This window comes from Nipponia nippon, unplaced genomic scaffold (assembly GCF_047370975.1).
Source record: "Nipponia nippon isolate SJK-2023a ecotype South Korea unplaced genomic scaffold, ASM4737097v1 scaffold_1, whole genome shotgun sequence".
In the NCBI taxonomy this organism is placed as follows: Eukaryota; Metazoa; Chordata; class Aves; order Pelecaniformes; family Threskiornithidae; genus Nipponia; species Nipponia nippon.
Window position 1 is genome coordinate 8,094,320 of NW_028262290.1, and position 288,358 is coordinate 8,382,677.

Sequence of the window (288,358 nt, forward strand, 5' to 3'; positions counted from 1 at the left end):
CATGCAATATAGAGATGAACCTGGATGCTCACTGGTTGAGATCAATTGCAAGAGACAACACTGTAAAAAAATGGACAAAAATATGGAGTGAAGCTACGCCTTCCTTTTTTTTTTTAATTTGGATTAAATTTTCTATTTACCTATGGAGAACAGAGCATCTGGTTGCAAAGAAGCTGGTAGCTGGACTGCAGCATTCAACTACAAGTAATCTACATCACTAGAAACTTTTAATGTGCCTGAAAACTATTTTGATCCAACAGAAATTGGTTTACTCTATGCATTTACAGGTACACAAAGAAAACAAAAATCACGACTGAGCTAAAATTCATCTCATTATTTGCTATTGTAGCATTAATTACTGACCAGATTCTTATGATACTGTACAGTTTAGATCTGCCACTAGCAGTAGTCATTCTTCTGAACAGCATGTTGGAAGCTGGTATATGACGTGAAACCTTAAAATGTAGAGTAATAGCACAGCCCAGTGGCTTATCAAGGAATAAGCCACCACTTAGAGATCTAGTGATCTGGGCAATTTCATGTTCTATTTTATTGAAAAGTCTGGAAAATGTGAGGACGGGAAATTATTCTAGGGTCAGGTAGAAGTAAGAGATCTTTATTCAAACCCATTTTCTTTAGCCAAAATCACTCTGAAAAACTGCTTCCAGTTATGCCGGCTATAAAGCCCAGCTGTCACTCTCGTGCCATTTTATGTAGAATTATTTGGGATTATTATTCAAAACTATATTTAGAATAATACTTTTATTTAGAATAATTTATGCTCTAAATTATGTTATTATTATAATTCTATTATTATAAAGAATTATTCCATATCTCATTATTCCCTTACAGGCTTGCTTGGATCTGCTTTTATTCTGTTGTACAATTTGCATATATCCCAGCAATCATCTGAAATCTATCCACACTGGCTTACGTCCACCTATTTATTCCAGGAAATGGTGTCTGAGAAAAACATGCACCCCACACCCCCACCGCCCAGTTAATCCTGGGTGTCTTATACTGTGTTACAGCAACACGTCCGAGTAAAGGAGCGACTTGTTGTTGCCGCATGGGCACCAGCCTGTGTGCTGGGAGTTTGAAAAACATCCACAGATCAATGCAGGGTACGTGGTGGGGAGGCATCTTGTAGCACCAGTTGCAGCTCTGGTCCTCAGCTGTGCAACCTGAGGGTCTTCTTGACACCCTTCTGGCCCACACTTGCAGGTCTCCTCCTATGAGCAGGAGGGGTGGTGGGGTGGGAGGATGTTGCGTGTCCAAGTCTCATCCCATTAGGAAGATGGGATGCATTTGGGGGCTCCCTGGGACACAGGACAGGGAAGGGCTCTCCAGTTCCTCACAAACAGTGCCTGGCTGGGCCAGTCCACGGGAGATGGGTCCAAACAGGGCTACTGGACACCTGAAAATGAAGCCCGTGCATGTTAGCACATGGAGAAGGCAGATACCTGACCAAGTCACCAGGAAATACAGTGAAAAGTATCGTGCCTCAGGTCTGGCTCCCCAAAGCAAACAGAGTATCTTAATTCAGGAAGCACTGCCCTTTATCCTGGGATGAAATGCCGACACCATCCCTTCACAGGCGATACAGCTTGGGTGTTCAGATTGCAGAGTCCAGAGCTGGAGTATGGATACGCCACCAGGGAGGAAGGGGATGGGAACATCTGTTGTTACTGAAAACTTTTGAAAGGAAAAAAAAAAAGATCATGCAGTGATCAAATAAGATAAAAAGCCCTGCCAGAGCAGTGGCAAATGAAAAACAATGAATAAAAACATTTGAGGTATGCCACTTGAACTAGAAGTCAGGTCAAAGAGCCTGTGTTGATAGCATAGCAAACACAGGTCCCCAGAAGCTAGACAGGCATAGATTTCCCTCTATTGACTAGAGGAAGCAATGTACCTGTCCTAGATAATTCCCTAAAATCAGAAGATGCTACAGATAAGAGGTGACCTTGCACACCAAGTCAGTTTGTTAGACAGGGTATAGCTGACGTAGCTAAGTCCTGCACACCACAAGTCTCTGAATCTGAATTTTAGCATTGTGTGTGGTTTAGATACATCAGTTCAAGTTTCCATCATCGCTAGTCCCATGGGTAGCAAAGAATGGGATTAAAATAATAGTTAATAATAATGCTAAAAAAAAAAAAAAAGAGTCAGATGCTGAGCTGTATTCAGTGCTTTTAAATTTTGGTACAGCGCCAGAGAAAAATAAATGTAATCTGCTGGCATTTTGTCCAGAAAAAAAACAAAGGTGCACCTCACTAGTAACAAAGTCTCTGGGGATTTAAGGATGCATGAAGAGACAGATACAGTTAAAGGAAAAGCTCAGCGCCACTCTGTGCTCTAGGTGCTGACAGCTGCAAGCAGTGCTGGTTTCACAAGATGTGACCTAAAGGCCACATGGCACTGTAACTCTGGAAGAGTGATATCACCTCTAAGTTGTGGTATGGTGCTAGCAAAGAGAGTCTCAGCTGGCCATTATGCATGAGAAAGTCTCAGACAGTGACCCAGCAGCTGAAGAAATGAGTACATCAGAAATTATAACATCTCTGATGGTGGTGATGGTGACATGACTCAGAGAAAGCTTCAGAAGGAGGGAAATGTCAGAGATCAGCTGGACACGGAACCCTGGATGCTTTCCAGTTGGTAAGTTAGATGTGGTCCACTGTTTTGAATGTGCATGAGGATGTTTATCTGTATTAGTGTTGCCATGACACTTGCCTTCAGGACCAAAGTGTGGTCCCTGGATGGTTTTAGTTGTTAGGACAGAGGGAGCAGACAGCCATGAAGCAGTAACCTGGTGCACTGCCTCTGCATGGAGGTGAAGCAATGCAGAACCAGAGTCCTTGCAGTGAGTTGCTTAGAAACCCCTGAGGACTGGAAGGCAATCCAAGCTGAAAGTGCCTACTGTGGCACCTAAAATCAGGGGCAAAGATAAAGGGAAGGAGCTCTTATCACACACGTGTCCTTGGCAGCACCAGTTTCAGACAGTGTGAAGCAGCCATGCCGTGCACATCATGTCACTCCTCTAGAACCCAAATGTGGCCGTGCCCAAAATCTGAAGTGTGGTTCCCAGTAGTCCTGCTCAGTTACAACCAAACGTCAAAGATGTCTAAATTTGGTGGGCCTTGCTGCTTGAGTTTACAATCCTCCAGGAGGCTGCAGTGACACTTCTGTACCACCAAAAACTTCCCCAGGCCCAGCATGGCTTAGCAGAGCATCCTTCCAAAAGCAGGATCTCTTCCACCTATTTGCTCTCAGACCCAATCAAGTAAGTGCTGCCAGAGGATCTCTTGTATGCATATTCCCTGGTGATAGAGAAGGGACCTCAAAAACAGGAGAAAGTCCACAACTGTCCAACAAAAGTCCCAGCTACACCGAGATGCTTCCCAGCAAGCCTTCATGTGGCACTGTGCGCTGTGATGGAGGACTTGCCCTGTCCTAAGCATTCTCCTGTTGATCAGCTGTGGGCAAATGCATACTGAGTAGGATAATTCTTTGTGGCAACCTGTTCAGCAGCTCTCATTTTCTTCTGTATATAACATTCTTACTCTAGGTATTGGTGTCTGATTAGGGTTGATGTTGTCTCTCCTCCTTTTTTTGGCAGGGCACGGTGTGCTTCCTTGCTGTTCAGTTTTCCTTCTTCAACCTTTCAGGCACCAAATCTGTTTGTCTATCCATGTTTTCCTGCTTGGGTTTGTCTCTTTGACTGAATTTTATGCTTGTGTAGTTGGTGCTCCAGAGCAGTTCTGCCCTCCTGGCTCTCCTGCTTAGCAGGAGTCTGCAAGCTCTGAGTTGCCTGTACAGCCTTCCCTCATTCTTGAATCCATCTCTGGACTCTGTGTTTTCTCCACTTGCTTCCCTGTAATCTCTTCCATGAGCTCTCTCAATCATCCCTCTGGGCAAAGAAAACCTCCACCATGAACTCAAGAATCATGTCCACAATTTAAGCACCCAGACACAGATCACAGCCAAAGTGCAGAGCCTCCAGACCAGTCACCAAATGACAAGAAAACAAACATTTCACTTCCCTTTCAAGGAGTTATGGATCTCCTTTCATCAACACCGCAAACCACCCTGTATATTTTTTTCTGTTTAGTGGCTGTGGGATGTTGGCAGTGCATGCAGCTCTGCTATACTTGAACAATGCTTCTACTGATGTTACCTTCTTGATCCCAGTTGAATGTGGGATTTTTCAAAGGGTCCTGTACACTGGAACAAAGCGGTTGATCCTCTCCTAGAAAATTAAACATGTGAAGATCTTTTGATCCAAAATCCCAAGGGATTCACCTAAGCATTCACACTCCAGCTTATAAAATAATTGTTCTTGATGAAATATATGTTAAAATACCAATATTTTAATGTGTAAATTTGGATCTACTATGATACCTTCCCTACTCAGATACTTCATAGAGGAAATATGCAGAATATATTTGCTTATTCATGTGTTGTTCTGTTACTGTAGACTATTTCCATTCTCATATTTATTATAAACTCATTCACAGTTATCACTAAAGCATTGCCATATGTCATCCTTTGTCTTGGGAGGACTGTTACCTGAAGGTCTTATTGTACAAAGTAATATCATGATCTGTGGTTCTCCTGCCTAATTTTAGCATTTGCTATAGTTTCTTGAAGAATATTGTGCTTTCCCACGGCAAACGTGTAGTACTGAAAGTTGCAGATCCTAGAAGCCTTTTTTTCTACTTAGGAAAAACAGCAGGATGTCCTTCAAAATACAGCTCAGCTTCTCAGAGATCTAATCCCAATCCTTGGTTTTTGTTCCTTTTCCCTTTGTCCAATCACTTATCACAGGAAGGAAGATTATTTCATTCTATTCCTTGCCTCATCCCTCATGAAATTTGTCTTTTCTGTGTGTGTATATTATGTTCCATTTTTGCTTTCCTCTCTCAGCATCTGAATTTATACAATTTAGGGCCTGTAATGGTTTCAGACGGATAAAATGTGTCATTCATGAATGGCTTGGACTGTGCTTGATGTGTTTCCCTTCCTCACTCAGAAGGTGAAGAGTTTCAATAAAATTATGTCCTTTTTGTCTGATTTCCTGCTTTGACTTGATCTTTTCACTCTCCTTGAAAGCAGAGTGAGTAAGTACTAGGGGACTACGTAATTCACTTATAATTGAAACAATAGACCATAAAGGCTCCTTGAGAGCAATTACATCTATCGAGCCGACGAGTCAGTTGTGCATTTGCACCAAGTCCAAGTAGTAAAATATATTTATGATTTTTTTTTTAATGAAAGTTAATGCTCACTTAGTCTTTAGAGGCAGCACAATGCATCATGAGACAGGGAGGCTTAAATGTGAATCTACATGAGCAGTGTGCGTGACTCCTCATGAAAAAAGAGTGCAATATGCTTTGTCTGGGCATGCTGCATCCAACCAAAGAGTTAGCATGAGTGTGATTAGATCCAGTCTGAGACATAATGGTTAACCTAAGAAAACTAAAGTAAAAATTAAAGTAAATTTGAGAGCGTGGTGCTCAAGACTAGGTAGTGAGAAGGGGATAAACTATATGTTACTAAAATTAGAAGTGCCTCAATTCCTTTGTTTGCTTTTATCCTCAACTAAATCATAGGCTGACTCTTCTGACAAGGGCAGAAAAAAGCAATTAAACTGCATTAAGCCATCCATCCAAGAGGGATTCTGGACAAATCAAATCCTGTGCAAGGCACTGGACTACAAATGAAGGAGCCTGGGATCAGCTACTACCTGTGTCAGAAACATGCTTGTGTGTATGATCCTGGGATCCAGCTGTGTCTGTGCCCTGTAACCCTCTGTGATCCTGGGCAAGCCACTTAGTGGGGTACCAATACCCAAGTGATGGTCTCCATAAAATGGAAAGCAAAGTGTGTTTTTTTTTTTCCCCTTGCCTTTTTGGGGTCACCAGTAGCTCCTTCATTAGGCAGCACAGAGGCTGTAAACTCCATGGGGGCATTGCACAGGTGTAGCAGCCCAACCCAATATGTAGGAATTTAGCCTTAGGCTGAAAGAGTAGATCCTCCTTGTGCAAGACAGAGCCAAGGAAAAAACATATTCAGGACCTCACTGAGTTGGGGACTAGCACCTATATGGTCTCACTAGCTTGGAGGTCCACCCAAGCTAGGTGGCTCCGTGGAGTACCTGCACTGCTTCCAGCACCTGGACCAATAGCCCATGTCTTCAGCACCATGTAAACACAGGAGCACATTTGGAGCCTGCTCAGATATCTCTGCTGTACCTCTACAGTGTGGCTTTGCAAGAAATATGTGCTTTATATGCTTTATGTGATGAGGCTTGTTCTCTGCTCTGCAAAAATGCTCTTTTCCACAGCGAGTGTTTCAGGTCCCTTTTAAAAGTAAGCATGCGTTAAAGTGCTTTTTGCAACGGAGATAATTGAGTACATGTACAACATCTATCACAATAAAAACTACATCTCAGGCAGATACTAGGGCACTATCAAAGACAAAAAAAAAAATATCATACGGCTTTCAGTCGACCACTTTCTGCCAGCACTAAATCCCTTAAAAAAAATTCAAGTGTTCGTACAGCACCTAATTCTACAGAGTATATGGGCACTACTGCAATACAAATAAAACTTACAGCTATTACTACTAAAAATAATTAACAATACTGTCATTTGTAGATTCTTCTCTCTTTTTTAAACTGCCTTACTTTTTTGCTTTCTGAAACCTTTTATATTTTTCTACTTTAAAAATTATCAGGTCATTAAAAAGAAAATTGAATGTTTTTATAACAAATACCAAGTAACAGCAAACGTGCGCATCCAGGTTATAAAAATGAGGTTTATAATGGCAATGCTGATAGATCGTTCCTGTTACCACATCAGCAGGGCACCACCAGAACACAGTGCTCCACAAAAATGACATACCGAGCAGTACTGAAAATAACAAGAAATTTCTCGGTAGGCCTGATTTTTTTTTACTGTTACATCAATGAGCCAGCAACCCTGGTTTTCTTAGTTTCCTTGCGTGGTTTGGTTGGTTGGTTTGGGGATTTTTCTGAGATGGGGAGGAGGTTACTAGAAAATGTGGGTGCTTTTATCTGTGCCATTTTAATTTTTATATTTTCCCTGAATTTTCAGGGAGAAGATACTATTTAAATACCAGTTTTACAACACTGGTAACAAAGAGAAGAAAGACTATAAGTTTCCTTTCATGAAGTCAGATATTCTTTAGGAAAAACATAGGCTTTTTACAGCCTTTTACGGTTTCTTTCTGCTTCTTCACAGACTAGCAGCAAATTCTGGAAAGGACAGACCACCTGCAACTCCAGCTTCATTGAAAAAGATATGGAGGTACTTAGTACTCTGCCAGATTCTGTACTTACAGGGACATTTATTTAAAACTGATTAATGGGTTTGTGCTGACAGAGCTAATGCTCAGGAAGAAAACCACCTGTCACCAAGCTGGGCACCTCATTCAGGCTCGTGTGCCAGGTGGTCAACCTCATCAACCATCAGTTTCTGAATCCTCCAAGCCATTTCTTCTATGAGCATCCCTGGCATGAGCATCCTTGGCTCCTCCAAGCTTCAGTACCCCTTCCTGTAGTGGCTGCTCCTTTGCAGGCATTCCCAGAAAGTTTATGAACTTTTTGCTAAGGCACAGATCTGCTGAATTTTAAAAATAATAATAAAAATGCTTAGAAATCAGAATTTCCTAATTTGGAGTATGCATAAGGGCTCGCTCTTAGTTTCTGAATTACACAAAGCTTAAGAGATCTCATATAGGTTTGGATAATAGCCTCAAATACACGTAAATGCCTCCCCGTCTGCTCCTGGAGAGCTCCATTCGTTAATAAGCTGAAGTGTACAAAACAACCTGGCTGCAAAAAAAGAGCACAGTGCAATACAGTACAGCTATGCCACATCCAATATGCAGTAGGAAGGAAATCACAGGTAAAATAATTTTCATAAGCTTTTTAAATGAGACAAATCTGGGGTACTGCAACGAGCAAGAGTCTTGTATAGCTTGAGGTCATGTTGAGTGGTTTTTCTATCCGTGTCACAATGAAAATGTATCTGTAAAATCTGCAGGTGTGATGCATCTGTGTCTGCTTGTGTCTGTCTTGAGCACTCATGCAGCAGCACTAGTATGCACATCACTTACACACACACAGAGTGCATGACATGCTATGACCGAACAACAAGTTGGGATTAGGGCAACTGATGCAAGGCTTAAAGCCAACTGCAAGATGCCACAAATGACTCGCAAAGGTCACATTCCCTTCTCTTCAGGCTTAAACAAAACTCAGGTTGGGAAAGTCATGCGCCTGTTGACCACAGACCCACTTCTACTCTCCTGCAGGGCACAGAGGAAACAAACCTAAGAAGGTGCAGATTGAGGCAGTTCAGAAAATAGCAATGTTTGCTTTGACAACTCCTGACTTCTTGGGCATGAGTTGGTAGGATTTTCCTTGGCTTTAAAACTGTAGTTTCAAAACTCATCATGCCCAAAGTGCCAACAAATTAACATAATTTCAGATGTGGGGGAGAACAGCTTATCAGAGTAGGAGGGTGGAGGAACTAAGAGATTTTGAAGAAGAATATCCCGAAAGAAGAAATTGCTGCCCTTTCTTCTAGATACTGTTTTGATTGCTTTTTGGTTGTTGCTGTTATATGTTCTTTGCAGTCATTTCATGAAAGACAATAAAAAATCTAACAGTACGAATAGGCAAACCCTGAAAATATAATGTATCTGCCAGAGGGGGTCTAAAACTAGGGAGAGAGGCTGTGCATTCACTTCTTATTGCCTTTTATTTAGGCTGGAGAAATGGTGTGAGCTGCATCTGTCCTTCAGGCCCCCTCCTGCTTCTCCAGCCACCCATCTCTCCTCACCAAGCTGCTTTGTGTTTGTGAGCCCTCCTCAGAGAAACTGTTGCTGACCTGGCAGCTCCTACCTGAGAGTGGACTGCAGAGAAAACACTGTTTTTCTGTTCCTTCACCCTGTCTGATCCCCTTGGCCCACGGCCGTGGATCTGGCCAGCTTCCAGAGAGTGAACGTGGTGATAAGGGAACGCAGAAATAATTTGGAAGGCATAGATATAGAGTTACACTGGGCACCAGCAAGGAAGGTAATGTTATTACTGTGATGCTGGCATGCCATACTAAAGGGCAACATATAGTGCAAACTCAACCATGCAGTCACAATTCATCCCACCTCTTGGAAATGAATGAACTAAATATTCAGTCAAAAAAAAAAAAAAAGAAAAAAAATTGTCATTTGTAATAGTACTAAGTGAAAAAAAGTAGCAATTATGCTTTAAAAACATCATCAATGTGAATGCAATTAAAAGTTTAAGAATACCCTAAGGGATCAGAACAGAGAAGAGACATAAAAAAAAACCAAAACAAAACAAAGCCATCTCCTGTTTGTAGCCGCTGGAAATCATAGAATCGTTAAGGTTGGAAAAGACCCTTAAGATTGAGTCCAACCGTTAACCTATCACTGCCAAGTCCACCACTAAACCATGTCCTCGAGCACCACATCTACCCTTCTTTTAAATACCTCCAGGGATGGAGACTCAACCACTTCCCTGGGCAGCCTGTTCCAGTGCCTGACTACCCTTTCAGTGAAGAAGTTTTTCCTAATATCCAACCTAAACTTCCCCTCGCACAGCTTGAGGCCGTTTCCTCTCATCCTATCACTTGTTACTTGGGAGAAGAGACCGACTCCCACCTCGCTACAACCTCCTTTCAGGTAGTTGTAGAGAGCAATGAGGTCTCCCCTCAGCCTCCTCTTCTCCAGGCTGAACAACCCCAGCTCCCTCAGCCGCTCCTCATAAGACTTGTGCTCTAGACCCTTCACCAGCTTCGTTGCCCTTCTTTGGACACGCTCCAGCACCTTGATGTCCTTCTCGTAGTGAGGGGCCCAAAACTGAAAACAGTACTCGAGGTGCAGTCTCACCAGTGCTGAGTACAGGGGCACTATCACCTCCCTGGTCCTGCTGGCCACACCATTCCTGAATAGAAGCCAGGATGCCATTGGCCCTCTTGGCCACCTGAGCACACTGCTGGCTCATGTTCAGGCAGCTGTCAACCAACACCCCCAGGTCCTTTTCCACTGGGCAGCTCTCCAGCCACTCTTCCCCAAGCCTGTAGAGTTGCATGGGGTTGGTGTGACCCAAGTGCAGGACCCGGCACTGAGCCTTGTTGAACCTCATACAGTTGGCCCCGGCCCATCAGTCCAGCCTGTCCAGGTCCCTCTGTAGAGCCTTCCTACCCTCCAGCAGATCGACACTTCCACCCAGCTTGGTGTCATCTGCAAACCTAGTGAGGGTGCACTCAATCCCCTCATCCAGATCATCAATGAAGATGTTGAACAGGACCGGCCCCAGTACTGAGCCCTGGAGAACACCACTTGTGACCGGACGCCAACTGGATTTGACTCCATTCACCACCACTCTCTGGGCTCGGCCGTCCAGCCAGTTTTTAACCCAGCGTAGAGTGCACTTATCCAAGCCGTGAGCAGCAAGTTTCTCCAGGAGAATGCTGTGGGAGACACTGTCAAAGGCCTTACTAAAGTCCAAGTAGACAACATCCGCAGCCTTCCCCTCATCCACCAAGCGGGTCACCTTGTCATAGAAGGAGACCAGGTTAGTGAAGCAGGACCTCCCTTTCATAAACCCATGCTGGCTGAGCCTGATGCCCCGGTTTTCCCGCACGTGCCGCATAATGACACTCAAGATGATTTGTTCCATGACCTTCCCCGGCACCGAGGTCAGGCTGACAGGCCTGTAGTTCCCCGGATCCTCCTTCCAACCCTTCTGTCTCCTGCCCTGCTGTGGAGGCTGACAGAAAGCAGAGAAATGGGCAGGCTCCTTTCTTGGGACCCTTGGTGCCAAAGGGGAACTCAAACCACACCACTTTCCTCACTCCAAAGTGTGATGAAAGGTACCTACACCCTCCAAAGATGCCTGCCGCCCCATCCTGGGCTTTCATAGCCTTCCCAGTAACATGTCCCAGTATGTAATTATCTTCCTAATTGCTAAATGTTTCCTAATGTCTAAGCAAGGTTGCTCTTAGTGTATAACAAATGCCTCTTTAGTTCTGTCCTCAGCCTGGGGAACAAATGGTGAGTATCCCCTTTGTAGCACTGTTCTCTGTTTGAAGCCTGTTTCCACATCCACATTTGATGCTTTCTTTATTAAACTAAACAACCCCCCCTTTAGTCACCCTTTCTTGATAGGTCATGCTGTCTAAATCTTTTAGCACTCCTGTCGCTCTCGCTGAGCTCCCCCCTATATACAGAGATGTATGCGTGCACATATACACACTCTACTTCTTAAAGTATGCGTGCCCAAAACAGGACGCATACCCCAGGAAAGGTCTTGCCCCTGCTAAATAGAGTGGAATAATAGCCTTTCATCTCTTACATGTGACATACACGAGAATGGCTCAACAGCATCTTATCTGCTGGCTTATATTGAGCCTCTGGTCTAGTACAACCCTGTACTCTTTTTTTTACTATACTGGTGCATAGACCATTCAACATTTGGGGGTTCTTTTTTTGCATTTCATTTTTCTTTCAAAGATGAAACACTTTGCACTCGCTGTTACTGAATTTTACTTTATCAGTTATAGGCTATTTCTCAAAGTTATCTTGGCAACAAGAACATCCAACCACTCTGGAATTGGGGCAGACTTGTCAGCCCCAAATGACCTTGGTGGTGGAAAGTGAATAATTTTTAAGTTCTCTTAGAGCATGACTTTTTCAGGCGGTTGTGCTCTCCTCCTCATAGTAATTTCCTCTGAAGGAGGATGTTCCTCCTTCTCAGACATTTTAGCTCATGCCTTCTTCCAGGCGGTGGAGGCTTCCTCGTGCCTCATCACAGAAAGTGGCCTCAGGGACTTGATGTGCTGGACTTTGTCTGCTGATGTGGGGTATCATCTGGGTTAAGCAGTGCTCATCTAGACCAGTTTTCTTCATTTGTGAGTGAGGACATTTCACAGGGCTAAGCCAAGAGTTTTACTACAGCCAAGACAAAACTGTTTTGCCTTTATCCACTGGGTTAAAGAACTAAACTGAATTAATATGATATGCTTTATTCTTAACAAATCCATGTTGGCTGCTTCTCATAGGCTTATAATCCTCTAGGGATAAGCAAATAATTCATTTCAGTATCTTTCCAAGTATCAGAGCTGCAAAGTTTGATTTACAGTTGTGGGTCCTCCCTTCCTTGTTTTTTAAAGACACGATTTATTTTAACATAAATCAGCAGAGCTGCCATGCAGGTTACACCCATACAAATGGATGGAACAATGCAGGGAAAGTTCCTGGACACTGAGGCTGAATCCTCCCTATCTTACAATGTGAGAAGAGTGATGGTTTTATCTCAGCTAGCATTTTCCCAAACAATTCCTGCACACCATGCAAGAGCTGGTGCAGTCTGGATGAGGCCATCCTGTTTTGCATGGTAGAATTTTAAAAATATAACTGTAGCCAACCACACCAGTCCGCCCTGAGCAAGATAATGGCCCCAATGTTTCTTATTTTGTAGATTTTGCCTCACTGATCACTGTAGAAAAAAACAGCAGAATGCTTTCAGAAACCTGAAATAATTAAACCAAGTAGGTAAATGAATGAATATCATCCACTTTGTACAAAAGAAAGAGATGACGGGGAAATGGCTGACACCAAAAATTTTTGTATGTTTGATATATCCCCATCAGCAGGGGTCTGATACAGTAAAACAGCATCACACATGGCTCTTCAGGACCACAGCTCAGTTGCTGTGGCTGGATCACTCCCTCTGCTCTCCATCCAGTCTGTCCTCAGCACCTGAGGTTTTTCAGAAGAAATTTGGATGGGGTACAGTTAGCCATAGCAATTAATTCACAGCCAGTCTCTGGAGCTGCATTAAGCAACGTTTCCAATAATGTTTCCAATTAATTTTTAGGTAATAGTGGTGCATGGTGTTCTGTGAGGAACGCTGAAGGTTGGTAGAGGTCCATTCATCAAAAAATGATGGGAACCATGGCCTCTGTGGTGTACACAGATGTTGTTCTGATCTAGGGAAACATTAGAGAGAAAAGTTAACATAGCAAGACAAAAGATATATCACACTAAAAGATTTCTAGCCTTATAATTAAAAAGAGAAGAGGGTAAAAGCATACCTATTCAGTAGAGAGAGTAGAGTAATAACTAAAGATAATCTAATTATGGTCTAAAACCAGAGAGAACACTTTTTTTTCAGTTTTCAGTGAGACAGATGACTGTATTGTAGAGGGGACTCAGAAGTGAACAGAGACTATAATGATCTCCAGCAAAATCCTTCTGGCACATGTAGCAGGAGAGCAGAGGTGTGACAATGGCGAGATGTGACGGCAGGTTTGACGCTCTGTGATGGGACCAGAGCGGAGCCAAAGCCTTAGTGCAGATCCACTTGCAAATTGTCCTCAAAGTGAGCACACCAAACGACAAAAAGAGTTGACTATAAAGAGTTTGTTTTTATTAGAAGACAAATTAGAAAATCAATTTTTAAAATAGAGAAAATTGGATGTTCTGGGTGAGAGACTTCAGTGTTAAAGATTTTCTAAGTAAATTTTCCTCCGTATGTTCTCCACTCGTGAAATAGTCAATGAAAACTTCTCAAGGGCAGATCTTGCCTGACGAGCCTCATGTGATGAGCTGAGGGGCGGCTTTGGTGAAAGTCGAATGGCCCAGCATGTCGCTGTTGGCAGGGTTTGGCTACGTCCAGGTGTTGGTAGCAGGGGGGCCTCAGGGCAGCCTCTGTGAGGAGAGGCCGGGGCTGCCCCGTGCCGGACACAGCCGGTCCCAGCCGGTCCCAGCCGGCTCCAAGGGCCCCACCGCAGGACACAGCTGAGCCCCTCAGCCAAGCTGGGGGCGCCTCCGGGAAAACAGGTTGCCGAAAGGGCCAAAGGCGGCCCAGGCAGAGGAGGAGGAAGCCAAGGAGGGAGCAGCAGCAGAGGCAGCCCGAGGCCACAGGAGGAGGAGGAGGGCAGGAGGGGCTGCAGGCCTGCAGCAGGGATCCCCTGCAGCCCTGCAGAGCCCCCGCTGGAGCAGAGCCCCAGCCTGCAGCCCGGGGAGGGCCCCAGGCCGCAGCAGGGGGATCTTTCCTGCAGGAGCTGCGGCCGTGGAGAGCCCAGGCGGGAGCAGGTTGTCCCTGAAGGCCTGCAGCCTGGGGAAGGGCCTGCGCTGGAGCAGGGAGAGGTGTGAGGAGGGAGGAGCGGGTGAGAGGGGCTGGGATGGACTGACTTCACCGCAGTCTACAACTTCCTCATGGGAGGCAGAGGAGGGGGAGGTGCTGATCGCCTCTCTCTGGTGACCAGCGGATAGGACATGAGAAATGGAATGAAGCTGCATCAGGGGAAGTTCTGACTGGACATTAGGAAAAGGTTCTTCACTGATAGGGTGGTTGGACACTGGAAGAGGCTCCCCAGGGAAGTGGTCATGGCACCAAGCCTGTCAAAGGTCAAGGAGCATCTGGACAATGCTCTTAATCATATGGTTTAATTTTAGGTAGTCCTGCGAGGAGCAGGGAGTTGGACTCGATGATACTTACGGGTCCCTTCCAACTTGAGATATTCTGTGACAGACTGCAATCCCCATCCCCACCCTCTGCAACACTTGCAGGGAGAGGAGTCAGGATAAAAGGAGTGAAGCTAGGACTGGAAGAGGTTAGGGTGGGAAAGTGTCATTTTATTTTTTTCTCTTTGTTTCTCACTACCTAAATCTATTTTAATGGGCAACAAATGAAATTAATTTTCCCCAACTTGAGTCTGTTTTGCCTGTGACGGTACTTGGTAAATGATCGCCCTTTCTTTATCTCTCACTTTTTCATCCTCTTTTCTCCCCCTGTCCTGTTAAGGAGGGGAAGTGAGAGAGCAGCTGAAGGGGTGTTGGCTGCTGGCCAAGGTTATCCCACCGCACCCAAGTAAGACTGACTTCAGGACAGCTTTTGAGACAGTCTCTCACCACAGTCTCAGCTGGGAGCTGAAGAAGCCCAAGCTTCTCAAGGAGGGAAGCTGAGCTGGAAAACTGGCTGGATCTCTGGCTCACGTGGCTGCAACCAACGGCTGAACGTCCAGCTGCAAGCTGGCAAGGGAGGGCCCCGGGGGCCAACACAGGGCTCCAAACGCACTCATCAGCAGCCAGGAAGATGGCACAGACTGCACCCTCAGCAAACTGGCAGCTCACAGGAAGGTGGAGGCAGGCAGAGAAGAGGGGGCTGACACAGTGAATGGCAGCACTTCCACCAGAGACAGACCATGAGAAACCCGGGGACGGGACCAAAAGAAACCTCATTGGGTGCAAGGAGGAAAAGCGCAAAGCTCTGCACCCAGCGCAGAAGAACCCCATGCATCAGCACAGGCTGGGGAGAGCTGGCTGAGCAACAGCCCTGCTGGAAAGGGCCCAGGTGCTGGGGCAGAAGCCAGCTCAAACAGGAGCCAGCGTCTCACTGCGGACAAGGCAAAGCACAGAGAGGACTGCAGGTAAGGGATGCTGTCCCTCCTCTGCCTGCCACTGGCAAGGCCGCTCTGCAGACACCGGGTGCTCAGCTGGGGACCCCCACTTCAAGGAGGATGCTGAGGAACCACGGAGGGTCCAGCCCTGGGCTACCAAGGTGGTCAAAGGCCTCAAGGGCATCACGCACAGGGAGAGGTTGAGGGAGACGGGACTGTTTTCTCTGGAAAAGGCGGCTAGGGACCATCTAAGAGCTGTCTACAGCTACCAAGATGGGAACTACAAAGACAGTCAAGCCCAATGCTTTCTCAGCACTGGCAGACAGGATAAGGAAGAGCGATGGCCACAAAAGGCAGCGTGGAAAATTCAGGTTGGACACAATGACAAACTTTCACTAGCAGGATGGTGAAGCCCAGGAACAGGCTTCCCAGAGTGGCTGTGGATTCTCTGTCCTTGGGGTTTTCATGGCTTCGTAGGACAAAGCCACGGCTGACCCCACCAAGTGCTAGTTAGAGCCCTGCTTTGACCAAGTGGTTGGACCAGAGACCTCCAGAAGTCTCTTCTGACCAGCACTTCAACCACTCTGTGATTATAACCGCTGTAAAACAAAAATGTGGCTGACTAGTTTTGATAAGTAAGGAAAGTAATATAAGTCAGGAAGAATATTTGCAGGCACTGCAAAAGAGTTCCAATGTTTGGAATAAAGAGTTTGAAGGTTAAGTCCTCTTGAGGAAAAACTGCAATAACGACAAAGGTGGTATAAAGAAAGTTGGTAAGATCATAAAGATAGATGACCTGGGGGATCACACCTTCTTTATTTTGAACATTTATTTTATTTTGTTCTGCTTTTTGGAAAAAAAACCTGCTGCTGTCTTTTCAAGGGAAGCATAGTAGGGAATGCTCCTTGCAGCAAAGGTATAGCTGAGGAACTACTGCTGTGTTCCTACAATCGCTGGAGGGCTGGTGGGCCTGGGATCCTTCACAGAGCCCCAACAGTGCTGCTCAGCTGTGTGGCAGCATCTTTTCCCCATGCACTCCAAGCTTTTGGGGCTTGGACACAGGTGGTAGATCCAAACCTAAGCAGGAGCTGAGAGCTGCCATCTTAAATACAGATGTGAATCCAGCTCATCTTTGCAAAAGGTCTCTGCACTTCTAGAAGTGAGGAGGAGTGGGAATCACTGCCTCCCTGGAGGGGAGCTACCACCAGCGAGAGGATCTGCAGGGTCCTGCCTCTGTTGGGGGGAATGGCTGAGTCTGAAAACCCACGTCCCCTCAAGTACTCCATTGGGAAGAGCAGAAATGGGATGTAGGGACAATGACTGATAGCTGCTATGGATGCTGTAAGTGCATAATGACTGGAAAGGCTGAAAGCAGGTATTGGAGACCTGTGGTGTTCTCAAGAAAATGCTGTCGCCCATTCAGCCTCTCTGAAAAACTGTGACCACATCTGACTGTCTGAGTTCAGAACAAATTCAGTGTGGACTAGGTGAAAGGAAGGACTTTTTGAAGGACCATGGGAATGGAGACTCTATTTTATAATGTCCTGTTTCATAACGAATCTTGTTTAGTCTGGCATAAGAGTGGCTGCAAGGGAACATGACTGCTTTCTATAAATACAGCAGGGAGGGAAACACTGGGGAGAACTATTTAAGTGAAAAGCCAATTCTGGTTCAAAAACAAGTGGTATAAATTGGCTTAGAAAAAAATTAGTCCAGAAGATTTCTAACCAGCCGAATAGGGATGTCCTAAGGCTGACTAACAGCTGCAGTGTGTTGGGGGGGGGGGAGCATCCAAACTATTTTTCTGACAGAGTTTGACAGGTTTTGAACCAGATCATGTGTCTTTGTAATAGCAGACGATGGGACTCAGTCACCCAGGAGCTGCTCTGCCTCTGGCCTTGCAGGGCTGGTATGTCGGAGGGCAGAGATGCTGTACCCCCCACGCTGTTGTGCCATAAGGGCAAAATTACACTGCTCTTTAAATTGCTTTAGTAAACACAGCCTAACTGTTTTCTTTTGCTTTCACAAATTTGTTGTTAATCTCAACGCTGTTCTTCCTTCTTTGTTCCCCTGGTGTCCTGGGGAGACACTGTAGTCCAGCCAAAGGACCAATGCCTTTCTTCTGTGCTTTATCCTCTGCTTTTTCCAGCATCGTCTGACATTGCCTCTGAAGCAGCATACCTGTTATTCCCTCTTCTCCTTTATCTCCATGTTATCCCATCCATCTCACTCTTCCTCCTTATTTTTCCCCTGCCCTCTGCTACACCTGCTTGATCTTCCCTATCAACCCAGATCTCTGACTTCAACTCCCAGCTCTTCTTCCACCACCATTGACCGCTTGCCTCCCATGTCTTCCTGAAGAAGCGTTGATACTACTTACCTGCAAATTGATATTACATGGGAGCCTACACCTACCAGATTCTGTGTGGAGCATGTGCCCAACAAGAGTATCGAGACAACATAAATTAAACATGGAGAACATAAATTAAAGAAGAGCAGATAAACATTGATATAAAGTGTGGCTTGAGGGACTACAACTGCTCATTTCTATGAATGGACCATCAAAGACTCCAGGAGACTGCAAAGCATGTGCTAGGGGACAGAGAAGCAGCACAGCTGGGTTAAGGAGGACTTTTTGCTTGGGAATTTGCCTTCCTTTTTGAGGTGTCGGCCTTCTAGCTGGAAAGAAAGTCCCAGATCCCCAGTCCTTCTATGTGTGACTGTTGCCTGGTGTGCAAAGAGTGTTTAGATTAGTTGCCAGAGTGCTCACTAAAGAGCAAAACACATCCTGCTCCTAAAAGTGCATCAACTGAAAGTCAAGCAGAGTAGCACAATGATTATACACCCTAAAGTGGACACTTCAGGTCTGGTCAACTGGACGCTCTCTAGTCTCTGCTGACTGGATCTCCATTGACTCTAATGGGAATTTAGACACCCAGCTCAGAGGCAGATGCCCACACACAGACGCTGACATTTAAGCAATCGATACGCAAGCGTCAGGTGTCACTGGAGATGCCCCAGGGTATCTCGGATGTTTTTACAGGACTGGCAGAAATTACACAGGATCTACAATGGACTCGTGACCTTCTGAAGCAGGCGCTGGAGGTTAGGCAGTCCTCTAGGACATCTTAAATCGCACTGAAGTTCTATGTGTGGGCAACTGAATCAAGCTCTGTGTGTCTTAATCTGGCACTGGATCACCCCTGAGAAGGCTTACAGATAAAATAAAAATTTTCAAGTGCGGCTGAAGAAACCAAATAAACCGGTTTTGCAAGCTCCAGAGTTTCAGTGCAACACTTCCAACTCGATATTGATTATCCACTACGAACAATGCAGACCTAGAAAAAAAGAAAACACTCATGTCTCCAAAGAGGAGTAAAAGCAAAGTCTGAGTGAAAAATGATAAAGGCAGGTGATTGTTAATTTATTTATATCACAGGATACAGTGGCTGAAGGCTTTGATACTGTAAGAAAACAGTGTTAGAAATGGCCTAAACTGAAGTAAGACCAACTTTGAATGAAAACAAAGTGTTCACTGGCTCAGAGATGTGAGATTAACTTGGCTGCTGATTCAATGGATCAAAAATTGCATTGATCTAATGCCTCTGACTTTCCACATTATGTCCAGAAAATGTAACCTAAGTACAGCTAGACTGGAAGATTGCTGCCTGACAAATGCTTTTTTTTCTCCTAACGGAAAATGTCGGCTTCATTTTTCCAGTGGTCCAAAACATCCTCTGCTTCCCACATTGTGAGATGACAACAATGCTCGGCTGTCTTTGGCCTGAGTTATGGCACCGTGCCAGAAAATATCTCAAGTTGTGAAAAGTCTTAAATCAACACATTTTACCACTGAAGAGTGAGGCAAAACAGTTTCTAAACCGTATGAAATATTCATGTCTAGCATCTTGTGAGATACCATCTGGTTAGATCAAACCAAAGCAGAGCTGATAGTGATACAGAAACACATGGGATAGAAAGTAGGATGATGTGACTTGAAGACTTATTGTTTCACGACCTACAAAAAAGACCACTGCAAAACCAGCGAGCATTACTTCAGGAACAGTTAACTTTTCAAACAAAGAATAATCCGAAAGAGAAATGTTGATCCTTTGGGTCAGTTATAAGGAAAATCATAATGTGCTTCAGATAAAATCATGCCTCTCATGAAGGCATTGACAACTTAATTGCAATTTAATATTTGCCTAAAGTGTCTAAAAAAAAAAAAAAACAAACAAACCCCAAAACTACCAAACAAGCCCTTCTACAGCCAGAAGAAAAAACAAAGGGCAAATCCTGCTGCAGACATTGTGATCTCTCAGCATTTTATATTTATATTCCTAGAAGGAAATATGCCCTTTTTTCCCTAAAAGCCATTGTTCACAGGGCATAGTACTGGGACTTGGGAGGCCTGAGTTTTTCTCCTGCCAGAGCTACTTTTCTGATACGTGACCTTGAGACAAACATTTTGCTTCTGCTACTGCTTCCCCTCTCGCTTTCAGTCTCTTCCAGACAGAGAGAGTCTTACTGTGCCCTACACAACAGGGCCTCTAGGTGCTACTGCAATGTAAACTGGGGCAGCGCAGGTGCAATAGCCAGTGGAATATGGCTTTTATTATCCGGTTACAAGGTCACCGTTGGGTGAAAGGATTGCTGCATAAAACATTATTGAGCCGTCAGCCTATGGCTGCCTCACGGTTATATCGTAATGTTATTTCAAACGCCGGGAAAGTATTTGAGGCTCTCCCAAACTTGCCGAGTTCACGGCGGCACAGAGGATCAGGGGTAAAATGTCCCCACGCAGGTGAGTATGAACACAGAGATGCTTAAACTGCTGGGGTCTTCCCCCCTCTGTCCCTCCTGTTTGCAATTTACCCATTCCTTTTCTCAAGGTTAATTAAGCTTTGTGACACCTTGGAGGATAAGGAAATATTGTACCCAGCTCCACAGAGGGGAAAGATGAAGGAGGCAGACATGAAATGGCTGCCTTGGAGTGGCAGAGCCGGAATCAGGACGAGGGTAATCTCCATTCCCTCGCCACGCTGGGTACCTTGTGATAAAACTAAAACACTACCACTTTAACAGCAGTGTCAGTCACACAGTATGGGCTCTGCACAGGCTTTGAAAACCAGGGAAGAGAGCATCAAATGTTCCAGCCCACTTAATTTGAAAGCTGCCTATAATAAACCCTTGGGAACATGTAAAACAGACAGGTCAAATTACATAGTTACACAAATATCACTGGATTTCTGGCATTTAGGAATAAAAGGCTTTGATCTGTTCAATTTAAAAGTGCCTAAAACATGCATACACTATGTTAAAATCTAACATTAAATGCTTTTCTTTTTGTATTTTCCAAAAGCTTAGCTAGAGACAATTTATACGCAGCACGACAAAACTTTCCCTTAATAACATAAATATGTATGCACAAGTAATTTGGCACAGTGTGCCATTGCAAAATATTTTATATTCAGTAAGATGATGGTTCTTATCTAGTTCTTATACACAGAAACCCTTAAAGAAACAATCTATTGCCCTTTAAAAGCCCCTCTTTATTCCTCACTTTCCCATCTGTCTTATTTATAGCCCTCCTTTGTAAAGCCCTCCAAGATCTAAGAAGGAAAAGTACTCATAAAAACTCTGTGTGAGACGGTATTTGAAATCAGCAGCACTTATGGATGTTATGCACATGAAGGAAAGACTTCAGCGCAACGCTCCCGTACTCAAAATCAACCCTACATCAGTGTCCTTGTCAACGATTTCGCTTTCAACCAGCGCTCACTCGAAGTCTGTATAAATGCATCAAAATGCCTCTTAGCCCTCCTCCCACTTATTTTCAGCAGGCGTTTCACTGCAGCGACGAGCAAGGATCCTCTCTCCCTGTTTTCCCTCATTGCACAATTGGCTTTCCATGGGCCTCTTTGGCAGCTCCAGCCCTTTTGGAAAGCAGAGTTTATTCCTCCCCTCCTCTTTCAGCCTCACATTGAGGAGGAGGTCTGCGGCGGGGACACGATGCCTCAGAATGTCAATGCCAGAAGTGGCCTTTCTCATGGAAATCAGGCGCGGGAGTCTGGCATTGTCCGTGCAAGAAGGAGAGACGTTGTTTTTTTTTTTTTCCCCTCTCCTTTCTGGGAGATTATATTTTAACCGATGAGCTCTGGCTCTCTCATGCTTCGCGAGTGCCAGATCCTTCCTCAGGATTGATTTCTCCATCTCCTCCCTCACCTACATTGTTGCGCCATCTCCTCTCCGTCACGTCCAGTTAGTCATTACGGGCTTATCGTGGCATTTTTAAGATTTCATGGATAAAAATGCCAAATAAGTGGATTTTACAGGAATTTACTCAAGCCAAGGACTGTATCTACCTATGCCAATATACCACACGCAACCATTGCTGACACCGTTTGACCCCCTGGGAGAAAAGGAAGTACTGTCCTTGCCGAACGGGAGGGCAATAGGAGATGTGCAGGAATGAAACCATTTCCCCGGGCACACGCTGGTGTCATATCGACGTATCCCTGGTGGCATATTTATTTATGCCCTTCCCAAGAGTTTGCAGTTCAAAGTCTTCCTCCTGATTTGACTCAAGAGGGAGTTTGTGGGGGGATCAGTAACACTGACACTGCAGTTTTCCAGCGTCACAAATATGAAGGCCCAAGTCCTGGTGTCTTAATATGCAGCCCGTCGTGGCCGAGTCACATTGGCCCCAGGTGGTTGTCTGTTACCTTAGAATAAGGTTGCTCCTGGTTGCAGCTGACTGGCCAAACTTATCCCCTCTGTAGCCCTGCAAGCTGGCCACAGTCAGGCTCGTGGTTTGGAGACTGGAATTAAAAAGAGACCCATCAAAAAGCAAGCTCTGGCAGAGCTAGGACCTACCAGAACCGCTGTGCAAAGCCAGCAGATCCACGCATGGGCTCCCCGGGACAGGCTGGCATTACCCTCCCCGGGCAGGTCAGCACCTAACCCTGCACACACCACGCTGCGCCTCGGCAAGAGCTGCCTTCCACCCCAACACTCCTGCCCTGAATATCACCAAATTTGAGTGTTTTGCTGGCAGTCGGTAATACAACACTAAATCCAGTTAGGCTGATAAGAAATAAGCCATGTCACAAATTCAGTGACAGTTAAACAGCTTTCTTTAAAATAATTTCCTTATTAGATCTCTGCCTTCAAATGAGGAAGACCCAGACCACGTATGAATTCACCCTGCAGATCCTGGTCTTGCTGTGATAGGATTTAAACTGGTTTGTTAATACCCTGGGAGAAAGGCATCATGCATTTCAAAGGCAGGGAAACTGTACCTTTTATCCACCTTCAGGAAGGGTTTGGTGAATACATCTCAGTACGTATTTCTGATGAATATCGCACTGTATTTCTGAATGAATATTTCTGATGAAAAGTCGCTTGAAACTGTCATTTTGGAGCTCTGACAGATATGCGTGTGTTCTGCATGTAGGGTAGATGAAAGACGCAGTGTAATTTCTAATTGATAGTGTCTTTAAATATCATGCCTGCGTACTTATCTCAACTTAGAGCCTGCAATACATAATGTTTTGTTAATGCATACACCTTTCATGAAACAGGGTACAAACCCAGAGTCTCACACACCGACCTTGCACAGCTTGCACGCTGCGTGCGCGTAACCTTTTCACAGCTGAAAGTGTTCGAAGCAAAGTACTCGCACATAAAAAATTTACGCACACATTGTGCGCTGAGGCATTGAAATAAACAGCCCTCCATATGTTACACATATTACACGTATGGTATCTATGCCAAATATTTTGGAGAAAGTCAATGCAATTGCCCATATGGTCCCGAAACAATGGGAACGTGCTGTAAGTTGTGGGACTGGGGAAGCAGCTTGATCCTTGGGGAAGAGTGGAGCACTGTGGGATAAGGAAGAACACAAGAGATGGAAAGGAGCAGGCAAACTATGACAGCACTAGCTTGGCTTGTGTATGTGTGTGGAGAGAAAAGGCAGCGTTTGAATTCACGTGTGAAGATTTCCTTTCTCCCTCTGGAGAGGAGGGAAGGATTCATAGAATCATAGAATCCCAGATTGGAAGGGACCTCAAGGATCCTCTGGTCCAACATTTCTAGGCAAGAGCACAGTCTAAACGAGATGGCCCAGCACCATGTCCAGCTGAGTCTTAAACATGTTCAGCGTAGCAGAGTCAACCACTTCCCTGGGGAGATTATTCCAATGATCGACTGTTCTCATTGTGAAAAATTTTCCTCTCGTGTCCAATTGGAATCTCCCTGGGAGTAACTTGTACCCATTACCCCTTGTCCTCACCATGTGACTGCTTGTAAAAAGGGAGTCTCCATCTTCTTTGTAGCTCCCCTTTTAGTACTGGTACATGGTGATGAGATCACCTCTAAGCCTCTCCTTCTCAAGGCTGAACAAGCCCAGCTCTCTCAGCCTATCCTCACACGGCAGGCTTCCCAGACCCTTGATCATCTTGGTGGCCCTTCTCTGGACCACCTCCAGCCTGTCCACATCTTTCTTGTATGGCGGGGACCAGAACTGTACACAGTATTCCAGGTGTGGCCTGACAAGCGCTGAGTAGAGTGGGATAATGACTTCTTTATCTCTGCTGGTGATGCCCTTTTTGATGCAACCCAGCATCCTACTGGCCTTCTTGGCCGCAGCAGCACACTGTTCACTCATCTTGAGCTTCCTGTTCACCAGGATACCCAGGTCCCTCTCCACTGAGCTGCTCTCCAGCCAGGTGGATCCCAGTCTGAGCTGCACTCTTGGATTATGTTTTCCCAGGTGCAAGACCTTACTCTCGTCCTTGTTAAACTTCATAAGGTTCTTGTTAGCCCACTCTTCCAGCCTATCCAGATCTTCCCGCAGGGCGGCTCTCCCTTCCAGAGTGTCTACTTCCCCACTCAATATGGTGTCATCTGCAAGCTTCATCAGGCTACACTTGATCCTGTTATCCGGATCACTCATGAAGATATTTAATAGCGTTGGGCCCAATATTGATCCCTGGGGGACCCCACTTGTGACGGGACTCGCTCCACTGAGGAGTGTGGCAGAGCACGCCCTCCCTCTTTCGCCCTCACCTTTCCACTGAAGGACCAGAGGCCTCCAACACGCTGCTCTGCCCGTGGCTCCGCAGCGGCCGCTGCAGCGCTCCTGCCGCTCCTGCTCCGCGTCCCTCTACCTCCGCTCCCCCTGCAACGCCTCCCTCGCCAGAACTTTGCCTTCCCTCTGCCGTGCTCTCCCGCGTGCTCTGCCACCACCCCTCCCTCCCACATCCTCGACAAGTATTTCGAGGCCTCGCGGGGCAGCGAAGTGCGGGCTGGCGGTGGCCGTGACACAGTACGTGGTGTGATGTGACACGCGCAGCTCACCACGCGCACGTACAGTGCACAACGTGGACCATAAAGACCCCGCACTCCGTGCATCATGCGCCACATACACCATGCACGCCATGTATCCCGTGCACCCCGCGCACCGCTTACACGATGCACACCGTGCTCTCGGTGCACCCCGTGCACCACCTACATCACGCGCACGACACACGCCGCCCGCCCTGCGCACTGCAGACGACGCGCACGCCGCGCCCCCGGCACGCTCCGGGCGCGCGCGGCCAGCGGGCGGGGCGGAAGGGTCCCCGCGCCCGCTCATTGGCCACGAGGGAGGCGGCCGCGCCTCTGCCGGCGGCGCGCGCGCGCGAGCTTGGCTGCGTGCGTGCGTGCGTGCGTCCGGGCGGAAGGTGGAGGGGGGGGAAGGGGCAGCGCGCGCGCGAGGTGGGAGGGGGCGGGGATTGGTTGCCATGGGAGTGACGTCAAAGTGTGTCGGGGACAGGGAGCGGAGACACGGAAAAGGTCAAACTAAAGGCGAGGAGGAGACGCGGCCGCCGCCGCCGGGGCCGAGGCCGGGGCTGAGGCCGAGCCGGCCCCGAGGCCCAGCCGGCCCGGGCGGCTCCGCGGGACCCGTCGGCCCAGCGAGGGCGGTGGCCGCCAGCGGGGAGCCGCGGGGGGCCGGGCGAGGCATCCCCGGCGAGGCAGCCCCTCCGGTCCCCGCGGCGGAGCCGGCCGCCCCCCGCCGCCTCCCCTCACAGGTACGGGCGAGCGGCGCCCCGGCGGGGCCGCCCCGCTGTGGAGGCGGGCTGGGGCGGGGGGGGCGGGCAGGCCGCGGCCTCGGGCGGCGAGCGGGGCGCGGGGAGGGGGACGGGGGCGGCGGAGCGGCCTCACCGCGCCGGGGGGCGGAGGGGAGCCCTGGGCGGTGCGGGGGGCTGCGGCTCCCCGTCATTCGGCGGTGGGGGGGGGGAGCCTGTGAGCGGCCCCCGCCCCACTGCACTTTGCGGGGTGGGACGGGGCTCTTGCGGGGAGGGAGGGGAGCCCCGCACCCTCCACCGTGCCCCCCACCCGGGGCCGGGGGTCCCCTTCCCACCGCACAGCCCTTGGGGACCGTGCCCCCCCCCCCCCGCCGCGATTTGACCCCGTTGACCTGGGAACAGAAGTTGGCCTTTTTTTTTTTTTTTTTTTTTTTTGTGTGTGGGCTGCAGGGACTTCTGCCCCCCCTGCCCCGGCCCCCAGCTTTGCATAACTTGTCTCCCGAGTTGACTGTCCCTTCCTCCCTGCACTTTGCCCTTGCCTGGTGGTGTGTAGCATGAGGGAGTACAACTATTTAAGGACTGGGTTTTTGGGTTTGGGTTTTTTTATTTTTTTAGTGAGAGAGCTGGATCACAAATAACGCAGACTTCCTAATAACATATACATATGTACATCCCTTTTTTTCCCACAGCAGCCCAGTGCTGAAGTAGGATTATGTGATAGTGTAGAACAAGGCCCTCAGGCATGATTTTTTTTTTTTTTTTTTAGAAAACCCTGGAGTGAAGCTGCTATTAGCATGTAGAGTTTGAACGCCACAGGCAGTCTGTTGTTTCTTCGTGCTCAAAGAATAATTTAGAGGAGCAGCAGTGACTCACTAATAGAAAGAAACCAGGTGAAGTTTCTTACTTTACCAGAGACTTCCTCTGTGACCTTGGATCAGTCTTTTCTGCATCAGTCCGCTGCTTATGAATCAGGAATAGTGATGCTTTCCAAAAATGTCCTGCCAATAAATATACTAATGACCGTGAGATGCTTATCTGCTATAGTAATAACAGATACATAGCGATATTATTTCTACTGTAGTAGCATAGAGGCTGTAGCCAGGATGCGAGTGTTCTGCTTGCAGAATTTTCCTGTAGTAGCTACACTTTGATGGAAATGGGTGCTTGCCTAAAAAGACGTTCAATAACCTGTGATATTGCATGATCCGCACTGTGCGGTCATCTTTCACTTCATATTTTTATGAAGAGTGTGCTCTAATATGCTTTCAAAGAGCTGCCATTCTACCGTGCAAATAGTTTGTTGGTTTTTTTTCCTCCTGTTTGCCTAGAACAAAGCTGGTGTCCTCTTCCACTAAGGAAACCTTGGAATTTCTAATGTGGCTGGTTTTCTCTGATAGCTGGCATCTCTGAGCTGCATGGGGTTAGATTTGGTGTTTTAGTAGGGAACTGGAGGAGAGGTATTCTCATATACTTGATGTGATGAAGAAATTACTTCTGGCATTGATTTGTAACTTACTGTGATACTATTTAGTTGTACTTGCCAGGGCAGGGTAGTTGCATTAACTTGATGCCATCTCAGGGTGCCTCTGTGTTTATGAGAAAATACTAAAGGGAGTGACAATAAGTTCTTTACATGTGTAATGAAAGGGAAACTGAGTAGTTCAGTTTTAGGAACAGTATTTTCCCTCTCACCTTATATGATGCTCTCCATAGAAAATCAAATGCCTTAAGTATGCCATAGGCAAAAACTTCAATACAGGAATCCTAGAACTGTGAAGGAGTTACCTGTCGTGGTTTACACACTGCTCTGAAGTGGTGTGCAGCCGCTGCAATAACAGGTGAAAGCAGCCAAGCGTAGAGCTGGGAGTTGCTGCTGCTCTGTGAATACTGACCTGAGTGAGCTAAGTTTTCCCCCTTTACAGTTTTGCTTTATACTAATTTGTGCAGCTAGATTACTTTCTCTCTTATTTTTATTTTTTTAAAAATCTATTGTAGAAGGATACACCAGGAAGAAGCACTATTTGACTGGTATCTTGGGGGTTTTTTGGAAGTAATTTGATCTACCGTTGCGTACTCAAGTTAATATGAAACTTCCATAATCAGTTTTAATGTTAAATAGCAAAGCTTTTATGTGTTGAGGAGGAGGTAAGCACAACACAGTTGTTTCTTCCTCCCTTAACAAAACTGAAAGCTGCTCTGGTAAAATCGCAAGTCATTGTTAATTCATAATATGTAGGTGCCCTGGAAAAATCAAATACCCGGTTTCATAGCTACCCTTAGGCATCTTTAATTTATGCAAGCAGGGCTCACTGAGTAACTACTCTAAGTCTCATTGACCTTAGTAGGTTTGCAGAGGTCATACCTTAACACAGATAAGTTGTGCTTGAACTATTTTTTCAGTAAATATTAGGAGCAAGTATTTGTGTACATAATCACATGCTTTTTCCAGTTCTCCATTACATTTTCTGTTTTTCTTTAGATTCTTGCTTACAAGTGCTACAGTAAATCTAGAGTCGTCTTGGATTTTATTTTTTCTCTCTCATCATCATATTAGGAAGAAACACGGGTTTTTGAAAACAAGTTCTTTTTCAGGATCTTGGTAAAACAGAGCAAGCTGTGAGGTTTTACAGACAGCTAGAAAGGCCAGTTTTAGGATCAGAGAAACTTGGTGTGCAGAAAGCCGGTGCAACCCAAACATGTACGAGTGACATCAGCATTTTTCTGAGCCATTTATGCTGTTCGCTTGTGTCGGTTCCCAGCGGTGCCTTGTGTCTTATGTAAGCTTGCACTGTACATCCTGTCCTGCTGTTCTCATGCATGAAAATTCATTGGCGTTATCTTACTGTAGGTTTTGAGAGCTGAATAGTTACTGGCTGCTTGTTGTCTCAAATGTCTACATGCAAATTTCTTAGGAGCATGCCGAAGAGATCTGTGCCAGAAGCGTAATACTGTCCTCCTAGGAGACATCAGAGGAATAACTTGGAGTGAGACACAGCTCATCCCCCTGCTTCTTTTGGTAATGGGAACTGTAACCACTGTGAAGTAATGTGGCTATGGAGAGAACTGTGAGAGAGAGGTTTTACTGGGCAGAAGCCTTGATCTGTATCATACATAGATGGACCACTAATGCAATTTTGATGGCTGGTCGTAAAACAGCCATAAAAACCAAAGGACTAAAGTTTCAACAGAAGCTTCGATAGTATTAAGACTGGAAAATAGAGGCTTTTATATACTATTACTGTGCACTTCTTGTACAAAGTTTTGGGGAAGAATTGTGCCTTCAGATACTGATGCTTTAAACTTGTTCTTGTAGTTAGCATGTAGTCATGCGTAATGAAGATACTGTCACTTGATGGGTGAAATTGAAGCAAGCCCTCCATTATAAGCTTTCAAAACCAAACATTCCTTCTGTTTTTCATGCTCGGTAAATCTAGCTGAAACTTGCTGGCATAAAGTCCTGCAGTAATGCAATTTTTATAGTTTAATTGTAAGTATATCAGGCACCTTCTTTGAACGGTATGTAAGATTTTGGTTTAAAAAAAGTGTTTCTTAAATATACTCTAGCCTTTTTTGTTAGTGCTCTAGCAGTGTGAGGGAGCCAAATTCCTGCTTACCTGTCTTGGAGAATGTGGTTGTCCTTGTCTGGCCCCATGGCTTGTTTGGAACAGCTGGAAAGTTTCCTCACGAGCACTGATGTAGCACAGTCGTGTACGTGACTGTACAAGACCTATAGCTCTGCAGCGGGACCATATACAGAAGGGAAGAAGGGTTGACATGCAGGAGAAGCACACCTGAAGAGGAGTGCTGATGTGGAAGGCCCGTGGAAGTAACGAAGAAATCTTTCCACAAGTGATCTGTTCCATACTGCATGAAACAATCTCTTAGTGTAGTGGAGAAACAAGGAGAAAATAAAATTTGACAAAGAGACTGGTTATCTGAAAAGGAACAGGTGCAGTGCTTTGACACTTAAAAGCTAAACAAATTCCTGTAAGTGAGCCATTCTTGTGGAGTTTTAGGAAATTTATTGGCAGAACATCTAAAAGGGACTTGAATTTTCATTTTGAGTAGGGAATTGAATTATCACTATCGCTATTATCCCACAAATCTAGTAATGCATGGGCTTTTTCTAGTGCTTTTGTTATTTCTGGAGGATATGCAAATCTGTTTTAAAACCGTATGCAGGAAAATGGACAGCAATGCCGTAGTATGCATTTTAGAGACTTGTAGCAGCTACAAGAGTAAACCTCATTTAAAAAAAAAAAAATTACTGCAAAAGCACCTGCATGTAGCACATTTAAGATTCCATTACATTATATTTTATTGCTTTACAGATATTTATGTGAATATGAAGGTCCACATATATGTTGTCATTATTCAGTAGCTGTTTTCATTCTGTAGATGTAGGCAAATAAAATGTAGTCTGGATGCTTAAATCTGCTAAAATATTTATAAGAAAGTTGGCTCTTGGAAAAAGTTTCCCACAGGATGCAGTGGGTGTCAGGTCTAAAGGTCAGTGGTAGACAAAGTAAAGTGAAGGCTCTTTCACATTTATTTTTCTACATTTCTTTTAAACAAACCCTCCTTATGTAAAGAAGCATGGAATCTTTCTTTGTTTTTTCCTAAATTTCCAAATGCTAACAGGCATTTACAGGCTCATTTGTACTTAAGTGTTTTGTTGAAAACTTTATTTTTTTCTTTAGGAGAAGGGAGGAAAAAAATCAGTGCAGTTAATATATTCATGAACTCTTAGCACAGAAGTTCCTGGTGTAAATCAAAAAAGCCAGATGGAGTTTTAAGCAACTGTCATGTACAACTTAGGAAACGAACATTCTTAATACTAATAAAAGGGCCAGATTGGAACTACATAATTAATCCCAGTGTCCTTTTCAACACATGATAAGATTTGGCTATAACAGCCATAGAGTTAATGGAGACAACTGTCAAGTTCTATGAAGCAGTGGATTGTGTGCCTAAAATAAAAATACCTGCATGCTTACTGTTGTACATATCTACTGGTGATTAGTGCTCCTGCTGCAGTTTAAATGGGAAAATAAGCGTGAGTAGTGGCTGACTTGGTCTTGAATCTATTTCCTGTCTTAAATATGTATGTGAATAGATTTAGATACATATTCAATATGTATAATTTATCTGCATACATGTTTTATTTCCTGCCTTTAAATATATTTATATACATAAGTATATAGGGTTTTTTAAGTGTTACATGGCAGTACCTTTTCTCCATTGGAGTAGGTTTGAAATGTAATGACTGGGGAGCCCCAGGGAGCAATCTTGCAATGAAGTTTATTCACTGTATGTATCAGTGACCTGGAAGAAGTGTGCAGAAACGTGCTAAAAAGAAAAAAATAAAAGCTTATAAGATGGCACAAAGTCTGTGTCGGAGACGGAAAGGAGGAGGAGTGGGCAGATGGCAGTCAGTACAAAACAGGTGAATAATCAGATTGAGAACAAGCTGAATAGGCTGTGCAAGTGAATATGCTGTTTGCATGCTGCTTGCATTTTTGGTTTAGTTAATGTGAGAGGGATTTTTCATGTTCCGATCTATGGAACAGAGAGGTAAAAATATTGTAGCTGGAAGCATGTATAATGGTGAAAGCATGCCTGCTGTTGTCAGAGGGAACTTCTGGGATAAGTAGAAAGGTCAGTGCTTTCAGAACTATCTGGACTGGAAAATCTTAAAAAAAACTGTTCAGTTTTATAGACTTCACCTGCAGGTTTATTCAGATCTATCTTTGGCATGCATAACATGGAATAATATTAAAATGATCTAAAATCTTAATGCCTGCATAATATGGATGCGCTGCATGTCAACAGATTTTTTTTTTCCTCCTGAAATGGTCTAGAAGGTAGCAAGATGTATTTGTGATAATTTGCTTACATAATTTATTTTACCTAGTTTGTTTGAAAACTTTTTGGGTAGCTCTCTAGCCTAACTGTTCCTTGCCTGGCTCGGTGATCTTTTCCAGATTGTTGCTTGGAGGCATTATTGGAATGATGAAGGTAAAGAAGAACAAAGGGATGGTTGTACTGGTGAATGACTGATCCTGTAACACCTACCACAATGCTGAGGATTACACAAAAAAAAAAAAAATCCAGAAACGGAAAAACTCCTCCCCCGCTGATTCTTGCTTCAAAAAGGTCATAATATCAATTTATAATAAGGCATGCACATGGAAGAGAGTGTATTTAGATCCCGTTGATCAGTCTATCGGTAGCTTTGTCAATACAACAGCAATCTCAGTCTTCCCTGTTTATATTTGTTTCGAAATGTTCCTGCTTTTTTCTTCTGTAGGGAGTTCTTTAAGTTACAACAGCAGTGAACTGGTCTAACTGGAGAATGCCCTGCTGCCCAATAAAGAGGCATTGCTTTGTCTGAATTGGCACTTAATGAGAAGAAGCACAACCCACCTTGCAGTTTAAAATTTATCTAGTACCGATAAGTTTTCTATGCCTGAAGTTACCCTTTAGTAATATCAGTTTGCTCTTTGTATACTGTCCTCTTAGGATGCCTCTGTCTGAACGACACCAGTAAAGAGTTTTAACAGCACAAGAAGGTTGAGGGGAATTAGGTCTATATTTCTGCAGAAGTGGAGGTTAGAAAGATAAAAGAAAAAAGATTAAAATATTCACAAGAAGTGGCCTAGATAAGATTGTTTCCTGTCTGAGGGCATGTTGAATCCTGTGGGAATGAGGAAGCTAAGCTACTAAAAGGCTGTTTAATTCTTATGTTTCACACTGAATCAACACAGTGTTAGATATCAAAGTGGTATTAGTGGAATTGTAAGAATGTGAGCATTTAATATAGAGAATATAGAAATAAAATAAGTTAGTCCAAAACAAATCTTTTGCTGTGTCAGAGCTGTGTGGAGAATGAACGTTGGAGGCTTGACATGAGTATAATAAATCAAAATGCCAGATGAGCCTCAGAGGGCTTTCTCCATTCACTTCATTGTTTCTCTGCAGATACGGTATGGTTCAGCCAAATGCAAGGTTGTCATTCTTCTGACGTTCAAAGTGTTTCTAAGTGTTCCTGAAGATTGAGCTGCTTTCTATGTGTTATCTTAAACTGCTCAGTCCATCATTTGGAGTGTGCAATGCACTAACCGAGTACTTATATATGCAGAAATCACAGTGTGAGTTCGCAGTTTGGGGAGAGTGGTGAGGTATGTTGTGTGCTGTTGATAACCTACAGAAAAGGCTCAAGTTCGTACCTTCTGGAAACTACTATTTCCCAAAGCTGATGCTTGGCAACAGAAGATGCCCTGCTGACCCTCTGCAGTTTGGCAGAAAATGCTCCTTAGTGCGTGAGCTTCCTGAGCATATATCCCAGGGTACAGACTGCTCGTGGCTGCTGGCACTGAGTATTTTTTCTTTTTTTTAATCTTCACTAAACTGTCTCTTTTCCCATAGCCTCAGTACCAGGCAAACAGAATAGTAAAATAGAGGGCAGAGTTATTTAGTAAGGTAGAAAATGGGTAAAAGTAGAACAGACTGAAAACTTTATTCAGGTTTAAGCAAACGGTGACCTGTCTAGCTCTTTAGCTGCTGTTACCTAGAATTTCTAAGGCATGTCTCAGCTGTTGGACCTGGAGAGTCAGTACTCGTAGCAATAGTCTCGCATCAGTGTTAGCTTTGATTAAGTATTTAAAATTGAAATTGCTCCGAGTTTTCCATCACATCTTCCTTTCCTTTGCCTCATCCTTACTAGCGCTCTGGCTGGGCACGTGAAAGCTGCTCTTCCTGGAGATGGGCACTTTGTGCTTAAAGACTGTTGCTTTTTCTTTTTATCCCTATTCATTCTGCTGGCTGACTGGTCCATATTTGATACGCATCGTTATTTTATCATACATTCTTACAACATACTCATACACTTAGTGTAATGTGTATTGTTAACCTGATGTTTTCTGAGAGTATCTTTAGCTTTTTATAGAGACCACATGATATATAATTAGCACTGCTGATAAACTTTTAACTAAATAATCTGATTATAAATGGATCGTGCTTGTAAATAAATATTCTTTTTCATCATTGCCCCTCAATCTACTTCTTTTGGAGTTTTGCTTATCTTAAATTATTGTTCAGTGAACTTAATCAGTAAAACTTTAACTTAAGAGTAATCGATATTGCACTCGCTTCTAGAAGGATAAGTAAACAATTTTTTTTCCATCGAATTAGGTTAAGGCAAGGAATACTACAGCTAACTAATTTCTAATATTAGTTTGGCAGGTGTATACTTTTATCCCAGTAAGAGAAAGGTAGTGTTTTCAAGAATGTTTTTGTTGATGGTGGTTCTAAGAGCCTAACTCTCCGATCTCCCTGTAGGTCAAGGACATCCTCATTTTCACAGGGCCCTTTGCTGAGGGATAACTAAGCTGTCTGCTGACAGGATCAGGCACTTTCAGGTCACTGGAACATGGGGAATGTTCTGGTATCAGGGAAGCTAGTTCTTCTGCAACCTGGCCCTCATCTGTTCTGAATATATCAAGGGAGTATTTCAAGGAAATATCAAGGAAAGTTAAGGTGACTTCTAGAGCTTTATGAAGATTGGTGTGCTGTATCTCTAGCCCTTAAGCAGAAAAGAAAACTGTAACACGAAACAGAGCTTGCCATGTTCAAAACTTGAATCAGCTGTGATACAAGGCATTCTTTAACAAGGAAACTTGTGGTATTTTATTTGCTTAAAATACACATCTGTCTATTTTGACTCTTCCCTCTCCTCTGATTTTTTTTTTTCCAATTACTCTGTAACTGGAAAAATGAGTTGCTGCATCTGATCCAATGCTTTTAATATTATTAATTACTAAATAAAATGTAGTAGTTGATACCCTCAAATATTATGTGATAAGGCATGGTTGTCTGGTCTTGTATTTTTCATTTGATTTCAGCCTGTATGACTGCTTTGAGTTCAAAAGCCTAATCAAAATTTTACAATGAGTTTTTTCACTTCGAATATGGCGACTGAGTGACTTGTCTTGATAAACACACTAGATGGATCAGGAACTGCTAAGCTGGTGGTTCAGTTAAGTCAGGTTATGCCAAATATTAACTCGAAGCAGTAAAATCTCAGAAAAGTAAAAATAATCTACGTACTTAAACATTCCTTGGTTCTAACAAACTGGTTGAAGCTGTGATTCTGTATGTTAATGTGAAGTCGCATACTACAATATCAGGGAGAACTGGTTTATTTGTTGCTCTTTCTTACACAACACAAATTTGAGTGTGTAGTTTCTTATCGTTGTAGTGAATATCTGACTTCTTGCTTATATGTAAATTAAGAAACAAGATGTTTATCTACACAGCTTGAATTGCTGTTATATGTGGTAATACTTTTAAATTTCTCCTAAGAATACCAGGCATCCCAATAAAGCCAAACCTCTGCTGCAGTTCTCAAAGGCTGTTAATCATTAATTATTTTTCTTTTCGTGAAAAGGGGAATGTTCTCCTAAGTCACCTGCTTTAAATGAAAAGGTGAATACTGTGGTTTCCTGTCAATTTACTGGTACCCTACAAATCTACTATTGCAGAATTTTCCTTAATGGTTTAGGCAGTGTATAATATGCTGTTAATTTGAACTATGTGGCTGTCTGCTTTAGTAATTTCTTCATCCCCTGTAGAATCAAGAAGTTATTTTAGTGGTCTAGTTAATCTTTGCACAGATAGGACTTCCAGATCATTGGAGACTGAAGCACTGGGGTGCTTCAGGTTATTGATAACTCTGTGATGTTTCCAGTCTTCTAAGCTAATGCTTTAAGTTGGAGAATATAATTAATTTGAGGAGTTCTACTTTTAAATAGTATTGTAGTTAAGTTGGAATTTGAAATTTTAAGTGCGAGGTTTCATTTGCTTATGGAGCTTGACAAATATTGCCAGCTGTGATACTCTTTCTTGCATTTAAGTGGAGCCTAAGGCAGCTGACTTTTTGTGGCTTTGTGGAAGGACAGTGAGTTTTGGTCTGTTGTTGTTGCTTAAGTTTATTTTATACAATGACTGGAAGCCTGTATTTGCAGCAGTTCTTTAAGTGTACCTTCATTGGTGCCATCGTCCACGTTAACTTTTATTTAACTATTTTCACAGAACGTATTTGTCCTAGAAATCCTATGGCTGATGCTTATTACTCTAGTACCAGTTATGTATTAATTCTTCACGTTGAAAGAAGATTACAAAGCGCACATGAAATTGCTGATTTTTTTTTAATTAAATTGATTCCTTAAAGGAATTTCTTGATGTTTTTATAACATTTCTGTTGAGCGCTTATTGTCTCCACTGACCTCTGCTCGAGATACAACAGTTCTGCAAAACTGACTGAGAATTTGCAGTTGGTCACTCAAAGAATAGAAGTAGCAGGTGTCTGTAAAAAGTGCTTTCCATAACTTGGCCCGCTCTTGCAGGTAAACAACATAGAGGAGGTTGAGGAAAATAGCTGATTTACAAGCTGAGTCCATCTCCAAACACCCTGAGAGTTTTCTTCAGTTGCCTATCGTGGTTTCCTTGGCTTACAGAAAAGCAATTGAAAGAGTTGATAGCCCTTGTGGTAAGCTGAATGAAGATAGCTTTCAGCTTTTTCAACAGGTGAAATAAGTCTTAAGGACTGTAGCATCCTTGCTCTTCAAACCTCTTTCAGGGACCATCGTCTGGTTTATGAACTGAGTATAGCAGGATTCCTATGAAGACCCACACATCTGCTTATTTTTTATTTTTGTAAACACATTATTTTTCATATGTAAACGCGGTGAAATGAGGTGGGCAGCTTTAACTTTTTTTTGGCTTATTTGTTTTGGGGAGATGCCTGGCTTTAATGAGATTTTATTTTGGGCATTAGTAAAGTTCACTTTAAAATCCTGATAAAATCAAATTTATAATGTAGAAACTCCAGACTTAATGATGTTTTTATGTGGGAGCTCCACTTCTGGGCTTGGCTTGCATCTCTCATGCAAACTTTTCTGCAGAGCTGTACCCTTGACCTAATGAAGTAACTAATGTTAACGTGTTAGTAGCCAACCGGCCACCAAAGGAGGATTAAACCACATCCTTGGTTAGAGGTTTTCACAAATATTTTTCAGGAATATTAGTATTCAGAAATGTATTATACTGCCAAGTTCTTAGGGGAGGTTTTGCCTTAGGTGCTTTAGATGCTTCTGACTACTTGGAAACATTTGTGTTTATTTTTGCATTCTTTTGGTTTGTCTTTGCCTCTCCAAGGTCAGGATGCTTTCTGGACTAACCTGTACTGTCCGCTTACCAGCAGGTGGAGCATTGGTAACGTACGACAGACTTCAAACTCCCTCCAGCATTTAGGAAAAGTGATGGCCGTGCAAGTCCTGCTCGGCTGATTTCGGTGGAGGTGGAGTCCGCTGACTGTGTTTGGCACAGGCGTCTGTGGGAACAGCTCCATGTTAATATGCAGTGTTAAAAAAAACGCTGAAGGACAGTTTTCAGACTTGCAGTTGGGGTGAACTTTGATGCAGAGAGTGAAAGGCAACTTGGTGTTCCTCTGTTTTTTTGAAATGTCAGTCTCCTGTTGCAAGGCATGGAAGTATTGAAGCTACATTGTTATAAAGTCGATACTACCTTTACAGGAGCATGATTTTGCCAATTTCATTTTTTTGTTGTTTACTGTGTCTTTGAGAGATACGGCTTGTTCATGATACTGTTCCCCACTCAAAATGTTGATACCAGAGGTCTTATGTATTGCTATCTTTTTCTTTTTCTGGGGATGTGGTGGAGAAAGGTTCCTGCTGTGGTTAAACAATTCAGCTATACTGATTTAACACTGTATTGCCACCAAAACAGGCAGTCCTGCCCTATACAGTACCTTCTTCCTGTCGGTGCGAAGGATTGTACTGCCATCCAGTAACTGAGATCAGCTACCTGCTGTAGCAGAAAACTGATTTTTTTTTCTCTTTTTTTTTTTCTTTTTTCATTTCCAGGATTAGTTTGCAGCTAGTATAGTTGTTGTCCAAGTAACCTGCATCATGAAATTCTAAAATTCCTGCAACAGTGGAGGAAGCAGGAATCCTTCAGCTGGAAGACAGAGACAGCAGGACTACTCTTCTGCCACGGTGCTCTTACCATGTTCTATTGAAACCATCCTGAAAGTGCACCAGTAGTCAGGCTCTGTGGTGTGAGTATTCTCTTCATGTTTTTGGAATGGTCGTTGTGCAACAGCCTCCCTCATTAAGATAATTATAAAGCAATACTAAATTGCACTAAATGATGTTCCTGTTGCACCGTTGTTTGAGGTGTGACGAAGATCTCAGCTGCATGTAATTGTTGCATTCATGCATTACTGTATTTTGCAGGCATGCATAAAATTTAAGTGTTTAGGTTCTTAAAATGCAGCTAATAAAAATTGCTTCAGGATTAACTTTGGAATACCTGTGCGTTATTATCTCCAGAATGCCTATCACTGAAGGCTGGGTAATGGCATTCTTTGCTGCTCATCTTGTTTTTCCCCCTAAGAAATAGATGGGGGGGCTGGTTGGTTTCAGAGAGGAAGATGATGAATCCTAAATGATTTTCTTGGAGAGAGTACTTTGCCAAGACTGAACATAGGAATAATCTGTAGCAGATACTACAAAATTTTTTGAAATCCTGCTCAGAGCAGGGCTGTCCAAATAGTAGAAGTGTCTCTGACTGGATAGCGTTTGGCAATGCAGGTTTAGGATATTTCTTGACATTGTGAACATCGATGCGAATCCCAGAATGGACCTGTAAATTTCCAACTTTTTTTAGAAAATTTGCTGCCAAATGAAACTGCATTGGGATATTGTTCTAATTCGTATTGCTGGATTATCTAATGGCTTAAAGCTTCAGAGAGGCTTTCCTGCTGCATGTGCTTCTCCTGCCATTTACTTTACTTTGGCACTCAGTGGACATCTCACTAAACTGATTCAACTTGCACAACAGTCGAAAGGTCTTGTGGTGAACCACATTCACGTTTTAATTGGGATCAGGAATGCAATTTTGACATGGCTGATGGTCTCAAATTGCTGTTCTGCAGTTCTTGTGGAGCATGTAAATAGACTTCTTTTGGATGAAACAAATGGAAAGGTGTGCTTCTGGACTTGGCTAATGCATTTGGCTTAAGGCTGTTTAGACCACAGGTAGGACTAGACCTAATTCTGAAGTAAGATCCCCTGGAATATATGTAGTTTGAATATTGTCTTCAGTACGAACAGTTTTGTTTTGCAGATCTCCTTCTCTTGCAGTGTACTACCCACTACTGTGGGTGTAGTTTTGTTGTTTTTTTAGATTACTACATTGGTTAGTTCACCAAAAGGTGTGAAAAACACCAGTCAATGCAACAAGAGAGTCCACTGTAGCTACTAATCTTACTGATTAAATTGCATACCTTTCATTCTCATTTTGAAACTTGGTGACAGCATGAGATAATTCAAGGTTCTGGACCAAAAGTACCCAAAAAGCAGGATGATGTCAGGTGAATGACCTAGGTTTCCCCTTCACCAAGCTGTTTTATCTATTGGATGGAATTGTTGCTTAATCTGTGTGGTCCTAGGAGTGAGTTGTAGGAACCAGTCCTTCTACCTCGTAAGTTACTCCCAAACTGTTTACTGTAATTGATTTAATTCTGATTATCACTAAAGTGCTGCATTTGTGTGACAAAAGAACAGTTTGATGGGTCACACTGTCCATCTTCTGTATTTAGTTAATTATGATTTGAAAAGCTGTATTTAATACTGGAAGGAAACAAAATTGAGACTTGCTAGGGAAAAATAAAGACTTAAAATCTGTATCCTTAAATGTAAAGCATCCTTGTGTATTGCTGAAGAGTGACATTTTAAAAATTTCATGTTCAAAATTATGTCTTCTGGGAAACATTTTACTGCCTTTTTCAAATTTGAGGGAGCTTCTATAAGCAAGCTAAGTGAAAATAGCTTTCATGTTGCCTGTTCTTAAGGATACTGGCATAAAATTATAATATTGAAGTTTTTTTTTCTGGAAGAACTTTGAGTGATCTACAAAGGTGACCATGGGATAGAGTTTGGCAGCATATTTAAATTCAGTAGGCAATTTCTATTTTCTCTGCAGTTCATTTTTTAAAATATTTGGCACCAGCTGGTTAAAATAGTTTTAACATTAAATATTTGTGATTTCAGAACTGTTGGAGCTGCTACCACTGTAGTCTATTGATAACACCTGGCTATTTATAGGGAAGTCTGTACTGATGTCATCTATGGATAATTCTTTTTCCAAAGACTTACTGACTTCATCATGTCTGAGGATAATTATATAAACAAGGCTATAGTTGCTGGAAGCGAATCACAGGAATTAATGAGATCATGGAGTTGCAAGTATAATGGTCAGAAGAGACTTCTGGAGGTCTCTGGTCCAACCACTTGGTCAAAGCAGGGCTCTAACTAGCACTTGGTGGGGTCAGCTGTGGCTTTGTCCTACGAAGCCATGAAAACCCCAAGGACAAAGAATCCACAGCCACTCTGGGAAGTCTGTTCCTGGGCTTCACCATCCTGCTAGTGAAAGTTTGTCATTGTGTCCAACCTGAATTTTCCACGCTGCCTTTTGTGGCCATCGCTCTTCCTTATCCTGTCTGCCAGTGCTGAGAAAGCATTGGGCTTGACTGTCTTTGTAGTTCCCATCTTGGTAGCTGTAGACAGCTCTTAGATGGTCCCTAGCTGCCTTTTCCAGAGAAAACAGGCCCGTCTCCCTCAACCTCTCCCTGCGGGTGATGCCCTTGAGGCCTTTGACCACCTTGGTAGCCCAGGGCTGGACCCTCCGTGGTTCCTCAGCATCCTCCTTGAAGTGGGGGTCCCCAGCTGAGCACCCGGTGTCTGCAGAGCGGCCTTGCCAGTGGCAGGCAGAGGAGGGACAGCATCCCTTACCTGCAGTCCTCTCTGTGCTTTGCCTTGTCCGCAGTGAGACGCTGGCTCCTGTTTGAGCTGGCTTCTGCCCCAGCACCTGGGCCCTTTCCAGCAGGGCTGTTGCTCAGCCAGCTCTCCCCAGCCTGTGCTGATGCGTGGGGTTCTTCTGCGCTGGGTGCAGAGCTTTGCGCTTTTCCTCCTTGCACCCAATGAGGTTTCTTTTGGTCCCGTCCCCGGGTTTCTCATGGTCTGTCTCTGGTGGAAGTGCTGCCATTCACTGTGTCAGCCCCCTCTTCTCTGCCTGCCTCCACCTTCCTGTGAGCTGCCAGTTTGCTGAGGGTGCAGTCTGTGCCATCTTCCTGGCTGCTGATGAGTGCGTTTGGAGCCCTGTGTTGGCCCCCGGGGCCCTCCCTTGCCAGCTTGCAGCTGGACGTTCAGCCGTTGGTTGCAGCCACGTGAGCCAGAGATCCAGCCAGTTTTCCAGCTCAGCTTCCCTCCTTGGGAAGCTTGGGCTTCCTCAGCTCCCAGCTGAGACTGCGGTGGGAGCCTATGTTGAAAGCCACGCTACAGTCAAAGTATGTTGCATGTGCTGTTTGACTTTCATCAAAGTAGTCCCCCAGCGCTTCATGTGAGGTTGGTTGGCTCCATTCTGCCTTTGATAAATCTTTAACTGTTCATGATTATCGTTTTGTCTACATCTTTAAAAATTAATTCCAAAGGGATGTGTTCCATGTGCCTTCCAGAAGTTGGTGGTGCTGTGTACCTCCTCTTTTTTCTCAGACATGAGTATGGTGGTTTTTGTGCTTGTCAGGAACATTCTGTGAATGCCATGACAGTTTTTTCTAGATGATACTGGTGATTCTGTATAGAATACAGCAAGACTAATACATTTGGTAGTCGGTAAGCAAAATTTTTAACAGTCAGTATAAAAATCAAAGATGATTTTCATGATTTAGAAAAAATTCCTGCTAAAAGTCATTTCTGTTTTCTCCGAAAAAAATTGAGTGCCTCTTCGTATTGTAGTCTAATAACTAAATGTTAAATATTGCATTGCTTCAAGTAGGGAAACATGACTCAAATTTGTCAGATATACTCCTGGCATATTCACAGACTAGGAAAGTCTATTTTCATCCTTGTGTTATAAGTTGTTGAAGGAGGTGGCTTGATTCTAGAGGAAATGGTGCTTGAGAGAGAGGCTATGAAAGTAGTAATTTTCAGAGTGTATTTGTCAGACCCTATGTAAGATTGATTTGATAATAGAGAGTAATGTTTTCAAAATGAACTGTTTTGCCAGGGCATTATGGCTGTTTCCCATTACTGTCAGTAACTCCTGAAAATTATTTTCTGAAAAGAACTTGGTGAACTCTACATTTTAAATAGAGATAATAGTTCTGAGAGTAGCTGAAAGGTGTTTTCTATTATTTTTTTTATGTTGTATGGTTTTTGTTTTGGTTTTGAGATTGTTGATCCTGAAGTGGATGCCATGACTGCACGCTGTTCTTGTGTGGACTGTTTCCTTTGTGGAAGCAGGCTGTATATGTGTACTTAAAAGAATGGGTCTCTTGGGTATTATTGCAAAACAGACAATTAACTTTTTTTTTTAACTTGCGCATAAGGTCAAAGATACTTTGTAAAACCAAGTGCCATGCACTTATCTGATGTTCGTGACTTGCGTGCTTGCTGGGTTGAGCTTATTGTCTTTGAAGTAATTAAAAAAAACTGTATATGCTCTGGGAGCAAGGTTAGAATTGATAGTGCTGTTGAGATCACTTCAGTCTGATATCCTTCAGGATTTAATTGCCATGGAGGAGGTGAGCTCACTTTATACAGCAGGGGAAATAGATTGTTGCCACACTGTACTTTCACCAGCCTACAGGCTGCAGTAACAATCTCCAGACTCTGCTTACCAAAATTAAGTGTGAGAATGCCAGGATTTGTTGTGTTCGCAACTATACTCGTTGGCAAGGACTGGAATATGTTCATGCAGGATTACCCTTAAAATGGGAACATTTGTCTTGTATCGCATTTAGATCTCTTGGTGCCCTGGCCCTTACCAGCTTCTCCAGCAATCTAGTAATATGGTGTAGGCTTAATTGTTGGACTGCTGATGTTAGCAGACTATCCAAACGTGTCCTTATTCAGCGAGGGTAAGCAAAGAGACTTTGCAGTATGAATGTCTCCTTGCAGTTCTCAACTTGTTTCCATCACAGTGTTAGAGAACTATTGTTGGCAGCTGATATCACGAGAGCATTATAATTGCAAATGTGAGTGAAAAGTCATTAAGTGAAGAAGGAGTATGCTAAATGTGGCATTGATTCGAGTCTGCTACACCAGACTCAATTGATATCCATTCAACACAAAAACCAAACCCACAACCTGGCCTAACAAATGAGGTATTTATACAGCTTTTTTGATCTTGATCTTTTTAGGGAGGTTTTTCCATTCATGCTTGGCCATATTTGAGTTGGCAGGCATGGAGAGCTTCAACATTTTAGGCAACTTGCTACTGGAAATCATAGAAGACTGAATTATTTGTATTTAGGTTATTTTTTTATGGGTAGAGCTCTTCTGATACTACTGCAAAGAACATCTGTTAAATGTATTCTTTGTTTCTGTTTCTTGTCAAGTGTTAGGGTTGTTTTTTGCCCTCCTGTTTCTGTCTTCCACTGTCTTTAAAGAGAAAGCGATCGGATCACGTTTTGTATATTCAGTAGTGCGAACTTTCTTTGTATTTTTCAGATTGGAGGATCTTCTGAATCTTAAAGATGCCTTTAAAAAGAAAGATCTCATTTTCTACAGACAGCTTTGTCACCTTGGACCAGAGAGATCGGCTGTCTTGAAAGAAGAAAAGGCAGACTATGGGCCCAAATTAGGAATTGGAAGACTCTTCAGGATAACATGGAGACATGTCAGGTAGAGGTAGCTGTAAAATATTCAAAGTGATTTGTTTTAATAGTTTCTAATTAAGTATCTCCAAGAATCTACCCCAGATTAAACAATCCACTTTCAGTGTAGCTCTTTACCAGGAATGAGGCAAAAAAATTGTCTCCTGTAAGAGGGACCAAAACAGAAAGGTAAATAGCTGAAACTATGAAATTAGAACTGTACTGTGGACAGCAATATTGAGTTATATGTTAAACCCATTGAATTCCTATAATCAAAATTTCTTGATAAATCTGAAGAAGGAATACATTTATGGGAACATAATGAAAGGGATCAAATCTTTATGTGAAATCTGGCCTAATATGTTCAGAGTATTCCCGTTTCTCTTAAATTTGTAGTTCTAGTTCAGGTTTCTCTTACAGTCAATGCACTGTGGTGTAGCTATCCTGCTAGAAAAGTTTAAAATCTAAAAAAGCAAAAATAGCAGTGCATGTTGCTATGTATCATCTAGCAATATAAACTGCTGAGTGTCTCTGCTCTGAGGAAAAGAAGTACAAGTAAGGGTGCTGATATTCTTCCTTTTTCCGTTCTTGATTGCAGGTTAACCTCTTGGTTGGGATTTTTATGAGGGTAATTCATTAATGATAAGTTTAGTGTGGTAGATGGATTTTTGTTAGTTCATTTTTAAAGCTAAATGATCGTGGATTAGCCAGTTCCTGCCCTGTGGTGACTGTGGAGATGACCCATTCCTGCAGAACTTTCCAGGTTACCTGAAATAAGGACTTAATTTGGCTGAATAACTTCTTGGGTATGTTTCTCCACTTAATGGAGAGCCAAGATGGTATTCTGTAAATAAACGTGCAGTTTCTTCAGGCTGAGCTGTGTTGCTCAGCCTGAGGAATACAAGACCGTGGTGGTAGTTGTCTAATCGCTGCCATCATTCTAAGCCCTAGCAGACTGAATTCATTATTTCGTTCTAACTTTGTTCAGACCGAGATGTGGGGCAATTGGGCAGAGGCCCTTTTGAATCTGAACTTTATTTTGGCTTACACCATCATCCTTCTGTAGTGGTCCCCCTTAGATCTCCTTTTGTCAGATAAGAATATTATTTTCCAACACAGACTCCCAGGTTTTTGTTTTTCTGAAATTATTACATATGGCATATGCATCCAGCCCTCACTTAAATTCAGTTTCAGCTATGTTAGTAACATTCTACTTTCGTGCTTTCCCATACGTTTTTAAAATATCACAACACTTTTTTTTCCCCTCTTTCTTTACAATTGGTAATGTTAGATGCAATCTCTTTCATTGTTTTAGAATTCACGGCTCAATTTAAAAAATCATTCTACCTCTTGTACCAAAATTGTTATACTGTGTATGTATTAGTGATCAAAAGCAGCAGAGTCTCCGCTTTCCTGAAAATACACAGGAAATGCAGTGTTAAAACTACTTACGTATGCTTCCTACTTCATAATTCATCATGCATTAACAGCATCTAGCGCTGCAGTGAACTCTGTGGGTGTGAGAAGCTCACTACAACATACAATCAATATTCAAGGCAGTCACACACATCTGAATCACTGCGTGACATAAGTGCCATTGGAGATGATGTGAGTTGGATTACGTACGAGCTGCAAGCTAGGGTTCTTAAAATGGAATGCTGATTCAGACACCCTGTTTGACCCAGGGCAAATAGCTCAATTTATTCTGTGTGATCCCTTAAAAAGTGGAATAAAAATGCTTGTGAAATATAAGGCTAGTTAAAAGTGTATAAAAAATGGTGAGAATTTAATCACTTAATATTTCAGAGTTGGATAAATTTCTTTGAGTATTTAGTCTAGAAATAAACTGTCTAGTGAAAAGAAGTTGTTCTCCCTTCCCTGACTCCTCCCCTCCCCTCACCAAAGAAAGAGGAAAAAATGAAAATAGGGACTTCCAGTATAAAATCTGTTCTGGCTACTTAACTGTAGTATCAGAGGAATGGGTTTGCATTTAAATCATTTGGTATAATTACATTACTATAAGGTAAAAAGGGAGAGAATTTATTAAAAACAAATGTTTGGATTTATATTAACTTTTTTGCCTAGATTTATACTTTGGAGGAGTTTGTGGGGGAAGGAGAAAACAGCATATTGAGAGCATATCAATTCATGTGGCATTAGTCTTTAAACAGACTACACTATAGTGTACTATAGAATTTTAAAATCCAGATTTAGCTACCAGAAAATTGGTGAATGCTGGCTGTTGACTTGTATTGTGAAGCTCTTCCTACTCGTTTTAAATTTGTGTGCAGTTCAAGAATCCCTTTTGTATTTAGGTTTTAATAGTCAGTTCTCCATTCTGTTCTGGTCAATACGCACGACTTAAAAAAATCATAGTAAAAGTGAGCATCTCTCTCCCTCCGTCAGTTCTAGTCACTGTTTTGCTTGCATCAGGCATCTGTGGCTAAACTGCTTTGACTGATAGGTGGGCTGATGGACAGGACCTTGACTCCAGCACGCACACACGAGCATGCACGCACAGACCACAGACTCCTTTGCATTTAACTATTTCTGTGTGACAACTGAGGCTTCAAATTCAATGAATTATAGTGGTCATGCTGCTTGTAGGGGGAGGATGCCTTAAGATGGGGGGAGAAGAGAAGGACGAAACTCTCTTTTTGGCAGTTTGCCTCCACCCTCTTCCATTCTCCTTCCTCCCCTCTTTCCTCCTGTCTTGTTGAACTCTCTGCTCAAGATGCTCACGTAAGGTGCGGTAAAAGTTCAGCGTGACTGGCAAAATAACGCTGGAGGCGTGGGAAAATTGCAGTAAATCTCTGCGGCCTGCATGGCTTTGAGTTGGAACTTGTGAGTGACCACAAACTGTAGGTATCATAATGGTTTCCCTTTTTTCAGTATTAAACCCTTTTTGTTATTCCAGGGTACTGACAGCTTAAGAACAGTTCCTAGCCAGGTGATCACAAATTGCTGTTGGAAAATGATAAATAGGTAAATTTCCTGTGTCAAAAGGGCTTTCTGTCATCTTAAAGATTTGCATCGTTCTGTATGGTCTCTACATGTGGAGTTAGGAGGGGGTTTCACACATCAAGGAATGATATCTTTATTGCTGTCCTTTACAAAAACAGTTAAAGGCATTAACAGAAGCCAGCAGTCAATATTCATTGGTTTGTGATGACATTCGAATAAATCCTGTTTGTTTTCAGTGCTTTAAGCTTTACGAAAATGAGGGGGCAGTGCCTCTAATGAAAGCTGTCTACTTATGTTTGTTTAAAAAAAAAGAAAGTGTTTGGGAGAATAGCTGAAGATGCTTTGTAATAAATACACAGCTTCAGTTTTCATTGTACAGCTAAATGCTTGAAAAAAATACAACTTCTGTAAAAGTTCAAAGTGATCTGTAATACCTCGACCTTTTTATCACCACATTTGGAAATGAAAATTTCAACTCCTTTTATGCAAATGCGGTCACTTTGTAAGATGCTGTGTACGTATTTGTAGTTGCCAGTGAGTTTGATAAAGCAGCAAGAGACTTCATTGTCACGTATATTGGCTATTTTATGATGATTTACATGTTAAAACAAAAGGAGGTTGTGGGGAGTTTGTTCTCTTTGGGCAGGTGACATTGTAGTAACCTTCATTATTCCTTAAGAAGTAAGTGTTAAAGGAAAGCAGTATAAGAAATGGTTCATTGCAACCTAATGCTCAGCAGCCTAATTAGTCAAATACCATGTGCCTACCTCTGCATGAAATAGCCTATTTCTTTCCAATGTAAAACAGAATTTTTTAGTTTTGGAACAGCCTGAAGAGGCCTTTGTTGCAAATGACCGCTGGCTTTTTAACTATTTATTCTCAAAAATAATGAAGGTCAGCGTGGTATCCATAGTGACTGCATGCAGCTTCCTCGTTAATCTTGGCATACTGCTGCAATAACGAAATTCGCTTACTACTAACAAGTTTTCATGTCTCGGGAGGAAACCTTTATTTGAAAACGGGATGTGATTGGGTTTCTGTAACTGAGAAATCTGGAATATTGTACTTCTTCACTTTTAAACTCCTTGTCATAATTTTTTTAATGAGTTGCTGTGGAGGCCTAAACAGACCCCTCCCCCCCCCCAACAAACAACCTTAAATTGGTGAAGTCTGCATATAACCTGGCAGTAGAAACGTTTACTTGCAAAATACTTTTTTTTTCTGAAAGAATAAAGACTGCTAAATGGGAGTACATCAATCTGCTTTCAGCTCTGTTAGTAAAAGGAAGGTATTGCACTATAAACTACAAAATGAAGGCATACAAGTATTACGTGAATATGATCAAAATAGAATTATATGGTTAAAAAAAAAAATCTGCTGATAGCAGTTGCAGACCCTCCATATCAATCGCAAAGAAGGGGGAAACTTTAGCAACAGCAGGAGCCCCCCAGGAGTCCTTTGAATTTTGACTTTTGGATTATTTCTGTGCACAACAGTGTGGAATCGGAGCGTTGGGAAGATATGCAACAACTAACTCAGTGCAATGCACTTAGTAAATTACTTTGCTTTAAGTTATTTCTCTTTAAGTGTTATGCATTGTAAATATTAATTTAAAATATTATAAAGGATTTTTTTGACTTAAAGGAAATTGATTGTTGCAGAATAGAATGCAGTCTTGTGGGAGTTTTGATGGTAACTTGTTGAAGATGGGAAGTAAAATGGTTCCATCCTGAGGCTGTTACTGGTTTTGCTCCCCCTCTGTCCCTCTTCTTTAACGCTCACCCAGAGAGAAGTGGTTGGGGGGTTGGGTTTGGTTTTGGTTTTTTTAATTAGTTGGTTGTAATACAGCTTTAGACTGATCAGGTAGGATTCTGACACCGAAAGTAAATGTTTCCAGAACGCTCTGAAGTTTGTTTCCAGTATTTTTTTTTATTATGAACTTTGTTACGAAATTGTGTTGTGTGTCTAATTTTGCATATAGCTTTATTTAAAAATAGAAATAATTATGAAAGGATAGCTATCTGTAAAATTCATAGGACGTTGAAAGTAGAAGTAAAAGTAGAAGTCCATTTATTTTTGAGAGCTCCTGGAATGAGGGCATGGGGAAGTAAAGTCAAGGGATCTTTAAAAAAAAAAAAAATCTATTTTATTTTTATTTTTTACTTTAAATGTATAAATAAAATAGTTTTATAAATACATATTTATACTTTAAATGTATAAATAGATTTATAAATATATGTAAATAAAAATAAATACATTTGAACCTAAAGAGGTCTTAAAATGTACATTAAAAATTGAGAATTTGTTTTCTAATATGTTACATTTAGAAACTTTGTTAATTTAATGTAAGTTGAGAATCTAGAACTGTGTTTTTGTTACTGAATGTGACAGTAACATGTTTTGTTCCTGAAATAAGGTTTTCTTCAGAATGAGCTGAACAGTAGTTGGTTGGAATGTTAGCGAACCGTGTCTTAAATCTTTTCTTTTTATTTCCCCTCCTCTAAAGGTGGCCGGCTGCTTTGTGCCGTTAGACAGTGGCAGTGATGTATAGTAGTCTGTTGCTGTAAACATCCCCGACTGGAAGCTGTACCAGTTCTAGCTTTCAGTCAGATGTTTGCTGCACCTGGCTATTCTTGGACAACATGAAAGGAAAAGCTGTCAGAAATACATCCGCACATATGTATCTCTAACGCTCTTTCTGTAGACACAGTTGAATTGCCTTCAAGCGAGTTAACCTGATTGTTATTAATAGTGCAGGTACGATTTCTTGAAATCTCGTCTGAAATGGAGATGCAAAGCTGTCGCATGTGAATCAGTCAAAACAGAGTTCTTCGCTGCTTTGTGGTATGAGCTACGGAATTATGCTTCCCTGGAACATAACGGCAAGTGGTGGTTAATTTCTTGTACGATCACCCATAAACCAGACTTGCTTTTTGAATTGTCTGGTTTAGCAGCTTCTGTTACTTTTGACTCCTAGGAAAAATTATTATAAATCCTGTCCAATACTTAGCAGGCATTTTCTGCTGTGCCTTGCTTTTTGTTGTTGTTTCTGAAATGCCGTGTTCCGAGTCTCCTTACGAGTGGGTGGTGCTCTTATTGTTTGTAAGCTGGATATAACCCAAGGCCAAAATAAAGGTTAAAAAAATACGACACGGGATGTATTTTTGCGCTAACAATGCGTAGCGTATACGTAGCGTTTGTGGTGTTGTCATCTTGGTTTGTGCAGCTCCCCACCGTGGCACTACAAAGGTTTATTTTTTCATGTAAATAACAGCTTTTGAAAGTACTTCTTCAGAGTTAACTCTTCACTGATTGAGTTCCAAAATGACGTAAAGCAATCGTGTCAACAGGAGCAGCTATCTGCAAACAGCGCTTTCCACTTTTCTCAGAGTGGGATCTGCACGTGCTGTTTCCTGGATCGTGTCTGGGATTTGTTTTCTTCTTTGTTTCTCTCTAGTCTTTGATTATTTTTTTTTTTAAAGGAATGGCCTATGCAAGTAACTTCTGCTGCTGCTGAGACAAAATATTCTTGCGCTATTTCAGATCTTTGTTCTCCCCCTCCTAAAATGTTATCTTTTTATTCCCTAACGCTTAAAAGAAAAACTGTTTATTTGATAGTATAGTAAACCTAGGTGTTATTTGTTCAACTTTGCTATATTGATTCTATAAAAGATTATGTCCGAAGTTACAAATACTTAGAAAAGTGAAAGATTTTTCTCTTTAATTTATCAGAATTACAACTGTTCGTGACTTCTTAATCCTGGGAAAGCTAGACTAATAAGCATTAGAAAGGCAGTGATTTTCAAGCAGGCAGGGAATGACCAAACGTGAACTAAGGGCAGCCATTCTGCTTCTGGGCCGGTTCCGGGACTGTAGCTATGCTGTGTCTGTTCCCTGGGTGTCCTGTCTGGTGACACAGGGACACGTGCAGTGACAGAAGGTACTGGACTTATTTAGTGATCCAATTCATTGCTAGCTCCTCTGCGAAGCTTTGTTTTAGAGCAACTTGCACACTTAATACAATCTCAGTTAAAATCAGGTTGTTTTAAATGTTATGTTTGGCTTGATAATTCATATAGGCATATTTATAAAAAGGACTCTGAAGCAGAATCTACAGATCTTGATTTCTTAAAAAAAAAAAAAAAAATGCTGGTAGTTGTTTTCCAAGCTTTCTTTGCTGTCAATATTTAGTAATTCCTAGTTCTCTATCGCATTTGGACTTAGAAAGGCAGTGTTCTCTGTTAACAAACTTCTCTGAATGATCAAAGTAAACATCTTGTCTACTAGATTACTTATGAGATATTTTGGTTAGTGCTGTCTTAGCCTTTCCACGTGCCAGGCAACAGTAGTGCTTTTTTTTTTTTTTTTATAACCTTAGTTCACTTGCAGTTTGTCAGTCCAGTCTTGTGGAATTTTACTTGTGCGTACATTTGTATTCTACTAGTATCTAATACATGTACTCAAACACAGCTGTCATATGTCTTCATGTGAAAACGAATTGAAGTGGCTTGTAACTGCAGGAAATAAATTTAAAAAAACACACTGCATTTTTGTTCGAGGTTTTTTTGCCAAGTGTCTGAAATACAAGGATCTCCTTTTTCTCTACGTGAAATACAAAATACTGAACATCTTAATGTGTCTCAGACGTGGCAGCTGTTTGCAGCTGAAGAAGCTGGGGTCTCTTAAAGTGGTGTCCAAATGCGTATTTATGCTGTGATTCCAGGTGAGCTCGCGGGACTGGGATTGCTGGGAAGGGGTGCTGGGAATTTGGCATGCTAGCTCTGCAGTTCTGCTGGTGGGGAGGAGGAGCTGAAGCAACTGTTGCAGAATGAGGCAGCACAGGAACACTGAGTTTTGGGAATGACAGAGGCAGATTTGACACGTCAGCCTGGTGATCAGCAAGCAGGTTACCTCACCTCATTAACGTGAGGCCTGCGACTGTGGCTTATATCGCAAGGAGTCACGGAGCAGTTTCTGATGCTTTGCAGTGCATTTCGAACTGGAGGAAAATACCTGAATGAAAAGCAGGTTGGTGGCCCAGAGGCCAGCAGTGGAATTGTGGACAGGCAGCTGGCAATGTTGGGTGGCTGTCGCGCGCTGTACGTGCAGGTGCGATGCTCAGTTACCTGTGGAGGTGGAAGCTAGGGAGGAATATGAAGGTCCTCGCTTGCTGAGCAAGTGGAGTGCCTGTGAAAGACTGGTGTTCGGGCTCTGGATCAGTTGCCTGTGGTTTCTGTGACTGCTTGAAAGCAATACGTCAAAGCCCTCGGTGACTCTAGACCGGCCTCGGTGAAGCACTGTCTTCCCTTGCTGTGAACTCGCAGCTGCATTCAGCAGAAATGCTTGAGCTCATGTTTTTCTTCATACAAAGAACAACTGTTAAACACTTGGAGGGCTTCCCCCCCCCCTCCCCTATGCATGAAATAATCTGCATCTGTGGTTCCTTCCCCCAGTAAATCTGCAAAACACCGGTTCAGCCAAGAGCTGTGAGGAGGCGGGGGCTTGGCCTCTCGGCTGATGCGAGTTCATTGAAGTAGTCTTTTCCCGAACTGCTGAGATCTTGTTTGTTTGAGACTGTAGACGTTAAATGAAACATACCTGTAAAATCTAAGATAAGGTGTGGAAGGTAAAGTAACAGTGTTCTTGCTGTTACAGTAACTTGTATTTCTGAGTAGCTAAATCCATGTGGAAGAAAATAAGAACAAAAAAGATGGAAATAATAGGCATACCTTGAAAAAGTTCTGGAGGAGGAAGGGGAATTAGTTTAAGAAAATACAACACAAATAGGAAGTTGTACAAACGTAGCAAAAAAAAAAAAAAGCTGTAAAATTTAGCACGTTAAGGGAAACTGTTGAAATGTTCAACGCCACAGAGGTTTATTTTTGCATAAACAGTTTAAGATGGACATCTTTGGGGACTGTTACCAAGTTTGTACCACCCCCTTCATCTGCCATATATATTTTGGTGTTGAGTTTCAGTTTTGAAAACTATTTGAATTTGAGATTTCTAGGTGGTGCCTGCTCTGAGCATCTCAAGGGCCTTGGCAGGTAAGTGCGACAGAATGCTGGTCTGCATGGGCTGTGAGAAACTTCTCTCCTATTTTCCTTCTTGTTCCTCTACAGCATCAGGGACGGTACATGTGCATTACCGTGTTCTGATATTTAGAAGATGAAATATTAAAAATGTCTTCCAACTTCATAATGTTAGTAAGGCTTAGTAAGTGTTGCATGTGCCTTACAAGTTGCACACATTGTAGCTCACGCAATACATTGAAGTATGTCTGTGCAGATTCATTGTTGGATATCTTGAAAGCCAATGCTGTATTTGTATTGTTAAGCTAATTTTTAGTTCCTGTAAACATCCTACACTCAGCTATAACAAGTGGTAGGGCTGGGGGGTGGATGTTTACTTCAACTGACTTGGAAAGGCAGCTTTCCTCAATGATCGAGTGACATAGTGGCAAGAACGGAATACTATTTTTCAGTAGTATTCAAATCAGTTTATTGTATTGTAAGTACTCTAATTTCTGTGGTAGTAGTATGTATTTCTATAAATATCTTAATACTCAAATTATGATTTATATTGGCTGTATAAAGGCATACATGTTTATTGTGAAGCAGTCTGATGAAATCTGTATCTTTTTCTAATGGCAAATAAGTTGTGATAGTATATCTTTGCTTGAAAAGCAACTTCTGATCATCTGATGATAGAGAAATAATCTAAAATCTTATACTGAATGTTCAATTCTCAATTGCAGCAGTGATTTATTACTTGTTACCTGCTTGCTCATTGTCAAAGGAGGAACAGATTACTGGGTAATGCTAAAAAAATACCAAACCAAAACAAACAAAAAAACCAAAACCCAAACAAACAACCCAACAGATCATTAAAGTAAACCTACTAAGATTCAACCATTTCTGTTGCCCTTTATATCTAACAAAATGAGAAACATCTCATTTTGACAGGGAAAATCTAGATAGGAGAGGAAGGAAGGAGATGAGCATCTTTAGCTTCCCACGTAACTCTTCTTACATCATTTCTTATGTCCTGGGATCCCATTCCTGCTAGTGATGGATGCGTTGTTAAATGAAGTATGGCTCCAGCATTTGGAGAATATTAAGTACCAAATCTAACTGTTTTTAGTAAAAGAGGTCTTTTTAACTTGCAGAAATCCTTGTGGGCAGGGTATGTGCAATACATGGCCCTGCAAACAATTGCATGCAAAAAAATGCATCAAATTCTGTATTTGTGCAGAATTCGGGTGTGTGAACGCTGCAGTACAACCATGTATTTACTGTGTGTGCATGTCTATGTCTATAAAAAACTGGTGGATTTTGATTTAGTGCATCTGTTTAATGCATTGACCTTTCCAGTCGGGGTGAACTGAAGAAGTGTGAGGGATGCAAGTGTCCTCCTTAGGAGAGATCGTGCCGTTAGAAAAGCTTACCTCCAGAAAAGAACCTGCATGTGTGTCTGTCTGTTCTGTTCCCCAGAGTTAGATGCCTCGTGGCGTCCCGATGTCCGAGAGAACTTCCCTGGAGGTTGCTGGTGTGTCTCTTCTCTCCTTTCTGGAAAAGCTTCCTCCTGTGAGTTGCTGTGCTCCGGGAATGTCGGCTTGTGGCAGCAGGACAGCAGCACAGAGGCGGCGGTGAGAAGGACGTACCTGTGAGGCTGTGGCACGGTGCAGCTTTGCTGTTGTGTGTTCTGCAGTGATTAATGCTGACATGTGCTCTTGACCTGTTTCACTAATGATTTCTCCCCTTGCTGGTATAAAGGAATGTGCGGTGTGTGCACATCTCCTATCGCATCACCGAGGGTGCAGCGAAATGCTCTTGCTCTTCTTTCTCGAGCTGGATCAGTTCCCTCGCTTGGTGTATTCTGTGGCGCCGCGTGCTGATGCAGCCGTGGGACACTGCAGTGACAAATAAAAAAAAGGGTTTGATGGCAAGAAAGAATCCTCAAATCAAATTACTGTCAACCAAAAGCTGTAAAGATTCTTCTTTTCAGCAAGTGCCTCTATCTGGAACTAACCGGCCGCGGGTATAGCGAGTAAACAATCTGAGCAGGTGGGGGTGTGCATTTGCTGTTCCAGCAGGGTTGTTTTAAATGCATTTGAGATCTAGAATTCATATTGCAGAAATTATAAATATGACCAAAACTGAAGTCTCACTGTTTTTTCATTATAGAAAGAACAGTTGTGACTGCTTTTGATGGGATACTTAAAAAAATAAGTAGGAGTTTTTACTAAATTTACTAAAATTAGTAAAAACAAAGAGTCTATTGAAGCTTGAAATTTAATTAATGTATTTTGAATATTTGGGGTTTGTCGTAGTTTAAGTCCTATAGTGGTTTCAGGTTTGGGGGGGTTACATTTTGTTTAGCTACTCCTTGGATAAATGGGCAGTAGAGTAAGTTACAATGAGATTCTCGTCAAACAATTTCCAGTGGCTTGGCTCCTCCTAAGGGAGACAACACGCTCCCTGGACGGTGTCAGGACCAGTATCGCAAGGTGAAATTTCTAAAGGTAGGCCAAACTGTTGGGGTCTTTTGTTGGGTTTTTTTAGTGAGGATTTGATAGGAGAATGAGTACTGTGCCTGTGTGCATCCTTCCATGCGCTTGGCTGCACGTGTGGGTGTTGTAAAAGTGCAGGCTGCTAACTTGTTTTACGTTCTGTAAAAGTCTTAATTTGAGAATTAAATAGACAAATTCTCGTACTGATCCTCCTCATCCGCATTTATTGGGTGTTTATCGTTCTAGTTTGTACGAAAGTAAACCAAAAAGTTAAACTTCTGACGTAGAATGTGTGTTCGAAGATTCCAAGCATTAAATAACACTGCAGAATTTGAAGCTCTGTGTTAAATCACGCAGTTCACATTTTTCTTCCCTTGTGTTGGTGCTTTTTAAACAGGTAAGTCATCGTCCCATGGCACCAGTGATGGCATAAAACAAATTTGGATAAATAGCTGGGAAAAGGATACAATGTGCATGGTTTATAAGATTGTCTGGAAGTTTTACATAGATATTGCACCAATGGTAAGTCACTTAACATTAGTCAAAAATTAAATTTCTCTTGAGAAACACGTAGGCACAGTTAATTTTTTTTATGGCAATCTTGAAAATATGCATTTACTCTTCTGTTTAATTCTTCCTGTTTGTGTCTTACGCTAAAAATCCAAGTGCTTATTTAAATAAAAGTACATTGATACCCACCTTTCTTGTCTGTTGTGTTCACCAAGATTGTTCTTCCCGTAATTCAGTGCGCGCCCTCTCAACCAGCTACACCAGTTCTAACCAGCTTAGTTGACGTTTTATAGTGGTTCTGTGCGTGCAGTGAATAAGGGCACAGGTAAAACTACTGAAAACTTCCACATAATACTCTTGAATCACTATTGAATCCACGTGATTCTGTAGGAGTTGAATATAAGTAGTAAGAGTCTTAACTGTGATGCTGCAGTCTGTTCAGACAGTTCAGGAAAGCTCTAAGTTGTTTCACAGAATCATGGAATCGTTAAGGTTGGAAAAGACCTTCAAGATCTTCGAGCTCAACCGTTAACCCAGCACTGCCAAGGCCACCACTAAACCATGTCCCTAAGCCCCACATCTGCACGTCTTTTAAATACCTCCAGGGATGGTTGGTTTGTGGGTTTTTTCCTTCCCTTCTGCTAAGGAACAGCAGACCTCCAACGCGTGCATCTTTAAAAGAGAGGAAGGCCGAACCCACGAAACAATGCATGGGCCCTGTAAGCAGAGCGAAGGAAACGTAGCTCATGTCAGTCGGGATCATTTGTTGCCTGATAACATCGCTTTCTCGGCAGAGAAATAATTTCCTGTAAACAATATGCCTTTATCTGTCTAAAAAGTCTGCCATTTTAATAAAGCGGAAAATTATTTTTCCAAACTTTACACAAGCTTTATCTTTGACAGGAAAAGAGGGAGGTGGCAGGGATGAAAGCCGCTTTGTGAACTGAACTCTGGTTACTTAAGGTTATGGAAAACATGCTGAAAACATATACATTAAGTGCATAGCTTAGTGCATTTTTATAAACACATTTCTCCAAATATTAATAAAAGTTGAATTGACTATCTACTAACCAATAGAAAACGTGATATATTAATAATCTTTTTTGGAGATGTTTCACACTTGAAGTCTAAGGAATTTGTAAGCTAGCAAATCTCTCCTCAACCTGCATTCCAATTTAGTATTGGTAGTCAACAGAAAGGCTATAGCTGAGGGTGATCTCATGAAATATCATCTCTTGTGCCCGCTACACATGAAGGCTGGTCTGTCCTATTAAACTGTCTGCCGGAGCTATTGCAGGTTGCTTCCTTCCTCCTACCTGCAACGGAGGCACAACGTACGGCCGGTACCGCCACTGCTGCAGCTGCCCTGGTTCTCCTGGCGTAGCCATTCCTCGGTTGCGCCACACGCCAAGGGTTTTACTGGTCTGGCTCTGTCAGCTGGAGACACAAATTCCATACAGTCGCCCTCGGAGAAGCATTAATGAAACCCTCCTTCTGCTATTAAACAAACACCCCCTACCTCTTCCTGCAGCAATCTTCTAAAAAAGCTGGTGTTATCTTACCAGAAGGAGGAATCTTCATGAGGAGGGAGTTAAAAAAAAAAGGTATTTAATATAGAGTTTTCAGGTCAGAGGCACTGGTGTGGCTGTGTGGTGGTGCCAGAGGCCAAAGCCCGTAGAACAGCTGGTGGCTTCTGCTTCAAGGCTCCAAATTAAATGAAGTGAAAGCTGCAGGTATGGCTGAGATACAAATGCTGAAAAATTACTTCATAATTTTTCATTGAAAAGCTGAAAAAGGGGGAAAAAAAATCAAAAAATGGCTGAAGTAACCTGTTCTCTTTCAGAGAATTGAGGTATTCTCCTTTGTAGCTTAAATTTACTGCTGCTTCCCAGTTTTATTTGCTTAAAGCTGATTAAAAAGCAAAGAACGCCACAAAAAAGCCCCAACCAAACAAAACCCAACACCGCACCTGTCATTTTTAAATGTGAAAAGACTTGTTTTCTAGAAAAGTTAATTCCAAATAAGAAACCTGGGGAAGGGGAGGAGGGGTGCTAAAATTCAGAACGAAATTTTTTGAGACGATTGTATACACAAGACCAGTTTCAATTCAGAGGACGCTTGCACAGTTTGAGATTTTTCAGTCAACTGTTGAACTCTGTAAGTGGTTTCTAAATGACAGCCATATGCTAATAACAGAAGCCCTACTTTGCGTAGTTTCACATGGGACTGTTTGCTTCCGCCCCTGTGTAATTAGACCATATCCTTTAGTGATAAAGTGATATATCCTAGTGATAAATCCTTAAAATGCTCGATTTGCATTAGAGATGACAAAATTTTTATGCTTGTTTTGATGCATGTGAATGAACTTCAACTTTTTAAGAATAAAATAGGTTGTTTATAATTCCAATCAAGGAGCATTCAGAAGATGCTTAATTTTGGTTAATATACCTGCTCCGTATTTTCAATAACGTGAGAAATTCTTGTTTTCGACAAGGGAGTTACGCATATGTGTGATTTATACTTATTAGTATATTAGGTATGTAAACAAAGCTGCTGAAGCCAGTTTAAGCTCCAGGGAGAGCAGGATTAGACTTATGTTTTTGTCTTAACTTCTTCGGATGACATTAAAATGCAGAGACGTCTTTAGTTTTGCTGAATTTTGCCATATAAACTTTCTTTTCGCTTCTCAATGCCTAAATACCACGGTATGTGCAATGTGTGCTGCTAGAAACGAAGTGGGTGGCAGTATGATAAGAACATTTTCCATTATTTTTCTTGTACATCGTACTTTATATTGAACTTTGGGTCCAAAAACAGTTCCAGATTAATTTCATATGCATTTATGCCAGAACAAGTGAAAGGGTTTTAAGCTAAACGGAAACAAGATACTCGTTTTCTCATGTGGAGTTTCTCATCAGGAACAGCTAGGGTTTTTTAACTACTAGAATATATCCTTTCAAATGCTACTGGTGACGTGCATGTCCTTGCGTTATTTGTTCACTTGAAATTAGCTGAATTTTTCTGACTTTGCTTCACGTTCTGCTGCTCGGTGTTGAATTTCGGAAGCGTGGCCTGGTTAGTTTTTGAGTTGCAGGGGTGCGGTGGTGTCACCAGTGCATCGCATCTGTTGGACCTGGTCTGGGCACTGGTACCTCCGGCCTCCACAGCTCCCATAGGACGTGGGGGGAAAGCTTCTGCGCAGAACCAAGCCTGTCGCTACCTGGTACCTCTTCAGCAGGGGCGATAACGATTTCATTCAACTGCAGAATGCTTGCCTGTATTGTAAAATACCTTCTATTTTAAAGATGTGTTTTAATTCAGATTGCAGTGTTGAAGAGAAACTTCCACTTCCAAGGACCTGATTAAATTTACCGAAGGTCCTAATTGGACATTAGGAAGAGGTTCTTCACCCAGAGGGTGGTGGAGCACTGGAACAAGCTCCCCCAGGAGGTAGTCACGACACTAAGCCTGACAATATTTAAGTAGCATTTGGACAACACCCTCAGACATATGATATGATTTTGGGGGTTGTCCTATGCAGGGACAGGAGTTGGACTCGATGATCCTTGTGGGTCCCTTCCAACTCAGGTCATTCTATAATTCTATGAAGAAAGTAACCTTACTGAAGAATCCTGCATTTCAGTGAAGTGCTCTGTTGGAGTCTTCCTTTTTTCTGTCAAGTAGTTCAGGCTCCTACAGAGTTTTGGGTCCAAAATTTAAATTCTAGTGATGAGGCATATGTCCCCCTACCCCAAGCTATTTTGATACAATTAATAGAATCATGGAATCATTAAGGTTGGAAATGACCTCTGAGATCATCGAGTCCAACCGTTAACCTAACTGCCAGGTGCACCTCTAAACCACGTCCCTAAGCACCACATCCACATGATTTTTGAATACTTCCAGGGACTGTGATTGCACCACTTCCCTGGGCAGCCTGTTCCAATGCCTAACCACTCTCTCCATGAAGAAATTTTTCCTAATATCCAACCTAAACCTCCCCTGGCGCAGCCTGAGGCCATTTCCTCTCATCCTATCACTTGTTACCTGGGAGAAGAGGCCGACCCCCACCTCGCTACAGCCTCCTTTCAGGTAGCTGTAGAGAGCCATAAGGTCTCCCCTCAGCCTCCTCTTCTCCAGACTAAACAACCCCAGTTCCCTCAGCCGCTCCTCATAAGACTTGTGCTCCAGACCCTTCACCAGCTTCGTTGCCCTCCTCTGGACACGCTCCAGCACCTCAATGTCCTTCTTTCCTTCTTGTAGTGAGGGGCCCAAAACTGAACACAGTACTCAAGGTGCGGCCTAAATACAAGTGCTATTTAAGGCAAGGTTACTTAAATGAAGGAACTGATTATTGAAAGGTGTCTTCCTTCCTCCACTCTTGCGGCAGGATTTTTTCGCAGCGTTGTTGGGTCCTACCAGGCTTGTCTTGTGTTTATCTTGGTTCACGCAGAACAAAAAAGTCTGCCGCTTTGCCCACTTGTATTGAGACGTTCTGGCTTCCATGTGCCGTCCAGAGCATTGCTGGTGCTCAGCAATGTGCCACCTGGCTGCACGACTGGAACAAAGAACTGCTTTGACATAACCATCACTGATTTCCCTTCTTGAAGATTGCCTCTGTAGCCACAAGGGCTAGTTATTTTCTAATGAAAAATTAAAAAAAAAAAAAAAAAAAGGGAGTAAGCAGAACACATTTTGTGTGGTCCTAATCACAAAATGGTGTTCCTCACAGCTTGAGATTACTGTGCAGCGAATTTACGCGCAGGAATTTAGTGTTGCTGTTTCTGTAATAAAGTTTTATGTACTCCCATAAAGAGAGATTAATAAAGCCTGCAGTATCAAGTCACGTTATCAGACACACGTGCGCATACAGATCTGCCCGTCTATCTGTAGGGGAAACACTGGCACGGCACTGCCTCCCTTGTGTTCCTCCTTCCTCTGAAGCTTGTGGTCCCTACGGTGTATGCCTGAGTGTCGGCAAATGAGAATTACCAGGCTTATGAATTTTGCGGTGATGTTGTGATCATGTAGCTTTTTTTAACTGGACCCTGTCAATTTTTATTTTTTTTTCTAGGAATAAAAAAACTTTGGCGCTTACATTGTTAGGAACAAATGTTTTGGCAATTCCTAGATGGCAATGTTGAAAAGACACTTTTAAAGCAAATAGAAGAACATGTTTATGGCAAATTTATATTTATTTTGTGGGGTGTAGTGCTGGCCCTTCAGGTTTTATTTTTTTTAATCCACTCACATAATTAAGCTGAAGAGCTTTGTCCCACCTTAGAAATCGTAGGGCGTTCCAGTTGGTTCCTTTCGGACAAAAGGAAATGCAGAGTTCCTTTAACTGCAATAAAGGAGCTCCTTGTCTTTCACTCCTGCTCGTCTCCTGAGAAGTAAAGGAAGAGTTCTCCCTCCCCAGGAGAGAGAACAGGGAAGCAAGTTCCAGTACGGCAAAATGGGAGCTCGTGTGTTTGGTGGCCTTAGGCTGAGAATACAGGAAAAGGGGGAGCGAATCCTCCAAGTTTAACGAAGGCAGACGTATGAAGGAGCTTTTTTTTTTTGCCAGAGTACAAATTTTATTTGTAGACAATAAACAGAAGAAGGTGAACTGGGTAATGTTCACAAGGATCCAGAAATGTTCACGAAGATCTCTCTTCTTTTTTTGTTTCTTTTATAGGAGGTGGCTTTTTGCTTGGTAGTTAAATTTGTTAGACGCACCCGTCTGAATGCACTTTTGAAGAGTTGCCGTGGCCTAACAAGGGTTGTTGTACGACTGCCTCTATCTCTAAGGGCTGAGTAAGTTCAGGCTCCCTTTGCTTAGATCTAGTAGCAGGAGCAGGTACGTAATTTTTTACTGCTTTAAACAGAGCCTGTTCTTCGCTCTGAGCTGTAAACGCGTGGAGGAGGAATATCGTGCCGGTTTGCATTTTAAGGAATTTGCATCGTCAGGGTTGGTGGCAGCTAGGAATATTTCACAAAGGTATCTTCTAGGGGGCTCCGAAGATGGCTTTTCCTTAGGTGTGGAAAGATACCAGGCAAGTCTTATGGATGGTATTGTCCGAGGAAAGGATTCACCAAATCCTCTAATTCGGAGAACACTTCTGTGAGGGCCCAAAAGCTTGATTGATGTTATGAAGATAAACTGTCCATCGCTGACAAGTAAATTGTCATAGCAAACATTACATAGGAGCGAGCCCAGTCTCCGAGGTTTCTGGACACGTGGTGATCAGTCTTCATATTTTATGTAGAAAAGGAAAACTTCACCAAGCCTAAGAATCCAAACTTTTTGAGATCATGAGAAAAAAAAAAATGAAAGTGAATCAGGTGAGAATATCCCACTTACAAATGATTTTCTAATTCTCGAGGATTATAAAGTAATTAGATGCTTAAGTAGCCCTAAAAATAGTGTTTCCCAAAGTCAGCGTGCTGCCTGAAAATTTTATCTTCTGCTACTTGAAGGTTTGCCAATATGTGGTGTTCTTATCACTTCTGCCACAGAGATATAACAAAATGTTACGTAAAAGGAAGTATGCTGAATTTTGTTTTATCACTCTCGGTTTTAAGTACGTTAGACATACGCTATGACACGGACCTCCTCAGCTTAAGTATGGGAATGTGGGGAAACTTGCTCCTAATTTATTCTCAATATGTTACAAGAACACTTTAACATTTTGTAAGGATTTTAAGTACTTTGTAGGAGTAGTTTATATTGCACCCTTGGTAACTTTAATCCTGAGAAATTTTTTTTGCTAGTTAAACTTCCGTTGGCTAGCAATACTTAAACACAGAGTTGGCAGGGAGAGAACAAGTAATATGTCTCTTTACTGTAAAATGGAATAAAACTTCATTTCTTCAAGATACCGAAGAATCAATATTTAACCATACTATAAACTGATTTTTCTGAACCAAAAATGGGATGTAATTTCACTGAAATATATTGAATATAAGTAGACTAAGAAAAAGAAGTATCAGAGTGGTAGACTTTGCCCGTTTCTTTTAAACTAAGACACTAAAAAATGGCAAGAATGCCTCCCCCCAAAAAAAAAGCTTCATGCCCAAACTGAAACTCCCTATTTATTTTCTAGTAAATGATGATGTGACAGCATACACAGCAGCCCATCTGTATAATGTCACCTATTTACTGCCACTGTCCTGAGCACAGCTGCTGTTCGGCGTCGCTCCTTCTGCACATCTGTTACAGACGAACTCATTACCCTTGGAAACCTTCATTAAACCTCTCTCCGTGCCAGATCTGGTAAGGCTGGGGTTTTCAGCAGGGTTAGGTGCTGTGCCGAGGCAGCTGCCTGCCCGACTAAGCAGTATACCATCTGACCCTCCTATCTGTATGGATGCTGTCTCTTTAAGGCCTTATTGTAAACACGGTGGGCTAAGGACCCTTTTTAACTTGTTTAGTTATATTCTTGCTGTTCTGCAGGAATTCCAACAGCTACCTGACATCTCCCGCTACTAAATATACACCTATGTTTACCTCTGGCTTCCTCCCATTAGAAAAACTTAGTGAAAACTAAGCAAAGAAGTTGTGAGGAATATTTTCCATGTACGTTCTCTACGTTAGCGTGATATGCTTCTTGATCAACTGAATTGATTGGTCTTCTGGGGGCTTTCCGTGTAGCACAGATTTCTAAATTTTTTGCTCCTTTCTGAACCTTTTTGAGTTTTTGCTACTGGCACTCAAAAGTTCCTATTTTTAAGCAGTGAATTCAGGAAACAAACTTTGTTTGGCCAGTTCAAACATTTAGTAGCAGACAATTAATATTTAAATAATCCTGGATTGCGTTTCATGGCAAGAGTAAAGTGCTGGATGTATTTTTTCAGCTTTATTTTTTTAAGACTAGACCAATCTATTGCGTGTTGAACAGATCATAATTAATTTCCATATAGATCTTTTAAACTTTTTTTTTATTTATTTTGGCTGCTTAAAGTGTAAAGTTAAGGTACTGTACCATAAAGACTTCATACATAGTAGCGTTACGAAAAATCAAGATCTAGTGAAGGTAAGGTTCTTCTAGGGCTGTGCTGGTAAGAAGGTTAACTTAGTACTAACTACTTCAGGTGAAGAAGCAGTAGTTATTCTGGGATGCACAATGAAGTCTGCAATACCTTATTAAAATAGCTCCTTTTGACGTAGAAACATTTTAATTAAACCTCATACTTTTTTTTATAAATACCTTTTTTATTTTACAAGCAGGCAAATACATTCTGTGCATCTGTGGATTGTTGTATAAAGTTAGGAGTTTATGCTTTTTTGTTTAGGGAAAGAAAAGTTTCCTCCTGTAAATAAGATGTAGGCTAAGACTTGAATCTGTCCAACGTACAGATACTGTATACTGATAAACACACTTGCTCCGGGAAGTGATTCCTTCCCCCTGGCTCTTTTCCCACCGCCACCCAAGAGACTGCACCCGCAGTGCTCGGAGCCGTCCCCTCGCCACCGGCTGTGCCCGCACTACGCAGCGCCCGACTTCGGATCTCCTCCATCACCCGTGCAGTGCCCCCGTCGTAAGACAAGTACGTGGGTGTGCGTTCCCTCCTGTCCTTTTTGGAAGCGTCTGCTACCCGGGGGCTGTGCTGTAGCTCCCTGGAGTAGTGTTCTCGGGGCAGGAAACCGGTACGCGTTGCGTGGCTGGGGGTGACGCTGGGGTGTGTTCTGGTGGCCCAGGGTGCAATGGTACCATTGCTTGGGGGGGTGAGAGGACTCTAGGGCAGGAGGAGCCCACTTGGTGGGCTAGTAGAAGGTGTTCCTGTAGCAAAATGGTCTTAAAACTCAGGGATGACTGTTTTGGAAGGAGCCAGTTCTGCCCACTCCAAAAGAAAGCTTGGGGATGGATATAATCAATCTAAGAAGTTATTTAACGGCATGGACTTACTCATTCGATTCCTACTTTGTTCTAGTTTACTTCTTGCCCTCCTTCCACTAATTATGCCATTCAGCCCCCCGTCTTGCCAGTTAGGTATGTCCATGGTTGTAGTCATCATCATACCTTAATGTGGAGGGCTTGGGGAAGACACTCAGCTGCTCGCTGTTGCTCTGATACACCGCGGTGAACAAGGACAACACCTTCTGCAGACTCCACAGCCACGTTACGGCTCTTTCCTGGACGACTGTTGGTGCTGCTTCCCTCCAGGAGCAGAGGAACAGGAGAATCTCTAGGGTATTACGCGTATTTTGTGAGAGATGACTGAGAAAGGTTGTCCAGGGATCTGTATGGGCTTGTAGATGGCGGAAAGGAAAGTTGAGTTTCCACAGGTCCAAACTGATTGTTGGGGGAAGGAAGGAATTATGTGCCAGAAGGGCTAACAAGCGGGTGGGAAAGGCAGACAAGATAGGACGGGAAGGGCCACAGACCTTCACTGCCAGGCCGGTAGCTTTTAGGTAGGCATCAGCTCTTTTGGGGGGGAAGGGGAGAGAGAGATGCAGTGATATTTCAAGCCTTCCCCAAAGCCGTGGATGGCAGGCTGCGGTTTGCCCTTATGGACAAAAGATCACTATCTGGGCTTCCCCGGTGACAGGGATGAGAAGATTCCTTGCCTCTCAGGAGTCAGACCGCAATGCCTATTTCTGTGTGACAGTGGGCATGTGGAGGTTTGCGCTGTGCCAAGCTCTGACCTTTCACTGACAGCTTTGGTACTGAAGCCCTTGCAGACATGGCCTGCGTCCATGGGAACTGCAAGGGACGTGAAGATTTTGCTGGTCCTTGGACAGAATTCCTCCAGTGCATCCAGATGGGATATCGTCAAATCCTAGAGAACCAAACTTCCCTGAATTTTTGTTTGAGCTGCAGCATTTCTGCTAGAAAAATAAGCGAGGTCACACTAAACTAATGGCTTCCAATGCCTTGATCTCAGTGATAGCTCACATCTGTTAATTAGATCTGATGGCTGTTTTTACAGCAGAATAGTAGTGCTGACTTGTGAGCATTTCACCAATCTGTAGTTGTGACTGAAGGCCAGATTCTGACTCCATTAAATTCCATTACATCTGGGTGACTTCACTGATTTCTAAGGTATTTTCTTCTGGCCTTCATTAATATGAATGAGATTATAATCAGGCTTCAGTTACAGTTCAGAATATATCAGGAGATACTAAATATGAGCAAATGTAAACAGTCACGTAAAGCATGTGAAGTGTACACAATACATACGAGGGTTTAATCATAAACAAGTTTTGCAAAATTGACAGCTGAGATTTGACAGGGATGACTAATTTATTAGCATAGCTTCCCTGTACGATCATGAAAACTGAACTCCTGTATTTTTATTAGATGTTTAAGTAATGGTGTCTGTGTTACAAAAATAAAACACAAAAAAACCAAAACCTTTGACGTGCTGTACTAATGAAAGCAGACTGAGCAGATGGTTTTTAGGGACTGTGCTTCACATATTATGCAACTGTGCTGTTCTCTCAGAGAAAGAGAAGTGAGGCAGAAAGAAATATAGCCAAACCTTTAAAGCTTAATTTTTCACTCATTGTTAAAATACAACAGAAAATGACCTGAAGAAGACTCCAAAAATAGGGGAAATATTCAGGTGTGCAAGCTACAAAACTTATTTTCTTTTACCTTCCAATTTGAGCAATTATCTTATTAAAGCACAGGAGTTAAAAACTTGTTGAGTGTGTTTAGTTTGTATCAGGGAGGAAGGAAAAAATAAAATCATTCTTGGACCAGGAAAAACCCGGTAGCAAGGCCAAGAGAACAATCCCAGACAGAACATCCAGTTGCTTGGGTTTGAGTTATTACACAGTAGGACCTGAAGATACTGGCCTAAACTGAAGGAGTAATAAAAAAGGAAATTCAAGCAGCTTATACCAATTAAGGAGTTTAAGCGGAGCCTCTGTCAGCCCTAGTAGATGGAGTTCAGAGGAATGAAGTCGTCCTCTCTTACGTGGGCTTCCTGTAGGCAATCCAATTCAGCGTTGTTACCATTACATTTAGCAGTTGGAGCATTCAAAAGATGAACAACATTTGGGATTTTAGGAAAACCGTAAAACTAAACTTTCCTTAAAACTTTTTGTGCTGTAGTTTCTATACTACCTTCAAAATTCTTCTGTAAGAGAGGTGGAGGGTGTTTTAACCAAACACTGTGCAGGGCATGTGTTTTTCTCCTTGTACGGAGCAAAGAACAAATAGGTGGTGATAGGACTTTTTGCCAGTCAAGCAATATTACTCTGAAAAAGGATTTATTTACAGCTTTTTGCTTTTTAAGGATTTTTTTTCTGTCATCAATATTTACTGTGTCGAAGAGTGAATTATCCAGCTGTGGTAACTGTGGAAGTTGCAATGTATATGCAAAGACTAATGAGCACATCAATGATAGCAACGCTGCACAAGTTAGATACCTTAACTTTTCTTTACCTTGTTTCATAAGTAGGCATGTGCTCCTTTAGAGTGGTGTTCAGATGGTCACAGTAATCCCATCAGTCTCCTCCTGCAGTCAGTGGGAACGTCTGGATGCTTCTGAAGACCTCGAGAAGCTGTAGGCAGACAGGCTCTGACGAATTTAGCTGCAGGTTTTTTTCCATACATTAGCGTGCTTATCCATACGGAGCCAGGAGAGGAAAGAATGCCCGTGCCTCAGTCACTACGGCGCAAAGTCCAGCATCTTGACTTCAAACGCTCGTGAATGTGGGTTTGGAGCTGCCTGTGAGCTGAGGACACTGACAGGTGCCATCTCCAATCCCCAAGAATGGGAAATTCTTTACTTAATTACCACCTTTTCTAAAAAATATAGTTAAAAGAACAGGGATAGTGAATGTTATGCTTTCAGACTGCCTGAATTCTGTGGTGATTTTGTATGAGAAGGAGCAGTGGTCTTTGACTTTAAAAACATGCAGTTGCATGTATCTGATAGACAACTGCCAGAGTTTATAATTAACAGTGGTAATTTTTACCACATTTTTATAACTAATAAACAGTGGTATTTTTTACCAGAAAAGGAGATCTTTCAGTAAACAGAACAAACAAACCACCTTTTATTTGCTTATAAGGAAATCCCCATTACTTTTCTCCTTCTCTGGGTGAAAGTCCTAGGGATACAGTAACGCATGGGTGCCGTTTCTTGTCATTTTAAAACATTTTTAGCAATGAAGCAACGAGTACTGACAAACTTACAGTTGCCTTAACCATTGAGCTTGATGGATAGATGAAAGCATATCATGTTGTATTTAAGCTTATTGGGGAAAAAAAAAAAGCACCAGCGATAAAAAAAGTCTGAGACATGCATTTTAGTAGCACAAATAAAGTGTATGTGGAAAAGAGAACGTGGGTAATTGGGTGTGCATGTAAAAAATATATATATGTGTGTGTATTACTTAATTGGAGGAACTAAAATTATTTAGGTAGGTAGTGGTGGCGGTTCTTACTTTCCTAGGAGGGAACTTAAGGAATGAAGTATTTAATGCCATGCTAATCTTGCAGAAAACTGATGAAGATTAAGACTGGAACAGTACTCTGCTGGAGCCAAAGATATGATGCAACGTCTAATCAACTCAAAATCATACAAATCATGTAGGAACTGTCAGATTTGTGCAGTTTGCAGTTTGGGTATATCATGGTTGTCAAATTCCTACTGTAGAGTTAATAAATCAAAACCAGCGTGATTGGTGCTGTTTTTCCTCTCTGCTCTGCTATCCTATAAATAGCTGGCTGCTCAGGGACAGCTGTGGCAACCTTCCCGGCAGGAATACGATAACAAAGATGTCTGTCTTCTACACCTGTCTTTGTGCCTTTTTCAATACTCCTGGCTCTTAGTGGTATTGCGAATGTGCTAGTCGTACTATCAGTTTACTTCTTCTATTTGGTAGATATGTATTACCTTTTTCCCTGAATTACAGTAAAGGTGAAGAGAATGAAATCAGGGTGCTGTTTGGATGTTGCACTGAATTTTTTATACATCATCACAAATACAAATACTCTTCTATTTTGACAGTGCTACGTTTTGAAAAGCTTCCGGCAAAGTTTGCTCTCGCACATGCATTTCTCTCTCAGTCCAGCTGCACGGTGTTCATTTTGTACTAGGCTGAAGAAACAGCACATAATAACATTTCTTCTTAACTTTCTTTTTTTTTAATACAATTTCTTGTCTCGTAGGAGCCTGTATAAGAAAGCAATCCCCAATCAAAAGGTCCTTAAGAGAACAAGGAAAACCACCATTTGAATCTGCAGTGTTCCAACTGTGCTGCTGTTTCCAGACAGTCTGACATCACCTAGCAAAGGAAAAACACGCTGTGCAGCTGTAATAGGATTAAACAGTATAAACCTGCAAGCAGAAATGTGATTAATACGGTATTTCGAAGTCCTGCAGTGATTATATTGCTACACTGAGAAAACTAGAATCTGTTTATTAGAAGCATTTTCAGTATGTATATATTTTTTTCTGGAGTTATTTATATTGTTGCCTTTCTCGCAGGCCTGCAGGAGATAATTTTTAAATTAACTGTGCAGTGTAATCAGTATCAGTAGACTGTGCAGTCCTGAGATGGCAAGAATTATGATAAGCCTCATACTAAGCTCTGGAGAGATTTGTAAATGTGCAGTTTGCACTGCCCCATTTTTATTAGCGCTTTCATTATAATGTTGTTACTGGAAGCATAAAGTTAATGTTCTGTAACAAGAAAACAGCAACTATGCAGCCCTAAACACAGAACTCCACATTAAACATAGCAGATGAAAACAAGCAGATACAGTTACTCCAAACAGATACTGTGGAAAAAAAAAACCCGAAGCATTTACAGTAAAGCAATGACAACTTTTCTTTCTTAAGCATAAAACCAGCTGCAAAACAACCCCCTATAATTTCTGAGCATTCATCTCCTTTGCATTTTCAAGTAGGACTTCCAAAAGCGCACAGCAACAGCTTGAGTTGTTTTCCCTTTGAAATCAATGGGAAAATAAAAGTGAGGTAAAAATATGCGCTGAATAGCTCTGAAAACGCCTCTTAAACCTGTGCAGTGGTGGACTGACTTGTGCCGCACAGATGATCAAACTGATTGAATAGGGATAAGGGGCAGTACAATTCACAAGAAGGTGAAGGTAAATTCACTTTAAGCACCTAATATTTTTGTTTAATACAGTGCTTTGAGCTTCTCTTTGGAGGAATCCATGTTTTCATTCCAATTTTTAAAAAAAACTTAAATTATATACCTTCTATACCCTAAATTATATATTTAAAATACTTTGAGAATGCTCTCCTTCATGTCCTCTCCCAGAATCTTAGATGGGCACTGTTGAATACCTCCACAGCTGTAAATACGGCAAGAGTTTTCCCTTAGTGGAAAAACAGTTTACAAAACCCAGGAAGAACTACTTAATTACTTAACAAACTTCAGGCTTTGCTCTCATTAAACAATGGTGCTTTTATTTTAAAGATAATGAAACACGTTCCCTACGTGGTAATACACGTTTGCCCAAGTGTCCGAGCTGGAGGTGATGGACTCAGACCGTCTCTACGGGGTAAAATGAAAGCTGACAGCCGCACTGATTGGCTTAAAACCTGTTGAAGTGCCTACAATTAAAGAAGAGACGTTATGGATCGATGCATGGTGATACAACGCCCATTCCCACTCTCTCCTCTCTGCTCAGTTGTTCCAGCGCAGTTGTCTGTGGGCTGGTTGAGAGAACTAATCCAGGTTACAAATAACTCTTTTTATTTTATGTAGATTGTTTTGCAAATTGCATATAGAGCACTTGGCTGCACAGAGTTTAACAGGTATAGTCAGAGACCAATAAACTTACGGGTAAGGAGGCCTGAAGAGCTCAAGGGGAAAAAAAAGCGGGAAGAGCATCGAACTGCTCTGTCACCAGGAAAATCCAACACCCTGCACTGAAGAAGTTCAGCCTGGAATTACGCGTCCGTATCTTACACGGCTAGGCTTGTGACTGAGGAGCTGGTACGTCCACTTTCAGGACCGGAAAGTGGGCATTAGAGTCTGTTCCGAGAGCGTAGTTTGAAACCGCGTTTCAGCGGCAGTGCCACCGGTTGTTGGGCTGTTTGTGGGCTGATGAGGTTCGCCGCCCGCTTTCACCGTGCGGCTCCCGACAGAGGCGTCACCGTGCAACCGCACCAGGCTCTGGCTAAATTTCTGCAATGATGTCTGTAATGAGTATGATGTCCTCAAAATGAGCCCAAGGGAAGTTTAGAAATATGAACTGCAGTGACGTGTGGGGAATGCAAAATACTGAAATTTATGGTATGGTACTACTGGCAAACTGGGAAACATTTTTGTCAACATTTATATTTTTGGTTCCAAGCATTCAGTTTTGGGGAGGAGGAAACTTTTGCTTTAGCAATAAAAAAAAAAAAAAATTAAATTCTGGAAGTTGGTTTTCTTTTTTTTTAAAGTTCAGCAGTAATAAAGATGAATCTCAAAGTGTGAACATGCAAAGGAGGCTTCAAGTAGTAAATAATTGGTATTAACACATCAGCTTGAAAGAATAATTCTATCAAAGATCAGTCGTGTTAAATTAAAATATTTTAACTACATGAAAGGATAACAACTTAGTTTATCAATATTTTATTCTTCAAATAACATCCAATAAAATACCCCTAGAGAAAAGAATCGTAGTTCCTGATGTGCTAATCAAAAGGGGAAAAAAATGTATAAAAGTAGTTCTGTTCCTAAGACTTTCTGAATTATCTGATTTCGATCCCAACCGTCCCATGCTGCGATGCCCTTTGTCATGACAGAGGTGGGAAAATCTTCACGTGAGTTTGTAAAGTGATCTTATCTGTATTAAGAATATACCTTCCATGTTTGTCTAAAACTGCTTTTTGGTCAAACTGCTCTTCTAAAAAATATGAAACCGGAGAACAACGCTATGAGTTCAGTGAGAATTTCATACTTCGCCAAAAAATTGTTTGCAAGCAAGCGCAGTGAACTCCCATGCAGTAAAGTGCATGTGCACTGTAGGGTTCCTTGTATCAGTAAAGACCCCCACCAGACGTTTTGGGTTGGTTTCTTCAATTCTACAGCAAGTGTACAAAAAGTTGACGATTTTTTTGACAATTTTTCTTACAATATTTAGTTTGTCATATCTGTGAGTTCTGCACTTCTGTTAGAATGCTTTATGCATGCTACTTCATGAAATGCTACAGGATTTTTGTCTTAAAAATACTGGTATTATAACAAAAATCAGTAAGGTTGGAAAATCAAGCACTGGAAGCTCATTAAGTGTCAAAGTCAAGACTGCCAGCATACTTCTGCTTTTATCCTCTTGCTGATATCGTTTGTTACAGATCCGTAGGTCTGTGATCACGTAATTTGCTGTTTGCTCTCACAGGACTACTGCTTCATTTAAGCAATTAAATAGCCCTTGGTTTGTGTCCTGTATGGAGCTTTGCATCCTCCCTGTGCCTTAATGAATTCTCTTGTGGGTGCTTATGGGGCATTTTTATTGATTTGCTTCTTCAACAGAAACAGCTTTTCACAAAATGCCTGTGGGGAAAAAAGGGAAAGTGATGCATTGAAGTTTAGAGTAAAAAGTTCCCCTAACTTCATATGTTCAATTTAAGACATCTAGGATGAGGGGGTTTAAAAGCAATTATCACATTTAAGCACAGCTGCTAAAAATTTCAGCTATAGAAATACATGATACTTTTCAAAGCACACGGCAAGATGCCACGGTGAGCAACCATAGAAGGAGGAAGACGCAATTAATGAACAGTGTTTCTATATCATAAATGAACTCTTTGAGAAAAGTGGTTTTCTCCTGAAAAATCTATTCCCAGTTGCCCTTTGTAAAACCTCACGTTTACTTTTCAGCATTGTCCAGCTTCTGTAACGAATGAGGCAGAGCCTTGTTTTACAGACAAGGCTCTGCCTTTGCTCTGTAGCCCTAATTCATATCTAGGTCAGGTCCATCGATGATGCTAAACGAGTCAGAGATCCTGCACAAAGGCAGTATGTGACTGTGATGTTAAAGATTCCCAGAAATAGCTTATGCAAAACCAAACAGAAATGAAAGCTGCACAAGGCAGTACTAATTCTAAATTTTTATTGATTTTACTACTTTAATTCTGTGGGACCACTCGTATTGAACAGCTGAGCAAAGTGCACTTGGTTTCACACCTGTGAAAACGCATTTTCAGTAAAGTGCTTTTCCTGTTGTTTGTGAATAAAGCCAAACCACGGAACTGGGAAAGGAGGAGTTGGTATCTGCTGTGTCCTCCGTAAGGGCATCTACACTCTCTTCACGGATTCCAGCTCCAGAAGCGGGCTGAAGCCCTGTGCAATACTTCACTTGCTCTACAGGTGAACTTTGCGTTCTCTAGCACTCTGTAGGGTTTTTCATTATCATTCTATGAAATTTGGTTAAGGGGAAGTCAACTGATATTGGCTAGACATGGAGGCTGGAACAAGGAACTGCTCAGTGGACTGAAGAGAGGGAACTGGTAGCTGCATTTGATGAACGCCTGTGCCTGCAGGAGCTTATCTGCGAGTGGCTAGACAGAAGTTGGGGCGAGAGAGTCACTGCAGAAAGTACCGGGAAAGAGCCTTTGAGGAAAATAGGGAAGATACACCTGCAAATGAAAACCGCGACTGGGAGCTGAAAGGTAGCAACGGAGGTCAGACAAGGAGACATGCAGGAGACAGGGAATGCATGGGTAGAGACCTGGAATTTAGTTATTAAGGACATTAGGACAGAATGAGAGGAATAAACACCAGGATCAGATTCCCTTGTGAAGTGAGGGAAGGAATGAGCGTATAGAGACCATACTGCCTCGAGGAGCCTGACTCAATTCATAAATGCTGTTCCTCCTCTGTTTTCAGAAGGTACCACTGAAACTCCGTTGTATCTTGGCATCTTCTGTTGTTGTCTGCTTTGAGAGGACACTTACAACTGATGCTTGTTACCCTGTTAGCAGGGTCAGCTGTTGTGCGTGAACTCATCTGAACTTGTGCTGGTGATGAGTCATGTGGGTTTTAATATGACGGCATGTGGTGGCATTTCTGGAAGAACTTGAGGATATTTTTGTTTAAGCCGTGGAAATTGTGATTCAGAGTTGCAAAGACTTTGCTTTAATCTGGCTCTGTGACCTGGCCAGGCACCCCGGCAGGCACAGCTTTCCTCCTCCGCTTCTGACCTCCAAGAGACAGAGCTCGCAGAACATTTTGACTAGGCCAGACACCAAAGCTCAGGCATTCCAGCTCTGATTTTTCATCTTTGGTAAAGAAGCAGCCTTTATTAATGTGGCCTTTTACGCAGGCTTGTGATTGTGCAAAGCAGAACTGTACGAAATAACTATATGTAAAAACTAACAAACCACGTGTCGTATTGATGCTCAACCAGTGGTTCTAACTATGTGAAAGATTTGGGACAAGTACTTTTCTTGGCAGGAGAATCCACCCTACGTGCTGTAGTGAGGCTCGGTGACTCAAGGACCAGAGAATGTTCTTTCAATGCCAAGGTAAGGATGAATATTATTCATGTCCTAAAAAGAGCACAATCCCTTCCTTTCATGGATGGTGAGTGCCTGAGCATGCACGTGCTTTCATCTTGATTGCTCCTAGTAGAAAACATTCTCTAGAAGCTGGTAGATGCAGTAGCGAGCAGAGATAGGAAGAGGGGCAAAAAAGGGGCACCAGGAGTCCAGACGGTGAAGAGGGCGAGTCCAGGTAGCAAGCTAAGGACAAAGGCAGACTCCTAAATGTTGCTTCTCATCAGGTCAGAATGTCCATGCATGACTCTGCTATAATGTTGCTCTGTCATTCAGATCAAACGAGACAAATTAAGTAAATTAGCAGAAGAGCGTGACCACAGCCTCTGGAAAGGTCTGGTCTTCCTTACCTTCTGCCTTGTATTTGGGCCCCTGACATAAATTCTAAGTGACACGTTTCTGTAGTAGCTGTCTCATGCAAGTCATTCTGAGCAAGAGGAATATTGGCGGGGTGAGCATTGGTAGAGTACGGCTGCTCAAAGTCCTTCTGCTGGGGCCCAAGACTCAGTCTGCCTCTGGCCAAGCCCTCCTTGGCAGTAACCTTTCTCTGTCCTTTCATATCTGCATCTGTAGCACCTAACGTAGCAAAACTCAACAGAGGACTGCTTGCTGCTGTGAGTAGCGTAACAGAGCAGAATGTGACGCCAGCTAGGAGAGGCGACTTTCTTTTACACACAAATGATTTCACTTCCTCACACACACCCTTTCATACGCATAAGCACCAAGGATGTTTGTTCAGATAGTCTGGCCAGAATTACTCGTGGTGACACGGAGGACAAGGGACACAGGCCACCGAGTCCCCATCATCACGTCTCCTGGTTGTTCCTCGACTGGCAAGCTCGGTGTTCGGATGTGTCTTTTGCGCTGTTTAGGAGCTGACAGTAATTTTCATCTTTTGTGTGTTCACCTTGCCCCACCCCATGAGTCATTGCAACGCTGCTGATTTACTGTCTCATGTCTTCTCCGGGTGCTGCCTGCCCTCCGCTTTCCTGACCTGGGCGTCTTGAGGAGCTACGCGTCAACGTGCTGTGGTATCGATGACCTGCTGAGCGCGTGTCCTTCTTCAGCTCCTTCTGCTCCCAACGTTCACGCTTCCATTCGTAATGATCTTAACGTTTCCGTTCGAAATCTCCGCACTCCCACCCCTGCTAGATCCTTGACAGGGCTGTAGTTTGTTCTCTGTCTTCTTTTATATTTGATCTAAGGGTGGTTGCTTCAATGAGCCCTTATACGCGATGGATTTTTCTTTCCAGGCCAACAGACTCTTCCAAGAATAAAATATGGGGTAAAACTGTGAGGCTGGCTGTTCGGCTAAAGATCCCAATTATTTCAGCATCCGGCAGAAAAGGCTAGAAAACAAAAATAAAAGAGAAAGAGGAAAGTTGCAGACATTAGCCCCCACCGCTTTTGGAGATGGGGTGGTGGTAAAGAGGCTGCTTCCACCATGGCAGGAAGATCACCAGGCTGCCCTAACGGCTGAGCACTGGTGACGTTACGGAGCGATACAGCAGAAATGGTCAGAAAGTGCCCAAGCGACGGCAGAGGAGGCTCAGCCCCAGAGCGGCGGTGAATCAGGTTTGGGGTTCAGGAGTCAATATTTATGATGCGGATCATCATACAGATGTTTTCTAGGTGAAAAACTGTTTTGTTGTACTAAGAAACATGTTTTGTGGCCTTCTCCCTGTGGCTGAATTTTACTTGTCAGAATGAGATATAAGCAGTGATGTTTAAAAAATATTTTTATAAGCTATTTCTCAGTTAATATGTATGCATTATTTCTCTTACAACAGGAAATTAAGGTTTATTACTGTAATTAATACTGAAATTAATTCTTGTTTTCACAATTTTTACTCTTTACACTTAACTGAGTACATCTGCCGTATGACAAAAATATAATATAATACCGTTAATGTTTCGGAAGGATAATGAGATTCCTACAGTCATTTGTACTGAAATGAACTACAGTAACAGACATTATGGAATCCAACACTAAATTCATTAATATTGAATACATACAGCATTTATGATAATTTAAGAGTGAAAGTGATAAAACTGGTATTCAGTGATTGTTAGTGTAGAAACAAAACAGAAAAACATGAGGCAGAGGTGGGTGTTTTGAGTATTCCAGCGGCACTAGCTGTCCCACGTCATGGAAGAACCTGTCTTCAGGCTCCTATTACGAAAAAAAAAAAAAAAAAGCTGGAGAAATAATACCCAATTTCCTAACTTGGAAGCTGGATCAAAAAGTTATTGTGATTCCCCAAGTTATTGATACATGTTGATATACTGTAAATTTAAGACTTCTGAAAAATTAACTTATAAAGCAGTCATTGTCTTAGGCATGAGGCTAAATATTCCTCTGAAATACAAGTCGTCAATGTTTGTTTATGGACTTAGAAATATGGTGGAAATTGCATTTTCCTCCAAGCATGTCCAATTATCTTGTAGTAAACATGCAGATGTACCAGGTTCATCAAGACACACGTTTGTAATCACTGGTGGTAAACTAAAATGGTTTTGGCATGGAATGGCTGTGTCAGTATGAACCGTGCACCTCCCGTCCTCCTCAGGGTCCTGGGGCAGGGGTGAGGCTGCTCCTAGTCCGCACGCTGGAGCGGGGCATGGAGAATTCACCCCAACAGGTAGAGCCCTGGGTCTGCTGTGGCGTGGGTGCTGACAGGAGGAGCATCCCCCTTGTCTCCATGTATCTGATAGAATCATTTAGGTTGGAAAAGACCTTTAAGATCATCAAGTCCAGCCATTAACCTAGAGCTGCCAAGTCCACCACTAAACCATGTCCTCAAGCACCATGTCTACCCGTCTTTTAAATACTTCCAGGGATAGGGACTCAACCACTTCCCTGGGCAGCCTGTGCCAGTGCCTGACCAACCTTTTCCATGAAGAAATTTTTCCTAATATCCAACCTAAACCTGCCCTGGCGCAGCTTGAGGCCACTTCCTCTTGCCCTATCGCTTGTTATTTGGGAGAAGAGCTCAACCCCCACCTCGCTACAACCTCCTTTCAGGGAGTTGTACAGAGCAATAAGGTCACCCCTCGGCCTCCTCTTCTCCAGAGTAAACAACCTCAGCCGCTCCTCACAGGACTTCTGCTCCAGACCCTTCACCAGCCCCGTCCCGCCGAGATCCCAGCCCCTCACGGCAGCGGCCCGGCGGGCGCGGCTGAGGAAACCAGCAAGCGCCAGCGCGCGCGAGAAGGGTGCGTCAGGACGCAACACCGCACCTGCGCAGGCGCCGCCTGACGGCCGCGGCTCACCCGTTGGGCGGCGCGCGCTGCCCTCCCGCCCCGCCCCCCCCCGCTCCCTGCCCTCGCGCTCTTTGCGCGACGTCGCTGAGGAAGAAGGCGCCGTGTCGGACGCGGCAGATTCGCCATAACCCGCCGTCCGGCCAGGCGCACCCCCTCCCATTAAAATAATATTTTCTTTACCACAGGGGGAGGCCCGCGGGAGTGATTTTTGTTTTTCCCTTCCCCTCCCCGCCCCGGCTTTTTCTTTTTAAACCCGGCGGCGCCGCCTGGCCGCCGGCCGGCTCCCCCGCAGCCCCCCCCCGCCCCTTCCCCGCCGCGGTTATGGAGGCTGCGGCTGCAGGTGAGCGGGGCGGCACGGGGCCGGCGGCAAGCGGCGGGCCGGGAGGGCGGAGGGATCCTCTCTTAGCGGGGCCGGCGCTGACTGGGGGGGGGGGTGGGTGGGGGGAGGAAGTAGTTCCGGCGGGCGTCTGTCGTCACGCTGCATCCGCACGAGAAGTAGTTCCCTCACAGGCGGGCCAGCCGCGGTTCCCCCCGCCCCGGCCGCCATCGCGCCTTCGCTGGCGGCAAAGCGCGGGGAAGCGGTGGGGGGTAGCGGCTGCCAGCCGCCCTGGGGGCTTGTGGAGCTGCCTCACCTGGGGAGCCGGGGCCTAGGCCGGGGGGCGGCCCGCGGCGGGGTTGAGGAGGGCCGCGGGCCGCCCTGTGCCTGTGGGGCGGCGCCGGGGCTGCCCCAGCGCGGTCTCCCGGCGCAGGAGGCGGGCAGGGCCCGCCGGGCCGCGCAGGTCCCGCCGCGGTCAGGGAGCTCCGAGTGGGGCCTGGGAGGGCGCCGAAGGGCTGGGGCAGGCCGGGCTCGGGAGCCCCGGGGAGCCCCGGCTGCCTGTCCCGTCCCTCCTGTTCAGGAGCGTGGCGGGGAACGCCTGGAAACGAGCAGCTGCCGGGCTGCCTGCTGTTTGTGTTGCTCTAATGCACGTCTGGGTTGAAAACACTCACGCTTTCCTTTGACAGCTTGTGTAAATGGTTTTAGCTTAAGAGCCTTAAGAGTTCAGCTGCAGAAGGGAGATAACAAGTTAAAGTTAGATGCTTCCACTGCATTGTCATCTCGGGCCTTTCTGTGCCTTATGTTGGCCTGACTTGCATGGGGATTACGTGTGTAAGTAAAATAAGGCAGGCGTGATAGCTATAGTAATATTGTGTACATGCTTCCTGCGTTTCACAATCCCCGTGTGTTCGTTGCAGTACAAGTTTGTGAAGTGATGTTGCAATAATTTAGTGCTAGTTAATTACCCTGTATACTTAAATTTGGCCTTTGGTTGTCATTCCCTGAGATGACATTTTAATTTTTAGAATCCTAAGTTATTTCTGGCTGTCCTATGGAGTATTTACATACAATTGAGACAGAATTTATGGACAACTCAAACAGAATTTTATGCCAAAGAGAACAGCACTATCAGGAGAAAACTTGTATCCAAATAGCAGAATATCTAACAGGTGCTGTGTTATTTATAAGTACTATTGTAAGAGCGTTCCGGGACTGCTTTATATTCTCAGATCAAACTTTAGGAGAGAAATTAATTCTCTTACTAGTAGTACTACTACTGCTGCTAATAAATCTATATTTATTCACGCATGTTTGTCTTAATAAAAAGTGTTCTGAGGGTAGTTGAACCCAGAACTGGCACGGGTGTCCTCTATGTTCGATGCTGCAACTGCAGAACCGTCGCTGACTACAGATGCATTTCTGTTAAGTGTGCTTCCACAAATCACGTTCAGAGCATTTCAGCCAAGGCATCCTGATGCCGATGGCTGATCACATAGTTCGTGCTTGTTCTTTGAGAGGTGCCAAATGTTTTCGGTGTCTCTGGTAGTGTGACTTAGTTTTTGATGCTGTCTGATGGTGTGTTTCAGTAGTAACTTCAACAGTGTTGCATTTAGCCACATGAGGGCGGTCTTAGAACATTAAAAAAACCCGAAGTCTTGCTGTAAGTGTATATATTAAGGTGCTTTTTTTAATGATGGAAAGATACCTTGTTTATATGTTCGATAAACTGATTGTTCTAAACTGCTGCAGATAAATTAATTTCGTAGTTATTAGAACATCCTTTTTTCATCCAGTTCTGAATTTTGTATATTCTAGTCAAGACAAGCATGTGTAGACAGTGTCTTCTTTTGAAAAACTTTATTTAACTTTTTCCAGGAATGTAAAGCTGATACGTGTAAAAGAAAAAATACATCTGCTTTTTTTGCTTTCATTAGCTAAATTTCAGTAGCTTTAAACTCAAGTTTCTTTTGGCAAATCTAGTAACAGACTAGTTAAATACAGTGTGCTTGGTTATGGTGAGAGTGTGAGGACACGCTTCAGACAAAGAGTCAAGAGCCCTGTGCCCTCTTCCTGTTGGGGCAGCTGTTGGCATGAGGCAGGCTCTGGTTTCTGGTAATGTCTTGGACAACTCTGAAGCAAGTCAATGTAACCTGGTTACTTAGTCTTCCAGTAACTCAGGTTAACCATCTAAAATTGATCTACCAAAAAGCAGAACTCTAACCCATTACTAGTCTGTTTCTCTGCCTTTGTATTGGAGATGATGATGTCTTCATGTGGAATATTTGGAGATTTTCAGAGGTACTGTGTTGTGTTGGTGAAATACTGTAATATTTGAATGTTACAGTAACTGAGCTGTGTTAAAGTCTGCATTGTGTAGTGCAGTTGTGACTCAGAAGAAATCTAAGAAAGCATACATAGTCTGCATCTTAATTTTGTGCCATGCCTGACACATCGTGTCTCTAACGGTGACTCACGATGGATGTCTAAAGAGACAAGTGTAAGAACAGGGCAAGCACACGGTGATATTTGTCCAGAATACTCTCTTAGGCCTTCTTACGGACTTGCTGAGCACCGAATAGTGTCTTTCCACTTACTAGTTCTTGATGGACTTCCCTTCCAAGAATTTTAACTCCGAGTAGATGTGTTCCCATCTTACGGTTATAGGAAGAACTGTCTCCTTTCATGTTCTCTGCTTCTTCCAGTGCAGGGAGAGATCACCTGAAAAGAGCAGAGGGTGGTTTCAGAGGGATCATTTGCTGGTCATCTCCTCTATCACACACGTGACTTCATAGTTCTTCATTTTACTCTTTGTCTTTTCTCCACCTCTCAGCTCCATCCTTCACAGGCAGAAAAGTTGTAGCTTACTTAACTGCTGCTCATCTGGAACTGTGTTGTGTTGTTGATTGTCCTTATCTTTGTACCTTTTAAGGATTATTTTTTGTTATTATTATTATTATGACTTTAGTTTTTTAGTTTTTCGAGTTAGAGGAACAATATCCAAAGATGTAAGTCCAGTATGGACTTTTGCAGTAGTAATCTTCTTTTCTGGTTTTTGTAGATCTACGTGTTATAGGACCATCTTTTGTATAGGACTGTCTATTATAACTGTAAGGTTTTGGTTCTGAGTAGTGCAGTTCTTAGCTTTGTTTTGAGGCTGTCTTTAAAGTGTTTGCTGGAATTGAGATATCTTTTATAGAAAACGTCTCCAAACCCTCATATAGCAAGAGCAAATTGAAAAGCTTGTTTTGCTACAGGCTCACCTTCTTTGAAGGGTCTTTTCATGCACTTTCTACTACACAGGCTCTCAGGCAGGCCTGTTACTGTTGAGGCGTTTTAAAAAAAATGCTGCATTCTGCTTTTTACTTTTCAAGCTGATAAGATTATCCTTATTGACCTGCCTTGCTGTGGTTTTTACATTTAATTTGTCACAATTTCTAATCTTTTTTTTGTGTTTTTCATTTGACAAAACTTTAATTTTTAGCAAGATGTTTTCTTCTACTAAAGCTTCCTTTCACTGCTGTTCAGCTGTGCTAGATTTTTTTCTTCCCCTTTCTAAAATCTTCTTTGATCATTAGCATCAAATATGATGCTTTTAAATAGTCTTCGTGCTGCTTTCAAGGGTTTAACTCTTCTTGAAACCTTTTTAGTCCTTTTTATGGTTTGTTTTTGTTTTGTTAAAGATGCTTTTTATCTTTATATAGTTCACATTGTTGAAGTTAAACACAAACATTTGGCTCTTTACCACTCTTAAAGGATTTTTGAGTGCTTCTTTAAGACACGGTTACAGAGTGTGTCACTTTGAACGTGGTCCTGTGTTTTACTTCTGATAAAGTCAAGAACTGTTTCTCCTCATGTGGTTTCCCTGACTGCTTGCTGGGTGAAGCAGTCATTAATGGTGCCTGAACATTAAATCTTGGCATCCTGTCCTGACCTGACATTTAACCAATCTTCATAAGGGTAGTTGAAGCCTAAAACATATTGTTGTTTCTGTCTTTGTAACCTCTTTTATCCCCTTCAGTGTGTCACAGTCATTCTTACCACTGTGGTCAGACTGTTCCTAATGTAGTCCTAACACTGTGCTTTTCTGTACAATGAGAGTATTTCAGTCCTTAGGGATTCTGTTACTTGTTAAAAAAGCCTGTTAATCAGATTTGACCCTAAGCTGCTTCTAACAGATGGCATTGCTTCACAAACAATACATTGTACTTTCTGTCCCCAATATTTTGAGGTGGTAGCGTCCCACTGGCATTACAACAATATTTTCCAGAAACTTGTTTGAATGCATGTCTGTCAATAATCCTACGCATTCTGGTTTTGACACCATTTTAAGCTTCTTGCATTATTGTAGTAGCATGTAGATTTATCTTTTTTTAAAAGCAACTACAAAGAAAAGGAAAACAAACCCAACAATTTGTTTCAACTGTTCTTTGTTGTTTCTTGTTAAATTTTTGCTTACTTCTGTATCATCCACCATTTGAAAATAGTCTTCATGATTTTACCACTCCAAAGTGAATCACCTTGCTCTTTGTGGTCTTTTGCACTTGTCACCTACTCTTCAGTCTTCAATTTACAAACATTTTCATAATCTCAAATTTTGGGTTGGATGAAGCCTGTTGCTCCTCTGTTTTTTTCCTCAAGTTGTAATGTTCCCTTAGGTATATCTGAAACTATCAACTTAGTTCTGCTCACAACAGCACCGTCATGCATTCATGTCCCAAGCACCTTAACTAGTGCTTTTTCCCCTGCTTTTGTTTTCTCTGTCCTAATATATTTGTATTTTAAAGATTTTTCAATACAGTTTATTTCTTAACCAGAAATATTCACAAACTTCAATGTAATTTAGTCTTATATACTGTGTACCTCTCTGTAATGTCTGAGAGCCTCTATAGATGTAGTCTGCCTTGTGAACTAGACTTGTGGCCTTGTTAGGAAAAAATGTTGAACGCAGATGGTTAGGTTTTCCATAAAACCAGATTAAGCAGTATTGATTTTAGTATCATCTCTTACATTTTGCAGGAATGCATCCTATATCAACATTGCCACAACCTTCTTAATGTTAAAATTAAAAAATGTTTGTGTCCTTTAACCAATGAAATGAAGTTGTCCCAATTTTAGTTAGGAGCTAAAAGTGAGAACAGACATGGTCAGGTGCTCCGTTCCCTTGTTTGAATGTGTTCTGTATAGCGGGTTTTGTCTCAGTAGTCATCCTATGCCTGTGAATTAGAAAATAATTACTTACTATTCAGAATAGTTCAAATGCAGGTGAAGGAAGCCTTAAAATAGCTTTCTGTTCTCTCTGGCCTGCTGCTTTTAGTACAGTTAATTTGTTAGTTTTGAACATCGGATACTTGCGATGCTGCTGTTCTAACGGTAGCAAATGGTGGCAGGTTTTGTATACTCTTTTTTTTTTTTAACACTTAATGAGGATAGTGCTTTTGATTTGGAGATATGCCATAATCCTTAGCATTTCTTGATGCATCAAAATAGAGAAAATAGCAGGAGACAAATACTGATTTGTTTCATTTTTTTACTCTAGCAGATGAAGAGAAACAAACTTAGTTGATACCAGCGTCTTTATTAAAATGATAACTAAAATGTTACAAGGTTGAGGAGAGGTCTAAGGAATAAATCTATGCCTAAATATAGCCTTCTGAGGTTAAAGTGTATGTAATCAAAACTTACATTCATTTAAAAATCCTTTTTTATAAGATAGAAAAATGCAGCTGACAGTTATTTACATTTTACTGAAGCTATGAAATAGTACTGATTACTTGAAGGTATTAACACATAATCATACAGTTCACAGTATTTTAAAAAATATTTTGATCTCTTTTTTAAACAGATGAAAGTAGATTTTAAGTAAAAAAACCCAACAACAAAAAAAGCGTCCCTCCAGTGAAGCAATATAAATCAGAGATCAGTTATAACATGTTTTTGAAAAATTAGTATATTTGAAATAGCATTGAAAACGAAAAAATCTTTAACGTGCACAGAGGAATAAGATCTGATGTCTAAGAAAAATATTATTAATGTATTTGACATTATGATAGGATATTACAATTCATTGTACTGTATGTGCCAATTCTTTCCTGTTCTGTTCAAGCCATTTTTTTACCGAGAAATAACATTGCTTGTATTAAAAACAAACTATTGGGTTCTTACACGTTGCTCTCATATTAACTGTTATCTCACGATTTCAATACTTCTACCTAAAGAAACGGTCAAGGAAAAGTCTTGTTCATTGTTCTTAGACACTGGAATATCTTACATGCTCATTCGTGTATGAAGAGTTCTTTAATAAAAAAAACGAGTTTCATTGGAAGAATTGTGCTCACTTTTTATTGCACTTGAGATTTGAACAGAAACCCTTGTATTTTCTCAGTAATTCTCCTGTTAGTGTATTATTACATTGTTTAGTATTATAATGGGAAATTTGACTCCATTGAATGAAGACCGCTTGTAGTTAATACAGCTGTGATCTAGTAATTGCAGATTTCAAGATAACATAGTGCAGGGGGAGAGCAGTGGCAAGACAGTGAGGAAGTCAGGTACTGAAGTAACATAATTTCTTTCTTTTTATAAGCTTGTTGGACAGCAGTGCAGTGCTGTGCTATGCTTTATTGGTAGATGAAACTACAATTTGTTTCTGATTGTACTGTAACATTTGTGTTAGCTAGTTGTAGACATTGTTAAAATGTTAGATGTTGGGAGTTTTTACGAGAGTAAGTAATTATTCTAGGAATATTTTGAAATTAGTGATAGATTTTAGGCAGTTATCTCTGAAATAGTCCAGTGCTGAGATATATTTAGGTGGGACCGTAGATTTGTTTTTCCTTGGTCCTCAAGCACAGCTGTTTTTATAGGTATGGGCTTGGAGATTTGAGAGTGGCACACCTTAAGGAAGTAAAACTTGTTGGAGAAAGATCAGCAGCAGCATGCGGGGGGGTGTCCTGGCGGAGTGTCTGTCACAGGATGATGGATGTGGCTGCTGCTTTCCCGCTTGCAGATTCAAGCAGTGGCAAAGCTGAGTATTATCCCTGAGACACGCTCTGGACACACCGCACACGAGACACTGACAGGGGAGGTGCTGCCTTCAACAGCACCTATGTATATAGGGCTCACATAAAATGTAAGTAGAGACAGCCAAGTCCTTCTCTTCGGCTGGTAGGCATGGACAGAGAGTCCACGGTATCGGTCCACAACACCTACACCCACACACCATGTTCGGGGAAGATGCAGACGCTTGTCCCCCCCGCCCAGCAGCTGGCACCAGGCACAGGGGCTGTGACCCATGGTCCCACTCCAGCTGCTGGGGCTGAGCCCCTTCTCACTTCACTCACTCCAGTCCCCCCAGGAGCTGCGCCTGGGACATGCAGTGGTCCCATCCCTGTGGCTGGAGGTGGGGATGGTGAATGGGGGTTGTGGTCAGCTCATCACACGTTGTCTCTGCCGCTCCTTCTTCCTCATACTTTTCCCCTGCTCCAGCATGGAGTCCTTCCCACAGGAGATGGTTCTTCATGAACTGTTCCAGCGTGGGTCCTTTCCACGGAGTGCAGTCCTTCAGGAACAGGCTGCTCCAGCGTGGGTCCCCCACAGGGTCACAAGTCCTGCCAGCAAACCTGCTCCAGCGTGGGCTCCTCTCTCCATGGGTCCACAGGTCCTGCTAGGAGCCTGCTCCAGCGCAGGCTCTCCATGGGGTCACAGCCTCCTTTGGGTGCATCCACCTGTTCTGGCGTGGGGTCCTCCACGGGCTGCAGGTGGATATCTGCTCCACCATTAACCTCCATGGGACGGCCTGCCTCACCATGGTCTTCACCATGGGCTGCAGGAGAATCTCTGCTCCAGTGCCTGGAGCGCCTCCTCCCCCTCCTTCTGCACTGACCTTGGTGCCTGCACGGCTGGTTCTCTCACATTTTCTCACTCCTTTCTCCCATCTGCTGCACAACGTTTTTGACCCTTTCTTGAATATGTTATCACAGAGACACTACCAACATTGCTGATGGACTCAGCTTTGGGCAGTGGTGGGTCCATCTTGGAGCCAGCTGGAGCTGGCCCTGTCTGACACAGGGCAGCTCCTGGTGTCTTTTCACAGAAGCCACCCCTGCAGCCTCCCCTCCGTTACCAAAACCTTGTCATGTAAACCATCGTCCCATGGACACTCCTAAAGTATCCCAAATCTTCCTGTTCCTCTTGTTTCCCTTTTCTTACCAATTACAAAGTGCAGGTGGCCTTCTGCAAAGCTGTGCCTGCAGTTTCTTGGTGTCCCTTCAATTAGTAAGTGGAGACTTTTGGTCCTTGGCATTGTCTTTTATCTCTTGTCTGCCAGGTTTGTGTCTCCGTGTGTTCTTGTTCATCATTTGTCCCATTAATTTATTGACCTCCTTTGCACTGAAACTATCCTTGATCAGATAGCCCTAGTGAAGCAGACTCTTACCTTCCACATGCCCTTATAAATGATAAGACTAAAATCCTACTGAAGAAGTTGATGTTTCTCATCTCATTCGTGGCTCACTACGTTCTGTTTCCTGGCTGTACCCTTGGATGCACAACAGAAGAAGGACTTCCTTACAGTTGTTTTTAAGAGCTTTCATACAGAGAACATTAAAAAAAAAAAAAACAAAAAAACCCAAACTTTTCACTTAATAATTGAATTTGCGACAAGTGCTGTGTGCTATGGCATGACTTACTCCAGAGTTGAACACCTTAGTGGCGAAGACTAAGCGGTCCTGTGGACCTGCACATCAGGTGAAGTGATGAAGAGTCCGAGCTGCCCAGTGAACTGGAGCAGGGAGTTAAGTGACCTGCAACAAACTGGAAATGCATCCAGACACTGGAGAAGGAGCCAGTGTTGTGGAACAGGGAGAAGGAGAAGAGACCTGAGGACGTGATTCTGAGCTGAAGGCACGTGTTTGTGTTGCTAATAATTCCAGCAGGTTCCTTAAAGAAACCGATGCCACCACAGGGCCTTTCTTAGCAAACCTTGATGTGCTTGTAGATAGGAAGATAGAAGCAAAGGGAATTTAGGATCAAGTGTGTGAGGAACCTAAGTACATGGAGATCCTCTAGCTGTTTCACTGGGGTAGAAAATGGCAAATCAGTGGCTTAAATTGTGTCTTTACAGCAAGAAGTACTGCTGTAGAAGAGATATGGTGGTTTTCTGTGTGGTGTAACTGGATGTTAACCCTGGAAATACAGTTTCTTACTTAATCAGAGTCTCTGGCAGGATTCAGTAGGACAGTGTCTGGTAGCCATACGGTATAATATGCCCAATGAAGGCTGTGGTAGCTTTAGATCTGACACGTCTAAATCTTGTGAAACCTGGAAGCTATGTTTACCTTTATAATTTAAAGCTGAGAACGAGTACCTTTGGATTCCAACCAGGCCTCAACAGAGAGGGGCAAAGTTCTTGTAGCTGCAAGAAAAAGGGAGCTTGGAAACAGAAGTACAAGTTAACATGAGTAGTTATGTTGAAAGCTTGGAAGTGCATGGTAAGGAACAGGGAGAGAGAAGAGAGAGTCTGGTAGAGAGTATGGCGCAAGAGATTATATTACATATGCTGAATATGGGAGGAAATCTTTTAGATTTGATGTACTTCATTCTTTTTTTCACTTTCACCATTAGCATTACTAATTGTCTGTAATACAATCAGAAATATCTAACTGTCATTTAAAAAACAAAACAAAACAAAACCAAAAACTAAGGAAAAAACCCAACAAGACAAAATCCTCCTCTAAGAATGACGTACAAGATTTTTAATTGCACAAAGTTCTTGTTGTTAAGGATGTGACGGTGATGAGGCAGCAAGGTTTGTTTCAGCTCTGTTCTAAGTTTAGAAGGAAATAACTACTCACTCATATTCTGAACTTTATTGCTGTGTGTTGTAGCAAGGTTGACCAGGTGCATAAGTATGCATACTAGCAACTTTGTTATTCCACAGGCCAATAGATATCTGGTGAATTTTTATTTTTGTATTCAACTACAGAGTTCTAGTTCCTTTCAACAGTTGCAGAACTTCAAAGGCTATTACAGAAGTTTTTAACTATTGCCTGCATTGAAGAGAGTGGTGAAAAGTTTTGGATACATTGGGATGATTTATGGCACATAAATGCAGATTCGTTTCCTTGCTCTGTGTTTCTTGTGATAATAGTTATTTAAAAATAAAACAAAACAATACCCAATCCCTAGCCTACCTTTTATGCCAAATTAAAGTATTTGATTAGTTAAAATTAACTCTGGACTAGGTTTTGTAATACAACGATCGAAAGTACATATGACAACAATATATTACCTGATTCCCTTAAATACTGTTAATTTCAGTGATTTTTCTAATGTAGCTGCCTCTTTCTCCCCCTTTCTTTCCTCCCCACTCCAACTTCAAAGCGAAACAGGGCAGTTACTGGTTTATGCTTTGTGAAAGGGATTGGGAATAAGGGAACCTGCTTCCTAGTCTACAATTTTCTATTTGTCTTTAGTAATCCATTCGTTCTTCTCCCTTTGCTGTATACATGCTTAGTATAAAGCAAAAAAAAAAAAATTGGCTAATGAAGAAATACCCCGAGATCTTTGGAAGAATTTAAAAAAAAATTGAAATGGCTTCACTCTACGTTATAGCTTAATTTGCCACTTCTCCATTTTAGAAGAAAATAACTGGTATTATTTATTTCAGTGTACACTTAGCACAGTTTATATGGGCAAACTGAAGATAATGAATGAACACAAAGCATGTTTAGTGAATGGAATGTTCCAAATTGGTTTTGGCTGAAATTCCTGTTGTTTATTTACCTGCATACTTGATTACTGTTCCTTTCTTTCTCTGCATATTTAATTGCTGTCTAATTAATTGCTCTGTTGATTTCCCACATAATTAATTATTCACTAATTAATCATTGATTCCCTGCATAGTTAATTAACTTATTGCTTATTTGATTTTTACACTTAATTGACTATAATTCATTGCTCTATTGCTACACCACCTAATTAGCAACTGGTTAATCAATTATCGTTTGCTTACTCCTAATCTAGTTGTTTAGGCCCGTGATCAGCAGTTTATCCTCTGCTTTATGACTTTTTCCAGTCATTCTTCCTAAAATAATTTCTTTACTCAGTTTTGTTTCCACCTCTGAGCAAAGCATACGCATCTTCCGCATATTCTCCTGATGCTTTCTGCACCTTCGCTATCACTCACAGTGTTCGCCAACACGAAGTCTGTTCAGTTCTGGTTTTGTTCCAGCTTTACTTCTGTTTGATGGTCTCCCATGGTTTTATTACTTCATGTGAATCCTGAATGCTTCTTGGAAAGATTTTAAACAAGGATTTGTGTAATCAGGCACTTTAAACAACCAAACAGACTTCTGGGGATTCTTCTTGCTCTTCTGCCCCTCTCCAAGTCCTCTCTGGGATGAGCGAGAGATGAAGTGGCGTGTGAGTACTGATTACAGCTGTTGAAGGAGGAGACAGGAGACACAAAGCAGTGAGCCTGAACTTGTAGGGAAAACAACTAGCAGGTCAGGAAGCAGAAACAGTGGCAAATAAAACTTCAAAACAGAAGTGTCAGATAAATTCTGGAGTTTCAATGTTTGTTTGGTGTTAGTTAAACCTTTTGGTAAATGCTCATAGGTTTTGTAGTGTGAATCTTAAATGTGCATTTACATCTGCTGGGTCAATAACAGGCTTCATTCACTTTGAAAAAAAAAGAATAATACTGACTAGAGCAGAACTAGTTCAAAGGAACTGATTCGAAGGAACATTTACATTATAAACGTACTGCAATCAAAATAGAAATATGTGTGTGTGCTCAAGACAGCAGAATGCCTGAGAAGGAACCCTACTGAGCTCCTAAGAACATGTGGAGTGTATTATGTATTTTACATAGCTGCTTGCGTGTGTAATATAAAGTATATTTCAAACAACAGGAACAGTATTTGAGTTGTTTTTCAGAGATGTTTTAAAAGAGATGTAGGCATACTCTGCCTTTTATTTTTGAGGTAGTTGTATTATTTCTGAAGATGAGGGTGCTTTTGTTATAGTTTCAGGTGCAAATAACTGTAAAAGAGGGTCAGCTCTGCTGTTCTTAACATTCAGAATGCCTTAAAGACGGATTTTTCTTGAGTGGGGTGAACCATGTAAGTGTGTCATGAAGGGAGGGGAGTAATGTTGAATAGGCGTAGCGATCTTTGCTTGAGATTGTTTTGTAAACAGGTCCCAAAACACAACTTCCCTGTGCTCTTCCCTCCAGATTCATCCCAAAGTTCACAAAAAAAATCACTTTATTTCTGTACTTATTTGGCTAATCTGTGGTTTGGTTTGTACCTCAAATAACATTGGTTGTTCCAGTCTGATTTCAGTGAGCGTATGTCCCTAATTTTCCGTAGGGAGGTGGAGAAGAGAGGAGCAATTGAAACCAATCTCTGGGCCAGGAGTTTATATAGGTAGCTGAAAAACAAGCGTGCTGTTAAAATTGGTTCCTGGTTGTTGGAAGGTTTCACTGGACAGTGAAAGGGAGCAGGGACTGTTGAAAAATCAAACCATTAAAACAAATGACAGCCGTTTTAGAAAGCAAAGTCCTCTGAATTAACTCTCTGCCAAAAGTTTGTGAGTTTTTTTTAAGCAGGATTTTTCTGAATTATTAACTCTATATTAACCCTTCTTTATTGTTATTTACTCTGTTGTGGCTTTGCTTTCACATCACAACTCTAGTACCTACGAACTAAAAAAAAGCCACAAAGTTTTGTCTAAAAAGTTCTGTAAAATTTCTGTTTAAAGCATTGACCAAGGAAGATTTTAATGAAGTTGTTCATTTGCTACTGTTTCAAAAATTTTTAGTTTGTTGGGGCTTTTTTTGAATCAACAGGAATTTTTCATAGAACTTGTATGTCAAAGTGTATGACATACTAGATGTTTTTGTTAATGTCAAATATTAATATTGCCTCGGAGGCCAATATGACGTGTTTTGTTCTGAGAGCAAAACTTTTTTCCCCCTGCTTAAATTTTCCTCCTATTCCTGCCCATTTTTCTCCATGTAGATGGGTCAAGATGCGGCCTGGTATTTTTTTCCAAATATTGGGATAAAAGAAGAAAAATATTTGTGTTTGTACAGCTCTGAAGTGAATGGCCAGAGGGAGAAAGGAAGATGATGTGATTGCATAGCTGTGACTGTCATATGATGAAACATTCTGTGGTCTACAGTGCTGCAGATGTTTTGACCTTCCTCCCCACTCTTTCATTAGTGGCAGAGCCACATCTAAGGATGATGACCCCTGATACCAAGCACTTAACATTTTTAACTCACAGTGTATGCTCGTGGTAATGTGCTAAGGCAAAAATGACAAATCAAAACATACATTTATTGTAAAATATATTTATTTTCTAACAGACGTCACTATAGTGAAGGGAAAGTTTCCTTTTATCTTTTAAGGTATTTAATTCTTTCTAACTTTCTTTTGTTTCCAGCTTACACAGCTAATTAGAGAATTAGACTTGCTTAGGTGAGGTAAGTAGAAAGGTTAAGTATATGTAGGAAAGAACAGCAAGGTCTGTGAACATAAATTAGTATTAGGGGCCCAGCTTCTCTGTATTTCAGAGCTACTTTCTAAAGGATAAAATCTTTTGCGTTTATACCAATGTGATACACATCAAACCTGGACGATGACTTCATGTCTTATATAATTTTATCAGATGTTTGAAAAAATATAAAGCGTAACATTGTCTGAGGCTGGAAGGGAAAAAAAGGTCTTAATCTATCCTGCTTCCTTTTGGGTCTTATTATTTCTAAGATTTGAGCCAGAAGAAATATTTTGTCTTGTGAGGATCTGGGTAGAAGTTTAATCACTTCTTCAATTAATTCATTTTGGGATTTATTATGAGTGTCTTAATGGTGTAACATTCTTCGTTTCAGCCCATTACTGTCTATTAAGTCCATTAAGTTAACTGATAGTTACTGTGTTAACTGAACCAAAATCTCCATAACTAGTGGTAATATAAATTAACATCTAAAAATTGGGAATATTAACTCCTCTTTTTAAACTTATTTTTCAGGGATCAGTTCCATCTTCATGTGCAAGCTTTGTAACTTATTTTCGCCAAATCAATCAGAACTATTGTCTCATGTCTCTGAGAAGCATACAGAAGAAGGGATCAATGTGGATGACATCATTATTCCGCTCCAACCTCTAACAGTACCCACAAGCATAAACAAAGATGGAGAAGGTACATTCATAAATTGAAAGGAATGTAATTTTCAAACAGTAATTTAGTTTTTTAATAAAACCTGTGGTATGATGATTCTGCATTGTGTACAGAACGATTTACATAGCTTGTTTCTATTGTCACTGTACATTGCCAACTTGAATTTCATCCAGTGTGGAGTATGTCGGAGGACAGATGTAGATAAACTCAGCATGTGACAGAGGATGATGACATTAGGTCATTCATTTTAAATGTCAAGTATAGTAAAGTCTCTTTCCTACAGCTTTAATCTGAAGCTGTGTAATAGCAGTGTAATAGCCATGTAATCGTGTAATAGCCATGGAAAGCAACCAGGACACCGTGGATGGGGCTCTTAAGCCTTAGGAATGGTGGTGTGCTTTGAGTTGTCTAACTTGTTCCTTGTTGTGTTTCACATAATTTTAATAGTTCTGTTCCAAAAAAGAAATGGCATGATTCATAAATTAGAACTGTGCCTTGATATTGGTACTAGTAAATAAAGCAATCTGGTAGTCAAAGGTTGAATTAGTTATACAGAACAATTTTACCCTGCAGTGGAAGAAGTTACGTTCATTCTATTTTTAACTGATTATAATTGCAATCCCTTGTAATATTAGCAATGGGTTAAAAAATAACTCAGACTTCATAATTAGATCTCCTTTAGACCCTTACTGAGCAATGGATTTATATTGTTGGCAAACCTCTTATTTAATACAGCTACTAGGATTTTCCAATCATTATAATTTCTGGATTTTAAAAAGTATGTGCTTATGAATAAAAAAGCACTCTAATATCATACTTAAAAGAGTTTTTTTTATCATTAACATATGAATGTGATATTGCTTAATTTATTTACCAGCAATAATTCAATAGTTATATTAACTTCATCAACATAAGAAGATATTTCTAATAATGGTCATATAGTGTTCAACTGTAGCTGCTATCTCGCCAGATGGTTGGTGAGGAAAAATTGCACCAGATTATTAGTTCACACAATGCCTAAAATTAACAGTGTATCAGAAGAAGATGAATAAATATCAGATCTACATCAAGTTTCAAAATGCCATTCTGATTTTATTTTAATTGTACAGAATGGATTTCTTAGTCACGCAGAATGCATCTTCCTTTCTTAAATCTTTATTTCCTTTTAGCCCTTCATTAAACTGTATTTCTGAGCACAGTGAGACTGGTACTTGGAAATATATTCCTTTTAGTAAAAAGGCTCTTCTGTAAACTTTTTTGTATTGTGCACTTTCTGTATTGTATGTAGTTAAGCATGCATTTTTACATTTATGAGAATAGTATGTAATTACCATTATGATCTGAAGCAGCAGAAATTAGACATGCAGCTTTTAAGAAAATAACTTTGCAAATCTAATTATATAAAATATAACATTCCTATGTTGTGTATTTGTAAGTTACCTTTTTCATTATTGTTGGTGAACAGTTTTCGTCATCTGATATGATCATATGATGCCACCTTTTTCAGATTATGTAGCCCAACTGTTTGCTATCTGCTGTCAGTAAGAATGTAAAGGTAAATTCCTTTCACATAGATTTCAACTCGCATTATAGACATACTCTAATATTTCTTCTTTTCCATCACACAGATTGACTGGAGAAGAGGGTAGTCTGTTCTGAAGTCCTATTCAATTATCTCTTGTGTTCTTTTTTAAAAAAACAGGGTATTTCACAGTTGAATATAGGAATTTAAAGAGTTGTTCTTTCAAAGCATCAATTTTTTCCCTCCTGTTACGGAATCTGCAGTAGATAAAACTTTAAAGGTTTATAATATACAATTTTTTCTCAGTGTACCACTTTTTGTAGCAATTCAGTGTTGTCACTAAAAGGAGAAGTGATTGATGGATGACAGTCTAGAAATTACAGCTTCCTTTTAGTACTCGTTGACTGATAAATGAACATCTTTTTGTCCTTTGAAAGCATAGTTTCTCTTCCAAGTATTAGTAACCACTGTAGCTGCTCCAGAATTGGTGTAGACAAGTGAATGCTGAGTTGTTAATGGAGCTCTGTGTTCTGCCTGAGTAATAAATTAATGATTTTATAAGTACTGTGAACAACTAAAATGCTAGGCAAGTAATATGTGCTTATTACTCTAATGTTATTTTATTGGCAGTGCTCTCTGCTGAATTTTATTTAGTCACGCCACTTTCCCATAGTTAGGTCATGATATATTTAGAGTTGATTTGTCCTAACCATTTTAGTAGGATGACGTTAGAAATTTTATCAAGTGGAACCAAGGGTACTGGGCAGATGTTGCTGTTATACAAATTATGCATAGCTCACGTTTTGTCGGGTGCTGGGAGTGTGGCATCTTTGTTTGGGAAATGACAGGCATTTACTGGTTAACTGTTGTCACTCATACTCCACTTTTGCATAGGGTTTCCTTTCGTAACTTTTCATAAAGATCTCCATCTCCTTCAAAGTGCTTGTCAAAACTCTTTCTGCTTTTTTTTTTTTTTTTTTTGCTTCTACTTAGTTAGATTGGTAATGGTTTGAGGGACAGCATGGATGGCCCTAGCTTCATCTGCTAGTAATAATATACCCTGATGGATCGTTGTTTGTAGGCTGTATCTGCATTATGGGATACATGCTCTCTGCAGCGCAGTCTCCAGGCCTGATCTATTGATTATGAAACCCGGAAGAAAGTTAGAATCTGGGTATCGTAATGTTCTCCAAGAAGTTTAACTCATTAAGGTCGCTCAAAAATGTTGTGTATGCATCAGCCTCATCCTTACTTGAACACAGCATGCAACTAGAGCATCCATTCAGGCTTGGGCAATAAGAGGTGTTCCTAGGTGCTGTGATATATGCACATAATAGTAACAATATAAGGCTGTGGATGAGATTTATTTGCGTATATTTGTATGACACCTTGTGCAGAAGATTGTGAATACAGCCATATACTGTGGTAATTGATTAAATAAAATGTGAACTTTTTATACTGACATTTGAGGAAGGATTTGTGTTGCATAATGCATCTAGCCATTAAGATTTGTTCAGGATGTTCAAGTGAACGCTTGCACAAGTGTTTTGTGACTTCTCACAAACTTTTTGTTTGAATCCCACTACGGCTAACAGCGTGGTGACTGTGTTGAGCTACTCACACAGGTTTGGGTAAAAAGGGCCATTTGACAGGGATCACTTACATATCCTACTCTTCCCAGAGTCAGAGATATTTGTCCCATTATAACATTAAAATGGTTAATTGAAGGTGTTTTGTACATGTGTAACTTTAATTATACATGTAATTGAGTTAAAGCTGAGGGGAGAAAACCAGAGGAGAAAAATCTATGATATACTTCCAGTGTATAGTCTTATCAATTTATTGCATTTTTCCTGTACCTAATAAAGTAATTTTGGAAAATCCTGCCCTTTAAGGGTGTTGTCCTTTAGTGAATGAATCAGTTTTGGTAAAGCTTGGTTTTGAGGCGAACACTGTACTGAGGATCATTAAGCCCAGCAGAATCCATAGTGCTGGTGTGTCATGATCTACATGGTCTACAGTCTAATTTATTAAGAGTTAAAAATGCTCAACAGTGGAGTTACTTTGATTTTATGCTTACTTTTATTCAACTTTATTTATTTAAAAAATAAGCTTTACAAAAATGTTGTCTAGGACCTAGTGCTCTGGAGGTCTGGTTGTGGACCTCTATTTTTATGTAGCATGATCCCAGACAAGTAATTCATGGGAACTATCACAGACCTCAGTAGAATTTGATTGAGAGAGAGACAGAGAGATTGCTTAGCTAAACTTCAAGGGATTAATTAAATATAATTCTGCTGTATAATAACATGAAGGCCTCATAAATGGAAATGTTCTGTGCTACTCATGTTCTGAACATTTTCGAGACAATTGGTTATTAAATGGACTGATTTGGAGAAGTTTATATGAACACTTCCTATGAAGGAACAGTATAAAAATAGGCTTATAGAGTTTGTTTCATTATTCTCTTTCTGAAGTACCTTTTTTATGTCTTTGCATACATAATTATGCAGCATAGCACAGAATGCCTTCCCAGAATATTGCCATTGCGCATCCAATACCAGTCAATGTTTCAGTGAGTCTGTGATGAGTGTAAAATCCCCAGAAACAATTAAGATGTTCATGGGGGAACAGGATCTTACTTTTAAAATCTTCTTAATGACTAATTTAAAATTTCTAAGTAATCATCCTTGAAATAAGTGTTCGGTTTGTTTTGTTTTTTTTTTTTAATTTATCTAATATACTACTTTATTTTTAAAAGTTAAGAGAATTCTTTTTTCTAGGCAAGTGATGATGTTTCTGGTAGACTTGGTTATGTGCTAACAGATGAATGACAATGTACTACTACTCAGTTACTGTGTTTTCCTAATCTTAGGTGGTGCTTTGAACTATGATTAGTACAATGCAGCGTGAATGGCTAGCTGGTGGCACCTCTGTAGAGGGAGACAGCTGGAATTTATGGTCATGTGCATTGTTAAAAACATAATTCTTGCATTGCTAATTCAAAGTAGATCGAGATGTGTTTTGTCCTGGAAAGAGGAAAACAAGGAGCAAGGACATGAAATTACTATCATAAGCCTCAGAAGTTCTGGTGATATATCAGTTGCCCATATGAGTCATGCTGTTCCTGTGTATGTTGCTACCCAGCAGTTGCCACCAAGCCTTTTTAAATGTTTCAGAACTGCTGTAAATTCTCCTGATACAGTTATACAACAATATAAAAGAGTGCTTGCAGTGTAATTTATGTGAAACTGTGGCACTTTGACATTTGTCGATCTCAGTAACACAAATGTTATTGCTTTGCAGCTAGCAGAAATGCCAACAAATACCATTGCTTAAAAATAGGTTTGTACACAGGTAACCTTTTTTTAAGTGTTAGGGATAGAGGCTCTTGAACTTCATTTAATACTCCTACTTTTCAGTGATCAGATGGGTATTAGGTAATTAGGTGTGAAATTTAATTATAGCTTCTTTTTAACTTTAACTTTCTTTTCTAGAGCTTCTTGTAGTGAAGAGGAAAAGGGGCAGACCAAAAGGGTCTACTAAGAAGTTTTGTGTGGATGAAGATGTGGCAGAAAACCCTGTTCCAAGCGAAGAAACGCCGCCTGGGACAGAAGAAGGACCGGAACTGGCCGAAGTCTCACCAGGCAGTTTGGAATGTAGGAAATGTAATCGAAAGTTCTCCAACACACGTCAGCTGAGGAAACATATCTGCATTATTGTTTTAAATGAAGGAGAGGAAGAAGGAGATGGAGGTAAGAAAATATCCAACAAAAGTACATGAAGCACATTTTAAAAGTGTGTTTCCCTCCTTTAACCTGATTGGTAACAACTCATAACCCCCAGTGTTAATTTTAAATGGAACTGAATTGTCTGTTTCTTTTAACATAAGCAGCATGTTGAAGCAAAACTGAGAATCAAGTTAGACAAGGTATTTTTAATTTTTTTCAAAAAGGTCAAAATGCTTGTTGCACTAATGATTGTCTTAAACTCCCTGAAATGCTTCTTTTGCATAAGCAACTGTTCTGTTTCTCACGAAGAGGATTACAGTTTTCCAGTGAGAAGTGGTATGGCCACACAGGTAAGTATCATACGTAGGTGAGGAAGGATGATCCTGTGAAGTGTTTCTATCACGTGACTTGGGAAACCTGAATTCTGTCCTGTTCTTTTGATAGATTTAAAGACTGCTTTTCTGGTTAGCTTGTTTTACTGTATAAGAAGTAATGCCAAACTCCCCTCTTCTCTTTTATAAAACTTCATGTGAATGACTGTCTTTGGAGTATGAGAGTTCATTGTTTAAATTTAGCTTTAGAATTGATTTGAATATATTCAGCCTCTCAAAGTTTTAGAATAGAACAGAACAGAATAGAATATTTCCAGTTGGAAGGGACCTACGACGATCGTGTACTCCAACTGGTCACCTTTGGGCTGACCAAAAGTTAAAGCATATCATTAAGCACTTGTCCAAATGCCTCTTAAACACTGACAGGCTTGGGGCATCAACAACCCCTCTAGGAAGCCTGTTTAAAAAGACAGCAGTGAATATTCATGTAGAATAGGGCAGAACAGAACAGTTGGAAGGGACCTACAATGATCATCTAGTCCAACTGCCTAACTTTGCTCGAAGGTGAATGTCACATGCATACAAAGTAATACATTTGTCCAAGTTGTCTAACTTTATGTGAGTTTTGTGTTTGCGTTAAAATTAGGTTTTTGCTTTTGCTATAATTGCTTAACGTGATATCCTGTTGATTCTACTGGTAGACAACATTTGCAGTTGATTTTTCTCCAGTTTTCTATTACCCTTTTGTGTCCATTCTGTCATTATGGTAGACACAACTAGTATCACTGTTTTACTTTCAGTGAGATGTAGCATTTAACTTCTGTGGCAAAGAATAATTAAAATGGGCTTAGAATATGTTGACAGAGCACAGAAGCTCTTGCTTTGATAAAGTACCTGGTTATTTTTTTCCTATCATCAGTGGTAGGATTTTTCAGCTATGTATAGTGACCTTCACTCCAGCTGTCTCATGGCTGACATCAGAAGTGTCCGTGCCCTTTGCTGTTTGTATGTGCTAGGTATGATGCTAACATCTGCATTATTTTGGCAATGTTGCCTTTTCTAATGTCGTTTTAAAATTAAATCTCAGATCAGAGTATAAACTCAAATTATCTGTTCTTGACCTGTTAGTTCATTAGAACTCTTAAATCTTACCTAGATCTGTTTTGCTACAAAACACACTGGCAGATTTTTCAAAGTAAATTGCTCAGTCTTCTTTAAAGAGAAAACAGCCACAATTTTGGGCAAATGGAGTTTTTTTTATCTATTCTCTGGCCAAAGCAAAGCAATCAAGCAAAATAAGTCATTCTTGAGCAGCAAATAATGAGGGCTTCCAGTTGTTGGTGAGTAGTGCAGCTAGAATGTCTCCAGCCCAAAGCTTCCTACCTTGACTGCAATCTGTGAAGGTATTGGGGGCTGTTTTTGTCCTGAAGGGATAATTCTTTCTTGGAAAACCTATGGGAAGTTCAGTCTTCAGCCATCTACTAATCACTGTCCCATCACAGGAAAACTTTTCACTTCTGGCTTTACCATATGAACTGCTCTGGGACAATTTTTCAATTTCTGAATACGTAGATAAAAGTTGCATGCGTATTATTATCCTTTAAGAAAATGTGATTACATTGAGAGACTCAAAACTTTCTGAAAAGTGGACAAGAACAATATGGTCTATGCCTAGGATTGTTTGTCATACTCGTGTTGCTTTACCAGCTCAGAAAACATGTTAAAAAAAAAGTTCAAAAAACATTTGAGCTGTTTAAGTGTTATCGGACTCAAATTTTGTTATGAAGAAAGTTTTGAGGATGATGGATGAACCTTCTAAATGTGAACAAAAAAGTCTAAAATTGAAAAGGCAAGCAAATAATGAAATTGTAAATGTACTTTTTATCTGTTCATGTAATTTCATGAGGACCTGTGCATAATTTAAAAATAAAAGTACTTGGACAAATGCACCAAGATTCGTAGTTGTCAAAGTTGTTGACAGTCCCTGAACTTGAGGTTTCACTTGTATCATTGGCAGCTGAAAGCTGTTAAACTCTTAATTTATCTAAGTGGGTTACAAAGCTGTCTGGTTTCTAGTTTTCAGTATGTTCTGTGTTAATGAGTTTAAGAGCATTATTACATAGTTTGTGAAATAGTGGTACTTTTGACTGTTTCTTAAACCTGATGCTGCTCATTTCATTGGGTGCCATCTTGCTCTATAACTCTGGGAAATGGTCAATAGTAATGCCATATTAACCTCTTGCATAAGGTTCATAATTTAGAAATCTTCATATTTGCATTAAGATTTTTCTTATCCTGTATGAGTCTTAAGTAACAGACCAGACTACATGGAAATGGCTTATGCATCTGGTCAGCCTTACTCTTTTCAGCAACTCTGCTGTAGCTGTTTTGAGATGGAGGACCAGAACTACAAGGGGTGTTCAAGATACAAGAGCATCTCTGGTTTACACCATGGCATAAATTTTTTATTTTTCTTTTCTGTTCTACTCTTTTCTTAATGATTCCTCCGATTATGTTTGCTTTTCTGACTACTGCTGAGTATTGAACTTATGTTTTCAGGGGACTATTTAGACAGCCAGCCAGATCTTTCCTGTGTTGTAAGAGTCCATTTAGAGCCCATTGTCTTATCAGTAAAGTTTTTTCATTATGTGCTTTGCATTTATTGTCACTGTAGGTGGGAGTCTGTTCCAGACTAGCACCTGTCTGCATATATGTGTTTATGCACTAGGTTTTCTAAGCTGTAATTATATTCAACAAAGATCAAGTCAGCACTTTAGCGGAGCCTGTGGAGTGACATAGGGTTAGCTGAATTGCTCGTAGGCTCCATTGACTGTATTAACTTAGAGCTCTGTCTATAATGGCAATTTAAAAATTTAGCTTGTGGGTGCCTTAATCTGGTTCAATTCCAGGTTATTCTGTCACCAGTTACTGATCATGGAGAGATCTTTCTGTAGCTTCATTGTCATCAAATGGTGTTGAATCTAAATGTATCACACACAGATAGTGGTATAGCTGTCTCAGCACATAGTACTGCAAGTATTACACCAGGTATTTATTTTGTGTATGTGTGTTTTTGTTGTGTGTATAATGTTCGAGAGATATTTCAGTTACTTGAGCAGATGTGGTTGATACCAACATTTTCTAGATTAAACTATCCCTGAGACAAAAACTTCTTGAAATCACACTTGTTTTGGTGTATATGAGAAAAGGAGTACCGAAACCTCTAATTTGATGAGATTTCTCCTTTGCTGAAGTTCTTAGAGCTAGATGCAAAATTTTTTTGAGGGTCTTTGAACCTTCCAGAGTTACAATATCTTCTTTCTCATTTCAGGCACAGTAGTTCAGAGTAGATGGCTAAAAATCGTAAGGAGCTTTGACTGCAAGTTCTTCTCCCTTAGTATTTGACCTCTGACCTAATATATACAGGGTGTTTTTTTCCCCCTTTTTATCCATGCCTTTTCAACTTGAAATGACTTTTATCTGTTTTTCTAATGCTTCTGTGATTTTCTGAAGTATTTTTTTACTGCTTTCTCATGTTTTTAATTTCTTGCAAAGTTTAGCACTGTATGGACGTGTGATTAATAATCAAGTATGTTTTCACTTTGCACTGGGTCTGGCTGGGCTGGAGGTAATTTTCTTCATAGCAGCTCATATGATGTGGTGTTTTAGATTTGTGACCAAAATAATGCTGATAACACACTAATGGTTTAGCTATTGCTGAAATATGCTAAACATATAAATACTGGAAAGGTATATATTGATATTCTGCGTGATATGCTTTATTGAGAGAAACAAAATATATGTATTGAGCTGAAGTTGAAATATTAGGAAGATTTCCAAGTAATAAAATGTTTTGCTATCTTTTACAGATCAACAAGGGAAGTGTTGAAATCCTTATCATATTGGACGTTTAAAATTACAATGAATAAATCACTATAAAACTGTATTGAAACTGCAGTATCTGTTGCTCAGAGGAATAATTGGTGGATGTAATAGGCCTCTGCTGTTGCTTTTGTGATTAGCGATCCACATTGACCTCTCGGAGATCAGTGTCTCATTGATAGTTCTCCCACTCTTTCAGGAGTCACCAAGCCTTACTGGTTACTGACATCCTCTGTGCATCTAATTTAATCCTTTGATGCATAATGATTGCCTTCACCTTGTGGGCCCATTCACTAAAACAGCAAGAAAAAAGTGTGTTAATTTTTTGCACAGAATTAAAAAATGTCTTTGTGCTTACAAATCCCTCATGTACACGGTTAGTAAATATATTTTTTAATAGAGGGCTTGTTTGCCTAAGAAAGCTGCTGTGACTTAAGCAGAGCTGTGTGTACACCTATTTCTGTTTTTATTTGGTTAAACCAAATTGATGGTTTGGGCTAATGATTTGGATATGGGTGGCTGGAGGTACTGCCATCTATTCTTTTTGTCCTAAGACAAAACTAGAAGAGTTGCGATTCTTCCTGAGCAGCCATGGGTCTTCACCATGTCTGCTCCCAGCCAGAAAATGGAGCTGCTTCAGCCCCCGCCGCTGGGATGGGGTGGATTTGGGGATTTTGGCTGTTGCTGGATTGGATCAGTTCCCCAGCAGCTGCCTCTAAACTCACTTGTTTTGAGAGATACACAAGAGGTGATTATTTTAACCACCATCCTTCTCCCACACTGCAGCGTACCTGTATCTCTGGCAGATAGAAGAGAGGGTGTTTGATGGCTGGGAAATGGGATTTGGGTGGAAGACGGATTACAGCAGTGGACAGCCCAGATTCTCTTCTCTGGAGTGAACCATCCATTCCTAGTGAATTAGGAGCCTGCATAATTCCTAAAGATGGCACTTTTGGCCTTAGTTTAAAATGTTTTTGCCATCAGCTGGATTCTAATTTAAGTGAATTCTTTCTGCGAGTAGTGTGTCAGTCTCTGCAGGAGAAGCAATTGCATGTGTTCATTTTGAATGGCCAGTTTACTTTTTTTTCCCGAGCTACTCTCTTGCTACTATGAAATACCAGCATCTTTTAGGGGATAAAAAATAATAATCTGAATGAAGAGTAGTTTAAAAACATGCCAATTAGGGATGTGTAGCTGTGCCTGCAAAATGTCGAACATCCAATTATGAATGCAGAGAGCAGTGCCTTCAATTAACGACTCAAATAGAATCGTAGGACAGATGAATAATCTAGTTCGACGGGACTCTGAAAGCAGTGATTCATTCAGCGTTGACAGTAGCTTTACTCATCAACACAGACAGGACCATTCCTTAAATGTGTTAGAAGGCACAGGCACGGCGTTGTATTTCTTGCGCAAACAGAAGCAGGCATTTAAATGTGTGTCGCTAGATAGGGGAGGTCGGTTTATTTGTCTGTTGAGTCGCAGTGTGCTAAGCTGACTGCTTAGCAAGGGAGATGCAAAGTGAGGCAGTTTGTCTCAATAAATCTGTTTAGGAGCAAGCAAAGACCCTTACCGCTCCGAGAAGCTTTGCTTAGCCATTCTAAGTTGCACATACTCCATTTTCTCCTAAATCATCTTAAAATCACTTACGGGTGCTCCTTTATAATACAACAAGAATTGTTGTATTATACAGATGGATTGTTCTAGTTGTGAGAGACAAAACACTTACTTTGACTCTCTAATCCACAGTAGTAACATTTAAGTAATATTTTCCAGGAAGGCAACTAAATTAGTGATGAGATGGTCCCATATTATGGAAAGGCAGTTTGAGGCCTGTGGTCTAAGTTGAAGGCCTTGTTTTTCATTAAAACATGCTTTTGTCTCCCTCTCTATCCTTTCCTAAAGCACACCTTCTAGTTCAGGGTTTTTGGTGCAGAGAGAGTTCAGGAAGAAAGCAGCTGTCATTGAGAGTTAAGATTTTTTTTGGTTTGGTGATTTGATGGAGAGTGTTAGCATGGGTGGGTTTTTTTTTGAAGTCTCTATCAGGCTGCACACAAACTGTGAAATCGTTATGTTTGTAGCAAAAGGTATTGGCAACGTGTGCAGCTCCAGGTCTTCATCAACAAATTGCTTCTGGAAGATACTTGTTCCTCTCAGAAAGGGGAAGAATGGGGCTACTGCCATCAACATGCATCATCAGATTAGTGAATAAATTTTAATGTTTAAGTACCAGAACTTGACTCGACCACTCTGTAGAGAAGAGATGTCTTTTTTTTTTTTTAATGTGTCATGTGACTGTTGAGAGTGTTCATACAGGTATTTAGCACTGGTTGAAGACGTATCATCAGTAAATCAGTTGAATTTTCCCTCTTGCCTGTTTTTGGCCAATGTATGTGTGGGCTTTTTTTGTGTTAGCAAAATTTGCATAGCGCTCAATACCTTCCTCGCATCTTTGCAGATACTGAACGTAGTCCTGTTAGTTGCTGGATGTTCTCAGCTCATATTGAGAAGACGAAAGTTGAGAATCAGTCCTTTGTTTGAAGTACTTACCAGCTTTGGGTTTATTAAAAAAATATTTTCACATGGCCATAATCTTCATATTTAGTGCTTAGCATCCATGTACAAGGTTTTTGTGCATATGAAATAGTGACATTTTAATAAACACTTTTATTTTGCAATTCTGTATATTCTTTTAAAATTTCATTTTAAATAGTATTTTTGGAGTTCTGTTTTGAAAGCAGGGAGTCATAGTCAGCTATATTTATCGTAACGGGTCTGTTCTTTTCCATGGCTTTTACCCTTGGTTGAACTGAAGGAACTAGCAAACTGATCTGCCTGATAGAGGCATATTAGGGAAAAAAAAACCAGCATGAAACATTTGTTAGCTTGTTACTGTGGTAATAGTAGTTATTCATTAGTGTGGATCACTAACAAACTCAACTCTGTGGTTCATCCTTTTCTTCCTTTTCTGTTTTTTAGAATTCCAGTATTCAAAGGTTAATAAAGTTACAGATTAACATGAAAAGACAATAAAATGGATTTGTCTTTTGGTTTCAACCACTTTATTTCCTCATTAAACTTACTAATTCTTATTTTGTAATGGTTAGAAAGGAGGATTTAGGAATAGGATGCTTGGATTCTGTTCATATGCCTACTAGGAATTCATTATGTGATCCCAAGCAAAATGGAGAAAAGCCTGTTGTCCTAATCACAGTTTTTCTTTCAATCTATAGTTCGGGATATCTGTTAAGCTAAAACATGCAAAAAATAACTGAGTTTTGTCCACAGGTATATCATTTTTTTTTCCCTAAAACTATCACTGACTCTTACTGTCCACTGAGCAAAAGCAGAGTAATTAACCAAATTAATTTTTGTATTTGTTGTTTAACAGCATGTGAAGTAGCCTCAGGGAAACACAATTTAATAAACAGCTTACATTCTTTGTGTATTCTGATTCTTTATGAGAAGAGTTTCTTCTGTTGGTGGCCTGGTCCTGCTGTGAAATTTGTGACGATTTATTTTATTGTTGATAACAAACTAACAGAGGCTGTTTCATGAAGGAAACGTGGAAAAATGTGTTTGTTTCCTCCCCCCGCCATTCATCCCACCAAAAGAAAGCACTGCACAAGCAGATTCTGGTCATAGGGGATATTTCTTTATATTCAAATATCCCTTTGAAGTATGGCAGAGAAATGTCAGTGTTAGCATTATGTGGTTTCAGTATCAATCAATAATTTACAGCTATATTAAGCAGTTAAATGGGAACATAATGAGACCATTTATACCTATAAAGCAGCAATATTTTCCAAAATCATAGAAATCTACAGAGAAAAAGGTAGTTGAGAAGAAGCATATATCAAGGAATTTATCTAACAAAATTGAAGAAATCATCAGCCAGCACTGAAAAGCAGGGGTCTCTCAAGGCAGAGCATAATTTTCTGTAATCTAGAAACTGGAAGCTGGGGCAAAAATATTGCTAATGTGACTGCATAGAAAGATGGCTTGCTAACAGTGTTTGAATTCAGTTTGCTATGCGGCTGTTGCTCATTCTAGGTATTGTAAATATGAATTTCAGATTTACAGATCAGCATCAAGTCATTAACAGTTGTCAGTATACACATTTCTGCCTCAGCATGCCTGCGAAATCTAAACTAATTCTTACATACCTTGTTTCCTTCCGGTTTTGTATCTAGTAAAGAGCTTGCAGTCTGTTCAGGTGCTAGTTATTTGATCAGTCCTAACTATGATGCTTTAGTTTGTGCTTGTGCCCTTTGTTTTTTTAAGGAACACCCAGCACTCTTTAACCCCTTGTTCCATTAAGGTAAGACCGTGGGAGACAGACTTGTTTGAATCTCAGCTGAATAGTAACAAAATATTACTGGAATTAAAACACAGCCATTTCCATGTAGCGTATCTTTCCACTGCTTTTGCTATCTGCATGCCATAAACAACTCTAGACACACTACAGCTTTGCTGTTACTGGTTTTTATTTATATATTGTTTCCCTATCTCAGTAGAGCAGCTACAGCACGTTATGAATATACATTGAATGACTTATTCTGGAGATTGTGTCAGCTGCTTTGTATTCAGGGAAGAAAAACATCTGAAATTCACTGGGTTCATTTATAATTTTCTTTCTTCCATCAGTTTTTGCTTTCCTTACTCATTACCTCTGGAACGTTTGCATAATGCCTTAATTTGCCAAGATTGTTTTCTCTAGCCTGCATTTTCTACCACTTCATCTACTATAAAGAAATTTTGTTGCTGTAAACTTGCAACTGTCTGTTTTTATTCTTTATACTGCTAAGTCTTTATATATGCCTTTTTTTTTTTTTTTTTTTTTTTTTTAGAATTTTAGTAAGGAATTTCTCATTTGCTTTAAGGAAGGAATAGCTTCAAGGAACAACTTACCTGATTACTGATTATTCATTCTTATTTCAGATGAGTGTTTTGAATACAACTATTGCATTGCTTTCTAGTTAACCGGTCCAAAAGTTATCCAATTTAAGAGGCTGAAGACATTCTGAACAGCAGTAGCTAGGGGATGATTTAGAAGTGCAGGCCTTCAAAATGAAGAGTTACATGTCAGGAGTTAGGTTGAACCAAAGAACTCTTTTGAACCTTAGTTCTTTTTAAATCGATACTGAAAGAGAAAAGTATATTTCTGGTTATTGATTCAGAGTAACAGTGGGGGAAAAAAGCCTAATGCAGAGAGACTATTGGAATACTTTCCATTAATTAAGATGGATAATGAATTCTGGTATTAGGAGAAATAATCCTGAAGTCATCAGAACAATTAGATACGGAAAGGAGAAAAAGAATTCGTTCATTAATGGTGAACTCATAAGAAATTCTAGAAAGTTTGTAGAATTTTCACAAAAATCCACAATAATGTCAAGGTAATTTAGAAAGACAAATATTTCTGAGAGTCCATTTTTAAAATTTTGATTTTTTTCTTTATTTTGTCTATTTTCTCTATTTGTATGAGTATCGCACTAGTTTTATTAAATAGAGGGAACAAAGTTTCCCTTTAGGGACTCATGCAACATGTCTCGTTTTGATAACATGTATTTCTTTCTACAGTAGCGTTAATTTTCTCCTGATTCTTTCTTGTAGTGTTAGTGACTGTGTTACCTGCATTTCTTGTACATAGTTACATTCTTTTTGATGTTTGCTCTTTAGGTAATGATTCTGACGTTGACCTTGACAGGAAGGAAGATGAGCGAGAAAAAACTCCAAAGAGGCCCAGAGTTCAGAAAACAGAGAAAACGCCATCAACTAAGGAGAATGAACAAGTTTCAGGAGCTAAAAATCCTATTATAAGTGTGGTTTTGACAGCCCATGAAGCTATTCCAGGTAATCAGAATCACCGATTATATAATCAAATTTGGTTTTGTCCATGCTGATGCTGTATAAAATAGTCATTGGTCTAAGACTGAACTGCTTAGGATATTTATTATCTGAAAAATATTTAGTAGTATTTGGTTATCTTGATACAGAATCTCTGCATCTGGCAGCTACATAATTTTAGAACTACCGTCACATTTCTTCATAGGTACGACAAATGCTGGACCTGGGTGTAGTTATCTGCATTAACATCAGTTATGTTCAGTCTGTGAGTAGTTTTAAAGAAGAAACTGAAAAAAATCAGTGACCAAAGAAAAGGAAAGTACTTTTCCCCTGGAATATCTCTATTTCAGCTCTTGATGTGTGTGTATATTTATGATAAATGTAAGTTTGATTATGAAAACACAAACAGCTTAATGTGTGTATATATATATATATATATAACTTAATATTTATGCATACAAATAGTTTGACAGAAAATATCTATGTATATTTGAAAGTCAAGTAAAGTTCCTATACAATGATTAAAGGATTCTTCATCCATAAATTTTTATAGTGCCTTTTCACTGAAGGATTTTGGAATAATTTCAAACTATTTTAAAACTAGGCGTGCATTTGCCTGTTTATATAAACCAGTCACTTGCCTGACTGACAGAATCCCTTTTTATAGTGTTGTGCATTATTTTAAGCTTTGTAGCTTTATTATTCTCCTTTTCATTATTGGTAACATTTCTGAATATTTGTTTTGCTTATAGCTCTTAGAACAACTAGAGTGTATTTATTTATTTTATTGTTGTGGGTTGGAAGCTAGCTGGATTTTCTGTGTTGTTCTTTAGTATCTTTTGATATTGAGGTCTGTGATATGCTTGGATTTTGTTTGCTAAAATGCATTTCTAATTGTGATGGTAGAGGAAGCTGGATGACCTCACCTACGAATATCCTGAGTGCTTAGAAGGGAAGTCAGAACACCTTCAAATTTGTTGTTTGAGAAACATCACACAGGGTTTTGGACTTACGCTGAGCTGTAAAAAATTTGGTCTTGCAATATTGTAAATACGGGGGAAGGTGCAAAAGGACTGGTGAGCACTGGAAGTGTGGAAAGCTGACTTCAGGGTGGTTTGAGGTCTGTGCTGCTTCGTTTTACTACCCGCGGGTGCCGTTCTCTCATGTGATGTAACCCTGGGCTCTTCCCTAGCTGTTACTAAACACTCCTTTTTCCACTGTCTCCCACCTCTTTTGCCTCTTCCCCATCGCATGTAGCGTCTCCCCCATCCTGGTGCCCGTTCCCCTCACGGCCACGTGTGAGGCTCCCCTCGTGTCCTCTACTCCTTTGTCTGGGCAAAGGGGAACATGCGATGCCTGGTTAAGGCGCCCATGTAGGTGTTAGTAAATGGGTTCATATAGGTGTTAGTTTATAGATTTATACATGCACCCTCCCTTCCTCAGGGCTTTCGGGAAGAGCTGTAATTGGGGTCTCCTCCCTCCTGGTGCTAAATTTTATGAACCTTGTAAGAATTTTTATCTTTGAGATCTTTACATTTCTGGCAAGAAGAATTTTCAAGAGGGGAAGGACAGGCAGTAGACAGTGCAATCAAAGACCCATTTTCTTAGGAAACTAGCCTAAAGAGGCAAACGAAATAATAGTAAATACAGATAGTGAAAAAAATGTGGCCACCATATGATACAGGAGAGGAAATGAAAATCTAGAGGAGATTGGTGCCTTAATTACTACCTAGTAAAATTTTTCTTCTGAAAACAAAAAACTTGGGTTTTCTTTACACATATGCTTTTTGAGTGACTCAGAATATTAAAAGAGCTTCAACTTTGGAGCTATTGGTGCATAGTACATATTACATTCAAAAGGCTTTAATGAACCAAAGGGATTTATGGTCAAATGTGAACCTTCACCTATTTTTGAAGGTCCTCTCATTTACTTGATTGACAATTAGTAATCTTATTACGCTCAAGTTCCCAGCTAGAATACATGTAATAAAAAAGTCATTGTTATTAAGAGAGTTATGAATTATCATCATACTTTTCAGAATTTGGAAATTCTAGAAGGTATTATGTAAGTGGCTAACTCTTTGAAGAGTCAAAAGAAAAATACTTTATTTAATACAATTATGTTTTAATTTATTTTTCATTGCTTTTCCTTCTATGTTTTTCACTAATTTCCATGATCTAACTATATTTTAATGTCACTATCAATTCTTAGGCTGTTCCCCTTCCTTGGTAATACATACCTGGAGTTTTTATAAAGATCTTTCATAGTCTTTTATTCCATTTTTCTGGAGATTTATCGTTTGCTCAAGAGGTGAGTTATTGCTATAGACTGCTGTTGAAGAATATGAATAGATAAAACATTTTCCCCTTTTCCCCTGTTCTGTGTGGTAGATAATCTGTAAAGTTAAGTTGAAAATAAAGTTTAAAAGTGCTTAAGCACTATCAAAACTTAGTCATCTTTCTGCAAGCATTAGCATTCTGTAGCCACCTGTTATCTAGCTTTAAAGATACATGGAAATATCCCTTTTCATGTCCAGTGCAGTAAAATCCTATTGAAGGTGTCAGATAAGCATTCTGTCAATTAGAAAAATAGAGAAGGCTTTAAGAATTAGTTGTATTTTATCCACAGTATAGAGGAAGTATTCAGACCGTATGTCTCCCTTCTTAAATGGAAGATGCTTTTAGGAGTATTACATTAACAGTTTGCTGTAAGTTTGCTATACACTGTTGTTTTGGACACTGCTTTACGTCATGTGTTCAGTAGATTATGACTAAATCGATGTCTTCAAAATCCCTTTGAACAAACAGATCAGTTAGTTTTTAACTTCCCAGGAAGGACAGCGGGACCACATTGATTTTTTTTTTTTTTTTCCCCCCATGTTCCTTTTCTGTCATGTTTACTTGGGAGGCATATGAAGGGTAATAGATTTACAGCTTTAGAAATTTGAAAGCTTCCATTAATCCACAGAGTAAATGCAGTTTGAATGAAAGTGGTAGGTTTTTTTTTTTTTCTGTGCATGTGTTGAAGTACCTACAGGCTAGAGAGGTGGGCCTGTGTGAGCCTCGTGAAGTTCAACAAGGCCAAGAACAAGGTCTTGCAGCTGGGTTGGGGCAATCCCAAACATGGATACAGGCTGGGCGATGAGTGGATTGAGAGCAGCCCTGCGGAGAAGGACTTGGGGGTACTGGTGAATGAAAAGCTGGACGTGAGCCGGCAACGTGCACTCACAGCCCAGAAAGCCAACCGTATCCTGGGCTGCATAACAAGAAGCGTGGCCAGCAGGTGGAGGGAGGTGATTCTGCCCCTTTGCTCTGCTCTGGTGAGACCCCCCTGAAGTACTGCGTTCAGCTCTGGAGCCCTCAGCACAGGAAAGACATGGACCTGTTGGAGGGGGTCCAAAGGAGGGCCACAAAAATGATCAGACGGCTGGAACACCTCTGCTATGAGGAAAGGCTGAGACAGTTGGGGTTGTTCAGCCAGGAGAAGAGAGGGCTGCGGGTATACCTTATAGCAGCCTTCCAGTACTTAAAGGGGGCCTACAGCAAAGATGGGGAGGGACTCTTGGTCAGGAAGTGTATTGATAGGACAAGGGGTAACAGTTTTAAACTGAGAGAGGGTAGATTTAGATTAGATATGAGGAAGAAGTTCTTCACTATGAGGGTGGTGAGGCACTGGAAGAGGTTGCCCAGAGAAGTTGTGGATGTCCCCTCCCTGGAAGTGTTGAAGGCCAGGCTGGATGGGGCTTTGAGCAAGCTGGTCTAGTGGAAGGTGTCCCTGCCCATGGCAGGGGGGCTGGATGAAGATCCCTTCCAACCCAAACGGTTCAATGATTCTACAACTGGAGGGACCCAAAGACCTTGAAGAGAGGGAGTGCTCTGTTCATGAACATGTGTGCTTTGTATCAGATTAAAAGGAGTACAGTTTTTTGTAAGCATTGCAATTAATAATGAGAATGAATAACTACAATTATATGCACATCTAAAAATACTTTGTGGTGAATGGCAGATACTTTTGTTCATAGTCTGTTTTTAAGAACCAGGGAGTAAACTCTGCCAAATATTCAGTCTTCTGTTTTTTCATGTATTTTATTTCCCATGTTTAAATTCTGTAATATTATCAAGGCTTCTAAAACAAATTTATTATTCATGCTCAATTAGTTTGACTCAGGAGAGATGCTACTTTGAATATTTAAATTGTTGTTTTATCTGAGTCCTGTAATATTTTAAAGACTCGGCTTGTTACTAGGAGAGTTGTTTTAAGTTCGTAAAGATGGTCAATAGTAGGCTTCTTGGTTTTTTTGATAGAGCTTAAGATGTACAAAAATAACATCAAGTATTTAAATTCTTGATGCTAATTATTTTTTGATTTCTAAAGGAGTTGGATTTTTTCTCCTACAAATTCTTAATACAATGCTGTACAGGTTTTTCTCGTCCCAATTTCCACTGAGGAGCCACTTTCCATAAAAGGCCAGCTGTGTTCTGCTGCTGCTGTACCCTGTGCTGCAGTTTATGAACACTTGGTTCCTTCTCCCATCAAGATTTTGGGAAGCGGGGAAGAAGTGGAAGAATGTCATTTTGCTTACTGTTTTGGGACTGACTTAGCTTAACCGATGACAGTCATTTCTGTTAAACTGATAACAGTTGTTTCTGTTGAAGATGACTTTTTTTTTTGTAGCTCACGGAAGGATGCTTGTGGGTTTATGACACATCTGAATGGATTTAATATCCGACTGTTGCCAAGGGAGCTTTCCTGCTTGTCTCTTATTTCCCAGTTCGCTTCCCCTTTCTTGCACCAGCACTAGTGCTTGTGTCAGCCTGTGGTAAACTGATTCAAAACACTGGCAGAATAAATACACATACATGTGCACATACACATACTCATTTTATCTGACAGAGAATTTTTTTCCTACCAGTTTTGCTTACGCAATTGTCTCACATTGGGGCCACACAATTTTGGAAACTGGGAAAGCAGTGCCAAAATGAGTCTCCCAGGGGAAAGGAGGAGGATTGAGACTACCCCTCCTCAAAGTAGCGGAGTGGCTTAAGTCATTAAGCCCGGTACATATAGACTGCTGTCCCAGGGGCAGTGCTGTCCTCCCACCCCACCCCCTGGCCGCAAATTCCTGTCCTTTGGAGCATTGCACATGTTTATGCAGTTGTGTGGTAAAACACACTAGAAAACTAATTGTATATTTGCAGAAGGAGACACATGGTGTAAATTGTAGTCCGATCCATTCTCTGATCCTCTTCATCTTCACAAACTCCTATGCTGGCACTTCTAAGGCATCAGGAACATGTAGTTGAGTGGAGGGCTAGAGAAAAGAAGCTGACCTTATGTTGATTTAAAGCAAATGTGGAATTAAACAAAGTTAGGAAAATTAAAGCTTTCCCTTCTGAATGTGAGCAGGTATCTATATTACCATGGGGTTACAGATTGATTTAGCTCAGCCAGTCTAATGTCCAGCTCTGTTGAAAGGGGTAGTAATCTTCATCCCACCACACATAGGTCTGTAATTCAGTTAAAATATGTTTAACTTCATCGTGAGCAAACCTATGAAAATATTAAATGGTTCTTCGGCTTTATTTAAAGCTGTATTTTGGGGGTGAGGGGTGGGTTTGCATGGGAAACTGAGAGTTATGGGTAGGGTTAGTTTCTGTTGGTTTCACTTTCAGAACTGTCTTACCAGGGGTCATATGCATTTGGAGCACATTCCATCGGATATTGTAGAAATGGAAAAAAATACATTCATTCAAAAAGAGATCGTAAGAAACAAATATTCACTTCGTACCCTTAAATAATTATTTCACCTATACAGACCAAAGTACCTACATTCGGAAGGTTTTGTAAATGTAAAAAGAAAAAAAAAATCCATAGCTTAAAGATTGATCTAGTTGCATCTGTTGTCTCTAAAGGCAGCTTGCAGCATCTCTATAGGAAGGAAATAAGAAACTTATCATGTAAAGCCTCCCAGATTTTGACAGGCATTGAGCTGGTGGTTGCATCTGGGTCATCATATTTAATACATATCTGTTAATTTATCTAAATCCCTTCTTGGATACATTTATATTTTCAGTCTCTGTAGCATAGTGCAGTAATTGTTCCATGATTTAATTACACACAGGGGGAAAGGGTACATTCTTTTGTTTTGTTTTAAGCCTGCTGACTGGTTATTTCTTCGAACTGCTCTTTGTTTGTGGTTTATGAGATAGAGAATGATTATTCACATTTTTTTCACAGTACTGCTAGTTTTAGAGGTCTTTATTCCGCCTTCATTTTTTTCTCTCTTCCAGGCTGAAGGTCTCTCAGATATGTATCCCTTTTCCAAACAAAATACTTCTGATTTTCTCTTTGTTACTGTTTTCTAGTATATCCTTCTTGTCATACATACTTGAAGTTGTAGGAGGTTCACAAAATTTAGTTGGATTTTAGTAGGAATTTGGTTGATGATGTCTCCTGTTCTGTTTTTGATCCATTCCTAATAATTCCTTCCATTGTGATTACCTGTTAGACTGTTGATAAGTTTTGAAGAGTCCTATAGTGAAGGGCAAGATACTTTTCTAAGGGACAGACTGTAAGAGATCAGAGGCCATCACTGAGTTTGAGCCAGAGATGAGGCATGTTGGGTAATGCTTATCTGTAGAAGTTGTTGTCAGAATGTCACGAGGAACTCCAAATCTTATTACTCTTAAAGCAGATTTACTTAGAACAGATGGTGTTGACTGAAAAGAGGAAAGCAAAAGGCATAAATAAAGTCTAGTTGAAGTCCATTCTGCATTTAAAATAGAGATATAATAGTGCTGGAGGAAGGATTTTGTTTAAAGGAAAAAACAGTACAGTTAACCTCTTTTTTTTCGCCCTGGTATTTTGTCCTGGTTTCGGGTGGGATAGAGTTAATTTTCTTCCTAGTAGCTGGTATAGTGCTGTGTTTTGGATTTAGCATGAGGATAATGTTGATAACACACTGATGTTTTAGTTGTTGCTAAGCAGTGCTTACACTAGTCAAGGACTTTTCAGCTTCTTGTGCTCTACCGACTGAGAAGGCTGGAGATGCACAAGAAGCTGGGAGGGAGCACAGCCAGGAGAGCTGACCCAGACTGGCCAAAGGGCCGTTCCATACCATATGGCATCATGCTGAGCATAGAAACTGGGGGAAAGCTGGCTGGGGGTTGCTGCTCAGAGACTGGCTGGGCATCAGTCGGTGGGTGGTGAGGAAGTGCATTGTGCATCACTTATTTTGTATGTTCTATTATTATTATTATTATTATTTTCCCTTCCTTTCCTGTCTTATTAAGCTGTCTTTATCTCAACCCACAAATCCTATTTTTCTTTTTTTTTTTTTTTCCTCCCGATTCTCTCCCCCATCCCACTGGGGGCAGGGGGAGTAAGCGAATGACTATGTGGTGTTTAGCTGCCTGCCAGGTTAAACCACAACATATTTTTATACTCTGACTTCTTGAAATGATTGTCCAGGGAAACAGTTAGGAAAACTTTTATCTTCCTTATTGGCATATATTTTTAATGGAAAACCAGACCTTGTAACTGTTTGCCTTGTTCTTACACTTTTCCCTAGCCTGCGGCTGCTTTTAGAGACATGAACACTGAGGGCATTCTCTTGGGATGTTGTCCTGGTTTCAGCTGGGATAGAGTTAATTTTCATCTTGGTAGCCGGTATGGGACTGCTTTTGGGTTTAGGATGAGAACAATGTCGATGATACACTGATGTTTTGGTTCTTGCTAAGTAGTGCTAAGCTGTTGCTAAATAGTTGCTAAGTGGCGCTCACACTGGTCAAGGACTTGTCAGCTTCCTAGGCTCTGCGGAGTGCACAAGAAGCTGGGAGGGGGCACAGCCGGGACAGCCAACCCAGACTGGCCAAAGGGCTATTCCATACCATATGACGTCATGCTCACTATATAAGCTGGGGGAAGAAGAAGGAGGGGGGGGACATCGGGCATGATAGCGTTTGTCTTCCCAAGTAACCGTTACGCGTGATGGAGCCCTGCTTTCCTGGGGAGGGCTGAACACCTGCCTGCCGACGGGAAGTAGTGAATGAATTCCTTGCTTTGCTTTGTTTGTGTGCACGGTTTTTGCTTTGCCTATTTAACTGTTCTAATTTATTTTACTTCAATTATTAAACTGTTCTTATCTCAACCCACGAGTTTTCTCCCTTTTACCCTTCTGATTCTCTCCCCATCCCACCAAGGGGGGAGTGAGCGAGCGGCTGCGTGGTGCTTAGTTGCTGGCTGGGGTTAAACCACGACAGATATGAGATGAAGTTTCACTACCTGCTAGGTTGGGTAGAGCCTAGAAACGAAGTTCCTCACTTTCTGGGCACATGTGTAAGTCATTAGTTTATAATATAGCAGTGATTGCTGTGGCTACTGGTCCATTTGGGAGTGTTGATCTGCTGGAGGGTAGGAAGGCCCTACAGAGGGACCTGGACAGGCTGGATTGATGGGCCGATGCCAACTGTATGAGGTTCAACAAGGCCAAGGGCTGGGTCCTGCACTTGGGTCACAACAACCCCATGCAACGCTACAGGCTGGGGGAGGAGTGGCTGGAGAGCTGCCTGGCAGAAAAGGACCTGGGGGTGTTAGTCGACAGGAGGCTGAATATGAGCCAGCAGTGTGCCCAGGTGGCCAAGAGGGCCAATGGCATCCTGGCTTGTATCAGAAATAGCGTGGCCAGCAGGACTAGGGCAGTGATCATCCCCCTGTACTCAGCATTGGTGAGGCCGCACCTCGAGTACTGTTTTTAAGTTTTGGGCCCCTCACTACAAGAAGGACATCGAGGTGCTGGAGCGTGTCCAAAGAAGGGCAACGAAGTTGGTGAAGGGTCTGGAGCACAAGTCTTATGAGGAGCGGCTGAGGGAGCTGGGGTTGTTTAGTCTGGAGAAGAGGAGGCTGAGGGGAGACCTTCTTGCTCTCTACAGCTACCTGAAAGGAGGTTGTAGCGAGGTGGGGGTCGGTCTCTTCTCCCAGGTGACAAGCGACAGGACAAGAGGCAATGGCCTCAATCTGTGCCAGGGGAAGTTTAGGTTGGGTATTAGGAAAAATTTCTTCATGGAAAAGGTTAGTCAGGCACTGGAACGTGCTGCCCAGGGACGTGGTTGAGTCCCCATCCCTGGAGGTGTTTAAAAGACAGGTAGGCGTGGTGCTTAGGGACATGGTTTAGTGGTGGACTTGGCAGTGATAGGTTAATAGTTGGACTTGATGATCTTAAGGGTCTTTTCCAACCTAAAGGAGTCTATGATTCTGTGATTAGTAGCCCATACTTAGGCAGCATCCCAAGTGGATGGAGGCATCTAATGTTTCTTAATGCTTCTGTATCTTCTAAGTAACTACCTAACATGAGGGCATGTGAATGCCTGCTGTGAGCAAGTACTCTATCAATATGTTCGTAGAATTGGATCTCCTTCTTTAGGCTTTTAGAGGTATTTGCCTCTATTCACTGCATGGGGAATGTAGGTGGTAGTGTTAGGATGACCCGGGGTGTTCTTTCCACTTCAAGTATGTAAAATACTGGTGAGCTAGTACTTATCTAGTCTACCTAATTTAGGTGATTAAAATTTTGTACTGATAAAACAAAAGCCTATTAAACAGCTCAACAGTCTTTTCAGGAAATGCTTAAACATCCTGAAAGGCAGAAGGGTGCAGAGGAGGTTTGGTGCAGGGCATTTAATGAGGATCTTTATCTCACGTTCAGGAAATGGGAGGCCTGAAAGAGGTAGCCATGCATATAGAGCAGTTCAAGATCTATTTTCTTTTAACTGAGTCTTTCTAAATATAGAAGAATTTGCTTCTATTTTAAAAATATTGAAGTATGGGAACACTGGTCTGGTGTCTAATGTCTGTTTTATGATGTTTATACTAAACCCACTGATTGAACCACATCTCCTGTGCTGTAATGACAAGCTCCCATCTCACCGGGCTACTGCAGTGCAATTTGGGAGATGCAGTCCTGCTGGACAACCTGGCATTTGTGGGAGAGGGAGTGCCAGGAAGAATAGAGGTTATATGCTCTGGTGACATTTAGGTTGAAAACCTGGAAGATCAGTTCTGATCAACTGGCAGAATCTTTAGCACAGAACTGAAAGCATTATTAAAAAACAGTAGTCGAAAAAGCCATCTTTAGATCCAGCCAGTTCAGTGAGCAACAGAGCTATTACAGCCTGTTTATTGATAGAGTTGGCTGATGTCCCATCTGATAGAAAAAGCTTCAATAGCCTTACATACTCCTAAATGGCCTCTTCTCAAAATATCTCAATTTCCCACTTTAAATCACTCTGAAGGACCCACAGGATATCCATCTTTCTCCCTTGTCTTGTCTACAGCACTGCTTTCCTTAACTTAATGTCCCTAAGTCTTTCAGACATGTTGTTGGGTAACCCCCACTTATTATTGATGTTTCCCATATAGTCTACCTGCCTTTTTCCTGATGCTTTTGCTAGTCTGAAGGCTGAAAGTTTTTTTAGGGAAGCTAGATTTATTTGCTAACCACCTGGTTTTCTTTGGACGGTGTAGTCTCTGTGGTTTAGTTTTGTTGCTCTTATAATTGTTGTTTCAGAGGCTTTATGTTAATACTGCATATATTTTGTAAATAGTATCTTCAGGAATGTGCTCTTTGAGTGGAACAAGAATTAATTTCATCCTTTTGTTAAAGGAATGGATCATGCATCATTCTTTGAACTTTCTTTTTTCTATTCAGGTGTTTCATTTTATATATACTTATATATGAATAACAGTGATAGTCTGTTAAAAATATGTTGAGTATTTATATTATTTATATATTGTATATAATAATGCAATAATAATTATATAATGTATAATTATTAACATTATTATAATATAATATATATATAAAAGACTGTGTTTTGCTTTCTAGGCTCTTTCTAGGCTTTCGTGTCTCAGATTTCTTTGATTCTTACTGTACATTCTTTTCTCTGTCACAAAGGGGCATTGTACTTTTTCTTCCCCTCAGCTTGTAATCAGATGAGTTGAAATGAGATCAGATATTAACGTAATATTGAAGAAAAAGAAAATAAATGGAAACTTAGCAAATTTCAGTTTTACCTGAAGTTGTTAACTTTGTTATTTAATTCAGAGTTATTTTCATGTGCAACCTCTCTTGCTTCCTTGTCCCCAGTATATGATAGAACAATCTTTAACTACAGGTCCTGTAATACTTTTTCCCTAGGATGGATGGGTGTTCATCTATTACTACATATTCAATGTTCTGTTTTCTTTTCAGTATCTGGTCCCTCATTTGCTATTCTTTTTTTAGTATCTGAATAAAAGCAAAATTTTTTTTCAAAGATTTTTCTGTAGTACTTGTTAGTAGACTATGAAGATTTCACAAATATTTATATAATTGTAATATATATGTGAATGAATACATAAATGTATGTAAATTATATAAATACATAAATACATATGTATACAAATATGTAGAATTTCAACTTTTGAGGATAATAGCATTCCCATTGAACACGTGGGTGGATGAGTTACAGACAGACAAGTTGAAAAGAAGGGGATCAATCAGTAATGGTTGCTTGATTCGATATACATGAGGTTGTTTTGGTTTTGTTTTTTTCAGTGTAAATTAATATTTATATGGATTTTCATTACCTTCAATGCTAACTATGGATGCCCGGCATTAAGTTTTTCCTGCCACTGTTCAGAAAATAAAGAACATCCAGCTAAATAACCTCAACTCAATCACATCTCAAAACATGCTTATTTTTGCCTCAACTAACTGTAAAGCTTTGAGGGAAAGAAGAATCTGATCTGACTGCGTTTGGCAGAGCCCCTTTACTCCTGCTTCTAATGGAGATTGAGAAGTGCACATGGAATGTATTCTTTTATTCTGAGGGGATGGCAGCATGCCCCAAAATATAAGCAATAAAAGATCTGTTTAAGGAAAAGACGTGCAGACTTTTAAATAGAGACTAAACAGTGTCTTTTCCCCAGCTTTATTTGTGGAACTGATTAAACAGCTTGACTGAAGTTTGAAAGGATGTAGTATGAGGCAGAAACAGAAAAATTAAAATTTCATTTTGAAAAGTTACAGTTTTTTAAAGGTGGAAGTATTTGGATATAGGATCTCATAATAGTAGGCATCACGCACCATGAATAACCCTCAGAACCAGCAGTCCTGGCATGTTATTTAAGCAGATCTGTGGTGTAAGTACTTCTGGTAAGTGTGTCCATCATTTTATACACATGATCTTAACAACAGAAATTAAAATAGTGGGACTAATGATTACAGAGTTTTATGTTTTGTTTACACTTGTATATTATAGACAATGCACACTTTAATATGACATTTTTAATGAACAATTTTTGTTCTTGCTTTTAGGAGCCACAAAAATTGTTCCTGTTGAGGCTGCTCCCCAAGAAAGTGAACCCACACCTCCAGAGGCAACAGTTCAAGACCCATCACAACGAAGAGGATATCAAGAATATGCCATTCAGCAAACCCCGTATGAACAGGCAATGAAATCTAGCAGGTAATTTTGAAGTACTTGCATTTATATTCATGCAAAATATGACTGAAATGCTTCCCTACCCAGTTTCCTGAAACCAAAATATTTTCTGAGCCTTTTAAATAAAGGAACAGCTGAAAATAATCTTGTGCATAAGTTGCAGAATTTAAAAAGCCTGTGGAGAATACCTTTTTAAAATAAACGTTTCTGTCCATTATGAATATCTAGGGAAATTTTGACATATTATGTCACTGAGTCTCAGTATTGTAAATAAAACTGGTTTGTTTTCTTTTTAGGTTGGGTCCAACTCAGCTGAAGATTTTTACATGTGAATACTGTAACAAGGTGTTCAAATTTAAACACTCCCTCCAAGCACATTTGAGGATTCATACAAATGAAAAGCCTTACAAGTGTTCATACTGCAGTTATGCCAGTGCTATCAAAGCCAACCTTAATGTTCACATGCGGAAACATACAGGGGAGAAGTTTAGCTGCGATTATTGTACGTTCACTTGTCTCAGCAAAGGCCATCTCAAAGTCCATATTGAAAGAGTTCATAAGAAAATTAAGCAGCATTGTCGCTTCTGCAAAAAGAAATACTCAGATGTTAAAAATCTGATCAAGCACATCAAGGAAACACATGACCTTCAAGATAAAAAAGTGAAAGATGTTTTTGATGAGCTTCGTTTAATGACACGAGAGGGCAAAAGACAACTTCTTTATGACTGCCATATTTGTGAACGCAAATTCAAAAACGAACTCGATCGAGACCGTCACATGCTTGTTCATGGTGACGAAAGGCCCTTTGCTTGTGAGCTCTGTGGTCATGGAGCCACTAAATACCAAGCTCTTGAGCTTCATGTGCGAAAGCACCCATTTGTTTATGTGTGTTCTGTGTGCCTGAAGAAATTTGTCAGTTCTGTAAGACTCCGTGCTCACATCAAAGAAGTGCATGCAGATTTGCCTGAGACTTCTGTTTTTAACAGTTCTATCAATCAGAGTTTCTGCCTCCTTGAGCCAGGAGGTGATATCCAGCCAGAAGCCCTTGGTGAACAGCTATCACAAAGTGCAGATGAATCGACTATCATGAGTACTGATGCTATTAACACACCGCAACCATCTGCTCGTAAAAGTGAATCAACAGCTGCAGATGTAAACCATAATGGTCAACATAATGGTGACTTAAAAATTGATACAGTTCCTTTGTTAGAATTTGAAAATCCTCCGGTGGAGAATGTAACAGAGACGCTGTGTGAGACAACGGACATAGCAGTCCCAAACATTCAACCCTGTGTATCATCAGATTGCTTTCTGCTGAAAAATGGTACTTCTGGTTCTGAAGAGTTAAAAGTTTCTCCTGCACATGAAGAGGAGGTTAATCACTGCAGTTCTGTAAATGAGCAGGGTGAAGAAATTCAGCTTTTGCTGACCGAAGACAAAAGTTTAAATCCGAGTCAGAACAATGCAATGACGGAGAACCTTTCAGTCTCTGAAGAGAGAAATCAATCTGTTCCTTCTAGTGAATCAGAAACAAGCAATCCGCCCATTCAAAATTCAACAGAAACCCCGAACCCTTTGCCAGCACCAGAAGCTAATGCAGCCATCGGTCTGCAGGCAGCCTCTTCTAATGCAGTTACATCAGACAGTGGGAGCGGAGCTGTTGCCTTTATGCAGATCTTGGATAGCTTGCAGAAGAGACAAATGAACACGGAGTTGTGTGAGAGGATAAGGAAAGTTTATGGAGACTTGGAATGTGAATATTGTGGTAAGGAGTAGTAGAATGATGGTTTTTGTTGTGGTGTTTTTTTTTTTTTTTAATGTTATATAGTGGGCCATCTTTTTCCTGCTCCGCTGGTTTAGTTTTTGATATATTTGTGTATCTTTGTAGCAGTATTAATTTTGTAGTTCAGTATGGATTCTGGGGTCCAGCAAGATTTACTTTGGGCTGTATAAATAGTGTGAAATGACTCAGATCTCCTCAAAAAAACGATGAGCAGACTACAGCATACCAGTGCTTTGCTAGGCTTAATTTTCTGTTGATGTGAAATTTGATAGATTATTTCTGTCCACGTGCCTCTCCCCACCTCATAACTTTCACTGGGGCCAAACACAGGTGATCTGGGCAAGTGATCAGCATTAATCAGTTCATGCTTTGATGTTTAAGCTTTATCATCAGCTTAGTATAAAATTCAGAGTCTAATATAGAAGTATAGAATAGAATTCAGTCTAGTATAGAAGTATAGAATATTCTATACTATTCTAGTATAGAATTCATAGTATAGAAGGATGTTTGATAATATATGTTCCATACGATAGAATATACTGGCATTTTTTTTGTGACTTGTTTTGAACCAGTTTTTTGAGATGAAAATTTTCATTACGTAGTATCAGATCAAGACTGTTCTGATTGTAATTGGTTTTTTGAGTTTATGAAAGTGGGAAGAATACACCGTTCCCATTTATTCTAACTGAAAATTTTTGTGTTTGCATAGCTGCAAGGGAAACAATTTGGGATGTATTTTGTAGCCTTCATTCTTGACAAGGGAAAGGAATCAAAGTTTGGGGGGAAAAAAAAAAAAGGGTTTTTGAAACACCGTAACATTATCCGTTAGATGAATTGCTATGCACTTTTTGGTGCCATTATGTCAGAAAAGCTTTTAGGAAGGAATAATATGAAAGGAAGTAATAAAGATTTTGACAATCTCTTTTAGTGTACAATTGCATTCAGATTTTTTGTATAGGAGAACAGATTTAAAGGACTTCCTCATTAGGAGAAAGATCATTGGTATGTATTAAAGTTGCCCTTGAAGAGTCTGTTTCAGGACATATGACATAATCTTTTTATATGAAAGTAGTTTTGTAAACATATTTTCAGTAGTGAAGGGTCTTTAGGACAAGTTTTCATTAAAGTCAAAAGGGACAGGATTCGAACTGTGTTTTGCCCAAAAAGAAAACTGAGTATGTGTTGGAATTTTCACTGATCTTTCTGTCTAATTTTATTTTCAGGCAAGTTGTTTTGGTACCAAGTGCATTATGACATGCACGTTCGTACGCACACTCGAGAACATTTATATTACTGCTCCCAGTGCAATTATTCTTCCATCACCAAAAACTGCCTTAAGCGTCATGTCATTCAGAAACACAGTAATATTTTGCTGAAATGTCCCACAGAACATTGCGACTACTCTACTCCAGATAAATACAAGCTCCAGGCACATCTTAAAGTTCACACAGAGCTGGTAAGTAACAAACAAAACGGTATGTTTGTCTAAATTCAGTGTCATCATCATAACGTTTGGAATTGTGTGGCAGTATTTGAAGGCATAGGTGAGAGTTCTTACCTGAGTGCTCTCTGCATACTTCTGTACAGGGAATACATGAGTTACGGCAACTAAATATTTGATCCCTCTCATAGCATTTTCCACTAGAGTACGTCTGTATCCATTTTCTTCCTTCAGTTTTCCCAATATGCTCAGATTCTTTGGATCTTGAGAGAGTAAAATGAGGTCTGGTACTATTGTTACTTTACTTCGTTCCTTGGAACTGAATTCACTTCCTTCCTAAATAAATGATTGTGGTAAAATGAAAATATGTTCCTGTCCTAATTACTATAGAACTAGTTGCAGCCAATCTCTTTGAACATCTGTCATTTTCTGTTGTGGTTACAAAGATGAAGAGATCATGTTTTAAAGGCTCCTGTCTTATTCAGTAAGCCTTCCAGCTCTGAATTCCATTGTGTTAAAACCAGGTCTGGCCTACTTCTTCAATGTGCCCTGTTACATGTTTTCTTTGAGACTATGCAAGGGGCTGCACGCCTGACGGGAAGCCCTCTTTGTGCAGGACACTGCTTTGTGATCTTGTTCTGATCCAACATTATCACATGAATAATCTTTTGAGGAAAAATGTTTTCTACATCAACCCTACTTGCATTTGTTTCAAAAGTATGTTTTAAAAAATATATTACGGTATTCTGAATAAGAAATATTTTAAAACTAAGGAATGCGATTTTGTTCTTCATTGTTAAGGTGCTTTTTTAGAAGTGAAATTATTTACATGCTTTTCGTGGAAGACGAAGAAAAAACAATAGTTTTCTTTACATCAGTGTTGCCTTCTTTTCCTACCACGTGGCAGCATCCTTTCTGCTTGCAAGGTATAGTTGATCTGGGACATTCTAGACTTGTGTATACCCAGAGCGGTTATAATGTGCATACACTCACGCAGTGTATGAACACTGGTAACTTCCTTCTCGTTCCAAATTGACTTCTAGAAAAGGATGTTTGACAAGTGTCTGCTCTCCCGGAATTAAGAATTTAGGCAACTTTCATTTAGTTCAACTTTCATGACTGATAATGCCAGAAAATTGGCATGAACTACATCCTTGTAATTTAGGTTTGTAATAATTCATGCAGTAAAATACTTCCAAAAGGTGATTTACCCTTCTCCTGAAATTTTTTTATTCTTATTCCAGCAGAGTAGAAAATACCAGTTGTTTAATTGCAACGCTCACTTTTTTATCCTTTAAGAACAAGGAAATACTCGGCACAGATGGGCCTTTCTTCATTCTTTACACATTGAGTTTCGCTGGCATTGTCTTGTGAATAAATCTTACGCACTGTTGATAGAATGCAGCACGTATGACACATTCCTCCTAATCACATGAGAAAGCAACATCACAACTCAGTCCTGTGATAAATATTGTTGTTACAGTTCCTTTTACTAGTGAAATGTGATGCTTGAATTAAGGATTTATGTTAATTTTTCCCTAGATGTGGACAATTTCTGCATAGCTACTTAAAAAAGCTGTGCCTGGTGGTTTCAGGTCATCTTCTGCAGTCAGCAGGTGAGCTCTTGGACGATATTTCCAACAGCTGAAGTTACCTTAAAGGTGTTTGTACCAGAACAGGACACGTCACCTCCCAGTCTTGTTAAGTGCTAGTCTTCTGTAACTGCAGGACAGCTTTAAAAAACAAAACAAAACAGGTGACACGAAAGGGAACATTTTTTCCCCCTTTTGTCCCCCAATTCTGTAGTATTTTAAACAGAATCTGAATTTGTTATGAAATGTGCAGAAAGCTCACATACTAAACATTCTTTTAGGCTGCTTTTGAATTTATTGTGTTTGTGATGTCCATCTGATGGCAAAAATCTGTGTAAATGATATCTGAGACTACTTAAGAAAAAAGTCTAAAATTAGATATCCTATATCCTTACGTAAGTACCTGTTTTTCAAGTGTGATGAATGTCCGATGGCTCCCACCAGGAGGATCATTTTAATGATTCTAAATAGAACCGAGAAAATGCATTTCATAATTAAAAACAGTGTGACAGCGAGATCTTTCAGAAGTATGCTTACTGATGCTTACTGTCAAATATATTGGAGTATTTAAATGGATTGAAAAATTCATGTATTAGAATTTACTCAGGGACTAAACTTGGCAGTTCTCATATTGGCCTTTGTGCCCACTGCTTGGTGGGTTTATTTAATGCATACCTCACTGAGCAGAACCAGTCATTCCAAAATATAGTACTTCAGCAAACTATGCACAGTTAAATGTGGAAAGGTACTTTAATGTTAATTTTCATTTGCAAAATCAGTTCTTGATAAATACTAAACTTAAAGCTTCCCTGGAGATAGAAGACACCAAGATCTCAGTTCAGTTCCTTGTATGAATGCCTAACTTTCGTCACCTTGTTGCCAGCTGCTTTTCAGCTGGATCCATGTCTTATTTGGTGAACAGGATAGATGATGGTTATTAAAAAGCAGCTTACTGTTCATCCCTGTCACTCAGTATATAGCCACCCATTTTATTCTCTATGCACCATCCAAGTCTTGCACTGAATTCTGGGGTTGTTTATTCCCTGGGGGGTGATGATGGGGACTGTATGTGCTGCCTGTTGTCTCGGTATTGGCTACTCATCATTGTTACAGGGAAGATTTTTACTTTTGAACTCTGGGAATTGAGGCTCGGCTTGATTTAAAACCAAAATTTTGCAGATATATTCTCTGATTTTCAGTACCCGTCTTTTACCTCTAAGGCTTGTGTAACCGTTTTTGACAATTCTTGGCATTTATGGAGCTCTTTAGAAATTCAAACCATGACACGTGTGAATCACTTCAATGTCATAGTACCTAGGAAAGGGATGGGCAGTTTATAATGACTTTAGAATAATTTATGGTTATGACTGGCTAGTGGTAACATTAGGGAATGGTTGTGGAACTAAACAAAGCTGATGTAGGTACCAGAGTTTGTTTACAACCTCCAGTGGGTTTTACAGTACTCAGTATGCTGAGCAGATAAACAGCACAGAGAGTTTTGTCTCTGAAATTATATTAAATTTATATATGCAATTGATACTGCAAGAAAAGCACCTCTGTAAAACAGGAGATCAGACCCAGAACTACCACTTGCTCTTCGGTGCCTGCGTCTGCGTTCACGTACATTTCGGGATGTAAATGATTCTTGTCTTTGGAAGGATGCTTAGAAATTTCATAACGCTGCTGACCTTTCGTGTAATAGCGTAGTTAGAGCTTTCGGTAGGAAGTGAGGTCCTTGAGCTCTGATTGCTTATTTCCCCTTCCTGAGGAGTGTTCATTTTCAGACCATCACGGGTCTGGCTGTGATACCTCTTCCTCTGGAGCAGTGCCACTATGTAGTCAAGAATGCAAGGTACTGGAAAGGGCAGGCATTAACCAAAAAAATCTATGATCTAATGATTGGGCACTCAGTTGGAAAATGGCTTTTGTTCTTGGTCCTTGCTTCCATAATGAATGTCAGCTAGCCATTCATTTTTACTAGTGGTTAATTCAGGAAAAAATGCTTAAGCAGTACTGTATGCAGGTGCTTGTCATTTTGTGAGCTGTCATTTCTGCTGCTTGCCGGAATTCATAAAAGTCTGTCTAACCATTAGCAAATTTTTCTTTTAGCCTCTTTCACACGTGTGCGTAGCCGCCTCCTGGGTACATCAGATCCTTTTAGCTAAGTTGCATTTTGATAGGACATCAGCTTAATTCGTGAATCTTTAATGAAAATTTTTATTTGAACATCATGACAACTGTGGTGAAGATTTCTGGACGTCTTCACTCCTCAGAAGTGTAACTCAGGGGCCTAATTCTGTTCCCATAGGTGTTAGAAATTAAATTTCTGTTGATCTGAGTAGATGCAGAAGCAGGCTCTGGCTCTCTATTCCTATATGAAATTATACAATCAAATGTCATATTAATTGAGTTGTGGGAACTTTTGCTGGAAATGCTCTCAGAGTACCAATATTTAGTAGAGCTTTGTTTTATTTCCTGCTCATAAAATCATGTCACTACTACTAAAGGAGGGGAATGGATTGTTGATTTCTATAACATATTTGTCTAATTTGGGCTTAAACACTTTTTACTATGTCCATGGTCTTAATTTTACACTATTAATGAAATCAGTAACAAAGCAGTCAGGAGTTCACATAGTCTCTTTTGAAATTAGTGGCAGAATTGCTGTATAGCTCATATGATATGTGATCATATGTATTCTATGTAGGTTCATAAGAGAAGCTACTTGGTCCTCAGAATGTCTCCTTACTGATGAGTGCAATAGAACGGCTGCTAATGTTTCCGATGTTTTGCAGTGTAGGTCATATTTAGTACTATTTGATTCATTAAATAAAGTTCATAGTGGTCTGTTGGTTTAAATACTCCATATACAGAGGCTTTTCATTTTTCTTTTCATGACTGTATACTAGTACGCCTACCCCTTGAGTTATCTTGAAACACATGCCTTAGAGAAACAAAATTCTCTTCAGAGAGCTATAAATTGGTAATGCAATATAGCTGATGCTTTCTTAACACAATTTAAATTCATTTATATAAAGAGACAGGCGTTGTGATTCCTATGTAAGTGGCCTTATTTTATAATGAAACATAGCATAAACAACAAAATTCTGTGATAGTATTAGACTAATGTTTTCACTAGGTTTAAGAATATTTATGGACCTAATTCATTCCTGATTTGTGGAATGTGAACAGTACTTTCAGTCAGAAAGCTAACTTTATTTTGGAATTATTTTAAGTTTCTTACATTTTCTCAAATTGGCTAATAGGGGGAGTAAGCAAATCTTAGGCAGTGTCAAGTGACTTCAGAATTTAAGTAGCTGACTCTGCACCTGGTCTGTAACAAAGGTAGATCCAGCTCTCTTGGTACTTTGCTTCTGTTTGTGTCCTTCAAAAAAAAACCTCAGCAGCATTTAAAAGGCAGGCACTCTGATAAGGCGTGGTATAAATAAATTTTTGTTCTTACCAGAGGAAAACTTGCATGCTGAGGATGTGGTGAAGGTATTACTACAACCTCAGCCTAAGTCCTTCAAAGTGCCTCTGTCATCGCCTGTGACAAGGGCACTCTGAAGAGCTAGAGCCGTGGTGGGGAGACCTTCTCTGGGGCTCCGTGCTGTGACCTGGGTGCTCTGAAATCCATCATGTGCCACAGAGGATTTCTTAAAGGCTGGTTTTGAGGGTGATGGAATTACACTGAAGGACTAGCACTGTCACAAGCTCTCAGGGCAGCGACAGAACTACACTTAGACATTCAAAACTAATAATGTAAGCTTCAAAAATCTGTGGTGCTGACCAGGACAAACAACAGTGAAAGGTTTGGCTTCAGCTGGGTGCTTTCTGTGAGAGACTGGGGTTTGACAGGTACACTTTGAAGGGACTCGGTGCTCAGAAGCACAACCTCTTTGTTACGCTACAAAAGACAGCCCTTTTGAAGATCATTTTAGTGCAGAACTTGGTATAGATAACTTTCTAATTGCTTGAAGAAAGCTGTTTGGATTATTTTGGTTTTGAAAATTTTGTTACCGTCGTCATGTGGAAAGATGTGTTCTTGGTGCCCGTACTTCCATGTTGCTCTGTAGCTCTTGATGCATTTACTGATGATTCTGATTTTTTCTCTCAGGCATAGGCTTATAGCCTTGCCTTCCTGAAAAGTATTAGCAAGAATGTAAAGTTGTCACAATTATAGCATTTTACTTAAAGTAGTGTGTGTGGAGTGGCGTGTTAGGGTTTTTTTTCTTATTTAACTTTTTGAAACAGCAAGGTGTATTTGTCTTAGTGTTCTGGGCACACTGAGAAATACTTAATGCAATGAGTATTAAAGACCAGCAACACCCAACTATACATTAAAAGTATACTATTTTTTTTTCTTCATTTATTGTATATTTTGAAACCAGTTACATAGCAATTTTGAGGAACAGACTGAGATCTGTCCACAAATTTCAGCTGGCCCCTGAACAGCCCCTAAGTGATACTGTGCTTATGCTTTTCTTACGTGTGCCAAATTATGAAAGTGATCATGCAACGTGTTCAGGTAGAAGTCCAAAATCATCAATAGCAGGTTTAGGGATAATAGGTTATATCATTTGAGAGACCTTAATTCCACAAATTAACAGTTCTTTCTCAAGAAGATTTTGTCAGCATTATAGGCTCCTTGAATATCTTCTTCCAAAAACCAGCTGTATTCTCTGCTGTTCCTTCTTCACTTGAGATTCTCAGGGCCCAAAATTGTGACTGCCCCAACTCCATCATAGCAAAATACTGTCCTTGCTCTACTCAGGGTGGTAATCCTTTAGAACCTGCCATCCCCAGTCCCTCTTGTAGGTTTTCTCACAGGAGCAAATGACCTTCTAACAGCACAGGCAGAGTTCTCCTTGTGCCATTGCCATATTAATGGCAGTGAGAGCTTCATATCCCATATCCTACTGTCATGGAATTATTTATTGCTATTTCAGCCCATGAGTTCTAGGGCTACTTCTGGTTTTAACTTGTAAGTACTTCAACATAGGGATTTCTTTCTCAGAGGTACGTGATACTGAATGCAAATACCTGCATCATATTCCAAAACCTGTTTGCCATGAAAACCCATCAATTTTTGCTTCTCTGTTAAGAGAGATGTCCCATTTATAGATGTATAACTGCAGCATATATACAATAACAACCTCCTTGTACATTTTTGATCGCTGTTCTGAGATGTTCTTTGGTCTCAGGTCAGAAACTGGTAGAGTCCAGGACCCTTATTTGCTTGTTACCTCCAAATTTCTCTTTTATAACACGGGGGTTTGTCTCTTTTTGATACGGTAATCTTCCTTCCAGCGTGGAACTTCAGGAAGTTTTCTGTCCTCCTGAAATAACTAGTGAAATATCTATTCTGTAGCTTCAGCTTGCCTTTTACAGCGACCTCTCAGTAGGTAGGTACACAACTCCCACCAGGTAATGTGTTATCTGGTTATCTGCCTAGCTGTCAGACCCACTCATTCGGTTGAGCACCCGGTCAGTTGTGTCAGCAGGTGCTTTTGGAAAGAGCAACCTCTTCAATTTATATAATCTGCAAAGATTATTTTAAATTGGGTAATTTACCAATTAATGGAGAAAAGTTCTACATTTTTATATGGAGTTAGATGTGTTTGTAAAAACATTAAAATTACAATTACATTAAAATTGCATATAGGAAGAAATTGCGTCAAAACTCTCCATTTTTTTATAACACCCGTGACACTGATAAAAGCTAGAGTAGTCTGTAAGTTTTTAAATAAAAATAGTAGAATAATACTTTATTAGTACTATTTGTAAAGTAGTTAAAAATGTAGACACTGAGTAAGTAATGGTGTCTGTCATTGTTAACTCTTCTGCTCAATTTCAGGCTGTTAAGTAGTATTATAAATGCACATGCTGGTGGATGTCTTCAGAATAATGAGACCTGATCCTTAGGTTTCAGAAAGGGTGGACTTGTGAAAAAAATGAAAAAACCCTGAATATTACTGCTTACATCAAATATGTTTTCTTCTGTTACGTGACTTGATCTTTCAACTCTTCATTCTCTAAAGAGTCATTCAGAGGATAATGCTTACATTTATTGTGCATATTCTCACGTGCTGTAACTTGGAGGCCTTCATTCACAAGGATTAATGATGTGCTTAGAACACTTTAATATTTCTCCTTCACTTATTTCATTATAAATATCTTCATTTTTTCCTTAAAAACTGAACCTTCAGTTGTAACTTTGTTGAGAACCATGTGTTACTGAATAATCACTATAGTGATTGCACCAGTGGACTGATAATGCAATCTCTTTTCTTTCTTTCTTGTTTAAGGATAAAAAGAGTTATTCCTGTCCGGTGTGTGAGAAGTCATTTTCTGAAGATCGACTTATAAAATCTCACATCAAGACAAATCACCCTGGTAAGAAAAAAATCAAGGAAAATTTCTTAGTCTATTTCAATAAATGGATAAAGGTTTAGAGTGAGCAGTGTAATGGGATTACATTCCAAAGAAAGAGAAAGATTCTATGTCTCATTTAACTGGTTTAGAGTAAGAATTGTATTGGTTTTGCAGATGTTAGAATTTAGAGTGAAAAAAATTATTGTTCCAGCTTGTGTGTTGTGAATTATATCAGGTAATTATGCTAAGAAATCTGTCTTCATCTGGCAGAGAATTCATTTCCAAAAGAGGGCCTAGGTGAATTCAAATGAAGCATTGGGAAGTTCAGAATTAGGCATATAGACATCCTCTAACAACCCATGAGACATAAACTTCCCATTGGCCATACATAAACTGACAGAAATGCATTTATTGCACATTATTTTGTCTGTAGGTAGTTGAGGTGAATGCAGAGGTCCCTGAGCTGACTCTGCACATGCTCAGTTAATGTGTGGCTGGGCTTTACCTCCAGGGCCAGCTGAAGTCTGCAGCAGGGCTCTTACTAGAACCAGCTGTGGTGTAGCATGGCCAGTATTAAGCTGGAGCTGACAAGCCTGGCTGGATCCAAGCTAACCACTGCAGTCTATTCAAACTCTTTATACCTTACACTCTAGTGCCCTGATTTATCCGTGCAAGCACAACGTAAAATGAATGCAGTAAGTCAATGTGCTGGGCCCTGAGTAAACAATCCTTTCTCAGATCTCTCAAATCTTGGGAGTTCACTGCCAAAGTGCTCAAGTGACCGGTGCAGGGACTGATTTAAATCTGATTGATGTGAACTCGGCAGAGCCGCATTGGTGTGTCCAGACTTTCCTCCTCGGTGTCTGTGTTAGATTGGATAGAAAGGCCCGCTGCTACTGTGGATGAAAGAGAGTTGACTGCATTGGCCAACATAATTTAATTAACTCATCTACGGTGTTACTTATCACCTGACATAATTTGATATTAAGGAAGAAAATACCGGCCACGCTCAAACTGAGTTTGGGGAAGAAAAAATCCAAATAAAAAAATGTAACTTTTCTTGTCTTTGTCAGAAATGTAATGTAATAGGTAAAGCAGTAGTTTCTTATCTTCCTATTGCCACTAGATAGTGCTAGACCCGTGCTTTAAACAGTTTCCTTCACTTGAATTTCAGACGAACTCCCACTTTAGCTCTTTAGTTACCAAACCTCTTTATTTGCAGACCACTCTACAACAGTGTGGTTGGAGGGCTTGTCATACATCAGGGGACATGTCTGATGCAGCAAATTGAGATGAGGAAAGGCTTCTGTGCTATACTGTAGTCAGGAGGTATGTCACCCAGCAGGCATAGAAATTGAATCTCAAGAGCCGTGCCTATAAAGCCTTTGTGCTGTCTCAGCCAGGGAGTATAGGAGACCTCCCTAAATAATGTGATCTGTGAACTAGCAGTACATTGTGTACTGTGCCCTTACAGGTTGCTATCGGTCTGCACTGGTCCATTGACTGCTGAATTATTAGTGTTTGCTGTGTCTGGGGTCCAGAAATACCAGTTAACTCTGGAGCCCGGACGTGCTAAACTCATGCATTTAAATATGTTTGAACAATTCATTTGGTATCTGAATCCCTCTAAAAGTATAGTGTAAATTTTTTGATCCAGGAAAGTGGGTTCTTTTAAACTCTGGGTTATAACAGAGGTAAGGTTAAAAAAGAAAATCTGCACAGCCTATTATTTTGTGTCCTCATTTTTAATTCATGTATTGCAGGTGAATAGAACTTCGAAGCAAAATACTAGATTTATTAGATATATCTCCATGGTACTAAATAAATACTACATCTAAGATATGCCTATGCAGTAGTTATGCAACAACACTCTTTTAATATGAGGAGGAGAATTAATGCACAAATCTTTTTCCTGTGCATGCTGTCCTTGTAATCAGGAGGAAACCCTTTATTCATACAACATACTTAATTACAAGCCAAGATAATGTGAGGGGTCTGATGGTATAAGCTATCAAGTACTGCAGTGGAATGAGTGCAATTGTTTTTAAAAATGTAAATGGAAACGAATAAAGATGAAAGGAAAAATGGATACTGTTAAAAGGAATTGAATTTTAAAACGACATATCAAAAATTAATTTAAACTGAAACTCTTTCGTATTTATCATGAAAATGCTATTTCTGGAGCTCCCCTCTTGTTCATTTCTTAATATCATTCAGCATGATCCCTCCCTTGTCTCTTCTATTTCATCAAGTATAAGGTATGAAATAAAACAGTACTCCTTCCTCTTCTGGGTTTGCAGAGAAATGGAGTTGAATTCCAGTCCCATGAAGGCAGTGGGACAAAAATTTCTGTAGACTTTGGTAGAGCAGTATTTCAAACCAATGAGATAAGAGAGCTTGGCTTTATTGACAAACGATTTGGGTACTCAGCAGCAAAGGAGGAGTCTTGGATTCTGGTCCTAGCTCTCAGAATTATCTACCTTTTCATCTGCAGTCTGATTTAATACAATGTTTGTTAATAGTCTTGAAACATGAGAGGCATCAGCTTTTATAGATCCCTACTGAGCAGACATACTAGCCTGCAGTCTTGAATGAAGGATCTAAGCCATAGAAGGCAGATGAGGCTTCAGGCTTATGTCTGTATTTTTCTTTTTTGGGTACTTTAGAACTTATTTCTGCTCAGTTCATGGGCTTTTATATTTCCCTTTTGAGGTTGTTTTCCTTGTGCATATGAGTTCAGGCAGGGTTTTTGATTCCACTCTGGGACCAATCATCAGGAGGCTAGGTATGACAGTTCATATGTGGTAAAAATCTAAGTTTAGACTGTAACTTTCAAATTTAATAAGATTTTGGGCATAATAAGTCATCAGATTTCATGTCTTAATGTTTAGATTGCATGAGTGCTGTACTTTCATTGAGTTGTGATATTTAGCATTTTAGTCATCTGAAATGTATTGAGTAATTGGATTTATTTTTTTAAAAGCATTTGGCAATGTTTTCACTATGTGTATTTGGGATGTTTTAATTTAAACTTCATTATTTTGAGCTTTTTCACTGTGACAACCAAAACGTTAGATTGTATGAAGGAAAAACTTAGAGAATTGAGTGTGTTTAGCCCGAATAATCAAAGGCTAGGAGAGGAATCTTAGTTGCTGTCTTCAGCTATCTAATAAGAGATTAAAAAGAAGACAGAACCAGTATCTTCTTGGAGCTATACAGTGAAGGGACATGAGTTGAAGCAAGGCGATTCTGATTAGAAATTAGGAAAATAGTTTTGACTGTGAAGGTGGTCAAACACTGGAATGAGCCAAGAGAGGCTGTAGAATCTCCATCCTTGGATATGTTCGGAACAGGACTGGATATGACCCTGAGCAACTTGAGGTTACTTTGAAGCTGGAGCTCCAAAGTTGGCCCTGCTTGGAGTAGGTGACCTTAGAGGTCCCTTCCAATCGCATTTATTCTGTGAGTCTGTTTTTTCCTTTAAAGTTTCTGATTATCAGGGATTCTGATCATTATAGCTGTGACTGAAGTGAATCGTCTTCAGATCCTTGACACCTGGAAATCTGGGGTGAAATCTTGAATAAAGTCTTTTGAAAAGATTGAAGAAAAAAGTGCGAAATTAGCTCATTGGGAAAGTTCATGGTTGGAAAATTATTTCTAAGCAAGCCAGTTGCACATGCAAGATTTTTTAGTATTTAAAATATATATATTTTTTTTTAAACCAGGTAGTGGGGACACTGAGTACAGAGATCAGGAGAGAAAGGACAGAACATACTAGAAGCCCTAAAGGAAAAAAGGTCCTTATGTTCTTTGCTCAGGTCTTATCTGAGTAGCAGTAGGGGAAGTAGAGCTTTTAGAAAGTTGGAGTGAATCAGGATCTAGCTCTTCAATATTACTTATAGAACAAATTCCCTCGTGTCCTTCTGGTTTTTATTACCTTTTACATTTCTCTCAGAGGTTTCAATGACTACTATTTCTGAGATTCTTGGCAGAAGAGTTCAGCTGAAAGGACTTATTGGAAAACGAGCTGTGAAATGTCCCTACTGTGATTTTTATTTTATGAAGAATGGATCAGACCTTCAACGTCATATTTGGGCTCATGAAGGTAAAACTCTGGTTTTAAGCTTTTGGGCATATAATCAGTCTCATATTCCACACAAGCTTTGCTGACATAAAAAAGAATTCAAATTTATTGCTATACCTGAACCAAAAACTTTAAGCTACAGTAGAGGTTAAATAATTAGTTTAATAGATTTTGGATTACATATGGAACTGCACACTCATAACGTGAATAGACAGCTTAAATGTTTTATAAAATTAATAACTTTGAGATTCAATTTTTTCCAAAACTCATTCATAAACATCTATAAAGTATTCTATAATAGATGTGAGTAAGGAGGAGTGAATTAAATACATGCTCAGTCTCTTAAAACAAGTAATTTTCTGTATCTTCTCATGAATAACTGCTGCTCCTTTCACATTTGTCCAAAAATACTTGGTCTGGAAATCTATTAGTAAAACAATTGAAATGCAGTTGCTTTGATGTATACATATAAATTCTGTGTGTATTTTAATTAAATTATGCTGAGCGTGGCAGCTAGCTGACACGGACATAAACAGTGATGAAAAACCCATAAGATAATGCTGATCATAGTTATGACTTTTTAAGGAGAAATTCCAGTAATATGGCAACACGCAGGTTAAAAATCCCTTGAACTTAAAATCTATGGCCAGTAAAATCTTGTGTCTACCCAGTATCTACTATTTTTATAACAGGTGGAAGACCACTCGTATGCTCTTTAGTCAGTTAATAATCTATGGAACAGATTGCCTATGGCGTCTGAGCATTATTTTGGATTCTTTAGCCATCCGTCTGCATAAAGGGGATAATGGGATTTGGTACTCTTGAACTGATATTTTGCAAAGTGTTCCAAAGTGTTTGTTCCCATGCAGATAGTTCAGACATTTGTACTATTACTGCATATTTGTTTGAATGCTTTAACTGTGAGCTTAATTGCCTGCGTGCTATAGTAGTGGTCCTATCCAGTAGCCTTTACTGCATTAAGGAGTTTAGGTAATGCAAAATTGTAGGCTTAGAGCAATTACTTATGTATTCCATAGATACAGTTTGTTTATTCTGCCAAGAAAGCTTGGAACTCATCTCATCTAACTAGCAGGAGAAAGAGGTGAATAGAAATTTACTCCCAAATCAAAGCGTGCAATCGAGTCTGTTTAAAGTAGGCTATAATTCCTTATGCTTGTAAATCTAGTTTTAAGGTCATGAATATCAATCTAAAACTGCCAGCGCTTCATGAAACTGTTGAACTACTCTGCCAGTTTAGATTTATTCAACTTTTCTTTGAAGGATTTACTTTGTTCTTGTAGACCTTCTGCTAGATGACATACTGTGCACCTCTCTATTACATGCTTTGGACTGTTTGAGAGAAGTGAAATGATAAAGTGCTTGCATCTTACCAAGGGGAAAAAAAAAAGTACTACTGCATGAGCCATTAGCAAATCTGATCCTAATTAAAAATAAAACACAGCTTTGCACATTTAACTTCTGCTTACATATTAAGTACTTAATGAACCAGTCCTCCTTAAAACAGGTTTCTTCATTCTTTATTGTAGTAAGTAGAGAATGATAATTATCTGAAGATTTTTAGAGGGAGATTTGGTATGTACACCAGCTAGACATCAACTTAGGCTTTCTGGATTCTACTTTTAAATGAAGGATGGACGCACCAACACCAAAATATTAGTCTTTGCTTGGTTGAACTCAGTACCTGGCTTCAATAGGGAAGTATTTAATTCTAAAGGAACCACTCCTTTCTCTTAGTAAGTTAAGTGATGCTGTCAAGAGCTCGGTATCATTTACACAGAAGCTATAGGTGAGACTTCTTAAATGTAGAAATCCAAACTTAAAATGTTGACCTTGTTGTCCATGTTAGTCACATGATCTGAAATTTCTTGGAAGCAAATGTCCACCCTCTCATGAAAAGGTACAGCTTGTTTGTTTCATAGTATATTTTTTTTATTTTTAGGTGTCAAACCCTTCAAATGTTCTCTCTGCGAGTATGCCACTCGCAGCAAGAGTAACTTGAAAGCCCATATGAATCGACACAGCACTGAGAAAACGCACCTTTGTGATATGTGTGGGAAAAAGTTCAAATCAAAAGGCACTTTGAAGAGCCATAAACTCCTTCATACTGCTGATGGTAAGTGCATGTTTATTAAATGCAAGTTTATTTTAGGGCAATAAATACTGTCTGTACTATAGGACCTTACTAACAAGCATTTTTCAGTTGAACAGTAAGTGCTACTTACAAATTCTGTTTATTCCCAGGAGACACTGTGAAATAATTCAAAACGTTGAGAAACTAATTTCTGTGAAAGACAGACAGATGTCTCAGGAGTATTTGATTTTTCTGAAATTTTGTGTTGGCTTTATATCCCTTTATGTTCTTACAGAGAATTGTTGATCTCAATAGAAATTTGAAAATAAAAATAGTTCCATGGTTAAGTCTCTTACTACTTTCTTTTGTGAGAATATTGTTAGGAGTTACCCGATCCAGTAGCCCAGTAGAGGCAAGGCTGCTGCAGCTCCGTGTCCCCAGGTCTGGTCAGGCAGTGGCAAGCCTGAGCATGTATCCTCCACAGGCGCACATGCATTTGCTCCGTAATTTTAATATTTCTGTGATGATAACAGAAAAAAGTGAGATGCAAATCCAGAAAAGTATCCTCTTTTATATCAGAATTTGGGACACAGCAATACTTTTATCCCTCTGTGATTATCAAATTGAAGTAAAAGATTTAGCAGGGTAAGTTGTACGGACATGCATTATGACTTAGTAGCTTCATCTTTCTTACTCATGCAACCTTGTGAAACCTCATTCCACTCTTTATTGACCATTTCATTTAAACTCTTTTTAAAAAATTTTTGGATATTCATTAGCACGGTCCTTTCACAGAAAGCACACAATGCTCTGTTACATCTTCAGAATATATGTGAAGTTTTTGTGTCAGAGATATTTATTGATTTTTATGTATGCTTATATCTGTATGTATAAGTGAAAGAGATGATCCCTTTTAGATTGATACGATACATATTATAGGAAGCATATAGTTACTGTAGTATTACCAAAGTTACTGTAGTATTACCATGAGTTAGTAAATAGCTCATTATTCAAAAAATACTTTCCAGTATTTTGAAATAACTTGGCCAATAACAAGCAGGTGTTGCACATACATACAAATTTCCTATGCAAGAATCAAGATTTTACTTATCAAATGCAATCCTCAGCTAATTCCTGCCTGGGAGAAGGAGGCAGGTTGAATTTGAATTAAAAGAAAATCTGGAGCACGAGCAGACTATAAAGAAAAAACCCATCTCTTTCTATGATGCTGTAAAAAAATCCCTGCATGGGGTTTCATTTCAAAACCTTTCTGTTTTGTTTTCACCATCTGCCATGTCCAAATAGTGAAATTCAGCACTGAAAGTTGAATTCGTTTTTACCTGTGAGTTAGTTCTATTTCTTGAACAAAATATATATGTGTGTAGGTAATTACTGCAATTCAGCTGAGACTGCTTTGAAATTTGGCACTGTTAAGAATAGCACTATAGTCGTTCAGGAGCTAGCCTTGTCTGGATTTGGTTTAAAGGCATGAAGTTAGTTTTAAACATTTAAGTCCATGCAAAGAACGATATTCTCTTATCATTTACTGCTAGGTCAGGCTGAAACCTTGACTCTAGAGGCAGTGTTACTACAAGGAGTCTTTTTTTTATCTGGCTTCAGACTGTCATCATCTTCTGCAATAACTGAGGTGACTGAATGTTCCTTTTTGATCCACCTCCGTTTTTGAGTGATACGAATAAATCTGAGACTTGTGCTTTTCTGCCTTGCTGTTTACACTTCCAAAAGTGTTCCAGGAAATTCCCTGTACCTTTGGAAAATGCGGTTTGCCATTGGCTCCAGTGGAAACAGAATCTCACTGTAGAGTCCTAAGTAGTTTTCCTCACTAAGTCCACCTCAGTAAGCTCTTCATACTTGTCAATCACTTGTGAAAAATAAGATAATATTTGTCACCAGGAATGTAGTGTATGATTTGCCAAGGGACTTTCAGCCTCATGAATGCTGACAGTTTCTCTTTGCCCAGTGTCCCTTGCTATAGTGACAGCACTTCCAAAGTTCTTACTAGCGCACAGCTAGTGTTCTTCAGTTATTTCACAAGTAAATGAATTTGAAAGATGTTTCGCTGTTTGAGTTTTGTCTTCCTGACTTATGAATGCAGGCAATTTTTGTTTAAATCAGCCCTGCAAGGTCAATTTAACCAGTGGAATATAAAGTCCTTTTCTGTCTGCTTTAGTCTCTCCGGAAGACAGACTTCTCAGGACTGGCATGATAGAAAACAATTCCATAGTCAGGCTTATTACTGTTTGTGATTAGAAATAAACAAAAAAAAAATGCTTTTAATTAGATATCAGAAATTATCTTAAGTTTTTTCTTAGCTGTGTTATATGGAAACTTTCACACTCAGTATAAAAAGCTTGTAACTTTTTTGAGCAAGATCCAGAATCTAAAGAAGCCTTCAGGATAATACAGAATATTCTGTATTGTACTTTTCCATCCTTCCTTTTGTTTCTTTTGCTTTTGGAGTAGTGTTTAGCATGTACTTATTCCATGTCAGTCAAATACAGTTTGCCAGCCATGGGCATTTAATACAGGAATGAAGTCTTTCTGTATTTAATACACCTTGTAATTTGGCTGGAGGTAGCAGGACTGATAGAATCTTAAAGATGAAATATGGAGAAAGGGAGTATGAAACCCAGAGAATAAAAGGAAGGAAATCGTGTTATTTTAAATCATAAGGGGAAAAAAAAAGATTTGGGGGAGAGAATGCTTTGAAGGGAAAGTAAGAGAAATCTACAGAATGGTAATATGTTTGGGAGTTTCACTCTCTGCAAAGCCACAAACAGCAACAGATGTTTCTCAAAAATGTCAGAGAGAATTCATTCCTGTTGGAGAACCCTGAATATCTATCGTGACAAAATCTGACCATCTTGCCTTAAGAAGGACTCAGACTAATGATTTCAGGGCCAAAAGCAGACTCTTACGATCATGAGGTCTGATCTCTTGCCGAGTACAGGCCGTAACTTAACCTAATAATTTTGCATCACATTTCCTCTGGATTGTAGTGTATCTTTTTAGGAAGGGCTAAGCAGACTTGATTTAAAGACTTCGCATGACAGGGAATCCATCTTATTTCGAAGCAAATTGTCATAGTCATTAATCATGCCCTCTGTTAAAAGTATTGACTTTATTTTAGACCGAATGTTCTGAGCGTCAGCTTTCATTAGTTGAAATTCCAGTTCTCATTCTTCAATTTTATTGTTGCTATTTCAGGTTGGAGGGTTAGTACTTTCAGTATTGATGCCTGACTAGAAAGCTCACAGGCATGTAAAGAAATTTCAAGTATAATGTCTCGTCTGTGGAACTTAAAGTAACACCTTTCTTTGGATGATACTTCTGAACTGAAGGCATGGTTGTTTCTTTTTTTTTCTTTCAGAAAGCAATATATAAAAATTGCATTGACTCTATTTCATTGTATTATGTTGTGTAGAAGACCTCCGTACAATGCAGACTTTCAGTCTGCCAAGTACTTGAGAGACGCAGACTGTCTCAAATCTTTAAATGACTTTTTAGATTGGTATCTGAAGCAGCAATGTTTATGCAGATATGCACCCATTGTCTCTTCTGGTCCACTCCCTGATTTTTGAAACGATGCGGAAGAGTAGAAGTCCAACAGTTACTTTAACTCCATACATTTTGAGAAAATCTGTGAAAAACGAAAAACAATGAAAAAATACGAATCGGCACTCTCCAAGAACAGGTCACAGAACCTACCCATTATCCTTACTGTTTGGTAGCCAGCAGCGTATAAGTCACTACATATAAAGTGTGAACTAGTCTCAGTATATGCTTTCTCTCACCTTGCGTGACTGTATGTGAGACAGTTACTGCAGAGATTTAGATGAGAAAGGACACAATGTCATGATGAACAAGGCAAGCAGGCGTCATTTGGTCTGATGTTGATGGAACAACTTGCGCCTATCGTTTTAAAATTGTGTAAGCAGAAGTGGAAGGTCAAAACACAAAACCTCTGTATTATTTGCCATTCTAATCTTATTTTTGTCTGTAGCATATTTTATTTCTCCCTGTATCCAGGGTTAAGCCAGTGCAGAAAATCCTTTTATGATAGTTTGAGTCGTTACTGGAAGAGTAGTGCTAAACACATAACCAAATCTTATAGGTCATGTCATACCCTACCAGAAATACATCAAGAAAAGTTACAGTGGAAAAAACAAGAAAATTTAAATGTATTTGAGTCATAACAATTCAGTGCTTGGAACAGAAGTAGGTAAAAACATGTGAACATGACCAAACATCCGTGTTCTAAGGATTTCCAGATCTGCTTTACAAATAGCAAAATAACTGTGCCTGCAATTGTAAATAATCGATTTCTTTCTTCCATTTAGGCTGCACTCTAATGACTCTTTTTCTTCTTTCCCAAGTGACTATCCCAGGAGCATCTAGACTATTTAATGCTTATAATTTGAAAATGGCACTCGAGCCTGTTTTCTTCCTTACTCCGCTCTTAGTTCTATTTAACCAAAATTTTGCAGAGCAAGTGCCAGACTTCTAGTATTGTTCATTGTTCATTCTTAGAATCTTGGAAATCATCTTTATGAGGAAATATAATCAGTAGTTTTTTGAACTTAAATAGCAAAAAGTTATTCCACTTTCTATTCCCATTTCAGGAAAGCAGTTTAAATGTACAGTGTGTGACTACACAGCTGCCCAGAAACCACAGCTCCTACGTCATATGGAACAACATGTGTCTTTCAAGGTAAGAAAACATATAAATCATGCTTATTGATAAGTCATTTAGAAATACATGGAACTTCAGACAACAGTTTTAAAACTGGCACATTTTCCTATTTGGTAGCAATTATAGCATCTTAATATGTTAATATTTTGAGAATTTTGACTTTATAGTCAGACTTTTGAGATAGGGCTATTTTGTTTGTGGACAATTCGTAATTAGTATCTTTACTTGCCAAAAATATGTGTCTGTTGCAATATAAAACAAACATTATTGTTTTTTTTGACTCTCAGACCTCGAGAGAACTGATCTAATATGTACCTTAAAATGTCCTAGGGAAGCAGGAAAGCGAATCCCATACATCACTGTTCATTGCCCACCTTAATTTGCTCTGAAAATTTGCCAGTCTAATGTACTATGGATGAATTCGTATACTTGAAGAAAATTGAAGAGAATTAATTTTAAAACACCCCATTTGTCTGAAACATGTCTTGGAAAGAGTTTTGAAGATTGTTAATGTTTCTATGAAGTGTTTAGATTAGAGATATGGTTTATTTTAATAAATTGTAGTATGGTTTTATTCCTAAATTTCACATTGGCTCTCAGCATGATAGGTCTTGATGTAATGAATTGTGAAATGTTATATTCAGGAAATAGAAATGGTACTAGTTTGTTTTCCAGAAAAATCCAGTATTTTGTATGTATGAAAGTGTTCATTTTAATGTAACGCTTTATCTTGGCAATGAGCATATTTCTTATTGAAAAGATCGTACTATTTTCCTATGCAACATCTTTCATTATCTAACAAATCATTTTGCTCCTATAAAGAGTACACTTCAGCCATTCTTAATAAGTACCAATGTTACATACCTCCGTAAAGCAGAAAGGAAGACAGTCTTTTGATTCATGGTTTAAATTTTGGAAGACAAGACACATAAGAAAATTAAGCAAGTTGTCTAAAGAGGTGATACATTTTGCACAGATAATTTTTCTTTCTTAAGTATGTAGTTTTGCTATGGACTTATCTTTTTAAAAGGATTTTTTGTAAATGAAAATACATCATTTTCCTTTTTAAATGGCTAACGGGATGAATGTACTCATAATGCAGTTCTTGAAATAGCTGATTCTGACCTCAGGATCAGCTTTAGAACTGTTGACTCAGCACCTCTTTTCAGTCCTCTGTCAGCGTGCATGTCAGTGTGGCTATTCAATGCATTATCAAGAGAACTGCAAAACACTGAAATAGGTCAATCAGGAGTATTTGTCAAAAGGAGTTAAAAAACTGTCTGTGAGTAACGCGTTGCCTCCTTCTGGGACGGTTGTTTGCATGCATATCAAACTCAGAGGAATGTCAGCAGTTATGCGACCTAATGATAATTTAATCCATCATACTTCCAAGCTCCATGAATTTGGAATCCTGCTATCCGATCGCAGAGAACATACAAGACATGCAAGTATTTAGAGAGTGGTACAAGAACACAGCAGTCTGTCTGGATTACTTTCTTAAAAAAAAAAAAAGTGTTTCAGCAATAGAAAAGTAGAGTAACTATCTCTGAAAAATTGATAGCTGAATGTTACAGTACCTTCTGAAGTGTAAGGTTAAGGCAATCTAAACACCACTTTTCTTCCTTATTTTTGCTGTTTGGAGCCTGAAAGAAGGACATGAGCAACAAGCTTAGGGGAATGTACTGGTCAATGGACCCTGACTGCAGACATTTCCCTGCTTTAAATTCAGCTTCTTAATAAAGATTTCTGTACCAACCATTTTCTGCTGACTAGCTTTAGGTGGGCCTGGTTGCTGTGCCTGAAACATTTTACATCCCATTCTGAGGTACTTGACTTTTGCCCAAGGACTTTGGTCAATGTCTGTATTCTTTTCCAGGACTCTAATGGTTGTATCAAGCTTCCTATAACTGTGACATATCTCAGTCAGAAGGTTATTCTCAAAGGCTAACTTTAGGCACAAACGCTTGTTTTCCTAAACTTTTTTCTTTAGAAATGTCTCTCCCTGTCCGTTGAAAGGAGACGTGTGTTCTTAAAAATTAATTAATTTAGTTTCCAAAACTTAGCTCACTAAATGGTCAGATGAATGCAAGTGCCAGTGAAAGGGAAGCAGTTGGGAGCATGTTGGAGAGAGAAGGAAAGGAAAGGGAAGAGATCAACCCTGTCAGGTATGGTTATCTGTTAAATTAGGTTGGCTGTACAATCATATTGTACCTTCAGTTATTTTAGCTCTCTTACTCCCCCTTTTCAGACCAAAGCTTACGGCAGCTGAGTCATTTCCTTGTAGTAGAAAGTCTCCACGTGGTCAGACCTGTGATCATCAATTATGAAAACACACAGTTTACTGAATTACGAAAAGTAGGTAATAATCTTATAATGTTGAGAATACTTGATGTCTTGCCCATAATAAAAAGTACCAAATTTTAGGTAACGTTTAGTTACAATTTCCATTTATATTGAATTTTGGAAGGTCTCCTTGGAAGATGCCTAAACCAGAAATGAACATGGTTTCTTGGGATCAAAACATTGCAGCTTAGACCTGTATCCCGAAGAGTTCAGGAAATATGTTCTAACGTTTCCCTTATTGCTCCTAGCCTTTCCGTTGTGCACATTGCCACTATTCCTGCAACATATCTGGTTCTCTGAAGAGGCATTACAACAGAAAGCATCCTAATGAAGAGTATGTAAATGTAGGTTCTGGGGAGCCTGCAGCAGAAGCCCTTATCCAACAAGGTACATCTCTATGATATAAGACTTGTTTGTTTTGTTTTGTTTTGTTTTCCTGAAGCAAACTTGGTGTAAAGGTAAACTTGTGTGTGATATGCGTTCTTCAGTTTATTGAGCGTTATGTGATAACTCATTACTACTTTTTAGTAATTCTGAAATGGTCACCTTTTACCTTTTATTCAGCATCCTTTGTTCTTGGTTTCTAAGGGTGAATAAACCAAAGTTTTGATTTACCTTGCCTGTGCTATTCATTGTTGCATGCATTTACCATTTTCCCTTGTCTCCTTTTCTAAGTGTCACTATGTGTTAAAATGAATGATAAATATCTGTCGTTCTACTGATAAATTTCTATGACAATTTTGCAAGGTTGAACTAAAGGTAAGGTTGAGTAAATGTAAGGAAAGAGACTGAAGAGTAAATGGCAGCAAATTTTTCCCTCATTAGAAAAATGAGGGGAAAAAAGAGAGTACAGGTAAAACAGGTTACAAATTGTTATGCTCAGAATCTTGGTTATGGGCAAAGGAAGCACACCTTATCTGTGTAAGTAAAGCCAAGAACTTACTGTTAGTACAATGGAAATCTTAACAGTCTAGTTCAAGAATCACCATTAGTCTAGATCTAATTATTATTTTTAAAAAATAATAAAATGTAGTTAGAGTACTTATATACAGAAGAAGTCTTAATAGTGTTACTATTACAATTAAAATGGTAACACACACACTTCTTAGTTTCTACTCCTTTTCCTGGTGTTATGGTCACCCTTCCACTGTTTTTCTGAGTTGTAAGATGGTTGGTTTCCCCTGGTGTTGGCTTTGGGATGGGGGTTTCAGTAAGTTGTCAGCATCTGGAGTTCTTTGCTGGGAGGAGTATGATGTTCATCTTGATGTCCAAAGAAGAGCAAAGAAGCTGGTGAAGAGTCTAGAGCACAAGTCTTATGAGCAGCAGCTGAGGGGACTGGGGTTGTTTAGTCTGGAGAAAAGGAAGCTCAGGAGAGACCTTCTCACTCTCTACAGCTACCTGAAAGGAGGTTGTAGCAAGGTGGGGGTCAGTCTCTTCTCCCAAGTAATGAGTGATAAAATGAGAGGTAATGGCCTCAAGTTGTGCCAGGGGAGGTTTAGATTGGATATTAGGAAAAAATTTCTTCACCGAAAGGGTTGTCAAGGGTTGGAACAGGCTGCCCAGGGAAGTGGTTGAGTTGCCATCCCTGGAGGTATTCAAAAAACATGTAGATGTGGTGCTTAGGGACATGGTTTAGTGGTGGACTTGGCAGTGTCAGGTTAACGGTTGGACTTGATGATCTCAAAGGTCTTTTCCAACCTAAACGATCCTATGATTCTATGATCTTCCTCTCCCCTTCCAGTTGGGGCCATTGTTACATGTTCGCTTTTCTTTTCCATTGGTCTGTAGCTGCAGATGAAATCCAAATTTACTGTTTATGGTATTCTTCATGTATGTTAAATACTATTTTTGTTGTCCCTATAACCAGTTTTATCCAGCTCCCAATTTACGTATTTTTAACTGATCGTTTCTGAGTTGTTTATAGCTGTGGGTTCTTCAGTGCCAAGCTTGTGCCCCACTTCTTATCACTCCATGCCTGCCCCCCCCGTGTTGCATCCTGGGTCTCTACTTCTCAAGGCTGTCACACCAGGCCTGCATTTCTCTACGTCACATTTCTGTGTTAAGAGTCCTAAATATCTCATGCTGCCTAGAACAACTGCTTGTTACTGCTGTCTGTGTAAAACTTATAGTTGTAGCACACAAAGATAAAGACGAATAAAACTAATTAGATATAGCGACCTGGTCAATTAGAGAAATTGCTGTCACGGATAAGCTAAGTAAAGGCAACAAGGATTTTGGGGAGGATCAAAAATTCAGGATTAAGTGTAAGAGCTAATGGAATGCCAGGGAGAAGAGAAAATAAGATTGCCGTAGTTTTTACCACATTTATATACTAGCATGAAAAGTTATATTCCTGGCTGTTGTTTTTGTTTAAGAATTTCATCTGTGCTGAAATTTAATATCCTTCTGAAAAGATGGTCAATGCCACTAGTTGCTATATTTCTGCTTGATACAGGTATTACAAGTTGGACCTCATTCCTTGCAGCGTCTGGGTGATAGCAAAGGAGACGTGTACAGGTTGTCTGACTCGCATAAGTAGTTTTGCTGTTGCACGCCGAGCAGGTGAACCGAAGCAAACAGTTGACTATGCAGTCAGATACCTTTGTGGGTGTAAAGCGCCTTCAGTTCTAGTGCCTGGTGTGGGGGGAAGTGGGGAAGAAAAGGAGTAAGGCAAATTAAATATTAAATTGTGTTGAAAATATTTTAATGCTTGGTAAAGTTGAGTTTCTTACTTTGTTTCTGATAATTTTAGAAAGTGTTTTCCCTATTTTTTTTTTTTAATAGAAACTGCCAGCCTTTTTGTAATATCTTTTGGGATCTTCAAAATTTCTGGTTTTGTTGAAGAAGAATAGAGACCAAAATAATGCTGTTGTATTAGATAATGAATTGAATATAATTCTTCTAAGATGACACTATTTCTAAATAGTATTTCCAAATTATTCATCTAACACAGAACACTTATCTGTTGAAGGCATTGATCCATGTTAAAATAATACTGAAATTATGACACAGAAAGGCACTCAAAGTCTGAGACTCTCCCTCTATACTTGCACTATAATGGAGAAATGTATACCTACATTAAGGAGTTTGAGCCTGTGTTATTTTTATATGACATTTCTTTTTTTCCTTTTTGTCAAAAAAAAAAAAAACTGGAATAATTTAAAAAGTAGATCTTTGTCTATAAATTTCAGCGCAGGAGTGTATAGTAGAATTTTAAGATTATTTTCACAGACAGTGAAAGTTGTCAGGGAACCTGCAGTTGTTTTAAAGAGGTAATATTGACTTGGTCAGTACTCAAAGCCTCTATTCTGTAGTCGTGCTGGTGAAGGAAGAACTGTGCACTGTGGGGAGCTTTGTTTAACCTTCCAAATATCTGAGCACTGCGAGGAATTCTTTGTCCATGGCCACTCTTAAGAACAGGTACCTGAGATTTAATTTTGTTAATGTGAAATTAAGGATCACATTTATAATGTTTTGAACAAATAAAATTAATGATATGCTAGTTAGGTTTTCCTTCCCCTTTGGGAGCCAGATAAATGCACTTCTGAAAATAATTCTTTTCCACTGAAACAAAAAACGTGTAAAGTAGTTGAGAATGCAGGAGTAGTCTTATAATGAAGACATTAGAGTGAGATGAGAGAGAACAGCCTTTAATTTTTTTCTGTGGTGGATGTGCTTTGTCCACCACATTGGGGCACTGGGCAGTGATTAATGGGATGAAATTTAACAAGTCCAAATGCCGGATTCTGCACCTGGGATGGAGTAACGCCAGGCACAAGTTGAAATTGAGAGAGGAGTGGCTGGGGAGCAGCCCTGCAGAAAGGGATCTGGGGGTGCTGGTCGACAGCAGGCTCAGTAGGAGTCAGCAGTGCGCCCTGGCAGTCAAGAGGGCAAACCGCATCCTGGGGGGCATCAAACACAGCAGGACCAGCCGGTCAAAAGAGGTGATGATCCCACTGTATTCAGCATTGGTGCAGCCTCACCTTGAGTACTGTGTGTGGTTCTGGGCCCCACAGCTTATGAAGGATGTGAAGGTCCTTGAATGTGTGCAGAGGGCAACAGAGCTGGTGACAGGGCTGGAAGGCATGTCCTGTGAGGAGCAGCTAAGGACTTTGGGCTTGTCTAGTTTGGAGAAAAGGAGGCTGAGGGGCCACCTCATCACTCTCTACAGCTTCCTGAGGAGGGGAAGGGGAGAGGGAGGTGTTGATCTCTTCTCCCTGGTATCCAGTGACAGGACACGTGGGAATGATTCAAAGCTGTGCCAGGGGAGGTTCAGACTGGACATGAGGAGGCATTTCTTTACCGAGAGGGTGGTGAAACACTGGAACAGGCTTCCTAGAGAGGTGGTCAATGCCCCAAGCCTGTCAGTGTTTAAGAGGCATTTGGACAATGCCCTTAACAACATGCTTTAGCTTTTGGTCAGCCCTGAATTGGTCAGGCAGTTGGACTAGGTGATCGTTGCGGGTCCCTTCCAATGGAAATATCGTGTTGTATTCTTTCCGTCTCTGACTTTGCATCCTTCTCTGTCTTCCTTTCCTTACACAGCATTTGTATTTCCTGTGCTACCACTAGTGCTGTGCCTGCTTTCCAGGTGTTCACCTGCTGTGTTGAGTTTTAAAGGGCCTTCATCAATATAGTAGCTATGAAGCCAGTGCCTCTTACCAGGACTCTGCCATGAAGCAAGCCATGTTAGTAGGTGCACTTTTCCCACATGCAACCTCCTTTGCCAGCTTCATCTTCTGCTCTATGACACATCCCATGGATCTTGCACATAGGCTCAAAATAAAAACAGGACACCTGCAGATTTCTTATCATACTGTAGAAACATTGGTTTTTCTCAATGTTTTGGTATCTCACTGGGGAAAAAAAAAAAGTTCCTTGTGGAAAACTTGAGTTAATTAGGATTTGCATTTGGAGTTGATAAACATGAGTCCTATTGAAGTTTAAAATTTTCCTAATTTTGGAATCAGAAGATCTGTATCTGCGTCGCACAGCACAGACAGGTCATTGTGGACATGTTATGCAGTATGACGGTATTTGTTTCTGACCTGCTTGGGCCAGCAGTTGCAACTAGCTACTTGACTAGCCTCTGTCAAGTTTCAATTTACCATATTCATAGATGTGAAAAGCAATTTTGGAAAATTATTCATGTATTCATATAAGGGAAGAAGACCCTTCAGACCTGATGTTAAACAAGTCCTTTGAAATTAAAGGACTACAGAGGAAAAGGAAAAGGTGAGAGAGCCAGCAAGTGAAAGTGTTTGGGGGAAAAAAAGTGAGAAGGGAAACTAACAGAGATTAACATCTCATAAAAGCTGTCTATATCTAGTTGTATTGTATTCTGCTTGTTCTAAGTTACCCACTGAGCCCAGAGTGAATTGCTTCACACTTGTTCATCTTTTCTTCTCTACTCTCAACTGGTTTTTGACTACATTGCAGACATTGAAAATAATCTTAACTGGAAATATTTATATGAATGTAGACTGCTGGACTCCACTCAAGATTCCTAGAATGAGTTTATAAATAAATGAATGATTCATAGAATAGAAGAGGGGACATGATCATTTGAGCAACTGCATTGCCAGGGATAGACAGCAGTATTTAATTTCTGGGCTTATATTAGAAATTAGGATCAGCCAGGATCAGAGAAATGCTTGGGGGTCTTTTGATTCTTCTTATTTAAACAGAAGTCTATGATCTGACATTTATTTTAGTATTTTAAAGTAATAAAGGAAAATAAATACTCCAAGAATTTGATGTATTCTGCATAGGGGACAAGATAGTTGCTCATTTGATAGTTTCCTTTTTTAGTTTCATTTGCTTTTTGCTGGGCAAGTCACATAAATTTTTTCCCGAAATTGTTTCTTTTCACTGATATTCCCTGCCATCCAATGTTTTGTTTCTGTATTTCTGCACTCTCTGGGAGACGGATTTTCGATTTGTGTTTGTGCAGCAACTTGTGCAGTACGTACGTGATGATCCAGTTGTGGCCTCTAGGATCTATTATACCACTATCATCACATGCTTTCTTTTAACATAAAATAATAATTGTCTTAGGGAGACTTTAGGCCAATAAATAAATTGTTTGGAGAGCACATGTCAGTGCCATGACAGAAGAAAGTTGTGGAGCTGTATAATACTTGTGTGCATTATTTTGTTGCAAACGTCAGTTTTGGTATTGAAAATAGATAAGGTGTGTAATTCGTTGACTTTCTGTGTATGTTACTCATTGCTTTAAAGAATCATCTAGAAATTAATTTTCCTGAGCTTTCATATCAAGTCACTGACGTGGAGTTACATATTACCAGTTTAATTCTATGCTTCCATTATTTGTTCTTTAATTAAAGTCATGATGACAAAAGTTACAGCTTTAACTTATCTCGTGTATTGTTATAATGGTTTTAATATCAAAGTAATGCAGAAAAGTGTCCTCTCTTTCATGACAGCAGTTTTTTCCTAATACTGCAGATTGGTCTGAAATTAATATTTAATTTCATTTTCTGTAACTGATATTATCTTTGTCCTAATCTGAACGAAGGTATTTTGCTTTTGTGAAGTGTTGAATGTAAAGCTCCTTGATAGGGAAACTTTTGGTTTTGTATGTAACGGTGAAGACTTAAAATACATTGAGAGCAAAAAGGGGAAGTTGTAGAGGGATAATAAGTAATAAGTGTCAGTGAAAGACTCTAGTGACTAAGCGTAGTTATATTTTGTTTTATCAAAATAAAAAGTCTGTTTCTATTCACCTGGTAGAATACCATATGGTAGGTTTCCATTACTGTAAAACTGAATGCTTTTTGTAATCACCTTATTCATAAAAGACTATGTGCAATGAGAACTTGGCTTATAACCGTCTTATGAGAGTATATTTGAAGTATTTGGACATGATGGGTAAGAGTCATTATTTGCCATGGTAATGAGGAGACAGCCATCTGGTGGCATAGTTCCTAAAGTGGCATAACGCCCTTCCCTTGCCGTTAGCTTTGTTAGAGTGAGTTCTGGTCACCTAATGCAACAATTTATCACCTACAGATTATTTCTGTTCTGCTTTAGTCAATAGAGGGAAAACAGAGAACTACTTATTTGCATAATTACAAGCAACTGAGATCTGACATTTGACCAAATGACTTTCGTAAGAAAAAGAAGTAAAAGCTGTTTAATCTAGTGTGGAAAACTGGATGCTTATGATTTCGTCATACTTAGTTTTTTGCCTGTAATGCTGCATTTTCAGACAGTAAACATTGTGCTAAATTCATGCTATGCATCATTTTGAAGATAGTCAGAAAACTTAGGTTTACATTTTTATGTGTTAGCATAAACACTAGAAACTCTCAAAAGCAAAGATAGCTGGTTGAAGATGACATTACATTGTTAACTCTTCCTGGTTTGCTTTCATAATGTGCCAAAAAACTTATTAATGTTTGTTTGAACCTTGAGAAAACTAGAACAGCTGTCTTAGAGAAGATATATTTTTTTAAAAATTATTGAAGTATGCCACTACTGTGTATGTTAAATATTAAGGCTTCAGTGTTGTTTATCAGCACTCAGAAAAAATCCCAGCACTTACTGAAAGAGGACAGTGCGCTATGGTTTTGCGTTGTGTCCTGAAGGCCAGCACACCAGGGCTTTGTAAGACAACAGGGGACCGATATTTGAAGCCAAAGGTTGTCCGAGACCCATCTTGTAGATTTTTGGACTATACATACAATTTACATTTGAAGCCGCAGTGATATGTAATGCAGTAGGCATTAAAACTAGTTTCTAAGGAACTCTGTGATTTGAAATAAAAGAGTATTTACAGGGCAAAATGATTAGTTCGGAATTATTTAAAGCATGTGCTAGGCTTTGTTTTCGTGGGCCTAAAGCAGAACATAAGTCATAGACACCTGCAGACTTGAAAAACATTTCACTTGGAAACTATGACTAGTCTTCATTGGTGCTGCTAAACTTGAATTTCAGCAAGAGTCATGACTGTGGGAATGATTCTGCACAGGCTGAGGCATCCCCTAGGTTTGCAGCATTTTTTGCAGGCGGAGGAAAAAATGGGGTGGGGTTGGTCAAACTTAGCATGGTGCCATTCCTTGAAAAAACTTTCCCCTCTCTGATGTACATGCCGCTTCTAGAATGGCTTTTGTTAGCAAGGCAAGCACAAGTTCTCAGCCAGAGATAAGTTATTATTTACTTTGCAGTTAATGTTCTCTCTGTTACAGTTTGGGTATCTCCCTTAACATCTAGCTCCTGAGAGATGAAACCAATACTTCTTATGTGGACCTAATTGCAGAAATTATGCTGTATGTGAGACGAATGCAAATAGTTGTCTGTTCCTGCTCTTTCTTTCTAATTGTTCTGTGGTAGGGGTTCCCTAGGGATAGAGGTGCAAGAAGGCGGGAAAGATGGGAACAGCATTCCTGCAACTTCACATCCACCAAAGGGAGGCATGCAGGCAGGGAAGCAGGATTGCTATACCTTCCCAGATATATGAGTTGTTCCAGACTCCTTCCATTACCATTATCCAAAATTGCCCTTTAAGCATTATGGGAGTTCACCTACTTTATTTTTTTTCCCTTTTTTTTCCATGTTGGACACACGGCTAAAGGAAACCCACATTACAGTTATGTGACTTGATTGAGATGGGGTCAAATTAAATGGGTCCTTACTGCTTTGAAAAAGAATTTATATGAAAATAACTCAAGGATTTATTTGTGTTTCCTTATAGGTGGCATTAAGTGTCCTGTTTGCAGCTTTGTGTACGGTACAAAATGGGAGTTCAACAGACATCTTAAAAACAAGCATGGCATGAAGCTAGTGGAACATGATGGGGAGACCAAGTGGGAGGTAAAGCAAAGTTGCCGTGGTTTTGGTCCTAAGATTTTAAAAAATTTTAGGGAGAAAAGTGAGGATAAGAAGAAGTAGTATTCAAAAATGTGTTCTTGACTTTATATAAGATCAGGAGGTCCTGTGATCTCATCTCCATTTTGAATGCATGCATTGCTATGACTTTTAAGCTTGACTACTTTAATATCTGGTAGGATTGACAACACTGTAAGTGCTTATTTCTGTATTTTAGGGCTCTAGTCTTCTATTTGCAGCAGAAATGGTGAAAGTTTTAGCAAAAAAAAGTGAAATTGAAAAACTTAGTGCATTTTGTTATATGCTAAATATTCAGTGGTGTTAACTGCAAGATGTGCAAAGCTGCAATCCTATACTGAATTAATGAAGGAAGCTTATGTCTTGGTCTAGAAAAGGTTAGAATCTGGAAAACTGAATTTCTAAATTGATCAGCTAAAAAAATGGTACTGTTATACAGCGTAAGTCTTCTGTCATTTGTTCTGTGTTTCCAGCTTCAATCCAAAGTATGTAGGAAGTCACAGTATCACTAAGATCAGACCTTAAAAAATTTAAGTTAGACCTAAGAAGCTGCATTAGAAAAAACCAAACCAACAACCTGAATTTTCTCAGTTTGGGGTGGGGTAGGGCAGCTACCTTGAGAGGGCTTACCCTTTCAAGCTTTTTCCACTGCTGTCATATGTGTTGCTATTTGTTTTAAAATGAAAACTGTTACTCTTATAGAGCAGAGCTGGCTGTAGATGCAGAAGCTATGGGAAAACCACAGAACTATCTAGACACTTTTATTTAAAAAATTACAGTTGGCAAGTTGAGTCTTTTCCACTGCTTGGGCAGGCTATTGTTGGTGTCCAATGAGACGAAAAAGCCAGAAGTCAACTGCAGTTGGCTGACCTCCATAGTTTAAGACCTGTTCTGCTAAATTTCAGGCAGTCTAGCCCCTGTTGTAAATCGAATGCCTGATTGGGAAGAGCTGTCCTGCAGTTCTTGTTTAACAGTTTTTGAGTATCCACAGATAGAATGTTAAGTCCTTGAAAAATATCGGAGTACGTTCTATATAGACAGTTAGTCAAAGAAGACAAGGCAGGCATTTTAAAATGTAGTCCTTCAAAGTCTTGTGTCCACGTGCATTTCATAAACCATTCTCTGTACACTCTCCCAGTAGCTGCCCAAACCTGAAAAAATCAGAGGACATCCAGGATGCAAGCATGTCTCTTGCTGAAACAGCTACAAATAGAGAAATCCAATCAGAGCAGGAATACATATTGACAGCTTGTCTTGAAAAAACATAGTTGTGGAAAGGACAATTTTTCTAAAACAAAATGCCATTTTCAAACTTGAGAGCCATTTTACCAGATCTGCAAGAACATGCATTATAAACTAATTTTGCCCAAAAGGTCTTTACTAGATCCTGATAGAATAGAGATCTGCTGTTATTTTACAAAATAACTGTGCAACACAAACGAAGTCAAGATAATTTAGCATGCTTAAAACAACTTTTGAAGTAGAATCTAGAAGAAAACTATGGGATGATATCCCAACTCCCATGTAATATTCTTCTTGAATTCTGTTTCACCCGGTATTTTTATAACTCTTGTTACAATATTTGTTGTCCAAAACTCATTCCTTTAAACTCAGAACTTTCATTGTTCTCTAAATTATTAAAATGAGAGTGAGATTATTTATGCCTTGGCTGGGTTTTGTTTTCAAGTTAACTGCTGAAGTTTCTGAAGAAGCATCCACTCAGTATCTCCATATCACAGAGGCTGGAGAAGATGTTCAAGGCACTCAAGCTGCCGTAGCTGCATTACAGAACCTTAGATATACTCCTGAGAATGGTAAGTTACCTTTTTAGGTTGGAACACAAAATATATGTTTTTTCATAAGTATCTAATTCTTTTGAGTGTACTGGGCAATATATGATGTCCTGTGAAACTATTAGAAATGATGAAATTTGTCATCCGGAACTTATTTCTGCGGGGGTTACATTTTTCTTTGAGAATAAATACTGAGAAATGACCATTCTTTATGAATTTCTGTATCCTTAAGTCATTAATACTTATCACACTCTGTTTTGCACTTTATTATTAGGTATGTGAAATTTCCTGCCTATGTTATTAAATATATTGTGAAATCAGCTATCTTGGTGGAGTAGATGGTGTGTATCTAATGGCAATTCTCTAGCTATTATTTTTCTCCCTGCTTAAGTCAGCCAGACTGCAGAAGTGACATGGTGGAATAGCTCATTTACCATGCTCCCAAGACAGTACTAACAAACTTAATTCTGATGGTACACAAAACTAAGTAAGCTATTCTGTATCAGATTGAAAAAGAGCAAGAGTGGGATTAGATAATGATTGCTAAGTAGGAAATAACAAAAACTGGAAGAAAAAAAAAATGTCCAGGTCTCTGAGAGTGTTAAATCATGAGAGACTAGAGTAGGTGTTCATATGTTTTGTTTTTATATATAGAATCATAGAATCGTTAAGGTTGGAAAAGACCCTTAAGATCATCGAGTCCAACCGTTAACCCAGCACTGCCAAGTCCACCACTAACATGTCCTCAAGCACCACGTCTACCTGTCTTTTTGAATGCCTCCAGGGATGGAGACTCAACCACTTCCTCAGGCAGCCTGTTCCAATACCTGACTGCCCTTTCGGTGAAGAAGTTCTTCCTAATGTCCGATCTAAACCTTCCCTGGCCCAGCTTGAGGCCGTTTCCTTTCATCCTGTCGCTTGTTACTTGGGAGAAGAGACCGACCCCCACCTCGCTACAACCTCCTTTCAAGTAGTTGTGAGAGCAAGAAGGTCTCCCCTCAGCCTCCTCTCCTCCAGACTAAACAGCCCCAGCTCCCTCAGCCGCTCCTCATAAGACCTGTGCTCCAGACCCTTCACCAGCTTTGTTGCCCTTCTTTGGACACCCTCCAGCACCTCGATGTCCTTCTCGTAGTGAGGGGTCCAAAACTGAACACAGTACTCGAGGTGCGGCCTCACCAGTGCCAAGTACAGGGGCACTATCACCTCCCTGGTCCTGCTGGTCACACTATTCCTGATACAAGCCAGGATGCCATTGGCCCTCTTGGCCACCTGAGCACACTGCTGGCTCATGTTCAGGTGGCTGTCAACCAACACCCCCAGGTCCTTTTCCACTGGGCAGCTCTCCAGCCACTCCTCCCCAAGCCCAAGCCTCTTTCCTTTTCATACTTTGTGTGAAGTGAGAATACAACTATGTATGGGTTTGTTGTTTGTTGGTTGTTTTTTTTTTTTGTTGTAAACTTGCCTTTCCTTTGGCAGGGCTACATACATCAAGAGGATTTAAAAAAAAAAAAAAAAGGGCAAACATGTTCTGATCCCATGCTTATAAAATGATAAGCATATGCTCTCTCAAGCAATTAACTGTTCCCTTCAGCACATTAGTGATAACAGTACTTCCTTTAGGTTGAGGGGTATTGCAGATGGCCAGACAGATGGTAAACACAGGTTTGTAATATACCAAATAGCTGTTGTGGTTATAGATACAGAGTTCAGGTTCTGTTTAAGCTGAATGTCTGGCAAATAAACATTTGGATTGGTAAATTCTTGCAGCTTCCTAATTTACAGTTGCTACTATGAGTTGTACCTATTGTTTGTTTATTCAATGTATTCTTTTAGATCTCTCTCAAATAAGCATAGAACTGATCAGTGTAGCTTCACTTGCTGATTCATGCATTCCTTGGGCAAATTTGTTTTGTGAATACTTTCCTGCCATAGATCTATTATTAAAGTGTCATGTTATTGAGCTATTTGAAATTTATAAACAGTGCTGTGAGTCAGGGTTAAAGCAGGAGGGGAAGGAGTGCCTGTAGGACTTAAATTCACATACCCTTAGAGCTGTTTTACTGTAATGATCTTATGCTTACTGTCTTTCTGATAAGGTGAAAGACTTGATCCAACAGCTGTAAACATCCTGCAGCAAATCATTGAGTTGGGTTCGGAAACCCATGATGCTACTGCAGTTGCTTCTGTAGTTACCATGGCACCTGGCACTGTGACAGTGGTAAAGCAGGTAAGAGCTCTTTTCTTCTCTAAACCAGCTATATTTAATTTTCATATATTTATTGTGAAATAAGTGTTATTTTGCATGGGCTAAATTTTGAATGACCATGCAAGACACATATAGCATTTTTCCTAAACTAATTTTTTACTACGTCGTGTGTATGTGTGTTTATATGCCCACACACATTTATACATATATACACATATATGTTTATACAGATAAAAAGGCATACATTTTTGCATGTGTATAAAATATGAATGAACAAATATACATATATATGTACCTGTGTGTGTGAAAATACAGCTTTTTTTTCGCAGGTGTTTTCAGGCTTTTTAAAACAACATACCTGCATTGTGCGTGGGCACTAGGTTCCATTGTCATCTAAAAGAATCAGGAGGTCCTTGGCACAGCGTTCATCCAGATAGAGAAGAGCACGGAAGGGTGTTGCTTGTGCAGAACTGTGCGTGCTCTGCAACCGTAGTGCTGTAGGACCATACCCAGAGGTGAACCATGGTCGTTAGTCTTTGCAGTACTGTCCTGTGGCTGAAATTTGACAGACTTGTGGGGTCCTAAAATCACGTACCCTGGGGACAAATGAGACTTCTCCTCAGTTTGAGTTCACACTGCCTTTCTAATGAGGGTTGCAACACAAGTGATTTGGAGGCGCGTAACAGCTCCCAGAAGAATATTGCAGATGTTCCTTACAGCAGTTGCTTTTGTGAGACAAAGGTCGGCGTGGCCACCCACATTTGAGATAAATAAAGAAAAATTCAATTGAGTTGTAGTCGGTTGAAAAGATCTGTAGTTAATTTTGTTGTTACCGGGGAAGTTGTGCTAGACCAGAAGATACAGATCAATATTAAAAAAAAAAGAAGTATAAGATTGATTGTTAATTTCAGGCTTTTGCATGAATTCTCTTTCCAGAAAAATGGTGGATTCTACTGATAATTAAGTGACATAATTTGTGGTAGGCAATATAGTTCCTCTTAAAATGAGACAAACCTTATAAAATATTGCTAGAAGTAACTTCAATGTATGTATATTTTTCTTGAAGTTTGATACTGCACAGTTTTTGCTAAAAATATTCGCAATGTGCGGTATTCCTAAAGCACTTCAGAAATTAAGAATGATAAGATACACAAAATCAGCAAGTAAAAAGGAATAATTTTCAATTTGAGGTGGCTATTGAGTGCAAACGTCAAGACATTTGCTCAGTATTTCTTCCTCACAGGTGTCTGCTAACTTTGTTGCTGACATTTTATGTTTTTCCCTACAGTGTTCTCCAAGCTCCACTTGTTCGTCCTGTTTCATCATACCTCTCTGCTTATCCCTTTTCCCATTCTGTTCATTGATTCATTGGGGTCTCTGCACTCAATGTAGTTGATAGGTGAGAGAAGGAAAGTACATGAGAAGTCTTTAATTCCTGAAGAGTTTAAGTAACTCTTTTTATTTGAACCAAAACTCTTAGTATTCTGAGAGCTAGAACTAACTTTTGAGTTCGGTATTTTTTGTAGTGTTGTGGATGTTGAATTCATGAGAGCTCCACAAAAGTGAGAAGTCCGTAGTCTGTGAAGGCAGTATTTGGATAATTCCTAAACCTGCCATCCAAATGCCAGGGAGATAAGGCAGAATTTCAAGACAAAGCATTTTGAGATGTTCCTTTGCAATACTTCACAGGTATTTTGATTAGAAACCATGTAAGAGTCTTTTGATTTTTTTTTTTTTTTTTGAAGAATAACAGAATCAAATTTGGAAACTAAATTCAGTCATTAAAGAGGAGAGACATTTTAGTTCTCTTTAGGTGCAAGTTTCAAAACAGCCTTAATGGTAGAGTCACTGCCAGTGTGCACGCTGTGCTATACATATGATCTATTTAAAGGCTGAATACAGTATTAGCCATTGGTGTTTTTCTATGCTGCCTGTCAATATTACTGAAACCTGTTCTTCCCTTAAAAATGCATCTTTTGAGGCCTTTCTACTAAAAGCCTAGGAAAAGGTGACTGTTAAAAAAGCAGCTGCCAAGGACAAACTGAGTTTTGATATTTGAACATTAAATATAAAAAAAAACATAATTTAAAAAATTGAGTGATTTTTCCTCCTCCAAGTATTAAATCTGATCAATGTCTGATTCATCGTAAAACCTATCGTCTTCCTTGTTAAACCATCTGAATTTGCTGACAGCTTTTTGTAAGTAAATGTTTATATTCCAAATTAATTCTCTTCCTCACTTTTTAATCCATATTTCTAGCCTTTGAGTTTACAAGCTGCTAAGCATTGATCACTTATTTTTCCCTTGCCTTGTATACATCAATGACTCTCAGTGGCCTGATGTCAAACTGGTACAAGCTCCACTCCTATATCAAATCAAATATTGAATTCTCAGAGTGCAGAGTCTTTTTGTTGCTTTTTGGTTTTGTTTTCTTTCCGTCCCTGTAGAGTCTTGTTAATATAAAACACCTTTTTTCCCCTAACTTGAAGTCACACAGAAGCAAAATCAGTGAGGAATTTAAGTACATCTCAAGCTGAGTTTATGCTGGATTTTACTAATGCCTTACTTCGATGCTCAAAGCACCATTCCTCTATTAACATGTTTCTTGCGTGTACTGGAATGCCTACTCATTTCTTTCTCTGGTAACCTCCGTGACTTTTCAGTTCGTGTGTGCAGAAGTGTGCAGATCTGTGATTTCCCAGGGGAGGATCAAGTGGCAGTACGCCTACTGACAGCTGACTGCTTGGTTACCTTTAGTGGGCTTTATGGAAGTAGAGCAAGGACCAAGGGAGGTCTGTAGATGATGATGATGATTTCTCTTTTAATTTCTTCTCTTTTGATTTTCTGTATAAATCTATGTTTTATCAAAGTCTGTTTGATCTGTTATACAGCTTTAGTTAGTTTCCAGTTCTTGTCTTCCCACCTGCTTCAGAATTATAGCCACACCTATTTTTAATTTGAGGGAAAGAAGTCTTTAAATGTTATTAACGTGACTGTAATCCTCTCTGATTCAGAATATTGACGTTTCTTTTTTCTTCAATACTGACTTGCTTTCTGTGGGATATCACTCATTTGTACCTACGACTTTGTCAGGTTCTAATTATGCTGAGTTCCTAATTGTTAACCTTGAAGGGATCTTAAGACATGTTCATATTTCACTTTCCTACTGGAAGATGTATTCCACACTTTCTTCCGTGACCTTCAGCTGCTCTTGTGGACTGGGAGACAAAAAATTCATTCAGGGTGTCAGCAATATATCAGCATCCTCTGTCACTGAATTTCCACTCTTGTTCTTTAATGGCCTCACCGAGTCCTTGCTTAGCAGCTTGGTTCCATTTTTTTTCTTAACAACATTTATTGTAGTTGTTCTGATTTTTATGCTGTTATGTTGTTGGGTTTTTTTTCTTTTTGTCTAAAGACATACATTACCCGTTTTTTTCCATCAGTTCTTACCTTCATATCTCATTTTTAGCTAGCCCTTGCAAGTTGCCTTCATGTTTCTGTGTTTGCACCAAGAAATTTCTTCTGAATCCTAAATTATTAGAACGCTTTAAAAGTATTTTTTGCTGTAAATGTCACACGATATTGTCGCTATCTTTTGTCTCCCATTTCCTTCCTGGAACTTTCTCCCATTGTCCTCTTACTTACTTTTCACCCATAAAAGTGCCATTTACACTTGATCCTTAAAATGGTCTGTGAATCCAGATGTATCCCTCAGTAATGCTGCCATCTTCATGCTTTAGCACTTCCCCTAGCCTGTGTGCTCAGATACCTTCGGTGTGCAGTGCTTGTAGTGTTCCAGGTTAATGCAAGACTTTTGCCTGCAGAAACAAACTCTGTGTTTATCCATAAGTCCTTTTCAGCCTATTGCGAGATGTCTAGTGTATTAGCTAGATCTGACTGGTATATTTCTAAAATTGGTTTCTACTAAGTCCCAAGACAGAAAGGATACCATGTTTGAGGTGTTCTATTAAATTATTATTCTGGGTTGCATGTAGTCTTATTGCAAGTATCTTAAATCATGAGTACACATTATAATGGAGGTGAAATCAAGATGACATTGTCTGTTTGAAGCCCCCAGCTCCTGAATTGGGTGTTGAGGAAAAAAAAAAAAACAGTTCTGACTTTGGAAACTTCGTATTTTTTGTTCATATGACTGGTTTTATAAAAGACGACACTTTGATAACATAGCAATAACCAATCCCAACCTGAATCGGGATTCATCTTACAATTTTAAACCCCCAAAAATGCAAAATCAGCCCTATTTAGCTTGGGTTATGATTGGGAAATAGAAATCATTGTTGGCTCTGATAGTGTCGTGTATGAGCCCTTTCAAAGGCTGTGTCTAGAGCCCAAAATGAGTTTAGCTCATTCTTGCCTGAGAGTCAGTATACTAACCTGTTATCAAAGTTAAACTTCTCCTGGTATCTAATTTGGGAGAAATCTTGTAGCATGACAGCTATGAAAACATACTGCTGCTAAGGAATGTAATACACACCAAATGCCCAGGAGAAAAAGTTAATAATGCGGAGTTCTACCCGTATGATCTGAGATTGGCAAAAATCCACACTGAAGCTTTGATCACAGCATGGCAGGAGAAGTGTATCCTTGTCAGTTTGAGTCCTTTTCAGTTGCTAGTGATCCAGTCTGAATCTCTTTCTGACAGAGCTAATGAAGATACTTCTTTATGGCATGGTATTTGAATTGTTCTGCACTGCTTAAAGACCAGAAAAAGGAACAAGGTGGGGAAAAGGTGAGAGCAAAGAGTGCTAAGTTTGAAGAATAACTAGGAAAGAGGCTAATAAATGCTTAGAAAAGGCAGGAAATATTGTTCACAGTGGATGGTAAACACAGACAAGAAAATGGGGAGAAAGCAGTTTTATGAGAACAGAGCACATAGCAAGGTGGAGGGACTGGAAATGTAAAACAAGTCACTGTACTTTTTGCGTATTTGACTTTCTGTGTCCTGTTACAGATATACTTTTGCCCTCATGCCTTAGGGTGGAGAGTGATTCATTTGGCTTTTTGTTTATTTTGCTAGCAGAGGCTGTTCATTCTGTTATTTGTATCGGTGGACTATTTTCCTAGCTCACGTGCTGAATATAAAGGCAGGATTGGAGGATGAGCAGTCATCCCAGTATCACAGCCACCCTTGATTTACAGTGTCTGCAGGTCTGTGCTCAAAGACCTGTTTTTTCACACAATATATCTGTATGTAGACTACAACAGAGAGAGTGTTTTAACTACAAACTACCTTGATGTATAGTTATTTCTTTCAGTTAGCATATACATCAAATACGAATATTAAAGGATCCTGAAGAAGAAGTTTGTTCCAAGTTAAACATTTTTTTGATTTAAATAGAGTTTCTTGTGAAGAAGCATTTCCCTCAGAAATGAGCACTCCTGTTATTTTTTGCAGAGGGGACTCTTTCAGTGTGTAGTGTCTGTAAGTTGTTCTCCAGCGAGACAAGATTCAAAGTGCATTTTCTTGGTTTCACAACATGAACATCCTTGAAAGCTTATTTCCTGAATCCCTCCCTGCATTGACCAGAACATGAGAAGACTTGCCCCTTCTTGGCCTGTGTCCATCAGCTCTAGTGTTTGTTATAGTTGTTCTTCTTCCATTTCCAGTGCTTGTTAGCAGGAATGTGTAATGGTAGCAAGATACTTTCTGGTTTAACTCATTTATTTTTCATAAATGCAGTATATTACGTGTACCAAATCTCTTTGAAACAAAAAGTAGAAACTATGTACCGTTCTTTGTCCAAGTTGAAATTTTTCTTTTTGCCTCTAATTACTGAACCAGTAGATTTTTGGATTCCTAGTCTCAACCAAAGTTTTAAATCAGTATGCTATAGTAACCAGTTAAATTTGGTTGCATGTTATCCGTTTTTCAGACTTTTTTCATTTAGATACTGATAGACAAATGTGCTGCTAATTTGCCATGTTTGGACCTGTAATATGTTTTATGTGTCATAGCAGACCAGAGGTTATTGTCCTGATGTGAGAAACTCATCAGCAGATGATTGTGTAAAGCTTTAAATCTTTTCCTCAATATTATTCTTCCTGTCTGAACAAGCCATGGAGATCCCTTTTTATTCAGAGCAAATCCTGACTGCCTCATATACAGAGAACTGCTAGAGAGCAGAGCAGTAGAATAGAATGAATCGTAGAATTTTTTAGTCAGAAATCCAAAAACTAGTCAAAAATCCAGAGCTTCACATGCTAGGTAATACACAGACATTTGTCTTGCATTATCTTTGTTTGCAAAATGACATTGCCACTCTAGACAATCTTCTCCTGTCCCAAGTAAAGATTGCATCTATCCTCTAAAACTTTCCTGTTGCTCTAGAGCCATCACTTCAAGCTCACTCTGAAGATGGCTAAGATGATTGTATTAATCACTAATTATTATTAATCACTAAGATGATTATATCAGTCTTTCTGCACAACTGTTCATCAGTAGTCCACTTTCTTTTTCAACCCTATGGGATGTTAAGTCTTTCCTTTTATTCAAGCCAGAAAGCTGATGTCCTCTTCAGGTAGGATTCTTGGGCCTTGCATGCAGATGATTAGCTAAACGGTGCTGACTTGTTCTGCATGGTGACTTTTATATGGTCTTTTATTTCAACCACTTAGGTAGAATGGTTGTCCAAGCCATCATTATTTTATGCTACAGTTAACTCTGATAGTCTTTTTTCTGACATTCACAGATTATGCTTTGCTCTTTTTGTATTCTTTCAGAAGAATTCAAAGATTACTTTTCTCTGCTCCTCTTTACATCACCCTCTCTTATTCCATTCACTTGATGTTCCTTTTTTGCCACATCAAACAAAACCTTGTTTTAATTTCCAAGGCTTTTTACTCCTTTCTGACTTAGTGTCCCATTTCTCATTAGCTGTAAAGATTTTGACTCCTACCTTTGCTCAGTCCATGAAGATTTAATTGCTCATTACTTTTTTCAAACAAGTTTCTTAATGCCTCCTTCCATATTGTGCTTAGTTATGTGGATTTTTAATGAAGAGCAATTTGTACCTCATTGTCTTCTCTCAATTACTCTTCAAAAATATGATGACAGTAATTATCTGTGGTTAGGCTATTGGTATTTTGATACTAATGCCTGTCACACAAAACTATCACTGTCTCATTTATGTTGTACTCCTCCACCTCCCTTTTTCTGTGTCTGCTTACTGTCTCTTGTTTTATATTGAAATTATAAGGCCTTTGGGGCATGAAATACTTTTTGCCTGTAGCATACCTGATACAATCCAGGTCCTGATCCAAAGCGCTACACTAATATTAACAATAAAGAGCAGTAATTGGCTGCTGAATTCTTTCTCTTTTTCTCCCATTCAGAAATAAGAGACAGGACTGATGTTCTTACTACCTCTGTAGCTTGGAGTGTAGCGTTAACTCTATTCGTGAAAAGAATAGTAACCTATTTTCAACCTAGACTTCTACATAATTTGCTCTGAAGAGTAAGTATATCAACTGTTGCACTAAGCAGATCTTTATCAAGCTTAAGAAAACACTGGATTTCCATGCATGTCACCCTTTATTTTAGTTCCTTTCATCCTTTTATTCTGTGATCTCCTCAGGCTCCAGTAAAATCCTACCGTGGTAACAGTCACTTTCTTCAAAGTGACAGCGATAGCAATGCACAGCAGAGATTACACATCCGCTTGAAGCTGATCACAGAACAGAATTTTATAGCGTAACACATCTTCAAAAATAAATATCTAATAATATTAGCATGGCTGTCGTGTCAAAGGCTCCTGCACGTTGTACTTCAGCAACACACCTTATATTTCAGTCTGGGTCTGATTTGTACCTACATGATACTGGGTGCTGGTGTTCATCTATAAAATTTGCCAATACATGGCGTTATATATAGGTTGATTGTCAACTTTGTGATTGCTTTAGAATATGAAGCAATTTAATGCTTAACATGATGGTACCAGCAAAGGAAAGTTCTAAGTGGGGCAGATGACCCTGTTTTCTCAGCCTCTGTGGAGTTCTTGTCATCTGTGTAACATATAGATAAAATCTCATATCGAGATTACTGTCCTGTTAGAGCTCTTGAAATGATGGCAATGTTGCCATACTTTCTCAGAAGGAAATCTGGTGATACAGCGTTTTGCCAGATGAGTGAGGTTGCCAGTCACAGTCTCTCTGTCAGGATATATTCAACCAGCCAATTGCTAAAACTTTTTAAAAATCTGCATCCCCAGTATGAAGATTTGTTTGCCACCTTGCATTTTATTTTATGCAAAGCAATTCTTTCATATTCAAGTGTCTTATTATTGTGAAACTATTGTGTGCCAGATTGTCTTTGTTTCGTAGCTCATTATAGAGGTTCATATGATCAAATTACAGCATTTTCTCTGTGTGTCTGTGTGTGTTTTTCACACAATATATCTATATGTAAACTAGAACAGAGAGAGAGAGAGAGAGTTCAAATTATTCAAATGGCACTGAACAAAATGGTAGAGACAGTCCTGTAGGCACCAACATAAGCTGGCACATCACATATCCAGGTGCGCTCTGTGATCTAGAATGCTTATATTCACTTTTCCTTTTAATCCTTTCTGTAGACATTTTGTGTATTTTCTTGCTGTGGTGTCTTATGATATAAATAGGAGCATCTGTGACCTAGTGTAAGGTTTTGAAATCCTGCAAGATCTCTGTGATTAATTTTTCTTCTTCATGGTGAACTGAAAGGCAGCATTCAATCTGAAATCAAGGGAGAGATCCTGTAGAGGATTTTAGGTCAAGCCTGGCAAGACTGTTTTAAACACTATGGACCTGCAACTCCTGCTGACTTCAAAGAAAATTGAAGATATTCATTATTTCTCAAGACGAGGTCTAGAATAAGAAAGCAACTTCAGCATCTTACTGCAAATATTATTTTTACTCCTTTTCAGGAACGGGAAGGAGTATATTTTCCTTAATGGCTTGAATTAATTTCTCTCAAATTAAAAAAGACTCGCTTGTTTTGAGAGGAAGAGATTCCTCTAAGAGACACCCATTTTCAGTGTCACTTACATGTATTTGGATGGTGCTTGGATATTTAAGTTAAGAATATTTATAATTTAGAAATGTCGACCTTCTTATGAAGACATGGGAGTGAAAGTCCCATTGGCTTTTGTGAGAGACACATTTAGCTAGTAAAGAATATTTATGCAGGTACTGAATTGATTTAATATGCCAGCTGCGTGTGGCTTCAGCTTCTTACTGTCATTCTTTAGCGAAGGATAAGCAGCCAGATGCTTTTCAGCTGGCTCTCAAACAGAAAAGAGGTCTGGGATGCTACTCTTCAAAAGATTTCAGATGCCAATAAAAAGAATTGAGTGTAGTGAGTTCATTCATTCTGATGGCAGCTGTCCCACTGTTTCATCAATTTGAGGGATGTAAATTAACGTTTTGAGATTATTCCCTGTGGAACAATCTAATAGGAACCAAGCAGAAGCATGTAAACATTGAACTGATTTGAAATGTAAATATCCAAAATAACGTGGTGATTTGTCAAACTAAAAGGATTACAGATAGCTGTCCAAAAAAGATACTGGAAGCTAGAAACAACAGAAATAAGGGCATTAGTCTTCTTTACCCTGCATGACAAGGGTAATAAAACCACATCGATAAAGTCAGGTAGGGAGGTTAAATTAACTTTCTTTATTGGCCATTTTAATTTCAAAAGCGTATAAAACTGAATAAGTATTAGATTGCTGCTATTGAATTGAATGAGATTCTGGTTTCACTTCATTTTCATGTCAACTGTGCTTTATTTATTTTCCTTTCTTCGTTATTTATGTACACTCACAAAACCATATTTAAAATTATTTATGGGTTTTGATTTGGAGTGACTAAAGTGAGACTGTACGAGATTCTTGTCAGACTGTGTTGTGCATTCTTGCAGCTCTTAGCAAATGTAGTGTAATTTTTCTGGCCTGAGGCATGTTGTCAGAGGATTACGTATAGTGCGCTAACACAGGAGAAGTTAGTGTATATTACATAATTAAAGGGCCAAATTTTAGATACCCCTGTTTCTGTATTTGAGGATCTCTAGCATCAAGGGCTGTAATTGTGAGCTGATTCATTACAAGCTGTGAGATATTAATTATCTAACATTTTTAACTGCAGCTTCCTATCTGAATTCGCTAGTGATTAGACTTCTGTCTGGCTGTTATGATCTTCATTAGGAGATCCTGTGTATGTCCTTCCCTTTTGCACAGGGGCTGACACTGGAGCAGGTAGCCTCAGGAAAGAGGAGAGGACAGTGATGAAGAGGGAGTTCTGTGTATGAATTCACAAAATTCCTATTGCTTTCAGTAGAACTTAGAGTTTCTTTAAGAATTAAAAAAAAAAAAAAATGGGGGGGTGCGTGGGGAGGAACGAGAGAAGAAAGCTAACAGTGCTATGTTTCTTTTCATGATTTAGCTCCTTGCTTTTCAAAGAGAGGCTCAAGCTTCTATTAGTAAAGGGTACTTTGGTGATACCCATATGTTGTGACAACATAAATTAGTTTTTCTGAGGGTGGTTGCAAATTTTATTGTCTCAAGACAAGCATCCAGAATCACCCACTTTTATAGGATGTTGAGCTTGAATTTCAGCAGGAGCTGTTTAAAGTAACTTTTGGTTAAAATGTTCAGATATGCTTGGTAAAAGAAACAGAACATGGAAAGGACTTCAGCCCATTCCTGTAGTTTTATCCTATAATCTGAATCCCATGCAACAAAGCCAGAGTCAGCATCAGTAGGTACGATTGTGCTGTTGCATTAAGGTCAATGACAATGGCAAGATTCTCTTTAGATGTTAAATCTTTCACCAGATAAAGTCCACCTATATTTCATCAATATATTACAGGCATACTGACTCTGGGACCTCTGAATAATTTAATGCCTGAACATACTTGTTATTGTTCAAATAACAGCTTTGTATAGCCTGATGAATTGAGTGAAAGTTCAAAGTGATATGAAGTCCTAAGGGGTTTGTGCATCTCTGAAATCTTCATCTGACAGATAATTTAAACACAGAATAAAAAAGTTAAAAGTCAGTGTACAACAATGGCAATGGTTGCTTAGGGAAAAAAAAATGAAATTAGAAGAGTATCAGGAAAACAAACATATAGAACTTCTTTTTCTCCTTGCTGGTCTTTAAGGAGTCAAACACGTGCTTGGAAGCTCTGCTATAATTCTTCCCTTCTGTTCCCACACCCCTCTTAAGCAACAATACTGGACTTAGTTATATTTTCTTGAACTTAATTGTTCTCATACTGCTGTTTACAAAACAATGTTGTATAAATGAGAATTGGAGAAGAACTTTTGAATCAGCTTCTAATTAAAAAAATAGCCCCTTTCTAATTTATGTAATTTAGATTCCACACTTTGTGGAATCTACCGTGTTTGACCTATTCTTTTCAAAATTGCTTACGAGTTCAGTGCTGCTAAGAGCACACCATATACTGCGCTGAGATACAAGGGTACACTGAGATCCAGTAAACTGATAGCTATCAATCCTTTGTTCTCTTCTTATTACACTTTGTATGGTTATTGGAAATACCAGGGAGTTTTGCTTTCCATCATGAGATGTAGGTGAGCCAGCAATTCTGTCTTCGTTCCCTGTTGTTTGTGTAAGTGGACAATTTATAGATGCACTTGATGACATGAAAAAAGTATTTCTTGTAGAGAATGTGACCTCCTACAAATTCAGTCAGCTACTTTTCTTACAGTGAGGAGTAAACATGATTTATCTCTGCAAGCTTACTTCATAAAACATTTGCTAAGCCTAAATGAAAGAGAAATAGGCCTTAACAAAAACAACCCATTTTCTGAAAGAGAAGGAAGAGAGGATTTGATTAACTGCATGTTGCAGTTGCTGGTGGGTTGGCATTTATGATCCAGCAAATAAAACAGCTCTCTTCAATGAACACGGGGAGTGGTATTGTACTGAAAACATCTAACAAATGCTTTTGCGTATCAAAAAATTTGCTATTCCATTCTCTCCTCAAAAGTACTACATCATTTTATCACTAACACTTGAGAGAATGCATTTCCTTCATGTGACTTAGTTTTCTGATGTGTTGTTACTGGCCTGGAGTACTGTGCATAGGAATTTTGTATGGATCTGGTAAAGAATTAAGATTTGTTCTTGAATTCTAGTAAATAGTTTATTTTAATAATTGAGAGCTGTTTGAACTCTTGAAATTCAATACCAAATTGTGTTGTGTTTTTTTTTTTCTTTTTGCCAAGAAGCAAAATGTTCAGTAAAAATTGTTATTTTCAATTGTCACTATCTTTTCAATAATGTAAAAATTGCTGCCACAAAAACAGTAGGCCTTAGGGATCTATTTCAGTAATATTTGCATTTTGCAGTTTTCTAATAAAAGTCCATTAAGGTTTACAATGAATTTTTTACTTCAATCAGTTGGCCAGGGGAAAAAAAAAGAAAAAGAAAGAGATGGGTACAGTAGATGTTTTTTCATGTGGTTTTCGATGGATTCTCATCTCAGTGCTACGAGAGGAATTGTTTGACTTCAGATTTATTCAAATAAGAGCGGTTTTGAATGAATGGCTGCTGAGAGATTAAAGCTGTCTCCAAAGACCTGTGTTCCTGGAACTTTGCAGCTCTCCGTGCATATAACTGAGATGCTGTGTTACTGCGTTCAGTATTCTGTCTAGCTATACACTTATTAATCAAAAGTGCTCACTACACATTTTGTGTAAAACTGACATTTTCTTTCAAAACTATTTGATTTCTAATTTCCGTGCTGTATTTCCATTAATCATCACAATACCAGGTACTTATTGGAAAGGTGAAGTTTGGGTAACCTCTTCAATTTCTCCGTAGGTAAAAGAAGAGGAGCAATCAGCCAATCACACTTTGATGATTCAAGAGACGCTGCAGCAGGCTTCAGTGGAGCTGTCTGAACAGCATCACCTGGTAGTCTCATCAGATGAAGTGGAGGGAATTGAGACAGTGACTGTCTATACACAGGGTGGAGAGGCTTCAGAATTCATAGTTTATGTTCAGGAAGCTATGCAGCCTGTAGAAGAACAAACGGTGGAACAGTCGGTGCAGGAGCTCTAGAGAACAGTGTTCAAAGGAGATGGCTACTAGATTTGCCAAAGCCAAAAGTTCGGGGTTTTTTTCCTAGCCAAAAGCAAGCAAGCTGACAAATTTTCACTTAACTTGTGAAGCGAGACCTTGGTATTAGATAGTGATCTGACTGGTTGGATGGTACCAGTAACTTAGACATTATGTACCAAACCTCCTCAGACTTTTTTTTTTTCTAAAAAATGTTTGTATTTTGAGGAAGAAGTATACTTCCCCTTCTCAGAAGATCTCTCACTTGATTCCTGTAAATCCCCACAAATATTGTCTGTTCAAAACTGTGTTATCCCACAATAATAAACATCTATAAAGGTAGCTAGAATGTCTAGAAAAGTCTATACATCCCATTTTATACATACTTAATATGTGTTTGACCTGACTGGAAGCAGAGTTGGTTTTTGTTTAAATTAGAAGGGCTTATTTCTGAGTGCATGCTTAGAATGTGTTTGCCAAGTTGGGGATCTAACCCAAACAAAGGCTCAGGACTTTAATTAGAACCATACCACAGATGGACTGTAGTTTGTACTTGTGAGATGATCCTTTGAGTCTGGGAGGTATTTAAAGCCATATATGATAATTCTGGGTACCAGTAGGATGACTGTTACTTAGATAATTGAATAATGATAACTCTTTCCATCCCACTGGATAAATACCTGTCCGGTACCATATGATGAAACCAAATCTGTCAAATCAATGAAATATTCTTTTGTTTTTAAGAAAAAAATTATATTCAAATGATTTGTAAATGCTATAAAAGATGTATGTTCATATGTTTTAAACTGACGTGCTTGTAAATATGATTGTGTGAAAGAACTTGTACAAAAAGCTTAAGTAAATATTGACAAGAATCTAGATAGTCTTAATTATGCATGTATATAGTTCCAGATTTTTCTCCATGAATCTTGAATTGTTTCTGATTTAATATTTTTAAATTTGAGCTATAAAGTTATTAATTAATAACAAAATTGTCATGTTTTCTTCTCATGCTCTCATTTCTTAAGTGTTGGCTTCCCTTTCACAGCTAAGTAAAAAATGCTGTTTTGCATTGACTCTGACAAATCATTCCCCCAGTTAGTAGTCTCTAATCAAGAAAGTAGCATAATGAAATCTAGGGGGATCTTCTGTGTGATTGAACTTATTTATGGGCGTTCTGGGTAGAAAAGTGGAAAAAAGCTTTTGACTATGTTGATGTAATGTAGCGAGTTGGTTGTCTGCCTCTTCTAAGTCTGCTGCGTTCTATTTATGCTATACAAAATCAGAGTGCAAACATTTAGTGGTAGCTTCTCCCTTAACTGTGGTGATAGGGAATTTACATTTGTTAATGGAAAAGAACTGAAAATCATTCGACTTTGGTGGTAGCTATGTTTCCTCTGATTTAATCTTGAAAATGCACAAGAAGCCCCAGGGATGTTACATGTGTAGAATGGAGACCTTTTTGCCATTTGGTGTAACTGGCTGGAGCCGGTCACAAATGTCAGTGTTGATTTCTTACATCTTCCGTAAAGTTGACTAGAATGAGCCACGAAGTGTTTAATGACACTTGCAGTGTGATAGAAGCTGCTGCATCAAATGTATCAACTTGATTAATCTGCATAAGAAACTTTGGTTGTGTAATTACTGGTTAAAATTTAGTGTTGATTTGCAAGAATAATGTTTTCTATTATCTGAAAGAGAAGAAAGCAGTCTCAAAGTTTTCTTAGAATTTATTGAAATATTTACAGCCCGTCTGCTGTCAAAACCACATTTGGAAGAGCGTCATGATCGTGGGTGGTAACAGCTATGTTCTGAAAGTAAAACCTTTCTGAATCAGTTCAACAATGTATTGTATTATTATCTGACTGGGGGGGGGGAACAGAAAAATATTTTGCTATGCATCACTCGAGAATTCTTAAGTAAATTATTTCCAGATAGACGCAGTACTTCTGTCTGTGAGAGGTGTGTCTGTATTTGGAGGAAGGGTTTGGGTTTTTCATTTATTTTAATTCCAATATATCATGGCCATGCATACCTACTGTAATTTAAAGTTTGATTTATAATTGATGAGTTATAGCACATTTTCCTGCACTAAAGCATAAACACTTTTGTGAATTTTCTGTATCCTTTTTTTTAATTTTAAAAATACTTTTCAATTCAGGTCTTTTCTTAAGTTCCATTTCTTTTCCCAACTCTGCTTGGAAATGCAATGGTTGGAAACTCACGAGGTGTAAGTCAGGAAGGACTTTCAGCTGTGTTGAGTACTGCACACTGATTTCTTGCCTCCGTAATTAATACATTTTCTTCTTTCTAGAATATGCAACATCTGTAATGCTATGAGGAGATAAGTACGTCCTCTTTGATGTAAGCCGTTGTACTTTACAAAGTGAATGTCCAAAGATTTGCATTTTTTCAGAAGCATAAAGAAAACAGAGAGCTTTGTTTATACCAGGCGTTTGTTTTGAGAGGCCACGGCTGTTCCAGTTGTCTTTTGTCTGGATCTGGAATGATCGAAAAGGTAAGAATTAAAGTTTTGCTTGGCAAGCTCTGCTTCTGTTATTACCTAAACAGCACAGATTGTTTTTAGTGTAGATTCAACTCCTTTTATTCAGTTGATCTTTTCTGAGGGTTAAGTGACCTTTCAGTTCAGGGGAGACAAGCAGTTATAGTTTTAAGTTAGTCAAGTAGCTCCTGTTTCTGAAGGTGATACATTCTTCCCACACACTAGCAATTTTCATTAGCATTTACTACACTATATGATCTTCTGTTTTTTCCTCTTTGACACCTGAGGAGCATCCTGGCTTTAGGCTAACGCTTGGCAAATATTACTCTTTAAAAGCTTATGCATGCATACATGGAGTAACTGATGGGCTAACTGATCTGCACAGTTAAGAACACATCAGATGCTTCTGGGAATGTGTGGAGCACAGAGGGGAGAGAGGTCTTGGGATCGTGCAAAGATTTTAAGAAGTTGAAGAAGGAAGCTGCAAATAATTTTAGCAGCACCAGAGTCTTACTTAATGGAAGGTAAGATTATGATGCTTGAAGCTGACTTCTTCAAAAGGTCTTACAGAAATTAACTAGGAACACTAGTTCTGGGAGGACCTCCTTACGGAATGGTGTAAACGTCTGTACACAGGCGAAAATTTGGACCTCACAGGGCAAAAGGCACAGGAGAGGGTATGGGAAATGGCGGTTCCAAAATTTTTTACATCCCTAATTTTTTATATCCACAGAAGGTAATTTCTCTTTCCTGAGTAGAAAAGAAGATGGGATCTGCCTTGCTTTCTGATGTGGTTTAGTTTCTGTGGCTGGTTGTGGTTCCTCTCGATCTCAGCACTGTTTCTTGATATTAGTGGTTTTAACCAGCTGTTGTAGCATCCTAACTTACATGAAACTGCACTAATAGAGGCTTTGTACTGGATCTGTATCACTTTCTCTTTTAATCCCATGGATTTTGCAGGTAAGGAACTGCATACTTCTACTTTGCTGTTTTACCTCAAATTTTGTGTTGTATGAAATCACAGCTAGAGACAAAAGTACTACAGAGATGACAGTGTTAGACCAGTTGTTCCTACTGTAATAAGGAATTACCCTCCTTGAGTATATATACTTGAAATGAATGCTTTTAATGGCATGTTTTCAAACAAGATTATGGAAGTGACGTTGCTGCAAGTCTGAGATTTTCAAAATGTTTTAATAAATTTCTTCTAAAGTTATAAAGTTCTGAGTCCACACAGCATCCTAGCGCTGCCATATAGAATATGGCATTTAATCCATTCAGTCTTAATAAAGGAAAAGAAAAACGCTTTCACATTCCAATAAATTTGCTCACAACATGGACATGGCCTTTACAAACTTAAAAAAACCAACCAACCAAACAAAAAAGACACATTAAAAAAAAAAACTGCATCTCAAGAATGAGCAAGTACTGTTAGCACAGTAGAGAAAGGAAGAAAGCAGCAGAAATATTATTGCAAGGTATTCAAATGTTCAAATAGAAGTTTTAAGATCCAAGCAGGCAGAGAGTTTGAGAGTTTGGCCTGTGAGGGAACTTTTTGGAGCTGTGTTCGACAGGATCAGGACTTGATTTTTGGATTGAACTCTTCGTGCGTGCCTATAGAGGATGCTCCAGATTGCTGAAGCTTCAGCAAAGTCAATGGAGGCGTGAAAATTCACCCAGTGAGGAAGTTTTAAGTACCTGGCCCTTCTGAAAATCAAACTCTTGGGATAAAAGCAGACTGAATACTTGAGACTGACCACTTTGGGAAAACTTTTTTCCAAAGTCACACCTGATCTTTTATGGAGGCAGGAGAATTATCAACCAGTTTTATGCCTTAAAAGACTGCAAGGCTGTCTTTTCTTGTCTTGCTTAAATATGGAGTTGTATTTCTGTAAGAACAGTGAGGTTCAACTGAGGACTGTGCAACTAGTATTGAATTGAAAAGAATATTGATTTTTATTTTTTAATTCTTTTGATCTGAAAATGATGACTTATCAGAGTGCATATAGAGCTGAGTGAAACAGATGGTGTTCACAAAATCATAGTATATGGGTTGTTATAGTTTGTTTTGTGGTTTGTGGTTTCTGGGTTTTTTTTTACACCAGATTACAAATTCTGCTTTTTGTAGGTATGTTTGAGCTGTATCTGAAAGTTTAAACAGGGAAAGACATGAGCTCATTTGCAGACAGCATCATTAGCAAAACTGATCTCTTTAGGTAGTGCTAATAATACAGTCTTTGCTCATAATGTGATAAACTGCAGATGTTCTTTTCCCTTTTGTAATATGATGGCAGTGAGGTTACTGAGTTGTACTGCACATGGCTTGACAGCCTCTCAATTTGCATTTCCAGCTTTTTCCCATCATTAGCGGACATCATTTCCATCAATAGCAGCGCTACTCCATTTCTCTTTTTTTTTCTTCCTTGAAATGAGGACTACTTTTCATCTTGGAAGACTTTCATGTTCACTCAGTCACAAAGATGTATTTTGGCGCATCCTGAGAGTATCGGGCTTGATATTATCACATAAATGTGCAGTATCATATTCATCTCTGCTATAATTCCACAAGGTACAGGTAATTGGTTAGGTGATCTTTCATGTGTTCCAGTTCTCAACTTGCCTGTATTGGGCTTTAAGTGATTAAAAGCAGCACCACACATTTCAAAGGGCGGTGCAAATTATAGAGCTCTTGTCGTATGTTGCTAACAAAAAATTCTGTTCAGGTCTGTTGTGTTCCCCTCTGTCAATCTTTGAGATGGTTGAGGCGGAGAAGGGAAGCCATCACGTCTTTCTTGGTAAATACTAATGGATAAAAATACTCTGCTGATATGTAAACATAATTCCTTTCAGTCCTATACAAAGCAGATCACAGTGCAAACTCACCATCCCAGAATGACTTTCTCAGAACAAGTTGCCAGTGAACACCTTGATCCCTTTTTCTCAGATTAACCAAAAAAACGTTTTAGAGTACAGAACACGTTGATGCTTATGGGAATGGCTTGCCATGTTGATAAAAAGCCATCAACTATGACAGATATTTGTCAAGGGGTACAGACTCAGCCCTCCGTTGTCACGGAGCTAAAGTTCAACATAAGAGTGCTAGAAAGAGACTGCTGCAGCTGCAGCAACATCTGGTTGGCAAGTGGCTCCAGCTGGGCGGTGTGTTCCTGATCTGACAGCACTGTGTGCAGGAGGGGACTTCAACTGAAGAGTTCAAGAGTTGCTTGCTTGTTTTATTGCAGCTACCTACTTTCTTCTCTCTGCTCTCTAAATGAAGTTTAAGGTGCCTAATAAAACTTAAATTAATTTGTAAGCCCTTTGGATGAAGGAAAGGGATGGCAATAGTTGTCCTAGTTTTAAAAAAAAAACAAAAAAAAAATCTTACATGCACACATTGCTCCCGCACTCCCGACTCCTCTGCCCCGAGGGGCGCAGGGGTGGGGATGAGGGTTGCGGTCAGTCCATCCCAGCCCCTCTCGGCCGCTCCTCCCTCCTCACACCTCTCCCTGCTCCAGCGAGGGCCCTTCCCCGGGCTGCAGTCCTTCAGGGACAACCTGCTCCCGCCTGGGCTCTCCACTGGCCATAGTTTCTTCAAAGGAAGGCTACACTTAGTAGAGCTCGGTGTAACTGGACTGGCTTTTTTTTGTTTGTTTGTTTGTTTGTTTTTAACTCAGTGGGTCTTTTTCTGCTGAGTTCAGCTGGTTCCATATCAGCCTACAACTCCTCAGAAGCCAAGACAGGAAGAAGTTGGAGCTAAGGATTACTGAAAATGTTCTTTGTCCTTTCCCCTCTCTCTTGAATTGGGTTTATGTAAGTTGACCAGGTGATTGATGCCAAGTGCCCATGTGTACGGTGGTCAACAGTATTTAAGGATTCAACCAGAGGATAATAGGCAGGGCTTAGTGTGATAGAAGAACATGAAATGATGGGATGTCATTGAGCAAAAGAAATATTAGGCCAAATAACAGTATTAACATCCTGTTGGGGAGAACTGTTAGCTTGAAAGATAGTGCCTGAAACAGAAGCTCCTCTTCTTCAGTTGTTCTGTTACTGCACTGAGTAAAATACAGCCAGACATTAGGACTGAGCCTGGTGGGACGAACAGGGCAGCTGACCTCAAAGGATTCTCTTACACCTCAGATTTCTGGGCATTTAATAACAACAAAGGAGAACAAAATTACATAAGACCTGTTTTATATTCAGAGCCACGCCTAACAAGGATGCTTGTCAGCTTACTCTGAAGGAATTGATGGGATGGGCATTGATGGGATGTTAAATAAGAGCAAAATTCTCACTTATATTTTCTTACTCTTGTGTCACTTATTCTTCATGAAAAGTCCAATGCAAGACTTGAAGTGCGTAGTGGTTGCCAGTAAAATACAAAACCAGAAAATAAACATATCAGTGCTACAAATGACCTTTTTATTCTCTATAAAAATATTTTTTACAGTCTTGTTTGCTGAAAGTGGATGAAGAGGGAAATTACAGTCAATACATTGCCCAGAGCTCTGCCTGATTTTTTTAAATGCTATGAAGTTCTCTGAAAAGCTGGAAATAACTATCAGCCTAGGTAATTAAAAGGGATGAAAAGGTCTTCAGTGTTTTGGAATGAAATCAAACAATTAGTAGGAATTTATAGAACAAGCTTTGTTACGTTTTTTCTTCAGTTCAAGGAATGTTATCTTCTGGAAAGTAAGGGATCATTTCTGTCGTGCACCCCAATGAAATACACTGTAAGTGTATTTTACAGGGACACACAAGATATATGAAAATGAGACCATAGGAGCTACCTCATTTGTAATATTCTTTATGAGCTAGCAATGAAATAAATGACAAAATATCAAAGTGTATGACAGAGCTAGTCAATGTTTTTACAATTTGTTTTGGAAATGGTTCCCCTTTTTGATTAGCCTTGGTAGCATTTATTTTGCTACTACCATTAGGAGTGAAAATACTTTCTGGGAGCTGAAAGCTGAATGGGCTTGGAGTATTAAAAATAGAGTACAGACTCTTTTGGTGCTAGGTAGCTTGTTCGAATCCATATTCAAATGGTAGAAGTCAAGTATTTCCTTCATCTAATGGTAACTGAATGAGTTAAAGAGTTCAAATCCAAGATATGATAGAAAAGGTCCAAGTCAAAAAATCTCCATGTAATTGGGAATGTACTTCATTCACGTCATTCATGTCAGTTCGTACTGAAACAACAAAACTTCAAGCAGACACATGGAGCCTGAATTTAGGTCATCCTCAGAGTAGTTGAAAAACACGTTAGTAGATCAGTGGGAAAGTTTCTGTGGCTGTTGTGATGCGAATTCTGTGACACACCTTTTCTTCTCTGAAAATATGATCTACAGTTTTGGTGATGACAGGTGTCGGGTAGTTGGCTTTTTAGTTTATTCTGTCTGAAAGCTAACACCTAGTACCAGAGATATTTTGTGTTAGAACAATCCAGTCCAAACTGCCAGAATTGGAATAAAAAAAAAAAAAATATTTAAAGAGAACATGTTGCTGATGAGAGCACGCTTCACGAGTGGGACTGGAGTCAGAGTGGGAAGTAAATAATCCCGGGGCAACTGTAAGAACTTCAGACTAGAAAAAGAATGGAAGACAAATTAAGAAACTTTTTTTTGTGATCATGTTATCAGTTTTCATCATGTAACAAGCGCAGGACTTGGAATACTCACCTAAATTTAAAAAAAAAAAAAAAAAAAATCCTTGCTTATTTTACCTTGTGGCTTGTGTTGCCTCTTTACAGCAAGTGCCTGTTCATGTCTCAACAGAAATAGGGTACATGAGTGATGCTCAGGAACACCAGTATATTATAATTCTGTAACTGATGTAAAAAAGCCTGGATGATTTATCCCCTGTCTTTAACTCTGCAGTTGTTTTGTGCATACCTCTTACCCCTTGATCAAAGGTCTGCCAGTTTATCGAGCAGAAACAGCCATCCTTCACTTACCACAAAGTTAGCCTAGACAGCAACATTCTATTTAAAGTTTGGTTTTAGCTATTCAGGTTGCATTTTAAATCTTTAAATAATGAAGTGTATGTGAGGCCTTGTCTATTTAGAGTGCAGTCCTGCTAGTGTGGAGATCCTTCCATTTCTGTCTGGGTGATTCAGGTACCTTGGGTGTTGACCTGAACTCCTGGGCCCTGCCACGGTGCAAGAACTTTTTACTACAAATCATAGTACTTGCAAGTTCTTCTGACATAACAGTGCTGTTCTGTGAGGTCAGAAAACAGCTGGGGGACAGTAACACTTGAAACTACCAAAATTATTTACTGAAGTGCTAGACAGATACCCACTTTTGAAGCTAGAGGTGTTCACTGAAGACAGTGTGGTCCTCAGGTGCTGTTCTCTTCCATTTGCTAGAGGCTACTCAATAGCTTTGACAGCAGAAAAGGTCATTTAGGAGTGCTCTAATTTACTCCAAGGAAACTGGGGCGTTAACTTGTTCCCATACGCTTCCCTTGAAGTATATCAGAGAGTTTCACCTGAACCCTCTGCTCAAAGCGGGCAGCCTCAAGGAGGCGGCTGATCATGAGCGCCTGGGGACTTCGCTGTTATCAACCAGCGTGGTTAACTGTGGAAAAGGGTGCAATGGTGACCAGATAAAACTCCTTACACTGCTATAGCTAAGGCTGGGAATATCATAATAAGAAGTTTTAGTTTTGTAATACTTGAATGTGTTTCTTATTTAGAATATTTTTTTTTTCCCATTTGCCTGAATAGAGTATTTTTTCCTGGCAAAAGGTCTTTGCTAACATAATGTCATATGCATTAGAAACGTGACCCACTATTGTTCTCTCTCTCTTTTTAAGGTGTGATTTTAAAAAAAAAAAAAACAACACAAAAAACAAAAACATGGGCAAAGCTTTAGCACGTCTCAGTGCTTTAATTTTCCTGGGTTAAGAAGGCAGGGGGGGACACCACACACACACAAAAAACCCCACCAAACCAACTAGCTGACAGAAAATTTAAATTTATATGTAGTTTAGCAGAAAATAAATAACAGAGGGCCTGCCACAGTGATTGTGTTATACTTTTTAGTGATCAGTTTAATACTATTTTAATTTTACTTTTCCTGAAGCTACACCAGAATTTCCAACTTTCCATGCGATGCATTTAACTATAGAGCCTCTCTGGAGCCTTGTCTGAGTGAGGAAAACAAGGGCAATGCTATTAGACTTTCGTGTAAAGATGCAAGATGTTAAGCCTAAGATTTATTTAGTTATACTTAAAACAGGGAGTCAGGGTGAAATCTATTCCTGATATTCTGTACTAAACAAGATGTACTATGTGCAAAGTTTACTAGGGTTTTTTTGTTTGGTTTTGGTTTGTTTGGCCTTTTTTTTTAACCATCACCTTAAAAACTGTTACACCAGGAAGCAAAGGGCAACACAAGATCTGGCAAGAATTCATAAAATGGAAATATGTTACTATGTCTTATATTCTGGAGTTAATATAGGCCTATTTATTTTGCTATTAGTTTGTACCAGAGCAGAATTTAGTCACTGGTTTATCTTGTTGTACATGCTTTAAAATCACACCAAAAATCCTTGCCCTAAACATCTTACTCTTTAAGTGGACAGGATTGATATGAGTTCTTAAAATACAATTACTCCTTATCTGTAAAAGAAGAACTAGAGTAGAGGGTAGGTGTCAATCTGGGGCAGAGCCAAGAGAAGCCAGGTATCCTTGTGTTGTCTTTCCTCTTGAGACACAAAACATAAAGAAGTTGCAGAAAAGCCTACGGGCAGGTGGAGGGAAGCATAGAGAATCATATAATCATAGAATCGTTACGGTTGGAAAAGACCCTTAAGATCATCGAGTCCAACCGTTAACCCAGCACTGCCAAGTCCATCACTAAACCATGTCCCTGAGCACCACACTTACCTGTGTTTTAAATACCTCCAGGGATGGGGACTCGACCACTTCCCTGGGCAGCCTGTTCCAGTGCCTGACTACCCTTTCGGTGAAGAAGTTTTTCCTAATATCCAACCTAAACCTCCCCTGGCGCAGCTTGAGGCTGTTTCCTCTCATCCTATCCCTTGTTACTAGGGAGAAGAGACCGACCCCCACCTTGCTACAACCTCCTTTCAGGTAGTTGTAGAGAGTGATAAGGTCTCCCCTCAGCCTCCTCTTCTCCAGACTAAACAACCCCAGTCCCCTCAGCTGCTCCTCATAAGACTTGTGCTCCAGACCCTTCACCAGCTTCGTTGCCCTCCTCTGGACACGCTCCAGCACCTCAATGTCCTTCTTTCCTTCTTGTAGTGAGGGGTCCAAAACTGAACACAGTACTCAAGGTGTGGCTTCACCAGTGCCGAATATGTGGAACCTCTCCTGGAAGAAAGCTTTTCTCACAGCTGAAAGGGGTCTTACTGGCATTCCTCTCTCCTGTCTTTGTATGGTGCAGTGTCTTTATGCAACGCCGCATGGAGACAGTGCCACACATAGTTGTATGGGTCTGTAGCTCTGTGAACAAGTGACAGCCTGGAGCTTCTTGAATTCTGGTAAGTGATATTTCTGAGGCAGAGGGAGTGGAAACGCAAAAGGACAGATACTGGCTGAACGATGGCAGCATGTTTTCAGTTGTTATCCTGTTTTTCAAACAGTTACGTTTTTGGGTAGGGTTCTCAGCATGGGAATCTGGGTGGAACTAGCTTTCAACATCTGTAGGTGCATAAAATGAGTATATTTTGTCATATAGCTGCTGTCTAGCCTCTAGTGGTAGATGTTAGTAGATACCAAGGTAGGAGTGTAACACAAGGCAAGCATAAACACAGCTTGCAAAACCATATGTAAGGGACAAGCCTGAAAAGCCCAATTTTGTAGTGTTGCAAGAAACAAGTATGTCTGTCTTGATTTAACAGTATTAATGTGTTTAGCAGCAAAATTCTCTATTTATACTATTCTATAGGTAAGCCACCAGAACTTCTTTCCCTCTGCTGACCCCTCGAAGCAATGAAAGTGTGTTGTCTTAAGCTACAAACTTTGTTTTTTACTTTCTTTTCTCTTTTCACTGCCTAGTTCACTAGCTGCTAGCCTCTGTACTTTATGCTTAAGTTGTTTCACAAAGACTTCAGGGCACTGAGTGCTGTGAGGCATCAATAAGGTTTCTACACTAGATGTCCTACATCACAGCTCAGCGTAAAGCCAGATTGTCATTTAATTGCATATTTCCCAGCTGAGCCAAGATCCACCTGAATTGGACAGTCATGCTTATTCCCTTGTGCTATATATTCAGAAGAATATGCCTTGCCACTTTCGCTCTGCTTTTAGATCACTTGATGCTCTTTTGTTATGCTGAATGCTTAGCTTGGACCATTTTTCAACCTTTGTTCAAGGCAGTTTGCTTTATCCACATACTCGGAAATTTAAAAGGATTCTGTGTATTAAAGGATTTTACTTGTTCTGAGACGATACATCCTGCTTATAAAACAGAAGGCACTAAGGCTTGGATACTGTGTGATTTACTGTGAACCCAAACCATTTCACTGAGGCTGACACCCCAAGTGTATATGAAATTGTGTTTAAATCACCCTCCCAGTGATTTAGAAAGACTAGTTAAATACCTGATTTACAAACTAATAATCGAGCCTATGTGAGCTGCAATTATGCATGCAGTAATTGCATGTCTTAGGAGCATGTATCATGAAAATGGGAACCAATGGGATTATACCACTTCTCAGGAGGTTTTAGAGATTGAGAGGAACAGCTAGTGTGGTTAAAAACAAAATTAGCTATGCATATGTAGAGATTATAAAGCATCAGCACAGAAACAACAGAACTAATGCTCCAATGCCAATGAGCTTGGGAGCTCATCGCCACTAAGCGAGCATCCAACTGCACGGTGGGTTGAGGTAGGAGCTGGGTGGTAACTGCTGCGCCTTGGACACACAGGTGGCTGGGGGACTCTTGCAATATCTGGAATATGAGATACAGCTGCTGTAAAAATAGATGGAAAAGAGTTGCTCAGGACCTGCTGAAGAGCTGCACCACTGGTTTCTCAGCATCCAAAGGTCAAGTCTTGCGTTAAACAGCATTGCAACAGCTCTCCACGCAGGTAACGGCCTGCAAAGATCCCAGCGTGCTGCGGTGTGTTTTGAGCTAAGCGCCCTTGTGATGATTTTTGTTTTCATGGTGTTGTAGGCAAGGGATGAGCTTCTAAGAAGTCAGTCCAGTGAAAGTGGTAGTTTAAAACTTTCACCAGTAACACGTACATTATCCTAGCAGAAAAGCACAACTAATAATAAAGCATTTCTTCCTAGATGTAACTCCTTCTTACATTCAGTTACACAAAACTTGTGAGGCTGTCTGTAATAAGGTTGTCTGCTGACTGCAAATAGTGTCACAATCCTTCTGAGTTATTCTTGCCATCCTTCTTCGTAAGATAAAAATAGTAGAGGTTAAAGCAGTATCATCCTTTAGTTAGTGACAGGTAGCTACAGCTTAAATAAGGATGCAATTCCTTTTTTGATTGAAAACTAATTTTTAGTAACCTTAAAAAGGAAATTCATAGGATGATGATCTTGAAGATTGCACAGAGCTAGATGTCCAGGTCTGGTGATCAGAGGTGAGGAGTACTTTGCATGCCTCTGAAGTGTTTGAGTATCATAAAGTTTTTGAAAATCAAGCAGTATGTAACACAACCTGGGCTTCCAGTCTTAGTTTCTCTTTTCTTAACATGGGTATCAAGAGTACTTGCCTACATCATGACCAGTATAACAGTATGCTTATTAAGTCTGCATAACAGAAAACCAACAGATAACAGAAGTATTTTAGAAGCTGGGATCAACATCATTGAAAATATCATGGATATTTTGGAGACACGTCTGGCTTTGTTTCCTAAAAGGAAAAAAAAAACAAAACCAGCCTTGGTTGTAGGTAGCTTGTCTCCAGTCCTCCCTCTGCCCCTGTCTCCTGGATGGACGTCAGACCTACACCGTAGCTTTGTCTGCAGCCGTGCCTCCTGCCCAGTCTCCTGCCGTTCCTCACTGCGTTCCCTAGGTGAACCCTGGACCCGATTTATCACTTTGCCTTGTCTGGGACGGCTGATGGACCCTGTTACAGCCGCTCGGCTCTGCCCATGCAGTTTTAGGTCTGATTGACAGACTGAATAAAGCAGTTGGACCCTAGCGCGTGACGGGCTTGTGAGTGCTACTGCAATATGAGTATTTGGGAATAATTACCTTGACCATTTAAGCATGTCTAATGCTTTCTGTGGCCTTTACATATCTGCAAACCACAAATAAAAGCCAAAGCAAGTACATCTATCCCAACTTCATTATGTATATTTGTAATTAATTTGAACATTGTTTTCCTAAACACTTTTTAAATTGGTAATGTAAAACTAGAACTTCAGTTCTAAATCCCAAATTAAGTTGTTCAGCTTTAAAAATAAGCCCGGAAAATTAATTTATCTGTACATTAAGAACTTTGAGCATTGGAAGACATCTTCCACACTATCTATCTATGCTAAGGCCTGAGATGTTGCTGAAAGTTTGAAAGCAAAATGTTGCTTTAATGCAAAGTAAACTACTCTATTTTTTTTTCTAATCTGCATATTAATTACTATCACACAGCCGATGCAGTGGGCTGCAGCTAGATTCCCATTTAAATCAGTTTAATCCTTTGCAAGCTTGCAAAAGTAATTATTCTGCATTTCTATCTAACACTGTGTAACAGGAACTTCAATCTGTTCAGCTCCTGCTTCAGGCCCTTAGTGACCTTTCTGCTCATACACCAGCGACACTGACTGCAATTAATTTCTTCGCTCCTTAGGAACCTTCTTACATTGATCTACTCTTCATAAAAGATGGTAAGCTCTTACCTGCTGGATTACCCTTTGAATAGTGTCGCTCTCTTTCTCATTTTTACTTTTAGCAATCCACCACAATGTTTGGGTCATGCATTTCACGGCATGGCTTTCTTGTTCATCATGTAGACCATATTGCCGTTCATTTCTGGTAGTGTTTCCTTGCTTTGGCCTGCACAGCACTCTCTGGGAGTACAGCAGCTTCTCTGCATCTGCTCCGTGTTACATTCCTGCCTTGGCAACGATACGTTCTGTGCCGCTTAATTTTTCTTTTGGCTGAATTCGTCTGCTTTATCAGCTTGATTTAATTGACCATCTAGTGAACCTGAGATGCGAGCCACTTCATCTGACTGGGGGGCAGTGTACTGCAGTGGGCAGAGCCACTTTGTGGTGGTGATCCAGCAAATGTATTAATGTGGCAGAGATGTCCCTTAAAAGGCTTGAATTCCATTCTACTTTAGGATTAAATAGTCCACAGAAAATTGCAGTAAATCACTTCCTCATGGATTTGGGTTTCAGATACTCCTCTTTATTCCTTACCTCTTTTGCAAAATTCATTTCCAATTCAGAGCTCATTGAGCCTGAGCCTTTCTTCTCTGACCATCATTAACACAATGATGGTAATCACTCTTTCATGAGTGTTGCTATTATCTTGCCTGGTTTTCAGAAGTGTTAAGAGAAAACAGCAAAAAGACCACTTGATGTCAAACATATATATATATTTGCATGACATTCAGATGAACTGAACGCCTTGCAAGCTGTGACTGTTTCTAGCAAGTGTCCCAGAATAACTGAAGTTATCATTGCAGCAGTCTTGTAGCCTTTCTTCTGGGTACAGGTGACAGTTTATTGCAATCATTCTCCATAGCTAGACAAGATGTAGAAAATGCGCAGCTCTATAATACAGAGCAATTTCACAACTTTTCAGCCTTCACAGGTTATCCAGAGATTAGTCCACCAGCAATTTTTCTTAGATAACTTAGTATGTTATTTTCATGTGTATGTTTAATCCTTCTATATAATCCTGCTTCCTTGTTAATCCTTCAAGGACAGCTAATTACAATTGTTTGAACTGACGTGGAATCTCAGCCATGTTGAGACCGGTGGGGATCCAACAGTAATGCAGAAAGGTGAGCAAGATGGAGCTTATTGCAACTGCTATATTTAGATATGCCCATATTATTAACTAACAGATACCATTTTATTATACAGAATGAAATTACAGAGCAATGATAATAATTTACTTACCGTTATTAAATATTTCTGTAGCTGTAGCAACTGAAAGCTCAGTTAGGGTCCTTCACAGTAGGTGCTTCCTATGCACCTGAGAAATTACAGTCCCTGTCCAACCAGTCTGCAAGTTGAATTCTGAGGTACTTGCATCATCCAGTAAATTATCTTATCACCTGTAACGTATTCTGCCAAAACTGATCAAACTGTTATTGCACTGCAAATAAAGGGCCTAGTGTCTGGGCAACTTGGGAATGAGGTGGAGAGGATGATCCTCACCTGCCCACCCTTTCACACTCTCCCCATGGTTTTTGCCTTGTGAAGCAACTGCTGAGCTTCTCCGGATTTGCATTCTGATAATACAAGGTAATCTCAGATCACATTACCATTGTGCATCAGGCTCAGTACTTGCTTCAGGAGCAGCTGAGCTGCTCATACAGCGAGAGAGGGAACCCTTAGTGGAGGGCGGTGCCAGCAGCTGCTGCAGCCATCCCAGCAGGCCGCCTCTGCTCACTGGGCAGAGCCCTACACGTACGAAAATGAAAATTTGGCCCCAAATGGTCAAGGCAATGGCAGGAGGAAAAGAAATTTTGATCTCCCAACACAGTCGCTGTTGGATCAGTTTGTCACTCCCTGAGATAAAGAAGAGTTCTGTTGATAATTTCGGAGGCAAAACTGGGTGCGCTTTCCCACCATGGGACTGGAAAACATAGCAGTCTAGATGAATATGGAAAAAATGTAACATCAAATCAATTCTCAAACACTCAAGCAATAGGTTTCATTCTGTATAAAGGAGAAGCCCATCTGGCAGCTGCTGATGATTCAAAATGTCAAAGATTACATGTTAATTGACTCTCTAGCTAGGAGTTGCTTATTACCTTTCAGTAAAGTCTGTGTGCAAGACGAATTGAGCTTTGAGAAATGCATGGAACAGCCATGAAAGTACTCTAATGGGAAAAAACATCATGTGCAAAGGACATCAAAAGTCTGCCCCTGTTTGCTGTTCTGCCTCATTCTTTCTCCCTTTCTAGTTTCTAATATTCTAGCCCTGCTGTGCAGCTTTTTAATTAACATCTCTTATTTTATAAAAATGGTGGGAGTAATGCTGCCCCAGCCTCTGTCACTGAGGGTATTGGAAAAAATGGTTTCTAGTCACAAACATGAGATGGAGAATTAACAAAGGAATGGAAAAAAAAAAAACACCTGCTTTCTAAACCATCAGGTTTCTCTGAGTCTGATCCAAAATCCAATGAAAGAAAGGCGATCCTTTTGCCATTGGCTTCAGCGGGCTTTGGAGGGAACGCTCTGTTCGAACAAGTGCCAGCTGTTCTCCTTTAGTGATTGTAAATGGTAACAGCGCTGCTGTAGCTAAGGGTAAAGGGAGCAGCATTCAGTGTCTCCATGGGAAAAAGAATGCCCTTGTAACATCTTGTCCCCCGTGTTTATAATAGCAACATGTAGTGAACGTTCGCCGAGGGTATGATGGTTGAATGCTGGATATGCTCCATTAAGGCACTGCAGCCTGCTCCCAGTGCATGGTGGATTCAATAGACTGGTATTGGCATCTCTAGCTATGATGACTTAATCCTTGTTTTGCACTTGCCTGCATCCACTTATGTGAGAAGATCAAAGTGCTGGAAATTAGGAAACTCATTAAGGTTCCCAGCCCCTTCCTGGAATCCTGAACAGGTGCTTAGATGCTCTGTAATGGATATTGCACATTAAGGGAATGGAGCAATTTTGTCTGAACGCAGCAAGCACGTGCCCCCTGTTGCAGGCAGGGAGGGAGGGAGGGGGGCTGCAAGTTGCTGTCAGTCAGAGGGAGCCCCAGAACACTTTGCGCTGCCCGTCGAAAACAAACCCACCGCTTCCAAGCATCTGAGGAAGGAAGCAGGATTGTTTTCTTTACGAACCTCTGCAAAGCAGTTTGTGATGCTTCAGCACATAGGGAAGGTAAGCGGCGTGTCCTGCACGCGCTCTCCTGCACAGGTTTTGGAAAGCCTCCAGCAGTGCTGGGGGTTATGCTGCACCCTGCCAGCTCAGGCCCAAATGCTCCTTAGCACTGCTGGGAAACATATAGTTCTTTCCATCTGTGGTCTTTTATTATCTGTCCTAAAATATGACATTTTCTCCTATCGCTTTTGCTAAAAAAGAGAGCCTTTTTGTCCCTCCTCAACCCCCTGGAGACACCATTATCATACAAGCTTTAGCAGGGCGCTGATCCCAAAGCAGCATTTAAAGTCTGTGCTTTTTGAAGCGTGGTCAATCCAAATATGTAACCGGAGGGAAAGCAACCAGCAGAAGCAGACCTGTGCATCACCAGGCATCATTAACATACAGCTTCTTCTTTGGGGGACAAGAGAGCAGACCGCACATTGAAAAGTGGCAGATTTCTGTTATCGGAGGGTGAAGGGAATGACAGGGCATGCCGGCGTTTGTCACAACTGTGTCAGGGAGTGAATGACAAAGGAAGGACAGCAATGTGTCTCTCCCGGCAGATAGTCGAAGACAGTAGCCTGGAGTCAGAGCCACCGTTGTCACTCAGCCATTGTGAAATGCAACAAAGACACAGCGGCTGCCCTGCCGTTTAGAAGCAGCATGAATTATTAATGGAGCACTTGTAAAAGTAAGTTACCAAAATAAAAAAAAAAAAAAAGAGAAGAAAAAAAGTCAGCATGCTATGCTGCAAATACAGTGATGACAATTCCCTCCCCTCTTCCTTTCTCTTTTTAATCAGTAGATGGAGCATTCTGGGTTGGTTGCTTCCATTTCCATTTAATAAGCGAGCAGGGTTGGAGTGACACAGCCTGGGTTCTGAACAGATTCTGCATGTTTTTTCCCCAATAAATATTTTGGATCTCTTTCTCCCTTTACAAAACCCTCTACATAAAACCCCGAATGGGAACAGTAGAGTCTCTCCCCTCCAGCACCTTCCAATAACATAAGCTCTCTTTTTTCTTTTTTTTTTTTTTTTTCCTGACAAGTTTGTCACCTTGTGCAAACTGGCAAGATCGGGTCTGCTCTGTTGTTAAATTTTAAGTGGAACACCAATTTTTCTCTTCACAAAATATAAGAGATTGTGGGGTTAAAGTCATGAATTGGATTTTAAAGTTTAATCACTGCTGGTCTGTTGTCCAGAGAAATTTCTCCTTGAGTGCTCAAACTGAAAGGCAGCTGTGAAGGCAGGCAGTAAATAACAAACTTGTGATGATTTGCCTTAGTGTTTTTAAAGGAATCAAGGATTTATAACCTATTACTTTGTACCGGTGCTCTTCTAAATCCTGGCTGCAAGATTTCTTTGAATTAGTGATGTGCTTGTGCTAGCCTTTAATTTTTTCTCAAGTGCTCTTAGGTCCTTCCTTCTGTTTCGCTCTCACAAAGACACACAACTTGGGTCTGACAGCCTGAAAACGTTATTGAAGGGTTAAAATTAGCCCCTTTTTTCACCTCCTTTGTGTCTGAGGTGCACTTGTAATGCTGGAGATGATTTGTAATCGCGCTGCCAGCAAAGCATGGGGAAATGGAAGTTCTGAGTCATCATTTCCATAAATGTGGTTTGTAGGACACCATGGGGAACCTTCTGGGGTGTGAATGGTTTTGTGCTCCGCTGGGTCGAGGGAAATGCTCTGTGTGTCTGTCTTCCAGGTCATGCTGGTTTTCTGTTGAGCATTTGTTTGTTCCTGGCCCTCTCTAATCCTCAGCTTACAAAATAACTTGCATATTCCATCTCCTCCTCACTACTGCGCTGTACAGCTGCAGGAAGGCAGCTGAGCCCATCGGCAGTAACAAAATGTGAGAAAACAGAAAAGGGCATTGGCAGCACTATCGGATATCGCAGTTAATCCCTGGATGCGATGTTTTGTTATTAAGTTCATACTCGATAGTCATTCCGAGGAGTTGGTTTACTGGGCTCCGAATACTTTCCCTTAGGAGCAGCAGGGATAAACTTCACACTGGTTTAAGGAAAGGCTGTGATAAATCTGAGTGATGTTAAATCTGATATAAATATCTTGTTAACAAAAGAGCAGCTGGCAGCGGCTCTATCTCACAGGGTGAGATGAAGGGAGTGAGATATGCGTGGTCCGGCGGCAGCATGGGCTCTCCGTGCGGGAGGAGATGATGCCCTGCAGCCCTCCCGCCACTGGTCCCCAGGACTGGAAGTTGAGGAGGAGCGGTCCCTTGGGCTTGGGGCACTGCCCGGGCTCTTTTATGGGCAGATGAACAGAGGGTTTGTGTCTATGGTGTTGTCTGGCACCATCTGACAGCGCTATGTACAAACACGTTTTAAAATGAAAGATAAAATCCTCACTTCCCACAAGAAGTGAATAGAAATACGTCTTCTGCTACTGCAATTCTGCCTATAACATAAATAGAGCTTCACGCTCCTCCAAAAGCTCTTTCACAGCCATTTAAACAGACATGATAAACTATTCTTGGTAGTAGATCATAAACTTTTCTTTGCATGATTCTGACTGACAAACAAGCAGAAATGAACATGCACTGCACCCAACTATGGAAAAAAAAGTCATTTTTTCATTTTTTTTCAGTTTAGTTTCATTGCACTAAATTTTCAGATACCATTTGGTTTTCCAAATAATTTTAAAATTAAATGAGTCCTCCTCAGTCTGAAGAAGGCATCCATTAATGTCGTCCTTCTTTTCTCAGTCCTGCCCTGTGCCAATGTAGTCCTGAGTCCCTGGCTCATGACAGTAAGGATCATGGATCTAGCCTGTTTAAGACTGGAAAAGCAGAAGAGACCTCAGCCCGCTCGTTTCCTGAGGCCTCAGTAGCTGCCCTGCTCCACACAGGCTGAGCGGTTGCATTTTAGGGATACTTTATGCATGAAATACTGTGAGAAACAGAAAGCAATTTTCCTTTCAAAATGTTGGCACTATTACATCCAGCTGAGATGCGGCTGCGCAGGAATGCATGAAAATGAAGACTTACTTAGGAAGAAGGGAATTGAACTAAATATCCAGGCTCATTCCAACGACACAGCATGGCTTCGGAAGCACAGGTAGTTTTACAAATGTTGCCTCACCCACCTCCAACCACCGGCCCAGTGGTCAGGGCATTGGTGTGACTAGAAAGAGAGATCATCATCTCCGTAGCTAAATTTAACAAGAGAGCTTTGTAACAGTGTAATAAGTAAAAGTCATTCTCTGTGGGGAAGATGAAGTAGTGATTCATTTACCTTGTTTCATAGAGGTGTCTTCCAATAATGATTTCCGTACAACTTACCCTGTTGGGAAGATACTGTGCACAGGAGAGTCTTGAATCTCTTTACCTGTGTCGTCAATAATAATACATAAAAAAGGAAAGGGGGCGAAAAAAGCCTATAATAACAAATCTTTTACTCACAACAACTTTCATGTGCAGCTTGCAAAGAGGTGTCTCTATAATATGACAGCATGCTTCATCAGTTTGAGGTGGTATATGTGTAGCAGGACAGAAACAGGCCAGGGACTGGAAAGGCTGCCGTCCACTCTTGGGGCAGGCAACGGTTGCCCACTTGCACTTAAATCAGAAAATATAAATTAGATTTCTACACAAACCAGATCAAAACTTTACATTACTGAATTACTCTGCTCTTGGCTTTGAGTGCTGTAGATCAGAAAGCTCACCTGTATTATATTGCCAACTCCTTAGCCTCGCCATTCAGCATATAAATAAATATATACATGTATGAATGCTGTGAGCTGTTGTTTCTTTCCCTCCCCCAAGGCACTTAGTCCCTGCATGACAAATGTAGAAGAAAAACCAAATGTTATCGTTCCTGCCTGAGACGGCATCATTGAGATTCACAGCAATGAAAAGAACTTTGTTTTCTATTACCTAGTCATGGCTGCTCCTATTTCAAATGAACCAGAAATACTTTTGAGTTTCATCCTAAGTTATCACACTTTCCCCTGCTGAGCTGAATGTAGCAAAAACTCTGTCAAGAGACTGGAGAAACTTAGACATGAAGCTTTTAAAGAGAATGCTTAAGGAGACGTCGATCATGAGCACACACGCCAGAGGCACCCAGGGCTGTCTCCTCCTTCTGGCTTTATTCCTAAGGTGATTTATGTGCAGTTTCTGAACAGATTTCCAGTCTTCCTTTCATGAAGCGACTGGGATATTTAAGCTTCTCATTTTATGCCTGAGTGAAGACTCGTAGTTTTAGTAGAGGGAATGCTTAGCACCTTCTGAAAAACAGAGCACATCCCAGGTGTTTGAATTGGACACTAGCTTGGGCTCTTGCAATAACCTGCTATTTCGGTAAAAAAATGCATTCTTAATATATATATAAAGAGGAGAATATCACTTTCTGGGTGCTGCCAAGTGTATCTTCTGTATGGAATCATGTAACTTCTCAGTCTTAAAAAAGTTATTTTCCTTGAATCCAAGTTACCTTCTCATAACATAAGGAAATGTGTTTATCAGGTCCAATTTTCTACTCTGGCTTCACTGAAGTTCTGCCTGCTTTTGCTAGCATTGTATTTGACCTCTTGCCCTTAATTTAAAGAAGATATTTTGCTTACAGGGACATTTATCTAACAGGGACCTGTAAGGGAAGAAAAAATTCGGTTTACAGATGACTTGATTCCCTCAAGGTACGTGAATCAATCACATAAATTGCAGTATGTCCTGCACTTCAGCTTCAATCAATAGGGGATTAAAACTCGACTTTCAGTGCAGGGAAAATAAATGCCCATACTGATGCTATTAATAACACCGGGGATTACTAAAAGTGTACTGATGCTTTAAAAATCTCACTTTTTAGCGCTTATGTGTCTTGTTTGGTATTGCCACTGTTCCTCTCTGCTGGGAGGGTGAGAACAGAGGAGGAACTTTGACTTATCCTAACTTGCTGCCAGGCATTGCTAAAAAGGTTTATTCCCTGCAACTCGGTACCCTGTGTGTTGTGTCTGGCTTCGCCTGGCTGCAGCAGAATATTAACATGTAAGGAACTCGTGAGCAAAATTAAGAAGGACCTAGTTTAACACAGATTTTTTAGAGGGTCTCTGCTCTGCCATGCTGGTCCTTGCTCTGCCACACTCTTCCTACATTGCCTTGAGTAAACCACTTTTTGGTAAAAACCACCCATGGTCACATGGCTGTAGGATCCTTAATTCAAAAGCGGGTATTTCCGTAGAGTAATTCAGGATGTGTCTGTACCGCTGGATTGGCATGCCTCTCCTTTGACTCCAGGTTTCTGGTCCATCCCCAGTCTCAGTAACTGTCTACTAGTTTTTTCCCCATCTGCAGTGATTAATCTCTTTTAGAATAGTTTGTTTGAGATCCATTAAGATCTGTATGGCCGGGGGGGCAGGGATCGCTCTGGTGCCTCCACAAAATACCTTCCCTGGGAGCAGGCTCCCTCTCGGGGGGGTGAAACGATATTCTGGTAGCAGATGAGGGGTGTTTTTCACATTAACTGGGAGCAGCCTGGAGGCAAACAAAGGAAATCCAGGTGCTTGATGCGGTGTTGCATGCTATGCTTGTTGGTCTGCTGTGTGGTCAGAGCATTTGGTCTTCTTGCAGAGATGATACCTATGTTGTATCATCTCTGTTGAAATGAGTCAACGTTGTATGTTGACTACCTTTTCCATAGCATGTTCAGAGTCTGGGAAACGTCCATTCAATTCTTTCCCCAGTATGAGAGGACTCAACCTTGCTTCCCCATCACCTGGATGTGGCATTTTCTGTAAAAGTCACTTGGTTCACAGCTAAAGCCACCGAGTCACACGGGAGAGCAAACAGCAGGAGGCCTTGCTTTGTGGAGTGGTCAGATTACTGGGTCCTGGTCCCTGCTACAGAGACCTTGTCAGTGTCTGATATCAGACAGGACACTTCAGCCCATTTCACAGGCACCCCTTGACAACCCTTAATGATCTGTCTGACCTCTTACAACCTTTTGGTTTTTATACAGGGCTAGAGAGTCCTCTCCACAACTCGGACCCTGGTCAGTTTGTAAGGAAATCATGAACTCAGTATGTAAAAACTACTCTATGTGTTACCCCAGTAATTCTATTTTAGTAATACTTCTGTCTCTAGAACTGCATCTATAACTTCACTTGAGGCTGGTACAGAACAGTTTCTCCTTCTGATATACAAGCTTAAAAAAGAGACAGAAGTAGGTCTCTATTTTTTAAATGCATAAAATACTCTTTAAAGAAAGGACCATTCTTTATTGGGATTAAGATCTGCTGCCCTAGCATTTACTATATCTTCTGACAGACCTTTCCAGTCCTAGACAAAAAGCTAGATTTACTTATATGTATTTTTTGCTGGCCCACATCTATTATCACATATTTTGTTCTTTTGTATTTAGAAATTGGAGCTTAAAAATATATATTTCTTCACAAATGAAATTGATACAATATATTCTGCTACATCAAACATTTCCATATCAGTGTGCTTTTGAGCTAATAAATACATTGCAGTTGTTCGTGAATTTTTAGAATGATCTCTTGTCTGCTTTAGATGATTGTCATTGATTTTGAAATGTGCTTGATGTACATGAAATATGGCTTTGTAGATTGTGTGGTTAAAACTTTGGAGACTTCTGCTTTAATTTACTACAGCTCTCAAATGCTTTTGGCAAAGGAAGCAGCCTGCCTCATGTAGGTCTGAAAACAGATGTAATTAGGAATGTTTCCCATCAGGAGGAGTCTGTCCTGGCTCTTTACATGATTGTTTTTGTATCATCGTTTTCTGTGAAAGCTGTTGCAGGGAATTGGTGTCTGTCTTCACTGCAATCTGTCAGTGACTGGGACATCTTATAAGTTTTTTAGTGAATTTTGACTCACCAAAGACAAGATCAGCTTTAGGTCATCATCAGCATGATGATCTAACCTGCTTGTAGACAGCTCTGAGCAGTATGGACTTCACAATTCTCACAGGCAGTGTTCTTGCCTGAACTGATCATGCTGAAATTAGAAGTCCAGCATTCTTTGTCCATCCCCCATTTGACCTATTTCTTTCCTAAATGACCCAAACTAGTCTCCAGCTGAGGTCTTACAAGGGCTGCATGAGAAGGAAAGAAGTACTCTTGTGGCTGTTGTCATCTTTTACTGTCAGTGCACTGCGTCCATTGATCCATGGTCTTGCTTTTCACAGCATGACCACAGGCTTGCTTTGGTGGCAAAAAATTCATCCAGGTTTATGGGTCTGGTGTGTTGACCTTGGCTGGATGTCAGGTGCCCACCGAGCCGTGCTCTCACTCCCCCTCCTCAGCTGGACAGGGGAGAGAAAATATAACAAAAGGCTCATGGGTCAAGATAAGGACAGGGAGAGATCACTCACGGGTTACCATCACAGGCAGAACAGACTTAACTTGGGGAAATTAATTTAATTTATTACCAGTCAAATCAGAGTAGGATAATGAGAAACGAAACCAAATCTTAAAGCACCTTCCCCTCCACCCCTCCCTTCTTCCCAGGCTGAACTTCACTCCCAAATTCTCTACCTCCTCCCTCCGAAGTGGCACAGTGGGACGGCGAATGGGGGTTGCGGTCAGTTCATCACACGTTGTCTCTGCCAGTCCTTTCTCCTCACACTCTTCCCCTGCTCCAGCACGCAATCCTTCCCACAGGCTGCAGTTCTCCACGAACTTCTCCAATGTGCATCCTTCCCATGGTGTGCAATCCTTCAGGAACAGACTGCTCCAGCGTGGGTCCCCCACAGGGTCACAAGTCCTGCCAGCAAACCTGCTCCAGCGTGGGCTTCTCTCTCCACACATCCACAGGTCCTGCCAGGAGCCTGCTGCAGCGTGGACTTCCCATGGGGTCACAGCCTCCTTTGGGCGCTTCCACCTGTTCTGGCGTGGGGTCCTCCACGGGCTGCAGGTGGATATCTGCTCCACCATTAACCTCCATGGGACGGCCTGCCTCACCATGGTCTTCACCATGGGCTGCAGGGGAATCTCTGCTCCAGTGCCTGGAGCGCCTCCTCCCCCTCCTTCTGCACTGACCTTGGTGCCTGCACGGCTGGTTCTCTCACATTTTCTCACTCCTTTCTCCCATCTGCTGCACAACGTTTTTGACCCTTTCTTGAATATGTAATCACAGAGACACTACCAACATTGCTGATGGACTCAGCTTTGGGCAGTGGTGGGTCCATCTTGGAGCCAGCTGGAGCTGGCCCTGTCTGACACAGGGCAGCTCCTGGTGTCTTTTCACAGAAGCCACCCCTGCAGCCTCCCCTCCGTTACCAAAACCTTGTCATGTAAACCATCGTCCCATGGACACTCCTAAAGTATCCCAAATCTTCCTGTTCCTCTTGTTTCCCTTTTCTTACCAATTACAAAGTGCAGGTGGCCTTCTGCAAAGCTGTGCCTGCAGTTTCTTGGTGTCCCTTCAATTAGTAAGTGGAGACTTTTGGTCCTTGGCATTGTCTTTTATCTCTTGTCTGCCAGGTTTGTGTCTCCGTGTGTTCTTGTTCATCATTTGTCCCATTAATTTATTGACCTCCTTTGCACTGAAACTATCCTTGATCAGATAGCCCTAATGAAGCAGGCTCTTACCTTCCACATGCCCTTATAAATGATAAGACTAAAATCCTACTGAAGAAGTTGATGTTTCTCATCTCATTCGTGGCTCACTACGTTCTGTTTCTCTCACATATTCTCACACCTCTCTCCAGCTGCAGTTGCGCAACAGGTTTTTTTCCCCCTTCTTAAATATGTTATCACAGAGATGCTACCACCATCGCTGATTGGCTCGGCTTTGGCCAGCAGTGGGTCCGTCTTGGAGCCAGCTGGCATTGCCTTTATCAGATACGGGGGAAACTTCTAGCATCTTCTCACAGAAGCCACCCCTGTAGCCCCCTTGCTACCAAAACCTTGCCACGCAAACTCAATACAGGTGGGTTAACCTTGGACAGCCACCAAACTGCCACTCAGCCAGTCAGTCGCTCCCAGGGCAGGGGCTGGGGCAGCAGCTCGCGTCTCTGACTGGGGTATCGGGGTTCTCCCAGTGCCCTAGTGCCCCTGGGCTCCTCTGTGCATATGCAAATGAGCCTTTTATCATATAACGTAATATTATACACCAGTCAAAACAATCCCGTGTTATTTTGTATAATGTGTAAAAGTGCACATTCCATTCCTGGCAAAGGATGCCACACACCCTGTGTTTAATAAATTTGTCTTCCTTACCCCATTTTTACAGGACTGTTCACTTGTGACATCCTCCTGGCTTCCTTAGCATTATCTTAGGCAAACAGTTCATCTATGATTACATCTTCTGTGAGACCTGCTCTCACTATTGTGTCAGCAAAACCTTTCTATGATTACAAATACTAATCAATGTCTACAGCAGGGTCTGCAGCTTCACATCTTCTGCAGGCTGCATGCTGCTTTTCACACATCCCAGGATCATTTTTGCTTTTTCACACACCAGGACACTGTTGACTCAGCTCCAACTTGTGACTCACTATATCCTTCATCTCCTTTTCTGAATAGCTACTGCCTGGGGAGTTAGTCCATATCGTGTGTTTGTACATTGGATTCTTCCTGCCTTGCATGCTTTCATATTGAATTTCACCCTGCATGTTTCAGATGTCAGGATCATATGGGAATTTGACCTTGTTCTCAAAGAGGCTCAGCAGTGCCTTCACGCCATTTGAAAATTTATTAAGACTCACCGTTAAACACTGTGCAAAAGGATGGCACCCCACCCGATGCATTTTTCTCAAATTGGCAAAGAAGTACTGATAAAAGTCCCAACCAACACTATGAACAATACTAGTGTGAAACGCAGGTACAGTGTCCTACTATTTTCACACCTACTATATGTGATTTTGTTTAGACTGCTCTTTCTTGTTTATAATATAATATCTTGGAAAATAGTGTCCAAAATTGTGCCAATTAAACTGTATGAAATCCAGAACGTCTTCGCTGCCATGTGAACATGTATCTAGTTTTGGAAGGAAATTAAATAGGTTCAGTCATGATTTAATTCTTGGCACATCGGTATTTTTCTTATCTAACTCCTTATCTTCCGGATTCTTACACATGGCTGGTCTGATGATTTGATCCACAACTTCATTGTGGTTTTAAGCCAAGCTGAAAGGTCTGTATTTACCCTAGATCCTCTCTATTCCCCCTTTTCAGGACTGGGAATACTTTTGACCTTCACAGTCTTTTGGCAGTTCACCCACCCTTTACAAATTTTCTCAGCAGACTGACCTCCTGTGAGATACTACTGGCTATGTCCCTAAGATTTGTTGAAGATCGAATGCTAAAGGTGTCTATGGAGCGAGTGAAAATTCTGGACCTCTGATTGCACTGAATATCATCAAGCTGCTCTTCTGAGAACAGATTTTGGAAGTTAGAGGACTCCCACCACTCATAGAATCATAGAATCATTTACATTGGAAAAGACCTTTAGGATCATCAAGTCCAGCATAAACCAAGTCCACCCCTAAACCAAGTCCCTAAGAGCCACGTCTACATGTCTTTTAAATACCTCCAGGGATGGAGACTCAACCACGTCCCTGGGCAGCCTGTTCCAGTGCTTGCCAACCCTTTTGGTGAAGAGATTTTTCCTAATATCTAATCTAAACCTCCCCTGGTATAACTTGAGGCCATTTCCTCTTGTCCTATCGCTTGTTACTAAGGAGAAGAGACCGACCCCCACCTCGCTACAGCCTCCTTTCAGGTAGTTGTAGAGAGCAAGAAGGTCTCCCCTCAGCCTCCTCTTCTCCAGACTAAACAACCCCAGTTCCCTCAGCCACTCCTCATGTTACCTGTGCTCTAGACCCCTCAGCGGCTTCGTTGCCCTTCTTTGGACACGCTCGATGTCCTTCTTGTAGTGAGGGGTCCAAAACTGAACACAGTACTCGAGGTGCGGCCTCACCAGTGCCAAGTACAGGGGCACTATCACCTCCCTGGTCCTGCTGGTCACACTATTCCTGATACAAGCCAGGATGCCATTGGCCCTCTTGGCCACCTGAGCACACTGCTGGCTCATGTTCAGGTGGCTGTCAACCAACACCCCCAGGTCCTTTTCCGCCAGGCAGTTCTCCAGCCACTCCTCCCCCAGCCTGTAGCGTTGCATGGGGTTGTTGTGACCCAAGCGCAGGACTCGGCACTGAGCCTTGTTGAACGTCATACAATTGACCCCGGCCCAACGATCCAGCCTGTCCAGGTCCCTCTGTAGAACCTTCCTACCCTCCAGCAGATCGACACTTCCACCCAACTTGGTGTTATCTGCAAACTTACTGAGGGTGCACTCGATCCCCTCATCCAGATCATTGATAAAGATATTAAACAGAACTGCCCCCAATACTGAGCCCTGGGGAACACCACTTGTGACCAGCCGCCAACTGGATTTGACTCCATTCACCAAAACTCTTTGGGCCTGGCCATCCAGCCAGTTTTTTACCCAGCAAAGAGTACGCCTGTCCAAGCCATGAACAGTCATTACCATTTGCCCTTGTATTATCGGGGCTTCATTCTGCTCCCTGTCCCTGCCTTCCAGCTCAGGGGGCTGGGTACCCCGAGAACAACTGGTCTGACTGTTAAAGACTGAGGCAAAGAAGGCATTGAATACCTCAGCCTTTTCTTCATCCTTTGTCAGTGTGTTTCCCTCCGCATCCAATAAATGATGGACATCCTCCTTAGCCCTCCTTTTGTTGTGAATGTATTTATAGAAACATTTTTTTATTGTCTTTTACTGCAGTAGTCAAATTAAGTTCTAGTTGGGCTTTGGCCCTTCTGATTTTATCCCCATGTGTCCTCATTACATTTTTGTATTCCTCTTGAGTTGCCTGCGCCTTCTTCCAAAGGTCATAAACTCCTTTTTTTCTTGAGCTGCAGCCAAAGCTCTCTGTTCAGCCAGGCCGGTCTTCTTCCCTGCTGGCTTGTCTTTCAGCACATGGGGACGGCCTGCTCCTGCACCTTTAAGTTTTCTGTCTTGAATAACATCCAGCCTTCCTGGACTCCTTTGCCCTTCAGGACTGCCTCACAAGGGACTCTGTCAACCAGGCTCCTAAACAGGCCAAAGCCTGCCCTCTGAAAGTCCAAGGCAGCAGTTCTGCTGACCCCGCTCCTTACTTCTCCAAGAATTGAAAACTCCACCATTTCGTGATCGCTACGCCCAAGACAGCCTCCAACCATCACATTGCTCACAAGTCCCTCTCTGTTCACAAACAGCAGGTCCAGCGGGGCACCTTCCCTAGTTAGCTCCCTCACCAGCTGTGTCAGGAAGTTACCATCTTCCACACACTCCAGGAACCACCTAGACTGTTTCCTGTCTCCTGTATTGTATTTCCAGCAGATATCTGGTAAGTTGAAGTCCCCCATGAGAACAAGGGCTAGCGATTGTGAGACTTCTCCCAGCTGCTCATAGAATATTTCATCTGCCTCTTTGTCCTGGTTGGGTGGTCTATAACAGACTCCCACCATGATATCTCCCTTGTTGACCTTCCCCTTGATTCTTACTCATAAACACTTGACCTTTTCATCATCATCGTCAAGCTCTAGACAGCTAAAACCCTCCGTAACATACACGGCTACCCCACCACCTCTCCTTCCTTGCCTATCCCTTCTGAAGAGCTTGTAGCCACCCATGGCAGCACTCCAGTTGTGTGAGTCATCCCACGATGTTTCTGTGATTGCAACTATATTATAGAGCTTATCTCTAGTGTGCCTGGTTTTATCCCTCCTCCCCTTCAAATCTAGTTTAAAGCTCTTTCAATGAGCCCTGCTAACTCAATGGTAGATACCATTGCTCCCTGGCCGAGCTGGCAGAGTTACAGAACCCTTCTTGTGCACCCTTCCATGCAAACTCCCATGCAAACTGCCGCACTACGCCCTGTTTGCTTGCACCGTTTGTGGTGCTCCCCAGGGTTTTCTTTTATACACGGTGTGGCTTGGCTGCCATTGCTCCTGGCACAGCCCAGGTCTTGTCAGCCGCTGTCACACAAGCTGTGGGCTCCTGGTGGGTCTCTCCACTCCCCTGAGGTTCCCTGGTTCAGGAAACCCCGCTGTGCACCACGCTAGAGCGCTCCGCTGCCGATCATGCTGGCACTGGAGCAGGTCGCCTCAGCGACTGAGTTTTCATTTCCTTCTTTCATTTTTCTCATTTGCTTCATTTGCTGTCAAAATACAAAGTTTCTAGCAATTCTTTCCATCTCTATCTAAACTCTTCTAGGGCTTCTCTGCTGAAAAATGGCAGCATTAAGGGAATTTGTATTTTCAATCCAGTACACCCAATATAGACAACACAGGGCTGTGGGGCAGTTATAAATCAAATTTTTCAAGTAAATCATGGAAATGAAGTGTTGAAGATTATCGGCATGTAGCTGTTTAGACTGACTTAAATGACTTCATCATAAAAGAACATCTAAACAGTCCCAATAATTAAACTAAACCAAGTTCTCTGCTCCCTCCTGTTAAGTAATGCCAAATACAAACTGGTTTTCGTTATATCTCCAAAATTGAAAGCACATTCTCCATAAAAAATTAATTGGTTTAACCTGGCTTTGCACTTACTCAGAAGAAATAACTACATTGGCTGTAGGCCTGCAGGCGTGAAAACAGCATGGTATTGAAAATCTTTACTTCTTTCAAGCTTCTCTTTTGATCATCAGCACACTGGCTCCATTAATAACTCTTTAGGTTACTGGAATCTGTGCTTTGAGAATGGAAAGAATGATCTTCCCATTTAATTACATCCAAACTTTTCCTTTTTCTTCTCTCTTTTTGTTACTGTTTTGGTAAGATATTTCCAATAGAAGGCACTGATGATTCTAGTTCCACCAAAATCCTTGGCAAGTAGGTATTAATGGCTGGTACTAAGGTACTGGGCAAAGCCTCCTTCCTCTGTGTTAATAACACAGCATTTTGACAGCATGGAAGTGGCATACATCTTTAATAGTATACACTTAAAGCAGGGGATAACACAAAATCAATGCAACTTTCAACCAGAATAAACACACAGAACATGATATATTGTGCCCATTTTTAAGTTTCACATTTGGATGACGTAAGAACTGTTTTTCTGTTAGTTAAGAGAAGCCACCACCAACTTTCTGCTATGAACAATAAAATCAGTACTGCAGTATTTTCCTATTGTTTTCATCTTAAATACAGTTTATTTTATGCTGTATTTTCAGTTTGCTTTATGATGATTTTTTTTTATATTAACAATGCAGTGCTGTATCATGAAAATTAGTTCCTGTTAATTAAATACATTAGCCTGCAGTGCTTGTTAAAGATCTAATTCAGTCCAGTAGTTAAATAGATGTTAAATTCCTGTGTATTTTTCAGGTCAGTCACAAATAAGGACAATTTCCTGAGTCATGGGTCACTGTTCTTTGGTACCTTGGAAGATCAAGCTGTGCTATTTTACTTTGTCTAGAATACTAGGCTGGAAGGGTCATCAGACTCTGCCTCCTGCTATTACAGGTACACACAGTTTCTTATCCCTGCCATCTGCTGATCAGGATCTGTCTCAAAACTGCTTTGTTCTTGTTATTGATGTTTACTGGCCATGATCCAGGCTTTCAGTGCTCAGAGAGTTGGAAACTTTCTCCTAGTTTCTATTGAAATGTATTCATGCCCAGTTTATTTGTCCTGCATTAAGCTAGTTCTGCCCCTCTGGAATTGAAAAAATGGAGGGAAATAAGTAATTTTTAATAAATTTTTTCCTCCTTTTGTCCTGACAGCTTGAGCAAGCCCTGTGTGTTCAGTTTCGTTTTGCACAGCAGCCCAGTCGCATTACAGGCCTTTTCTTCACCATGCCCAGTTTGGGTATTCAAGTGTGGGACCTCACTGGCTCAGATTACAACAGGTGATGTTTCTCCAAGAATAAGGACACCAAGGTGCTGTGAGATACAGTGAGATTTGTATTTCACTGTATATACTGGGAAAAGTCTCATCTCATATGTCCAAGGAACACCTTTGCCTTTCTCACAGATGCAGCAGTGGTGACTCAGTCGCTCGTGATGGGCAAGTACCAACGAGCCTTCCTCCTCAGTGGTTCCAAGTTATTACTGCACTACATAAACTATTCCACTAGCTAATTGACCTGACAACTGAATGTCACTGATCACTTCCAAATAGCATACTTAAATTTCCACTCTTACTGACATTATTTTAACACATTCTTCAAATATGGTTTACCACCATATCTGTCAGGTGTTTGTTCTCCACACTGTATGATGTAAATTCCTTTAGCTGTTTTTCTCATGTCACACCTTGAAATTCTTCTGTTGGACTTGTGGCCCTCATCTGGTGTTATTCCACTTGATCTCAGACTTTTGGATGCCAATATATATCCTGTTTCTGCATGTCAAAGCATTTGCAAGGGTCAGCAGGAAACGTGCCATTGTACAGAGTTCTACTCTAGGCAGAGCATCCGTTAGGCAAAAGAAACAGGAGACATTTCTACTACTTTACATAACATCCAAAAAAGTAAGAGTTGCTTCATGTTGTATGAACTCTTTGGGACGGCCTGTGAAAGCAATAAAATTTAACAGAAGGTTTAGAAACCATTGTGTCATTTAAGTAAACCATGGCTCCTCCACAGCGCTCCAAGCTAATTTGTTGCTTTTCTGAAGCCCAACATTTTTATGTCTAAATATATATCTGTGAGGGGAATGTACGCATTAATGCATGTGTACGTATAAAATAAAAACAAGCAAATAGTAGACCAGCCACTATTAAGAATTAAGTTTTTAAAGATTATAAGAAAATACTGTGGAGGTAAAATAGGTGCTGTACTCACTCATGTCTCTATGATATATTGTACTCATTCAAATCAATTATCCTTTTACAGTTGTGATTTCATAAAGGGATAATTAGTTCATGCCTGGAATTGCATCAGCAAAACCAATCTATTTTAATTGTTTCTGTATCAGTGAACTACAGCACATTTTTTTTTCTAGCCACAAAACAAATTTAATCAACTCTGCCAAATAAGAAGTCATTTGTCACTTGAAAGATGAAATTGTTTATTTTTACTGTCAGCCAAAAAATATTTGCCATATATCTATATGAATACGTTTTTTGCATCTATAAATGCACTTATTTTGGCCTTTTGTAAAAATCCACTTGCACTCATGTAGGTGATTCTCCTTTTCTTCCATTACTTTTCATAGAGGTTGCTCTTAGGTATACAAGGACTGTGCATGGCAGAGGTCCTGTTAACTCCTGTTTAAAGGCTTCTTTATCCAGGTGAAATTAAAAATCTCTGCACGCAAAGTCATTTTCAAAAGTCACATATGACACATGAATGATGAAACATTGCCTTTTGTTTTTCTCAGGAGGAATTTAATAAATGGGCCAACCTAATACAAAGGTGAGAAAGCTCAGTGGATAAACAGCACATTTTGAGTGAAATTCAGTCAAAATGCTATAAATATTTCCCCATATACATGAATATGGGATGTGCACCCCAAAGATTTTGCTCCATCCCAGCAGAGTGGGTTGATGTGGGTGTATAGACCCATTCGGGATGCACTTTGCAAACTTCAGGCTCCAAGGCCAGTGAATTTGCCTGGTCCTCTGCAGTCAGCAAGCGTGAGCCAGTGCCCTACAGCCAGCACCGGGAGCTGTGGGTCTGCCTCATCCAGCCTGGAAGTGTCGGCACTGAGGAGGGAGAAAGGCACATCACTAGTCCATGCTTTCTAGTCTTGTCTGTGCCGTGACATCTCTATTACATGATGGACCAGATGCTCTAATTCATGTGTGTAGAGTAGCCAGCCCTATCGGTGACTTTCTTAACCATATCATGAGGGTTAGTTGCTAACAAGCCCTACCACAGACCTTTCCATCACCATTCCTGCCCTACCAGTGAAGTACCAGTTCTCCATCATTTGCTTACCAAGGCTGCCTCTGTAATTTCCAGCGTACTTCTGGGCACAGGAATGTGGCTTGATGTACTGGTAAATCCCTAGACTGTTCCCTGTCAAGAATTTGTCCTGTTCCGACTTGTGCAGTCCCTGGATATAATTCAACAGCTGGCATGGTCCAGGGATCATTCCCCAAAGTGCTTTGTGTGCAGCCACCTTGTTTTGGGGACTACAGTGGTTTACTAGCGTAGGTGCAGGCTGATGTGTACCACTTGACTTCAAGGTGCAGGAACTTTTATTTGCCATCGTACGCAGCCAGCATGTCCCACCACATCCTTTTCTCTATGCTTGTCAGCTACCCTGTGGCACCTGCCATTTCAAATCTCAACTACTGCAATAAACTCTTATTAGCTCTCAGTCCAAATAATTTTCAAAAACCTCCTGCATGTCAAGATCATGTCTGTGCTCAGATGTGAGCTAATCCCATCACTCGGCAACAGGCACAAAGCTCTCTGCTCCTATCGAGGCTTATTCCACAAGGCACAGTCTAATTGTAGAGCAACAGCTCTCACATCTCTCAGCCTGTCATTGATGTAGCTGCCAACTGAAACATTAACTGCAGCAATGAATAGTCAGAATTTTCCCTAGAATATGAACAGGAGGGATCTATTTCCTGGCATATTTCTTTCCCAGGCCTTGGAATACAATAATCTGATGAAATTCTTATTAATACTAATATATTGTCACTGCTTGATGAGACAATTGGAATAGCTGAAGTCTACCCATAATATTTTGAATCATGTCTTTTCTGATAAGATTTAGACCTCTGGAGTAGAAAGCAGAGATTTGCAGCATGACTCTCATGACTCTTTGTGCATTGATAGCTGGATAATTGGGAAAACGAGCAATTCTGACTCTGATTCACACTGGATTTACCCACAGTGGCTGAAGAGGTTACCAGCCTGTAAGATAAACTCTCTTCAACTGTTGCAGCTACATCAGAGACAATTGTGAATCTGAGTTGTCAGCCTGCACAGTTTACAGGTTGAAGTTTTAAAGTCAACTGAGATTGATAGTGGTTTACATTTACTGGCAACAGCGAAATCAGCACCACACCTAATCAGTAATCTGGCAGGGTCATTTGGGGATGGCAGGCTTTTAAATCACCCTGGCCTGAAGTGCCAAATCCTGTGAAAAAGGTGGCTTTAAGGACAGGACTGTAATATCTGACTCTGAATGCACAAGCCCGTGTTCATCAGCCCTGCAGATTTCAGTGGACTAATGAAAAATAACTGACCTGTGGTATTGTGATAAGTATTTTTCCTCCGCACAGTTTCTCTGCATATCTCTTGATCTCATCAGAGATCTTGTCAAATCAGATGGCTAGAGTAGGTTTATTGAAGTGGGTGAAGAAAAAAAAAGAACTGACTGATTAAAAGCCAATTAATTTGAATCCAGTTATATCTAAGCCTTTGGAAGAAATTTTTAGGGAAAATATAGATGTACAGAGAAATGAATTAATATGCTACAAGACTGTCAAAAACAGGTTTCCTAGAATAATCTGCAGTCTTCTTTGATAAGATATGAGATTCTCTAAATTAGGCAACAATGCATTTTTCTCTTGACATGTAAGAAATTACTACTTAAGATGAATAAACTGGGTATCAGTAAAGAACTGTGAACTGAGTAGGGATGAAATTAAAAGAAAATTTACAAGAGGTTGTGATGAGGATTAAATTACCACAGGGGAATAAAGGCCTCTGGCTTTGGAAACTAATATTTAAAAAATATTAACAACTGCTACAGAAAAAGCAGGGGTAAACTTATGATAAAAATTAAGCAGCAGTTTCATCTCAGAGCAGGCTAGGGATATAATTTAGGAAGCGTTAGATGACCACAGGATGGAGGTGGCCTAAAACGTATCAGAATGAAATGCAAGTCATGCAGGCCTTAAGAACAGGAATTTTGGCTGCAGCATGGGAGATCATGATGTAAAATAGAGGAGACATACCTGACTATACATTCAAACATATTTCCGAGATTAGGATTACCAGGCAAGATGCTTTTAATGGAGATTAGGAAATACAAGACTGTCATGAGACTTTGTCTGGAATAGCATAGGAATTCTGGTCTCTCATGCCTGGGAAAAAGAAATATGATCTGAAGCAGGTAGAGAAAAGGATAATCCAGCAGTTTCTTTTATTGGAGAAAACCAAAAGAGCTTAATTTATTTCACATGGAAAAATGATATCAGAATACATCCAGGGTAGGTGTGGGCCTCCATCCAGGTAACACGGTTTCTGGTGGATAAGACTGGTGGGTCCCCTTCATTGCTGCATGCCTGGTAGGGAAACAGAGTTTGGTGCCAAAATGGTTCAAAAGAAAGCATTTCAAGCCATTCTGAAAAAGTATTTCAGTTGTGTAAAGGCCAAAATGTTTCATTGCCCTTTGAAAGTTCCTGAACAAGCATGTGGCATATGAAAACTATTAAACTGGAGGAGGTGAGGGAGATCAAATGGAGAGGTGGAATCTCAGCTCCTTGGTCTCTCACTGCATGGGAGCGCAGAGGGATGTGAATGCTTCGACTTACTTTGGTTGAGGTTTTCTTGTGCATTTTCTGGCCTGTGCCACCTTCTGCAGATTATCCCAGGCACAGCCTGAGTGCCAGCAGGGCCCAGAAAACCTTCCCAGTAGTAGTTTCCTGACATCTCTGTGACAGCGTGGGCAGATCAGAGGAAGACCACAGTACTCTGCCCCAGCTTCTGCAGTGCCTCACTCCACTGCAATGCACTCAACTAACACTGAGTGGTAGTAAAACTCATGGGCTGTGGAGTCCAAACCCAGGCTTGCAAGGGAAGGATGAAATTTTCTATCAGAGTTTAACGTGAAAGAAGGAATTTAATAAAAATATGGATGCTAGTATGTCATTCAAGCTCTATGAAGAACCTCAAGGCTTGTTTATCCATTGGTTAAACAGATGTAACAGACCTTACTTGCTTCAAAGAGGATTCATAAGAGACGGCAATCGATAAATACTTGTGAAGACCTTTGATGCTTGAAAATGGAAAATGTTATTTTCACTAGACTTATGCAACAATCCAATTACTGTTTTGGAGGACCAGAGGGAAAAGAGCAAATAGATTTGATCAAGACTGAGGTTCTTTGCCACGATTGCACTGAGACCTAAATATAAAAAATAATAATGATAGGCTAAGAAAGAATGGATTCAAATAACTTTCTTCTAAACTTAGAATAAGTACAAGATCTAGAAATGTAGAAAAAATATTGAAGAAGGTAGGCAAGAGCCCTTCTGTCAGATCAACTGTTTCTGTGTCAGGAGTAATGGAAACAGTGTATCAGGTTAGGAAGACACAGTCACAAAACTAATGAAAATGTAAGGGGATGATAAATGTGTTTTGATACCACCCTAAGATCTAGGTGTCCCTGAAGAGCTTACTGCAGAAGTAAGTGCAGGACACAATTCAATTCCACGTAATTGCAGTGAAGGCAAGATTAAAGTCACCTAAATTAAGACTGAATTTAGACTAATGTTCTGCAGAATTTGGATACCACAGCTCAGACCACTGCTTGAAAACAGTAGTTGTCCTGATATTCTCCTTATTGTCCATTGCTAACATGTCTCTTGGGTCAGCCCTGAAGTTTCCTATCCATATAAATGCAAACATTGCACATCTCTGCTGTCACCCATTCAGATCAGGTTGGTGCCCATGTCGCCTTCAAGATCCCTTGACATTCAGCTTTGGGCACTAATGCCTAATTCTATCCAAGAGCCTGGAGAGCTTCTGGCCCATGGTGCTATATTTGCAGAAGCCCTCTGCCGTGCACGCATCCACATGGCTGACAAACCACAGATGTTCAAACCCATGACAGTGAAGTAGTCAGTACCTAGAAAGCAAGAATTTAACCTTCCCTGATGTGAGCGGTTTCAAGTCTCTGTCTCTCATGTCCCTAGCCATCGTGCTCCAAGGGCATGCACTCCATTCCTCCGGATGCACAACTAGGAGTTCAAGATTTGTGAGACCAGGAGAGGAACAGAGAAACAACAACCTGACTCTACTCTGAGAAAAATAGGTTAGGTTTCTGTCTGGGCTGATGAACCTTGTTGAAAGAGAGAGCAAAGAAAGGTTTCGTTTGGTCCTGTGCACTATTTTAGTAACAGTTTAGCAGTTGGAAAGTTCTGCACTGCACACCTGTGTGTGAAAAGGACCTGTCAGACTGACCTTTCTTGTCATTAAAGTTTACTTGCATTGTGCAGACTTGTTTAAAAATGCCTCTCTCCATGCATTTGTTATGTGCTTTTCCATCTGTCTCCTAGAAAAGGAAAAAATGTAATTTGAATATAATGGAAAACCTACTCCCGTGATTAAATGCAACGAAGAAACCATTGAATACAATGATTTTCTAGCAGGAGACTCATACATCTTTAAATCAATAGAGTTGCATTTGCTTACTGTGATGAGCCAACGGCCCACCTATGGCTGGCAGAGGCTAGATCAGGGGGCTGGCTGCAGGACTCCTGAAGCATGTATTATAAAAACATCAAAAAGAGCAAATCTGTCCTGTCAGCTGTTTTGTGGATAAATCCTGTGCTGGGCAGTACATGAAGACTGCACCACAATCAGTCTCCTACCTAACACCTCAGCCTGTCTCTTGTATCTGTTTTGTGCATGTGTAGTCTCACCATGGCCCTGAATCTGGCCCTGATGCTGTACTATTGCCTGCCCCATCTCTTGGCTTCATCACTGTGGTGACATCTTCCTGCCTGTCGTGTTTTAACCCCAGCCGGCAACTAAGCACCACGCAGCCGCTCGCTCACTCCCCCCTTGGTGGGATGGGGGAGAGAATCGGAAGGGTAAAAATCTCATGGGTTGAGATAAGAACAGTTTAATAATTAAAGTAAAATAAAATAGAACAGTTAAATAGGTAAAGCAAAAGCCATGCACGCAAACAAAGCAAAGCAAGGAATTCATTCACTACTTCCCATTGGTAGGCAGGTGTTCAGCCATCCCCAGGAAAGCAGGGCTCCATCACACGTAACGGTTACTTGGGAAGACAAACGCCATTGCGCTGAGTGTCCCCCCTTCGTTCTTCTTCCCCCAGCTTATATACTGAGCATGATGTCACATGGCATGGAATGGCCCTTTGGCCAGTCTGGGTTGGCTGTCCCAGCTGTGCTCCCTCCCAGCCCTCCCTCTCCCCTCCCCCGTGCACCCAGCAGAGCAGGAGAAGCTGAAAAGTCCTTGACCAGTGTAAGCACTGCTTAGCAACTATTTAGCAACAGCTTAGCACTACATCAGTGTATCAACATTATTCTCATCCTAAACCCAAAACACAGCACTATACCAGCTACTAAGAAGAAAATTAACTCTATCCCAGCTGAAACTAGGACACCTACAGTATATCCAGGAAAAACTAGTAGAAAATATTTCACCGCCTACATTTTTGCTCTCTTTTTCTCTCCTTCTTCATCTTCCAGTCCTCAGTCAGGCCTTGGCATCAGCTTGGTTGCTTGCTTTGTGCTTTCAAGTGAGCTCCTCTGTGCCTTCTCTGAAGTTTCCCCTTGCCTTTCCCCTTCCCCTTCCCTTTCCCGCCTAATGGCAGGAAAACCCCACAGACAGCTCTGAAACTGCTCTCTTATGATTATCCTCTGAAATCCCTCCCTAAAAAACCTGTTTGCTATGTGAGCAGGGCTTAGGTCCTTTCTATCCTGAAACCTTACCACTTTGACCAACAGTATGTGCTCGTTTCCTTGTATTTTCCTTGCTTGCCTATTGCCTCTCATCTCACATTTACCACGTGAGCTCTGCAAGACAGAGAGCTCCCCTTTGCCCTGTTTGCAGAGTGTTTAACTCCATGAGGAGGACTGGTACAGAGGTACTGTCCAACTAAATTAATACCTTACAGGCAGCCATTTGCTCTTTTTGCTAAGGCAGAATCCATTTTCTTCCATTGCCTCTCCATGTTATTTGTCATGCTCACTCCTATGAACAGAATACTCTCCTTATTACTATATGGCATGTACTTTTCTTCACCCTAACCCGTAAAAGAGGCCTGCATTTTTACAGCAGCTCTCTCAGACTCCCGGCTCTCCAGACTTGGCACCTCTTTTGCTGTGTGTATCTTATTTTTAAGCCCAGAAAGGGTCCCTGTTAGCCTGACCTTTGCTGCAACCCACGTCAAGATAGCAGTATTCCACCCCGCTATGCTGAATGTCAGCAAGTCCACTGGGCTGTTGGGAAACACAGTCAGATTGGTCCGAAAAGCCCAGAGAAAGAGTTATCAACTATTTCTCTTGGCTCCAGCAGGAATTTCTGCAGCTGTTGTTTTAAAAAAATTTCCAGGCTGGATCTTTAAGTTTCAGCGTTCAGCCCTCTTATCCCAATTATGTCTTCATTAGGCACATGAAAGAACTCCTTAAAACCCAATATATTCTACAATTGCAGTCTGGTCACTTTTCAGCCATATCCTGTATCTTCAAGAGTATAATAAATACCATAATGAAAATAATAACTAATAATGATGATAGAATCCATTATTTGCAGAAGAGACAAAACACACAAAGTGCAAAACATATAGAATCAAAAGTGAAGGCTTGAGCATAGCCCAAGACATTTCATAGGCTGGGACATAATTGCTCCTAATTTCTTTATGTTGGCTTTTTATCTCAAAGAAGCCAGATGACGAATTGCCAAGTGATTTATCATAAGCCATTAGTACATGGTTTCCCTCCCTTCCTCCTCCTCCTCATGCCCCCCTCCTTTGCCTATGGATTCTTTCCTTTTGATATTTGTAAGTTTACACAATTTGGAAAGGCCAAAAAATGGAGCGCATAAGCCTTTTACACTCTGCAGCCAGCTGGCCTCCTTCTTACTATTTATACACTGCATTTGCACTTGGGGAACTCAGTCATCTTTGGTGCTGGACAAACCGATTTAAGAAGGTGCTCCCGCCCTAAAAGATTTTCACTGAATAGATGAAGCATCTAAGCGAAAGAAGTTAAATGCCAGTGACTCATCCCAAGTCAGCGGGCAGGCAAAGGTCAGGCCTGGGAAAGAATTTATATCTCACTGATGCCTTAGTCACTGCTTTTCCCATGAGCTAGTGTCCTTTTTTTAGGACAAAGAATATTGTTGCTGAGAAATTGGGTGGTTCTCTAACCTGTCAATGGCCAGCCAGTCTATAAAGAAAGACTGGGGTGGTCCAATGCAGCTTAATAATCTTTCAGTATACCTATATCCCTGGAGAGCACAACTGCATTTTTAAGCTGATGGTCAGATCTAGGTTTCCTGGGAAAAAGCAAGGGAGAGATTTCAGTGCCCTTTCTTCCCCCCACCCCAATAGACCCCATTGCTATTCCTCCATCACGGCACTCAAACCTTGAGCACTGTGGATGTTGGCACTGCCCACCCTTTGATCCTGATTGCTGGTTGTGGGCAGCTGGAAACAGCTTGCAATGCTGGCAGCATCAGGGTATACATTTCTCATCCTCCCTGTGATAGGAATGGAGGTGAGGAGTTCAGCACTCTCCCTTACTTCAATTGACATCAGTGCTGTGTCAGCCCTGACGGTATTAGCACAATCTTTTAAAAGCAGTTTATCTTATTACCATGGTGTGCACTCCCTGAAGGCCATGGACAAATGTTAAAGTCTGGAAGTGCGTGTGATGTCATGGAAGAAATATGAAACAACAGCTGAACTGCTAGCTGCTACAAGGGCAAATTTTGGTTAATGTTTCCTATTAATTCCTAGCTCCTTCTGTCATCCTGCTATCATGGCAGCGAGATACTAAAGGAAATAGCTCTCTCGTCTTCTGCTCGAAATTGCCGTTTGCCAAGGATTTGCTAGAGGTCTAATTAAAGCAGAATAAATGTATTTTGCATTTCTCACCCAAGAGGGTAGTTTAGCTCATAATCAGTGGAATGAATACAGCATGTTTCTGACTGAATTTCCAGTGCTAATGAAAAGGGATACTCTGAATAATGAAGACAAATGTACTTCAAATGAAGAATTAATACTGCTCATAACAGCACAAATATGAAAATCCATATTCTTAGAACAAATGCTTTGCTACTATTAGGCACTTATGTGTCTAAATCTCTGTTAGAATCTACAGCTGGAATAGACAAATATTTATGCTGATGTTTAGTACTTAGTACTAATGTGGCTGTAATTTATATTCCCCCATAATCATGTCAGAATGCCACTTTGTGTGCTTTGTGCTGTGGCATTTCCACTTTTGATTTTAATGTCCCTGGAGCAACTCTTCATGGGGAAACCCATTCTTCCAGCCAAAGAACAACTGTTCTCAAATCTCTATGGTGCTCTCTGAAATACAAATAATAACACTTAGAAGGCCCAGAAGCTTCTGCACTGAACTACAACTAGCTTGTGAGAAATGTTTTCGTCACAGGGGACCTTATGTTCTTAAGCAAGATGCATCAAGTGATTTTTGTAAACAAGCAGTTATGGAGGAAAATCTTTGCCAGCCAAGATATGTGGTTATGAAGGCTATCTATAAATGTGAGTTGTGAGAATGTCTTGTTTTTACAGACGGAAGCAAACAAAAAAATGTTCATGAGATCACAGACATTTCTAAGGAACAGCCTTGCTCGCTTCTGCTCCAGGATCACTCAGAGACACACGTCCTCTTGACAGCCTTTGCACTGGATTAGCCCTCCCAAACAGATGCAGACTTACATCTGCAGAGGTTCTTAAAGGTGGATGAGATGTTTAACCAGATTGCTCTCTCCCATCCTCTTTCTTGGACCTCCCACAGCTTCCCCTTGATCATGCAATTCTAAGCACATTCTTGACACCCTCAACTCACCCTCCCTGCTTCTAGCAAGACAAACAGGCAAGCAAAGCATGCGTCTCCAGTAACATGAAGGAGCACGTCTCATGGCCTCCTAGGGGAAGCCTGAGCCTGGACACATAAAGCTTTCCCACAAAACTAAACTGAAGCCCAACTTCAAAACTTAACGTATGTTCCTGAGGGCTTTGTTAAAAGAGTGGTGCAGACTGTTGAAGGTGGCAGCTGGTGGAGGATTAGGACTCTGGGATCAGAAACATATTGTAAAATCTAGGATATATTTTCTTGCTAGGTCTTGGATTTGCATGGTGATTTGCTGTCACTGTTTTGCAGCGAAATTTCAGTAGTGGTGGATTGTCAGTTGGTTGGAGCGTAACCTAGAAGGCTTCCTCTGTTCAAATCTCATTTTGTTGACATAAGTGACTTGAACAGGACTCGGAGGTGCAGAAGTCTTTAAGTAGCCTTTTGGCTCACAGCTGCATTTAATGATAATTCACCATGATGGAGTCTATACTATAATTTGTCTTAATCTCTCAGTCTACTTCTTAGAAACAAAGATAGCAATCAGCTTTGCAGAACTATTATGTCATCCTACAGAAGACAGTATTTTAACCATTGCTATTAATGCCTTAAATGTATTACTCAAGGCTTGCACCATCCTTGCCTTACAGACTGTAGCTGTCTGCCAGACTAACTCCATTTGCTCCCATTTAATAAAGTGTTGTAATAGTTTCTCTAAGTTCATTTTTTTGCAGGCTTTCAATGAACTATTGCTGTTTACTCATGAGAAAAGTCATTGGTGGTATCTTGGTTCCTTGTGATAATGAAGATATTGACTTACACAATGAATAGCTGTTCCTTTGCAATTGAGTTTATGTTAACATTCACAGTATCAATTAAACAACATTTGAAGATCAAATATATGACAATAACTGGAGGGGCTGAAATAATTGCAAAGGTTAGGTCACGGTGATCAAGCTTCCAAATGCATTTTACAGACTGCTGACGTGAAGTCTGAAGGTTATTTCTTCTTCCTTCAGGTGTCAGAACTCATTTAGGCTTTAGATGCTGCCATAAAAGGCAATCAGATCTTCCTTTCCAATCTCCAGAGTCATTTCACACAAGTAATATCAACAGAGTCACATCATTTAAAGCCTTCTCCTACCACCGTACAGCTGCTCAGGCAGTTAATTACAATATGTTCCCAGGATGAGAGGCTGAATAGGCAGTCACATTTCTGCACTTCATTAAAATGAGCTTAGCAAAATTAGGCTGATAGGATAATGGGGATACCTTGTGCAGTTTCCACTATTCCCAGCAGCAAGGATTGTGCCAGATGTTGCTCTCTTTGTGTAAATTATGTACCTTGTATTTGTTGACTAGGAATAAGTAATGGGCACATGCCTTCATCTTAGATCAAGCTGCTAAACAGAATTATTTTAAAGCCTTATAAATGAATGCAGCATCTACTCATGCAAAATAAGAGTATATCTACTATCAAGCTTGTCATTTAATGTTTAGGAGAGACAGGATCTTGAAATATTTTTGTTAGGAAAGTACAGGAAACAAGTCACTCCATAAGAACAGGTGCCTTACATGAAATGTCATTTTTGCATCTTCATCATTTCAAGTAGAAATGTTCTTTCTAAGTTTATGCAGCTCTTCTCTCTCACCTTCAAGAGTTATTAAGACTGGAAATTCAAATTATTTTAATAGTGTTGGTTTGTCCATTGCTCATTCATTTTCAGTGGGTCAGGGCCCCAAAGGTGGGATTCATCTCATCTGTCTTTCTCTCTGAAAATCTGTCATCTACTTAGCTACATTCAGTGTAAAATAATTAAGGGAACAAGCTGCCCTTCAGGGAAATCTGTCTTAGGAGGTGAAACGCCTTTGATTACTGAAAGAGCTCCAAAACCAGCTTGAGACAAATCAGCTAACTGTGAGGCACCTAATGTCAGAAAGGGTGAATTCAGGCCAAATAGGCCCATTTTTTGAACCCACCCATTAATAAGCTTTACCTGATTAACAGAAACATGTCAGATTCAGGTAAAATAAACTTATTTATTGTTTTGTTGTTGGTGGTGGTGTTTTGTTTTTTGTTTTGTTTTGGGTTTTTTTTTCATTTAGTTTTTCAGGCTGTACCTCTTAGTTTCTGTTTTTCCTTTTCGTGGTAAAAAATGAGGGACTTTGGCACGCCCTAGCATCCTCCTCTTGGCTTAGCACAGAGCAGAATGAATATAGAAGTGCAGGTTATGCTTTACCAAGCCCCTTTAGCCATTTCTTTGAGCGGATAATGAGGGGCCAGTGTGTGTGTGGCTCCCATGTAGGAGGTTAGGGAAAGAAAAGTGCTATGTTCCAGAAGCTGATTTTGGTCTGCACCTCTGGGACATCTGCAACAAGCTAAGGAGAATCTAAATTGGAGACTTGCAAGACCCAAACAATGAACAAGACTATTAAGTCTGACTTCAGGTGACTCATTCATCCTCGGATGTAGCCCACTGGATTTTGCAAACCAGGTCCCTTTGCAGAGGAAGCATATGAGGCGTATTCTGCTGGATACTTCAAACATTACACCTGCAATTTTGGAGTTTCATGGTCAAATGCCAAGTGAGAAATAAGCCTTCAGTATCTGTTCCTTTACTAACCACACCGCAATGAAAATGACAAATAGTGTGAGCCTATTACTTTTAAATGGCCATGGGGGAAAATAGGTGTCCCTTTCTTTGCTGTTAGCAAGAGCTGTATTTGAAAGATAAGTGAGTGAAGCAATTGCTGAGAAAAGTAAGACATTATTCCGTACACCATCCATCACAGATATACCTATTATTTATGATATATGGATAAAACAGGAGGGATTTTCATTTTTTCTTAAATGCCTGTTGTTCTATAGCAGTGGGGTGTGTGTTTTTGTGAACAGACATACGTGTAATTCCAGTGTGTGCAGTTTTATTGTATTCAAAATTGCTGAAAATAATTAACCACAATACCAATTTCCCTTCTGGAGCTTAAGAAGCAGGTTGAGAGCAATGGTGTTATTAAGAATAATTTCAGAGCAGTAAATATAGCTATCTAATCATCTATAATGGCAGGCTAGACATCTACATTTGACTGAAATGAAGAAATATATCACTGCACATTCTATTTCAATGAAAATATACATACATCTATCCTGCATGCAGCAAATGTGATATATAGAAAACATTTTTCAAAACATATAATTCCTCCAGTGATCAGCTCCTAACCCTCACTCTTGGCTCCAAAGTATTAAAACCAAAACACCTCATAAAATATTGCATCTATTCTGTTATGCATCTTGATCTACTAAAAAGTTGGAATGCTTTAAATGTATTTTATATAGATATCAAAGCGTACATCCTGGAAGACAATGACACTCTCACCGATAGTTCAGTTGTGAAGTTGATAAGGCCCTGGAGATCTTGTTGACATTCAGTAATGGGTCCACATCAAAAATACAAGACGGTAGTTGTGGAGCTGCATTAACAGATAGGACTGTTGCTCTCAGCTCTGCAGCATGCAGCATTCATGCTCCCTGACAGCAAGCATATGGTCTAATAAGCGTAAATGAGGGTCAACCTTTAACTCTGCTCTTGAGGTATTTAGTATTCACCTAATGCCCTTCTGCCATATGGGACATATATGGCCAACACTTCCCATACAGCATAAGTATAGCCATTTATATTCTGCTTGGCACATTACTATTTATACTTCATATTTTTAATTTGTGAAGTCTGCAGCATTTAACAACTTTCAAGATGCTACATTTAGAGATGAGACCAGTAAGAGACCATTTAGACCTGAGACCAGGCACTGCAAGCTGGAGCTCACCCTCACAGAAGAACCAGGTGGACTGATCCTGCAAACCGCAGCTGGTTTTGCTATGGTATTTTAGTAGATTACTTTTTCTAAGATATTTTAATAGATTAATACACTTTTTTAAAGGAACATTAGACTATCAATCAGGTTAAATAGTTTGACTTCTGCAGGGAACACCAGTGTTAGATGAAAATCCCTAGTGCTGGTTTCCTGTTTCCAGGTAAGATCACCTCTCTGCTCGCATTCACTAGTCATCTCCCATCTGCCCACAGGTTGATTTTGACTCAGCAGGGCTCATATAGTCAGTTGCTCTTTCCCGATCCATTCCCAACATATGGCTTGTGTTAGGTGCTTCCATGTGTTTTCTCACATGGGCCTGATTTATTAAGTGGAGCAGGTGACTCTGTGTGACTGATCTGGCTCATCAATAACTGGTATTTAATTGTCCTGGATGTGGTTTCCAAATTTCATCAGGGTCAGTGCATATGTACTTATCGATGAACCTCATCAGAAAGATACCAGGTGGCTGACAAAGGTGTCTTCTGGGGATCAGGTAGCCCATTATTAAAGTTTTAAAATATGTTATCATTTCTACTTATTTACTTTTCTAGTAATCATATGACAGTAAGTTATAACTCGAAGAACCTTCACTACACAGGATATGCAGTGAAAAAGGCGAACAGTGAACAGCTTAGGCTTGCTGCTGTAAGTAGACTTCGTCCTCCCAGATGACATTTAACACTCTCTCCGTTCAAAAATAGACGAGGGGTGTTAGTTCATATCTCTACGTCTTTTCTGAGCTTGGGAAGTCTTTGGGTATTACTTTCCATCTGACAAGGAAGAGAGGTAAGAAAACATGTCTCCTTTCAGAAAATCAGCATCAGGCACAGCTTTTCAGTGTGGTTTTATTTTTTTTTTTCCCCTTTTACACTTTCAAGGTTGTATCACCAGACATGATAAACAGTAAATGTGCTATTAGAAGACATTTAGCACAGAGAACATTAGCATCATCACTGCTACTAGTTAACAAAAAAAAAAAAACCAAAACAAAAAAACCATCAAAAAACCCACCCGCCAATGATTAGAGCTGTTTTCTTATGTAATTAAGCCAATCAGCTCATTAGCATTGACCATACTACATATTCTAATAACCCAATTTATTTTAAACTACAGATCCAAGCAGATCTGATAAGGCCACAGCATCCTAATTCTGAAATAATTCCCAATTTAAAGCAGCCTTCTAGGCATTGGCTGCCACATCAAACCATGTCCCATTACAATTGGACTTATTCAGCAGACCAGTCCAGTTCAATGTGAAGGAACTGAGAGAGAGAACTTGCAAGCTTTTGACTCAGTATGTTCTTTATGGGGATTTGCTGAATTTATTTTAATTTAAATGTATCTAAGGACTAAAAAGCAAAACTATTATGGAAAATGTACTCTTTCCTTTATGTTACAGATTCTTCTCTCTCCCAAGGGCAGCATCTGGCAGATGGTACAATACGTTGTGTTGGAATGCAGCTCATATGTATTTAAGAAGCAAGCTGTAATTACGAAGGAAAAGCTTAGAGAATGTTTTCTTTTGATATAGCATTTTAGTCCCAAACACCAACCAGATTTCTTGTCCCTCCTTGGCTTTAGCACTTGAGATAAGGAACCGTAGAACATTCCCAGTAGTTGTATAATGCACCCAGAAAGTGACCATGCTTACAAGACGGTGACTACCTCAGAGCAATGAACTGCCTGTGGTCTGAGCCCCAGGATCCAGCCCAGGTGCCATGCAAAAGCTGTGTGACTCCATCAGCACAATGCTAGGCCTGACCTCCTTCTGCCTGGTGCCACCCTAACACGGTCAAGGGGTTTTGGCCAGCTCAAAGCACAGGCAGAGTGTGTTCATGTCTTCACGTAGCATATAGTGTAGCCATACATTGAGTGGAGTCACTGGCTGCCATACTGGGATCTCCTCTTCCAGGCAACTGCAGTGCTTATCAGTGATCCTTGTTAGGAGAGAATTTTGAGTTTAAATCCAATAAGCAAAAGTTATCTTCAAAGAGGAAGGTCATTTGATGTGATCAGATGAGAGGGCAGACACTTCCCTTTCGGAAGAGCTCCATTAAATGAAAAAATAAACCTCTCATTAGTGAGAAATTTAGCTCAAGACACTAAAAATCTACATCCTGGTATCGATTCTGGGCACACTTAGTAGACAGTTTAATTTAAATGTTTACTGTATCTAATCTTTCATTATGTGCATCTGGATGTTTCATAAACCAATTTACCTTAGGTATGGAAAGATCAAGCAGTAGAGATGCAAACTATATATAACTTCTATGCAAGAGCATCAGAACATGACATTAATCTCCTTTCTAATTTCCTACGCTCCCGTTTTTGCCATACAAGGTGACATCCCTCACAGCAACAGGGTGATTTATATTGCGGAGGGTAATTATTCTTAACTATCTTTAATATTGGTGCAATAGCTCATCCATCTTAAAGCAAATGATATATGCAAGATTATTTATTCAGGACAACATAGAATCATTAAAAAAAAAAAAAAGTCTTATTCCTGAATAAATAGAGCACGTCTGTGTTTGTCTCTCTGGTATTGAGTAAATTACACGTGTCCATTACGAGTGTGTGCAACCCAACCCAAATAAACGGACTCTAAAATCTTACGGTGAAATACCTCTCTGAAACAGAATAAGGATTTGAAAAATAAAACTAAAGGAAACTTATCCTCTTATTTCCACAATATAAAAATTGATACAAGCACCATGACATGATGTCAGAAAAGCAGAAACAAATAATCGTATGTAGTCTATTCTAGTCTAACAGTGTCAAGGATTTTTATGTGGATTGCATGAAGGGCAGTATTATGGTTTATCCTTATCTATGTATTAACATCTTGATGTGTAATAATTAACTTCCTCAATAACACTGTGTTTTTGAAAGACTTGAAGCTTTCTTCTTTATTTCTCCCCAAATTGATAAAGGCTGTCAACCGTAATTGCCCTATGTTTCTTCTTGCTTATGTCTGGGAATGAATGAGGCTGGGCACTTTGACTGCAGTCTGGTAACCAGAAGTTTTGTAAGACCTGTTTGGGTTGACTGCTTTCCATTGAGAGAGCATGTAGCAAATCTAATCTCCTGGGGATGCACGTGTTATGTGTGGAGAGGGGAAGGATGACAGAAGTCTACTATTTCTTGTCTTTAAATTGACAAATGCTCTCTTTGACTAACCAGAAACACCCTGTAACACAGGGACGTGAGAGGAAAATGAGGGGATTCCAGTGAAAGGCATGGAGTGGTGGGAACAAGATACTTTCTCCCAGTTAAACACTGAGCTACTGTTGAATGCTGGTTGGGTAGCTCTTCCGAGGCCCGCACTAGAAGGGCTCATTCATGCCCACGCTTCCCTAACTAACTTTTGAGGATGTTGTACAAGCAGAATCAAAAAAGAAAAAGAAGCCTTGTAAAGACTGGATATACGGTGCCTGCTGCTCCTTCCCCAACCCAGATCTCTTGGTCATTCACAAATGGTTATTAGATTTCTCTGAAGTGACATGGCAAATCCAAGTCTGTAGTTACCTGCCACTTCATTCTCTTCTAGATGTTCATAGATACTTTGATTATTTTTATGCTGTTCTTCTACTACCATGTGCTTGGACCAGGGGTCCCCTTCAGTATAACAGCCTCTGTACTTTGAATTCCTCCATAGTAATAGCAGAAAAGAGCAGCTGCCATGATTGCTAAGTTCAGGGCAGTTTTGACCATTTTTTTTCCCCTTTGATTAATTTATTCTCATGACAATATTGCTCTCCATCTCCTTTTCCTCCCTAGTAATTGCCTCCTTGTGGGTGAGCTGCCTTGTCTCTTCCAAGCTTTCATTTTGCTAGGCCAACAAGTCAATTTTCTATAGAGGTGGCAGAGTTAAATGTTGCCCACATCTGCTAAAATCAGAGATAAGACAGAGGTAGAGAGAAAGTACAGAACAGACTGAGGAATTCTGAGGTAGCATTGGAGGACTGTCAAATACAAGTTGAAACGTGCAGTTTTAAAAATTTTTGGTCTTGTTTTTTAGTTAAAATGCTCATATTCAATTGCCTGCCTCAAATTGAACATATATGAGAGGGGAGTGTCTGTTCATTTTTAAGCACATTTGGCTACCTCATGCTGAAATCTAGGAAAACAGAAAACAGCAGTCAGAAGCCAAGCAAACCTCAGCTTGACCTGATCCAAAACTCATGGAGATGAATGGAGAGATTGTCACAGTCTTCAGTGTGTTTTGAATCAGTTCTCCTTGAGAGCAGCCATCATCAATCCCTGCTGTGAGGAGGACAGAGAAAAAACCCAAAGACAATTGGAATAAAAATCCAGCCCTCTACTGGAAAATCCCCTGGTCTTTATTTAAGTGTGAAATTTGGAATTACCCAAATAACTTTTTGCTTTGAAAAGTTGGGGTTCATGTTTTGTGGCATCACTTTTCTTTCTTTTACAGGAATTGCCTCAAATATAAAATTCATGCCTAAAGAAAGAAAAATCAATCAAAGCATAATAACTTATTCAATAGTATAGACTAGTACTGCCAGTGAAAATTGATAAAGGAATAATCAGAGTGCATTAGACCCCATCCTTTCCTGAATTACATGAATACAGGTCTTGATATAGCAGAGGCAGTTTTGATACTTCAGAATCTATACAAAAACCATGCGCCTAAATCTCCTCCCATATTAATTTTATGCCAGGGTAATTTCATACATTTTAATGAGATCACTTTGCATTTACACCAGTGAGAGAGACACAAGAAAAAGCTTCCACAAATACAGTCTCTTTTTTTTTAAAATAGGGGGAAAAGCTATAATTTGGACATAGTAATTTTCAGAAACATGATTCTTTTCCTTTGTGGAAGGATGATCTACAATAGCATAAATATAAATAATGGCCTTTGAGCAAGGTTCATATATTGTACTGTCAACAAAATACTGACCTGAATACCAAAAAAAGAAAAAGGAAAAAAAATTCCCTAATAAAAATATCGATTCTAACATGGGGTCAAGTAAATTAACTTTTTTTTATAAGAGCAGCCATCTAAAAGGGGGAGTTTCATCCTGAACTATTTAGATTTATTTTTTTTCCTTGTAATTTTTTTCTTTAACCTTCATTCAGTCTGCATTCTGAAGAAGGTCTCTCTGCTAATAAGGTTACTCATTCAGCCCTTCTCACCTCCTGTAATTTGCCTAAATTACGGAAGGCAAATTAAGCCAGCTCAAAACAATATTAACAGACTGGTGCTACCATCATAATTAAATCACAGCAGATGCAAAGGGACGATGGAGACTTGGTTGTAAATATATCAAGTGGTTCTGATGACAGTAATGCATTTTATTAGGGAAAACTATCATCATTTTTATGATCTAATGCACATTTACCCTTTTCTTGCCCTTCAGACACCAGGTAGGACATAAGGTAAATTGGATTCCTGTATATTAATGGTTTTTTTCCTAGTTAACTGATATTAATATTATATTCTACATTATTTAGTGGTTGCTCTTGCATCTACACTAGGTGCTGTCAATAAGGGAGAATCACTTTTTTCGAGAGGTATTAGCGTCCTGCACTGTTACCTCAACAAGAGCCATGCAATGGGCTCCGCAAGAGACACAGACTCAGCTCTGTCTGTTCTTCGGTGGAGCAGCCACAAGCCTCAGTGTCCTGAGCTGGACCCAAGCAGGAGCTGCAAGAGGGCTATGGTGGAGTAGCAACAGGACTGTGAGGAGCATAGGACAGAATCTTCTCAGCTGGGGGGAAGCGTGAACCCAAATTTGCAGTCCCTGGAGGCGTGCACTAATCACTCAGTTAACAGCAGGCCCACTGCCTCCTCCAGCCATAATTTAAAAGTACGCAATAGGATATTTGACAAAAACAGCTGCTGGTGTTTGCCATCAGATGTGTAGTTGGAGCTGAGCTTCAAGGTAGAAGGGATATGTTGCCTCAAAAATCTCAAATGTCATTATAGTTTCACATGATGTCCTGTGCAAATGGGGTTAGTGGCACCTTAGGATGCATGGACTTGCATACTGCATACCTCAAATCCCCAGGCCAAAGAGAAATGTCAGTACTTGGTGACTCTTTAGTGCTCTCCTCTTTTGGGCTCTGCTCCAAGGCACCCTCCTCTCACCCTGCTTACAGGGCAGGTGCCTCAGGGTTAGGAGTGGACTCGAGCACTGCTGTACTCCAAATCGTGACCAGGAGGGAGCACACGATATGGTGTTTATACCTGCAACATGCTATAGGGTTGTCACATGTAGCCCATCTCTGTGGGTATTTATCAGGCCACCAGTGTGGATGGCCAACCTTGGAGACAGTGATGCTTTTCTCATTCCCGCAGGACGTCAGGGTGTACTCAATTCTGATATCCGTAATTTGATTTTAGCTTGCTGCCTTCCTGTGCTACCCAGTCTACACATCTCTGCTTGTTTACACTTGAGAAAGAAAATCAGCTCAGAAAAAAACAAGGCTGTTTTCCTTAACTTGGAGCATCAATCAAACCAAGCAAGGGGAAATGAAGTGGAAATGGAGTGTGACATTTGGGGAAAAGCCTTCCTTTGATCTTTCTTGGTATTGTTGGTTACAGCTAAAGGGGAAAACACTTCACAATTCCTTCATTACTCTCTGGTATGTGAAGTAATTGTTTCAGATAAGGGTAGTGGTTGAACGTCTACATCCTGCAGCCTAGGCTAGGGAACAATGTTGTGATGTTAACGTAGTAAAAACCACAGAGGACAGCTTATCTGATGGGAAAACCTGATTAATAGCCTTGTGTTCATCCAGACCTAATATTACCTATAAATTGTCCAACAAATTTTAATTATGTCAGAGAGGTTGCAAGATAAAGACATGATTGGAATAGCGTAGACACCTTCCATTGCACTCATTCTCCTATTACAATGCTGTATGTGCTTGCTAACTTGCCTGTATATCATATCTGTTTACTGGATTGAATGTGAAATACCTAAATTTTACCCTGCTAATTAGCCCTTTAGTGTGTTCTAGCCCTACTGTGTTCTCAGGTTTAATCTGCTGAAATGAAGGTCTGGATGGCTTGTGGTTGCAGAATCAGTGCATGAAGACCTCCTAGATGGTAGTGCACTTTTTATCATAATAACTTTTCTGGGCACCAGGTGATGGTAACTTTAATCAGAAGAAGATATTTCTCATAATCAGAATGAACAGAGACGGTGTAACAATCACAGATGACATCTGAACTCTCAGTTCAGCAATTATGAACTTCAGTAACTTAGAAAGCATTTTTATTTTTATTTTTTTCTTTTTAATGCCAAACAAAGCAAGTTTTCCCCTGGAACGAATGATGACTTTGCCAGTCTACAGTAGGGGTTTACACAGATTAAGCTAACATTTGGCAGGTTGTCCTTTCCAAACTCTTTACTGTCAAATCCTCTTTCTCCATGTAGTCAGAGAATCCAGATGCATCCATGACTTGGATGCTCTTTTCAGACATATATCAAAACATTCAGCCTTCCAGAGTGTGACAATCTGTGCTTTATGTGGGGGATCCCTACATGGCAATTAGAAAACAATAGCAGAAGTCAGCAACCTGTGTCTGAAGGAGCATATTACAGCTTGCAGAGTATGTTACGCTCAGGACCATCACTGATCTTAGTTTCCCTATTATCTTGGTTGGCTAGAAGACCCCATCCCTTCTTAACCTACGATGATATGAAATGGGTTAACCACACTTACATTACTTTCCACCTAGATGACCACTGTCTGCTTGCCAACCTGTGGTAACTCCCGTTAGTATGGGACATCACAGTGGTCCCTGTGGTGAGGTGGGTTACCTTGGCATCCTCAGACCTGTTCTAGCCTCTCTGAGGCCTAAGTCTTGGTCCTCATCATCAAGGATCTGCATCAAGAACATCAACAGCCTGGCACAAGCATTTCTGAGTGCTGCCCTTAGAGTCTTAAATCACTGCCATTCTCGAAATGTGATCAACAGTTCTGCCTCTCAGGCATAACAGAGCCCAAAAAGCAGCTAATTCCCCCAAGACTCAAGGGGACATTTCCAACACCTATTCCTTCCATTTTTCTAACTTATTCTGTTTTCATAACTCTTTATAAGAGCAACAGACATTAAAAACATGCAAACATAGCACTGAGACTGATACCGACCTTCTCTGGAAACCAAGAGAAAAATGAGCCATGCGTGAGAAAGACTAGCCACATCAGTGCAGTGCCGGGAGGTGAGGAGGTGCTCAGTGATATGGTGGTATGGGCAGAATTAGACACCTCCACAGAAGAGAACAAAACTGAAATTCCATTAACAATTCACTGTTCTGGCTTTAAGTAATTAAACCAGAAAAGCTTTCAGCCCTAGCAGCTTGTGGGGTCCTCTTCTTTCTTCATGAGCTTTACAATTCTTCTGGTTAAGCAGGCAAAGGCTGGTGACCGCACAGTCCCAGTGGCTTCTAACGTTGCCACCCACTACATCTTTTTACCTAAGTGCCTGACTGTCCATTTATCTTCAAGCTGCTCTGTGAAGCCTATTCACTATTGTAAACAATCTGGGTTAATACAGAACATAAATTCACATAAAGGATACTTTTTTCATTATATGTGCAATATCTCTAGCGAGTTTCTTTTTCTGTGGGCTAAGTATTATAAAAGAAAAAAACAAAACATAGCAGAATATTGTGGGATCATTGCAAGTGACTGCCTCCAATCTTGTTGGTCTGACAGACATTGAAGTAACCAGTTCAAAAAGGGATTTTTTTTTTTTTTTTTGTGGTACAGGAGCAAAAATGGGCTATTTTTTACCCACTGTTCTGAACAATTCAGAATTTGAGGAGCATTAGATCTAGATCCAAAGATTGGGATCTATGTCACTAACAAATGATCAGTTAAAACTGGGCATCTAGTTTTGAACTTTGTGTTTGCACAAACTGCAGTGGTCCACATCAAAACCATGCACTGGAACACCTTTCATCTCTGGTCTCAGGTCTCATCTCCTTCCAGGTGAGGGATTTTTCTGTTACTGAATTAAAGCAAAATTCTCTAGTCACTAGAGTGCCCTGAAAAACTGAGAATCAAAGTGATTATGATGAGTTTCTCTTCAATAGCAAATTGCTTCTGTTTTAAGTATTTCCCAGGAAGGACATTTTTTTTCCAGGTCCCTCAAATAAAGCCAACAATTCCAGAGATGGTGGCAGTACTTATATTTATTATCTGACAAACCTTATGTAGCAAAAGATTACCTCTGTCTATATTTTTTAGCTGTTTTGTGGGAGCTGGTGCCATCAGAAATGAAGTAACCAACTTCTGAGAATGCTTCCTTTTGGTTTATTGCCTCATTTTGTTTTATGAATGCAGCCTCCATAGTCTTTGGTTTTTATTCTGGCTTTCCATGTTGCTGTGCCTGCTACCCTAGCTAGTTGTGTCATCATTTACACTGTAAAACCCAGGGGCTCTATCTGGACATAAAAATAACCTCATAGGTAATCTCTGAACCTCCACAAAATGAATTTGAAGTAACAACAACAATAATAATGATCTTCATGCATTTAGAAACAAATCAGTTTGCCCTTTTTGTAATGTAAAAAAAAAAAAGAAATCTTAAAAATGAAAGAAGATAAAATCTCACCTTTGTCTCAGTTGCAAGCCCTCTCTCTAACCAGCCAAAGAAGCAAATTTCTCCAGCAGAAAAAGCCCATAGTGAGACCACGTGTACAAGCTTCTGCTCCAACCAAAAACACCCCTTCAATGTAAGGAGGACACTGCAAGAGAAAAGAGCTGGGGAACTGACCTTTTATGCCAATACCTATTCAACATATAATCTCACAGGCCAGGGGGAATGAATGCACATGGGATTGGGAGGAAAGAAGAGGGACGAAGGAGAAAAATATAATTTTACCTGAATAAAATACAAGTTTCCTCAATATATGTCTCCCTCTCCTCCTCCCAAGAGCACAAATTTCTATCAGATCTTTCCTGAACCTCATTTGATTCCCAGCAGTACTCCATGCCTTTTCCTCTGGAGGCCTTGCACATATGCACATATTCCAGTTTTCATTTGCTGTGTCTGTGCCTTCTATTTTTCAAAGCTAATAGACGAGTCTGATGTTTTCTACTATTTTATATTCTGGAGAAGTTTTTCAGCAAAAACCTTGTGAAAAATTGCTGTATACAGCTTTAACTCACACGCTGCAGGTTACCCCATGGAATTGGAGCCCTGTGATTTTCTTCATTTGCTCAAGCAGAATATACTCCATGTAAGGCAGAGATGTTATATGCACTCAGAGAAAAAGGACAATTACAACTTTTAGCCATGGTCTGTAGTTAAACTAAATATAGACCACTTGCTCATGCAAATTACATTATTCCGAGTGGAGCATACCATTACAGTAATTGCATTTACAAACGATGTGAGCATGCCTCAGCCTTTTGGGAAAAGTTTTTTTCCTTCTCCTACATTAATCTTAAGATTAAAGGCTCCATTGAGATGAAGGGCTTGTTCCCACCTCAGGCTCCCTGTGACAGCACTCCACGAATTCAGGTTGGAAAGCTGCCCTGGGAAGCAAGAGGAGGAGTGGGCATTTCCCCTTGATTCTCCAGACTCCCCCTCCTGGTGTGGCCATTCACATCTGAGCGGTAAGTGAATTTAAAATGCCCTCAAGTGAAATGGGAGAACATTTTACACCTTCTTTGTTCTGAAAGTAATTGCGTAAGAAGAATGACAGCACCAATATGAAGTTATAGTTTAAATAAAAAGAAGTAAAAAAAAAAAAAAAAAGAGTTGTTATTCTTAGGAAGGAGATGTGTAAGGAGGTGAATAAGGCTACCAAACAGGCTGAGATTATGGCTTTCCCCACCACCTTTCTATTAATATTTTATTTTTGAGAATTAAAAATCTCTTTGCAAATGCAAACAATTACATAGAAAAAATCATCTCTCTAACCACTTTACTGCCTCCAAATATTTCTGGTGTGAAAACCAGCAACCAACTAGCAAAAAGGAAGATGGGAGTTCAGGTTCAGAGGAGGAAAATGCCACATCAATAAGAAAGTATTTTTGGCGCCTAAGATATACTGTGGTGTATGGAGTTTAGACATGATTTCAGCACTTAGACTCCATGGCTTGTTCCAGAGCTGTGATGAAGATGTGATGGCCCAAAAAAGGCAGATGTAGGAAGCCCTGTTTCATCTTAGAAATAAAACTGTAATTTCAGTAAATGGTGCCTTAGATAACAGAGAAACTCAGGAAAAAGGATAGGAGCAGTTGAAGAACCTACACCAGACTGATATAACTGAACATATTTCAGAGAGGGTCTACTCAGGCATTTTCCACAGAAAAATGAGAAGTTGGATCTGATAGGAATTTCCTTGCCCTCATGCGGAGAGCGAAACTTCCAATAAAGGGGACACAACCACATTCAAGCAGCTCTGCAGCCTTCTCTGCTCCTGCCACCGAGTCAAAGGGAGCACAGGGCACTCGCTAGGTAGAGGAAACCATTAGGAACCATTAAGGCTAAGAGCAAAATTGCAGGTGTTCGAAAGGATTAAATAAAAGCATGAGGGTGGTTGCAAGGAAAGCCAAACGAGATCTTAAGCAGTCTGCAGCTTGACGGCACATTCCCTGAGTGACAGGAGACACTAATGGATCTTGGAGGAAGTAAGGGCAGAAAGAAGAGATGTTTGCAGTAAAGAAATCTCTCCCTGGGGGGCAAATGAGCAAATCAGATCGACTGTGAAGCTCTATGGCAGCAAACGCTCACAGGTGGTGGATGGAATAGTAAGCAGGGAGGAAAACCATCTCCCAGGTGAGTGCAATGAGCCCTGAGCTGGGCTGTCAGGACAGCATCAGCCTGGCTGTGACATTATTAGCAACCATAAAGGATGAGGGAAGAGACCTGTCTTCTGCTGGGCTGGTGCGACCAGCCAGGGCAGCAGGGATGGGATGTTTCTCAGCTGCAGTCAGCAGTGGGGATTTGCAGCTTTGCTGCTTATGGCTGCTGGATAAGGTGTTGGGACTGCTGCTGCAGCAGCATAGCAAAACAGCATTAAGATCTGTCAAGAGGGCACTGTTATTAATGTAAAGCTGCTCTTAATCAGTTCAAGGAAGCTGCAAAATTAGCCTCCCCTAGGAGAGCAGCTGAACAAATGTGGCACAGAGAACAAGAGGAGGATTGTTTGGTCAATTCAGTATGGGAAACTTGGGCTAGAAATCCTGCGATTTCAGTCCCAAGAAGGGGAAGTCATAAATTTAAATATATTTGTATCTGCCTTCCTCTTCTATTCCCCGTGCTTCCCTTTCTTCCCAGCCTGTCATTGGCAGCACTGACACGTGGAGAAAATGCAAGTACAGCCCTGCTGTGTCCATAACAAAGAGACCTTTGCCATAGACTTCAGGGGCAGAATAGTCAAACCAAACTTTCCCGTATGCTATCCACATGGCCAGACCTGAGGCAGGGTCCTTCTGCTTCCCTGGGTGCGTGAGCACTGGCAAGGCACAGAAAGCAAGATGCCAACAGCAGCAAGGGGAAAGGTACGGCAGAGAAAGACCCTCTATGTGGATGACTTTTATACAAACATCAGGCAGAGATGAGGAGGAAGAATGAGTAGAGGACCTGCTGCTGCACGCAGTGTGATTTGGTCCCAGGGTAGAGAGGGATGGATTTGCTGATGTTGTGAAGAAACATGACAAGGACAAGTGAATTTCAGCCGGCTGGAGCCTTAGGGGAAAGCGTGAGCGCAGTAGCAAACATCCTACTTAGCCTCATTAAACCAGAAAGCTCCGAGCTCTGTGGCATAGGTGTGCTGTAGCATTGCTGTTGTCTATAGCTCTGGGATGGCTTTTTGCTGGAGTTAGATGGAAATGCTTGGAAAGCAGAGAGTGGGCAGCTCTCCCAGGGTAGTTCAGCTCCCAGAGCAGCTTCCCAGGATGCAGCACTCCTGTGGCCTCACAGGACCTGGGGACCAAGAGCACCTCACCACCTGCCCATGGCAGACATCTGCAGGCAGTATCCTGGGGCTGCGAGGGTGCCATGCACTCGGGAACTGGCACTCCGGATGGGGCTCTCCCCTGGTATGGTGAAACACATGACTGTCCTGCATCTGACATGCTCTGAGCCCTCTAAACATTAATTTATCTGCAAAGACCCATGTATCCCTGTATCAGAGTCCTTTTGTGCAGCCAGACCAGCAAAAAAAGTTTATAAATGCACTGGTTATAAACTCAGATCAGACCATGCCTGTACCCAAGCAGTTTCAGGGTGAGTTGTAGGTGTGCGATATAAAGATTCAAATACACCATCTACTTCATTTCAAGAAAATCTTTCTCTCCAGGACATAAAACACTAAATAAAAGCTGCTGTAATGCCTGGGGTATTCAGTTTCTCTAATGGAATAAAGCAGACCAGCCTCTTAGGGATTTTTCTAATTGACAGAGGGTGATTAAATGGAGAGCGGCGAGACAGGAAGTGCCCTAGGTGTTAAATACTTAAAGCTGGTTTGTGCCATTGTGAGTAAATGGAATCAATGCTCTGTATCATTATTTAAACACTATAATTAAATTTGGAAATTCAGGTGCTTAATGTTCCCTCTGGCCTGCAGCCAGCAAAAATTACGGTCAAAAGAGAGGGGGCCAATAAACCAGCAAGGCAGCCCAGGTGCGCTGGAGATCAGAGGAGAAATTAGTTCCAGGGTACTAATTGAAATCAGTGGACTTAAAGTGAGGCCCAGTCGATCTCAGGGAGCTGAGTGTGGTTTGCTCTCATTCTATGTTCGTTCGGAGAGATGTTTTCCGGCACTCTGTGCCTGCACCTTGGGTTGCTTCTCCATCATCTCTGTTGAAATGACCACGGTGCTACCTTGGGGAGGATTTTGCAATGATATTTCCCTTGAAATGCTGCTGTTCTCCACAGCATCAGCCAAAGCACAGCTACTCTAAAAAATCTTTAAACTTTCCCAAGCAGAAAAGAGAGGGACCACTGTTTCTAATGATGGAGACCCACTCCCAGAGAAAGGACTTACTCCTGTCCCTGAACAGATTGTCCCTGATCTTAAGTGGTTCTTGAGCACTTTTCTGCATGCTCCCCAGCAAGGGGCAGCAACGATGCTCTCTTTGGCACCTCTGCACTTCAGTCCTTATGTGGCTCTGAGCTGATTATATAGATAAGGGGACCTTATAAGGGCCACAGAGAATGCTTGATATGGTCTCAGCCCAGTACTTGTGGCTTAGAAACTAGCACACTTGGTCTAAATTATGCTATACTAATTGAAGCAATTTTTGTGCCTTCTTCGTGGATGTACCTGTAACAAAGGGTGAACAGGGAGCATTGCATCACCTTCTCCGGATACTGCCTTCTGGGTAAGGCATTTTCCTACACAATAGGAATATTGGGTTCATGTCCCCATTTTTAATGTGACAGAGTGGGGGCATGATGGTAATATTTCTGTTTCCATCATCTACAGAGGATAATTTAATTTTGGTTCCCTTCAGGTAGCCTAATAGCTGGGAACTGATATCAAGGAAATCCATAGTGAAACTAAACTTTGATCAGCAAGGCATGTTGGCCACTGGAGCAGATTGCAAAGGTTTTCCAGCTGCGGTGTCTTCAAACCAAGAATGGGAATTTTCTGGAAGTTACTGGTTAGGCAACTTACTGAGGGCAGTATAGAAATAAAAGAGTGAAAGGCACCTGATAGTAGGATAATGCCGCCTTTGCCTCAGTCTTTAATAGTCAGACCAGTTGTTCTTGGGGTACCCAGCCCCCTGAGCTGGAAGACAGGGACAGGGAGCAGAATGAAGCCCCCATAATCCAAGGGGAAATGGTTACCGACCTGCTACACCATGTAGACACACACAGGTCTTTGGGGCCAGATGGGATCCACCCAACGGTACTGAGGGAGCTGGCGGAAGTGCTCACCAAGCCACTTTCCATCATCTATCAGCTGTCCTGGCTGACCAGGGAGATCCCAGTTGACGGGAGGTTAGCAAATGTGATGCCCATATACAAGAAGGGCCAGAAGGAGGATCCAGGAAACTACAGGCCTGTCAGCCTGACCTCCATGCCCAGAAAGGTCATGGAGCAGATCGTTCTGAATGCCATCACATGGCACATACAGGACAACCACAACCAGGGGATCAGGCCCAGCCAGCATGGGTTTATGAAAGGGAGGTCCTGCTTGAAAAACCTGATCTCCTTCTATGACAAGGTGAAACGCTTAGTAGATGAGGGGAAGGCTGTGGATGTTGTCTACCTAGACTTTAGTAAGGCCTTTGACACTGTCTCCCACAGCATTCTCCTGGAGAAGCTGGCTGCTCACAGCTCGGATGAGTGTACTCTTGGCTGGGTAAAAAACTGGCTGGATGGCCAAGCCCAAAGAGTTGTGGTGAATGGAGATAAAGCCAGTTGGTGACCGGTCATGAGTGGTGTTCCCCAGGGCTCAGTATAGGGGCCGGTTCTGTTTAATATCTTTATCAATGATGTGAATGAGGGGATCGAGTGCACCCTCAGTAAGTTTGCAGGCGACACCAAGTTGGGTGGAAGTGTCGATCTCCTGGAAGTAGGAAGGCTCTACAGAGGGACCTGGACAGGCTGGATTGATGGGCTGAGGCCAGTTGTATAAGGTTCAACAAGGACAAGGGCTGGGTCCTGCACTTTGGTCACAACAACCCCATGCAACGCTACAGGCTTGGGGAGGAGTGGCTGGAGAGCTGCCTGGCAGAAAAGGACCTGGGGTTGCTGGTCAACAGCCGGCTGAATATGAGCCAGCAGTGTGCCCAGGTGGCCAAGAAGGCCAATAGCATCCCGGCTTGTGTCAGAAACAGCATGGCCAGCAGGACCAGGGAGGTGATAGTGCCCCTGTACTCGGCACTGGTGAGGCCGCACCTCAAGTACTGTGTTCAGTGTTGGGCCCCTCACTACAAGAAGGACATCGAGGTGCTGGAGCGTGTCCAAAGAAGGGCAACAAAGCTGGTGAAGGGTCTAGAGCACAAGTCTTATGAGGAGCGGCTGAGGGAGCTGGGGTTGTTTAGTCTGGAGAAGAGGAGGCTGAGGGGAGACCTTCTTGCTCTCTACAACTACTTGAAAGGAGGTTGTAGCGAGGTGGGGGTCGGTCTCTTCTCCCAAGTAACAAGTGATAGGATGAGAAGCAATGGCCTTAAATTGTGCCAGGGGAGGTTTAGGTTGGATCTTAGGAAAAATTTCTTCATGGAAGAGGTTAGTCAGGCACTGGAACAGGCTGCCTGAGGAAGCGGTTGAGTCTTCATCCCTGGAGGTGTTTAAAAGATGGGTAGACGTGGTGCTTAGGGACATGGTTTAGTGGTGGACTTGGCAGTGATAGGTTAATGGTTGAACTCGACAATCTTAAGGGTCTTTTTCAACCTTATCGATTCTATTATTCTATGATTCTATAAGGTCAAACTTATCAAACAGTCCTGTCCAGTCCTCATCTGTGAGTATCTATGAATCATTGGTGCAAAACCTTTTTGCAGCCACTAAATTTGTGATGGAATGCTGGATTTACTTTTTTTAATTTCAAGATTAATAGCTAAAGATAATTGGTGCCAAGGTTTTAAAGGAAACTTCATCTTAATTTTAACCCCAGGACAGCAAATTATCCAATCATATTTATGCTACTTGTAGCAAAATTGTTCCTTTCATTGCTTGAAAAATAATATCATGGAGCAAGGTTTGTAAGGTGGTTTCTTATTTTCGTCTAACAAATTTTAAGGTCAAGCTCAGTAGTTTGTCATTGACAAGGCTTTTAGTCACTTTCAAGAATTGGGAAAATAGGGCAGTCAGTGGTTTTCAATGCGTTGTCCTACCAGCGTTGCATTCAGAGAGATAAGTGTCCTCATTCAAGTTGCATTTTTCTTAGCATATTTTAACAGGTATATCTGACTTTGGCAATCCACTCTAGGGAAAAAGAAAATAAAGATCAAAGAAAATTACAATGTGAATTGCAGAAAGATACCTTTGAGCAGTTTCTATAAAGATGAGATTGCCTACTAGAGATGATCTTTAGAGCAGTTTCCATGGTACGTGCAAACAACCTTAATGCAAAATTGGGCCCAAGTCTCTTTCAGCTGTTCCTTTATCTAAAACAAGCAGCAAAGGTAGCTCATTCACACCACCACCTTACTTCACAAACAGTGCCACTGAAATCAGCAACAAGGATGGCAAAATCAGTCCCTGGGTAGTCATACTTTTCAAGAGGATTTCAGTTCTGCAAGACGCTCAGCAGATCCTGCAGAACTGACATGTACTTGGGGACAGTTAAGACTTTGCAGAATCAAACTGATAATTATCAGGCTTTGATTAGTTTTACCTCCTGGGTATGCAGCTTATATTTCAAGTTTTGATCTCATAAGTAATTTCTCTAACTTTACCTCATTGCAGCTTCTTGAAATAAAGTCACCAAATAACTTCGGCATACAAATAATATGAATGCCTCACAGTTTATTGGAGGTGATACTAATGATTTTTGGGGCATACTAATTAACTCAATGATTCTTTTACATTGTCCATGAACGAGCAAATAAAACCCCCTAATTTTCAGATACATTTCCCAACTTGTTTAAATACATATATAAATAAATGAGGAGGGGGTCAGTCTCTTCTCCCAGGTAACAAGTGATAGGACAAGAGGAAATGGCCTCAAGTTAAAACAGGGGAGGTTTAGATTGGATACTAGGAAAAATTTCTTCACCGAAAGGGTTGCCAAGCATTGGAACAGGCTGCCCAGGGAAGTGGTTGAGTCTCCATCCCTGGTGGTAAAAAAGATATGTAGGTGTGGTGCTTAGGGACATGGTTTAGTGATGAATTTGACAGTGCTAGGTTAACGGTTTGACTCGATGATCTTAAGGGTCTTTTCCAACCTTGACGATTCTATGATTCTAAGATTCTATGAATCATTTCAATCAGCACTGCCAAGTCCATCTATACCTTGTCCTCAAGCACCACATCTATCCGTTCTTTAAATACCTCCAGGGATGGAGACTCAACCACTTCCCTGGGCAGCACATTCCAATGCTTGACCACCCTCTCAGTGAAGAAGTTTTTCCTAATATCTAACCTAAACCTCCCCTGGTGCAACTTGAGGCCGTTACCTCTCATCCTATCACTTGTTACTAGGGAGAAGAGACCAACCCCCACCTCGCTACAACCTCCTTTCAAGTAGTTGTAGAGAGCAATGAGGTCTCTCCTCAGCCTCCTCTTCTCCAAGCTAAACAACCCCAGCTCCTTCAGCTGCTCCTCATAAGACTTGTGCTCTAGACCCTTCACCAGCTTTGTTGCCCTTCTTTGGACATGCTCCAGCACCTCGATGTCCTTCTTGTAGTGAGGGGCCCAAAACTGAACACAGTACTTGAGGTGCGGCCTCACCAGTGCCGAGTACAGGGGCACTATCACCTCCCTGGTCCTGCTGGCCATGCTGTTTCTGACACAAGCCGGGATGCTATTGGCCTTCTTGGCCACCTGGGCACACTGCTGGCTCATATTCAGCCGCCTGTCGACCAACACCCCCAGGTCCTTTTCCACTGGGCAGCTCTCCAGCCACTCCTTCCGACCCTTCTTGTAGAGGGGCGTCATGTTTGCTAACTTCCAGTCATCTGGGACCTCACTGGTTGACCCAGGACTGCTGATAAATGATGGAGAGTGGCTTGGCCAGCTCCTCTGCCAGCTCCCCTGCCAGCTCCCTCAGTATCTTCGGGTGGATCCCATCTGGCCCCATGGACTTGTGCACATCCAGGTGGAGGAGCAGGTCAGTAACTGCCACCTCTTCAACAACCGGGGCTTCATTCTGCATCCTATCTCCATCTCCCAGCTCAGGGGCCTGAAAAACCTGAGGATGACTAGCTTGACTATTAAAGACTGAGGCAAAGAAGGCATTAAGTACCTCAGCCTTCTCCTCATCCTTCGTGGCAAGGTTACCTTCTGCATCCAACAAAGGAGGGAGATTCTCCCTGGCCCTCCTTTTGTCACTGACATATTTATAAAAACTTTTTTTGTTGTCTTTAATGGCTGTGACCAGTTTAAGTTCCAGCTGCGCCTTCGCCTTTCTGATCTTCTCCCTGCATAACCTCACAACACCCTTGTAGTCCCCCTGAGTCGCCTGCCCCTTCTTCCAAAGGTCATAAACTCTCCTTTTTTTCCTGAGTTCTAGCCAAAGCTCCCTGTTCAGCCAGGGCGGTCTTCTCCCCTGCCTGCTCGACTTGCGGCACATGGGGATGGCCTGCTCCTGTGCCTTTGAGATTTCCTCCTTGAATAACGTCCAGCCTTCCTGGATTCCTTTGCCGTTCAGGACTGCCTCCCAATACAGAGATTTTTACATAGTGAGACAAAGAGGAGGCTGAGGGGAGACCTCATTGCTCTCTACAGCTACCTGAAAGGAGGTTGTAGCGAGGTGGGAGTTGGTCTCTTCTCCCTAGTAACAAGTGATAGGACGAGATGAAATGGCCTCAAGCTGCGCCAGGGGAAGTTTAGGTTGGATATTAGAAAAAACTTCTTCACCGAAAGGGTAGTCAGGCATTGGAACAGGCTGCCCAGGGAAGTGGTTGAGTCTCCATCCCTGGAGGTATTTAAAAGAAGGTTAGACATGGTGCTCGAGGACATGGTTTAGTGGTGGACTTGGCAGTGATAGGTTAATGGTTGGACTCAACGATCTTAAGGGTCGTTTCCACCCTTAATGATTCTATGATTCTATGATAATTCTTATGTTGGTGTAGTACAGCCTTAAAAACCCACATTACTTAGATGTGTATATCTCACCCTTACATCAGAGGTGTCACCCTTAGATCAGTAAACTCCTTGGGACAGGCAACATCTGTGCTATTGCTATATAGCAGAAAAAGCTGCCTTTACAGAGCTGTTCCATTTTGTGCTTATGTTTGTATGAAAGAGGAATAGAAGTAAGGCTTTTTGTCTTTCATAGTAACGCTTACACGTGTGTTTGGTTGGATGGAAGGCTTTTGATGTGTAGGATAGGCAGAGATAGGGTGGGGTGTCCCATTCCCAAGAAATGTGGTGGGTATATAGTGGTTGCCTGTGAATGCAGAGGCCTGGAAAGAGTCCATCTAGGATCAGTGCTTTTGGTGCTACAGAGGTTTCCAGCAGTGGTGGCTGTGATAAGGGAGACCTCTACAACCTGCTCCATGAAACAGTATTGACTTCACAGCATCTGCAGGTAAAAACATGCTGATGTGCACATTGATCTGCCAGACATTTTGAGATTTCAGATATTTTGGTCTGAAACCTTTGGGACCACAAACCTATGAATTAGATCATTCATTGGGGAGGGAGGAGAGCTAGTTTCTTTAAAAGGAACAGCCTTTTTGAAAATAATGTGGATGGGAATTAGCAGGCTTGGGAAATAGCAGACTCTAGAGTATGTCACTGCCAGTTTACTTCTACGTTTGCAGATAAAAACAGTAGTACACATACGTGCTACCTCATGTTGTGGCTGCTCTTCTGAAAAGGATTTTAAGACCATACTTTATTTTTAGGAGAGGATCCTAAAATGAATAATTTTTTTTTTTTTTTTTTTTTTGGCAAGGGCCATACCGGGGGAAGGCTAAGCAACTGTCCTAGCCTGGCACAGGCATGCATGGGGCTGCATTTGCTCTGCAAATAGAGAGTGTCCATATCCAGCCCCTGCTGTCTGGCACATTTCACATGTATTAATTCTACAGAAAAAAAACACAACATGAATTTTGGTTGGTTTTTTTTTTAAAAAAAGCAGATGTCTAATTAGCTGCTGACTGGTATTTTTCTCTTAGACATGCTTTTGGGACATTAATGATAATAAAAAATTGTTGAATCCCCTTTATCCCAAAGAACATTCATTCCAATATTTTAGATCCAACGCCATAACCCACAGCATACTGTTGGATGCTCTACTGCTTTCAAGTATAATCCCCATCTCTGCTTTGGGGGGAAGGAAGGAGTTGTTTGGTTTCATACATCCACGTCTGCTTTGATTCATACGTAATTTATGGTGTGCTTTCAACTGTTCAGTTAACTTGCCTTCTATGCATATTCCACAAAGTGAAGAGAGTTTATAAGTCAGTTATACAAACTTTGAAGAGTTCTACTTTTTTGAATTGTTTGATGGATTACACGTATTTGTATAATAAGATGTGGTGCGCACATTGTCACAGACCATGCTTAATGGATTGGAAGTAGGAAGCTTATAATCCTACTGTGAACATAAGCATCCACTGTGTTTGCAGGCTACTAGTCAGAAAAATCAACTGAAGCAAAACATATGCTGCCAAAAAGGAAATTTGTCTGCTGACAGTCGGCCGTTGTATCGCAGTGGGAAGAAAGGAGGCACTGTAATGTACCGTCAATGCGATGGAGGCAGGGAGCCTAAAGATCTCTGTCTGTAGAAATTTCCTTCAGCTGAACTGTCTTCCTGCAGAGCTCCAGTTCACTCTCATTCTCAATTACTTTCATTCAGTCCTTTTCTGCCTCTGCCAGAAACCTTTCTTCTCTGGAAACCCAGGGATGAAAAATTGCTCTCCACTGTAACCAGAAAGTTGAGGGAGATGGCCCAAGGGTGGCTGCACACCTCCATTTTAGCTGCCTTTGGCTGCAAACTTCACATCAGTTTTTGTCATAATTTTTTTTTTAATCATACAGCCCTGACCTTCTAGCCCTCCCGAATGTGGGTTGAAACTCTTTATATCACACTATATAAAATTTCTCTGTAATTGAAATGCTCTATTGAAATAGAAACCCAGATGTTAATTGCACTGAGATATCTGAGCCTAGAAGAATATTCTTTTTCTTAATAAGTTCTAGCTATTTGATCTCTGCAAGACAAGCGATGAAACCCCACTATCACAGTGGTGATGGTAGATAGCTCTACCAAAAGGGCATCTCTTCAGCAGAATTTTTTCTATGAACACTTTCAGCTGTTGTCCCATATGTTGAGCACACTTGGGAGAGGCTTGGCTGTGCAATGGGGCTTTTCATGCCAGATGAAATGGCAGATCTCTTAGGAGTGAGTTATTCATACTGATGTCGTGACCTTTCATTAATACACTCAGTTTAAAAAATAAACTTTAATCCTTTTTAATAAGTTTCCCTTGCTTTTTCTGAACATCTTTTTCTTCTAAGTCAGGAACAGACAGATCCTAAAACTTGAATATAAATTCCTGAGAAGAGTCTGGTTTTTTAATCATTCCCCAATCTTTTTTGTTAATAAGCTCAGGAAATTAAGAAAAGTTCCTATATTCTTTTCACAAAACACACCAGTAATTTCACCTTCCATGAAAGAAAGTCACTGTAGCCCTATGTAATTAAACTTCCTACCATATCCTACTAATTATATGCCACTTCCTTTAGGGAAATTAGTTCCCAGTTTCTGTATCATATCACCAGAAATGTAAGGTATAATAATACTGATTTAGTTTTACAGATATTTCTCCTCTCATACAAGTAAGATCTGTTTCGTTCCCAAACTTCTCTCAGCTCTTTAATATTCAAGAGCTCTTACATTCTCATTAGTAAATAATACATCTTTAAATTTCAGCCTCTTCTAAGAGTATTGCATTTTTCAAATATAAGGATTATCTCAGTATCATGATTTCTAACCCAAATTTGGATTACTTGCAAGCTTCTGAATGCAGCACAAAGCTTTGCTTACATGCATTTTTTTTCTTGCATTTGCGTTTGCAAACAAAGGATCTGTAAATCACCTCCTCATCCCCTCGTGCGCAGAATATTTTTTAAATGATTGCCAGTGCATCTTGGGTTTCATCTAATTAAACCATACGCAACTGATGGATGTGCTTCTGTTTTATCTTTCCTTGCACAACGATATTCTTTTCTTTACTAGGCTTTCTGGGTCACCTTCCCTTAATGCTCTTAAAATCCTGCAAAAATTCTGGAAAAAATAGTAGGACAATTTATCCTGGGAGCCCTAGTTCATTATTTCAGATCATGTCTGATCCCATGGCCAGTGAAGTCAATAGAATGATGCCTCGTGATTTTTGATTAAATCTTTTGATTAAACCTGATGCATCCAACTCGGTTGTTCTCAAACTTCTTAGATCAAGACCTCCTCTTTCTTCTGCTCTTCAGTAGCTTAAGCATGGGCAAGGGCCAAAAGAAAGGCTCTTTACATGACTGCTACAGAACAGAGATCTTTCAGTGAGACAGAAGAGAGGAAGAGAAACTCAAAATTGTGTAGGTCAGAGGTAAAGACCTGGAGACTGTGCTTCTCTCCCACTCCAAATCAACCTACTCCTTGCCATAGAGCCCACGCTCTGAAATCTCTCTTGATTTGAGAATCAAGAGTTGGCTTTTCTTCTTCTTCCTGGATATCACTAAATAACTCCGGTGAAACCAAAACCTTCGCACCCTCTTGAGTCGTGAATGCACACACATCTCACCTCTCAAGACCTTGGGACACAATCTGTGATCAAGAGCAATTATTCTACCTCTTTCTTACTTTTATAAATGAAAGTGGTTAAATGCATATGGCTTTCTATCCATCTTCACAGCCTGAATTTAAATATAGTTTTTGTGGCAGTCTGAAAAGAGAACAGCATCATTTCTTAGGGACCTATTCCAGTCACAACTGTTATTTTATCTTACTGAAGGAAGCAGTGCTAGTTCTTGGCTCTGGCTAAGATTATGGAAAAGGTGGCTGGGTTCAGAAAGAGGAACCTGATTATCACAGTGCTGAATTTTTGGGTACCTATCTATAAGGCACCTTCCTCCTTAGTGCATTTCTTGGTGTTCAGGCTTCATACAAGGCATGGGTATTGTTAAACATCCAGGAACAGGAGTCACAGAGGTCCAAGTGCTGTGCAGAGAGCTCTTAAACTTAGCCAATAGGATGCTTTAAGGGAAGGCTTAAACTCTTTGCCCTCTTAGCAATCCTAAATGGAATTTCTTCTGTGAATTCACGCCTTGCAATGCTCCCTAATCCCCCTGTCAGGATTCAGGGACAAAACTATTGGGGAAAAAGCAAAGCAAAAAAACCAGACACATGGAAAAGAAAAACCTCTCACCTCCAGTTGTACTTAGGTGATAAACTTCTATCATTTTGCCTGGGGTAACATCAAGACCTCTAAGGACTACATGGGTTAAACATTTACATGACATAAGGGTTCAGATCAGGCAGATTACAAGTGTGACCCTGCCTCTTGCACATTTTATGTGTCCTGCTTGATCTTAGGGATTTCCAGGATGGTTGAGAGCAGCAACTCTAAGCAGCCTTTCCTAGTTCAGACACCTGAACTCCACTTGGTTTGAGTCATATGTGATGTTCACATGTTCAGAATCTGGCTCTGGGCATTTAATTCCCTCTTGTACATAGCCAAAAATGAGGTCCCAAAGGCTTTATTTGGGCAGATTGCTTTCAAATGTACTCAGCGTGTACTTTTACATCTGACAATTTGTTTATACACCTGTGCAAAAATTCATGAATCTTTCTTTAAGTCTCCAGTTTTGAAAACCTTGTTGTAAAGCTTACACGGCTCAAAAGTTTCCATTTCAGTGATTTAGAAGAGAAAGAAAAAGGCCAGGAAAATTGCTTAAAGCAGAATTCTTCCCAGTGTCAAGATATCATCAGGTATAAATACCAACACAAGGATTTGCTTTATTTATATATGTATTTGAAACAGACATGGAGATAAGTTCCTGTAGGAGCCTGCAATACTTGTACCAAATGCAGTGCCTCTTGGTTTTCATATACTATTCTCCTTTGCACTTGATCTATTTGGCTCAATATTCACTTGATCTTTTTGCACTGAAAATGTAGCTAGTGCAGTAATATTAATTTTGGTGTAATTTGGCTTATCAGGTAGTAATAAGCAAACCTCAAAAGTTTCATACAAGGCTCTGCAGTCTATTCCGTATACCCTGCAGGTATTCCCTTCTTTTCACTAGTGTTAGGGGGCTAACTTAGCCAACCACATAAAACACCATCATCAGGTAAAAAAAAAATCACCGTACTTGATCTTTTCAGAACTGACTCATTCAGATCTCAATGCCACTGTTTGAACTTCTTTGCTTTGGTGGAACCTAATTAATAAACCAGTTAAAAAAACTTGATTAAACAAAGCATCCTTGCATCCTGCTCTGAAGATAACCAATTTGATCAACCAGCAATTGCTTTATAAATGAGTATATGAATATTAATATTCATGTGATTTGTTGATGAAGCTATTCACACATTTTCAGAATTCTGCATTTTTAAAAATATGCTCCCTTCTTTGGAGTCTATCGCCTTAATAAAGAGCATATTTAAAGCCTGCTCCTTCAGTGTGTTGAGTGCTCTACTTAAGTCCTGAGTGCCCTTGGTTCAGTGAGCTCAGGGACATTTTGTGGAACACTGTTCATGCTCTGCACAATAACAGAACATCCAGTTTCTTTGCTCTAATCCTTTGGTCCTTCTGTTACTTAAATAGTTGGTTTATTTTAGCTTAGACAACACTGCTTCAAATAACTCACCTTTTATAATTTTACATTCCCTGTCAAGGTTATAGAGAAATGGCATCTGATGTTATTTGTTGTAGAGGTAGGTGTTAGAAAGTTCACCCTCCGCTTATCAGGAGTGGCTCAACGTCCCATCTGCCACAGGGTCTGTTAAGACAAGAGCGTGGCAGACCCTTCCTGGAAGACGCTTTTACAGTTTAATCAAAGGACAAAGTTAAGAGGTTTCATTATTAGGCACCATGACTGAAATATATCTCCTGCTTAATTTCCCCAAAAGACTGCAGACTCATCAGGAGACATAGCTACTACTAGCTCTTAGGATCTTGCCTCAAAGTTACATGTGTGATACCCAAAGCTAAAGAACTGAATGAGAGTCTTGTCTTTAAAAGTTTTGGAAACACAAAACATGTGCCAAGATTAATCTCTGTCCTGAGAGGATGCAGTGGGTGCTGTTACAAGGTTCCTGTTATGGATTTACGTATCAAATGCCAGCATTAGGATAATACAGCCATGGAGCTGAAGCAGTGCTGGTATGTGCACGCAAGGGTCCCTTCGGTTCCCATGGGTCAGTGGCACAGGATTTCAACTGCGGGAACCATGAGCTGTCCCTTCCTACCATGCCATGCCACAGCTTTTCTCAATTCTCTGCATTCACTGGGGGATTGGAGAGACTCTGCAGTGCTCTTCCCAAAGCTGTAACAGGGAAATAAATGGAAGAGGATGACTGAGGTTCTTTACTTCCTTACAATCTGTCCCTGAGTCCCTGACAGTATGAATACAGACTGTAGAAAAATTCCATGAAAACCAAATTTACTTGGTTTGTCTCCATCTGCAAGACTTACCCTTGGCTGCTCTATTCCAATTTCTAGGAGAAACTGGGATTCTGAAGCAACTGGGATGAACAGTGGCAGCAGTTTCTTCTGGCTTTTCCAGCAATGAGTCCAAGCTCCCAAGTTCATCTGATCTCCCAAGCTCATGCTCTTCCTTGGATGATGTCCTGTCTTCACATTTCTTCACATCATGCTCTGAGCTTGCTGGTCTATAAAAAGAAAGGATCAGCATGTTTTAGGCTTTAGTTGTTGAGTAAGGAAACAGCATTTCTTGGGCATGCCTAGCTGGCCAGATGTATTCTGCAGTGAGTTAGGTTTGTGTGTGGTTTTGTGCTGGTTCGGGCTATTTGGGGACATTTTTCTAAAATGTGAGCACCTCTTTGGAGTGGCCTGAGTCCATCAGCTCATTTTGTAGAGGATCTGCTTGCCAAAAAGCTGTCAGGTGATAATACCTACAGCTTCTCTGGCTGAGCTTGAAATGGTGACCTGGGGAGCTGGCTCCGAACCATTGGTCTGTTCTTCCAGGTGGCGATAATTCTGTGAGATCAGCACAAGCCTGTGGGGTCTTGGTGCTGCTCTCATTTCAACTCACAAAATGATGTCCAGATTGCTGAGGCAGGATCTGCAGCACCCACACTGAGGGACATCTGGTTACTTGCTATCTTTTAAATGTAAATGCACTTCACAAAAGAAAAAAAGAAAACCTAATCATCCACACCTTAAACCAGTAGGCACATGAACATCCATGAGAAACATAATGTTTCACAATTTAACAGTTTCAGTTTTAATTTAATTTTACAGCTTTATTAGCCTGAATAATCATCTCCCAGGAAAAATTCTCAAAACTCATGGCCTGGCAGGAACAAAACCAAACAGAACAAAACATTAGCCAAATATGCAATAATGAAGAATTGGCAATGAGAAGGAACAGATGACCAAAGAAGTCTTTTCCATCTCAGGCTACAGTGGTTCAATAACAGCACCCTGCCAATAGTTGGCTTCATCTGAAAAACAGTCCTAAATTTCTAAGCACATCAAAACACAATGAAAGGACTGAATTACAGGCAAAATGCTGGATTACCTGATCTTTGCATTAAAGATGAAGAGTTTATTCCAACATGTCCTGAATTTTGAGATCTTCACTTCTCAGCCCCAGAGCAGCTTACAAAAATAATTTCATATTTGGAAAAAAAACCCAGAAAATGTATAATGCAATATCAGGGCGCCCTAGTAGATCATCAGGAGAGTTTAATCTTTTAAATCCACAGCTCTAGATACTACAACTCAAGTGAATGGAATTTCTGATGCAAGTGAAGGCCCTGTCTTCTAGGTGGGACAAGCAAATAAGCAAATAAGTCGCAAATAAGTCACAAATAAGAGGAGTGAGGTTTCTTCTAACTTCTTCCTTTAAGCAGATAAAATGGGTGTGAGGTGAAGTGGCTGGATAATGGATGTAACTTATGTCTCCTTCCTGGATGTTTACCAGTGTCTCGATTTGGGACTGAAAAGGGGGAATGAAATACTCCACATACAAATAAACTTTTATTTGTCACCAGAAGTTGGAGTAAAAAAACCTGGGTACTAGAAAATATGTAAAAAAAAGTATAACTTCCCAACTGTCCATGTGCAGAGGAGCATGTGGCAAACATACATTGAACAGTGTCTCTTGTGCAAAAATAGGTGTAGTATTTGCAAAATACGAGATTCAGAAAGTGAAAACAAATGACCAGTTGCCATCACAGTTAGGTCCATGGTCTGGATCTGGGATATGCCTAAATTGGCTCTGCCACCAAAGGAGTCCCTCCTCTGACCTCAGAGCAGGTTCCCAAAACCTCCCTAATTGTGTTACGGGGTTTGGTGGTAGGAAGGGACACCAGTTTTGAGAAACCATCTACCTTGGATGGTTAATCCGGGAAACCAGAAGCAAAAGCAGATCAGCAGGGTGCATTGAGCTTTGAAATGGTTGTATGGTGGTCCTTAGCATCATAAGTTGCATCTTGTCTTGTTGGCAGCTCATATAAGCATTTTAAGCTTTCAAAACCCAAGCAGTGTCTTCATATTTCCCAAGGGGATCCACTAGTATTTTCCAAAGTTGGACTAAACCAGAAAGGAATAGAACAGCCACACCACAGCCTATGTGAGAAGGACACTGGGGTGCATACGTATGCAAGCACTAGATTCACTGTTTGCATATACTACAAAATCTATAGCAGCATTCACATTTGAATCTACAATGGAAAGAATCATTTACACTCATGGCTCATAGCTTCAAGTGCTTCACTATGCTGATTTTATCTTGACATCATAAAAGCCAAACACTGCCCATTAACATGATTTTTAGAAAAACAAGAGAACCCGCAAGATGTTTTTCTTTTAGAATAAATCCTTTAATATCATTTATTCCAAGTATTCCCTTCCCTTCAGCTGTGCTAGTCCTAAATTTACATAAGAGTACTTGCCTTCTCCAAATTAATTGCAAAACCCAGTCTTTGGAATACCGACAACTGTAAAACCCTAAAACTACAGATGGCACAATTAGAACACAAAGGATGTATTGACAGGATGAAAAATGGACAAACCAAGGAAATTTGCCCTAGAAAGGTTTGGGAAAGCATGTCTTAAAGAAACAGGAGATTTTTGTCTTCTCTTTGCCTCCACATAAATATTTCTTTCTCTACAGCATTAAAAAAAGAAGAGAAAAAGAGAAAAGGTTAACAAAGAGCGTCTTCAAAGACAGGAAGAGTAGTTTTCTATCAAAACACTCAATGGAAGAAATACACTGGAGTTATTTTTATTTCTGAAGTATTTTCAATAATTTTTGGCACTGACTTGAGAGTGCAATTCTGCTTGAGAGAGTGAGAAGGTAGCAGTGAGGCTTTCTTACTCAGCGTGTTTTCTCCCTGTGTATATGCAGAGGCCCATTTGCTTAATGCCAGAAAACTGATCTGTTTGTCCTGTAATGCTAGCAATCATGGGAGCTGGAAATGGGTTTCATTTTGGCTTATATGTCATTGATTGGAGTCTTAATTAAAATATAAGATCCGGTAACTTTGGGATATGAGTCACCAGGATGGAAAGAGTGATGAGTTTATGTTTGAAAATGAGATTAAAAGTCAACTGATGAAAGAGAAGGCAAGAAGCAGTGATGGAACATTTTTATGCCAAATTTGATGGAGAGTCGGAGGAAACAGCAACTCCAAAGCCATAGCATAACAGCTGTCTCAGATGCAGTCCATACACACCTAGATTATAAACCTTCCTTCTGTGTCAAGTCCATATCAGTGAAGCTTTGCTGGAATGGACAATTTCTGAGTAAGAGAGGAGCATAAATTTAGGAGGCATCATCCCTGAATCTGTGTGGTGATGGAGCTTTTTGATGGAGCTTTTTATGACAACCAGCCTAGCTTTAAGAATGCAGAGATTGTTCCCAGAGGTTGCTGGCAGCATCCTGCAACCCCTAGTAGAGCAGAATTAGATGCGTACAATGAGTACAATGGGCTTCAACACACAGCAGCCAGCTCTGGCAGAAAAAAATCAGGACTAATACAGCTGAGAAAACACTCAACCAGCCCTTGTCTTCAAGCCCATGAGTAGAAATGAAAGCAATTTAAGATTTAAAAAATAAATATATGTTTCACTAAGTTAATTCATTTTCAGCTGAAAATGAAAAAAGAAAACCACACAGTGACTCACAGCTTGTAACTTGATATTACTGCCCAGAAACAAAAAATAAACATAAATCTGAAATACTATCCATCACAGTAGAATATATCACAAGTCAGGTCTTCATGAGGGAAAATTACTTTTTTCAGTAAGTTATTCTTGGTATCTGAGTGGAAGTGGTGAAAAAAGATTTTCTGAAACACAAGGGGTGTAGCTGAAGTGGGAGTTTTAATGAGAGGAAGTTCTGACATTTCAGTCAACTGCTTCAAAAGCAGTTTGGCAAGGCTTTAAAAAAGCCTTCATTAAAGTATCCATCAGATGCACTAATGTTTTAAACATAGTCCATATTTTCATAGCAACATGTGACTGAAAGGCGAAAAGAACTTGTGAGCAGCGGGTCCCATCTGTGTGAGTGGAAAGGAGACATATGCCAGGTGATTCCCCTCTTTCAAGTTCTGTAATTCTTCACAGGAAGAGACTTATTCCCTTGAGTCAACTGGGGACATTGAAAAATCCTATAGAAAAATTGTTTCTGGTCAAATTAAAGCTAGATTATATATTCTTTTTAAGATTCTATTAATTTCAAAACTGGTGAAATTTTATTTGACTCCAGATAGAAACTTTCATTTTAATTTGAGGTTGTAGAAACACCTTGAGAATTTATTTATCTCTCTTCCTCTCTCTTTCTATTTTAGTGAAAGTTATTTTTAAACAAATATGCTGCTTTGAACAAAACACAACAAAAAGTCTTAATTAAAAAAAAAAAAGGTCAAAAAAACCCATACTGACATTTTATAAATGAAGCAACCTGCAGAGAGGAGGAGAGTGTGATGCAGGTGTGGATAATAATATCCTCTGCCATTCCAAAGAAGGAATATAATGAAGAAAAAGAAACTTTTCATAAATTGCCCCCACAATGAAGGGAGAGACTGAGCTCCAAGACTTCCCACCATCACTCTTCAGACAGCTTCTTGTTCACAGAATACTTAAATTGGGCAATACATGAGGCACGTACCCAAACAGTGATAGAAACAGCCTTTTCAAGATGAGCAGTTCAGCATTGTAACTCGGGGGCTCTTTGGGGAGTCAAGATAACCAGACAGTTCATTTTGTCTGCAAGATCTTGTTATGTAACATTTGTGCCTTAGATTTGCTATCCCAAAATGGATCAGACACATTCCCAGATGCTCCTATATTTATAGTTAATCAACTGTTTATATTTTTTTTCAAGGATGGAGGAAAAATAAAATGTATTAGCATGACATAAGCACAACTTATTTGTTTCACTTTGATACTTAGAAATTAAATTTTTTTTAAATTATTTTCAATCCACAGCAGCGTAAGAAATGCCCTGCAGACAGCAGCCTTCAGCAGCTCTCTCATGGTATGCACAAAAATGGACAGGGAATGTAGGTCAAGGGAGGAAGCAGGGAGACAAGGTGTTTAAAAAAAAATGTTAGAAAGGGAGGTGGCAAGTGAATGGTGTCTTTATAAATGTAGAAAATGAAAAAGAACTGCTTCCCCTCCTTTCTGTATTCTTCTCTGCAAGTGAGCTGCACTACCCAGCCCTAGGGAAATCCTAAAATCAGAGGCAAATGGACTTTTCTGCTGTTGTTGGAGTTGGAGAGGCTCCTGCTGTCATCACTCAAGTTTAATCTCTTCTTGAATTTCAAAATAAAAAAGTGTCATGTTCTTTAATACAAAGGAAGGTATCCTTCCTATTCTAGAACTCAGTGGGCCACGAGCCAGCATGGACATGATTGTCTCCTCCTCTACCCATAAAGCAAATCCTTGTCTTCTCTGGGAGGGCTTTCCAAAGGGCAGATGGGATTTCTGCTTCTCATTTTGGAAAAAGAACCAATAAAATGTCAGGAATATGAAGTCTGAGCTTTTTGTAGCTGCTCTTGTAGGGCTGTAAACCTGAAAACTGAGAAGACGGGAGGCCCTAGTACTCAGAAGTCTTCAGACTACAGATCTAGACATCCTGGCTCACCTGGAATCCCTTTTTTTTTTTTTTTTTTTTTCTCTCCTTATAGCTGATCTACAAAAAAATCCCCAGTAACATCCTTCACAACCACGTAAGACTGGTAAGAGTTTTAACTGTCCTGTTTGTAGATCATAGAATCATAGGATTGTTAAGGTTGAAAAAGACGCTTAAGACTGTTGAGTCCAACCATTAACCTAGCACTGCCAAGTCCACCACTAAACCATGTCCTCAGGCACCATGTCTACCCATGTTTTAAATACCTCCAGGGATGGAAAGTCTACCACTCCCCTAGGCAGCACGTTCCAGTGCCTGACTACCCTTGCAGTGAAGAAGTTTTTCTTAATACCCAACCTAAACCTCCCCTGGCGCAGCTTGAGGCTGTTTCCTCTCATCCTATCACTCATTACTTGGGAGAAGAGACCAATCCCCACCTCGCTACAGCATCCTTTCAGGTAGTTGTAGAGAGCAAGAAAGTCTCCCCTCAGCCTCCTCTTCTCCAGACTAAACAACCCCAGCTCCCTCAGCTGCTCCTCATAAGACTTGCGCTCTCCACCCTTCACCAGCTTCATTGCCCTTCTCTGGACATGCTCCAGCACCTCGATGTCCTTCTTGTAGTGAGGGGCCCAAAACTGAACACAGTACTCGAGGTGCGGCCTCACCAGTGCCCAGTACAGGGGCACTATCACCTCCCTGGTCCTGCTGGTCACACTATTCCTGATACAAGCCAGGATGCCATTGGCCCTCTTGGCCACCTGGGCACACTGCTGGCTCATGTTCAGCTGGCTGTTGACTAACACCCACAGGTCCTTTTCTACCAGACAGCTCTCCAGCCACTCTTCCTCAAGCCTGTAGCGTTGCATGGGGTTGTTGGGACCAAAGTGCAGGACCCGGCACTGAGCCTTGTTGAATCTCACACAGTTGGCCTTGGCCCATCAATCCAGCCTGTCCAGATCCCTCTGTAGAGCCTTCCTACCCTACAGCAGATCGACACTTCCACCCAACTTGGTGTCATCTGCAAACTTACTGAGGGTGCACTCGATCCCCTCATCCAGATCATCAGTGAAGACGTTGAACAGAACCGGCCCCAGTACTGAGCCCTGGGGAACACCACTCGTGACCGGACGCCAACTGGATTTGACTCCATTCACCACCACTCTCTGGGCTCGGCCGTCCAGCCAGTTTTTAACCCAGCGTAGAGTGCACTTATCCAAGCTGTGTGCAGGAAGTTTCTCCAGGAGAATGCTGTGGGAGACAGTGTCAAAGGCCTTACTAAAGTCCAAGTAGACAACATCCACAGCCTTCCCCTCATCCGCTAAGCGTGTCACCTTGTCATAGAAGGAGACCAGGTTAGTGAAACAGGATCTCCTTTTCATAAACCCATGCTGGCTGAGCCTGATCCCGATCCCCCAGTTGTCCCGCATGTGCCATGTAATGGTACTCAAAATAATCTGCTCCATGACCTTTCCGGGCATGGAGGTCAGGCTGACAGGCCTGTAGTTCCCCGGATCCTCCTTCTAACCCTTCTTGTAGAGGGGCGTCACATTTGCTACTTCCAGTCATCTGGGACCTCCCCGGTTGACCAGGACTGCTAATAAATGATGGAGAGTGGCTTGGCCAGCTCCTCTGCCAGCTCCCTCAGTATCCTTGGGTGGATCCCATCTGGCCCCATGGACTTGTGGGCATTCATGTGGAGGAGCAGGTTGGTGACTGCTACCTTCAACAAGAGGGACTTCACTCTGCCTCCTATCTCCATCTCTCAGGTCAGGGACCTGAAAACCTTGAGAATGACCAGTCTGAGTATTAAAAACTGAGGCAAAGAAAGCATTAAGTACCTCAGCCTTCTCCTCATCCTTCGTGGCAAGGTTACCTTCTGCATCCAACAAAGGAGGGAGATTGTCCCTGGCCCTCCTTTTGTCCCTGATATATTTGTAGAAACATTTTATATCTTTAATGGCGGTGGCCAGTTTAAGTTCTAGCTGGGCCTTTGCCTTTCTGATCTTCTCCCTGCATAACCTCACAACATCCTTGTAGATCCTGAGTCACCTGCCCCTTCTTCCAAAGGTGGTAAGCTCTCCTTTTTTTCCTGAGTTCCAGCCAAAGCTCCCTGTTCAGCCAGGCCGGTCTTCTTCCCTGCCTGCTCGACTTGCGGCACATGGGGACGGCCTGCTCCTGCACCTTTAAGACTTCCTTTCCAATGTCATCCTATGAATAGGTGGCACAGTTCAGAACTGTAAGCTGTTTTCCTGAGTCCTGAACAGCAGCTGGAATATGGTTTTATTCCCACCAACAAAACCAGCAATTAAAAAAAATAAAAATGTTTCAATAGAATTTTTCTGACGAGATGAGCTATTCCCCTAGAACATAGGAAGTTTTTATATTTTTATTTTGTTTTGTTCACTGCAAATGCCTTTTCCTATTAAAAATAAATATTCCAATGGGAAATGTTAACCTAACCTGTTTCTAGTTCCTTGCCAGATCTCAGAGTTGATATATCACAAATCTTCAGCACTGAGACAGGGATTTCCCTTCAGCTTATTATTTTAATAAGCCATCAGCAATGGATCTACCTATTCTGGAGTTTTAGTCAATAAGTGTCAAGGGCTTGGATTTATTAACTGTCCACTTATGCAAACGTGGTTTTCTGCATTCCAAAGCTTTGCAGTAGAAGACAGCACCTGAGCTGAGTTGCTTTATCTCCACACTTAAATCTTCGCCATTGAACCAGAAAGGCTAGCAGCGAAGTGTGCTGCTACATGCACAGCGTGACCTATATCGAGCCCAGTCAGGGGCAACATAAAAGCTGGTTGCAGCCTTCACTAAGGAAAAGAAAAAAAAATAATACTGTAATCAATGGAATAGCAATTTTCATCCTTGCTAATTGTGTATGGTGCCAGCATCAGAAAAATCCTTGCCTCAACTAGGTTAAATAGAGCTAAATTTTGTTATTCTTGCATACAAACAGAAGCTGATAGAAATAAACATGTATGAACTTCCAGCGCAGTTTATTAAACACACTCCTCCGGCTTTTGCAATCTTTTTGAGTGTGATGAAGCACCAGTCTCCAGGTTCTAATTAACCTGCAATGATCAGGGAGGTAAGGGTTTGGGAAACCTTATTTCAGGCCAGTAATCACTAGCCACACTCAGCCTCAGAATGGATGGCAACACATTTTTGCTTTATTGAGCAAAATTAATGCTATTTTCATTTGCTGTCCTCCTGACAATGTTAAACTGCATCACAACATTCCGGGACAATGACCGCACAGCTATAATGGGCATATCGAGAGAATTAAACCTTGTATAGAAGCCAATTAATTTTTTGCTTTTCTTCTCAATTGCTTCTATTGGAGACATAAATATTAAATATTGCCCATTCTGTGTATGATAAATGAATCCCTTAAAAAACCTACAAAAGTAAGTGGGAAAACAATAGTAAATACTATTTCGTGATTTGAAACAGTATAAAGTAGAGTTTCTCTTTAACTTTCCCTCATTAAGGGGAGATGGAAAGCTCCCTTGTGCTGCTAACTAGTTTAGGGGCCTCTCTGAGTGAGGAGAGAGGCTTAGAGACAGGCAGTGATAGGACACCGGTATGATGCCATCCCACCAGGGGATGCAGGGGCAGTTACCTTTTGCAGTGGAAACACTACAAGATCATCTCACAAGGAGGAAAAAAACCCAAACAAACAGTCTGCTGTTCTTGATGACAATTACAGTATGGGGACTGGGTACTTCTGTGTAGCAATGTATAAGGGATAATAGGGTTGTAGGATAATCCATGTTGGAAGGAACCTCAGGAGCTCTCTTGTCTAACCTCCTGCTCGCAGTGGGGTCAGTTATGGCTCAGACCAGGTTACTTGGAGCTTTATCTGGACCAGTCTTGAAAATCTTTCAGGATGGAGATAACAAAAATTCTCTCAGCAACCTGCTGTACTGCTCAGCTGTCTTCACAGTGAAAACTTATTCCTTATATCCATCCATGTCTCTCCTTTCAATTTATACCCATTGTCTCTCATCCTCACACCAGGCACCACTGCAGAGTCTGACTCCATCTTGTTGATGACTTCCCCATAGATACTGGGGGCTGCTGTCAGAACCCCCTGAAGCCATCCCTTCTCCAGGTTGAACAAGCCCTGGCTCCTCAGCTTCTGCTCAGTGGGTAAGTGTTCCATCCCAGCGGCCATCCACTGAACTTGCTCCAGTTTGTCTGTGTTCTTCTTGTACTGGAGGGGGCAAAACAAAGTTGTGGCTGAACGTGTTTATAAGTGTAGAACTTAGGCCTACATGGTCTTAGGCCAGAATATCCCTTATTGCAACCAGATGTTTAGCAGTGTGTTGTAAGCCACCCAGCTGCTGACCTTTCTGCTGCCACCTGCTTCACTTCACAGATTTTAAAGGTGAGCACTAATAGTCTGATGCTTTGTGCAAAGATGGTCCAGAGGCTCCTATTGATCGCTGCATAAGCCCCAAACAGTTTATAGATGGTACATAGAAATAACAGCTTGGGTTTTTTCAGTTGCCAAGAGGACTACAGAATATCATATATTCTGAGTAAAATGCAAAGGTATGGAGAGTGTGAGAGACAAGTAATCATTGCTTGTCCATCTTTGGAATGTGACATTTGGCTTTCAAACCAGCTATTCAACTATTTATGTTTAAAAATAAAAGACCATCTGGTTCCATGGAGCTCTGGCCCTTCTGGATGGTATATGTGAGGAACAGTTTCCATGTTTCCATGGCATCATCCCCTTTTTCTGTATTTTCCAATGCCCCTTTCTGTTTGGATATTAAAATGCAGAGGCAGAAGAGGGGCAGGATCACAATACTTCAGATATTTTCTTCTTCTGTATGAAATTTGGGTATTAACTCAAACACATTCACTTCTTACTTAAATTAGGGTAGCAACCAAGCTGATATGATGATTGTTGTTATCGCTATTAACATCAGATTTTCCTGTCTGTAAAAAATCAAAACCAGGTTTTGATCTTCAGACCACACTGTATTTTGTCAGAGATGCTCGCTCCTCAAACTGGATCATGTATTAGGTGTGGATTATGTGATACCTGGCAATGAAGCAAGAAAAAGAGGAAAATGGAGGGGAATATAAACCATCCTTGAATGCTGATTTCAAAAGAAACAGAGTGTTAAAGGCCAGGTCCTTATCCTTGTGGCTTTATTTACTGGCAGGGTCCTACTGACATTGATGCAACTTCTAATAAAGGGATGAGAATCTAATTTAAACAAAAGTGGGATTCTTGCATTTATGAGAAAGGACCATATAAAAGCAATGGTTAAATTCTCCCTTGTTGAAATTTTTGTCTTTTGCTGTCACTCTCTTCTCCATATTAGCTGAGCTAAGCTTAACCAGCTATTCCTTATGCATCTATAGCTTTCTTGTGGGATAAGCAGGCTGTAAGAAGCCAACTTATATTTGGGACTTTTGGAATCTTTTCTTGGTCCTTTGAAAATATATAATTTTCTTTTTGAGTCCAAGATATATCTGATGACCCTGGGAGATGGAAAAAGCACAAGGTAAATCATACTGCTTTTTATGGAGTTTTCACTCTCTTCCTTGGCACCTTCTTTCCATGGAAACACATTCTGTTTAATTTTTCTGTTACTTAACAAACTCAAGCCCTGGTATTTAATACACCTTAACCTCTGAGAACTTGAAAAAAACTCCATAGGGTTCAGGGTTCCATAATGAATATCTGCCAGAAAAAAATGTGTATAAAATAGCAAAACCAAGCCTGCAAGCTGTTCTCCAATCTGATTTCCCGGAAGAACTACTATAGAGAAATCACAGCACACAAGCGATTCCTCTTTAGATTGACTCAATATTTGGTTCATAATAGATAGTACAGGAACTGTAACACCCTAAGCTCATGTCATGCAAGAGAGTACTATTACATGCAACTGCTTGTGGGAAGAGCGATGCTGGCAGTGGATGCTTGTGCTCAGGATGTGTGGAGTACTCAATAGACTTACGATCTCACTACCACAATCCACACATATCTCAAAGTATTGACTTGAATCGAGTCTGGATGCAATAAGTGAATCATCTTTGAGGTGCTCTTTGGGTAAATGTAGGCTCATCTCTCGGAGATGCTGCTCATCACTGTGACAATGAGAGACAAGGGCTCTTGTTGGAGGTTGACCTGCCACTGTCTAGAGAGATGTTTGTGGGGCCCAGAGGAAGGACCCCAAGTGAGGAGTCCTAATCTATGACCCTCTCTAACAATCATGAAATAATCTAGTCAACTCAGTTCAGATCCTTTTGCAGAATGACCTGTTTAGGGAAATATTTCTGTAGCAACAAACTGTAGACAAATAGAAAAATGAAAGTAAAGTAAAAACCCCAGAGTTTAATGGTTGAGTTCAGACACATCAAAGCAATATCCACTTCAATCCAATTATAAACAGATTGGTATATAGCCCTTTGCCTGGAATACTGGACAGTGACGTACAACCTACATACACCTAAGAAATGAATGTTCAGAACCTATCAGTAACCAAGCTCAGCTTTAATTGCTTTACTGAGCAACTTTCTGCTAGTCAAATGTCCCCAGACGTACCATAACAGAAATTGGTTTCCCTGAGATTTTCTTCTGGCTGATGGTGTCATCAGATACCACCTCTTCTACAGTAATGGCTCCTTTTCCTATAAATATAAAATACAGTGCTGGGAAAAAATGTCCTCCACCCCACAGGAGTTTTCTTTTTTGCAAGAAAGAAAACTCCTATGGGGTGGAGGACGTTTTTTCCTTCACGAACCCAGAATAACTCATGGTGATCATTTGATTCTACTTCTCAAAGAACACTCAAATAGGACTCATTTTCTGCACAGAAAAAAAAAAAAAGTAGTAGTAGTAGTAGTAGTAGTAGTAGTAGTAGTAGTAATAGTAATAGTAATAGAATTGAAGAGATTTAAAACAATTCTTAACACAGGGATTTTATCTGGATAAGATTCCTTCAGAGCTGATAAAATCATTGGGTATAGCCCAATGTTAAACTTCTCTTTGATGGTCAAAGTCTTCTGGTGAATTGTAGTTGCATTTAAAAAAAAAGGAAGACATTTCCAAACAGCTGGCCTCATGAGTTCTCAGGTTCTATCTGTTCCTCATGAGTTTTGACATTAAGTAACCTCTTTCTGCAGTTTGTTGGTGAAAATATACTGAAGTATTTTGTGAAGAGCTTTGTCTTATTGATGTACATTAAGAATTCTCCAAACAGATCACTGAATTCCCTAGTCAAAGGATGCAGGGAAAGGATTTCTACTATATAGAACCCAATTAGCCAGTGTTTAGGTGTCTACAAATTTATGTGAATTTGGGCATGCATCTTTGGCCATAGTTTTGGCGTTTGACATTAAACATCACATAAGTCTCTTGGTAGACTCCAAAGGATCGTTTGTTATTCAGTTCTAGTCAGCCTGCCAAAAGAAGAGGAAACTCCAGGCTGCAACAGATAGCAATATTCTATAACACTAAGCATCAAGTTAAAAACAAACAACAGACATAACTTATTTTAGTAGATGTTTGCAAATTTAATCTAGTTGTCAATCATCTAGCAAACTTTAACATTACCTTGAAATTATCACCACTTTTCTGCAATGATAATTTTTGCTAAGAAAGTTGCCTTCAACCACCTATATATGGGTGATGACTGAAGATGGCTGTTTAGCATTCTAAGGAGGTGTTTTCTTATGAGTGAGCTTTACAAGAGAAAGCAATCGCCACTTAAGCTTCGCTAAGATCCGTTCTTCCCAAGATCAGGAATGTCATTGTGAACAGCACTTCCTCTTAGCCTAATAGGTAAAGGTTTTCATATTTAGTCAATAATTCATCAAATTAAAATATATAATATGAATTTTATATAAATTTATAAATAGCAGATTATGAGGTCCTCTCCTGCGCTAGTTTCCTACTGATGCACAGTTGCCCTGACTTGGATCTGTGTTTTCTGCTTTCAAAGTTTGCTTGCCTTAGGTATCTCCGTAATGCTCCTAATGTATGAAGCAAGTGTTGCCTTTCTTGAGTGAGGGGACGCTGCATCCTAAAATGCTGTTGGTACAGGGAACATCAGACTTCAGTCCAAAATCTGATGATGCCTAAGTTTTTAGCACGTATTTTTTAGGCAATTGATAATATTTTGAAATGTCAGTGACAAGTGAACTACTAAAGGAGGGTAAATTGCTTAGTAAACTACACAGAGCAGGATGAAAAAAATCTGTGAGCTGGGAGGCCAGGACAGAAATCTATCTTTATTAGTAAAAAAATATTTGTAGCCCAAAAAGGAAGAGCTTCATCTGGAGACTGTGTTTCCAAAAGAAAAGAAGAGCAACACATATACCTGGGATCAGCTGCTCTGTTAAAATAAAACACTTTCCTTTTCAATGACTATTTGAACAACAACAAAAAAATACAAGATTCATAGCCTGTAACTAGTTTTAGAGATCACTGTTTCTGTTGCACATCTGAGAAGCCTAAAATGCTCAGAAACACAGGTATTTTTTCCAACTGTATCATGCTGTCTAATATAATCTCCCTGCAAATCTTTCTTCACTTGTGGACTTGAACTATAACATTTACAGCAATACTATCTCTAAAAAGCGATAAAATTGCATGGAACTGCATGAATAACTTGCATACATCAGGTATCCACTTGGGCACAGCAACTGGCCCATCTGCAGTTCCACAAAAAAAAGAAAGAACTTTTTATTCTTCCTATTTTCTGTAGCAACTGAATCCCCGGTGAGAACAACTTAGCATCTATCCACACTCTGTGCACAGTTAGCATCATGCCTTCCTATGAGGAATTTGCAACATACAGGAATGGGAGTGATATCTTCCGTCATGGAACAGACAGTCACACTAAGAGACATGCCTGAGATTTCATAAGATGTCTGTAGCACAACCAGGAATTGCTCTATATTTATCTCAGTGACAGACCACAATATTATCCATAAGCCCAACCTTTTCAGGGCTGAATTAATACAGAGGTATCTGAATGAGAAATGCGAGCAGCACGTTGATTCTGCAACTTCAGTTAGACTTTTTTCATTTCTTTGTTTGCTTTTTCTTTACTGCATTAAGACCATCCTAAGGATGGAGGAAAATATTACAAAAAGCATTCATTGCATTTTAAGGCATAACAAAAACATTGGTAATACTCTCATTGCCTAGATGCAAAATGAATCTCAAAGCAATTAGAGGACAATAACAATTTTAAATTAAAATGTGTACAGTGTACAAATTGATTTTGCTAAAGGCAAGCATAATGGCAGAAAGAACCCTACTGGCAAAGTCGCTTTGAATATTTAGATCAAGTTTATGTCTTGATAAAGATTCCTAGAAAAGCCAAGAAACCCTGGCTCTTGTGTTTATACTATGGATTTTTTTCTAAAATTTATTGCTTAGTCTGTATATCCTTAGGTGAAGATGCAACATCTTCGTTTTATCCATGCATTTGTTACTTTTCTCTTCCTGTTAACATTTGAAATGGGGGCTGAGAAGAGGACCAGTAGGGAACATAATAGCTGATGTTTTTACATAGAGACATGTTAATCAGTCTTATGTTCCAGAAACAGCTTTGCAGCATTGACTACATCTACTGTATGAAAGAGGTCAGTAGCTTTTTATGTACAGTAAGGGCCTTGGACGTTGCAACCAGAAGCCTAAACACCTTCTGCTGTCTGCCACAGGAGGATCCTAGTAAATAGAGAGAACTTGCCCACAACAGGCACAACTTCAGGCCAGTGTTTCTAAACTTGCACAGGGCAAAGAGCATCCACGTGAGCTCTCATGCTGGAGACTGAATTGTATTGTTGGTTGGTAGGAGAAGCCATGGCGAGTTCCCACAGGGCACTGCCTGTGCCAAATAACAGGTTAAACTCCTGTGAAACACTGATAAATGTTCTGTTAGATACTGAACTGTTTTCTTGAACAGTTGAAGGACACTACCATGTTGGATTTGATCTCACAACACTTTTGAAGTTCACCTTCTTGTCCTTCCTGTTGTGCTGTTATTTACTTTTCCTTTATCTCATGCATCTGATTAAAAGAGTGCTGAGAACCAACAAGTTTAACAGACTGTTTGGTTTTAATAGTGCTTTCTTTGGTACGTGATATACCCAAGAAATCAATACGGAGACTTGACTGAGATGTGTTATAGGACTCCACTGTAAGAGATTAAAGAATGAATAAAGCAATCTCTAAGTACCATTCATCTATACACTTCTTTGTGGAGGCATAGAAAATCTAGTTAACAGAAATCCTTTTTTTTTTAGCACAGTAGTGTCAAGACATAGGTCTCTGGGTAAAGACAATCTCTGACCTCATCCAGGAAATCCTCTTTCTTTAGAAATGCAAAACATACGAGGAGTTGAAGGCAAGGAAAAGTATCAGTTCCAAATTTATTTTCCCCACGCATCACTATTAAATTATGTATGTCAATGTATTGCTCAATTTTATGACTTTTTAAGTACTTTTGAGCATAACAACCCCCACAATCCTCTACTGAAACTATTTCTACAGAGACAACCCTTTACCTGAATTGCTGGGTTCTAGTATAAGGAGCCTTTTACATTCAAAGAAACATATAGTGACAATAAAGCATGTGAGAATGGCCACCTCTACAGGGAAGATAGGTTTGATAGCCACATTTATTCATGACTATTGTTATCCATTAGTCCTTAAGCGAACTGAGCTGTGGAAGAAGAATGAGGAAAATGGGCATGCTTGTATCTTATTTTAGCAGAGTTAGGAATTCCCTAGTTCAGGAGAAAAGCGGGAACTCACTAAATGGATATCCATTGGACGTTTTAGTACTGATAGTGGGGAAAAATATATACAGTTGCATGTTAATTTGGAGGCGATGTTAAACAAGAAAAATATCCTCTAGACAAGCAATGTGGTGAAAATGTTGCCTCTCTCTGCCATCTCTAAGTCTGTGGATGTAGGAAGCTTTTGATAGACTAGAAGAGCTATATTTCATTTTTATATTAAAATTCATTGACTATATAGATAACAACACCTTTCATTTCAAGGAGTAACGTACATGATAACAACTTTTATTTACCAGGTAAAGTGACAATTTCACAGAAAATAACAATAAAATACATAAATACATGTTAATAGTTAGTAATTAAAATAGCCATAAGTCCCACAACTTTCAAAATCCTAGACAATACCCAGCACTCGACAGCAGCTATTACAGATTTTGAAAGTCTTACACTCAAATCTTACTACAACAACAAACATACCTATAAAGAGACCACAATTTCTTTTCAAGATATTTCTTCCACAGCTGTCTATGAGTGTCTTTCTCGCTGCACCATCATCACTACAGCTGTGAAGTCTCAAACTCACTGTCGAGAGGTTAACTGAGGTCTCATGGCTGCCTAGTGCCAAAGTAGCAGGTAGCTCAGTACCTTTCTCTGTATTATCCACTTTTGATCTTGCTGGGGAGAAGGGTGCTTTTTTCCTAGTTGCTGTGAAATGTTGATTTTGCATTGAAAGGGGATGTTTCTTCCACTGAAATGTATATTGTTTCCTCCCATTTGTCCCTTTGCAACATATTGCAGACATGAAAACCAACTCTCTCAAGTCAGAGACATTTCATGAGCCCAGCTGGGAAGAAACACCAAGCAAGTGCCATTTTTTTCTATTTTTTTTTTTGTTTTTTTTTTTTTTTGTGAGAGCTGTTGTGAACAAAGCACCATCTAGGTCAGAAAAAAACAACACAGTGGTAAAATCATTCCACATTACTTTTTTTATATTGGCTTACATTTCATTTCAGCTCCTCTACATCTCTACATAGAGCATATGGACTTTGTCTGCAGTCCCTGGATGTCTATGGAGTCTTCTGACCTCTGATCAGATGTCTTCTGATCTCATGCATGCTCTCCCTCTTGTGTTTGCTTGTAATATTTCATTGGATCAATTGATCTGAAATTTTCGTATCTGTGATGCATTTATGTCCAACACATGACACCTAAATCTGTGGAGAAACTGAAACATGTAGGTCCTCTGTCAATTTATTGGAAATAACAGATTGTTTTTTCTCCTGCTTTTCTCCTTCATTTTCCACTCCTTTATTTCTCCCTTCACCTCACAAAATTGGGGTAATAAACTGACATCTCAGAAAATTATGGGAGATTTGGGGTTATATCCTCAGCTGATGTAAATTATGATGGCTTACTGGGTTCTACATCAACAGGGAAAATGATTTTTGGGTTTCTCAGGCAACATTTCCTGTTTCTGTAAATGGATCACATATTTTAGAAACAAGTAACCTGAATCACAATAATAAACGAGGAAAAAACCATGGAACCTGTTGGCTTTTTACCACCTCACACCTATGCACACTGTGTTCAAGACTATCAGATCCAAACTCTGTTCATTCACCATGGCTGTAGTATTTCACATTGTCTCCATATAGGTAAAGAAGACACCCTAAGGAGTCAAAGAAGCCGGTTCAGAAAATGAAGTCCTTTAGTTCTCCATTATTGTTTCTATTCAAGCAGCAGGGATTATGAGTTAACACTAAAGAACATTCCACTCCATAATGACAATACATCTTATCTTACATTTTGGAAGTGAATATGAAAATCATGCTCATGTTTTATAGCAGACACTTGTAAATGCACTTTTCAGTTTGTGGCTTTTTCTGTACAAATGGGTGTTAATTGGTGTTTCCTAGAAATCAATGCAATCTGGTAAAATTGCAACAGAAAGATGATTATGCCAGCAGAAAAACAGCTAGTTGTGTTGTAAAAGTGCTCTACCCAGTCATCTCACTATTATCAGAGCTGCAAATCATCCTTTAAAAGGTCTGGGAAGTTATAGTGTACCATGAGGAACAGGGTGTAATCTTAGAAGCCTGCCACTGTGTAAGTGTGATTTAGTATTAATGTTCACTTTATCCACTGCAAAAGGTGCCTCCCTGGGGAGGGTTGTGGGCCCTTTTAGCAGAAATGGATACCGTTGCAAAACCACCTGTCTCTGAGGACTTTTCTGCAGCACTGATAAAGAAATGACGCTGTTGTTCCCCACCTGGTTTTGAGCTGTGATGCTGAATAAAAGGGAATGTAATATGGGCAGTGGCTAGAGAGAGATCTGCTCATGAACAGAAAAAGATAAATGTTTCCCTCTAGGACCCACAAAGCTCTCGTTTGAAACACATGTGCACCCCAAAGAGGTCCCTGAGGTCATCATATCTTTATGCTCTGACATTAAGAAATTTAGTGAGAAAAGACAGATGAGAGCTAAGCTGAAGGATGTTCGTCACAGGGAGGTACAATAATAAGACTAAGCAGAATACTACTTTCACCCTGGGGTCATCGTATGAGCTGCTGTATACAGACTGAACCTGGCTTCCTTTGGTGGAACATTGAACCAGTCATTAAACATTGATTTTATTTTTTTAGTGGGACAGACAATCCCTAATCACTTTAGGCTTGGTATCACTGTGTACAGCAATAGCTCATCTGCTGTGGAGGCAGGTTTTGCCTTAGGCAAAAGTAATATATGGAGTCCTGAGACCTGTTTCAGCAGTGGGTAAATGTTATGGTAGAGGAATCAGTGTAGAGCAAATGAGTTAACACTGTTCTACCTTGCTCAGATCCACTGACACATTTTCATTTGGAGGCTGCCCAGAGACTCTTGGCTTTAAGGATAGCTTGCATTTTCCAGGCCATTTTCACCAAGGCTAAGTAGACAAAATCGCCAGTGGGCTGGGGGAATCCCACACATTGATCTGGTCTAGTTCAAGCTGACTTCCTTCGACTTCCCTTGTTACTTCCAGAAATGCATGCAGATCCTCACCTCAGAACCCTCTTTACTAGATGCCCACTAAATCTGACTGCCATGTTCCCGCCCCCCCCAGGAAAGCACAGGCTGATCTGCCTTCCAGGATTACACATAAATTGCTACTCTGTCCTATGACCTTGTATGTATTTCCTGGCTATGCTGATCTTCCTGTTACCTGGGGTTAGAACATGGATTTGAGAAGGAAAAGGATTTGAATGTGAATCTCTCATGTTTTGATGAAGCCTCTAAGTAATGAATGGTCAGATGAAAGAGACAGTGGGTCTGTCTTAATTTCACATGGGACCTGACATAATAAACTTGTTGTGAGAGTACTTTTCAGTCTGAGCCGCAGAAGTGGGAGAGGTGTAGGAACATTTTGGGAAGCTTGAAGGGTTTAGATGTGAGGTGGACATTTAGTGCTTTAACAGGCATCTCCTACCATATTTAAAACATATCTTTAGAGTCTATTAGTGTAATGATCATAAGCACTGTGTGAAAATGAAAGTTGCCACATCCTTCACTGTATGTGTGTCTGCAGTTGCATGCCATGTTGAAGAATAACCTGTGAAAAGCCATTTTCCTTCAACTGTAGCTGAACTTGGGAGCAATGGAGGGTGCTGAGTGCCTCAGGGTACTGAACACAAAGATCACTGAGAGGTAAATGCACGTATATCTTTCTGCAGCATGAGCTTGATGTGTCTGTGCATTCATTCAACAGCAGCACTCCCCTGATTTCAATGGTGCAAGATCACATCCTTACACCTATCTCCTTGAGAAGATGTGAAAGGACAGCCAGAGACGTTCTTATTTTTCCTGCAGAAAAGAATACTCAGGTGCGAAAGGGAATAAATGAGGAAGATTAAAGTTAAAAGCATAAAAGAAATACTGAAAAGACATCATATTCTAGACCTGTGCATACAGAATAACATTTCAGGTTGCATCAAACAGTGCAGGAAGACTGTCCTGTAGCTCATTAACCTGACTTGGTGTTGACTGTGGAGAGCTCTTTACATATGTAATTTAATGTGATACTGATTTTTCCTATGTGAGTTTCATTATTTGTGAGCTCTTCTAAGATGAGCAAGCGCGATGGAAAAATAGAGTTTTTCTGCTGACTAGCATTAACACTTTACTGTCCCCCATACTGCTGTGTGCATAGCACAGAGCTGCACTGAAGTGTAGCCAGAACTAAAACAGCGCCTTGCTCACAGGCATGGCGCCATGTGGCTTGTCCCATGCTACATTTCACATCTCCCTGGGCCTGCACAAATATTCCCATTTTCACTGTCCCAGCCCTGGAGAGAAGGAAGATCTGTGCACACTTCACAGGCTGAGGAGAGTGGATCAACATATAGAAAGCAAGCTGCAATAAACTGGTGGCAGAGCTGGGTCCAAAGCACAGGGTTTTCTGACCGAGACTTGGGTCCCGCTTTGCTCCAAGGATGTGGATTAGGACAGGAAGGAGCAGATATTTCTAAAAGACAAGAGAGTGACTGCCTTTAAAATCCAAGTTTGTCATATTGCATTCCTTGAACAGAGCAAGACCCAGAGGTCAGTGGCTGGAGGGGGAGGGATTCAGCAGCCAGTTACAGACTCTCCTTGGTCTAAGTCTGGTTTTCATTCCCCTGGCTTTTTATCAAGTTTAGCTGTGAGAATCCCAGGATAGGAGAAGGGAAGTCCGACTTACATCAGCTCTAGCAGGTATAATTCTTTTTAGTCTTTGACATGCCAGTTTTCTCCCACCTCCATGGTACAGTGGGAGAAATAATGCTGGCAGCTCAGATATTATATTCTTATGTTATCTGTACTAAGCTCATGTTTATTAAACCTGATCCTGGAAAAATGTGCTACCAAAAAGAACGTGATCCTATTGAAAATAGAGGGATAGTTTGAGAAATGAAGTTTAGCAGTCTTACCAGGTGTACAGGAACAAATCTGAGATGGCTATCTTGCAAAGATTTTCATGCATTTTTAATTTTACACATACGACCAGACCCACTGCAAGCACCACAAGAACAGAAGCGTAATCAAGGTGCCAACAGAAATAGATACCACCCAGCCCACCCCCTGATCTGTACCCAGTTACCTCGCAGCCATGTGGGAAAGCAGCTGCCGTGTACCTGCATGGCTGCCTGAATTCCCTCTGTCCCTAGATCCAACAGCGATTCAAGCATGTGGGCAACCACTCATGAAACATGCTCATCTTGTTTTTCTGATCATACCTTTCATTTGGCTGCTCAGGGACTCTATTGTCTGCGAGCTTCAATAGAATCTACTGGGCCAGATGATTTTCTTTGAATTTCAACAAATTAAATGCCTGTATTATTTCTTTAACTGAAATCAGTTGTGTGTGGGTTTGTGTTTTGTTTTTTTTTTAAGTAGTGATTGAGAACGTGGAATAAAAAAGCAGAGTTAGGGTCATATGAAAGTAGCTTTCATATTCTGAGTGAAGACAGATGTAATGCCATTACTTTTTGTGAGGAATTGGGATGGTTAGAAATTGGATGGCTTTTAATTTTGTTTTTCAGTACTTCCTTCAGTGTTAAGTTAATTAACTGGAAGGTGGCCAGATAACTTGGAGTCTTTACAATGGTTGGGGGGTTTTGCATAAAAAGAGACAAGCCCACTACTTGGTGAAATAATTAGATTAGCCTGAATGATTTAAAGCCTTTGAAGGAGGAGTTGTATAAGTGTTGTGTTTGTAATGCTAAAGCTCTTGGTTTCTAACAGGACTTACTGAGGCCCCTGAAAACCAGACCTTGTCTATCAGACACTAGTCTAAGAAGTTCACAAACCAAACAGAAAGCCCAAAAGGGAGGGAGATGCCAGTGGTTACCCAGAAGCAGGGTAGCAGAGAGTAGAGCTTAGGTCTCTGAGTGCCCATGTGTTATAGATACTCTTTTTGACCCACTCAGATGCACAGACCAGCAGAGGAGACATCAGGAACAGTCCCAGTGCTGTGTCTGAGGTTGTGGTGCCACTCAAGTCACACCTGTCATGGAGGATGTTCTCAGATGACAGTCTCCCTAGGACATGTCTTGATGAGCTCCTGGTCCAGATGAGCAAGGGCTGTTCAAATCCTACCTAGCAGGGGCCTGGACTCTCTCTGTGTCAGATTGACATGTGGCGTAGGGCTTTGGCACACTGGTGCCTGCTTTCCTTGTGGACGAGTAACCCCTCACATGGTGGTTTCCTCTTAGGATAAACTGGGCCTTTTCTGAAGATGCAGCATGTGGGTCTAAAGTTATGATAAAGTCAACACAGGATATTAGATACCAGTGAGTATCCAATGGATCTGTTCATATAAAGACAGAGTTATCCAAGGCTGATTAATTCTTCCAGGAAGGGGTCTACCCACGGTTGCCTTAGTGAGTGGACTTCCAGCTGATATCCCAGGCAATGACCTGGCTTTACCAGAGGGACCAACGATGAGGAGCAGTGACAGAATCTGTGCATTTGACACCTCATTCCACCCCCAATCAAGGAAATGCTTGGAAAAAAGTGAGCTGCTGCATCTAAAAGGCTTTGGAAATAACAATGTGTGTGTGTGTGAAACCCAAAACACTCTCTCTATATTGAATATCAGTAGCACAATGCCGGTAGGCTTCCTGTGAGTACTGCACCCTGTTCCACATGCTGTCACAAGGGTTCAAGTCTACTGCAGCTGCTAATGAGATAAGCCTTATATCATGCCTTTTTTTTTTTCTAAAGAATACACCAAGATCTCCATTTTATAGGACTGTAACCTCTCTGCAATTAGCAGGATAATAGATGTGGAGAGCAGTACCTCTGTAGCACAGCAGACCCCAGGTCACACACTCAAACCCAACATGATGGCCCAAGGAACTGGAATTTCCTTCATTCTTCTCTAAATGTGTGATCCAAATGCAGCTGAAATCAACAGGAAAGCAGGCTCTGAGTAAAAATGCTGGGATGATCCACTTGCCTTCAGAATTTCATTTGAACTCTATTCCCAGTTGGAGTTTCATGTAACTGTTTGCAGCTGAACCTGGCAGTCTCTCTGTCTTTTGTAGTACTACATAGGTAATATCTTTCTGCAGGGATGAATTATTCTTGTACTCTTCCACATTAGGCCCAAATTCAGTCTCTCATTCTTTTCCAGGCATATCTTATTTTCTCCTGTCTGCCATTTTAATATAGAATTTTATACATATACTGATATATCTTATTTATAACCTTCAGGCATTGGATTATATTTATTTATAAGACTGAAGTTACTAGATTCACTAAAATTCTCATGGTAAAGACCAAGTACATGATGCATACGACTCAGGCACTCTAGGAAGAGCAATACATATTAATTTAGTAGCTCCCAAGTGATCCCAAATCATACAGAAACATTACTTTTGCTGACTTTTTCTGCACCAATTAGCTGTCATGCTCCCTGTCAATTGAAAAACCACTCTCTGCTACTCCATCATCTCATTATCAAGTCAAAATATAGTTTGCCTGTATAGGAGGCTCACAATAGGTTGTTTCCCCAAGTGAATATATCAACTGGTTGATTGGAACTTCTACTGCATGCTTTTGGTAAAGCTACACTTGCCTTATTTAAGTGTTTTAATCTCTTTTTTCCTCCCCTTGGAATGTTCTTGGGCACTGGGGCTTAAATGACCCCCAGGAGACTTTTCCTTGAGCAACTGTTCAAGTTCTTACTCTGAGTTTCCTGTTTCTGGGTGTGATTGTTCAAAGCCTCGAAGAGCAAGTCTGAGTTACTTAGACTATTTGGCCATGTCTGTGCTGCTCTGCTAGGTAACTCCCAGGGGCTGGAGCACCCTGCTCACATCACACTGCAAACCCCTTGGGCACTGCCAGTCCAAGCAGGCTCAGTCTTTCTGAATTCTGTACAAGCTTGTGAGACATCCCCAGCCAGCTCTTCTAGCAGTCACCCTGAGCTCTGCCTCCATGTCTCCTGCATGCACAGAGATCCCCTCCAGACAGTCCCTTGGTCAGCAGCAGTGCTGTACCCAGACAGTATAGAGGAAACCTTGGACACCAGACATAGCCATGAAATCACCACATTGAAATGTAATAACTTGACATTTGGAGCACTAGAAATGTATGGCATTTCTACCAAATGCATCAGTGTTTAAGACAGCTTAGACAGTAGTGCTTTCTTTAAGAATGTTTAAGATCCTGTAAAGCTTATATTAACAAAAGTGTTTCTCCCTCTTTAAAGTTTCATTGTGTGCTTTCTCATCATTACTCATATTTTTCATTCCTGTGATGCTTATATTTCACACTGATATCATGCACGTACTCCACTGCCCTGTACTTATAGAAGGCTAAACTTCACTGAGGATTTTGAGAAGCTCTACCTAAGTGGCTTGCCTGCACTGGCTTATTGCACTTGACAGCATTTGCAGTCACAGTATGCAATCAGGTATCTTTTCCAGGAAAAGAAAATAAAATAAAAATCCCAGTGGTCCCTGACCCCACCCCAAGCAACATCGTTATTTTAACATGAAGCAAAAATTGTAAGTTATTTGCTTTAGGACATAAAATGATAAGGTTATTGGCTGTAGTCAGTGAAGTCATACAGAAATGATTTAGAGAACTTAGACAAGTAAAATTCCTAGTTATGGATGTCTTCTGTTATGTTGAGTTGATTTATGTGGTTTGAGTAGTAAATTACAATGAAAACCAATTTGGGAAAGGAATGTTAAACATATGACTCAGACATGGTTTTCCATTTAAGAAACATTTTAATATAAAGTGTGCTCAGTCAATCAGTCCAAGGTAATTACTCATAAGGTAAACAACTGGAGAGAAGATGGACCCCAGTAAAAGGGGAAAACACATCAATCATAATCTCGGTTCTTCCCATGCTGAGTAGGCTCAGCCCAACTCCATTTGATTTCTCAGCTGGAGTCCAATAACCTCCTGAGGAGTATAGATTTCTCTGCTACTCCCAGTGTGGTATATTTTACATGTGATGAGTGTAAAGTGTATTATATTAATAGGTTTTAGGCACAGGCATGGCCTGAGGACACCTTCAGCTGGATGGGAGGATCAGTGCAGGATCTTGGTCTTTTGATGTATCTAAATTTGACCTTTTCCACAAGATTCATCCCCACCTACTCACCTGCCTCCCACTGTCCTTCTTCTCTCCTGTCCATTTTGCCTGTTCCCTCCAATATCCAGACTTTCAGACACATAGAAAATAAGGACTACGTTCAGAAGAATAAACTCAAAGTCCCAGGTGAGGTTTCCTACCACCTAGCCTGTGTATAATTGTAATCCTCCATTTAGCTGATGCCTAATCCTGGAGGCCTCTGGATGCCACAATCAGTCAAACTGCTTAAATAATGGCCTATTCCCTGGGGCAGGTTTTGGGTGGGATCACATGCATTCTGCCTCTGAGAGGACAGGCTATATCTTATAGCTTGGGGTTATCAAATGGCAAGTGACATAAACTCTGACTCTTGCAGGCCATGGTACACTTCAAATGTTCTCACTGAACTCATGAAACTGAGCTGAGCTGCAGAAGAGTGAAAGGCAAGTTGAACAAGAATCACCAGTATGGCCTTGCACCGAAGGAGGCACTTGTGAGACCACATCTGGAGTCCTGTGTCAGGTTTTTGGATACCTGGTACAAGAAAGACATTGAGGAACCGTGGTGAATCAAAGGGATGGTCACCAAGATGGTCAGATGGTTGAACAACATGACATTTGAGGACACGGTAAGAGAACTGGGCCCATTCAAAGATAAGAGGAAGCCAACATCCTTCTTGTTGACTTCAATTGCCTGGTGGAAGGAAGTAGAGAAGGTAGAGCCAGACTCATCTTGGAGGTGCACAGGGAGAGGACAAGAAGTTTCTGAATGCACACAAGTTGCAATTTGGAAACAAATTATGACTTAGGAAACTGCATTCACATATAATAAAAATAATTGTTACCATGAGGGGTGATCAAACACTGGAATGGAGCCCAGGTTGCATCCACTGAGATATATAAAACAACTGACAAGAAGGGTCAGAAGGAGAATCCAGGAAACTACAGGCCTGTCAGCCTGACCGCGGTGCCGGGGAAGGTCATGGAACAAATCATCTTGAGTGCCATTATGTAGCAAGTGCGGGACAACTGAGGGATCAGGCCCAGCCAGCATGGGTTCATGAAAGGGAGATCCTGTTTCACTAACCTGGTCTCCTTCTATGACAAGGTGACATGCTTAGTGGATGAGGGGAAGGCTGTGGATGTTGTCTACTTGGACTTTAGTAAGGCCTTTGACACTGTCTCCCACAGCATTCTCCTGGAGAAACTTCCTGCACACGGCTTAGATGGGTGCACTCTACGCTGGGTTAAAAACTGGCTGGATGGCTGAGCCCAGAGAGTGGTGGTGAATGGAGTCAAATCCAGTTGGCGTCCGGTCACGAGTGGTGTTCCCCAGGGCTCACTACTGGGGCCGGTCCTGTTCAACGTCTTCATTGATGATCTGGATGAGGGGATCGAGTGCACCCTCAGTAAGTTTGCAGATGACACCAAGTTGGATAGAAGTGTCGATCTGCTGTAGGGCAGGAAGGCCCTACAGAGGGACCTGGACAGGCTGGATCGTTGGGCCGGGGCCAACTGCATGAGATTCAACAAGGCTCAGTGCCAAGTCCTGCACTTTGGTCCCAACAACCCCGTGCAACGCTACAGGCTGGGGGAGGAGTGGCTGGAGAGCTGCCTGGCGGAAAAGGACCTGTGGGTGTTGGTCAACAGCCGCCTGAACATGAGGGCCAATGGCATCCTGGCTTGTATCAGGAATAGTGTGGCCAGCAGGACCAGGGAGGTGATAGTGACCCTGTACTCGGCACTGGTGAGGCCGCACCTCAAGTACTGTGTTCAGTTTTGGGTCCATCACTACAAGAAGGACATCGAGGTGCTGGAGCATGTCCAAAGAAGGGCAACAAAGCTGGTGAAGGGTCTAGAGCACAAGTCTTATGAGGAGCGGCTGAGGGAGCTGGGATTGTTTAGTCTGGAGAAGAGGAGGCTGAGGGGAGACCTCATTGCTCTCTACAACTACCTGAAAGGAGGTTGTAGCGAGGTGGGGGTCGGTCTCTTTTTCCAAGTAATGCATGATAGGACTAGACAAAATGGCCTCAAGTTGTGCCAGGGCAGGTTTAGGTTGGATATTAGGAAAAACTTCTTCACTGCAAGGGTGGTCAAGCATTGGAACGTGCTGCCCAGGGAAGTGGTTGAGTCTCCATCCCTGGAGGTATTTAAAGAACAGATAGATATGGTGCTCGAAGACATGGTATAGATGGACTTGGCAGCTCTAGGTTAATGGCTGGACTCGATGATCTTAAGGGTCTTTTCCAACCTTGACGATTCTATGATTCTATGATTCTATGATTCTATGATAATTTATATTCCCTGGTCTACCACTACACTAGAGACTTCAGCATTTTTTTCTCTTCCTGTTTCGTCTTCTTCCTTTTGTCCATCTGGTTTATTAAATTTAAATTTTTCAGGATAGGGTCAGCATTCACAGGTCAGTTAAAGGTTCGGCTAATGTCTCTACCATCAATGACAACAAAAGGGAAGGATTTGCTATGGCATTTAGCCTGACAAATACACTTGTAAAGACAGGTGTGTATATTTATTAAAGATGAAGCAAATGGACTGGCTGCTTTTCTTTCCTACAATGTTTTCTGTTTTGGAAGTACCCCAAGACATTTCAGGTCTTTCTATATTTGAGATAGTAATTGGGAGAACAATTGAAGGGGATTGAGCACATAGTGAAGAAAAAGCAGTAGGAGGCAAAGATTTCTTCAGAAGAAAATATAACACATTACAGAAATTGAGTGCTCTGCATTTAATAAGGCAAGCAAATAGACAAGAGGAAACCAAAGAAAAGGCACAATGGAGACAAAAAAGGCTTATTCTGACAAGAAAGCCAGAGCTATTAACTATCAGTCTGGTGATAAACTATTACAGTATTACGAATGCTGTCTCCTGAAGAATGTAAATTACATGACAAGATATTTGGCCCCATGAAGAGATAAAGAAAATGCATGCAGTTATATTTCTAAAAGGACAAGAAGATAAGAAAAAATTGGGGGTGGGGAGACAGGGGAGTCAATTTATCATTTTAAAGTCACTAGCACAGGCAAAAATACATAAAAAAGGAACAAATGAACAAACCATGGAGTAAAATAGACCAACAGATCAAGTTTAACTTATGCAGATGTAAAGAGAAAGCAGATCTCGCACTGCGTGTTGCTGATTTGATTATAGTTGAAATTTAGCACTCTGTTAATGAGATTTCACAAATACAAGGGGATTCGGCTGTCAGGAGACCCTGAGAAATATTTATCAATCAGCTAGGAAGAAAAACACCCTCCTAATGACTGTGGGTGTCCACAGAGGGCCTGAAAACTTGCATGAGCAATCAGAAAAAAAACAGAGTGAAACTGTCTGAGGGCTGGGAATGGCACCAATCAGCTCAAATATGTTTTCTGAAGTGGAATTGCAGGTTGTGTACACTTTCAGGGAGGACAAAGCAGTGTTTTCTCAATGTATTGTGCATTACAGACAAGTGTTTTAATAGGGCATCCATGTTACAGATGCCATGGTCATGTGTTATTAAAAGCATGCTCAAAGAGAGCAAAAGGGATCCATTGCATGTGGGAGGGCTGTTGTGCTCTGCCTGGGACAGTGGAAGCGTCTCTCCTTTGATATAAGGGATCAGGAGAACTGAATGATGGTCTCCCATTGCTATTTCAGAACAGTTTCAACACAAAGACTGCAATTTCTTACACACCATGTTCTACTTGAACCACATTTAAGCCTCTTATATCTGACAGAGCACTGCACTCTCAAAGATATAATTTCCATCCACCACATGTGGGAAAACAGAAAGCACCCACACTCCAGGTAATTTTATGGGTGTTGTGCGTATTTTCTCCTGCAAATGTAAACTGAAAATGCATGTATCTTTGTTGCAGGAGGCCCCCATGGGTGTCAGGAGGAAAGCTCCCAGGCTTCCCCCACCAATGCCAGGAGAGATGCCAATTCCCTGCTGATCATAGAAGCAGATCGTTCACACATACTAAAAACTACAGTGATTGGGTGCAGGACTACCAGACAGGGAATCCTTGTGCCCCAGCCCCATCCCAAATAAACAACTTTTACCACTAATAACTTCTGCCCCAATGGTCCCAGGTTTAGAATCATGGAATCATGGAATCATTTAGGTTGGAAAAGACCCTTAAGATAATCAAGTCCAACGATTAACCTAGCACTGCCAAGTCCACCACTAAACCATGTCCTCAAGCACCACGTCTACCTGTCTTTTAAATACCTCCAGGGATGGAGACTCAACCACTTCCCTGGGCAGCACGTTCCAGTGCCAGACCACCCTTGCAGTGAAGAGGTTTTTCCTAATATCCAACCTAAACCTGCCCTGGCACAACTTGAGGCCATTTTGTCTAGTCCTATCATGCATTACTTGGAAAAAGAGACCGACCCCCACCTTGCTACAATCTCCTTTCAGGTAGTTGTAGAGAGCAATGAGGTCTCCCCTCAGCCTCCTCTTCTCCAGACTAAACAATCCCAGCTCCCTCAGCCGCTCCTCATAAGACTTGTGTTCTAGACCCTTCACCAGCTTTGTTGCCCTTCTTTGGACACGCTCCAGCACCTCGATGTCCTTCTTGTAGTGATGGACCCAAAACTGAACACAGTACTTGAGGTGCGGCCTCACCAGTGCCGAGTACAGGGGCACTATCACCTCCCTGGTCCTGCTGGCCATGTTGTTTCTGATACAAGCCAGGATGCCATTGGCCCTCTTGGTCACCTGAGCACACTGCTGGCTCATGTTCAGCTGGCTGTTGACCAACACCCCCAGGTCCTTTTCCGCCAGACAGCTCTCCAGCCACTCCTCCCCCAGCCTGTAGTGTTGCATGGGGTTGGTGTGACCAAAGTGCAGGACTTGGCACTGAGCCTTGTTGAATCTCATGCAGTTGGCCCCGGCCCAACGATCCAGCCTGTCCAGGTCCCTCTGTAGAGCCTTCCTGCCCTCCAGCAGATCGACACTTCCACCCAACTTGGTGTCATCTGCAAACATACTGAGGGTGCACTCGATCCCCTCATCCACATCATTGATAAAGATATTAAACAGAACTGCCCCCAATACTGAGCCCTGGGGAGCACCACTCATGACCGGTCACCAACTGGATTTGACTCCATTCACCACCACTCTCTGGGCTCAGCCATCCAGCCAGTTTTTTACCCAGGCAAGAGTACACTCATCCGAGCTGTGAGCAGCCAGCTTCTCCAGGAGAATGCTGTGGGAGACAGTGTCAAAGGCCTTAATAATGTCTAGGTAGACAACATCCACAGCCTTCCCCTCATCTACTAAGCGTTTCACCTTGTCATAGAAGGAGATCAGGTGTGTCAAGCAGGACCTCCCTTTCATAAATCCATGCTGGCTGAGCCTGATCCCAATCCCCCAGTTTTCCTGTATGTGCCACATGAGGGCTCTCAGGATGACCTGCTCCATGACCTTCCCGGGCATGGAGGTCAGGCTGACAGGCCTGTAGTTTCCTGGATCCTCCTTCTGGCCCTTCTTGTAGATGGGCATCACATTTGCTAACCTGCAGTCAACTGGGACTTCCCTAGTTAGCCAGGACTGCTGATAGGTGATGGAAATTGTCTTTGTGAGCACTTCCACCAGCTCCCTCAGTACCCTTGGGTGATACATCCATATCCAAATCTGGTACTTCTGATACTGTTACTTAGGTAATACTTACGTGGTATTACTGATATGGTTACCTTGGTGTTGTTGGCCTTGCAAGATTTGCTTCCCAAAAGACTCACAACACTTTTCTTCAGTTACCTATAGAGTTTGGCCATTGCTCCCTTTAACTGCCTGTGAAGCCCAGACATCCCTCAGGGCACTATCTGTAACTTTTTCAGCTTCTCTTGCTGGTATCAGCGGCTTCCAAAATTTTTTGTCATGCTCATAGGTTTCTCATGGCCTGTTCAGTTAGTTTAATCTCAGGCCAGGGACCAGCAACTGGGTATTTGCTTGCAGCTCTGACAGTCTGTAATCAAGCATCTTCACCTTCATGGGAGATCAAGTATATTATGGTTGGGCTGAATGAAACTGGTCTGGAAACACGTGACCCAACACAAGACTTTGCTAGTTTGGAAATTTAACCATACTGCATTTGGATGAAACTTTAGAAGTTTTATGAAAACCATAAGAAATGCTGTTTAAACGGGCCTGGCTTCTGGGCAACTGGCTGTCTTGGTACAGACCAGTCATCTCTGACCAAATATTCTCATCTACATCAGGAAATTTCCATCAAGGGAAGTTTTATTCAGCTGCTACCTTTCAAAGGGTGTTTTATTTAAAATATATGCACACATTTTTAATTAAATAAAGAAGTTTCATTAAGAAATTTCCACCCAGGTCTTTTTCAGCTGTTATATACATCAGTTTTTGCAAGAATACTTTCTGCAAATGTTAAGGGCTGTTACTGTTCCTACAAAAAACAAGAATAGATACCACTGTAAATATTGTAAGAATCCAAGTTTCCCTTGGAAACTTGCAAAACAAAGAAAAGAGAGCAGGCTGAGAGTATGAAAAGCTTTATTAAACCACCTTGACTCTGAAGGATTGTTTACTGACTCTGAACAAGGAATCCAAAGTGGTTCGTAGTGCACCTGTACCAGGGCTGAACCCAAGAAGCTCCAAAGAATCAGTCTTCTGACAGCCTGCTGGGAGTCTGCCAGTTGGAGGGAAAGGGATGCTGGAAAACTTTGAAAAAAAAAAACCAGTAGAAATTGACCATGTCATCAGTCAGTAATAATGACAGGTATGACAATGCAGCAGTTCTAGCAGAGGGTCCAGTCTGCCTCTGGTTTGCCAGAACTAATTAAAAAAAAAATCAGTTCTGTTGAATCCTTCCAAATCTAAATGCCAGAAGAAAGGAAAAGAGGATGGTACCTCTATGGCATTGTCCTTACTATATAGGTGATTGTTGTTGCCTGGGGTCATAGAATCAGATAATCATAGAATAGTTTGGGTTGAAAGGGACCTTTAAAGGTCATCTAGTCCATCCTCCCTGCAATTGGCAGGGACATCTTCAACTAGATCAGGTTGCTCAGAGCCCCGTCCAACCTGACCTTGAATGTTTCCAGGGATGGGGCATCTACCACCTCTATGGGCAACCTGTGCCAGTGTTTCACCACCCTCATTGTAAAAAGTATCTTCCTTCTATCTAGACTAAATTTACCCTCTTTTAGTTTAAAATCATTACCCTTTGTCCTATTGCAACAGGCCCTACTGAAAAGTTTGTCCCCATCTTTCTTATAGAAAGAACTGAAAGGTTGCAATAAGGTCTCCCTGGAGCCTTCTCTTCTCCAGAGTAAACAACACCAACTCTCAGCCTTTCTTGATAGGAGAGGTGTTCCAGCCCTCTGACTATTTTTGTGGCCCTCCTCTGGACCCACTCCAACAGGTCCATGTCTTTCCTGTGCTGAGAACCCCAGAGCTGGATGCAGTACTCTGGGTGGGGTCTCACCAGAGCAGAGTAGAGGGGCAGAATCACGTCCTTCGACCTGCTGGCCACGCTTCTTTTGATGAAACCCGGGATACGGTTGGCTTTCTGGGCTGTGAGTGCACATTGCCGGCTCATATCCAGCTTTTCAGCCACCAGTACCCCCAAGTCCTTCTCTGGAGGGCTGCTTTCAATCCCTTCATCCCCCAACCTGCATTGATACTGGGGGTTGCCCCAACCCAGGTGCAGGACTCTGCACTTGGCCCCATTGAACCTCATGAGGTTCACATGGGCCCACTTCTTGTCCTTGTCCAGGTCCCTCTGAATGGCATCCCGTCCCTCAGGTGGGTCACCTGTGCTGTTCTTGATAGCTGTTTACTTTTCATGGGTAGGCGCTGTTGGTTTATAATTTTGGAGATGTCAGTGCTAGCACATCTGTTGTCCAACCCTTGTCTCATAAAGCATGACCGAAGCTATGCTTTGGTGGCAAATATTCAGATAGGTTTATTGTCTCAGAAGGATGGCCTGAAAATGAGCTTTGATAAGGTGTTAATGTGCATGGATGCCTGTAATAAGGCACTGCTACAACACTATAACCAGTAAGTCAATAAAAAGTCGACATGATTTCTATGTCTACTTTTATAAGGCACTGAAAATGATAACATATTTAGTTTTGCTTGCATCTTGCTGGATGTTCAAAACCCTCTCATATGGCATGGGCATATTATTCCATTATTATGTAAATATTAATATTATGCTCACTAAATATGCTACCCTTAATCTTTTTTTCAATTCTTTCTTATTTGACAGGACTGTCCATTTTGCACCTCTCTTTTGGCCTTGTAAGCATGTCCGATGTACAGAGAGTTCATCTGTTGGGCACAGCTTCTGTGAGACCTGCTTTGATGAATACTTTTTATGATATTATATGAGTCTACATACTAATCAACAGCCCAGCAGGGCCTGGATTACTCTCTGCCTTGTGATGCTATCTACAGGGGAAAGACAGCTGGAGACTGGTATCTGTTAGAGGTTAAGGCTGCATATAAACACAGGAGCTTGTGGACAGCAAGGCATGGCAGAGGCAGGTGGTTCTCATCATGCAGCATTTAATGCTGAATAAGGCCTCTCAGGTACTCTCTGGAGAGATGCAAGCAGTTTGGTAGTTACTGTTTCAGCCCAGTGGTTTGCTTCAGCTAGTGAAAAAAAAGGGAGTGCAGGCATATCCTAACAGACTTCAGACACCGATCACACCCCTCACAACCTCTGCCTTGATCTTAACCCATCCTGTTGATTCTTTTACAGTCAAAACATTCCTTTTTCTCCTTTTATTTAAACATACACAGTTATCATGGCACAGATCATATATTTCATGTACTTCAGTTAAAAATTCTCTTTGCACTCAGACCAAACATTTGCCAGTTCAAGATCAAAAGAATTTCTTTTTTTACCTTCTCATATCAGCAAATTTAAGTGAATGGTCTTTCACTTTGGACTATTAATGCTGCTGGGTTGGTAACAGGACATCTCAATCTACGATGCTATAGTGTTATTCCCATTAGCATGGACTATCATTCCCAACAGCCTGGAGTCCATGACCCATCATTTTGTTTGTATAGTTTCATAAAGCAACCAGCAAAGAAAACCCACACCCCAAACAAAGTTTATTTTTGGTTCAAATGAAACAAGAGTCACCTATCTCTTCCTCTTGCCATCTCCTTTGCCTCCTCATGAAAAAATAAGTATCATCTTATTTTTTCATAACACCATGAGAAAGTTTTCTCTCCTTTTTATTAGGAGCATGTAATGAGAAAGAAGCAGAGGGAAAAAAATGTCTCACATGGTAAAAGCCAGCTTAGTGTAGAATGCTTAAATCATAGAATCACAGAACCGTCAAGGTTGGAAAAGACCCTTAAGATCATCGAGTCAAACCGTTAACCTAACACTGCCAAGTACATCTATACGTTGTCCTCAAGCACCACATCTATCCATTCTTTAAATACCTCCAGGGATGGGGACTCAACCACTTCCCTGAGTAGCCTGTTCCAATGCTTGACCACCCTTTCGGTGAAGAAGTTTTTCCTAATGTCTAACCTAAACCTCCCCTGGCACAGCTTGAGGCCGTTTCCTCTCGTCCTATCACTTGTTACTTGGGAGAAGAGACCGACCCCCACCTGGCTACAACCTCCTTTCAGGTAGCTGTAGAGAGCAATGAGGTCTCCCCTCAGCCTCCTCTTCTCCCGACTAAACAGCCCCAGCTCCCTCTGCCGCTCCTCATATGACTTGTGCTCTAGACCCTTCACCAGCTTCGTTGCCCTTCTTTGGACATGCTCCAGCACCTCGATGTCCTTCTTGTAGGGAGAGGCCCAAAACTGAACACAGTACTTGAGGTGCAGCCTCACCAATGCCGAGTACAGGGGCACTATCACCTCACTGGTCCTGCTGGCCATGTTGAGGCGGCTGTTGACCAACACCCACAGGTCATTTTCCACTGGGCAGCTCTCCAGCCACTCCTCCCCCAGCCTGTAGCGTTGCATGGGGATGTTGTGACCCAAGTGCAGGACCCGGCACTGAGCCTTGTTGAATCTCATGCAGTTGGCCCCGGCCCAACGATCCAGCCTGTCCAGGTCCCTCTGTAGGGCCTTCCTACCCTCCAGCAGATCGACACTTCCACCCAACTTGGTGTCATCTGCAAACCTAGTGAGGCTGCACTCAATCCCCTCATCCAGATCATCAATGAAGACGTTGAACAGGACCGGCCCCAGTAGTGAGCCCTGGGAAGCACGACTCGTGACTGGCCGCCAACTGGATTTGACTCCATTCACCACCACTCTCTGGGCTCAGCCATCCAGCCAGTTTTTAACCCAGCATAGAGTGCACCCATCTAAGCCGTGTGCAGGAAGTTTCTCCAGGAGAATGCTGTGGGAGACAGTGTCAAAGGCCTTACTAAAGTCCAAGTAGACAACATCCACAGCCTTCCCCTCATCCACTAAGCAGGTTAACTTATCATAGAAGGAGACCAGGTTAGTGAAGCAGGACCTCCCTTTCATAAACCCATGCTGGCTGGGCCTGATCCCTCGGTTGTCCCGCACTTGCTGAATAATGTCACTCAAGATGATCTGCTCCATGACCTTTCCGGGCATGGAGGTCAGGCTGACAGGCCTGTAGTTCCCGGGATCCTCCTTCTAACCCTTCTTGTAGAGGGGCGTCACGTTTGCTAGCTTCCAGTCATCTGGGACCTCACTGGTTGACCCAGGACTGCTGATAAATGATGGAGAGTGGCTTGGCCAGCTCCTCTGCCAGCTCCCTCAGTATCCTTGGGTGGGTCCCATCTGGCCCCATGGACTTGTGCGCATCCAGGTGGAGGAGCAGGTCAGTAACTGCCACCTCTTCAACAACCGGGGCTTCATTCTGCATCCTATCTCCATCTCCCAGCTCAGGGGCCTGAAAAACCTGAGGATGACTAGCTTGACTATTAAAGACTGAGGCAAAGAAGGCATTAAGTACCTCAGCCTTCTCCTCATCCTTCGTGGCAAGGTTACCTTCTGCATCCAACAAAGGAGGGAGATTCTCCCTGGCCCTCCTTTTGTCGCTGATATATTTGTAGAAACTTTTTTTGTTGTCTTTAATGGCTGTGACCAGTTTAAGTTCCAGCTGCGCCTTCGCCTTTCTGATCTTCTCCCTGCATAACCTCACAACACCCTTGTAGTCCCCCTGAGTCGCCTGCCCCTTCTTCCAAAGGTCATAAACTCTCCTCTTTTTCCTGAGTTCTAGCCAAAGCTCCCTGTTCAGCCAGGGCGGTCTTCTCCCCTGCCTGCTCGACTTGCGGCACATGGGGACGGCCTGCTCCTGTGCCTTTGAGATTTCCTCCTTGAATAACGTCCAGCCTTCCTGGACTCCTTTGCCCTTCAGGACTGCCTCCCAAGGGACTCTGTTAACCAGACTCCTGAACAGCCCAAAGTCTGCCCTTCTAAAGTTTAGGGTAGCGGTCTTGCTGACCCCCTTCCTTACTTCTCCTAGAATTGAAAACTCTATCATTTCATGGTCGCTGAGCCCAAGACAGCCTTCGACCACCACATCTCCCACCAGACTCTGTTCGTAAACAGCAGGTCCAGGGGGGCGCCTCTGCTGGTTGGCTCGCTTACCAGCTGTGTCAGGAAGTTATCTCCCAAACACTCCAGGAACCTCTGATTCTGCTTTCTCTGTGTTGTATTTCCAGCAGATATCTGGTAAGTTGAAGTCTCCCATGAGAACAAGGGCTAGGCTAGATTGTGAGACTTCAGCCAACTGCTTGTAGAATACTTCATCTGTTTCTTCATCCTGGTTGGGTGGTCTGTAACAGACTCCCACCAGGATATCTGCCTTGTTAGCCTTCCCTCTGATCTTTACCCATAAGCACTCAACCTTATCATTACTGTCATTAAGCTCTAGACAGTCAAAACACTCCCTAACATACAGCTCCCTGCAGCTCCTGGCTCTGGGCTGGGCTGGGCTGTGCCCTCTCTGAAAGACAACGCAGATGAAGCTACACAGTCGTCATGTTTTGGAAAACTTGACTTTACCACTGTACACAGCCTGAAGTATGAGTACATTGAATTGTGCACAAATAAACATGCTTTTTTAGGGCGTTATCAATTGACTTCATTTCTAAGTAGTTCACAAAGTCTTTGCTCAGGTCCCTTTTGGTCCTGCTCTTATGAAAATGTTTAAGACAACACTGAAAGCTGATATTTACTTTGACCCAGAGGCTCAGAACCTTGAGGAAGAAGAAACTGCTTTTCTAAATGCAGAGTTTATTCTTGAAGAATCAGACAAGGCAGAACTTTGACAAATTAACCCGACTGCATATCATTAGGATGAGGAAGGAAGGAGAGGTCACACCTCTTGAGAATCAAGCAAATGAAACCGTAGATCAGTGGATTTGCCTCCAGCCAAGTAACTTTGACATTGTATTATCTCTGCTGTTTAGTGATCATCTGACCTTTCTTGAGACACTTTATTTTCATATCCCCTTTTTGTCTGAGCCCAACAGCTTGTTATTGAATAAATACCCAAGGCTAAAGAAAAGCTTCAGCTGCCAACTCGAAAACATATTAGATGTGCCTTCTTAGATATACTATTTCCATCATATCCATAACAGATACATGAATATACATGTTGCCTGTGCCTAATCCGTTTGAGGTAGTTCACTATTGCTTTGGATAATCACTTCCTGCAAGCCCAGTCACACGTTTGGGAATTCCCTACACTTTGCTCACCCAGTAGCTGTGAAAAAATACCGATTTCTTATGAATTGCTTTTTTCCTCCTTAGGCACACTTTTTAAAATGACAAGGTTGAGGAGTGTGCATAGGGGTTATGGTGCTTTCCAGCTCTAGTCTGCTGTTTTTAAAGTAGACGTCATATTTCAGGAAAGCAATTAAGCACATGTTTAACTTCCACTGCGTTTTATGTACCTTGACTGCCACTGTAATACTCATAAGATTAAGCACATGTTCAAGTGCAGGGTTGCACCAGAGGGCTTCATAATCCGTGTAATGTGAAATATTTGGACTCTTGCTGGTGTTCTGGATGGGCAGGCTGAGTCATTTACAAACAAACTCCTCCTCTATTAGTTGTCATTTGTGTGTATATGTACATAAGTAACATGATAAATATGTTTTTCATCATATATTCTTGAGCATCCAGATAAGATCTTTCAATTTATGGAGACTGAGAAAGACAGCTCATGCTCCTTTAATGTCAGTCTAAATGAGACAAATATAAAATCTGAGATGATGAACAAAGAGGAGTTAAGGAAGGGAGTGATAAACCACATAAAAATAACTTGGGCCATACTGCTGTCAGAATGAGCCCTATTTGTAAAAACTTAAACAAAAGAAGGTATTTGAAGGTTGTTCCTTTTTATTATTATTATATCTGTACATTTATGTACCTATACATCTTTGTGTGTGTGTGTGTGTGTATTTTATCCAAATGGAAACTGTCATGACAAACATACAGTTCAGATGACTTTTTGTAGGGTTTTTTCAATGACAAACCTACCATTACATTTTTCCACCCTTTAAAAACCACGTAAATCCAAGTTGCCAGATAAACTGAAATGCTTCCAATTTTCAGTACCAAAGAGAAGGGGTAAACAGGTGGCTGGGAGTGGAGGTGTAACTCATGATCTTCCAAAGCATTGTAGATTTTTTTTTTAATGCAATAAAGCTGCTTTATTCCTGCATATTTTCAAGAGGGAGGCTGTTTCTCTGACAGGAACACCAATTTTTAGCTGACAGAAGGTCAGGGAGGAGAGGAATAGTTAGTATAAGGCTGAAAATGAGGAGGTGGAGGAAGGGGTGATGAGGTGGGAGGAGCCTTGAAAGAGGAGAATAGAGATGTTTGAAGTGAGGATGCTATTCCAGTGCAAGGGAGTGGCAAAAACAGTGCCAGGAAAGAGACAGACAAAAAAAAAAAAAATGGCAGAGAAATGAGAAAGAGGACAAGGAAGAGGAAAGAGATGAGCAGAATGGTTGAGGAGAGATAGAGCAGCAGGGACCTCATAAAAGTGGGACAGAGAGCTGAGCAAGATGCCAAAAGTGCAGCCAGAGCCATGAGAAAAGACTGTATTGTAGCTGCCAAAAACTAAAAGGATGAAGAGGAGAAAATTAGAGTGCTGGGAGAATACAGTAGCACAGATGAGACACAGCCATCATAGGAACCAATGATTTTTCAGGTTTTCTGCCTAAAAGGAAGACGGACGTTGAGGCACACTGTCTCAGCTCACTGGGAGCAGGGATACTCAGAGAGGACTGAGGCAAAGGCTCTCTTCCAGCAAACTGAAGCAGGGATGGAGCAGGGCCAGGGCCATCAAACAAGACACAGGCTGTAATGGAAAATCCCTTTGCTCTGGCTACAGCTGTGATGAAATATGGTACAGAAAGTCCCTTTGCCTAAGCCTGAGGTCAGCCTGTCCCCAGGGTGTGCTGAAGGTGTGATTTGCTGCTGTGCTGTGGATGCTTGTGGCTTGCACACGGGCATGATGTGGCAATTAAGTTGCTGCTACCTTTGCTCTGCAGATCTTTAGAGATGACTTTAAAGCTTCTGGGCTGGCATCTTCTGTGAACTCTAACAGAGTAGGAAAAATTGTAAAAAAAGAGCTACTGCTCACGGAATGTCCTGCCTCTCCCAGGAAGGCAGTGTACCTAATCTGAACTGTTTGATTAAATGTGGCCAACATAAAAATTGTCCTTACTCATGTGTTTGGAGACAGGGAACAGTGATTTTAATAAACATTTAATCCCAGCCTCTCCAGTCCTTTCAGGTAAATTGCTGGTAGAAAGTCTGGGGAAGGCAGTGAAAAGGCTTCAAAATCTGAGTGGGACCGGGTCTAGGCTGTGAAGACAGGCTCTTTCATGTCAAAGAAGACATGTCAATCATTGAGGTATGTCTGAGAGAAGACATTTTGTATATCTGGATCTAGATCTTGCACCTCAGCTCTAATTCTTAAATAAAGTGATCTGAATGGATCAAAATATCATCAGCAGCAAAGAATGCAAACACTTCTCAATCATGGAGGGATTTTTACATGTATGGTAGTGCCATATGGAATTGTGTAGGTCACGTCATCCATATAACTTACAGGAGCAAAGCCTAAGCCGTTTGTCTGAGACAGGCAAAGGGTCAAGAGTAGAGTCAAAGCTCTCAGATGTCAACCCACCATGGTACATGTGACAATGTTCTTGCAGGTTCTTGAAACTGCCAGAAAGAAGACGGCAAATTGAAAAGAATGGACTGAATAAGTAAATTGAAATAGACTCCTTAAGGGAAAATAGTAAGAAAAGTCCCCAGTCTTATCTGAAAAATGATCTGGAGTGTAGAGCTGTTAGAGCGATTACTAACACAGCTGCACCTCCAGTTCCAACGCGTTTCCTCAGATAAGTAATATCAATCATATTTCCACATCTGGCTATGCCAGCAAGCACATAAATTTTATACTTGCTTAACAGAATATATAATGCAGAGAGGTGACTGTGTATATTTCAAATGCTTTCGCCCTGACAAAACCCAGTCACTGCATCTCATTGCCAAAGGAAGCTACAGATTTATCATGGCAAATTGTACCGAACATGCTGCACAGCTGAAATCCACTGAACCACTGCACGTCAGCTCTAATCCCAGGCCACTTGCAGAGCAGAGAAAAGGAATTGCTGCCTGACTGCATCCCATCTATGAGAAGATGCTTCACAGCTTTGTCCCCAGAAGACCAGCAATCCCCTCTACTGAGACCGATGCTCTCTCCCATCCCCTGCATGGCATCTCTGCTGCCCACTGCTTCTTGCTAGGCAGCTGCACAAAAAGAGGCTGGATTTAACTCTTTTCCAATTTAGAAGATGGTATGAGACAGTATCTGGTGACAGCAGAGCCGTGGGTAAAGACACTTAGTGACAGGATGTTTATTTCCCTCTGATCCTGGGGGGGTCATAAGAAATCTTTGTATATGGAGACACTAATGGGGGAAGTAGGAATGTCAAAAACAAGCATGCAATTAAAAAAATGTTTTTTGCATTTGATTTATCTTACATACTGTGGCTTATTAAGACTTCCAGATGTCCTGAATTGCCTGTGAAGCCCTGCCTCAGATGGGCCATAAGTACTGAAAAAGAAAAAAAAAATCAGAAACAGAAATCACTCTTGTTGCTGCTGCCACAAATTCTGGTGCAGGGGAGTTGAGGGGCTTATTAGAACCTGCAAACCTGCCAGGAAGCGTTTTTTCCCCTTTGGTAATAAAGTATGAAAGGAAGAAAGTGAGTCTGAATCACAAACACACATCAGAGAGATACAGTCTGAAGTGTCTATCAAAAGTCATTAAATATTTGTCTTCTATAGAGGACACAACAATGGAATAATTGTCACTCTGGGACACCAGGAGGAGCTGAGCAAAGGCTCATTCCTGTGGGAGGTCTTCAGGCTTTTCCACACAAAGAGTGTAGTACCTCGTAATGACTTTAATCAAATGCCTGATCTTAAAAGCACAGCAGAAATACAAGCAAGGCTGTGCACTGCATACTTACTGTCAAGGCAAAACATAGCTGCAAATTGATGACAACCCTGTTTGAGAATGACTCACTAACCTTCATCTCCCATCCCCAATTCCCCTCTCCCTAGACTGCCATTTCTTAGAGGCAAAAGCACTTGAAGTCAGTTTCTAGCAGTGGTCCATGGTTACCTTCAGCTAATCCAATGTTTCATAGCTGTTGAAGGGTGATCCCATTCTCACCACCTCTGCTCTTCGGGTTCATGCATCAGAGCAGTCAGCCAAACCTGTGTTTTTCCAGTTCCCCCCAGTCACCTTATTTCATGGCACACAATGCTGAATGGGAAAGACTTAGGCATAATTCAGCGAATAGGAGTTGTGTCCCTATAAACTGTCACACAGCAAGTTGAAGTCATCACTTTTGGAGCTGAGGCATAGGTGGCATATTTACCCTGACTGGATGACATGGCTTCATCTCTGTCATTCATAAGCAGTGCTGTCAGAATGAGGGATTTTGGAAAACAAGCTATATAAAGATAATATAAATATAAAAACCCCAGATACTATAAATATATAAAATTATATATATATAACATAAATATATAAAAGCAGATATCTCTCTGCAGTGGTATACATACTGGGCTGCATCATGAAGGCTCTTCTTCAGTCAGGTGGGTATGGAGTGGGTAAATGAGGGTAACTGGAGAAGTTTTGGAGGTAATGGGAGCTACCACATTGTCCTGGGTTTTTCTGAAGAGAGCATCTGAGTAGCTTGTCACAGCCTGATGCTTGAGGTCCCTCCCAGTGGCTGGAATTCTTTTTTAGAAATAAATCAAGATGAAGGAAAATGCTGGAAGTGCAAATATTATGCCAGGCTTTGCTTTATCATATAAATTTCATGTCATTTTCTTAGCCGAGGTAATTCTTTCAAATGGCACCAAACCTGGGTATAGTAAGAAAATATAGCAAAATAGATGCTTTTCCCCTTCATTGTGTCTGTTGGCCTAAGATATTCAGTCTTCCAAAGAAGGTCTTAGAATGGTAATTTTGATAATGCACGGCTGGTTATTTTTAGATATGGGTAATGCATATAAAAGCCTCCTAATTATGTACTTTCCCTGACTTAGGTGTCAAAAAGTGTAAAGGTAATAACATCGCATTAAAAAAAGCATGAAAATCCACCAACACCATAAAAGAGATTATAAATTTATATTAATACTATCATGTGTTCCAGTTCTTGCTTCGAACTCTTCACTAACTGCCCAGCCAACAGATTTACCAGTTACAGTGAGAGAATGAGGGTTTGATTCACTCCTTATTTTCGAGCAAGGTTTGCTGAAATCAGTCAACCCACTCTGGCATAAACGACAGGTGATTCAGGCCTGCAGGGTTAGGACTATAAAATTTCCTTTAGACAAAATGTTGTTCAATGTAGGACATAAGTCTACGTCACATATATATGTGCACACAGCTACATTGGACCAGGTCTGTCTGTTGATACTGTTTTTTAGGGACTCTCATGAGCATCATGAGTCTACTTGGACTTTAGTAAGGCCTTTGACACTGTCTCCCACAGCATTCTCCTGGAGAAACTTCCTGCACACGGCTTGAATGGGTGCACTCTACGCTGGGTTAAAAACTGGCTGGACGGCCGAGCCCAGAGAGTGGTGGTGAATGGAGTCAAATCCAGTTGGCGGCCGGTCATGAGTGGTGTTCCCCAGGGCTCAGTACTTGGGCCGGTCCTGTTCAACATCTTCATTGATGATCTGGATGAGGGGATCGAGTGCACCCTCAGTAAGTTTGCAGATGACACCAAGCTGGGTGGAAGTGTCGATCTGCTGGAGGGTAGGAAGGCCCTACAGAGGGATCTGGACAGGCTGGACTGATGGGCCGGGGCCAACTGTATGAGGTTCAACAAGGCTCAGTGCCGGGTCCTGCACTTGGGTCACACCAACCCCATGCAACTCTACAGGCTTGGGGAAGAGTGGCTGGAGAGCTGCCTGGCGGAAAAGGACCTGTGGGTGTTGGTTGACAGCTGCCTGAACATGAGCCAGCAGTGTGCCCAGGTGGCCAAGAGGGCCAATGGCATCCTGGCTTGTATCAGGAATAGTGTGACCAGCAGGACCAGGGAGGTGATAGTGCCCCTGTACTGGGCACTGGTGAGGCCGCACCTCGAGTACTGTGTTCAGTTTTGGGCCCCTCACTACGAGAAGGACATTGAGGTGCTGGAGGGTGTCCAGAGAAGGGCAATGAAGTTGGTGAAGGGTCTAGAGCACAAGTCTTATGAAGAGCGTGAGGGAGCTGGGGTTGTTTAGTCTGGAGAAGAGGAGGCTGAGGGGAGACCTTCTTGCTCTCTACAACTGCCTGAAAGGAGGTTGTAGCGAGGTGGGGGTCGGTCTCTTCTCCCAAGTAACAAGTGATAGGACAAGAGGAAACGGCCTCAAGCTGTGCCAGGGGAGGTTTAGGTTAGACATTAGGAAAAACTTCTTCACTGAAAGGGTGGTCAAACATTGGAACAGGCTGCCCAGGGAAGTGGTTGAGTCTCCATCCCTGGAGGTATTTAAAGAACGGATAGATGTGGTGCTCGAGGACATGGAATAGATGGACTTGGCAGTGATAGGTTGACGGTTGGACTTGATGATCTTAAGGGTCTTTTCCAACCTTGATGATTCTGTGATTCTATGATCATCTCAGACACAGAGATGTCAAACTGCTCTGTACAAGATGCTCAGATTACACCAATAGAGATCCAAGCTCCAAGACAGTGCTCAGGTCCAGACCCATCTATCACACCATCACAATCTCATGCTCAAATGCAAACTTAGACTGAGCTCCTGTATGCCTTGAGGCAGGAAAACTTGCGTCCAGCACTTGATCTTTGAAGTCAGCATTTCCTAAGCAGACCCTGGATGTTTCACAATGAGCAATGAGGCAAATAGCCAGCAAGGCAGATGGAAATTGCACAATACATGGGACTTTTTGTCTTTGAGCTGATTCTTAAGGCTTGTAGTATAGATATAACCTCAGAGCTGTTTGGCATAGACTAGACTGCCCAGGTCACACCGTCCCATTCATGAGTGCTGTGATGCTAGAAATAAGCAATTACAAGTCTGGGAATTCAGTCAAAAGCCACAGACAGGTAGAGGTTATAAAGAGTCATTTAGAAACCGTATCAAAGGAACTAAAGATGGGCAAATATCTTACCTTGCCTGAGCAATAATTGAAGGGAAATGTGATATTTTACAGCAAATTGTAGGGAATAAAAAGCATTTTATCCATCTCAGGTTTTGCATTAATTTTCATCTATGTAGCTTCTTTATACCACCTGTGTACCAAAGAGCACAAGAAAACTAATTGAGTATTCTACCTGACAAAAATAAGCAAATCTAACCCAAGAAGATAGTTTTG

General features: G+C 40.9%; 1 protein-coding gene and 1 long non-coding RNA gene across 12 annotated transcripts; both read left to right on the forward strand.

Annotated features, from left to right (window-relative positions):
• Positions 1 to 25,297: 25,297 nt before the first annotated feature.
• LOC148057238 (uncharacterized) lies at positions 25,298 to 70,543 on the forward strand. 10 transcript variants are annotated; one of them, XR_015701492.1, is made up of 11 exons: positions 25,298 to 25,537; positions 26,301 to 26,424; positions 28,447 to 28,550; positions 31,519 to 31,690; positions 37,480 to 37,673; positions 43,129 to 43,302; positions 53,732 to 55,272; positions 60,938 to 61,056; positions 62,346 to 62,515; positions 63,599 to 63,789; positions 68,370 to 70,543. It is a non-coding gene; the product is annotated as an uncharacterized LOC148057238 (long non-coding RNA). The 10 variants fall into 10 exon arrangements; XR_015701509.1 differs by lacking the exon at positions 31,519 to 31,690; XR_015701486.1 differs by lacking the exons at positions 28,447 to 28,550; positions 31,519 to 31,690 and adding an exon at positions 64,174 to 64,433.
• A 6,493-nt stretch (positions 70,544 to 77,036) lies between these two features.
• On the forward strand, positions 77,037 to 171,346 carry ZFAT (zinc finger and AT-hook domain containing). 2 transcript variants are annotated; one of them, XR_015701465.1, is made up of 17 exons: positions 77,037 to 77,320; positions 91,331 to 91,501; positions 96,500 to 96,757; positions 106,630 to 106,803; positions 119,154 to 119,304; positions 119,577 to 121,045; positions 122,287 to 122,519; positions 130,405 to 130,492; positions 134,427 to 134,576; positions 136,516 to 136,689; positions 141,291 to 141,379; positions 143,953 to 144,091; positions 152,421 to 152,539; positions 154,260 to 154,386; positions 156,462 to 156,592; positions 156,901 to 157,086; positions 169,422 to 169,560. XR_015701465.1 is itself a non-coding variant. In XM_087744454.1 (16 exons), the coding sequence occupies exons 1-16, from the start codon at positions 77,302 to 77,304 to the stop codon at positions 169,659 to 169,661; spliced, it is 3,732 nt and encodes a 1,243-aa protein (XP_087600580.1). In that variant the 5' UTR covers positions 77,037 to 77,301; the 3' UTR covers positions 169,662 to 171,346. The 2 variants fall into 2 exon arrangements, 1 of the variants encoding a protein (XP_087600580.1); XM_087744454.1 differs by lacking the exon at positions 156,901 to 157,086 and having other exon boundaries at positions 169,422 to 171,346.
• The last annotated feature ends 117,012 nt before the right edge of the window (positions 171,347 to 288,358 follow it).

Coding starts and splice junctions, on each gene's coding strand:
- ZFAT (XM_087744454.1), top strand. Junction 121,046..122,286: donor CTTGGAATGTGAATATTGTG/GTAAGGAGTAGT, acceptor TTTTATTTTCAG/GCAAGTTGTTTTGGTACCAA. Junction 134,577..136,515: donor TCATATTTGGGCTCATGAAG/GTAAAACTCTGG, acceptor TTTTATTTTTAG/GTGTCAAACCCTTCAAATGT.